The sequence below is a fragment of the Agelaius phoeniceus genome, chromosome 12 (genome assembly GCF_051311805.1).
Source record: "Agelaius phoeniceus isolate bAgePho1 chromosome 12, bAgePho1.hap1, whole genome shotgun sequence".
Lineage (NCBI taxonomy): Eukaryota > Metazoa > Chordata > Aves > Passeriformes > Icteridae > Agelaius > Agelaius phoeniceus.
In genome coordinates this window covers 8,623,821-8,912,178 of record NC_135276.1, presented here as the reverse complement: position 1 = coordinate 8,912,178, position 288,358 = coordinate 8,623,821, and the positions used below count along the sequence as shown (strand labels likewise).

Here is a 288,358-nt window from a genome sequence, read left to right as displayed (position 1 = left end):
ACTCTTAAGCAGCCTTTTTCTTAGATTAGTCATTTTTCTTTCCTCAGCAGAGCTATTACAGTTAAAATGAAGAAAGAGTGATTTTCCAATAATTGTACCAGATTTTTTTCTCCTTAAATTATAGCTGTGTTATCTCCTCCAGGTGTGTGCGAAAACAGGAACTGAAACAAACAAACAAAATCTACCTCACTTGAGAGATAATGGATTATGTCTTGCTAAGACCTACCTGTAAATATGGCAGCAAGACTCCAGTTTACACAGACACTTTAAATTTTGTTAAAAAGTGATAGTAGTGTTAAAGGCACTGTGCATGCATTACATGATAGACTTTCCCCCACTATTCTGAGACATATTCCTGACACCCCAAAACACTGAGTCACTGAACTCTCCCAAAGGCTGGCCAGGACAAGTAGAAAATACATTTAAAGATTGTCAAGTGAAATACAGAGAAAACAGTTCTGGGATTCTGCTAGCATACATATATAAATGTAGGTTTTTCTTTAAAAATCTAGCCAGTTGTTAGGGTTCCCAAAATGTTAATATTTAGACACTGGGAGAGCAGGTCCTTTTATCCCCTAGTAGGTTCTGTATTTGGGTGTAGAAAAGTAGGAAAATGTTAATGAAAATACTGTATTATTGAAGTAAAGTGCATGGTTATGGTTATTTTAAAATAATTGGTAATAATCTGATTTTACTACCTTGCATTTTGCCTTTTCAAAGGTTATCTCTTTGTCTTTCAGCTACAAATTAGACACTTTCTGCAGCTGTAGAGATGATCAGATCTGGTAAGCACTTGAAACAACTTTTATGAAAGACACAGAACGTACTTTGAGGTTTCAGTCTGTTTTCTGATAAAAGCACTAAAATGAATTATGGCATATAATTATCATGAAGGCTATCTCAGCAATGCTAAATGACTGCTCTCAGGAGTGCCAGTGTGCTACAACCAGAACGTGCCCTGCTCCTCCCACCTATGTGTGTGTGGCACAACACAGCCAGAGATCTCTGACACAACTGGAAAATCAGACAAATGCACAGTGGAGCACAGTCAGTATAAAGAATATAAGAAAAGCATTGCTTTCTAGTTTTTTAACCACCCTCCAGATGTTAAACTGCCAGGAAACCTGTAAGCAGCTAGAGAAAATGGATGGGCACAGCAGCTACCCTGCATGGCAGGAGCACTGCCTCAAAATTCAGAGCTAATTGAAATTAATGTAGTTGAGTAAGAAATATGATCACTGTAATTATCTGAAACTTCAAATCAAATTCCAAATCAATGTGGCGTATAATTCCACAGGTTAATGACACCAAGAGGTGTGAAGTGTTGCATTACTGGTCATACCTCATATACAGTATTTTTCTTATACTGTGTTAATTATGTAGGACTGAAATTATACTGCACAAGCTGCTTAAATACAGAAATTATTTAATCAAAGTGAAATTCACTGCTGATAGCTCAAAATTCAATTATTGCTTCCAGCTGCCAATATTTGCCCAGCCTCCTTTACAGAAGGAATCCATGGATTACCAGCCAAGCCCCATCAGCTGCACAGACAGTCATAGTCACACTCTGAGCAGCTAGCAAGAGAGTTCACACGAGGACCAGGTTTAGCAAAGGCTCTCTAGGGTTTCTCATTTATTTGCAGGACATTTGTTCAACCAAACTGGCACACACAGACCAGCAAAGCCTCCAACTCTCCTCCCTCCGTGCAGCTGTGCAGCCTTTAAACTCCATGCAAACAGAACCATTATTACATTTCTTCTCCTGACTTTTGCTTATCCTCCCTCAGGGCTACTCAGACCCTTTTCAAGTTTTGAGCCTGAGCAGACAGCTTGAAAGAGGATCAGGGAGGCCTCTTCCACTGAAAAGCTGAAATCTTCTGACATTTAGTACTTCAGCCCAAAACACAGCTTGTCCCAGTGGGGTTGGCTGGCAAACACTGCTCGGTGCAGCCAGCTCCAGGAACCAGCCAGTGGCTCATTTTCTCACTCAGCAGCCCCATTTCCAGCCTCACAGCAAATCTGTGTTGCTGGATACTGAGCAGCAGGTGGTGTGCAAGGAATAGAGATTTTTATTTTATTTTATTTTTTAAGATTTAATCTTTTCTAATTTTGTCTCTGAACTATAATAAGGCTGTGGAGGCAATCTTTTTAGGTGTCCAATGTACCTTCTAAATCTCAAAAGCCAGAAGTTTTAATTGTTTTAATGCAGATATGGAAGAGAAGTCCAATAAAATGAACATTCCTCAATTAAAAACCAACACCCCAAAGACGTGAACATAAATGCTCCTGCTGCCTGTACCTAGACTGAAGAGGCCAGACTGCACACAGATAATATGTCAAATATTACTGACAAGACTTGCCATTTATAGGCTTGAATCCTGCTCACACAAGAGATGCATTTCTGTACCAATTTTATAACAACAGCCAGACCAGTTCTCTGCCTTAGTTTATGTATGTCTAGAATTTGACAGATAGCACAGACCACATTTATTTAATTCCATTCCCAAATATCCAGAATGCAGAGTCCTTTGCTTTCCCATGGATGCTCATTCTCCACATTTCAGATTCTAATCAGTTCCTGTGGGCAGAGATTCTCAATGTCTCACAACAAAACACTGGCACAGCCACTCTGAACATCCAAGCCCCTCCTACTGTTCACAGTGCTCTTTGGTTTTCCTCTGCTTACATTCAAAATGGACAGCTGCACCTATTCCACACTCCCAGGCCAGCTAGCCACAAGCCATTTAAAAAATCTGCTCCCATTAATTTTTAAGGAAGGTTTGTTGCCTTATCCCTGATTTCCCCAAGATCTCAGATATGTAAAAGTCAGCTACAGTTTGAACTCTGTAATCAGTATTGTATTACAAATACAAAGGGGCTGGAACAGTGTGCAGCCTTTTCTTTTACAAATAAACAAATACCCATTCCCTTATGAGGTAGAGAGTCTTTCATTCACTAACCCCACTTGACCAGAATAATTGGCATAAAAATTACACATCTCTGTGTTTGGCTCCATTTGAATAAATGTGAGCAATGTCAGTGTTAATTAAGTGTAGATCAAGAGCTATCGTTCCACCATTCAAAATGTAAATTCCCTCCCAAAGAGCTGTAAATAAGCAGTCACTGCTGTACAGTTACAAAACTGTAACTGAGCAAACCTGGAGAGCCACAGAGCCAAGGTCAAAGAGCCTTTGACAGATCAGTTGGGCTGAAGATGGAAATAGATTTGTAGATTCAGATATGCTCATTTTTTCCTTATTAATAGTCCTTCCTTAGCAAATTAATTTCAGAGAGGCATCTAATGCAGCCCCCAAACCCTGTCTTGATTCTAGTTTTTCACAAATGGCCAGATTTTCAAAATTGCTCATACCTATGTTCATGTATATACAGCTGGAAAGGATTGGGAGGCAAATCCCTCCGTTCCAGCTTTAACATTTAAATGAAGCTAAACTTTCACAACTCATCAGCTGCCATTGTGATAGTCAATGCCAGTTTTTAACAGTTCAGAATATGATTTTTCTGAGGTTTTTTTGGTTTTTTTTTTCTTTTAAATAAAGGAAGTCTATTCTTAGCCCTGTATCCTGCTGAAGTGCTAGAAGCTTCCAAACAGACTGAAATGGCCTTGCTTTTTGCTTTTGCAAGTTGTTACACTAAAATCTACAGGGCTCTCTACAGCCTTAAGCAGGGTAAAAGCTCTGCCATCTAAGATAAAAGTAGAAAATAGAGGAATAGGACACAAATGACATTTTCTAGCTCTTCCCCCAGTACAGCTATCTAAATTCATCCCAAGTTCATAAGAGATACCCAGTGACTGAATCCCAGGGCAGAAACTATGTGCAACAGCTCACAAGATGTTTCTCTTCAATGCAAAGAAAAAATAATATCCAGAGAGACAGACAAACCTCTAGATTTTAATGTCATTGTAAGCAAATGAGAGAAGATTACTCCAGGTTTGGAGTGAATACTGGTTTCTAATTAGAAACATAGCTGTTGTATAAATAATATTTAATATTTAAACACCAAATCTCTTTTTTTCTACATAAAATATTATAATCTTAAACTATATTCAGCATCCTGCTGAGCATCTGCAACTTTTTTATTAATTTTTTAGTTTCACAGACTTCAAAGTGCTTCCCAGCTGCATCAGGTCTCTTCCCACTGAGATTCTGAGCTGAAGATTCCATGAGACTTATTTTGGTGTTTGCAATCAAATTGCATTTAAGGTACTTCAGCAGAAAATATTATGTAAATCACTGTAGCATTTAACTGAGTCATAGTAATTGTGCAGTCATTGCTATGGAATTATGCCATGCATGATCAGAAAGTCTCTCTCTCCTACTCACCCAACACCCAGACCCTGCTCCTTTTCCAGAGCTGGATATTTTTCAGCCACTGGGTGCTGCTCTCGTTAGAGAAAACAGAACAGAACATTGCAAAGAAAACTCAGAGATCATTTCATGCCATGAATGTGCAGTTCCACCAGCCTCTGTCAAATCAGCTTTCTCCTTTGTAAAACAGCTTTGTAAAAAACTTTACCCCAGGTTTAGCACAGGGTTTGCTCCACTTGTTTCCTTTAGTCTGGGCTGTGACAGATCTTCCTTGAGATGCTAAGCATGATAACAAGAAACCTGATTGTGCTCTAGTACTTTCTTGCTTTCTTACACTGCAACATGTAAAACCAGGCTAAAAAATCTTTATGTTTGTATTGAATTTACACATATTAAAGGACCCAGCAATTTCTTATATTTTCACTCCCCGAAATTTGCTTGATCAGCATTTTCATAGATGATATAATTTTATTTTTTTTAAAAAAGTAAGTACTGTAAAGTAGTTTCTTATCTCCTACCAGTTTCAATTTTTATGTAAATTCAATGCAAGTCTTATAATGTCATTCCAGCTTTTTCATTTTCTCATCACAAAATCTTCCCTGCTAGAATTCAGTGTACATAGAAAGAATTGTTTCTTTGCTAAATCAGAAGACTTAAGGAATGTACAGAACAATAACAGGTTTAATAATTTGCAGAGAGCATAAGTAGTGCAACATTTGCTTTTGGAATAAAACCATTGTATAATGAAAAAAGAAAGATATAAATGTCTCTTATTGTCTTCCTGATATGGCCAAATAAAATTAATTCTCTCTTTGGAAGATGAATCTTCACATATTTGTCCCACACAAAAAGTATAGTATAAAGCCAAATAAGCTTTTCTTTCCCGTATGCAATTATCAGTCAGTATTCATATCTCAAAAATAAAACTCCAAACTTGTAATTGAGAGGAAAATCACCTATCCCAATAATCATTTCAGAGAAAGCATTTACCTCTCTTTAAAGAAAGAAAAAATACTTTAATAGAGTAAAACATGCAAAATAAACCCTGGACTCTGCCCTGGACCCAAAATACACTATTTCTGCTTTTTATGAACACAAATAATATTATACCTCTGTGGGATTGGTGAGACTTCTCCTGTTTATAGACAAAACTGAGTTCTACCATTACAGATTTAAATTACTGGTCATAACAAATCTGACACCCAAATGGAGCTGCATCAGTACAAACATATGTGTGCAAATATCAGGACAGACCCCTATAATAATGAGTACACCTGTAAATAGGTAGATCACATGTATCAGAAGAGACATGTCAGGTATATGAACTAAGAAAAGAATTTGAATTTCACAGCCTCTGCATTGGAAATATGTGTTTCTTGGGGCTTAGACTGCATCTTGTTCTGTATACATTTTGTGTGGAAAAACAAACCAAAAATACACTACAAAAAGAGGAAATTCCTATCAACATTTGGTTAATAGCACTCTGAATCCAGACTGTAATAGAGTCATCTGTAGGCTGTTCCATCTCCTCTAAATCTACTCTTCATTTGAACAAAATGGAAGCACTTGTTTCTAGACTGAGCTGACACTACATGGCAGGACTTGGCAATAGCAAAGGGACTGTTCCTGCCCAAAGAGCTACAGTCTGAACCAGCAGAGAAAAGGATAAGACAAAATAAAACACAGAGTTAAAGTAAGTGGCCAAAAATCACCTTAAAGTTTAGCAATCAAACTATTTTTGCAATTTTTTATTTCTGTGTTTTTCTACTGCCTATTGCCCCACCTTGCATTTTCCCAGGAATTAAACACCCAGATATTTTTTGCTGATTATGCAGATATACCCACACCGTAATATTCTAGGATAACAGAGTTGGAAATACAGTAACTTTTTCCACTGCCACTCAATGTAAAACCATACTAGAGTTTGTTGGTTCCAGAAGAGTTTGTGCATGTCACCAGGGAAAGGCTGAGTTTGGGCTTTAGGAGTAGAAAATGTCAGCGTGCAGCCAGCCAAGCATGAGGGGTAAGCAGAAATAACAGTAACAGTGAATGAGGACACAGTGTAAGTCATTGTGCATGGAAACCACAGTGAGTGTCCTTGTTACCACATGGAAGCAAAGGGAGGACTTGGGACACAAATCCAGGACACAGCAAGGAGGTTTCAGATACACTGTTCCCAGATTTTTGTCTCATTTCAAGCTGCTAAAATGAATTAACATTTGGTAACGCCCGAGCAGCTCTTTGATATACAACAGAAGTAAAACATGTCTCTCTAATTCACTTTTGATTGATGTTGCTGAGCCTATGGGAATAGGAACTGTACAGCTGTGGTTGCAGACAGCTTTATTACTTTATTTATCCCTGCTCATTATGTTGAAGTGACAGAGAGAAAACGGGAAAGAGCTGTTTGGGATTCCTTTAAGTGTTTCCTTTCCTAACCCCCACTGCAAAGGACTCCTCAGAGGGGTCTGTTCTGATCTCATATCCATACAGTAATAAACCTGTTTAAGAGCATGACAATAAAATAAATGAGCATGACAAAGCTCCATTGGGAAAAAGCCTCACTCTTCTCCTGGCTGCTTCACCAAATACAGAACAATGTGGAGTTTGAGATTTAATCCCATCACTTCCTTGGGGCTTTTGTTTGTTTGCTTTAAAAATACCAGAACTCCAGAAGAATGGCCTTCTTTACATCTCATACTCTATCCCCAAGCCCCTGGGCCTATCTTATTTGAAGGAAGTTCATTCTACCCTGAATCTTTGAAAGAACCATTTGCTGCTTCCAGGATTATCTATGTAAAATAATAAAAGGCCAAAAAAAGCTGAAAGCAAGAGCTTTTGTCACGAGTGACCTCATGCATTTTACAGACTTCATTAGTGCCCACAGTTGAATTGGTCAGTATTTCCCTGTCTCCAGTTCCTGCCACCTGAGCTTTATGAGCTGGATTGAAATACATGGTCTGATTTGACTTTAGGGATTTTTGTTGCTGCTGCTTTTGAATGCAAGAACATGATGAGAAAAAACAAAACAACAATGAGCTGATTCAGTAACTAATTGTGGGCTCTTCAATGGCTCAATTACAAATAAGAAAGCCTAGGAACATCACTGGAAGTGATCTGTAACTGCTGATGTCCACTTGTAACACAAGAGTTTCACCTCACCTATCCATGTTTTCCAACATTTGCATATGATGAGCACACAAAAAAGCATGGAAGAGCACAGGCAGCAGAGACACAGAAGATTTTTTTTTGAACAGTGACACCATTCACAGACATGAAAGTAATTTCATCTAAATGTAGGTGGCTTCAATTATCAAATTAAATGTTACAAGCTATTATAAAGCCTTCCTAAATAGTAATCTAACAAATTAATATTTGTACATCTAAGATCCATAAATCCTACAATTTCAGAATTTTCTTTACTCTCTGCTCTTTTGTGTAAATTGCAAGAACTAGGAAACATTTAGAGCATTAAGCATTCATTTTGTATCCCTTAAATGAAGAATTAGTTCCTCAGCCGTGCTGTGACTGTAACAGTCCATGAAACACAAAAAGATGGTTTTTTTGTGTTTCACTGGGAAAAAAAAGGTCAGACAAAGAGGAAGAAAGGTGTTTTACACTTCTTTCTTGCAAAGTAGACAAGCACACAAACAGAGCACAATCTCATTATTATTTCTCATAGGTTAGAGCATTGGAAGATGCAGATTGTCAGCAGCTGAGCTTTTCCTTAGCAGCTGGTATTCTACAAATGCCTTACTTGGGGTGGTGAGGGTGTGGACATGAGAATCTCTGTGCCCTGGACATTAATAGCAGATGCATTTATTATGACCTTGTTATGTCAGTGAAAACAGTGCATTCAATGAATTAGTGTTGCCATGGATAACTCAAAATGTCCAGTCAACCCCAACGCTGCTCATTTCAGATGGGAAGGGTCAACACTTCTGCACTCCAGAATGCTGCTTTTAATTCAAGTTAAATTATATACTCAGACTTTCTTGTTATAATGATTTCTTCCTTTTAAACTACCTTGACCTCCATGAAGTCTGTGCACATCTCAGGAAGCTGACTAGCTGGAGGCAGCAGCAAGAGCATCCTTTGGAAAATGTAAAAAGGGAAGCAATTTAAACAAGATATTTCGCCTAATCTCCCATCCTCTATTGAAAAGATCCAATGAGTTACCAATAAGCCTGAGATTAGTTTCAAGTGAAGTGTCCCACATCACTGTTGCCAGTGGAATTGCTTGGTTACTTTTCTTTATCACACAAAGAAAATTCAAATCCCCCCAGACTTTCCTCACAGTTATCCTGAGCCATAGAAAAATAATTTACCCACCACATAGCTCATTACACTTTTGGAGATAACTTAAAAATCTCTTTTTAAAATTCTACCTAATGTTGAAAGCATCACATTAAAACACTACTGGAGAATTCTATTCCAAACACCAATTTGCTTTGATGTTAGGAGCAGTTAAGCTAAATCATGAGCTTTCCAGTGTGTTCCCAGATCTCTTGTCCTCACTGTGTTCGCCAGACTTTGAAGTCTGGGTGTGTGACTATTTGGAAGGTAAAGCTCTGCTTAGTGGTAGGATTTAGAGCAGAATCCACTTTGGGATAAATCAAACTACATGGTGCTTAATTTTTAAACCAGCCATGCAAAGGAATAAGACATCACAATCCATTCCACACCTTGAGACAGGCAAAGAGTGAACAGAGAATCACAGGATCACTAAGGTTGGAAAACACCTCCAAGGTCACTGAGCCCAGCTGTGAACCCAGCACCAGCATGTTCACCACTAAACCAAATGCCACATCCACACATCTTCTGGACATTTCCAAGGGCAGTGATTCAGCCACTTCCCTGGGCAGCTTGCTCCATTCTACAAACAAGCAGAGAGAGCTGCTATGTGACATGTTCAAAGTATCAGGCACAAGCATGATCCAAGATAAATAAATCTTTACATATTTGTATTTCTATTTTTTCTTGATGTTCCTTTATAGTTTAGAAAGATACTATCACTGAAAATAGATTCAAAACACTTCATTGAGCATGTGTGTCTGTGTTTCCTGCTGGATTTAATTTAACATCACAACAGGCTAAGTATTATAGTAAAGGAATAAAGCATCTTTTTCCAGGATTATTTATGCAGGCTGTACCAGCCCAGCACTAGAAAATTCACACTCAGTGTAATGGTACAATTAATGATCCTCCTAAAAGCCCCTACAAGGGCAGCTGGACTAACCTGCAGCTATAGAAATTTCTGATACCTGCAACAGCCAGCTGAAATCACTGTTTACTATTCAACATCTGCATCTTTCAGTAGCTGGAATGGTTGGTGTTACCAGAAGCCAGGCTTTGGAGAACAATAAAGGTGGCCTAGCTCTTTCTTTGATGCTGGTCCCAAATTAAAAGCAACTACCTGACAGAAATAGTCTCCTAAAATACATCATAAATACTCACTGGCATTAATTTGCATCAGGCTGCCATTTACATACTTCATACACTGCTTGAACAGCTTTCTTTGGTCTTCAGGGAACATAAACCCAAGAGGTAAAAACAACACAGCCCACAACAGAGCCATTCATTTGCAACATTCCTGAAACACATCAGAGAAATGAGAAAAACATAAGTCCAGATTTCGCCTTGGAGTGTGTGCACAAACTTCCTATAAAGCCATTAAAAGTTAAATGCAAGCAAGCAGAAACAACTAGGAGAAACTTTAATTAAGAATTCATATTCCATTTTATATCACTGAAGCTTCATCTTAATTGGCAGAATCCCAGAGCTCCTACCCAGGGAACACCAATCCCTCTGTCTCTGGTGCAGTGTCCTCTCATCCAGAGTCACTGCATAACAGGAGAGAGCAAATTAAAAAAAACAAACCAGCAACACAATTTCAACCTGCCTTTGCACATTGTCCTCAGGCATTCTGGAGAGTGAAGGAAAAAATCTGGGACTCAGTTCCTTGTATTTAGAGATATTTTATGATCAGGAGGGGCCTTCTCTGGCTCTACAAAATAGAGAGCCTGGAGTAGACTGTACCCATTTCATCTCCAGCACCTTATCTGCCAGCTCCTGTGCCAGAAACTTCTGTCTTCCTCCTCTATCCCTGCCTTGTCCCTCAGCAAGGAGCCCTGCAGCCCCAGGGCAGGAACACAAAAATCCAAGGCACAGAAAAGTCAATGCTCTGTGCTCTGAGAACTGCACAGCCCTTTCAGGTCACACAAAGAGCTGGACAATGGAAATAATGCCAAGAGCTGGTCAGATAAAGAACATGGAGAGCCACTTGGAGAAAGGATTCTAGACACATACACAATTTGAAACATGGTCCTTTGCCATCAGTTTTCACTTTTAAATATTGGGGGGGTGGGGGGTAGGTGAGGACAACACACAAGCTGGTGTGAACCTGAAAGCTGTGAAGGACAAAACTGAACCCAAGTTCATTTGCTAAACAAAGGCCTGATTGGATTTTCTGGTCGTTTGCAGAAAAAAATTGACACATTTGCATGTGTGTATTTCAACACACTGTCTCACAAATAACTATTTCTTCAGTTCTGTGTTCAAAAAGAAGAATGACAGATGTATTCTGAAAATAAGATGTGGTCCCCACATGAAGAAAAAGGAGGGAAAGGATGAATCACAATCATGAAATAGGATCCTACAGTGAGAGTCAAAGAGTTTTTAGCTGTGTTCTTGAAAAGGAGAGGCATGAAAGCAGTGAAACCATTAACAATTACTTCTACATACCCACTGCAAAGACAGTATAAATGAAAAGTTAACAGGGAGGCACACGTAACTTGATTTAAAATGCAGTTCCAGGAAAGAGACTTTTGTAAAAAAATAGCTTTTTAGAAATACTGAGGATAATAGGAACTGTAGGTGGATTCACAATATTATGTTCAATCACATTTCTGAAAAGCTTAAAATGAATTACAAAAAGTTATCTTAAACACCAAAGACCTTTCAAATCAAAAAGAAGGAAAAAGTTAGTTTTCAGGGAACTTCTCAAAGTAGATCACTAACAATGGATGTGATTGTTAACAACTGAAGAATTTTTTCATGATCTGGATTTTTCCATTTGTTACTACAATTATTAAAAAGCCATTGATAAAGAAATTAATTTCTTTAGTGTCATTCCCAACTCCTATATTTCAAAATTGCCTCTCTTACAGGACACCACTTGGCAATAAAATTGAATATTCAACAGTACATGAGGAAGACTGCAGTTCACCATCTAGATCTTAATAAACAATGGAAATATCCCATAATTTACATTTAACACCCACCAGTCAGTCCATTCTGGAAAATACATGACAAGCTTTACTGATTGTATCAACAAAAACAGCCACTCCCAGCTTTCCATCATGCAAAACTGACATTTCTCAGTTTTGTGTAGGAATTAAGGTAGCAACATCAGGATTGGAAAACACATTTTACTTTTGGAAATAATATGTTCTGTTCTAAAACACCAGAGTGATCTAAAATTCAAAAGGAGCAATACAGAGTTCTTTTTCCTGATGCACTTAACAGCAGCAAGGAAACTGCATAAAGTTTCTTACCTTTTTACTGAAATGTTTGACATCAAACATCAACTCAATGAGAAAGAGATCTCAAATCAAATTTTTTCATCCCTTGTATTTTTGCCTACATTGCTCTTCCTCTCTCATTTTTCTTTCCTTTCTTTGCCTCTCCTAGTGGTTTTTAGCTCCTACTGTATATTCTCCATACTCTCCACACATTTCTCATGTTATCTCCTTCACCTTGTTTCAGTTTATCTTTCCCCCAGTACAGATCCACCTCTTGTGTGGTACCCAGTGTGGCCACACTACTGCTGATCCAACAGAAATTCTATTTTGGCCCAAATATATGATGCATATAAGAATATATCTCTTGTGGGAGATAAAGAAAAAATGTAGTGCATATGTCTTAATACAGGCAGTCAAATTTTTTTTTAAAAATCCATATGGTTCCTTTACAGCAGAAAGGAGAATGTTTTCTACATTTTAAGCAGGGTAAGTTGGGGATAATTTAATCCCTTTTAGACTTTAACACCTTAGATTTCTAAAAGTCCAAAGTATATTCTGCATCTTCTGAATAGGAGGATTTTACTGCAAAGCATCTGGGTTTGACTATTGGACATATTTAAATCTAGAATTCTGTGAATGAATCTTTTATCTCCAAGATTTTTTCTATTTCTTGACATTTCTCCCTTTGACAGCTACACACTCTACCTTTATGAAAAACTGTGCATCAGAAAAAAATTGCAAATTCAGAAGCTCTCGCTCTCAAGCATTGTTCCACATTTACATTTATTTCTATTTTATATATTCTTAAAAATTAATATTATTAGAAGCTTTGATATTTTGCTTTCCTTCATGATGGGACTAATCATGTCCTTGTCCAAAGCAGGGGCGCTGGAATTAAGTGATCTTTAAAAGTCCCTTCCAACCATCCTATGACTAAGTAAACCAAACAAGGATACTTGATTTAATATGACATGGCAGGACAGATCTAATATTTTTCAAGTGCACAACCAATATTTAGTGTAATAGAAAGGTAATAGAAATCCTAAGTAAGATGCAAAGATAAATAAGATGCTAAGGAAATATCTTACTGCTTTACCTGTCTAAGTACATTTCAATACCTGATGAAATCCTATTACCGGGGGAATTCCTTCTGCAGCTGTTCTCAAGCTGGACAACAGAATAACAGATGAACACACAAAATGCTGAGGTCTCAAAAGCTGTGATTTTCCCATAGGTGTAGTAGAGGTCAAATAAAAACTCTGAGTGTGCATTAATTACTTTGCAATAAAGCAAATACCAGTCAGAGAAAATGGTACATTTCAAAAGCAACAAAAAATGCAAAACTAGCAAATACTTCATTAGCCACTGGCAATACTTTAATGTAGCCAACAATAGAAATTTATGGAACATCTATTGCACTTGATTTTACCTTATAGATTACACAATTTCCATCAATTTAGACTGCAGATAAATCCTGAGGATGAGATTTTCCAAAATGTGATGTGCCATTTTAAGAACCAACCATAAATAACACCTATTTGAATAAAACACTGCAATTACATGAAATTATTCTGCCAGTTTTCCAGTCACTATAATTTTAAATGCAAAGTACAAGTTAGAATTAAAAAAAATCTAAATAAACAAAAAAGCCTTCACCCAATTCATGCTTCTGTTCATGCTCAGGGAAAAAGAGCTCTGTGAAAGTCAAGTCAATCACATATAAATCAGAAAAAAATTGAAAGCAAATAGTGAAATTTGATATAGCAGTTGAACCCATGTATTGCCTTTGTAACAGTGAACTGTTTCAGTACAAGGCATTGAAGCAGGAGAAGGTCAAACTGTCAATATGTCCAACATGTATGGGCTGACAACAAAACTGTAAATATTTATGAATTCACAAGAAAATGAATTCTTAGGAAGAGAGCAGAAGGACCCAGGTCTATGGATATTCAAGCCCACTACAGTGAGGGCAGATCAGAGCAAGAGAACAGAATGCAGCACTTTCAGCCAGTGCTGCACCAGCCACAAATGGTTTTTCCAATTTAGCCAAGTCCTAAACCCCAGCTCAGCAAGGCTCCATAAAAAACTCAGGACCAGCATTTTCTAAAGCATGGCTGCATAGTTGCAGTTTGCACCTGGAGAGCTGGAAGATCAGACAGAGCAGCCAACATCTGCCTTTAAATATTACACACTTGTACACCTTGATTAACATAACTCATCATGGTCCTGTCTGCAGTCAAACTAGAACAAGCTGATAGCCAAAGTCCAGCCTTAACTCTGGTCTGGACTAGGAAAAAATTCCTGTAGAGTCTTAATAATAGTCAGGCCTGTTAATACTGAATGCCTTATATTATAGTGATTGTCTTCATGGGAAAACAGCTACTGCAGAACCAGACTAAATTAGATAAAAGATTTAAGTTCAAAAATAGGTTACCTACAAAGTGTTTGCTCTTCCAATTAGCAACCCCCCTCCCACACACACTGATTTCTTAGCAGTTTGCTGTAGGCTGGAATAGGACATGCTTGATTCATTATCATGGGACTTAAAAATTAGGTTTATATTCAATAACCCTTAAAAAAGTAAGAGAGAAGGAAACAGAGTCTTAACAGACTGACTAAACAGAATACACATCTTTATTCTGGCATAAGAAATCACATCTACAATTTATCATGAAAAAATCCATTAAGAATACCCCCCAGCTAGAAAAAACTCAATCTGGTGCTAGGTTTTGATTACAGAGGAATAGAGCAGCTGTTCGTAGAAGGAAAATGAGAATACTTTGCTATTCTGCTCTTTTTCATTTTACCAATAATATAGCTGCATTTCCACCTCCAGATTGGTCAACTTCAAAACCAACAAGCAGGTCAGTAATTACATTTTTCTAATCTTTTTTTTTATTTAACAGAAAAGCCTACTGAGATTCTGCCCAGTCACCTCAAACTCTCCTTTGTCCTTGTTCCAGTGTACTTGATCCATTCAAATGTCACGTTTTCATCTCCAAAGTACACAGAGAACATTCTAAATTGGGTCTTTGAGTAAAATATACCAAGGTGTCTACACTTGCTTCTTTCTTGCCTTTCCCTCCTAAAATCATAGGAATTGCCTTAAGAGGAAAAACAAAAGAATGTATCTTAGCTTCCCAAAGCAGCCACTTTCCTCAATTTAATTATTTTCACTTTGTTACTTCTCAATACTGCGAAGTCTGATTTTCCCGAATCCAAGAATAAGAAATGGCTGGAGGGTTGGCAGGGAGTAGTCAAGAGAAAAGCACTTCCAGATGTTAATAAAGACTATAGTTGGGATGTTCTTGTTATAAATTCCCACCTTTCTCCAGAGAACTCAGCTCTTCTAGTGAGTGCTGCACTGTTCTCCATATTCACATACCCTCAGATTTGCTGTGTGCTGCATGCCCTGCTTCTCCTGTTGGTTTCACCCCTTGTCTTCACAAATCTCTATCTTTTTCCATCCAGCCTGGCTTAGCCAGGATATTTTTGGAGATAGCTATCTTCACTGTTAATCAATTCTTTTCTGTGTGCAGACGTATTTACTGACAGAAAGCTGGGTCCTAGCAAGTGAAACGAAGACTGAGAGGAATATGTTTTATCACTTTTTGAAACAGAGCACGAACACCCTTCTTCTGTGGCCTCTAAACACATGCTGGAATCTCCCAGTTCTTAAAGAATAGGAGCAGCAAAAAGTGCTCCTGGCTTGGCCAGCAGTTTGCTGGGTTACTTTTTTAACCTTTTTCTCCTTTGGTTTTTTCCCTGCAAAATGCAGAGGCAGTTCTGCACTCACAGCTGTCATGGTTATTATAAAAATGAAGTTTAAAGTGCTCTGTGCCTTTTAGATTAAAGGTGCTAATGAGATGAGAAGTGCAATCATCATCTCAAGCCCAGCCTGTTGCACTTAAGCTGTTCATCCTTTGCTTTGATTACACAAAGCTTTATCAATGAAGTTTCTCTCTGGCTGGAGCAGCAGTAAGAGAGCAGTGGCACGTGCAGAGAAGCACACTGCACATCAAGTGTCTGATTTTTAAAATGCATGTCTAATTTTCACAGGCCAAAGCCTTCCCATGAACTACAATTCAGCTGCCTGAATAAGGCATACAAATGAGACAGGACTGCAAGCCTAATGATTTTAAAATCAGGTGTTATATGCAGAACATGTAAAAACTTTCCCATCTTAGACTGTAGAGCTGCCAAAGCACAGCTTTAGATACTCTTAGTATAACAATATGAGTGTACCCAGCTGAAAATCTGAAACTCTCTGGAAACTTTTCTAAAATCAGCAAATGATCAATGAGAACAGGCAGCTACTCTTGACTTGATTGTTCTCTCTCTGCTTGTCACATTCTTGCCATGGCTGAATTCCAGGACACTTCTCTGGCATGCAGCCCCTTCTTGTCTGCATTCAATTTCAACCCACTCACAGCCAGTTTATTTTAGATGATTATCATAGAACAGTTTGGGTTGGAAAGAACCTTAAAGGTCATCTAATTCCAATCCCCCTGCCAGGAGCAGGGACACTTTAAACAATTTATCCCCAAACTCCAGTGCTGATCACTTCTTGGGGCTGTAATATTCAATTTCTTATTCTTTTAATAATCATTCCTAATCATGAAGGGATGTAGGCTATGCTGTCCCATGGAAAGACTGGGTTCTCTACTTTTGTTTTCCCTTATCACTCATTCCTTCTTTTAACTCTGGAAAACTGTGGTATTCTACAAAATTTTCCTTACCATGGGTACATGGGAGAAACTTTCTATTACTAGGTCTGATCTGACTTTTTGAGACACTTGCAGTCATTTATTTTATATGTACTTCAACTTATTCACATAAAATAAAAATAAAATAATGTAATATGCCTAAATATTTATGCATGTCAGAATCTGTTACTGCTCTTGTAATTTCCATCTGTAAATCTCTGAAAAGACAACCTATCAAATCAAAACTTTTTTTTTAAACTAAACTGTATTTTCCTTGCTGCTATTTTATAACACAAAATTTAAGGACAGTTACTGATTCAACATCAGGGTGGCATCTTTTTTTCTCTACAGGCATAAAGGACCACCAATTGGGACAGTATCCTAAAACAAGATATATAACTAGCCTAAATGGAACTGGCACACAATTATGATGATTTTATGACCTTCTGTGAATTGCCCTGAAAACCCTTTCTATGATGCTTTTACAAATTGATCTCATGCTTGTCAGTCACAGCCAAACTGTGAGTCTTTAATCAGTGCAGTCCTGCAGTAAGTGAGAGAAATGCACTCATACTCTGTGACAGATTATCAGTAGATTTTCAAATAGAAGATTAATAAAAAAGTGTAAAAATAGAATAAGCAGTTGCCAAAATTGCAAAGGAATAAGGAGATGACCTTAAGTGGCCAAACCCAAAACCTTAGTATAGAAGGCCAAAATATCAGGACCACATGGCTTAACACTAAACAGTGGTGATCTTCCAATCTTCATAGGATCACTAATCTACAGACATTAATATTAATGGATTAACCTATACAATCTACAGACATTCCTCTGCATCATCCACAGAAAAGCCATGCACTCCCATAACAACAAAGTTAAAGAGTTACATTCATGTGCAAGAACTCCCATGCTTACAATTCCAGAGCTGCCCTCTAAATGCAGGTAACATGCTTTTGGCAGTCAGTACATAACTGCTTAAAATTATCAATGCTAACTAAAAATCAGCACCTCTGGATTGACTTGAGTTAAACAGTGGCTGTTTATTGCAACTTTCAAAACACATACTTGGTGAGGCTTGAGGTTTTTTCGGCTTTTTAAAATATAAAAACATACAAAGCTTCTCCCTAACCGTTCTACCATGCAAAGCCTGCATTTCCCCCAGGCAGAGTATGCCTTAGCATTCATTAGATGGACAACATTGAACTTACTTAAAAATAGGCAAGCAGTGTCATAGCTCATTTGCTCTGATGCAATTGTGAGAAGACAGAGCCTGTATGCCCAACCACAGGGAACATTGGCATAAAAACACTCAGCAGGAACAAAGTTCTGTGTAAAGCTAAGCACAGTGGTTTGGCAGGTGGGGGTTTTCATGCTGTAGGCAAATGGCAACCTACACCCCTTTTGTTTCTTGCATTGAAGCCTTGGCTGAAATTCAGATGTGGAACTTGGTGAGTTTTAGGAGATTTCATGGAGACACTCATGCAATACATGCTTGCTTTTGACTAGCAAAAAACATTCTACATGAGATTGTATAAACTTAAACCAGCCTCAGCAGTGCTGAGAATTGTGCTGAGTTATTTCAAGTGCCTCAACAAATCCATAGGGAAGCAATACTTACATAGAGCCAGAAAACAGTAGCAGAGTAACAAGGGAAACATTCGAATTTGACAGGTTTTGAGTCACTTCTGTAATAACATGTATAGCATTTTTCCCTCCTGTTTTTCATACCACTCTTCATTGTTTTTGTTATCATATTATGTTGTGCAGAACTGACACCACCATGCAACAAAATCATACATCCAAAGGGTCCTTGCCCCAAAAAGTTTCATGTGTACAGTACCAGAATGCACACAAGTGAAATTCCCCAGTATGAAACATTGCAGCAAAGCAGGTTTGATGGGAAACTTTCCTTGACTGCCACCACAGCAGGTTCCCTTGAAGTATCTCAACTTCTATAAACCTTTAATAGAACCACACAGACTTCTGTCAGAGATACAACTTTGTCCTGGAACTGGATAATTTGGGAAGATGCAGAGTCCACCTTCTGTGGGTAGACACAGACAGAAGACCTTGGCCACCAATCACCACCAAGATCACTAGAGCTGCTGGGCTAGAAATAATAATAATAAAATAACAAAAATAATAATAATGTAATGAATCAAACTGTGTGTTTTCCAGGGTTACAAGTCTTCTTTTCTGGACCATGAGCAGAATCACTTCCTAAAACACCTCAGGAAATCTCTCTCTAGAGCAGTATTTACGATTTTTTTTTGTTAGCTTGTAAAGTAATTAAGTGTGTGGAAAACCCTGATTTAAATCATATCCAGTTACACCTGGATCTTTTCTATATATTAGACACTTGCTGTGATATATATGTGACACTTGCACATGACAGGAATGCTGGTCTGCAATTTCTGCTGTTCTAGAAACATCAAAAAGCATTTGTTACCTAGAAACACACTAACCAACCTGTAATTTGCTGCATTACTTTTCTGAATGCTTGTCTCTTTTTTTCATGTTCAAATCATGGGGCAATCACATCTATAAACAATCTATGAAAATACCCACCTATAATGGATGATTATATAGGTAAGTATATATAAAATAAGCATATATAGGATCCAGGTAAACTAATAATACCTTTTTCACTGTGTCATTGTGCAGAAATATTTCACAATAAACTAACATCAAACTCCTTAGTGCAGCTGGCTTTCAGCCTCATGAAATACCTTTGCACTGCCTCAGACATTTGGTTTTTAAACTGATCAATGTATGGGTTAGCTCCTTGATTCTGAAATGAGCATAAAGTGTTTGTTCAGAGGGGAAAAACAGTCAGTGGGGAATGTTCAGAGAGGAAGTATTACAAGAGCTTAGTAAACAGATATAAACGTGCAGCTTGAGGTAAGACTTTAGACAGTCACAGCAATAATAATGCTCTAAAAGGAAGCAAACCAAGATTTAGAGATACTGTGAATATAGATTTTAGAGCAGAGAAAGTACAGACCAAAATGGAAGGAAGCCTTATGAAATGCAGAAATGCTGGAAGCCCAGAGGTCACACGTTAGAAGGGAGCCATGGGAACTGTGTGAATGGCAGGAGGAAATGAGAGTGAGCAGTGATGAGAGCTGTGAGTCAGTAATGCCTTTAGCCACAAGGGTAATGCAGGGAAGGCATTTTTAATCAATAGCTCCAAGATCTTCGAAACAGCAATCTGATCCTAGGCCAGCAAAAAAGAAACATTAACAAGGTTCTCAAAATTAGCAGAAGGTCTGTTATTCAGTCAAAAACCTAAAATACACACTTTCTGAAGCACAGGTTCTCTTTACTCCCCTGTAACGCCCAAGAATTTTCCTACCTTAAAAGAATTTATGGATGAAACCTTGATAGCTCATACCAAGCATTGGGAAAATTTGTGTTGATTAATAGTCAGGAAAAACTGAAGAGTATATGCTTTTGTTCCACTCTTTACACATGTATGTATATATCCCTAGCAAGTGTCTCTGGCTTCTGCAACTCCAAATATCTTCAGTTGTTCTCTGAAAGTCACTAAATTCATCTTGGGACATTAAAACCACCAAGACTGCAGTCTTCATAATTCTCTTAACAAAATATTGCTACTGGATTATTTCTCAGCCCTGTCTTGTTAAGCAAGAATGGAGAGTAGTTTCTCAAATCCACACTTATATATTCATTGTCTTCTCTTGTTCTTTCAAAGCGTGTTTCATACCTAATCTGCATTTAGATATCCCTGTATACATATGGCTTTTATAAAACATAGAAATCTGAGACAGCACCAAGAACTTCCTTTGCCTAAATGATCCAGTAAGTGGGGGCAAAAAAATCCCACACCCAAAAGAGTTACCAAAAGACAAATAGATAAAGCAAAATTTTGAAGCAATAGCATGTTTTAATAACTGCAAGTGTTTTGCTTCAATGTTTTCATTATGGTAGAGGGGAGTTATCAAATAAAAAAACAATTATCTCAGGAGTGAAGGAAAAAATCCAACATCTTCCCCTGGACATTCCAAATCAGTACAAATCTGTTTTCCTAGAATCATTCAGGTCAGAGGGGACCTGAAAAGGGGATCTAAGTCCAACGTTTTTCTTGAAACAGGAGAAGCATTGAATTCTGACTAGGTTGCTTAGATCTGTGTGTAAACAGGTCAGAAAAATTCCCAAGACAGAGATTCCACAACCTTCCAGGGCAATGTGTTCCCACCTCCCCCAGTCTCCAACCTTCCCAATATCTACAGCTTGGCAAATCTAACAGAGAAAAGCTTTGCAATGACATCTGCCAGTTCTCTCAGCTCTTTCAAACACATCCCTTTTGGTTCTAGAGACACATGTAGCTCAAGCTCAACAAATCCCCACTGAGTCCCTGAAAGGTAACTACATTTGTCAGGAAAAAGTAGTCCGGGGTGATACAGTGACCTGATGGAGCAAAGAATCAAATTAAAAATTAATTTTCTCTCACTAAAATATAAAAACCCTTTTGAGCAGAGGAAGAGACCTTTTAGCCCCTCTGTAGCTAACAAAACAGCATCCCATCAGCAGGTTGTCAAAACAAAGGACATGAGCTATTTCAGCAAGACAGAAACTTCTACATCTATCTGTAAGTTCAAGACTACATGCATTTGTAAAGCATTTTTAGGCTGATATTTCTAACACTAGGTGCTGATTTTGAAGATCAAGTTTGTTCTTAATAAATACTATTATTTGGAGATAGTGCTTAAAGCCCACATTTGCAGATGAAACATCTACTTTAACTGTAGCTGAAACAACAGTAAAGAAAGGACAGCCCTAAGAATTGTACTAAGTTCAGTATTTAATAAAACATGAAATAACAGAAAGTAGATACTGAGAAGCACTAATAATGATGATGATGACCCACATAAGTTATGGCAGTTTTATATCAACATAATTGCAGACAAATGCAACTATCAAATGAGAGTCAATTGATTTCAGTATCCCTTCAAATGTTATCAGTCTAATAAAGCTAGATCCATTCTGAAGTGTTTAAAATATCCTATATATTCTGACATTTCTTTTGTGCAGCAGGATCTTCTATTTTGTCTACTGAAAGAATAAAACCAGTATCCATATCCACTTCTGTGGATACATTCATTTCAGAGAGCAACCGGCCATGAAAAGCTTCATTTATCATTTTTACCAAAACAAAGATAGGATTAAACAGAGAAAGTTTAGGGTTTGCACCTCTGATTTGACTATTACAAGATGTACTTATATACATATCAAAATTTTACATATTTCTGTAAATGACCACATTATTTTGCCTGCCCTGGTCTGTCTTGTTATTGTAACCTCCCCAAAACACTGCAAAATGAAGGCTTTCACAAAAGCCATGCTAAAGGTACAGCTGGGTGTAGGGGTGAAGAAAACTCCCCAGAGCACATCTTGCACTGAATCACTTTTCTTTAGTGACACCACCTACAAAGGAAACTCTCAAGGGTGTAAGCAGGAGATGGAATGCATAGGACTAAATTTTGATGACAAGGCTTAGGCTTGTCCTCATACAGTTTTAGTACAAAGTTTCAGTTTGGGTAGAATCCAAGACAGAGGTTATTGATCTTGTTATTAGCATGTATCACTAAAGGCCACTACACAGGCTGAGGTGCCTCCATGTGTTAAATTTTTAATGCAGTTAGTTTTACTATAAACTATATCTGGCAGGAGACAAGCAACCTCTCTTTGTGGCAGTCATGGCCTATTTTGTTTTGTTGATCTAAAAATAGTTGAAACTATTTATTATCATTTTCAGACAATAAATTGCATCCACATATTACGTGTACAAATTCACTTTTTGAAGGCAGTGTGAAGTCAATGTCAACAGCAAGAGATCCTGACTGAATTCCTGCAGCAGCCAATACTTCATATCTGCTGCAATAGAAAAATAACCCATCCAGAACCACAGGCTGCTATTTGTCTTACAGCTATAACTTAAAATAGTGTCTTTAAATTGAAGCTGACGCACAACCAAAAAACCCGCAGAGAAACAAAGCCCCAGAACATGAACACTGGGAGTGACAGCATCAACAGCAGCACCCAGACCTGATGGGATAAAGATGTCTGGAGATCTGCTGCCAAAGTGAAAAGCACTATGAAAATATTACCAAACCACATAGCTCAGAGAGGTAATTTATCTTTGACTTTTGCTCTTAACTGCTTCCTCAGAAAAAAAAAAAAATCATCCAAAAAATGTAAATACCATGCAGGACAAATGTTAGGTTTTTCTTTTCATGCTATAACTGCCTCCAAGACCAGTAATTGACACGTGAGCCACAGTATCAAATGCTGTAAAAGCACATAGCAAGGTGTACCTCCTTGATGAATTTGCTTACTAGTCCACATGGAAAGCAGAGATATAAAAAGGGAAAGGAAAAATAAAAGTCTGTACCATAAGCTAAAGGGGTAAAGGTCTCCCACTGCCATGTTAGTGCTGCAGGTCACTGCTCACTTACTATGCTGATGTGCTTCAGATTTTCAATGGAGCTCTGACAGAGGATGCTGGAATGGAAAGAGAACACAAGACAAAGATTTGATGTACAAAAAAGCTTGACCATGAACACAGAATTAAACCATCTCTAAGCTGCCACTGCAGATGCAGTTGGGATTTTCCCACTCCTCCCCTTCCAATGTGTTCTGAGGTGATTGCAGTCCTGCAGCACTTCCACAGGCAGCACTGAAACCTCCTGCCCAGCCCCTCAGCACAATGACAACTCCTTACACACAGGCAGGGCAGGCTGCAAAGTCAGTGACCAACTCCAGTGGGGAGTTTGCGTAAAAGAATAAAAGACTGTGCAAAAAAGGCAAAACTCAGGGATACAAAAATCATACCTGCCACCTATTAGGCTTAGAAAATCTTCCCCTTTTGGTACCCAAAAATAACATTGAAAGCAGCTAACTTTTTATTTAATGGCTATTCTTTTTTTTCTCTTTCTCCTCACATTTCTTCCCTTGCAGCAAGCCCACCACCTCAGTATGTGTAAGTGTCCTCAGGAGGCATTTTCAGTGGGGAAGGCCAAGCAATTACACATGAAAGAGAAAAGATCTTGGTGTCTTACAAGTACAAACAAAGAAAAACAGAACTATCAAGTGATGAAGCTAAACCAAATAAATTCCTGGGGTTTACCACACTCACTTACATGCACATTAACTCATCTCTAACGTCACTTTGGTTTTTTCAGGAGACTCCTAGAGGCTGGCCTACAAGACACAATATGGGAAAAATTAGGCTGTCTTGGACTTTTAAGAAATCAAACATCAGTAACTGAAATAAAGAACGAATTTCTAGATAGCAAGCACTACAGTAAAACTACAATAAAACAATTCAGAATGTAAGAAGCCTTACAGATGGCATGGAGATAATTTTGACATGTAATCCAACATAGCATAAAACTAAATTAGATCTGTGGGACTTGGAAATTATAGTTCCATATGGCTGCCGTTACACTAAACCACAAGAGATTACTACCAAGTTTGCCAAGCTACTTAAAATAAAAATTTATTTTCTAAACAAGTAGGGTATAATAATTCTTTAGAAAAGACCCTAGTAAAGAAGTTGAAATTGAATGTTTAACATTTGCTGTGTTACTAAGAATATATGACTGACACTTTTATAAGTCAACATCATTAAAAGATTATGTAGAAACTGGTAAAAACATTGGAATCACATAAAATGGGTGTTGTGCATCAGCATTGCATAAACAGGGACAAAGGAGCAAAAGATGCTAAAATTAGCATGCAGAGGCACTCACGTGTTCTGTGCACCAACAAACTGTGGGCACCTGCTCCCTCACAAATGCATTCTATGCTTAAGCATGTGATGATTTTTCTGTAACAGGGATTACAATCAGATTTATTTGGTAATAAAAACATTTGACATTGCTTTTCCTTGATCAGTAAACAGGCCTTAAAAATCCCAAAAGCCACAAAGGAGGAGATGATTTCAGGATGCCTGTGTTGCCCAAGCCTTAAGGGAGAGAAGAGGAGACCCAAGCAGATACTTCTGACAGCACTGACACGTAGAAAAGATTGCAGGCAACTGCTTTTCTCTAGAAGATGCAAGTGGATGACAGGGCTATAAAGTCTGCTGTGAGAACAGCAGATGGAAAACTGTTACATTTTTTCAAGTGCATTCTAGAGTATGTGTTAAATGGAAGCAGCAGGTCACCAACAAGATGTGCAAACAAAACCCAGCCAAGTGATTCCGTCTGACCTAGAAAGTGAAAATTCACAGTAAATTTGTCACATTTGAGTGCCATGTGCTGAATCAGCAGTAGGATTTGTTACTTCCTCTCTTTCCTTTCTTTCCTCCTCTAAACAGACCACATTCTAGCTGGTTTTGCTATCTAAATGACCACATATTTTCACCAGCAAATCTTTTTCATTTGATCCATCCAGTCATCTCTAGCAATTTATCAACAGTAACTTTGGTTTTTCTTCTTTTTAAATTTCCTTTTTTTACAAGTTTGAAGCATATTTAAAAATGTTTTATATGCCCAGTCTCACCCAAGTATTTTAAAAATGCAGCTTTACTCTGTAAAGGAGGTGCCACAAGTTAATTGTCTTGGCTTTCCATGTTGCCAAACAAAAGTGGCATTATACAACACATTTTCTCTCAACAGTTACATTGTCATCTTGCTTTTTTAACTACAGGCTGAAGTAACAGGCATAGTATGATGTGGTCTAAAATACACAGTAGCTATAAAATGCCACCTTGATGATTTACTACAGCATTTTCAGACATTTGGGTGTGTTTACACAAAGAGTAACTAAAAATTCACCTGTATCAAGCCAACAGCTTGAAAAACACATGGAAGACACAAGTAAGCAATTGTAGAATGCAACTCCTCAGCACTGAGGAACACAATCCTCCAGTCAGACAACCTGAATATGCATTCAGAGGAGCAGTCATAATTATGTCAAAAAACAAGGGAGACTCCTATAAATTATTCACCAGCAGCTATTTCCCCAGCCAGCCCTTGGGTTTCACAACCCTTTCCTTTCAGCAGAGGGAGCTGAAATGCAGCTCTGAGACCATCTGTACAGCCAAAGAGAGGTTTGAAGATGCTCTCAGGTCTAATATGCAGTAAAGGAGGAAAAAACACTCACAGTACTATTTTGGCTCTTCATATGGCTTGCCAATCTCCCCAGACTCCTGCAGCATTCATGGAAAGTGAGGATCATCTAGAGAGGAAGCCTGAATCAGGGTATTAATCACCATTCACATCCTCTCTGTCTTCTACACTGGCTGTAAAGCAAGCCTGTGAAAGCTACCTTGCTAACTTAAAGCCAAACAGCTGGACAGCAGAGCAACTTTCCAAAGTGCCCACCCAAGATACATAGAGAGCAACCACCACTTCAAGTGACAGCATTTAATTATGGACAGAGAAAGGTGGTGCTTGAAGATCTGCTCAGGTGCTCTGCAAAGCACAGCAGGGATACTGAAGAACCCAACAACTGAAGACACACCAATGTGACAATGACTTTGCTTTAATGTTACAAACCTAGAGATATCCTGAACACCTTGTATTTGGTGTCCCAGTATGCTGGGAAATTAAAAGCAGCATAACACTGCAATAATTAGGTAATGTTTTATAATTTATGTATAGCTATAGAAATGCAACTGTACTAACTGAAATAGTATGATTTCAGTTGTTATAATTAATAAATTCATCTACCAATCTACAGCATATTTCATGGTCTCTGTTAAATGCTCCTCCAGGATGAAAAGATCTCACTGTCATGGTCATTGACCTTTGAAGAAAAAAACTCAAGGAACCAAACCAAAGAAAAACCAATCTGAAATATACCACACATACCACAAAGTAAAATCTTGCTAAGACAGTGTTAAATTGTTCAGACATCTTTTATACATGAGAAAAAAAAGGGAAAAATAAGTGAGGAAGTTCAATTAACCAGAATTTACTCTTCTTGCTACTCAGAGCAGCAAAAGACAAAATCCATAGACTGAATAAATACTTCAGAAGTTTCTGATAAGAAATGTAACTCGTGGTAACATGAAGTACAAATGTAAGTTCTAAGCTGCATTTTAAATTCTCGAGTTCTTCTCTTAATCGCACGTGGCAAGAACGGAGGTGGTTGAGAAGTGATTGGTTCATTTACTTTTCCTGTAAGATCTTCTTTACATTCCAAAGTCTTGCTGCAGGGCAAGGAACCAAACTGACATGGGCTGACATCAATTGCCCATGTGACAGAGCAGACACACACTGAATTTCAGAGATCATTATGTGCTGGATGCTGATTACTTGCCTGCTGAGCCTGATGTCACTTAACTGTTGCATTATGCACTCTGATCAGGAAAAGTGTTGGCAATTTGTTGGATTACTTTTTATTGAGAAACTGTCAAGACTGCTGTTCTGAACTATAAATTCTGCTTGCTTCTCAGCTATTATTTCTGTTCCCAACTCAAGAACAATGACTAACACATAAGGGTCATAAAATGCAATAGGCAAGAATCAGATTTATTCCCTTTTTGCAATTATTTTTAAAAAGCCAAGCCCTGGATGCCAGAGACAATTCTCCCTGCATTCTCCCTGGATTCATTTTACTTTCTTTTTTTTTTTTTAATTTCAAAGCAAATGTTCAATTTAATGTCTCAGACTAGACAATATCTCCCCTGTTCCTCTCCAGGCTCCTTGTCACATAGACAGCAGCTTATTTTCTTTGGTACAAACTCAACTTTGAATGCTCAACTTGATATGCTTCAGTTACTCTGCCTCCTCTGTTAAATCCTGTGGGCACAGCAGGGTGAAGATCACTGGGTAGAGAGGTGTAGGACCATACTTGGATGACAGTTCTAATGTTCTCTCACTAGCAGTCCTTTGGTGCAGTGCCAAGTGCCTTTCCTGAATGGAATGACATTAAAGTCCAATCAAAGTTGCCCTCAGACAGGCTCTAGAACAGTCATTGAAATATTACATTTAATAGCTCTAGCAATTGGATACAAACACACCCTTAACATCTCAACCAGTATCAATGATGACAAACCAGTAAGAGAAACTGGCAAAAACACAGGAATATCTAAAAAAATCCATGAAACTAGCTCATCAGCAAGAAAATCCAGCCCATACTTAACTAGCTTCTTGGAAACCTCTAATTCCATAATGAAAGTTGGAAAAATAGAGTGTTACATGGAGAGGAGCTTAAAGGAAAGATGATATTAATCTGTCCCATTAGTAGCTGAATGACTTCAAATGCTCATTTTGACTTGATAGACAGAGTGTCAACAATATCATGTAGGGTTTTTTGTTTCCTTTTTGGCTCTGTTTGTTCCATTTATATGGAACCTTAACTGCTACTGAGCTATTGAAAGGAATTCTAGTGGAGTTCAATTCCTTGGTACAATTCACTTAGAAATATACTGATAGCAAGCATCTGTTCTGTTCAAGAAATGAAGCTGTGTTTGACTGAGTCTTGTATCAGCAGTGGTGGGGCCAGCAGGAGCAGGGCAGTGATTGTCTCCCTGTGCTGGGTACTGGTGAGGCCACACCTCACACACTGGGTTCAGTTTTGGCCCCTCTCTGCAAAAGGCATTGGGGGCTGGAGCATGTCCAGAGAAGGGCAACAAAGCTGGGGAAGGGGCTGGAGGAGAAGTCTGATGAGCAGCTGGGAGAGCTGGGGGAGTTTAGTCTGGAGAAAAGTCTCAGGAGGACCTTATTGCTCTCTAAAACTTCCTGGCAGGAGTTTTTGGTGATGTGGGAGTTGGCCTCTTCTCCCAGGTAAGGAACAACAGGATAAGAGGAAATGGCCTCAAGTTGCATCAGAGGAGGTTTAGATTGGATATTAGGGGAAAATTATTCACTAAAGGGTTGTGAAGTATTGGTCCAGGCTGCCCAGGGAAGTGGTGGAACCACCATCCCCAGAGGTACTTAGCAGACACAGATGTGGCACTCAGGGCCATGGTTTGCTGTGGCCTTGGCACTGCTGGGTTAAACGATTCTGTGATTCTGTATCCCCTCTCCACCATCATGAGGCTGCAGTGATTGTTCAGACAGTGACAGAATACTGAAACATCAGAGAGCAATAATAATAGAAGTGACAGAGTAGTTTCTCTGCCTAAAAGGAAGTAATCAGTTTTGAAGCTCTTTCAAATTTGTCTTTATAAATTTATAGAGAATGGATGTTATTATATACAAGTGTTTCAAAAATTACCTAATATGGAGAGAACATATTACTCTTCAGTGAGATAAGTGTTAAATTATAAACTGCTCCAGTGCTGACACAACATAAATATGCAGTATCCATCAATCCATAAATCTGAAAAGAGCTAATGTAAAAGCTGTGGATAAGAACTTTAGGAATAGTCAGTTTATGTCTCCAGTGATTAATATTCCCATGTATTACATGAACATAAACATGTCTGTCTCCATGGAAACACAATGCAATGCAAGTTCTGCTTGTAGAATACCAACTGATAAATTGTCACTGAAATGAACAGGAATACTTACATGAAAGACTCAAAAGAATGTTGGCAAAGGTATTTTTTCTGTAACTCTGTTCAAATGAATCTTTGGGAAGAGATGACCAAAACTGATTCTATCAGTAATATCAAGACTCTTTACCTCCTCTTCAGCAACCAAATCAGTTAATTTTCAATAGTTCATCATGAATATTAATGGAACATTGTTATCAACCTATTAGCCATAGAAAGAAATATATTTAACTTGTTCTGAAAATCCTTTGTAATAATTTTTCCCCCCTCTTTCTTTCCTCCTCTCTGGTTCCCCTCATTGCTTGCAGAAGATCCTCCACTGTAACTAAAAACAATGTGTAGAGGGGGAGAGAAATAAGTAAACCTCTCCTAGTTTTTTCATCTTCTGATTCTGAATCACACTGTTTGTTCCTAGTAGCTCCAGCCTTTAAGCAGGCTAAGCATGCCTGTTCAAATCACAGCTCAGGAGGGTGGGTGACAGGTACTGAGAACAAGGGCAGTGGATGTTGAACATCTCCACTTTATCAAGAGCTGACAGACTCCTTATCCCCAATTAGTGACTTGCCAGCTGGGTGAGTGGACAGCAACGTGCATTGAAAATTGCATGGTCTGAGTGCCAGGCACAAGGTCCAGCTGGCAGCCAGTCACAAATGGAAACAGATCCCCAGGGGCCTGTGGAACATCTTCATTACCAGCCTGGATGACTGTCCAGAAGGCATTCTCTGCAAGGGTGGGGGTGAGCACTAACAAGGGTCAGTACCTGGGGTGCAGAGCTACCTTTGAGGTAACCTGGGGAGCATGGAAAAATGTGGTGACAAGAACCTTAAGGTTCAACAAAATCAAGTGCAATTTTTTTCATAAAACCATGGGATGGTTTGGGTTGAAAGGGACATGAAAGAACTGATTTTGTTGTTGGTTGTAGTTCCAACCACCTGCCATGGGCAGGGACACCTTCCACTAACCCAGGTTGCTCAAAGATCATCCCACGTGGCCTTGAACACTTGCAAGGATGGGGCATCCACAGCTTCACTGGACAATGTGCTCCAGTGCCTACTGCCCTGACAGTGAAGAACAGCCCTTGTAGAATGCAGTCAGTCCATGAACAGCACAGCTGGGCACTGAGCAGGAAGCAGCTCTGCAGAAGAAACCTGCAGGTCCTGGGGGATGCAGAAGTGAACACAAGTGACAAACACACCCTTGCAGAAGAAAACAAACCTGCAGCCCAGGCTGAGGGAGCTGGAAGGGCCAGGGAAGGTTTCCCCTCCCTCTCTATTTGTGAGTCTGAATCTGGGGTTCTGTGTCCAGCTCTGCCTTTGCAGGACCAGACACCAGAGTGTGTTCAGTGGAGGGTCACTGTGATGGTCAGGGACACAAGGACATGGTAGGAGGATGTAAAAAAGAGAGACTCTTCTTGCAGGTGCACAACAACAGTAGGACAAAGAGGTGCATAGTTGGAAGAGTGGAAATTCCTTTTTTTTATAGTTTTTTAAAAATCAGATGTGTCAAATACTAGGACAGTCACCCCAAGAGTTTATGGAATTGCCATCCTTGAAGGTGTTCAAAAATGAGCTGAAAATTTTTTCTGAGCAGGCTGATCTAACTCAATCTGCCATGAGCAAAGGGTTAGAACAGATGGGGAACTCTGGAGGTCTCTTCTAACTTAAAATGTGACACATCCAGAGTATGTATAAAGATTCTTATCTTGTAATTGATTCTACACTCACTGGAACCCTTCACAGAATCCCAGCCCCTAAGTATCACTTCTGGCTGCTTTCCTCAAGTACCTTGTGATTTCAGATTGTGCATTTTATCCACTTTTGAGGGAGAACAGTCAATTGGAACACAGACATTAAATTCTCCCAAGGACTCCCAGGTCTCTAACTTCAAACCAGGGTGACTCCCAAATGAAACAAAGACCCCTACAGCCTGAAATGTATCCTACAGACTATAAAATGAAATTGAATCTACCACACCTCTCTAAAGGCTATGGCTTAGTTTTCCTTTCCAGATTCAGAACCTACCAAAATTAATGAGAAATGTCAAAGGTCCAGTAATCCTCTGTATAAGTAAGTCATAGCCTGAGTGTAAGGGATGACCTGATGTCACTGAATATATAAACCACGATGAAGGAATTTTATAGTAACAAAGAGAGTGTGAATATAGCAGAAAGTAAGGGATTGTTGCCAGAGAAACAGAGATAAGCAAGGATGGTGTTGCCATAGCAACTGGGTGACATCAGAGTTTTCCTATTCAGTGCACTGGGTGATAATGAAGTGGTGAAACAGCAGCTTCTCTCTCTGCCGACTCCCGGGAGGTGGGCAGAACCCCAAGTTTGATTGTTTCACACTTAAAGACATGTCTAATTAGGAGGTTTACAGGGTTTTTGACACCACCATGTTAGATCCTCTAATGTCTAGTTCCTGTGTGGGAGTCCAAGGAGAGTCACATTCATTCCAAAACAAAAGAATAGCCATTTCTCTGTCCCTCAGGAGCTAGAAGAGAATTCTAAAAGAGAATGAGGAGAGTCAAGGAAAAGATGGAAATATGGTCCATAGCACAGCACTGTGCCTCTCAGGCATCATCAGGCCACAGCTGATCAGCCAGCTGCACAATGAAATTTAGTACAGGATAAAATAAATTAGGTTATAACTCCTGCCAAATCAATGCTTATTTTTAAGCTTGTACATTTTCCACCTTGCACCATAATGGAGAATGCTTTAAAGACAGTTTTTTAAAATTTTTTCTTTAACCTTGGAAAAACCTCTATGTTGGAGGAATAAGATACTCTCAGTATTGTAGAGGGAGAGTAAATGGAAAAGTATTTGTGATAATATAAATAGACATTTAAAAACCCTTCATATAACCCTATTCATAAAATGCAAAAAAACCCAAACAATATTTTTATTTCAAATAATAAACACATCCCCAAGTAGGGACTTATATCAGTTTAGTCTGCTTCAAGGACTGAAAAAGCTGTGGTTTCATAGCTGTTGCAGAGAAATCCACAATATGACTTGACATTTACTCTGCAAGAGGGACTACTGAATCTGCAATAAAACCCCACACTTTCCATCCACCTAAGCCTGGGCTATAACTCCTCCTTATTAAGTACACAACAATAAGCAAGGTCTGGACTTCATACATTGATAAGTTGAGAGCTTTGTTAAATGAAATTGTGCAGGCTGCTTAGGCACCAGCAGCAAAGCAGCCACAGGATCAGACCCCTCACTGCAAGCTGCAAAACCTCTCAAGGAGCTGAATAAATACCCAAAGAACTCACAGTGAGTTTCTGGCTGCAGTACTCCCAGTGAGACAGACAGATGGACAGATACACAGGACACACACCCACAAGCTGTCTGGCCTGGGCACAGCTATGTCACAGCAATGCCCACATCACAGACATCCAGGTAAGAGAGTCCTGGCATGAAGAATTTATATTATGAGAGTATGAAAAACAGGAGACAGTCTCATAGATGTGAATGAAAGTTCTTGGTAAAGCAAGGAACAATATAAATGTTTCTTAATAATTCTATTATTTAGATTGTGTTAATACCTGGCACTATCTAAACTTCTGAAATGTTTAATATGCTTGATTTCTATAAAGTTGTATAAATGCAGCTCAATTTGCATAATTTCTTGGTATTTACAACTGCAAAGAGGGAAAAAGGAATAATACAGAAGGAAAAGTATCTGACAAGTTTTGACTTCTGATCTTTGATCTCTCAGTTCTGCCTGGTAAGGAGGTAATTATCTGCAGCCAGAGCTAAATTTCATTCTTGATCCAAAGGTGACAGTCCTGGTGGATGTGACATGAATATCTAATGAGAAGTCCATGTGTTTAAACAGTGCCTTGTGGCTGAAATATCATCTTGGGTCAAGACCCTCCTTGGATCTGACTACCCTGTGACAAGAATATTGTGCCATATCAAGTGGGTGATCAAGGCAGAATTATCTCCTATATAAAACAACCAACAAGTAAAAAGGGCTTTGCAATAGAAAAAGTTCAAAGCATCACAACCACGGCAATTTCAGTTCAAACAAACTTAGACTATGGAAAGACAAAGAGCTTAGCAGAGATAAGTATTACTCAACAAATCTCAGTGTGCCAATACAGAGTTAGTGTGCCTATACTGTATCTAGCTGCAGTAGGCACTGAAATCCATTTCTTGAGTGGCATTTTAGCATCAGATACCAGTAGGGATGGCTGTAAATGGCTCAGTTCCTAAGGGAAAAATCCAGGAGACAGACTTTCAGCATTCCATGTCTGTCTTTGTAGGCTGCAAGCACTTAATAATAATCTCATGAAGTCATTTAAAGAATTTTCTTCCTCCTTTTAAGTGTTCTTTGCTGGTACCAAGGAGTCATTTCACTGCCAAAGAGCTGGATTCTGACAGCCCACACTAACAAGGGACAATGCAATGCTGAGGTTTAAAGGCCATGCTGAATCATACACCAATGAATTCTGCAAAGTGTGGTCTTCCAGACAGTGGCAATTTTGGATACAAAAAAGATTACAAACCAAACAATATAAATCAATATTGCAAAGCTTAATCAGGTTACTTTTTAGAAAATGAAGCTAACTTTTTAAATGCCATTTTACAACAGGGAACCTTTTTCTGGTAAATCTGAGCAGTGCCCTGAATAGAAGCCTGGAGGTACACAAGGGCTGGGTTTATATTTTCTAGATCACCTTACAAGAAATGCAGCCAGCTCCAGATAGCAATTCCTTCCTCCCACTTTGCCTTGTTTATAAATTCACATCTGAAAAGCAACATATCTAAAGACATTTCCTTTGCATGAAACACAACTAAAATGGAAATTGTTTTGTCTTGGGAAATGAAGTGAGGACTCAGATACAATAGCTTTCAGTCTTCTTCCTCTCCCTGCCTCCAGAGAGAGTGGAAATCTCATTGGAATTCTGTCACCATCAATACATAGATGAAGTCACTGATGTAAGGATCCAAAAGGTACTTAGAATGCCCAACTATTTCAATGAGGGGCTCTGCTGAAGAGGATTTGCATGTATCCCTCATGCCTTTTGGACCAAGGGATTTACCAGTTTGTGAAAGAGGAGGATGAGCATGAGGAAGGGTTTTCCCCAGGACTGGGGGCAGAAGAGAAATAGTACAATCAGAGGAAGATCACATGAAATGACTTGCCATCTCTCCTGAAGATGATGTTTGCACACAGTTCTGAATATATCCACTACTACACTAGTTGCTCTGTAAAGTGATTAGTAAGATCAAAAACCAGTGGAATTTATGTGGAGTCTTTCAGTTACATCAACAGGCCCCACAGCTTCTTTATTTTGTCAACCAGGTGACACATTGAGCAATTTAGAAAAGATGAAGCCTGGCATTCCCCACCTGCAAACCATCTGTATCTAATTATCACAACACTAATGAGAATCATTATCAAGAGAGATTGAAGCAACAAAACCTGACTCTTACAGTACATTTTGCTCTTTTGGAAAGACAAGGGGAGTTGCAATGCAGCTCAAAGGAATTTGTTTCAGTTACCTCTTACATCTGACTTCAGCTGCATATGTGGCATTTGTCTTGTGCCATGCATCTTGAGTTTTTCATTGAAATAATACTACACAGGCTGGGAGACAAAAAAAAAGTTAAAAAAAATAAGTACCTAGTGAAGAACATCATAATTTCTGATAGTCATATGCACCAAAAGGAAAATGTTCATTTTCTACATGAAAAACGTAGAACAAGATATGTCTTTGGGAGTTGTTCAGTGAGAGATATTCTATGCATGAGAAGGTTCATTCTGTGCACATTATAATATTGCCTTTTTGACTGAGGAAACTTTGTAAAATCAAAGAAGATGACTCATTTATAAAGTACAGGTTGATAATTTCTTAAAATTGTTCAGGTGTGTACAAGCACATTCAAATAGAACCCATAAGGAGACATAAATTCTTTCTCAACAGACTCATTAATGGTGTTCTGGGATAATTCATCATGTTTCTTTCTCCATAGGTATGGAAAAGTATTCCACTGGTTGGCTCTGAAAAAAACCATTGTGTAACATTTCTCTTGCACTCAACACACACATATGCAATATTTCCTTTCTAATAAAAGGAAGCCTTGTTTTCTGATGATAAGCTAATTTCATGTTTATTAGCTTCTCTAGAACCATTAAGTACTTAGGAGTTCATCTTTATTCAAATTTTTCCAATAAGATGCCCAGTACTTCTCAGAACATAATATTTGATGCAGCTGGAATGAATCAAAATATTTCTAATTACCTGATTCATGCCAACTTATACAGAGAGCAATGCTGCAAGCACAATTTCTTAACAAACATCAGATCAATAGACAATACATGGCAACACTGAGCAATTATTCACTAGTAGAGCAGATTAGAAATATTTAATTGACTTTTAAAATTTCTACTTTCAAATTTCTTCTTTACTTCTGTATATTTTTTAAAAGAGATAATATACACTCCCACTGTACTTTTTCCAAAGGAAATAATGTCTTCAGGATATTTGACTTTTTCTTTCTGTAAGCTTTTCTTATTTGGCATCACAAAATTCTCATTTGGAATAACCAAGTTCTGTCTTGCAGATAAAGCAGTGGACAGGGACTTTTTAAGGTACCAATTACCATTTCAAAGCTTTGTCTTCACTTGTGTGTGCACAGCCAGCAGTGCCTGGGTCCCAGTCTCAAGCCTATGAGAGTTCAAAAATGATGTTTGAGAGCAGTTCAGTGGAGGTGCCTTTCTAAGCACACTTCCCTTAGGAGCATCCTGAGCAGCCAGCCCAGCTCCCAGCTGCTCCCTCTAGGAGCATGGGACAAGCAATGTTCAGCTGAAAACTGAGAGCACAGCTATGTCTGAGACACTGTAAACCAAATAAAACCAAAGGAAATTAACTTCCAGTGCCAAATCTTCCTCACTGATGCTCCCCTTTTTTTAAACTCCTAAGAACAGCACAGTCCCACAGGCAGGCTCTCATTTGGACCATCAAAATCCTGCAGAAAGGATCCTGTGCAAGCTGAGTAATGCCATAGGAAACAGTGGGAAGCAGGACCATAACTAGCCTTGCTTTTTATGGGAGATTTTTCCCTGTTATGTGATTCTTTCTGACTTGGACCACAGCCTGTGGTATAATCATTATTGTTACCTTTGAAGCACCATTTCCTTGCTTAATAAGTTACCTCTATAGTTCTTATAAATATGGTTGCACCAAATATGAATTTTAAGAGTTATAACAGGATAGAGTCGAGTAAACTTACTCATTTTTCAGGTTATCAATATATTGATCAGTTCAAGCTGAATATGGAATCACTGAATAATCAATTATGGTGTGTGATCATCACATGCACAGCCAGTTTTGTTTCCCAGATCAATCACAAAAATATAAATATCATAGTTCTGTTCCTCCCCTTTCCTTGTTCCTTGCCCTCTTCCTTCTGGGCATGAGCTGTGATGGCACAAGGACCATTTCTGGGTACTCAGGGAAAGCAACCAAACTCCTTCCCCTGGTGTTAGGAGACCCTTGGCCTCTATCCAAAACTGCTCCATCTCAAAAAAAGCCTCTTGTCTAATAGAAACCATCCCAATCTAAAGTGTTCTTCCACAAGAAAACAAAATTACTTCTCAGATGCTACCAAAAACGTCGTCTCTGCATGAAAGTCCTTCTTTCCACTTAGAGGGAGAGGAAAAAATAAATCATCATTTGATTCTTCTCTCTCCCACAGGGGAAGCAAAGCATACTCAGTGAAGGTCACTTTTCACTTTCTCCTTTGATTTACCACACAATTAATGAAAATATGAGATTTGATTTTAGTTCTTGGTTCCTTATGGCCATATTACTAAAAGTTTTAATAGACTTACTATAAGAATTTTTTTACAGTTCTTGAATTCCATTTGCAGGGCCATGTAATGTGCTTAATAAAGCACCAGCCAAGCCTCTGACCCCAATACAAATTCACTCAAGTGAACAGAAAAACTGGAGAAAGACAACAAGCAAATTTCCATTTAATTCTGGAAAAAAAAAAAAAAATCTGGTTTTCTATTATAAATACATTCTTATCACAGCTCCATTTCTTTTCTAGTTTAAATTCTTCAGTCTTCTATGTCTTTAAAAGGAAAACTTTTGTCAAGTGGTCTTTTCTGGCTTTTTTTGTTTCCAAAAGAGTGGGGTTTTTTAACTAGATTACAACAGAGAAATCCTTACTAATCAAACTGGCAGCATAAACATTGTTTCACTGAGGTGGAAGTTACAGATGTTGCCACGACTCTGGCAGTTCAGTGTTTCCTTTGGAACAGCAGCGCACAGCAGAGGGAGCCTGAGGAGGGAATCATGTGCGTGCACCGGCAGGAGACACTGGGAATGTGTGAACCTGAGCCCCAGACCCCTCGGTGCACCCTGCACTCCTTCAGGAGTAACAGAGCAAAGGCAAAGCATTCTGCCAGCACTAACAGGCACATCTTGGCATTTGGACTTACTGCACCCTTCAATGACGCTCTTTCCTCCATCTGTAGTACAAAATCCACCTCTCTAAACCATGGCTTTTCCACCTTTTAAGCTTGATTCCTTTACAAACACTAAATCTGTTACTTCTGTGCATCTTGCTGCTCTCATGATCTTTTATTTCCTTCCTCGTACAGGTTTTGATGTGTCCCTACCCAAATCATTTTGTTGCACATCTGTCCTGTGCTATTCAGTGATGTTTAACAGTGAACCCATGTGAGACCCTTGTCCATCCATCCATGTGAGAACCTTGTCCATCCATCCATCCATGTGAGAACCGCATCCATCCATACATCCATGTGAGAACCGTGTCCATCCATCCATCCATGTGAGAACCTTGTCCATCCATTCATCCATGTGAGAACCTTGTCCATCCATACATCCATGTGAGAACCTTGTCCATCCATTCATCCATGTGTGACACAGCCCATAACCCATGTGAGAACCTTGTCCATCCATCCATGTGAGAACCGTGTCCATCCATACATCCATGTGAGAACCTTGTCCATCCATCCATGTGAGAACCGCGTCCATCCATACATCCATGTGAGAACCGTGTCCATCCATACACCCAGATGTGACACAGCCCATAACCCATGGGAGAACCTTGTCCATCCATCCATCCAGGTGAGAACCTTGTCCATCCATCCATGTGAGAACCTTGTCCATCCATACATCCAGGTGCCACACAGCCCATAACCCATGGGAGAACCTTGTCCATCCATCCATCCATGTGAGAACCTTGTCCATCCATACATCCAGGTGAGAACCTTGTCCATCCATACATCCATGTGAGAACCGTGTCCATCCATACATCCATGTGGGAACCTTGTCCATCCATACATCCAGGTGTCACACAGCCCATAACCCATGTGAGAACCTTGTCCATCCATACACCCATGTGAGAACCTTGTCCATCCATCCATGTGGGAACCTTGTCCATCCATACATCCATGTGTCACACAGCCCATAACCCATGTGAGAACCTTGTCCATCCATACACCCAGCCCCAGGTGCTACACAGCCTGTGCCAAGCCTGGAAGAAATGAAAGCTTTTTCAGGTTGCTTTAGGTAACCTGAAGAAAAGCAGTTCAAAAGCCTTATTAGCACTTGTCAAGTCCTACATAAACTGCTGGTATGTCCTAGTATATTATTAGGCCCCACTTTATAGACACGATTGCATTACTCTCATTCACAACAAATTTAAAATAAAAAGAAAAAAAACCATTGGACCTAGATTTATCAAGTACAGCAAGAATTTAAGGCCAGTAACTACAAAAGCACCCTGTAAAAAGCAGCAAGTTCTATTGACTAAAGGCCATTTGTTTTAAACACCAGAAACTGTACATATAATTAAAAAACCTTTTCTTATAAGAACACTCAATATAATATCACTTAGATACAGAAGTTGTGAAGCTGGCCTTTATGGTATTTTTTTCAAAACTGCAGTATTGTTCAGAGATCTTTCCCAATGCTGACAACTTAACAGTCTCCAATATGTAGGGAAAAACCCCTCAGAGAAACTCTGAGCTCTCGGGTGCTTAACACTTCACAGATGGGGCCATAGCTGAAATAAAACTGCATTTTACTGCAGAGCATCAGAAGCAAACATCTGTTTCTAGATTTCATCTTAAATCTTGTTATATTAAAGAAAATAAAAAGTGGGTGGGGAGGGAAGACCACTGCAGTAGTTATGGAACACAGTCATATCCATAAAGTGTTAAGATACATTCAGATTCACAGAACTAGCAGGAGTAATTTTTTTTTTTATAACTGTTATGATACTGATGCAAAAAATTTTCTAAATCTGCTAGAACAGAGTATAGAGCTGTTACATAATGTTTAAGAGGTATTGTAAAAGATTTTGCATTAAGTGAATTATCTACATGGCTAAACACCAGCCAAATTTTACAATATTCCCCAGTTCTTCCAGGCATATTTCCAAAAATCCCAAATTCTGCAACTACATCTGTATACAGTCCTGGGGTACAATTCCACAGTGACACATCTTTCTTTTAATGGCAAGGCTTTGATTGAGACCTCTTATGGCAAGGATCATTTCCTTCAAGTTTAGATGATATTCAAATCAAATAATGTTTTGAAGGGGGAGCAAAGAAAACAGAAGAAATAAATTCATTTTTGTAGAAACAGATGGAGAAAATGCAGAACATTGTTATATTTCATGAAACTGCTGTCTGTGTAAGAAATGAAGCACAATTTATTATGTATTCATTTTGCCCATCTGCTAAGTGTATCATTAAGACAATGAATTCAGTTCATTTCCTTCACTCCCCAGCTAAGCAGTGCAATTAGAGTTTTAGAACACAGCTACTGATAAAAGGAACTTTTTTCCATTATTGTCTTTATTCCAAGTATTCTATCATTAAATAGCTTGAGAGGTTTTCTTTCCCTCTCTTGTTTTCTCTTCTAGTCTCACCAACTTCTCTTCCATGTTTTCAGATATTCTGAGTTGTAGGGTTCAATGCCCTTTGGGGCATTTTTTTTTCCAACTGCATTTCTAGCCACATTAGAACATCTAATATCACTCTTAATACCACAAAAAAGCCTGGTTTGAATTGCTGCAGTTTTTTCCTTCTTTTTAAGAAACAGTGTAATTTTCTGTAAAATATAACACTTCAGAGATGATAATGTCAGTGGTGAAATATGACAACTCAGTAAGACAGGGCTCTTTATTGGTATCAGTCTGTCACTGTCATGGAGGTGAGAGGTTGTGGGTAATAAACAGTAATAAATTATAAATGTCTCCTCCTCAATGTGCAATCTCAAAGGCTCAGGCACCACAGTATGGCAAGAACCAGGATCTCACCTGCCCCAGCACTGGCAGTAGGAGCAGCTGGAATAGAGGATGGGAGGGGAACCCTCACATCATCTGTGGCTTCACAGAGCAGCACAAGAGTTGCACAGAGCCTGTGCCACTGGCAGTGATGAACATCAAGCCAAAGTAGAGGCAAGCTGGGCCCATCTACCATTTTCTTCTGCCCTTTTTAGTGTTTTAACAGTATTACAACACATAAAATAGTAGGAATATTTAGTTATATGTGGGTGAGTTATAAAAAACCCCAAGAACAGACTTCAAAGCTACCAAGGTAAGATCTTTAGTGCCATGATTTCTGCTATTCAAAGTCTTGGGTCTCTTTGGAATGCTTCATCTTGATCTGTATGAGGATCACTTAGCACAGATCCAAGAGGGCTGTAATTAGCAGCTTCAACACATTCCTATTTTTGGTAGTGTAGAGCAAGCAGCTTTTGTCAGCACAGTTATGTTGGACACAAATTATCCCTCAGATGCCATAGCTGCGTTGGTAGAAGCGTGGTTTGGACACCAAGCCAGACCATCCAGCTTCTCAGCAATCCTGTTTTGGCAGCCACCCTGATAGTTAAAGCTTTATCTTTGACAATTCTGACTTTAGCTTTACTGCCAGGCATTAAATATGTTATTTCATTAACTCCCTGTGCAAGTTCTCCAGCAATAAAGGCTTTAGGTGTAAAAGTACTTGCAACAAAGTGATGAGGTGGCCTACTTCCACAAAAAACCCAAACAACAAAACAAACAAATTTTAAAAATCCAACCACCAAGAAGAAATATGCAAAACAAAAACAATTTGAAAAAAACCAATACAAACCTTACATAGTAACATACAAAAAGCACATCGTTCTCTCAGGATAATGTGCTCCATATGGCTAAAACATTAAGGATGCCAATTTTTATACATCAAGAAAATTGTTCAACAGAATCCAAATATACTGCTACTGACAAATGATTCACGTTAAATCATTTTCAGCAGAAGTGTCCACTAATATATGCTAGCCACAAAGTTTTCTAATTGTAATCAATGTGCACTACATGAATTCAGCTCAGATGCATTCTTTGTTCAGCTCTCTAGCTGTTCTGACAAAATCCCTTCAAAAAAAGAACTTGAATAAGACAATTAAAAATTGTGCTAAATGTCCTTTTCCTCAGTACTTACATCTCTCATCAACAGTTATCTTTACAGATGTAAGAGCAGCAGTGATCTCTTTAAACAAAAACAATATTCACAGAAGCAAGAAAGTTCCTAATTAAGGTTGATATCTCCAATTCATCCCATCCACCCTACATGCCACTGCTTTCAGAGTCTGCCAAGTCTGAAGGCTGAAGCTGCATCATGGACTCAACAGGAACTGAGACCAAGCTGGTTTGGAGTCCTCATGCTCTGAAATGGACTTGAAATTGTATCAATCAGCAGTGGCTCCTGGGACACTGAAGATTTGCTTCTCAGTGAATTGGTTTTCACAGTATCCAAAATGTCCTTCTGCACTAAGAACAGATTTAAATTCTGCCTCCATGCAGATGTTTGCTCTGACCCCATTACAGGTGCTGCATCCCCTGCATGCACTCCTCCCTCCCATGAGGCACCCACTCACTGCTGAGCACTGAACAGGGTCCTTGGAATTCAGCAAAGCACACAGGGCTACTCTGAGTGAAAGCATTTTAAGAAATCTGATAACAATAACTGGGGTTCTTTTCCAGGAAGAGCTGACATTTTCCAGGCAGCTTGGTTACACCTAGATTTTTCCAAATATTCTTAAAGCCACTGAAGACTGAAGCAAGCAATAAGTTTTAGTCAAGATGAAGTATTCCACTGTATTTATCTATTTGTGACAAATTATTTAGGCACTTTTTTCAGAAGACAAATGAAAAACTCAGAGGGGGAAAAAATCAGGAGATTCTCAGGTTTATGTAATACCCATTAAATGTTTAGGCAGAAAAAGTATTTTGACATTAAAAAAAAAAGGGACAAACTCCTCATAACTCCCCTCATTTGTTTGTATTGTTCCACCATATTGATCAAAGGAAGTTAAAAAAAAAAAAACCAACTTGGATCAAAATTGAAGCTATTTGAGAACATTCCTTGCATCAAAGAGAGGGAAATACAGCAGGGAGAAGCCAGGTGAGTGAGAAACTGCAGGATCAAGCCTTGGTTTTACAGTTCTAAATGCCTGGTTTAGGAGTTGAATGCCTGGAGCTAAGAAATGGTAGGAAAGGATATGCTTATGTAGAGAGAAAAATCAATATAAATATGGCTTGCCTTTGTCAAAATACAGAACTGAATAGTGAGGTCATCTTGTTTACATCAGAGTGCTGCATTGATTAAACTTTATTGATTAAACTGGTGAATATCAAACTGGCACAAGTTGTGATAAATCCAAAAAGCAAGACTATTACTTCAAACAGGTAAAACATCAAAGCATTCATTCACTTAATAGAATTTCTACACCAAAATTTCACAAGCCAGCACCTTTAAATTTTGCTGAACTGCAGCACGGAGTGTGAAAGAATGGAATCCCACAGTCCCATTACCTAAAGACAGCTCATCCATCAGACAGAAAATTGTTTATCACTGGGGTAATTGTTTGAATTATTCCCAGATCCCACGGCAAAACAGGATGCCCAGATCTAATTTTAATTATGCAAAATAAATTCTCTGGAAATTTTGCTACAAAAAAAGTTTTTCTGGAGCCAAAACTGTCACATCTTAACATAACTTGGGATTACAGTCTAAAACCTTTCTCCTTAGGGGAGGCCAAGGAGGATTTCCCAATAATGTAAAACTATTTCTGATAAATTAATAAAGAGTAATTGTGGGTTTAGTGACTCTTGAACTTTGGCAGGATGTTCATGCCCAGGGGATGTCAGACATTCCCAGCACAAACTGACCAATATAATCCACTGATGGGGTGCAGGATGTTCATCCCATGACTGTAAAAGTGGAACTTGTGCATATAAAACCTCATCATGAGGAACAAGGTTTTATTGAAGCAAGAGTATCAAGATGTTAATGAATCTGAAACAGACAACTCATCCAGGATTAAAGGCTATTTTTCCTTCTTTCCTAAAAGACAACTATCCAGTGCTAAAAGTGACAAACTGTTAAAACCTGGAGCTCCAAGAGAGGAGTGTGGACCCCTGATCCTCAGCTCCCCCAGGGATGGCCAGCTGAGCACAGGATGGAGTGGCCACACGAGCACACCCTTCTCCTCATTCTTGAAAAACAATGAGAATCTTGCTGCAGTGAGAGCTCATTAAAACAGGTCACTTATCCAAGGAGAAGCACTAAATATCAGTAGCCTGGAACAGAACTAAAGCAGAACTGCCCTAGCATGATTACAATTTTGTGAAAATATTTAGTGCATACACTTTTCTCAAACTGTTCTATTGCTTTATAAATTAAAACAGATTCATGAAAGGTACTGCTGGAATACTGATGAGCACACAATGAATATTACTTTCTGGTTCATTTCTTGATACTAAAATATTCCCCACAAAGCAAAAGACATTTTTAAATGACCCCTGAAAGAATAAGCTATTTTCCAGGTATCAGTAAACAAATGTGGTTGTGCCATTTCAAACTGCTGGTTTCTGAAGCAGATCTCCAGCACCTTTATCACTACAGACCTGGCTGCATTTTCCTTCTTATCCTTTCAGACACGATGTTTTTTGTTTTGCTTTTGTTTTGAGCTGGAAATCAATCAATTAATCTTTGGCATGACAAACAGTTTACTTGCATTGCTTCTGTGCTGGTGGAAGCAACCCATTAAAATCAGAATTTTCTTTTTATATATGAGATAGCTTTACAGCTTTGCTTTCCAGCAAATAACACCACAACTGAGAATCACATTTCCCCTCTTTTTCCTTCCACTGGCAACAGCTTTCTGTTATTACTTTTATCCACTAATGTTTTCTGAGTCACTCTGTTCTGCTGACAAGTATGGTCCCTCCCATAATGAGAAGATGTGCAATCTATTGTTCACTAGAGCCATTTTGGTTTTGACAATGACAAAATACCTACTTTATGTCATGTCCTACTGCATGGCTAACAAGAATACAACATTTGAGTTGTACATCTGTATTTTTAAAGCCTCAAATTAGCACCATTTTTAATATAACAATAATCCTATTAGCATAATTTCTCTGCTGTCAAATGATAACACATTCAAGTTAATTTAAATGGTTGAAATTATAGACTTTTATAGATCATTAAGACTATTAAAAAGACCAAGCTAGCCCATTCTTGATCCAAAATTACATATCAGTCACCCTTACTATGGTTTGAGTACAGACCCAAATAGTCTCATGTAATTTTTTTCTAATTGTTTCCACTTTGCTCAGTTCTACTCCTTTGCAGTTTTGTAACCTTCACATTATAATATCTGTTGCAACCAGGAATGTTTACACATGGCAGCTGATATTAAAGAACTGTATAAACATTTTTGGTTTTGTAAGCATTCACAAAAAGCTTTGGTGATTACAGTCTGATAATGCAGTTTGAAGGTGTCATAGCCAATTTTGAAAAAAAGTTATGCTGATGAACATCACTGAAACTGATATTTAAATAACTCAAATACTCTTAGTTACATTTTTATATCCTTTAAATGAAATATGTTAAGTGCTTTTCTTTCCTGGAGTGTACAAAGTAGAAAGCACAAACATTAACTTTTGGGGGGAATTGCAGCATTTTAGAACATCTATCTTAAAGCATCAGCACTCTTACATTTTGTTCTATTTATTTTTCTCTACATAAAGCATACATAGGTATTTAATCTTTTTAAATTTGTAGTTTCTCCAATCCCTAAGCTCCTGAGAAAGGTCCTGTGGAGCCTCACAGCCCTGTGGTGCTTTGTCCTCCTCTCCTCCCTCCATCACTGCTGGGAACCGCCTTCCTCACCTGCTTGGCGCCCGCTCCATCCTATGGCTTCCATTTCCTCAAGGGTCTTCCTCAGCTGAGTGGGGAAAAGGAGAATTCCTCCTCACCCCTTCAGTGATTCCTCACCCTCTTCTAGGCCAGGAATGTGTAAGGAGAAGGCTGAAGTAAGGCCGCCCCCAGGGCAGGCCAGCTCTGCTCCCTCACCAGAGCCCCAGGTGAGGATGTTCTGAGGAGCTTTTCCCAAAGCAGCGCCTAAGAAGGGAGCACAGCCCCAGAGAACAGAGTGAAGACCTGGCAGCCGACACGGAGGGACAGCCTTGGGAAGCAAGAGCTTCCCATCTCCTTCAGGGGCCATCCCTGCCCTCAGGCGTGCAGAGCGGAGGGCGGGCTCGCCGGCCCCTCAGCTGAGAGGCCATTCCGGCCAGGGATGGGTCAGCTGTGCCCGGCCCGGCCCTGCCCTGCCCGCACCGTGCCGGCCCAGCCCTGCCCTGCCCTGCCCTGCCCTGCCCTGCCCGCACCGGGCCTTTCCCAGAGAGCTGCCGGGAGCCCGGAGGCCATTCCCGCTTCCCGGTACTTCCCTCAGGCCCCCCGACACGGAACCCATCGGCCTCTCGCACCTTCCCGTGCCGGGCAGGCCCCTGCAGGGTGCTGGGGGAGGCTCAAACCAGCTCCCGTTAGCGGCTCCTTCCTCTCAGGGTCCCATTTTACCATTTAATCTCTCGAGAAACCGGCCCTGCAGCGGTCTGGGGGCTTTGCCTCTCCCGGGTGGTTCCAGGTCAGTGTTTGACGAGGTGGTTTTGGGCAGCTCCCGCTCCTCTATCCCACAGGAGCTGCCGGTCCTGCTCGTCCAGCTGGGGCTTTCCCAATGACTCTGGAAAGAGCAGCACGGAGAAAATGTCTTAGGTACAGTCCTTGTGTTTTTCTTACTTTGTATATACTTGGTGTTTTACTGCCCTGGCAAGCTGGTTGGTTTTTAGATACACAAATATGTAAATCTCAGTAGATAGGTTGCATAAGGTGATGTATAGACAGCTCTCTATATGTTGGTAGCAACGTTTTAGGCGCAGTAGAATGAAAATTCCTGCAGCTGGTAGTAGGGAATAAAGATACATGGGGCTGGTTGGTTGCGTGTTTTTGGGGTTTTTTTGGGGTTTTTTTTGTGCTTCAATAACTACTGCCCCATTTTGTTTGGTTGGTGGTTCTAGCAACAGAAAGCTCCTCAATAGTTAAATATCTTGGCTTTTCCCCAGTTTTATTTGTTGTGCAAGATTTCTGCCATGACAAAATCATAAATGTGGACACTATGTAAGAATAGAATGGACATTGCTTCAACCACTCTCTTTAATTTAGCAGAAATAAACAAAGGATAGGTGCAGCTAGAAAAAGAAGTTTTAATAGAATGAAAGGACTGAAGTTGAAGCAGGTTTGAAGTTGGATGTACAACTCAATGCTCTGCTTCTGTGAATGTGTAGAGCTGTGCTTGGCATTAAGGACCATTTGCTGCTTATCTCACTGCTAAGCCAAATAAACATCCCTAAAGTAGCCATTTTTCTGCCTAAATCCAACATACAAGATCAGTAAGTGTTGAAAAGCACACTGAGGTTGTGCCAGCAGGAGTGGTTGGTGCACAAAACCCAAAAGCATTGTTATTCAAAGAATAAGGCATCTTAAATTAAGTTTGTGCAGAAGGCAAAAAGATCAGACCTCCACTATCAGATGAATTTTTAATTTTGGTGACTCAGATTGCTCTAAGGAACTCATAGTTTCAAAATTAAAACAAAAAACAACCAGCCAAATTAAACAAAAAAGTCAAATCCCAAGAGCCACAAAAGCACCAAATATTTAATTCTTAAGGGAATGTTTGGCTTATGTAAGATTGCACCAAGTGCAGAGAGGGAAAAGAAATAAAATAAACCTGCTACAGGTGTTTCTATGGGTGACATTTCTTCCATCCTTCTGATGGTACACCACTGGTAGAGGTGGAGATATTATTCTAAAACACTGCACAGATATTTAAGAAATGGCAAGGAGTAATGTTTGCAGACAAAATTAAGAAAATAAGATGGGAGGAAGGAGGTCATAACTTCAGGAAAGCTTTCAGCCCTCTAGAATTGGTGGGTTCTCTTTATCAGAATACCAGGAAAAGGTTAACAAAACTATCATAAGCAAAGTTTCAGTTATCTTTTTGCTGATGCTCAAGTGTTATTTTCTTTGAGCTAGCTGTGCATTTCTCCTTCTGTCTCCTTGTAGTTGATGCATAACAATTTTTAATTTTAAAATATTACATCCCCTCAGTCTGTAAATAGCAGTTTGGCACCTGCGGCTTTTCCAGGACTAATTATGGAGTTTTATTTCCTGATGCTTTAATTAATCTTGTGCAAGCTGTAAATGTCAGTACACAGTTTTACAGCATCATTGCTGTTGGGAAGTCAAATAGTTGAAGGATTTTCTAACAGAATAACTTCCTCTTCCCTTTCAATTTCCTGGGTCTAAATTTATGGCAAAATGCATCTGCCTGAAATGACTGCACTGATTTCAGTTTAGTTCTGCATTTCTAAGCTCTGTTTCTTTGCATGCTGTCACTCACTGTTTTCTGTGCTCTATTGGAATCCAAGTGATCCATGTTTGTTCAGACTCTGTATCCTCTTACCTTCACTGACAATGCCTCCAGGCTGGACTTGCCCTTCTGATGTTGATGTAACCTAAAGTTTTTCTACTCCAGAAATAAAAATAATGCTTCTGCCCAGTCACAGTTGGAACAGTTGTTAGCCAGAGAACTGCATAAGAAGCAATTTCCAAATTTGTGTCTCCTCTGGCTATGTAATATCAGAATTATGAGAACCTAATGGCTAATAATGAGCTGCCTGTTTTTAATGAAAACTATGTGCCAGTCTCACTGATAGCTCTTCCCTGTCCTTTTGCCAAAGACTTTTGGCCCTATTACATTCTAGATAAAGCTTTCAAAATCTACCCAGTGTGCTTTTGACCTCTTCTTCCCATGCACAATCCATGAAGTGTTACATTTTCTGGGAATTGTTATAGCAGAAATGTCACTGTATGAACTATTAGCAATCAGTTCCTAGTTAACTTTCAAAGTTTATAGTACCCTGTCATCCCAGCAGTTCTTTGCTGGTTTAGAAACCAAGGCTGATTTGCATTGAGGTTGGGCTTGTTGGTTTGGGGTTTTCCTCCTTTGTATTGCCACTGCCACACAAACAGTTCTGTTTGGTTGCTTCGTGCAGTTTACTGAAGTTTTGTGATGAAACCTAAAGCAAAATTAGAGCAAAGTAAACTCAAAGATTTTGCTTTCAGGTCCTGGGTAGTAAATAACTTGAGCCAGACGTGGAAGCAGCTTGCCAGGAACAGCTGCACATCCAAATGATGCCAGCAGCCTTTTCCTGGTTATGGAAACAGTGATCTGACAAAAGATGCCTGGACTTCAGATGTTGATATCAAAACATCTTTGCCAACCAGGTATTGTAACATCCATGACAAGCAGATCTGAGTTTAACAGTTTGTTCAAGTCCTCTGGTAAAATACCAAAACACTCAACTTGTTTCATGTTTTTGTGTGTTCAAGGGGATTTTTGGAGAACATTGCTGTATAAACAAATATGTTAACATCAAATATTTCAGAAGCAATAGAGACTCATGGGAATAAGATCAAAGATTACTTTTTGATGTCTTGAGATAGAAGCTAGACAGGGATTTATGGTTCATGTCATCAGCAGGAAAAACATGGCAGAAACTAAACATGAAAAGCTGTAGTCTGGTCTGACTGCTTTGAAATGGAGCACACCTTGGCCTCTCAGGGAGCTGCATTGTAAAGTAACAGGGGCCACTGAGCCTTTTTCATGTGTGAAGTTAAAAGTAGTTTTGCTTTTCATTTTGCTTCTCTCTGTGAGTCCTACAATATGCACTTGCATTGATACATTCAAAATGTCCAACAAAGTTTTAAATAAAATGGATTTACATTGGTGTATCTGAGAATTGCTGAGAAAGATGCTCACTTGCTATTTTTAAAAAACAGCATGTCTGCAAATAACTTTAGGTTTGAAATGTTACTTTCTGCTTCAGTTTCTCCTTTTTTTTTAAATTTTGTGATATCCAAGTGTCTGTACGTCATTTATTTTCTACCACATTTTTTTCATTTAGTGCTGGTTTTATTTCTTCTCTGCTTTTTCTCTTAATTTTTCTTTAGGATTATCTCGAGTGATTGATTTTCATACCAGTCTACTTTTAAAGCAGGGGTTTATAGGACTGTGTTGCCATCCAGAAACATCTTTCTTTTTCCTTCCCTGCTATGTTTTATCAGCTGTGCTGGCAGAGATGTGTGTGAGCGAGGCAGAGGATTAAATCAGGCAGCAGCCCGAGGGGACAGCCAAGGTGGCACTTGCACATCAGGATCAGGATGGGCCCTTGCTACAAGAGGGGCAGGGGGCACTGGGCTCCTCTGCTCCCTTGGTCTCACCTGCTGGAGAGTGTCAGCAGTGTCAATAGTTACAGACTTTTTTGCTGGACTGCTGCATTAAATTGTGTAGAGAGTTGGGAGTGCTGTGACCTAACCCCAGACAGAAATGAGAGGAGCAGAGTGGAGCAGAGCCATTTTGGGGCTCAGAAGCTGTTGTGCTCCTTGCTGACTCCTCCACTGGAGCCTCCTGCTTTTGGATGTTGTTTAAAAACTGTCTGAGCTGATGCAGTGGTTTGCTCTCAGGGAGAAGAGCAGAACCACCTCTCACATGGATTGACTTCAGCAGCTGTAATTAGGAGCCAATTTGGCTCATTAAAGGTCCTCATGAGAATCTTAGGGAAATGTAACGAGCCCATGAAGAAGTGTCTTGTGGAATCTTCTTTTTGTTTTTTCCCTTATAATGGGGTCATGTAGTTCTGTGTCTTTAGCAGCAACACTGGTTCATGTCAATTGACTGACATCATGAACTTCACCATCAGCAAGGGTGGCAGATGAAGGGCACTCTGGCAATCTGTACAGACTGAAATGGGTGTCAAAATGCTGCCTGCACTCTTTGTATATTGATGTTTTAGTTTCATACATATGTGAGTTTTATGGCTGTCAGTACATGAACTATAAATGCAGAGACACAAGCCTTGGGAGCAAATATTGATTTGTTTCACTTTAAGAAACTTAAAAATTCTGTTCAGTATGATGCTGATGGGATGTGAGTACTTGGTCACAATAGAGTAAAAGGGGTGGAAATCTGTTTCTAACTGAGCTTCCCATGTGTGATTGATGCTGTTGTTGATGTGTATTCATAGATCCTTGGCTCTGGATTATGCATGAACTAATACATAGAACCAAAATGTCAGCTGAACTGGTGTGAATTTATGTCCCATTTGTGTGCAGGAGAATGGCCATGATGGTGATGCAGTTGCACTGTTTAGAGAATGCAGGTGTCAGTGAAGTATTTTATTTGGCAGTGGTTTTTCCTCAGGTATTAAAAAATAAGCTGATGTTAAAATATGTTTCATGTCACTGCAGCATTAGAGAAGTGCTTTTTCAGATTTTACAGAAGACAACTCAGGTTCTGTTAAGTCAGGACAGATTGTGTCAGCCCCTCTCTGTTACATAACAGGATATGAGTGATAAAAACTGACAGTGTGCTGTGGATGGGAAATAAAATCTAGTTTCCTCAAACCTGGAATAGAATGAATGCAAATTCTCATGAAGCATTTTGGTACTCTTCTTGACACGGAGAGAGCTCTTAAGCAGAAATAACTCTGCTGATGTCTTGGAACTGGTTCTCTGCTCTGTACACCAAGTACTGCTCAATGCAAATAATTCTGCTCCAGTGGTGCTAACAAGAGAGTTTTGTTTTGCCTCTTATTTGTGTCTTTAAAGCAGTCCTTTCAATAAACATAATTAACTCTTCCTAGTTCGGAATTAAAAACCAAATATTTTGTGCTTAGATTATTCTCCTAGCCTGCTTTTATTTTCTTGTTGAATATTCTTTCTTTGCATTAGTAACTGCAGCCATAGAAACAACTTAATGGCTCATTTTGCTCTTTGTCTTTTAATATCTTCTTTTTTGTCCAATGCAGATTTTTGAAATGTTGATGTTTAAATTTAACATAAACCTTTTAAATCTTATTGTATTATTCTTTGTGTTCTCAATTCTAAATCTATTGAGACAATTACTTTCTTCTTTTTAACAGAATCACTCCTGTAAATAGTGTAGATACTGCACGTACTCTAGAAAAACACAGATTTAAGTACAATAAGGTATAAGCTGCACTACAACCTTCTTTTTGAGCTGGGGTTGGCCTAATGGTGGTATGCAAGGGCTGAACCAATTCCTTGTCAGACTGGGAAGTTCCCATTTGGTGCAGCTGGTTTCCTAACCAGTGCTGGGTCCTTTCAGTGGCTGACTTGCCCCAGTTTATTCCACAGGCAGCATTGTGCACTTTGTCCTGTGCTTTGGGGGGCATTTTCAGCAGTTTGCCTTAGGAGGGAGGCTATAAACCTGTAATTCCAAGGCACCTTCTTTTTCCTACCTCTGTCTCTTTGAACTTTTAATTGATCCCTCTGATTCTCCTTTATGTGGATATTCTTTCCTGGAGGAAGGACACCAATCTCCTTTCAGGGTTAATTCTAGACTTAGAGCAGTTTGGGGCACGAAACAGCCCCAGTGATGCCCTGATTATTCTCAGAAGGAAGGCAGGAGTGCAATTGCAAGGAAAAATATTCGGAGTCTGTGTTGCCTTCAGGATCTGGTCCTCTGGCAGACAGGGAGCACGGGCCCATCCTGTGCAGGGCAGCCATGGCCGCTCTCTCCCTGCCTGTTCCCCTTCCCTGAGTGTCAAACACGGCACTGGGCTCTTCTGCTGCCCATTGTGCCAATAACACAGCACCTTGAGCACAGAGAGCAGCTCAGTGTGAGCTGCACGTCTGCCTGCAGAGCAGTCCTGGGGACACCTCTGAACTGGATTGCTGCTGCAAATGTGCTTTCCCTGTGTTTAGAATCCCAGCCTGGCAGCTGTGATTTAATGCACAGCATAGCAGGTGCACGGTTTGGCCATTTCCAGTCCCTTCCTCAAAGGGCGTGGGCAGCTCTGGGGGCTGAGACAGTTCCCAGCTGCAGTGTTGGTTTTGTGTGCTGCAGTTTGCTTTAATCCGTGTGCTAATACTCAAACTGCAGCTTCCAGCTGTTCTTCCACTACATGCTGAGCAAGGTTTTGATGATATTTGGTGTTTGAGGGATCAAATCCCCATGTTTATTGGGTTGGAATCGATACTGTCGTTTTATGGTGGTTGTTTTTAACACTGATATTATTGTGGCAGTCTCCAGGAATTTCCTGCCACTCTACCAAACCATTAAAGGTGTCTGTGTCAATGGGAATAGCAAGTTTGATACATAACAAAGGCACAGGCTGTGCCCTCTGCGTGCACTGCAGCACTTGTGCTCTTTCTTTTTGATATTGTGTGATGTGTGTCTCTTCTCCCCCTTTTTTTCCACTTGGGACAATTAACCTCCTGCTCTAGTTTCCAGTCATCACCTGATTTTATCAACTGTATATAAGAAATAACACAAAGAAAACAAAAATTTAATAATGGAAGGAGGTTTCTGTTTTGTTTTGTTGTTTTTTGCCTTTTTTAAATTTAAAGTTAAAATCATTTCACTGAGTGAATTATAGCCCTTGTTTATAGAGGTTTGTCTCTGGAGTTTGTTTGGTTCACTGGGACAGGTTTTTTCCTTCTATATTTCCTCACAATATCCATGTTTTTCACTCTTTGTTATACCCAGTTACTAGTGAAAAATACTTCTATAGCTTTATATTTTGTGGTAATACCTATTTATTTCTCAGGTATTACTTGTTCTCTAATGACCCAAACCCTGATGTGGTTCCATTCTCTGGTTTCAGATCTCTTAGTTTTCAATAATTTACCAGCCCACACAGAAGAATGGATAAATCAATAAGCTACCAAAGAGCTCATCCAAGCTACTTAATATTTACCTTGTTAACTGATGTTGGTGAAAGCTGCACAGTGCTAGAGCCTCTTTTGGTTCTGTATGAAAAAAAAAATTAATTCATTTATACTCTTTATTTCTTTGTCCCCAGATACCTTTCACATATGAAAACTATTAAATGTTCCTTTATTTCCCCCTCCAAAATTCTTTTAAATTTGTTTATGAAATTTGCTGGCCTAGGTATTCCTAGCAGGTTTTTCTAGATGTGTTTATGGGATACCTGACTGTGTTTCCACTGAAAGCTACAAACACAACAAATGATGTTTTCATAGTAACACTACAACATCAACTCTCAGTGGAATTCTTTGAAAATATGCTTTTTTTTTATACATTAAAATAATTGTATTATAGGATTGTTACAAGTCAAATTTGAGAAGAAGAATAAAAAGAACTAAATGTAAATCTTTTCTTGGAAAACTCCATAGAACACAAGTCTATTGCTTGCCCAAAAACCTGCATTAATGCATTAAGGGCCTTAGCATCCCAGTTCAAGAGAAATTATTGTAATGTAATGGAAAAGAATAACTGAGATGGACATGACCCCAGATTAGTGCACTTTCATTGGATATTATATACTGTTGACTTAGTCTGAGAAATTCATTTTCCAGCTTTAATGGGTTTTATGTTCCAGGACATAGGGGACTTGAGGGTTTACCCTTGTTGCTGAAGGGCAGAAGACCATTAAGGTTGTCAGATGATTTTTTGTATCAATGTCATATTTTCCCTTGTGAAGCCTTGAGGGCTTGCCAGCAAGATTCCAAAGTTTGTGCTTTGGAGCAGGGCACAATAAAGCTTTAGGAAGTGTATGTCTCTGCAAATGGTTTGTTTTAAGGCAGATCTCAGAGCAACATTTTGACATAAGGAAAAGATCTGACTAAAGGTAGGTTTGGTATTAAATGGACTCAAATTTCTTAAGTATCTTGGATCAGCATAATATAATCTTTTCAGGATAATTGCACCCCATTTTTTCTCATGCACAAGAATATTTAATGTGATCTTCATAAAACATTGGTCACCAAAGTCGTAGAGCAGGGTTAAAAGTTTGCCTCAGATATTGTAAGAAAACTAATGAATAAAGAAAAAAAAAAAAGGAGAACCTTAATGCCTTACTAATTACCCTAAAATTGTTCCCATTATCAGGGAATTACAAAATCGGTGAGTTAATTATCCTGTATAAGGGCAAATGGAAACCTCCAAGGGTAGCTGAGGTATTTTTAGATACAGAATGTGCCACATCTGAGGCTGAGGAGAGATTTGTTGTTCTGCAGAGTATATTTTGCTGAAGCAGGAAGAGCTGTGATTGCCTCAGCTTAGGAAATAAAGGGGGAAATCCATCCTGGAGGGGCTGGTTGTGTTTGGGAAAGAGCTCTGGCTTCTGCTGACTCACTGTGAGGGAAGGAGAAATGACTGAAGCTTTCTAGTTGGTTCTCCATGGAAGCTTCTTTAATTACTTTGTAGCATTTCCTGAGTGTTCCACCCTGGGGAAGCAGAATCTGTTTTCTCCTATTTCCAGAGGCCTTAAGAGAGTCACAGGGAGGGGAACTGGATTGAGCACAGCTTTACAGAGTTAGTCAGAAGGCTGGGTATGGTACTTACACCCCCAAAATCCAGATTGTGCAGTTTGCCTTTAGGACATGGGTTCTGCAGACAAAAAGCAGCCCCAGATCCTGCAGCAGAGGCTGCTCCATGGGCAGGGCTGAAGGCAGAGCCTGTTTGCCCTGTGCACACATCAGTTTGTGTACAGATGTGTATGGATGGACACACATGTGCAGCACATGCTGGATGTGCTTGTGCAGTTCATGCTTTGAACACCAAACTCCTCAGCATGAACATTTTCCCCTTTCTGCAGGGGCTGAGCCATGGTTTGTGGAAATCAGACCCTGCCCTGCCCTCATGTTTAAATCAATCCTGGGAACTGGGGAGGATGTGAAGCGTCCAGGTCAAGCTGTAGATTATTAAACTTTCTTGTTTCAGGTGAAAGGCTTTTCTTTTGCTGTCCTGCAAATGTCTGTGTGAGAGTGGGGTGCCATTGGTCAGCAAGGAATCTGAAATACATGTTGGGTCTTCTTCTTCTAACATATACAATTTCATAATGCAGGTTAAACCTGGCCTCCTCTCACTTACAATTTATAATTTTTAGTGTCAAAACCGTTTGTACTTTATCTGGAAACCATAAAACAACCAATATGATTTGTAGGATTTGAAAACAATTCTTGCCTGTTTAGGCACTGGAAAAATGAACAGATGCAATAGATGCCATCAAAGTAAATTTTTGGAAGTAGTGGAAACCCTCTTCACTTCTGGGTTCCATTGCCTGGCAGAAGTGCTGTTGATGCCCAGCTTTCCTCTTATTCCCATAACAATTTATGTTACACTACATTAAAAAGCTCACTGGAAGAAGTAATAAACAATCAAAATTTTCATGAGTTAAGCTTTGAATCCCCCATTTCTCTAACTGATATAGCCTGGATGTTTACTGATATAGCATTCCATGAGAGACAAAATTGTCCTTATGTGCTTCTAGGTTTCCCCAGAAATCTCTAATAGCAGGCTTTATAGTGACAGCCAGCTAGGAACAGAGTGTGTGGCAGGATTGTACAGGGAAAGCTATCTAACAGAAATAAATTCTGCTTCCCCAGAATAGCTGATGCTATTTCAGTCTTTAAATCATTTCATTTAAATAGTTCCTGTCTTGAATTGTTGACAGTCTCCACATTAATGTCTTAGGTGTTTTTAAACCTTGCCATGTAGACTTCTGATGAATATGTATTTATATATATCCCCTGCCCTCTGCTTATGGAGGGAAACACTAAAAAACATCCAGGAGTCTTTACTTAATTTTCAAGGTTTCTTTTAATCTGTACTAGACTAACTTTTGTAGCACATAATATAAATTGGTCCTCTTCCAGTGGCCTGGCTCTCTCCTTTATAAAAAGAAAAGGAGAGATGTAAACTTGCCTGCTTAAGCTGTAGAGACAGGAAAAGAAAATACAGCAGTGCCAGTGGAGCTGTGCATTCTCTGGTGGATTTTTCCCTTTTTTTCCATTTTCCCATAGTCCTCCATGCCTGTTTTCCTTCTGCTGGTCCTTGCTGACTCTCATTTATAGTGGATATAGGGAAAGCTGTTTTAGAGGGGAACCTGAACAGTACTTGTTCTCTAAAAACAAATCATGTTTGAACTGTTCTGTCATTCCAGAATTAGGGTTTCACATTTCCCTTCTTCTATCCTAATCATTATGTTGTATCAGTTGTTCTAACTATTTTTGTGGTCTGTTTGAAGTGTGGGGCAGGGGGATTGCTTTGGTTTTGTGGAACTTTCTTTGGATTTGGGATAGACTGCTGCTCATTCCTAGCAGAAAATTTTGGTGCAGTCAGACAGCAGAGATTTGGGTGGAAATCTTTATGGAATGGGGTGGTTGGAACAAAAATATGCCCAAGCACCAGGTTTACAATGTAAATAGCAAGAGTCACCAATTGTACCTTGAGCTCTGAGAAGAGGAGGCTCAAAAATCTTCTGAACTGGAGCTGAGTGCAGCTGCCTTCTAAGAGCCCAGAGGAGAAGTGATCCAGGTGCAGGATGTTTGGATGTTTGCAGCTGCTCCCCATTCCTGCCCTCCCCAGGGTGGCCTGTGAGCTCTGGGCTGCTGCAGCTGCAGGGCTGGGGACAGGAGGGAGGGGTGCCAGCCCTGCCACTGCTGCCACTGCTGTCCCCCACTGACAATTGGGGTGCCAGCCCTGCCACTGCTGCCACTGCTGTCCCCCACTGACAATTGGGGTGCCAGCCCTGCCACTGCTGCCACTGCTGTCCCCCACTGACAATTGGGGTGCCAGCCCTGCCACTGCTGTCCCCCACTGACAATTGGGGTGCCAGCCCTGCCACTACTGTCACTGCTGTCCCCCACTGACAATTGGGGTGCCAGCCCTGTCACTGCTGCCACTGCTGTCCCCCACTGACAATTGGGGTGCCAGCCCTGTCACTGCTGTCCCCCACTGACAATTGGGGTGCCAGCCCTGTCTCTGCTGTCCCCCACTGACAGTTGGAGGGGCTTGGTTTGCATCAACATTCAGTTCCCTCTCTCTGATAGCTGAGTCTAGCATAACTTCTAAATCTAATTTGTCTCCTTATTCAGTATGAGACATTCAGTCTTTAAATTTGCATGCTGTGAGAATCACTAAAACCCAGTTGTGCCACAGTCTGTGGCTGTGTGCTCTCTGGTGTAAATGCTGCCTGTTTGCCCATCAAAGGATCCAGAGAGTGCTTTGTGGAATTTGTACAAAGTGTCTGAGGGTAGAACACTCTAAAAGGGAGTTTAGTTTAAGTGTTGCTAGCCCTTCAATTGGGAAAACTCAGAGAAATCTGAAACCACTAGTACAAAAAAGTTATTTGATGTAATAACAAAAAAACCCTGTAATTAATATTCAAAATATATTGCACTTTCAATTTAAAGAGATCATTACAACCTTGGTTTTGGCTAGTTAATGGATATAGGCTTTAAATTTCTGAATTATGAATGTTTTTAAATCATGGAAGAATTAATAACACTCATAAAAGATCTCAGCACAACAGCTCTTCTCAGAGAATTTAATAATTAATATCAAATCTGTAAGAGGAAGCTGTTTGTGGTTCAAAATAAATTATAGAAGAAATCAACAGAGAAATCTCTCCTGGCAAACTTTGTGTATTTATTTATGTCTGTAAAAACAGTGCCTGATGAGAAGGGAATCCAGACTTTCCTTCCTTGCATTCAGTCACGTTTTCCTGCATCTTGGAGAAGGCTGAGCTTTTTAGCTGGCTTCCCACTAGAAACAGAAGGCATTAGATTTGTTCCACAGTGATACAGAAACCACAGTGGATGTCTACAATGAGACCTCTTAGAGACACCAAAGGTGACAAAGCTTCTGACTAACTCGATTACCCAAGATTATTCTTGGTTTGAGGTTTTTGCTCAGCCTTCTGTCTTTACAAATTACCTGCTTGCAGTCATTGCATATTCCTATTACAGGCTTCAGTGTATGAAGTATTTCCAGTCAGTTTAATAATATTTTTTTTGTCTTGGCTCAGAATTTGTGTCTGTATCATGTTTGGAGATCAGCACAAACAGGTTGGATGTATTTGCAAAGCTCCTGTTGCAGTTCTCCTAAAAGCACACATGGCTTCTCTGTTGGTATTATTGCTTTGGCTTGATTTCCCCACCCTGGAAAAGGTGAGCTTCTTTCTAATTTTTTTTGGTATTGCAAAAACACCTATGTAACTGGAAATCATTTTTCAGTAAATATTATTAATAATCTTTCCTTTGCCATGTAGTCTTCCTTATCTAACGTGAGAAGGTAAAATGCTGGATTTATTTTCTTCTCTTACACAACCTTTATTTTAACAGTGTTGCCTCTGTGGGTGGGCTTTCAACTAAAATATTTCAGTATTTTTAACATGTCTATTGTCACCAGGATTTTTGTGCAAGAGGGTGATGTAAAATACTATTCATTTGAAAATTTCAGCTGCTTTGTTTGTGCTGATCTAATTGTTGTATCCATGGAAACTGGAGGGCTAATTCCAGACAGCTGCCAAATTCTCTTCTAAAATGTTATTGAAGTTTGTCAGTACAAAACTTCATGGGCCAGTTGCCAGTGTGCAGGCTTGGATATTGGAGATTTTCTGAATGATTATCTGAAAGGCATGGTGAATATTCTAAAGTAGTTTTTTGTTTCACATCCCCCTGTAGACTGTTATTGAACAAATTGAAAATTTGAGCTGAAAGCCTTGAAGACATAATGCTGTAACCTCTGGAACAGCTGGATGGAGCAAGGAGCAGAGAGGAGTGACTGCAGTCACAGGAGGAGTCAGTGGCAGCCTCAGGGCAGAGCAAATGTGGGTAACACAGGGGGAATTGTTCATTATTCACTCAGACACTCATGGAAACTTTACCATTGGTATAGCAGAGAGCAGCATCCCACAGTTCAAGTGAATGTATTTGAAAATCCTGCCCAAAAATAGCTCCCCTTGCTGGCCTGGTGCCAGGGTGCATTTTAATAAAAGTAGTTTAGTGGTGCTGTAGTAAAACTCACGAATTTGTTGTAACTTGATGGCAGAAGATTTTAGCAGAAACAGTGAAATGTGATGTATTGAATCACCATGAGCAGGCTGCAGTGGATTTCTACATTAAAGAACTGTTCTTCTAGGAAAGTCTGGGTCTAGCTAATACTTTAGTATAGGTGTGGCTTTATTTATGAGCTGTCCTAACTGAGTCTCTGTTACCAGGGCTCTTCTAAGAGAGGATCTAAAATAAAGTTTGTATCAGTTTTCACTTGACTCTGATCCAAACCACTGGAGATTTCAGAGGAAGTGTGTTTTGTACTGAAATTTTACATTGGAAGTGATTTGTCAGTGAGATTGCATTGGAGTCACCTTTCTGTACAAGACCTGGTTTTCAGCAATCTGAAATGGATTCCAGTTCATCTGGTAGGATGAAGAAATCAATGAATCAATGAAGTTCATCTGAGTAAATTAATCTTACCACCCTAATAGAACCCTGACTGAGATGCAAATGAAATGTTCCCCATCTTGTCAGTGGAATGAACACAGGAGTTGTTTGTCTAAAAGTCCATCAGAATTTGAAGTTCTGATTCTGTACCTATGAAAGTTCTATATGAATAGAATACAAATAACTTCCTCTGCATTAAGTCTGTCAGCTTTGAACAACAATTGAAAGCAGACTCAGTCCTGCAATGACACATTTGCAGGGTTTTTTGCTTCCCTGTCTTACACTGAGCCTGTTTTCTGTGGAGGCCTTTGTACTGCTGACAAAATCCTCTGCAAAAGCTCTTGTCAGGAGAGGGCTGGGGATGGAGCTCTGGCTTGGGGTGAAGCCCACAACAGGGTTGGGAAAACAGACCAAGTCTCCCCTGTAGGTTATCTACAGTGTAACTTGCTTGTGAGTGCAGTGAAAAGGGAAATATTGCTTACATTATGCCCAAGTGGTATTTGTTCTTCATGGAGATGTCATTCCATCTCCCAGCAGTCATTAGAAAGCATTAATGCTGGAACTGGTGGCTCTAGCTGGCAGTGCCATGGAACAATCTGCTCAAAGCCACAGCATAAACCAGGTACAGCTTGGAGGGGGCTGCACACAGGTTTGTGCCAGCTCAGGCCAGAATGACTTTGGTCATGTAAACAAGGGGGGCTACTGACAGAACATCCCACTAAAGCATTTTGGCTGTGTCAGCTCCTGTTTTTGTAGGAAGTCAAATGTTTTGATATCAGCTTTAAATAGTTGCATGTGAAATTACACATATGGAATTTGCAAGAAACTGTATGTGTAGAACTGGAACTCAGCTTAAAGGTGTGCAGGAATGCAGAACAGGTGTTTGCTGGTTTTTTGAATGATGCAAATTTGAGTCTTTTTAGTCTCTTGATATTGATTTCAATCACTTAGTGATGGTTTGGTTGTCAGTTAAGGCATAGGGGATTCTATTCAAAAGCAATGACAGCAAAAATCTTAAAATGATTGGAAAGAATGAATGGCTACTGCCTGTGCCATGTAAGGACAGGTCAGCAGTTCCTTATTTGTCCTTGTCCTCCATCTTCTCTCTTACATAACATCTTCCATCTCAAATCCTTGCTTTGCAAGGAGCTGCAAAATATTTGCTAAGCAATAATTTCTGTAACTGAAGCTTGGTTCAGAACAGCATTCCAGTCTGACAGTGATTTAGGTACAGAAGAAATAATAATGTTTCATGATGGACTAGAAGAGCTTGCTGACACCCCATGGACAAATATTTACCTCTGCTTTATGCATTTTTTGGGTGGGTTACATTAAAATTAATGAACTGCTGCTGTCTTTGAAGGTTTCTCCTTTTCTGTATGCAAATTGCAGTGTCACTATAGAGCAGTTCCACTGCAATCTGTGTGAGGGGGAGGTGTCAGTGACCACAGAACATCCACTCCAGATGTCCCTTAACCTCTGTTATTTATATCTCAAAATGTGCAATTTTTGTGCATTTTGTTTTGTTTTTGCATGACAAGTAAAATGTTCTAAAACAAAAGCATTTAAAGCAAACCAGAGTCAGGTCCAATACAAGACTTGATATTGTAGCTGGGTAAAGAATGTTTTTAGTCAGTTGAGGCAATGGGATATTTCATATAAAGGCTTCAAGATACAAATGAGTTCTCATGAGCACACAATTAACCTGATCTAAGGTAATGAATAGGAGGCAGATAGCGTTAAGTTGAAAAAATAAATATCCAGAAGCAGTAAATTCATTTTGTCACTTGAGGCTTGATCCAAAGCTTGTGTGAATCATGGAACTGAAACAGAGGCTGACAGCACTGAATCTGAAACCTGCATTGTGAAGAAAGCTTAATTTGAGCAGGGTTGATGAGCTTTCTCTGTCTTGGCCAGTGCCTCAAAGGACAAGAAGGACATTGCAATTTCTGCATGATAAGAGGATTTTGGAAACAACTTAAAAGATAAATGAGATCCAAATACTATTACTTGTTTTCATATTCTCATAGCTCACTATAAAATGTTTGAATACATCTAACAAAAATAAACTTTCAAGGCTAAGGTTTCCCAATGTATTTGCATTTTAAAATGTATATATTAAAATATTGCAATACTTTTTTTTATATGCATAAAAGATGTTAGCAGAAAATGTACAGGAGGAGGGACTGTAGCCTCCCCAGTCATGGTACTTAAGCAGGTGCCTTCCTACTCAGAAAGGAGAGGCACAGGAACCTGCTAGGGCTCTAGAGCAAAAGTCTCTTGCACCTTTGCTATAAAACACCCATGCTTTGAAGAGAGAGAGCATTTCCTGCAGCTAGAAATACAACACATTTAACTGGGTGCTGTGAGGGCAGTTACCTGTTGGTTGACTGGGAGAAGAAAAATTCTAACCATGCATCTGGTTCTCTCCAGCAGAGATCAGAAAATCAGACTGCCAACCTAGACTTCTCATTTTGAAGGATTCTGGTGAATACAATAATTTACCATTTCCAGCAGCACACCAGTGAGGTGTGTACAGTCTTTGGGGAATATTTTTGATGTTACTGCTTTGGCTGAGTGAAGTCAGGCACAGGAACATGGCCAGAGTGAGGCTGATGAGCAGCAGCCTCTGCTGTCTGCATGTCCAGGAACAGCTTATGAAGTTTGCTCTGACCCTGCCCAAAATCTTGTGGCCTCCCAGCCAAGAGGGAGCATCAGGCTCCAGTGCAGATCTGGCTGCTGGCAATGGTGGGAGCACACTCAGGTGAGGATGAGGTGATTCATTGATATTTTCACTGCCATATCTTGCAGATGTGCTCTGGGATGCAGGAAGCAGCCTTGCAAATTGATTTCCCTGTGTGTGGTGCTTGCAGGGTTTACAGCAGCCATGCTCAGCCATGTGTTTTGTTTCTTGAGTGCCTTTGCCTGGCTCTCTGTGCATCTCTTTTTTTCTAATTTTACACTTGGGTCTTCTACATCCTTGGAGAAGAGGAAATCACCAAAAGTAAGACCAAAGTACAGCAAGTACTTAAATCATTTCACTTGTATTTAAACCTCTGAGGTCCCTGGCACTGCAGAGAAAACAACATTGTGGGAAGGATATATTTGTTCACCAAGAAAAGCATTTTGAATTTAGTTACCTAGCTCAGTCTGGGGACATGGCATGAAACTGTAGGGGTTCATTTTTGCATTCTTAAAGGCAGTTTCCTTTTTTCTTGCAAGGCATTTTATATCCTAGCCAGCAATGTTAAACACCTTCCAAGTACATGGGAATCTTGTTAACATTTTCTTTCTGGTCTGTTTTTATTACTTACCATGGATTATAGAGAGGATGCACAAACACTCAGCTTACCAGAATGTGCTACAATCTTCTCTCAGCACATGGGTAATGTTTCCTTTAGAAATGTTGCAGCATAATTTATCTTAGGCAGTGCAAGTTCAGCTGTGCAGCTCACCTCACTGAACACACCTGGCCTGTCATAGGAACCCAGGAATCTGCTGGGTTTGCTCACCCACAGCTCAGATTTGTCCTGTGAGGGTCTGAATGCAGCCAGGTGACTCCTCCATGGGCAGGACCAGGAATTCCAGCTTTCCTGGCTCTGCTGGCAGCCCTGCTGCAGGGACCACTGACTGATCCAGGGGCTCAACAAGCAAAGCAGGAACCTGAGATGCTTGTAGGCAGCTGGGGCAACAATGTCAGAAAATATACACTTGAGTAAAGAATCCCAGTCCTGTTCAAAGAGGAATGATGTTTTAGCTTTTGAAACATAACCCAGGGGGACATCCATACATTATTCTTCAAAGATGGGGTAGAAAGTGGATTTAGGAGGTGTTATTTACTTGCAAGTTCTTTTTTAGTAAACTGTGTTTCCTGCCAGAATGGAGTGATATTATGCAAGGATTGGGTCTGTGGTGCAGATACAAACCAGCATGGTGCCCTTTCCTCATACAGGCCCTTGCACCTGAGTGGATTTCTCAGTGGATTTCCTCAGTGACAAGTGGATTTCTCAGTGGATTTCTCAGTGGATTTCCTTGCTGTGGCAAGGTGCAGAGACCTCTTTCTTTTGTTTCACTGATATGAAAGTAAGAAATTATTCCTACATAACTTTTTTCCTATACATGATGTTACCCTTTCCCTCCTTCTGTCTGGCCTCAAATTCCCTAAAAACACCAACTATGGCATTCTTTGTGGGCTTTCTGAGCTTCCTGCTGCTTTCCCAAAAGCACAAGGCTGAGGTGAGATCAGCCCTTACTGCTGGTAGTAGCAGGACCCTCTGTTCCAAAGAAAATCTCTTTTGTCTCAAAAGGCTGTCATTTTATGAAATGAGAAATTTTCTTGGCCTGATCTGAAAAATGTAGCAATTCTCCTGTATGCATTCATCTGAGGAGGGGAAGTTTTTAGCTCCTGTCTCCCTCCCCTTGTCAGAAACATGCACTGTTGTGGAAGGTTACAGAAGGAACCCTTGCAGCCTTTTAGGAGACTGATTCAGGAAAGACCTACCACATGTAGACTTTTACATTCCTTATATCTGTTTTTTCTGCATTTGTTTTTGTTCCAGCTCCTGCCAATGTGCAAGAGGAAAAAGCATGTTCAGGTGGAGAGAATACCATTGATAGTTCCTAAAGTCAGAGTGCTGCAGGGGTAAGTGAAAGAATGCACATTCCCTATTCCAGTCCCAAAACCAAACCCCTAGGGGAATCCTTTAACTTCTCTCCAGCCAGGACCCCAGCTGAGTTTCCTCCTTACCTTCTCCCCACATTCACACATCCCCATGACTGGAAGGAAGTGTGGAAGGAGCAGAGGTGGGTATGGACAGTGGATATAACCCTGCACATTTCCTTTGGGCTCTCAGCTGTGTTTGCCAGCATTGTTGCATTTTGTGTTTATAGCACAGCAAAGATTTTCTTGCTCATTTAATTTTCTCTTCCCATGCTGCAAGGCTGAGTTCATTAGCTTAAAAGACTGTCACGCTTCTGGAGAACAGAATATATTTGGCAGGAGTGGATAGTAATTATCTAAAAATTCAATCAAGCCATGTTTTTGATTGATTTTTGGGATGAGATATATAGGCTTCAGTGGAATTAATTGCATCCTAGTATTTTTTAAATTTATGTTTTAAGCATCAGATTGCCCCACCACTCCCACTTTCTTTGGTACATTTATTTTTTCCTCTTACCAGCTCTATTCAAAGTCTTTTCTAGGGAAATGCTCTGAGTATTGATTTTTTTTAAATTAAATATGTCTTCCACTTCCTGTGATATTAGTATTGTAACACCTGTGTAGCTGAAAAGAATTTTTACTGAAGGATAATTTTCACTCTTAACAACACCACTGGCCAAGCAAGTGGACTTGAAACTTGCAGAAGGTGCATGAACATAAAATAACACTGATTCTGACTGATGACCATTTCTTAAGGAATTTGTTTTCATGACATGAACCTAATGTATAAGGCTTAAGGAAGTATTTTAAATAGCAGTGAAAACAAAAAATATGAGACCTAAATTACAAAAGCAGAATGGTTTTATGACAGTAATGCTAAAGCTGCTGTTATCAGACACTGCTTGCTGATGGACCTTGATGAGAAAACATTGCTCAGAAAAATGCCCCATCAGTGTTGTGATACCATCACGTCCCCTGCTCCAGGGCTGAGCCAAAAAAAGCCTGTTCAGATCTGCATCTCTTGCTACATTTTCAGCTGTGATGGATTAGGAAGTAATGAAGAGGATTTCTCAGAGACTGATTTATTATTAACCTGGTTGTGCTTTTTTTTCTGTATCTGTTCTGTATCAGTTGTGCAGACTGATTTGTAAGAGAATAAGACTGAAAATTCATGTGGAGGAAAGCATCAAAGCCAACAGCAAAAATGCCAAGAAAGCCTTGAACTGCTTGTGTAACCTTCTTCCCTCCTGAATTCTCTGAGGACTCATGCAGTCTGAAGTGTCTGATGCATTGGGAACATGACACCTGTTAAGGGGCACAGGAATCCAGTGTGAAGTCTGGTTTTGGTAAAATTGAAGGTGACTGAGTTAGGGAGAGGGGAGTGGGTTATGTGTGTTTAAATCAGGAGTTGATACTGGAGATTGGTATATCCTCTTTTTCTAACAGTAGAGGAATTTTTTTTCCTATGGTTTAACTAAAATAATTTGGTCTTCTCAAGAGTATCTGCTAGAGAAATCTGGAACAAAAGTGGTGCTAAAACCAACCTGCATTTATCCACAGCTGAACTTTAAGTTTTTCAGCTGTTGTTTTCCTATTGTTTTAATGGATCTTAATTCCCCTGTAAGCAGAATGGGTTTTCAGGTTGGAGCACTGTGAAGGTGGGTAATAAGGGAACTGAATGGTGTGAACCCTTTGGGACTTGTGTCTTTAGTACCTGGAGCAACTCTATTGCCACTAGGTCTGGCAAGGACACAGGGCACTGTAGTGACTGCTGCACCTGCAGTTACTCCCTTGTAACCCCAAAGGCATCTCCTTCCTGATCCTTTTGAGGCAGAATGTTTTTAAAGAAATTAGGACCAAGTTAACCACACATCACTTGGGATGTGACTGTTTAAAAACTGTCTGGTTTACCTTTTATTTTCTGCTATGCTATTCTATAATGTAGAAAAATATTTAATATAAATTCTAGTTTCTATTCCAATGACCTTGTGTTATCTTATAAAGCTATAATTTAAAAGGCAGGTTCTGTGAGGGCCATTTCTGTCAAGCTCCTGTGTCTTGCTCCTGCTTCACCAAGAGAAAAATTAACAGTATTGTCCCTTCAGATTCAAGAATCTTTTTCAGAGAATATGGACTCTGCTGGATTTTGGTATCTCCATCTTCCCATTTATCCTTATTTTGTAGCAGCTGAAAAACTGTTCCAATCATCATTTCATAAACCATGTGTTGAAGGTGATGAAGGAAAGCAGGAACAGTTTGCATGGATTTTCATTCCAGGTTTGAGTAAGGGTAAATGGTCACTGGCATTTTCATTCATTTGCAGTTCTAAAGTTCAGATGAACATCAGTAAACCTGAGGCTTACCAATAACTGAGGTGCTAATGGAACGAGGGAAGGAGAAAGCAGGGCTAAGAATTAAACTGAGTTACACTTTAAATCATGTCCAATTGCAAAAGCAGAACCTGAGCTACTGTCTAAGAAACTGCCAGTGCTCCTGGAGTCATGTGGAGGGTGTGCAGGTAAAGGATTGTTTCCTTTCAATAGGATTTGCAGTTTGTAGACAAGAGTTATGTTCTGTATTGTATGGCCAGAGCTATGTTCATTTCCAGTATTATTGTTAAACTCTACTGGCAGTAGAGATCTTGCTGCTCACTGAGCCATGGCCAGCAGGAAGGACAAGGGGAGTCCAGTGCACTTGGCAGCTCCCAGGGCAGTAGAGCAGTGGAGATGCCAGGTCCTGCTGCCAGGTCCTGAGCCAGTGTTCAGCCCTGCTGCCAGCTGGGGCTGCTGCTGAGCTGTCCCCTCCTCGCTGCAGCCAGGGACAGGCACTCCCCAGGCTGGGCCCCCTGAGCCATGGGCTGTGCTCTGCTCTGCTGCCCTGTGCCCCCTGTGCCTGCCCAGGGAAATGTGTCACAGTGAGGGGACAGCAGCAGCACAGGGGCTGTGTGCCAACAGCTCCTTCCCAGGGAGCTGCAGCTCCTCACCAGCAGGTTAATTAGCAGAATGTTCAAGGATCTGATCCACAGCTTAAGTGTGTTGTGTGCTGCTAAAAGTGGCACTTCAGTGCTGCAAGGGGGTTCTAGCAGCAGGTCAAAGGTTGCACTACAGTCAGCAGGAGTGTCATTTGCATGCCAGAGTATTTTGGACAGGTTTTTCTTTTTTACAAGCATTTGCTTTTTATTATTTCACCAAAATAAAGCATATAGCATACAGTGTTTTCACACATTTAGGAGATAAATAAGTGTATCTTGAATTCTTTAATACCATGATAACATATGTAATACAAAGTTATTTCTTCATTGATTTTAATTTAAATACAGCTTGTTTGCCTTTTTTTAAAAAACAAATTTTTATTGTGTTACAGTTCCCTTGTTAACTTACAGATGTTTAAATAACAACTGGGAAAATACAGTGATGTGTATTGCTAGAGATAAAAAGTTCCTCTGTTAGGATGAAACCTGTATATCAAGTTACCAGCCTGTAAATTAAAAAACCCAACACATTAAATGAATGCTGTCACTTGAACTGATAAAGAAAACCTTAAGAGAATAACAAATACTTCACCTCCAATTTGTTTGTAGAATAATAAGAAAATAATCCAGTTTTTGTATTTCCACACTGATTGGTATGCACATTAATTTATCTTCTACTTGTTTGCAATTATAAATAAATAGAGGTATAAAGACAAAATCTCATACTGCCTTCACTTGAATTTACCAGCTACAGTAGATGCATTTTTAAAATCATAAATGCATTCCCATTCAACTTAATCAAATACCACAGGACTAACTTCATGTGCTCAGTTTCATGCTGCATAGCTGAGAAAGGAGACAATCTGGTGGCACTTGGTATCTTTAATGGCACTTCTGTCAGCAAAGGAGAGGGTGCATTTGTCACTAGCCAGGCCTACCCTTCAAACCAGTCCCTTAGAACTGGCTTGAAAAACACATGGAGCACTAAGTAAAGCAACAATTCCTGTGCTGTGTGCCAAGCTTTAGCTAATGGTGCAAGGATCATCGTGGCTTGATTTCATTTCCCCTTCCAGCAGCAAAGTGATCACAGCCTTGCTCAAGTAGCTGCAAGTTCCCTTTTTTCCAAGTGGGTGGGTGTTGTAGAATGCAGTCATGTCACTCTGCAGAGAGGGAACAGAGGCTGCCATTAGTGAATGTGGAAAGCAGCCACACACAGGCAAACAAGAGCAACAGCAGATATGTTAAAAATGCAAATGTGGTTTTTGGACTCTAAAACCAGAGAATAAATCTGCTCAATTTTCAGAAATCTCCCATATGTACTTACCTGCATCTCTTTCTTCACTGAGTTTTCCAGGACTGCACAGATACCACCTTCTTAACATTTCTGAAAATGTCATAGCTGTCAGAGAACAACTGCTCTCCTGAAACATGCAGCTGTGTGATGCCTGTGTGGTGGAATGGTGAGCCAGGGCCTTGGGTGTACTTGAGGTGTAAACTGACTGAAGATTTATTCAGAAGGAAAAGATCCAAGATCCAAACCACAGGTAGCACATGAACTCATTCATTAATCAGATCACCAAAATAGGTGTCCTTCACTGAACACCTGGTTTTCACAGTTAGTGACATTAAAACACCTGCTTACTCTCAAATTATGTATTAGCTGCTCTAAAAAAGGTTGAATGCCTTAATTCAGGAAATTGGGTACTTTTATTAAATCAAGGGCAGAGATTGTGTGGAGGAAATAATAAGACTTTTTTAGTTTCAGGGTGTGTCTGAACTTATTAGAATAAATATTTTTGAAATTTATTACATGTTAACAGGGAATCAACAAAGTTCAAAATATTTGCAAATCCATTTAAGGAAGGACTATAGTTCAGACAAATCAGGAGTTTTTAGCAGTGTTAGGAAATCTTGAGACAGCACCCTGAGAACAAAGCCAGACAGGGTTACAGCCACTGCCAGCAGGCAGCCACCTGGGAGTATGGGAGAGCCAGGTTCCAGGAAACTTTAATGCAAGGAGCTGAATTTCCAACAGCAATCTTGAATATTACTCAGAACTCTGAATTGGGGGCTCTTTCTAAGAGACAAAAAGGCATTGCATTGTTCTGAGTGGGTCTGGGCTTGGAGAAAAACAATCCATCACTTCAGCAGAGGCTAGGGCAGCACCAGTAAAAACTGGGCTTGGCATGGAATTCTCCTCCCTGTTTGTAGGCACTGGGGATTTGCAGCTTGTCACAAAAGTCAGTAGCAAATTCCAGATTCCACTCAAGAGCCATTTGTGTGTATGATGGCACAGAGTCAGTGCCCTCCAACATGGACCAAAAAGATCATCATTCCCAGGAAATTGTGTTCTTTTCTAAACAAAGGTATTGTGCAAACTGACACATTGCTGGGACTGGCTATCTGCCTTGCTTTCAAATCTTGGTACAAAAATCAGTGGCACAAGAGTGAACATTGAAACATTTGAAAGAGTTCTGAAGCAGCACATCCTTCCTCAGCTTTAAAAGGAACTAAAAATTCAGCAAGAGGAAGGGCTGCTGCATGTCAATGTTATGAATCAATATATCCTTCAGAGCAGGCACAGATAACTTCAAATATATTGTCCACAATAAAATGCCAGCTGGAGTGAGGAGGATCATCCTCAGGCACTCTGGGACTTGTCCCACTCTTCTACTCTTATCTCCTCCTTCAACCAGGCCAATAAACCTGGCTTTATTACAGAATTTCAGAGCTTTGAGGCACCAAAACTTGTAGTGAGACTATTCAGAGATCTTTAAAGCATGAAACCTATAATTGTAGTGAAGAAAATATTAAAAGTATTTATTCCTTTATTTGAATTTTAGCCAAACTTTTACCAATTCATGAATGCAAATCTAACAGAAAAATCAGTAACTTAGAACAGTTCTGTATCTCAAGTTCTTATTTTAATACTGCCAATATGAATTCTTTGGTTATTAAAGTTTTCTTAGTCTCTGTGTTCATAAGATCCTAATTTCACACTTCCTTGCTGAACTTTAGTTTCTTTTGTTATTTTTAACTCTTCTCTGTTCCAGTGCCCCTCCTTAATGAATCCTTTCCCCTTTGAGGAGAACTCTTCCAGCTCACTGAGAGTCCCATTGCAGAGCCATGGAACACAGAGTATTCTCCTTACTGTAACATTTTGAATTTACAACTCAGCAATAAAGTGCACCCCTTTCATCTCTGCTTAGAGGCTCTTTGCAGACCTAGGCAGCACTTGGGTATATTAATTTCTTATTTGTGTTCCATTCTGAACTTCTGTCAATTGCTTTTTACTCTGAACTGCACAGAATTAACATTTAGAAGTAACTTCAATAAGAATGGTAAATTTGGTAAGACAGCAATATTTTACTCACTTGATTTTCAGCTCCCTTTGGACTGCTGTGATCTTTCTGAAAGTCATGAAATGCTTCTTGCACCACCTTGTCCAAGTCCACTTTGTCCTGGAACTCCAGCTCAGGATTTCTCTCCAGAATAACAGATATAACCATCAGCAACTGGAAGGCAGAAAGAGATTGTAAAGAAGACTTTAAATTTCATTTTTTAAAATTCAGGTTACATAATAGCACTGTTAGTAATTGCATATGCCTCTTTCAAGCAGGAAGCCATTTAATAATGGCACAGGTAATAGTGCACAGATAATAGAATCCTGACTTGGATAAAAGAATCACTGGAAAAGCAGGCTTTTATGAAAGGTTACAATTGCTGGTGACTGCCTAGCTAAGGGCATGGTGCAAATGATTGACATTAACATCCAGCTTGGCTGGGAGCCAGGAAAGTCATTTTCCAGTTTATTCAGTTCACTCTGTGGCTGCACAAATCCTGTGGAGAGAGTGAAAGGCAGCAAACACTGAACCTCAGCATTTGGTGTTCTGAGGCATAATCCCAGATGCTAAAATTCTGTTATGACAAAGTTTATCAAAACCAAGGAGAACAGTGAGCAGTAAAGCCTCAGCTCATCAGAACTGATGTTACTGACATCTGAAAAGGGTTTAAAATAGGCAGGTGAACATGAAGAGTGTTCTGTTGTAACATCTGCAGGCAAGCAGTGGAGTCTGCACTGCTCACCTTGGTTTGGTAATTTTGCTATCTCAGCACAAACTGGGGGTGCTCCAGGGAGCAGGCTGAGCATGAGCTGGGAGCAGAGTTTGGGGTTGGATGTTCTGGGAGGGCACAGAGCTGGGGACTAACAGTGAATGCTGCTGAAAGGTACCAGGTACCAACAGAGCAGGGCTCCTGTTCTCAAAGCAAACCTTGTGTGCACTGGGGGAAGGATTTAAACAGCACTGGGGGAAGGATTTAAACAGCACTGGGGGAAGGATTTAAACAGCCTCTTGCTTTCCTGTGAGGATGGGGAACACCAGGAAATGGGAAGGTGGCTGACTCAGTGGTGCAAAGCTACTCACTAGGCAGCCTCAGCAAAAAAGGAAGGAAGAATCATTCAGAGGGCAAGCTGGTTATTTTATTTTAGTTTTCCTTAGGTCTAGGAAATTGTTAGGAAAAGGCATGGGCTAAGGACTAGAAGGAAAGCTACTCTGGAGTTATTAGATTTTTACCTCCTCTGACCTAACTGTATTGCTGGTGTCATCAATATTTGCTGAAGGGGAAGAGCATTATGAACTCACTCTGTTCTGAACATGTAACAGGAACCTGTTTAATCCTAAAACCTGTAGAGAAACCTCTGAAGTGAGTGTTTATATGGAAAATGTTATTTCTTCAAATATTTGAGTCTAGGTTATTTGTTTGTTTTAGGCTGTAACATACTAATGCACAGTATAAAATGCCATTGATTATTGGCCACAGACCTCCACAATGATCTGCCTGTACTGAGGCTGGTCAATGTTTTGCAGCATATCTTCAACCAGGAGGGAAAAGTTCATTTCATACATCGTCATATCTGATAAGGTTGGTTGCTGAAAAACAAAGCATACTTTTATTAAAAGACCACATGCATTAAATCAAACCCACCCCCAAGCAGAGCCTACTGGCTTGCTGAACAAATAATATTCAACTAAGAAATAATAACCTTTTTGTAGGATCAAAAAGGGAGCAGATTTCAGAGTTCATGACTTGGAAAGAATCTTCTACACTTAAAGTTTTATAAATGTGCTTTAATAGAAATAATTTGCTTTCATTCTATTCTAATTGTATTTTACTCCAAATGAAATAGAAAACTTGGATTTTTTTTTCCCAATTAACAAGTTACTCTAAGTAAAACAGGATGGCATAAATAGCCATGAATGATAAGGTGCTTCACCATTGCCAGGCAGGTGAACAGCAGTGCCTGAGCCTGGCTGGGGATTACCTGGGGCAGGAACCTCCCTGCCACGATGAGGCCGTTGGGGGTTCTCTCCAGGATCTGCCACACGCGGTCGTAGAAGCCTGCAGGAGTTCTGTTCAGGGAGCCATCCAGCTGCCTCCTGTTCAGCCAGCTCCTGGGGACACAGGAGGGGACAGCTCAGCACACCTGGCACTCACAGCCTGCCAGGTGAGCAGTACAGACACCCCTGCTGCACACACAGCACAGGGCTCAGCATGCAGAGGGCACACGGTCACCCTGGGTCTCTGTGCTTTATGGAGCTGCAGAGGAAGCAGCAGCTCTGAAATCCACCCAGTGCAGGCCAGCAACAGTAACAGATCAAATTCATCAGGTCTAGTCATGTAAGAAAAATGCATTCCAGCAGAATTGTTGAAGGCAGGGGTTTTCCTGGTGATCTGTAGAAAACAAGTAACCTGCAAATTTAGAAAATTCAGCAGAATGGTTTTGTAAAACTAAGGCTTTGAGCAAACTGAGTCACATTCTTCATGAATCACAAATCCTATTTGCCTTCAGAAGTATACCAGCTTTTTTCTTTTTTACTTAAAGCCATCAAGTATGGAATTTAATTTTCCTATTTTTTCTTCTCAGTGTTACTAGAGGAATGGGGCTTTAGCCAAAATGTTTAAAACACCAGCAATGGAAATTGAAGAAGTGGCATCCATGGGTCTGAATTAATTGCTGGATTCACAAGACAGATTAAGTCTTGTGTGGGTGTCTTGAATGTATTTGACAGATAGGACTTCCTCAGGTTACTTAGTCCTTAGCTGCTTTTTGAATTTTAAGTAGAAAAATCAACACATTATTTTTTAGAAAAACTCCAATTAAGTTACTGCTTTGCAACATGCCTCATGCCTTTCTGGATTTCAAAGACCTGGTTCTGGTAGGCTGCTTGAAAAGAAAAAAAAAAGGGAAATTCCCTGATCAACTTGAACAATGTTGTTGTGCAGACCTTTCTCAGCCTGGCTCAAATGAATTCAGCACTAATAACTCTGGGGGTTTGGTTTTTGCTCCATATGTATTGGGAGATTAACATGACATGCTTAGAATAAAAACACTTGTCTAGAAAATGACCTGTTCCTGCAGACACCAGTGTGCTGGATGAAATTGCTAAAATATCTTGCATTAAAAAACTCTTAAATACTGGAGAAATGGTGAGAATTCCTTCTGAGATACAACCAGTAAAGAAAACACTAATTCTGACAACTGCATGCATGGTTTTACACTTAATTTTCTGAGGGTAGTTCAGCCCCAGCTACACCAAAAGACAAAGCAGACAGAGCATTGGTTTGGGTTTTTCCTGTGTTTTGTTTTGTTTTTTTAAAGAATAAAAGGGAAAAAATTATCACTAGGGGGTGCATTTTCTGAGCAGGTTTGAGCTCTCAGTAATTGGGATACACTTTCTGAGAACAAAGGAGATGTTTAAAGTTAACCCTATAAAGCCAGGGCTAAGCCAACATGAGTGTGGGCTCTTTTCCTGTACAACTGTATTGGATAGACATGGCAAGGTAAGAAAAAATTTCTCATAAATCACTTCTCAATTAAACACTAAACTACCAAAAAGTTGTGTCTACTACAGCAGTTTCATCTTATTCTCTGCACAGCTCTGTCCTTGGATTAGGATAAGAAAACTCTCATAAAAGCAAAAAGACCAGTGGTGTATTAAAAATAACAAGTTGTTTTCTTAATACAAAAAAAGAAGAATTTGAAGATGTGAAAAATGCTCTGACCCACCTACAGTAATAGGGTCAGAAAGAGAGTCTTGCAAACTGAATAAGCAAAGTGAGTTTCAGAGCTGTTTGGACCATTAAAAGAACAATGTTCCATTTAAAAAGAGTTTCTTGCAATCTTGTGCCCCACATAAATAGATTAAAAAGTGTAATCTGTGGAGTCTGTGCTTGCAAAAATGTCTTCTGTGAAAACCTGGAGAGAGGTTACTTGTGGAGAGACTGTTAGGGAGGTAAATAGACTATTAGCCCTTTCTGTATGACAAATTAATTGGCAGTGAGCTGTGGTATCACATTACCAGAGATTTTTTTTCTAAAAACATCACAAGACTAGGAAAAGCTGTCCTCAAAAAGAAGAAAAGAAAAGGAGGAGGAAAAAAAAAAAGGGAGTATTCTGTATTTCCTAACAGGAAGAAAACTTTTAAAAACAAGTCACTAATGGGCAGGGAAAAACGAGTTAGCAATACTGTACAGGAAGAAGTTAGAAAGAAGTTAGAGGATTGAAAGATTTGAAGGATATGCTGGTGAGTTTTTGTACTCAGATGACCCAAAAAAGAATCCTCATCCTCAGAAACCCAAGCCAAGTGCCCTTCAGTGACCTTCCCTGTGTGTTACAGGCATCAAAAGCAGCAGCTGCTGTGGCAGTGCAGGTGAAATCTCTGACAAAAGGTGGTGCTTGGATTCCTTACTGAGATTGAGCAAGAGCTTCCTAAAGAGCATTAATATGGGATGGAAAGTGCTGCAAAGGCCTTGTTCTGCTGTGCTTTCACAGGACAGTGTCAGCACCAACGTGAGCAGGGCCAGCAGCAAGAACTGCCCAGCACAGCCAAGGCTCTGAAAAGCATCTGGGAGATAGAGAACAGAGCCAGTGGGACTGGGAGATGAGGCAGGGACTGAAGGAGCTCTTTCCTCAGGAATTACAGACTGGGGAGAAACACAGGTGTGTCTTGAATGAAGCAGGAGTATAAACAGCAGGATGTGTGCTGTAATTCCTCTTTGTTGAGAGGAAAAGCCCAGCACCCATTCAGTCAAGGACTATGGAAATGATCAGCAATATGATGTGCCAAAGTTTGACTTAACCAGAAGTAAAACCAAGAGGAAGAGTTTTGACTTCACTCTTCTCAATAAAGTTAAGTAGAAATATTGCAATTTTAACTTATGTCTTGCATACTTGGTATCACAATGAATGTTCTTTTTGGCAGCTGGTTACAGCTTAGGGAAAAGATTCCAACTTTCAGGCAGTACCACTCTCTTTTAAGAATTCTAGAGAACATCTGCTCTTACTCATATAATAACCCAGAAGAAAGCAGGCACTGAACAGCAGATAAACTGTTCCTACAAGTCACTTAAGTGGAGGTATTGGGTAATTTTTGGCTTCTTTCCCCACATGAAAGAGTGTAACAGTTCACATTATAGCAGACAGATCTCTATTCTCTGGCAGTAAAGAGATTTCCACAAAGATAAAGCTGAAAAGAGAATATGCAATAGAAAAGAAACAATTCTATAACCTGGGCCCATGTGAAAGAATGAAAAAGTGCATTTTTGCTATCTTCCCTTTAAAAATTACAGATGATTACAGATGCCTGGTGATTTCAGGTGCACACAAAGCAGTTCAGGAATGAAATGTGCTTGAACATCAGTGAATGAGCTCAGGGACCCCAGCCCTCGTTACCTGCCCGGCTGCTGAGGCTGCAGAATGTCCAGCAGGAGCTGCTTCACCTCACTGGGGGACATCTGGTACAAGTCCTTGGCTGGCATATCCCCAGCTCTGATCTTCAGCTCATACTTCATAGCATGGATAATCCATCTACACGAGGGGAAGAACAGATTTAGTCATTCAATACAAAGTTTCCAAATAGGAAAAATTAGTCTAATAAAACAGCTCCTAAGAATTCCACACAATCCTGCTATTTGGCTGTCAGGACTTGCATAAAATATCAGACAAACACTCTCCTACTCTTCCTGTTTGATTGGAACATGATACAAGCTGAAAGGAATAATGCAATTCAGAAATGTGTTGTGGACCGTGTTTTCCACAGAGAAGATTGATTGGACTACATTCCCTGTATTCCATGTTCATTGAGACCAACATTTACCTGCCTTTTGATGTTAAAATTCCTACTCAGAATTATGCTCTGCCTATGTATGCATTTTGCTGATGAGTTTTAAAAAGCCATAAAATTTACAATATTTTACATTTACCAAGACTTCAGGGCTTATTTCTAGTTTTAGCCTTTGAAATTCATTTTTGCAGTCTATCACACTTTCTTTTTCTGCTCCTTTTTGAAAAAAAATTGATTCAATAAAAATATAGCAACAGTGAAGATTTTTAGCCTGAGGTATCAGAGGGGCAGAACTTGGCAAAGTGTTGAAGGAAAATGCTGAGTTTTATTGTGCACATTATGTAAAACCAGTGCTCCAGCCTCTGATGCAATATCAAAGATGAAATAAGGTACATCAGAAGCCAGATAAGCACAGAGCTCAGCCTCTTGCCCTCTCCACTGGTTCAGTTCCAGTAGGCATTACTAACAAAAGGAAACTGAACTAGTTCTTCTTCAAACAGTCCATAAGAGCTGATCAAGGCTGGGGTACATCAGAGCCTTCCTGTGTTTATCTGAGAATGCAGTGAGAGATTCAGGCTGTCATCTCCACAGCCACATTCTGTGGCCATTTAACTGTTTAGCTAAGCAGGTGCAGAATGGTTCTGCCTACATAAGTCAAGTCACACTCCTTCCTAGGGAATTCTCAGTAACTACTCAGAATTTGGAGATGCCTGGCCAGCTGATCCAGTGTTGATTACATCTGAGGTTTCCAGAACCGTGCACTGGAGGTGCAAGGTACCAGGGAGTATTGGGGTCCATTACATTAGCAGAACATGCTGCTTTCATTTCATTTAGCAGCTGATGAGTCCTTCTCTTGTTACCAAGATGAACAACACAGCTGGCTCAGGAGTTCTTTCCCCCCTCATGTCTCAGATGTGTCTGTGTGTGAGTCCCTCACTGGTATTTTCCCTTTGCAGTGGCCTGCAAACCACACCAAAGTCAAGGGTGGATCTTCTGCTGAGCTCTTCCCCGATAAGAGGTGAAATCAAGTCAGTTGGCTGGGAGTTTTTACAGTAATAGGGCTGTCAGAAACTTGATCTATTTCAACATGAAACCCTGAAAACAAATCAATAACAAGACACTAAATCAAATCATTATCAAACTGGAACGGCATTTCTGTGAGAAGGTTAATTTTGCTCACTGGAGTGGGTGATAACACTGAAATAAAGGAAATTGAATCTCTAGCATTAACCTTGGGAGAAAGAAAAAAAGTTGCAAAAAGGATTAGCTACAGAGAATAAGGAAGGGGAGGAAAGAGGAGTAACATGGATCTGTGGAGGGGACAGAAGAGCATTTAAGTGCAGAAGGATACTTCCAGTTAAAAGTAATACTGGCAATTTTTTGTTTTCTGATGACTGGAATGTACTGCTAAAGAAGAAATATTAATCTTGTATGCTAGAAAAAAGGCTGCTGGTATCTACCTCCAGTGCTGGAATGCTGTATTTTTCTCTATGGGAAAAAATATGGAAGATGAAACACTTAAGTTCTGATTCTAAAGCACGCTCACTGATTCAGTAAATCTCAGTCAGTAGCACCTGGCCTCTTCAAAGAAGTGCTTATTCAAATGCATGTCTCTATCTAAATGTGAAAAAAATAATTAACTTCTGTGGGTAGCAAAGTAAATGCAGATCCCATGGAATGTGACAGCACTCCAGCACAGCCTGTTTGTAGGTCACCTTGTCAAAGAACAGAAGAGCACAGGTGGGAGGTAAATGATGTTTTAACCTTGATTCAAGTTTGTGGCTCTACGTTCCCCTGCAATGCCAGAGGTGCTTTACTGACCCAATCCGTATCTTCAGCATCCCACTGAAGAGCTCTGGGGAATTGGAGATGATCCAGCCAATGTGGATGACCAGCTCCTGCTGCAGCACAGCCTCTCGCTCATCTTGCAGGCGGCATTTATCATAGATCATGTCCTTAATCACTGCGGGTGACAAGGGGTTAGAGATAACTGCTTCCTCCTGGCCAAACGCTCCCAGCGTCACCTGTGGCACAGGGAAAACAATTCAGAGGCTAGGGACAGCAAGGAAGCACTGCAAAGCAATTCAGAAACTAACCTGCACCAACCCTGCTTTGCTTCTTAAAAATTTCACAATACAAGGGCAGTTTTACGTCAATGGCTGATGCTTGTTAATACTGTTAATTGGATGCTATTGAAGTAATAAACTTCACTAACAACCACAGTGAATATGGAATCTATTTTTCCAAATTAAAATAAAAATACAAGACCACTGCTTTATAATCAGACTGTACATTAGGTTTAGACAGTTATATAATTTCATACATTTCAGCTGTAGAACACAATTAAAATTCAAAATTAAATTTATAGTTTTGTTTTCTTATTTCTACTAGCATGCTAAAAGTTACAGCCTTAATTTTAAGAAAATATATTGCTGGTACCAGATTGTTTAACCACAAAAAAGGAATTTATTAAAATTCTGGTTTGTTTTTAATCTATTGTCAGTAAGACAGCAACACTAGTTTTTCTGCTATAATAAAGATCAAGGAAGGGATGTTAGGTTCAAAAGTTGCCAATAGCCTCAAATTATGCAGCATGCAGGTGTGACCTTCTCTACAGCTGAGTAGCACCATAAGCACAAATCCAGACCTCAGTCTGGGGTAAGACAACAACATTGCATGTAAGCAGGTATACACATACACATGTTTAACACAGAAATACAGAAATATTCAATTTGTATTATTTAGAAGCAACTATTCATTAATTTAATTAAAATTATTGTGCTGGGGAAGAAAAATAATGCTCTCCTTAGGAAAGGAAAAAACACAATTAAACTTTCTTTGAAACAGAAAACCCTGACAGACCTTTTGCTCAGCTGCCACCCACGTGTTGTGTTATGCTCAATCACACAGGGAATGATTACATTTTCATTAAAGAAGTCTTTCAAAAGATGCTTTAATACTTCATCTACTTTTGTCAAGTAAGAGGGCATATAGATAAAATCACAGAAAGGTTTGGGTGGGAAGGGACCTTAAAGATCATCTTGTTACAACATTCCTGCTCCAAACCCCCTCCAACCTGAACACTCCCAGGGATGGGGCAGTCACAGCTTCTCCAGGCAGCCTGTGCCAGGCCCTCCTCACTCTCACAGGGAAGAGTTTCTTCCTAAGATCTAATCTGAACCTGCCCTATTTCATTTTAAAGCAATTCCCTCTTGTCCTGTCTCTACATGTGCTTGTCAAAAGTCCCTCTCCAGCTCCACTGGAGCCCCTTTAGGCACTGGAAGGGTTTCCAAGGTCTCCCCAGAGACCTTCAACCCAAGGAGTTTCAGAAATCATGCCCCTTCCTGTCTTCCATAAATACTGAACTGTCTTTTCAGTCTTATTCTTTCATTAATTAAAATTATTATTCAGTTCCAAATACAATTATTAAACATATATTTATTTTCTCTAGATTTCTCTTCTTTGGTAAGGTTTTTTTTAAGCCATTGCATACTTTTAAAAGAAGCATCAGAGGCCTTGAAAATGAACAAGCCATTTGTTTAGTTTCTGTTATCATTCCTTAATGCAGTTCTGAGGAGCAAAGACTTACCTGCTTGCCCTGAACTAAAACATTAGTAATAGATGGTGCAAGGCTGTCCACTAGTTTACCTAAAAGACTTGCTGCGAAGCGCACAACAGACCTGAGGGCAGAAAACAGAGCAATCCCACTACATATCACATGCTAGTTTAATGAATTCAGATAGAAAGCTGCAGTCTGCCACAGCAGAATCTCAAAATTAACTCAGTGAATACATACATTATGTACAAAGTGGAATTTGGATCAGGTTTTATGCAGTCTTCTGTAGGTTCTCATTTTTTAGTTCAGATACAGGTTAATGGATCAGAAATATATTTAGTTAGAACTCATTAAACTACCAGTTCCATAAAAAGCTTCTTGTTCTCTTCTCAACACCATCTTAACCAAAGGCAGGTAAGAAATGCCAGCTCCTCTCTTATGACATTTTCATCATTTTGCAAGAGAACTTTGGTAATTTTTAAATTTACTTATGGAAGAGTCAGAAAGATTTTGCAACAGAAAGTATAACACATAACACCAAAGCCTTGCTGTGTGTTCCATGCTGAGGTAATATTTTGCATGTGCAGCATGAAAAGAAGAGACTTGTGTCACCTGCCAGGTTAAAAACAAGCTGTAGCTTCTAAGAACACATTTTTCCATGTATGCAGTAGGTGGTTAAAGATATGAATACATTTAATAATAATTTCCTGACAAAATACCAACCTAACAGAACTGTAATTGAGCTTTTCTGGCATAGGTTTTGAGGCTACTAAGAATCATTTATTCACAGAGATGAGGAATAAGCTGTAATATTCTATGGTGTTAGTAAAAAACTCAAACAGTTGATGTTGATTCCTGTGAAAACTGCTACACACTCCTTAAGATCAAGAGCAAAGCATTTCAAAAATGCATTAGCTGATACCATCAAAATGCAAATAAGCAAAAAAAATATCTCACAGAGCTGCACTTCAGATTTCTGGGCACTTTACCTGTTTCCCATGTACCAGTAAAGTAGTAATATGTGGGGTTATAGAAGAAGAAAATTTCTGTGCAAATGCAGCACTGTAGCGCAACACCAACCTATATGTGTGTCACATGGCAACCAGGGAAGAGAAATGAAAAACAGTTTATATATTTTGTTCCTAAAAATACTTCTGATTTTTATTAATTACAAAAAATACCACCAAGGTATTTTGGGTCTACCTCATTATTGGCAAAGGCCCATTTAACTGCATGTAGAAACAAAAAAAGAAAAACATATTTGTATTTACTGACCTGTAAGGAATAGTTACAGAGTGAGAGAACAGAGTTCAGGACAGGCTTGACTTTGATAAAAAGAAATTAAACTTCTACTGAGCTTCAGGGCAAAGAAATTAATAAACAACATGTAAATATCAACCTACTTGCTGAAACCTTTTAAAGTTATTGTGTCAAAGTCAGGCTTAAAGCAAATTACTTCAGGGCAATAAATCTGAGTTAGTGCATCAGATTAAATGATTTATATCTTATCACCAGCCTTCCTACATGGCACTAGTGACAATATTTTATCATGCCCTGTAAGAAACAAGAATATTAACATTCTTCTCACATTATTTCAATGTAATGGGGCCTGTGTATTGGCAACAGCACTCAGTGCAAAATCAGCCTATTGCTTTTGTATTTTAAAAGATAACAGTAAGAAACTGTTTCTTAATTTTTTTAAGCCTATTAAACCAGACCTTCAGCTGCCATGCACCAATACAACTGTCAGGAATGCTGCCATTTTCCCCCTTTAAGTGTGTGAGAATCCAGCCTTACTTTCTATAAAAACATTAGGAAAACAAAACTGGTGTAAGGCAGAAGGAACATGATATTTGTATACAAACCAGAGCTTTCTGCTGCCAGCTCGTCTGTAGATTCTTTCAATGTGCTCAGCAACAGTACCTTAAGGGATTGAACAAAGAAAAGAAAAACAAAACACAAGCAAAAAAAGATGCACAGGCTATCATTTAATAGTAATAAGGCAAGTTTGATGAGACCAGTTAATTCTGAAGCTGCTTTAGCAAAGCACTTATCTATTATGGTGTACATCTAAAATTCAGATGCAATCAAGTCCCCTGTCTCCTAGTTTATGTTGTTATGAAAAAGCCAAACCAGATTTCAGCTGAATTTGCTGTGCCTGCTGTAGAGACACCTATAATATCACCTGTTCTTGCAATATATTGGAGAAAATTAATCTACACAGAGATTTGGCCTATAAAGGTACACCCCATCACAAGTACATCCTCAGACTGCAGAACCTCAAGTTCTTCAGCCTCTGTGTTTAGATTTGTGTGTTATTGATTGGGTGATTACTCATGTCAGTCTCACAGTCTCCATGCACAGAACTCTTAGGCAGTGGCTCAGCCCCTTCAATCCAAGGTGCCTGTTAACAAGGTTATCATCACCACCATTTCATATGGGATGGCACTGACAGGTCTGCACAAGTCAGCTCTGAACACTCAGAGGCACAACTGCACTTTTTTTGGATTCAATTGATTTCAACAGCGTTTTTAAGTCCATCATCGTGATCCAATGGCTGGGTTGTAATGGTAACACTGCTTGCTCACAGAGGTTAGGGAATCTGCCCTGAGCTGTTTCCAGAGCAAAGAACACAACCTACAAAGGACTAAAGGAAGCTCCTGAGCTCCCAAAGCCTCCCAGCACTTCAGGTGACAGCTGGAAAAGGCCACAGCAGAGCCCACATGGCCTAAGGTGCAGATTGTAGCCACAGCTTGCACAATGCACTGGGTTATCAGCCAAGGGGTTTTATCCCACTTGAGGTGGCTTTCCAGTCCTGTGGGCAGTTTTGGGCACCACAACAGAGGAAAGATAAAAAGATATTAGGAAGTGTCCAAAGGAGGCACAGGAAGATGGTGAAGGATTTAGCAGGAAGCCATGTGAGGAGTGGCTGAGGTGACTTGGCTTGTGGAGGCCAGAGCAGACTGAGGAGAGCCCTCACTGGGATCTGTAACATCCTCACCAGGGGCAGCAGAGGGGCAGGAGCAGATCTCCTCACTCTGTGACCAATGACAGGACTCAAGGAAATGGCTGGAGTTGAGGCAGGGGAGGTTTAGGTCGAATATCAAGCAAAGGTTCCTCACCAGAGGGTGGCTGGGCACTGAGCAGGCTCCCCAGGGCACAGCACAGCCTGACAGAGCTCAGCAGCTCTCAGGCACACGGGGGGATGGCTGTGGTGGGCTGTCAAGGATGATGATCCTTGTGGGTCCCTTCCAACTCACAATATCCTAGAGGTTCTATGATCTTGGTAACACAGCAATGCAGATACAATGTATGTTTATGTCAATATGACAGCTCTTCTCCACATGAAGCAGCCATCTCCTACCAAAATTAAGAAGCAGGGCTCTGTAACATGAGATGGGAAGTCCCATTGCTTGATGAGTAACTAAGAGTTACTCATACTATTTGATTTGAATAGCCCTCTTTTTTCTGAGTAATCATATATAAAAAGGCAACTAAAAAGCAATCTTTGGGAAAAAAGACAAAACACCAAACTTTGCAGCACAAAATCCCAAAGCCTCAGTAGCCTTCTCAGAATTACATTACAGGAATTTAGACCCTGTGCTCTAAAACAAAGCCCTAATACAAAACCAGAGCTTCACAGATACATTGAACTGAAGTGAGATTACATCAAAGCAGAATAAAAATTCAGTATAAAGCCTCATATAGTACAGACTATTTAGACTTTTGTTTCTGTTTTCTTTGTAAGGGCAAATCCTGTAATTTTTTTCTAATCTATGCATACAAAATTACAACCAGATACAGCACTGGCCTATCAACAGTCTAAAAGCATTCCTATATCCAGCAGCTCATTCCCCACCACACCATCAATTTGCATCTCCTATTTAATGCAGAAATTGCTCTAAATGGCAGAGAAAAGAGCTCCATAAGTGCTGGCAAGCACAGCTCTTATTCATGTTCATTGCAACTGAACACAGAGCTGCTTCCTCAGAGCAGTGACATGGCAGGAGCTCTTACCTTCCTTGGTGATGAAATTCGGCCCTTCCCTTTTGAGCAATATACTCGAGAGTAACACTTGACTTGCCAGGCAACTGCAGTCCTTAAATAAAAAACAGCAACAACAGAACCATAAACAGCCTTCAGATTGTCACTGAAGCAAAGCCAGAAGAGCTATTAAAAATTTCAGGTGAAACCAAAGGGCCTTTTCTTCTTTTCAATTTAAGGAAAAGTATAATTATTTTATTTTCAAGGGGATTTAACAACTATTCCATACCTGTGTGTGCTGTCTCCTTGTCACTGCTGCATACAGAGCCTTCTCTGTGGGTCATATTAAGCTGTAATAATTTGACCTTGGAAAAGTTTCCTGATTTTTCATTCTCAGGTCCTTTAATTTACAGCAGAAATGCTTGTAATGAAATAGGGAACCAAGCAGAACACTTGGTGTGTTTGTACCAACACTAGATCTAGAACAGTTACTGAAGTGTTCCTCTAGGTACAGGAAACAAGTGGCAGATTGGAACCATCCCTTGATGCCATTAAGAAGTTCCCAGTCCATTCAAGTGAATGCCCACTGCTCAAGTCTCTTTTGATAAGCAATTTGTCAATAAAATATCTGTTCTTAGGACACATGCAAGTGGATCCAGAGGGTCACCTGGCACCAGGGATGACTGGGGCACCTGGCAGAACTGAGAGCCAACAGCTACACTTGAAGGGCCAGGGAGCTCTGTGATGGATAAAGAGGAGGATTCCCTGAGTATGGAGAGGAATATCAGATATTTCATATTATTAGCTGTGCCCCAACACTGATCATGCTGATCTAAGGCTAAAAGTAAAAAGAGTATCAGCACAGAATTTCTTATTTCACAAGAATGAAGTTACATTGTACTTTTATCAAGTTTTCTTACATCAAGTTTCTGCAGGATCTCATATGTTGACTTGTTTTTCCAGTCATTAATATTTACATCTGGTTGCTGCTCAAGTTCAGAAGCATTGGGAGTACTAGATTGTCTCTTGACTTTTGAATGTTTTGGAAGATCCAGCTCCTCCAAACTCTTAAATACAGGAGCCCTGAAAAATAAGTATTTAATTTCTTCATGGTTCAGAAAATATTTTAATAATCACATAAATCATCACCACTATTTACATATAGCCTTACTCTTCTGTTTCAGTGATGCTTAGGAAGTCAAGTTGTTCAACAACTGCTCCAGAGATTAATGTCTGCAATGAAAAATTGAAAACAAATTTTAAAATATATACATAACTATATAGCTGTCTTTTAATCTCAATATGTTGCTGGTGGTTTCCATTGAGAAAGTAGTTTTGTTATCTACAATTCCAAATATTTTACACTTTCAGAGTATTTTTGCTCTTTCATGAGGAAAAAGAGAGCTTAAGGCAGCAGAAGTCTCTTGGGGCTGCTGTCTCCTTTTTGCTCATGTTCCATTTTCTTTTGTCCTGTCCAGCTCCATCCAGCACTGCCCACCCCAAAGCCAGGGCAGATGGAAACACTGAGACTGAGGATTTGCCTTCCTCAGAGTCCTGCACAGTCCCCATGTTCTGGAGCCCACAGCTCATGATTCCAGGGATGGCTGAAGGCCAGGAGGTTTTCCTGTCAGCCTCACTGATGTTTCAGGCAAGCCCTACAAAGAACATTCCCACTCTGTGCTCATTCCCTAACCCAAGCATGCCTGGCCTAAGTTTGCACATCAAATGCAGTTTACAAATACTTCCATCTCAAAAGATTACAGAGTTGAAAGTCAGTGCTGCATTTATCTGATGCAGTCATTACAACTCATTCACTCTGAATTTATAGGAATTCCCCATTTATCTACTGCCAGAGGAATTGTATTGTACTACAGCATTTTTAAGACTGCTTTTGATTGGTCTCATTAGCTAAATAAAACTGAGTGTGTTTTGTGACTTTTTATATTCCATTTTCATTGTACATGAGTTGCAGTAAAACATTGATCTGTTACACTGTGAGATGACAGAATATAAAAACCCTGCTTTGCTTTTATTACTGGTGCCATTCATTCTTTGCCTTGCACATCTGCTTGAACACATGATGACAATGAAAGTAAAAATCAGAAAAGAGCTACAAAACTTCTGAGCATACAAAATCTTAAATTAAATCAGATTTGGTATACTTTACAGCAAAAAAAGAGCCTTCACCCAATTAGAGATACAAATTCTCTCTCAGGCATGTTTAACATGTGCACCTTAAAGAAGCAGCTGAATGCAACTGACAAAGATCAATATATATTTTGTTGGAATAAATGAATTATTCAAGAAAACACCAGGAATTAGAAATGTCCCCTGTTCTCTTCCCAAATCCTCCCCTATAATGAAACAAGACTTAACAAAATGCCAACTGTGCAGTAAGACAGAGACTCCAGCTCAGCTGCTGCAGAGGCACAGGGTGCCCAGCAGGAAAGGCACCCACCCACCTTCTCCACTGGCCTTCAAGTCAGACAAACATTTGTTTGTATCCTCCCATGTGCTCTGTTCAATGGCTAACAAATAAAGCAAAGACCAGGGACTGTCCACCATCTTAAACCCTTTAAAACAACTCCTTACTTTTTATATTGGAAAAAGAATCTTTCCAGAAGGTCAGTGAGTATGGAAGGCAAAGTTTACTCCCCAATGGCTGTCCAGTGCAGTGCTTAGAGTAAGGACACAGGTAGATGGAGAAACTTCCTTTCTGATAAATCTTTCTTGCAAGGCAAGAAAGTCATTGCAGTCAAATTTAAAAAACAAATAACCAAACCAAACCACAACAACAACAACCCTGTGGCCAAATGAAATGTTTTCCATGGGCAGTAATGGCATTTGCTCTAGGAAGAGTCAGTGGTACCAGGGGAGACTCCATGACCTGCATGTGAGCAGGAGAAATACATAAATACTTAAAGATTGCAGGGATATCTTAAACCATCACAGCTAGAAGCATTTTCTTTCCCAATGACCCAGCTCTTCTACAAATTAATGATCTTCTAGGGAACAAGAAGTCTGTCTTTAGTCTTCTCTCTTACAAAAAAAGTATAGTTCAATAGGTGCAAACTAAGATTAGCTGCCACATAGGAGTAGGTAAAGTCAGCACCTGTCTTGGTAATTTTCACATTTTAATGAAGCAATGTTCCTGCTTTAAGATTCATTCAAACAGTAAAGATGTTAAAACTAGATCTTAGTTCTTGTAAGAATTTTAATATATGTGAAGCACTTTTTTTCCCCCCCCTCTGTGATTACCTAATCAAAAGAAATCCCTCAGTGCTTGACACTGTGGCTTTATCCTTTGGTAGTAATTTCACAAGATTGCCTAACAAAAAACACCCCTTTCCCTTCTGAAAATCCTCTGTGAAGATTATGACTTTCAAAAGACACATCAAAAGGAATTAAAATAAACCCATGTTTCTGTTGAGACAAAACAAACAGTACTAGATGTCTTGACTTCTTATTTTTATGAAACTAAATAAAATCAGAAGTCACATAAAGCCCCAAAGTAGTAAGAATACATGTAGCAGTACCAGGAGGAAAGAACACAGGAGTCAGGAGAGACACCTTACCTGTACTCTGTCAACGTGAACCTTCACTCCTCCAACAAGTCCCTTTCTAAAGGCTGCCAGCATATCTAATATGGGACTGAATCTGCTCCCTCTGCAATTTGAAACAGAACTCCATCAATCTTGCCCTCAGGAAAGCCCCACACTGCAAATGCTGCTTTTCTCCCTCCCTACCTGATGTTGTCCTCCCGGATGAGCACCACGAACAGGGGCCGGCCGTGCATTTTCCAGTACTGCTTAATGAACTGCAGGGCATTCTGGGCAAGGAGGAGCCTCAGTCACAAAACACCCCAAAGAACACAGCCAGCACAACACACAGTGCAAGACAGCAGAGCACCTACAGCCCTGAAAACCCAGCAGCTTAAAAACACCTCAGCTGCTAAAGCACCAACACATTTCTGCAACAGAAAGCTGCTGTCAGGCCCTGCTATTCCCTAAGTGTTCTGAAAATACTCCTAAGAAAATGAATGGATCATGGAGCAAAGGATGAGACAGGGCAGTGCTCTGAACTACAGGCAACAACCTAGAAAATGTGTGTGGGGATCCAGGGCTTGAATCCCAGCCACTGGGATGGAAGCACCAGGGCCACCTTCTGTGCACATGGGGAGTGAGCTCTGAGCTGCTATCAACCTTACAGACAGGAAGGGGAGCAGGTTTTAATATTGGTGCAAAATCAAGTAGTGTCTCCTCCATGTAAGGCTTTCATATCTCCTGTAAACACCAGTCTTGTTCCTTTTTTCAGGCAAGAACATTTGTTCTTCCAAAGAAACTAATGATAATTTGCTTGCTGCCCTACAGCATTCCCAGTCACTTGGGGGGCAGGTTTTTTTGTCACAGGGAGATACTCACTAGAACTCATACTGGGCAGACATGATATTTGTCTCAATACACTTTCTAGCTGCAGGTTTATTTTTGTATTATAATAATACACACTCTACTGTGTTCCCCTTTCAGTCTTCTGTTTCATCAGACTGCACAGTTTATTCTTCTACAGACTATTTTTGTCAGTTACTCAAATGAAAAGTTACAAATACCTTAATGTCATCAATCAACATCATAACATCCTGAGACATGTAGAAATCACTGAGATCAAAAATGATCGAGTAGCAAACTACAGTCTTCCCCAGGATTCGGTAAATCTGTTGAGAAAGAAAACTTTCATTAATCTCTTCTTTAAAACATCCATCAGAGCCAAATACCAGGACTTGAATGTCATAAAATATGCACAAAATAATATTACATTTCAATTCTAGTTAAAATCACATAGACTAAATGTTTATCTGAAATATTTATCAATAAGGAGAATATAAACTTTTCTTGTAATAACCTTTGATGTTCCAAGGCATCCTATGGGTCTGTCCGGTCTTCCAGATAATCCCAATTTCTCATTGACTCCCAAATGGAAGTAAGCCTGTGAAAAAGAGTTATGAAAACTGATAAAAACCTAGATAGCAGCCTTCTCCATCTCCTGCCACATCTCACAAAGAAAGCTGTGTGCAGTCTGCTTTGATTAGAAAATGATTCAGAAAATGTGGCTGCTATTGCTGTTCAGGGCTGTGTTTTCTAAAAACACTTGTTTTGTTTCCTGTATTAGATCTTCTTTTTAACTTCTTGCTCTGCAATGATTACTTTTCTATTCTATGTAAGTAAAATATTTATTGATTTTTCAAATTGCTTATTGAAATAATTTTTAAAGGATCATTTGCATTTATTGGCTAGCCAAATTTGCCTTCTGTAATGCTTTTCCAGAGTGGATACAAAAGTAAAAGAGTAATATAGGAACCCTTTAAATATCTTTGTACAAATTTGTAAAATTAATGCATCAACAACACAAGCAAGAGGGAATTATCTCATTATTCACAGCTTGATTCTTATTAGTTATGTATGCCTGTCATTCAACTGATACAATTTTGCAAAAATAATTTTCACTTATTACATTTTATCAGTATAAAACCATAAGAAAACAACTAATCTGAGAGCAATACAGTATAAATGCATCAGTTAAACCTGACTGAAAGATGTAATTTTTCCTTACTTGGCCTGTTTTAGGTAAGGAACCCACCATTACTGCAGAATATTCAGAATTCTGAACATTTTCTGAAGTTCAATCTTTTTTTGTGTTATAGGAAGATAATTCAGAAGCAAAGAAAGCAAACACTTGAACAAACATTACACTCAATAGCTTTCTATTGCTGTCAGCTTGGGGCCTTCCTGATCCTGTTTCTGCACTAATACCAAGAGCTATTTAAAAAAGGAAATAAACAAAATTACCCACAAGCCCTGTTGATCCAGAGGAAGGAACTGGATTCAAGTGGGCAAGGATGGAGACATAGAGCACTGATAGCCTTCAATAACCTACCTGTGCATAACAAACAATGCTGAACCTCTGCTGTGGTGAATGAGGGAGATTGGAAGAAGGGCAGTAGACAGGGCCAGTTAATACCTAAAGGACCTTTATTTTGCTGGAATGCAGAACATGAAACGTTTTCTTAACAAAAGCAGAGCTGCATTAGCATTGCAATGTTGTCTGTTTCCCTGAGGGCTCTGTAGCTTGAGGCCCCTGTGGGCACACAGGCTACTGCAGCAGGTTCCTCCCCTAGTGAGAGCTCTCCAGCCTGATCTGTTACAATCAAAGCTCAGATCAGCACCAGGCACAATTCATTCAAGTCCAGCTGCTTCAAGCACCTTTGGGTTTTTTTATTAAAAAGCCCTTCCATTCTGGATTATTAGGCTGCTAATAGCAAGAAATGGCTGTGAAAGCAGACTGGGCTGTGGGGTTGATTTATGAGCATGACCCAAAATGCAGCTGTCTTGCACACCATCTGTTTCTGTGCTCCCTCTCCTCCTCTCAGTCCATGCCCAGGGGTGTTCTGCTCCTCTCCTGTGCTGTAATTCCACTCCACATGTACTTTTTTCCCATGTATTACATGTATCTTGTCCCATTTTATTGTTTATCTCTTCCTTCTCTTTTCTTTCTTCTCTTTTCCCCACGGTCCCCACTTTGGATATCTTTACACGACTTCAAGTTCTACTTTCAGTCCCCATCCATTTGTTTTACAGCACTTTTTTGGACACATGTTTGTTAATAAGTCTAAAGATTTAAACTGTTATCATGTTTAGATGATAACAGAGCAGTTCAAAAGTTTCTTATAAAATTAAATACTCCTTAGAACTGACAGCATCAGAGTAGGAAATATTGAGATCCGTATTTTCCACAGATCAACCTTCTATTCCCCAAAATACATTGATTGTTCCACTGTTGGCTTCCTTTCCCCTCAAAGGATGACAAATACTGCCAGGAGCTTTTGTTTCTTTGCTTTTTGGTTCATTTTGGTTATTGGCAGAAGCCCCAAGATCAAACCCCAGTTTTCATAACACCCCAAACACTCTCTTTACTTCACAGCTCTGGCAGAGCCTGTATTAGAAGCCCATTAAGAAGAGGTTTTGTATCAGGTGAATTAATATTTTCATGGCACTCCTTTACAAAGTAAGTTTTGATGAGGCAGCTGTACCTACCCATCATAAGGATAAAGGAAGTGTCAGAATTGCCAGATGTCTCAACAGCTTTAGAAAAATAAATCCTAACGCAGAACTTTCCATAGATAGGAATTTAAGTGATAATAATAAAACTTAATGAAGGTCTCATCTTTTTGGCAGGGAAACCAAAAAAGTGATGGATGACAGAGAGACAATGTATACCTCTATAGTAAAGTTATGGAGTATTCATTTGTTAAACCAAAGTTTCAGTACAGAATTTCAGGACAGATACAGACAAAGAGAACATGTTTTGGAATATATTATCATGAAAGCTAGTGAGTAAAAATGGGTTCAGAAATGAACAAGGATGAATGGAAACATGGCTTTTTCTCTTCCCCCTGTTTTAGTCCTCAGGTTTTAGTGGTAGCTGTTATTTGGGGCAAGCATTTTTCTGAATAAGCCAGGTTTAGCACATCCTTCATCCTCAGAAACTTAAGAAACCCAAAATATGTTGCTATATTCTCTAGTTTTGGGCTGGCTTTTTTCCTTGTGTCCTACAGACTCCTGATGCATCGTGGCATTGGCCATGTGACCTGATTTCTGAGGGAGAGCCCTACACAGTGACCTGTTCTACAATGGGGCTGGCAAACAGAATTTGTCACTGCACTGCCCCAGACATTCATCACTCTTGTGTGACACCATTTGCACAACACAGCTTCAGCAGGAGCTTTGTGTCTGACCTAGAGCCAGGACCAGCAGGGCCAGCCCAGGCCTGGAAGGATGGAAGGATGTGATTGTCCCTCAGGAGACTCCTTGCCCCAGTAGAAAACAGAGCCTTCAGGGAGGATGAAGGGGATGCTGAAGATGATCCTTCATCCCATTAATTTCTAACTATGCTATGTTAAATGTGCTCAGCTAAAGGGGTGGACCAAAAAGGATTTCAAACCCAAAACTTCCTGGATATAGTCAATCCAAGGGAAACCAGTGACAGATGTGGATATTGCCTGTTCCAGGGGCTGCACTATGAAATCCTATCATGGTTTATGCCTACTGCCTTAATCCATTTCTTTGACTATTGCTCACTTGCTTGTTTCTCCATCAAGATTCATTCAGTTTACCAAGCTACTAATGTTATTAAAATTTTATTATTCATTCATTAGACTTTGAAAGTGGCTCAGGCAATAAGTGTAATCAGATAATACAGAACATGTGGGTTCCTACATTTCCCTGAAAGCTGCAGGCATCTGTAACTTCCAGTGCCAGCACACCCTGCAACTGCTTTAGGAGGACAGAAATATGTAAACATCAGCTTAGGGAGATACAAGGCTAAGAGCTTGATATATATCCTTGTTTTTGTAAAAGAAATACCCAGATGGATAAATAATTTTAAATGCAGAATTCCTTACTTTGACAAGTTCTTTCTGAGCCCATATCTGAATGGGTTCCACCTGCTGGGGAGTCTGAGTTTGGATTCCATAGGTGTTCAGAAATACTTGCAGGCTACAAATGAAATACAGATACATTTAATGACAAATCACAGAATAGTTTCAATAATTCTCTTGCCAGCAGATGTATACAAGTAGCAGCATTTTATTCTACACCATTTCAGATGTATTGTTCAACCCTTCCTTAAAACACAGGTACTCAACAAAAGTAAATACATACCGCTGGCTTTCTGCTATCAGGGCCACATGGACCACCAAATCATTTTCTAAGGGACCCTGCAAAATAATGACAAAATCATTACTGGCATTGCTAACTAAAGATTTTATTCAAAATAGTATGACCAAGGACAATGGCTATTCAAACAATCCACAACTATGACAGACAGCACTGTCTGCATTGCTTTTTCTTATGGTGTGAGCAAATTGAAAGATTTATAAATCTTAAGACTCCAGGAAGCCTGTCCTACCAATAATACTCTGCAAGACACATTTTGGAGAATTGGTAATAAACAGATTTCTGGTAATAATTACATTGCTTGGATTAGTTAGGGGGTTTCTTTAATTAAGAAGAACTACATAAGGAAAACATTCTATTCCATACAAAAATTTGGAATTTATCCAATCAATAGATCTCCTAGATGCCTGATATGACCTAATGTTTTGATAAATATTTCTGTAATGAGTGAAATTATTCAGCTTTTTGGCTAAACAACAAAATTCACTTAGAAATAATGACCTGATAATTTCAAACCTTTACTCTGAAAAATTGTCATCACACAGCTGCTCTTCAGTGACATGAAAGACATATTACATTTACTGGAGACAGCTGCATTTCCTTGCACTGCCTATTACACTGACACTTCATGTTTGAAATAAATACCAGTATTTTTCATCAGGAAACCATGCAAATAGGAGTGAATTCAACATGTTGGGTGAAATCATTGACTTGACTCTGGGTCTCAATCTGGCAATTCACCTTTGCTGTCTCTGGCAGAATGAGCTGTGAACAACCCCCTGGTCCTGGTTCACTCCTCTGGCATTCACTGACTGTAGAACAGCACAACTAAGAGCAGCTCCCATTTTCATTGCTAAAATGCTTTTGTCTGCTTTTGTCTAGAAACTACCAGAACATGAATGACAGAAGTTAAACACATCTTCTATCAATTGTATAAAAGACAGCATTTTTTGTGATGATAGAGGGATAGACATTGATTTAGAATGAGAAGTTCAGAGGGAACACTTGCTTGCTCAGGCAGCTGTGAGCCTTCATATCAATAAAGATCTTAGGGATTTGCAGAAGAAATTCTTGGTAACTTTTTTCCAGAAGTCTGTCAGCACTACATTTACACTAAAAATTCTGGACTTTTTGCCACATGAAATAAGTTTCTGATGTAAGTATGTGCACAAAGAGACTAGATGAAGCAGTCAGAAGTTCAAGCAACATTAGACTTTCCTGCTCAGAATAAGATCATTGTGCTATCACTTGTATTTATACAAACAGTAGGGAAACTCAACCCAAAGCTCAGCCATAATCATTGTGTATAAAACAAAAAGCAGAAGCCCCCCAACCTGAAAATGAGAGAGGCCCTTCCAAGAGTAATGATTTGCAGACAGCCTGTGATCTGACCTGGGCAGTGTCTTTGAGCTCAGACTCAGTTCCCCTCTCCCTGAAGAGCTGAGCAGGACTGTGTAAGCACAGCCTGTAAATTGTACATAACCCATGAGTTCTGCCTCTCACACACAGCCAAGGACAGGATTCATTTACAGCAGCCAATAAATGGTGGTGCTAACACAGGCCAGAACTACATAAATGCAGCTACAGCACAACTGGCACACAACACAAAATCTGTGTGAAAAACTACTGGACCTTTGAAAGTATTGTGGAAAAAATATAACTATCATTGCAGTACAACTACAGGATTGCTGCAACATGAAACAGAAGGTTACTGTCACTGTCATTTGACATGTCACAGCCTGGAGGATCACAAGTAGTGACCTAGAGAAACACAGATCAAATTAATAGATAAAACACTCAAAAAAAGGAAGTCACCTTTTCCAGTGATGATTGTGCTATATAGTATTTGCTGTGTATTTTAAAAAAAGAGATACAGAAAAGTATTAAACTGCTGAATATTCCACTAAATAAATCTTCTTGTTAAAAATTCCATTTTAATGTCTTAGCTTTCTCATTTCTAATAAGGCCAGCTCAGGTATTGTTCCCACAACATCCATCACTGTCTCCCCAAGATGCCAGGACAGCCCCCCTGCCCAGGCTCCCCCTCCTGCCTTGTGTTGCCACCTTGGATCCTTGGCAGAAGGATTGGTTTCAGCTGTACTCTGCATGCTGTGCAGATGATAAATATACTTCAGAAGAACAAGATAAAAGACTGATTAGTTGTTCTTCCTCTCCAAAAGGAGGGGGAAAAAATTAAAACAAAAAAAAAATCAGTTTTTAACAAGGTTATAAACTGCTGGAGGTAGGATAAAGGGAAAAATCCCTGACTCCGTTCCTGGCACAAGGAGAGAAAGCAGCTCAGTGTCAGCCTCTCACTGCACAGATGTTATCACTGTGCCTTTCTGCTTACACTGCCAGGAAACCTCAGAACTCTGAAAAAACCCCATTCATTGAGCATGTCAGAAAGGAGGCAGAGCATTGGAGAGCCTCGATGGAAATGGCACCCACCGGGCCTCCCAAGCACACAGAGAGAGGAGAGGCAAACAGGAACAGCTCACAACAGGAGGGGCTGCACTGCACCCCCATGACCCCTGCCTGCTCCTGAGCCACACCCCAGCTGTCCCAGGGCACCACTGAGCACTGCTGAGCACCCTGTGCCCACTGGAGCTCCTGGCAGTGCTGACCACCCTGTGCCCACTGGAGCTCCTGGCAGTGCTGAGCACCCTGTGCCCACTGGCACTGAGCTCCTGGCAGTGCTGAGCACCCTGTGCCCACTGGCACTGAGCTCCTGGCAGTGCTGAGCTCCTGGCAGTGCTGAGCACCCTGTGCCCACTGGAGCTCCTGGCAGTGCTGACCATGCTGTGCCCACTGGCACTGAGCTCCTGGCAGTGCTGAGCACCCTGTGCCCACTGGCACAGCCACACCAGCCCCTGAAATCAAACACAGCACATGTGTGTGCCTCAAATTGCCAACCAACAGTTGGCAGGTTTAGAACTGTGTTAACTGTGGTAGGCAATTGTATTAAAGGGAATGAAAGCATGAACATGTTGACAATTAACATGACAAAAAAAACCATCCAATATGGCTCCATCCAAATTAGACATGGTCTAATCCTAAACATAAAAATCTTAAAATATCTCAGTCTATCCAGAAGTAATAATTTTAGTTCCTTATTTACATGTTATCTATTTCCCTGAATAAATAAAAAAAATACACAGTCTATTATTTTGACTACTCTCTTCCCAATTCTCTTCATCACTAGGCATTAATCTTAATTCCCTGTACCTGAAATGAAATCTTTACAAATGCTTATTAACTCTACACAGCAAAACATTAAAAGAATACAGTCATCACAGGCAGAGAATCCAGCTAATTAATTGTAACCCTAAACACATGTTTCAACTTAACTGAGAACATGAAATAATCCTACTCTGGCAGTTTAGTCAGATTATGATTTTTTGTTAAAGATGAAATTTACACAAGACAGCAATAAATCAGCTTTCACATGTGCCAGTAAAATACAAAACAATTCCAGAAAACCCCACCCTACCTCACTCTCAAATGTTATTGTTACCATCCAGATCCTCTCCTACACCACATCCTCCCAAGGAGAATGCAACAACCCCAACCCAGTTAAAATCTCCTGGATCTGGAGCACTAAAGAGGAGGCTCAAAAGAGTCTCCCTGAAGCAGAATCCTGCAGTATCTCCTTTCAAAGTAAAGGGAGGATGGATGGTTCCATTCCTTTGGAACTCCTGGAGGGAGTTAGGAGTGCAAAGCACACCCAGAGTGCCCCAGTGGGCTCTGAACACACACTGAGCCCAGCAAACACAGCCCTGCTCCAGCACCACCTGGCACTCCCCCAAGAAACAACATATGGACACAGCCCCCTCCAAGTGGGAAATAACAGCTTCTGGCATTGAATTAGGTGAAACAACATTTCCTTCAAACCATAAACACACAAAATGAGTACTGGTAGCCATTATGGTTCTGCTGTACTGCTCATTTGACACCTCAGTTTTCTACAAGCAATGAGATTGTCCTTGATCTGATTTTCTGATGCACTGTAATTATACATAGTTATATACACAGTTTTCATAGCACTTTTACCTTTGGAAGTCTATATCACCTTACTTTCCTTTACCTAATTCTTCATTGATGCTTCTAAGCTGTAAAAATAAGGTTGGAATATTTGAAATACTTTCCATTGCTTGCTTAAATCTACACTACTATGAGGGTATCAGATATATTTTTGTAGTGAGACCAAAGCCACAAATATATTAAATTAATCACATTATTCAGTGGCAAGTGTTTAGAGTTTATAATCAATGCAACCACAAAATAAAAGCATGCCTACATGGAATACATATTTCTTGAAGAAATATTTACTTAGCACAGAGCTTCAAATAAAAATTTAAAAAGGCTTCTTTTTGGTGCATCTCCTTTCAAAATGCAGTATCACAACAAAATTTATATACACAGACTTCTGAAATGTTTACATATCCTTGTTTATTGCTTACAGGAATAAAATTTAATACAAATGGAAATAGTTTTCTGTTCTATTTAACTGACTAATTCCTTAGCTATATGGAAAAGAGAAGACATCATTAAAGAGAAGAAAGTACTTTTGATTTCTAAAGACATCATTAAGATGTGCTGTGCTCTCATTTTGCATGGTATTTTTAGTCATTTTCCCTGCACTTTAAGGCAAATATGATACTGATTTTGCATAAATTAGCTCAATTAGATAAAATGGCATAATCAAATATTCACACAAACTGGTTAAGCAAATCTAAAACATGGATTAAAAAAGCCAAACTCAAGATTCTTGTCTGGAACTTGAAGACCTTTGCTGGTACAGTTCTACTGAGTCATGTCAGGGCATCTTCAACCTTCTCTTAACAAAGACCCATTTGACATCTGCATGAAGGAATATTTAGCCCTGATACTGTAGCAGTAAAACCACCCAAAATACTGCAGCAGCTGTTTCAGTACAAACTACCCCAAAGAAATCCCACAACCTCCTGGCTGCAATGCCAAAGGCCTGAGGCCACAGTCTCCATTTCCCACTAATTCAGGAGAGCATCCCTTCTTTCTAACCCCCACTGGGTACCACATCTTGGATAGTTTTGGCATTTACATATCAAAGAAACACATCCACAGTCCTCTATGGCAAAGGAGTATCACCACAGCTATCAGCAGACATAGGCATGCTCAGAATTTCCTTCCTTCTTCATGCACTGTCTGAAGATGAAGTAAAATATCAAAATGCAACTGTTATTCTCAATGCATTTGAAATACTTTTAAAGTCCCTAGTGCATTGCTGAATTTTACTGGGTAGCTGCATTTTACTAAGTTCTTGAGTGACTCACTAAGTGGCCCTCAATGTCTAAGTCATGAGAAAATAAATGATCATTGCATTATTTATTATCACTTTTGGGAAGCTCTCAGAGCAGAGGCTATTTCTCTCTGATCTGGAAATGGCCTATCACATACTGGGGACCCCAAATCGTTGTAAAAATGCTTTTCTGCTAAGACACTTCCTGATGAGTCACAGAGTGCCTTCAGAACAAAGCCTCATCTTCTTCAAAGTGCTCAGCTGTGGCATATTAAAACTGACTGGTTTGAAGAAGCAAAGAAAGAGGAATCAGATGGGCTGACTCAACACAGGCCCCTCCTGAGGGCACCTCAAAAGGGGCAGCAGCCCCCAGGTCCTGTCACATTCATAATCCCATGATGTAGAACAAACAAAGAAACCAGGAACAAAGGACATCACTGAGCTTTCATTGTGTCACAGGAACATGGCAAGTGCTGCACTGTGAGCAATGAAAGTCTCCTTATGAATGAACCAACAGCCAGGCACATGGATTACCTTGGAAACAGGAAATAGGAGCAAACTGAGGGGATAAGCAGCATTTGGATAGAACAAGAAAAACATTGTTTAGTTCTGAACTTGGAGTGAATCTTAAGATAAATACTTCATCTTTTATGCTTCAGTAACAAATTCACAATGCTGAACAAGGAACTTCTTAAATACACATTCCTTATACAAAAATAAAAACACATCTTTGAGCTACACATTTCCACAGTTCTTACCTGTTTAACTAAAGGAGTCCCCTACACACAGACATGTTCGTATCTTGCTGTCCCATTCACCACAGATTTGAATTACCATGTTTCAAGCATTCCCCATCCCTGGTCACTCATTCCTACTGTGCATTTAATCCAAATACAGGAGCACATGGAATCACAGAATCATTAAAGGGCCTTTACAGTCATCCAACCATTGAGCCAGTACTCCTAAACCCACACTGAGCCCTGTCTGTAAATGCCACATCTGCACATCTTTTAAATACCTACCTTCAGGGATGGTGTATCAACCATCCAAAAAGAAAAAAAAACAAAAACAAAAACACACCCCCAAAACCCCAAAAACCAACAAAAAAAACCCCCAAAAAACCAAAAAAACCTAAACCCCCTCATTCTTATAGCTCTTAGGAGCTCTAAATACAAAAAGTATTAATATATTGCAGTTGAAATTACTTTGAAGGAATAAGAAAAGCAGGTTCATTCTTGCCTTCCTGACATAACTTAAAACTCAAGACACATACCTGTTCATTAGCAGTTATTTATATTTACATTTTATCTATCATTTTGACTGCATTACTTAATTTGAAGGCAAATGTTCATCACTTCCTCAAAACTGAAGATGTTATAATCTCCTTTTGAAAGCAATCCTCCATCAATTCCGAAAATGTACCCATATTGAATATTTTCCTTGCACTTTAACTGCAATATTAGAGGAGCATGAATGGCACTTAGATGACAAATTTTCCATATCAATATTGGAATAGGAAGCTGATGCAGACCTGGTTGGAGAACCTCATGCTGACGTTGCGCTGGTCCTGGGGAGCCACATAGCGGCCAATGGGGTCCAGATCTTTAGGACTCACTAATTTATCAGCTGAAAGGAAATGAGAATAGAAATACAGAATGACTTCAGTACTTTCTGCAGCTTTTGTAAAGACATGTCAACTTTTGTGTTGTAGTTGGTTCTGCTTTGTTTTAGATCAATGACTTATAAAAGCATATTCTGAAAAATTCAGAATTCTATTAATTTTAAAATGGATGACTCAAGCTTTGTTCTTGCTACAGCTAATTACAGCACTGTAGTATAAAACCCCAAGTCTTTATTTGCTCACAAAGATATGTTAATAGATTATATGCAGACAACAGACTCCACAGCACAAGTCACTTACAAAGCCCTTAATCCACAACCCTGGAATTATTCTAGAGCTTTAACTATAAACTCAATAACCAGCAAAACAGCCTCTATCTCAAGGTAATCACATGACTTGAATCCTGGAAAGAACAAGAGATTTCAAAGGTACCTCTCAATAGGGTAGTTCAGGAAGAAATTGTGAAAAAATCTAATTAAAAATATTTGAAATCTAGCAGTTTCTACATGGAGTTTTTTTACATGGGGGAGAAAAACCCCACCAAACCTAAAACCCCAGTATTTTAACCTTCTCCTGAAAAAGCGCTCCAATAAAAATACACTACTAAAAACTTTCAACAAATTCCTTGAATACAGGTTCATAATCCAGTATGAGCTATTATACCCTTAAAATAAGCTTTCTCCTACCAAAATTGTATTTTGACAGGAAACTGTCCAAACTTGATCTAATTTCTAACACAGAGTAAGTCACAATATATCAATAGACTAATACAAATCTTAAGCTAACTGCTAGTGAATATGCATCACCATTATCACAAGTACAAATGTATTGGACTGCAAAAGCAGATTCCTTTGTTAGCTCCCTATCTGCATCAGCAGCAGCTGACAACATTTAATCCATTTGGTCTATAAAAATATTGCTAAAATTCTTAGTTCTAGGCAGTACTGAATCCAGAGAACAAGATACAAGAACTCTAAGGGAAAACAAAGCAAAGTGAGCTACTAAACAGAAGACTGAGTGAATTTTCAGTTGCATGAAACAGCTGAATACCAGGGATTCCTTTCCCTTCCTCCAAAATGGGGACCTTAACATAAAGGTTTTACAAACCTCCTCATCCAAAGCAAGAAGGAAATTCTGTGGAAAACAGCATCACCACCTGCAAAACAGATGCTTTTTTCCTTCATAAACAATTTTTTCAGTTGCAGAAATGTGCCCTCCATCAGTGACACACAGGCACTTGCACTCTGTTACTCAGCGTTTGTAAGCAAGATGAAGATTTTGACTGTTTCTGTTTGCCCCTCTGTGGGAGGGTAAGAATTGACTCAGGCTCACATGGCTGCATTTAGAAACATTTGGACCTCAAGAGGCAGAGCCCAGGCCCAGAGACAGCAGCAGGGGCTCCAAAGGTGGTACTGTGTGCTGCCTCCACAGCTCGAGCAAGGAGGCTGAATAAACACAGATTAATTGATACCCTGGAGGCAACACAATGATTTCTGAATGGATAATGAAATGGGAAACCAGTACCTTCCCAGATATCAAAGTATTTGGAGCCAGGCTTCCACTTAATTAGCAACAACCAACAAGCAAAGTAAGACACACAAACACTTTCACCAAGGACAAGATTGTTATTCAAGTAGCTTTTCACAGTAAGGAGCAACATTGAATGCACCAACTCTAAGTTAATAGGAAAAAATGGAGTTCCTGATATAACAACCTCTGATGAACTCATTGCTGTAAGATCTCCAAAGACTACGAGAGAAGCAGGGAAAAATTGCACTGAAATTTTGAATATTTTGAAAAAGAATATTTAAAAATAAATAAAATAAAAAAGCAGTGTGTAAGAATGTTCAGCAAAGAACTGAAACACAAGAATGTTTATGTAACACAAACAACATCTAGCAAACTATAAATAGAACTTATTTAACCAGCATTCTGCAGGTACAGAAACACACAAATATCAGACCAATACTAGCAGAACTACTACAGCAACCTACATACACATGGGAGGATTACTTGGCTAATACTCCTATAAGATAAATTATTTTTTTTAATTAATAGTGAGATTGCCTGCATTTACTTTGAAGTGTTGGCACAAAGAGGTATTTTGCAAGGAATACAGCAAAACCAAACAGGTGGAGTACCAGACAGACTCTGTCCCTCTATACCTAAAGATACATCCACTGTTCTTGCCAACTGCTGAATTTTTAAACTCCTCTTAAATTTCTCTCATTTTTATTACCAACAACCTGTTTTCCTTCTGTGTTAACAGAAAAATAGTTTCCAGAACTCCATCTACTGATTACTAGGTAACTGCTGATCATGTCTTTCTCCTGAAAGAAATACTAAAGGAAAAACCCAACTGTGAAGATTTTTCTGGATTAAACATTCTTTTTGCATTAGCCTATAAAATCATTCCAAGTGAGACTGAGAGTTTGTGACTAAAATTCACTATAACAACCTTCACTGGTCAAACTTTGACACGCACATTCAATTGCTCATACAATTGAAAAAGGGTAAAAATAACCCAGATGAATGAATCATTGCCTTTCTCTGAGACTGCAGCTACTCAAAGTTTCAACTTGTCTTGCTTAAGCAGTCAATAATTTGAATTAAATGCCATAAATCATTTACAATGAAATGTTAGTTCATAGGTGTTTGCATGAGGAGAGCAGGGTTAAGGGGAGGAGTATTGCAGTTGGGGCAATGATTTTTAGTGTATCTGTACAGTGATGAAGCTGTATCAGATGAAGCTGATACAGTTAACCCAGAAAGCATCACATTAATATATTCAGTCATGAAGAACAGGAAATAAGAGGGAAAGCCAGAAAAAAAAGAAAACTGTCATCATGCTTAGATTTTCAGTACTCTATGAAATATTCCACTAAGCTTTATAGTATGCAGCATAAACCAAGAAGAGTGCAAAGCAATTTTTATCTGTCTCAGATAAAGGCAGTGCCAGTCTGGGTTGAGGAGGAAGGCAGGCCAAGGGTGCAGGAGCAGCTCTCACCCAGCAGCTTGGCAATGATGTACACGGCCTGGCCCCACAGGAACAGCTTCCCGTCCCGCCCGTTGTTACTGGGGAAGCGCCGCTGGCTGCCCGGGCTCCTCTGCTCCAGCTCCACAAAGTCAGCAGGCACGTAGTAATACTTGGGGACAACAGGGCACCCTGGGGACAGCAAGCACAGCCAGAGGGTAAATATCACTGCCATCACTTGATTGGAGTCCCCTAGGAAAGCTGAGGTGGATCCAGAGCAGGAAATATTGCACCCCGGTAACAGTTTGAACAGAGATTGTCATTCTTTGTTATCTCAGAGAGGAATCCCAGGGAATGTTAAACTACTCTGGATTTCACCAGACATTTCTTCAGAACTTCTTCCCAGAACAGGTATGTTGTCTGTGCAGCACCTTCTGTGCAAACTAAAACTACCAGAAGGCACCTGAAGGAAAATGCAGAAAGTCTTAACCAAAAGCCATGAAAGCTTTTGGACAGGTCCCAGTGAAACACTCAGGGTGTTGTGCCCCCAGTTAACACAGGCTCAATATCAGACAACTCTTTCTAACTAAACTCCTGCTCAAAAAAGAGTCACCTTGGTTGTGGATAATTTTATTCACCAAATGTTTAAAATGAGCACTTGAATCTTGAAACATCATGAAACAAAATGGCATGACTTCTCTACTAAAGATACATACCTTGTATCTAGAATTATGCCACAGGTATTGCTGATCACTTTAAACTTTATTTCAGAACTTTTTAAGTGGACATGCATCAGGAATTTAGAGACATGATTACAAATGACTGACGTAATAATATGAAATTGAAAAGCAAATTAATATGCTTCCTGCATAATTGAATTCCACCTTAATATTGCTCTACTCCTGAACTAATTTGGATAAACAACAGGTGATAAACAGAATAAAGCTGTAGTGTCTTACTATTTGCTTAGAAAAAAACCAAATTACTGGGAAGAAGAAGAGAAAAAAAAGGAAAAGCAACAGTTATTACAGATATTAGATTCAAATGAGTGAGGCACCAAAACACACCCAGAAATTTTAAGATGGGACATTTGTGATGACATGCAACAAAAGGAACCACAAGATTAATTTAGTGTGCATGAACCTTCACATACTCATTATTAATCAGAAAAAAGCAACAACCAGCAAGAAAAATTTGCTACATAACGCAAATTTGGTAAGGAAATGTTTGACTGCCTTACAGAAATTAGTTCACTTCAAAAAGTTTAAAGAACAAGGCATATTCTGCATGCACTTGTGTAACTGCACCACAGATGTAAGAACAGGTGACTTAAATGCTGAGTTTTAAAATTGGATTGTTCTGTTCTCAGGCCATTTCTTTTCCTCCCACTCAAACTTATGGCCTTTTTCTTTTTTTAACTGAAGTTTGGATGGCTGTGCCTGTAGGCCACCTCTAGCCTTTTCTGCAGTGCCACAACAATTCTGAAGTGCCCAATTTAAAAAAGAGAACATTTATAATAAAATGATTATGTAGCCACTTTCCCAGCTCTAAGGTAGAAACAATTTAACACGCATATACCAAATTATTTTTTAGAGCTTGCAAAATGAAGTGACAATGAATGATGAGAGTAATTCTCAACTGGGTCCAGGTGGGACATTGAAACAATCTGACTGCTGGAAGTTAATATTTGCCTGAAAAGGAGAAGTGAACTTTGTAAACAATGAAACAGAGGTGAATGAGGGGAGGAGTGAGTGGGCACAGTGTAAATCTTACTTTAGGATCACATAAATTATGATAATTAAAGTAACATTTCTCTGGAAAAATGCTACTGATGTTTCCAGAAACATGTTACTTTTATTATCACAATTTGTGATGCAATATATCTACATAAAAGAGGTTATTTTAGAATTAGTATTTTTCCACTAGGAAAAAGTAAGGACATGTTGATGTCCTTACTTCTCATTTGCTCTGACCACAATATACATTAGGAAAGTAATTAATACATTAATAGGAAAGTCAGGATTTTTACAATTTCAGGTCAATAAAAAGCTACAATTGTTTCAGAAGAACAATTTCCAGATAATACCTTCAGGTGTATGTTGAAGTAAAGGGTCCAGAAGATCCTGATATTCCTTTACTTGTGTAGGATTTCCTCTAAAAATGCCTAAAAATAACCAAACAATAATTGATTTAATGGAAGAAATAATTTTTCCATGACCTCAAGGTTCATAAAAGAGGAATAAAAAACATCCAGTGCTTACTTTTCAAAACTACCTATTACGTGCCTACACAGGTAATAGCTCACAGAAAGGAAAAGACTGAGCTGTAGATCACAACAGTCAACTCCCTGATGCTGCTTTTAGGGAGACACTGATATGTTTGGGTCTACCAGTCCTTTAAAAGCTGTTTTAGCAGAATATCCCAAGATGAATCTGATAAATACTAGCATGAGTAATGTCCAGTTCATGGAAAGTTCTTAAATGTAATATATATTAACAATACAAAATCGATTTCTGTTCATCAAAGAAAAAACTGATCTATTTGACAAGCAAGGTGATGTTTTAAAGCAGAATATTTTTTCACATTCAAAGTGGAACAAGCTAGATGAAAACTTGGCATTATAAATCTTATACTAACATTCCCTTCTTCAACCACCAAATTTTTTTTTCTTTCCATAGCTCTTTAACACTCCATCCAAACCCAAAGCTTGACAAGTATTGTTGACCATATCTTCAAATCTTCCTGAGTATATACACAAGAATATTTACAATCACCTAGAGACACAAATGCAATCAAAGTTTGCACACAAAAAGGTGTGTTTCAAGTGACACACTGAGCATTTCAAAACACTTGAGGATACTCATGACATAGGAGCAATCTCTGCTCCTCCCACATCCTTGTCTCTTTGCCATTGCTGTGGATACATTTCAGATTTTGCATTAAGGAAGCTTGTGGATTTGGAGCTATTTGCACAAAATCTACTAATACAATTGTTCTATTTCCTAAAAGTGTGGTCCATGCAAAAAGGACAAGGACAGTACATGCAAAGTATGTAATTTTTAGGGTTTTTTGGATACAAGAAGCGTAAAATGCTTTTTCTATTCTTTTGTTAGCCTCAGTTGAAGATGACTATCTTTTTGTTCTCAAAACTGCAAGTGGGCAGCATTAAATGTCAGTGCCTTTCTCCTCAGTTTTGGACCTCACTCTTTGAAAAATGTCAAATATTTCTTTAGAAATATCAATTGTGAAACCTTATTATATCTTCAAACATAACATTTTAATCTGTGGGTGGCCACTGAGCAGTTGGGGCTGATGGCAGATTTCTGTGCCCCTCACTGTCTTTATCTGCAAACCATTCAATGTGCTAGAAAAGATGGACAGATTTTAATCCATTTAAAAATCTTTTTGACAATTGTAACCCTACTCATGTTCTTATTCAGACTTCTGTTCTATGCAAGTTCTTGCTTCCATCCTGAGTAAACCCCTTGAACTCCTTTGGTGTCTCCTGTCCCCATGTCAAGACCGAGGTAGTGTTGTTTTTGTTGGTTTTGTTTTAATTTTTTTATTTTGTTTTATTATTCAATCAGACCGACTATGTGAAAAATTGTGGCTAGAAGGAAATTAAACCTTTCCTGGTTCCCTTTGCTCTCTTCTGAATTCTGATTGAATTGCCACACAATGTTCAACTTGAGAAGCCCCGTGCACATTGAGTGTGGCAGGGTGCTCTCCCTCCCTTTTCTTTCCCCTGCTGCTGTGAAGTTCTGATACATCTGAAAGTTTTTCAGGCTTAAAAGGCAATGCAGGATAATGCCACAGATTGAAGCTTTTAACAAACCCTTACTAAGTTATATTCTAAAACAGTTCACATTAGAAATGCTGAAATATAGCGGGTTGGGATGCTTGGGGTTTTGTGAGCCAGGAGGCAGAACTCTCAATGAGATATTTAGTGCCACTGCATTATGGTTTATTTTGGCAGGACAGGAAAATAATTTTGTATCTTTCCTCTAAAAGCTCATTTCTCTTATGCCTTTAAGGAACAGGAATGTAAAGCTATACTTACCATCAATTATCATGAAAATAAAAAAAATAGGGAATTCACACTCGATGCCATCAAAAAGCTGCAAAGAAGAAAAATTCATCAGACATTTAATCATTTTCATTTAAGTAAATATATATCTGAATAATCCTGCAGAGTAATTTCCTGGCAACAAAAGGCAAACTTGAATGCAAAAATATTTTAGTACGTTTAGTATCACTTAATTCTGTGGGCACTTTAACTGTGCCTTTACATCTGCTGTGGCTCGCTCTCAAGCAGAATATTTAAATAATCTACTTTTCATTTTTCAGAAAGAAACTATGGGGAAAAATATAAATAAATTTTCATTTAGATAACCTTAACTGATAAATACTGTGATCAAAAGCAAAATTGTTTTCCACACACTCAGACTGTAGTCAGCTGTGAAATTAAGTGAAATGATAAATAATTTCCTTATTTGTTATGTGAAATCAACTGTACCCTAAATGTAAATGAAAGCACATTCATTACAAAGCAAGCCAATGACTCAATGCTGACTCAGCAATCTCTGAAAACTGCAGATGCAAATTGCAGCAGGCATCTCCTTGCCTTGGAGGCGTGGGGAGTCCCTGAGCAGGGTGGCTGCAGGAGCTGGGGGTCGGGGGCAGGATTTACCTTGATCTCCGCTGGTTTGTAGTAGCGCCGTGTCCTGTCCTCCAGCGCCGTCCTGTAGCCGTCCCTCAGAAACCTCTTAAACCCGTATTTGCCTTTCAACTTCCTGATGATTTTATCTAGTGTCTGACCAAACAGAACCTCATCATCCAAAGCAAATCCAGGATAACTAAGGCAGGGCAGAAGAGCTGCATCAGTATTCTGTAGGAGAGGGAGAAATGACATTACAAATTTAATTAGATCCCTGACAATTATTTGATGCACAAACAAAGACTGTTTAACTTACTAAGTGAAATATACATTTGGAACATTATCTTATCAAAATCATAGTGCTAATATAGGAAATAGTGTGCAAAATAAGACTTCTTAGGAAGTATCAAGATAAACTACAAACCAAATGTGCAGATATACAATTTAGAAGATAACTCATTTAATTCAGAATGTCACCTGTTTTACAGCTGATAATGTGCAGGCACATTTGAAAATGTAAAACTTTGTGTTTTGGAATTTTTTTGTTTGTTTTTTTAAATACATTCTCCAGATTATTCCTGGAGGAAACACAAACATTTGTGTGTCATACGCTCAAAAAGAAGCACAAATATTTCATAAAGATGTAATGCTGAGAAGTATCTATGATTAAACCATCATTTCTGAACAGCTTTTTCAGAAACATTCTTAGGGTACTGGAACAAACAAGCCTATCTGATTTACAATTAAGAAGATAAGGGAATAATTCCAGGAAAAAATATGAGAAACCTTCTCAGGAACCATGTGGATCTCTTATGAATCAAAAACAATAGAAAAATTACTAACTAGTGCATCATCTCTGTGGGTAAGCTTCCAGAAGCAAACAGAAAAATATAATTTTCTGCTGATATAGTCAAGATATTTAACAATTTAAAATTTCTGCCAATATGACTGACAAAAACCCAACAAAGGAAGAAAAGAACACAAAGGGATAAGTTTAATATGGGATAAGTTATAAAATCAGCTCCTGTTGGGATATTTCAAGTCTCCAGCAAATAACAAACAGCAAGAGTTTTAAAAGACCATTTTGAGTATAAAAAAAGTAGCTGACAGTGCCTTTTATTTTAATTATCCAGCACTACAACTCTGCTATAATTCTTCTACACAATAAGTAAACTATTAATGTTTAAGATTAATAGCCTGTTTCATGAACAAAACTGCTATTATATTCCAGAATGAATAAAAAAGCAGAACCCTATTATCACTCATTTTAAATTACTGATTCTCTACCACCAAATTTACCTTTGATGCTAGCACTGAAATAGATGTTTTTTTAACTAATCTATATTTATGTCATTTAGATTTACTCACTAAGGAAATACATTTGTAACGGTAGTTTATAACAACAAGAAATTGTTCATATTCAGCAATTTATGATAAGCCAAGCTTAAAGGCATTTTTCCTAGACAAAAGAAAGAATTAAAGCTAAAACAAAGGATTTCAAAAGTGCAGAAAACAAAGGGTTTCAAAAGTGCAGACACTGTGTACGGTAGAAACTAGGCCAAAAGAAAAACAAATCCCCAAGGCTGCAAACCTCACTTAAGTTATTTCCAATTTTATTTTAAAATTGTCTGGAAATCTACCAAGAGGTTACCATTTTAATCTAAGTATTAAAAACTAAAGAGGATCGTATTAATCCCATAGTAACTACAGCACAGTGACACTTAAAAAGCAGAACTTTAACAGCTTCCCAGCCAATGTCACATTTATCAAGCAGATCAGGTCATTTGCACTTGTTTCCCCCACACTCTGCTGAGGTGAATGTCTTGAATGACTTACATGAGACCTTGACTCCCGGGGCAGCAGGGAGCACAGGGTCTGTCTGTTCCGGTTGTGGGCATCGAAATCCACAAAGATGACAGACCAAGAGCAGCCCTGGAACACAACATTGCATTTGTTTAAGGCAAAGGGAAGAAGCTTGGTGCATCCTGCTGAAACTCACTGCTTCTGGGTTTAATTTAGGTTATGTTGTCATGGCTGAAAATTCTAATCAGAAAACACAGCACAACATCAAGTCGAAAATATTTTGACTTTTCAATATATTGAAGTATAGCCAAAATTAGATGGCTTTATCACTGATTAGTAATTATATGATTCATTCAAGCTGTTAACTCTTCTATTAATACTTGAAAAATGAGGCCTGTATTAAGGACAAACAAAAAAAGAGTAGTTGTTCTTCCCTGTGAACACAGGAAATGTTCTAAACAGTGATGCTGCATATTTCATTACAAGTCAGTTAGAACACAAACAATTGGACATTCAGCACAGGTAGTGCTTTGGAAAAGGACTTTCATAGCAAACAAAAATGGTCTGCTTTTCAGTTATTGTAAGGTCTGCATTATCAACATCTACTCCTTGGTAAAATCCACTTCCTAATAAAATCAGTAATTTTACACTGTATTTCTCTGTCAACTTCCTGATACTTCCTGAAACACTAAAAAAAAAAAAAATCCCCTGGCTGAGACAGAGTTTAAATAGAATCAATACAATTTAGAACTATTACCAGGAGGCAACTTCTTGCAAATTCAGCTTTGTTAATGAACAGGTACCTTCATGTATGTTGCAACTGATAATGAATCTCAGAATCACTGCCCCACTGGAAGACAGTCCATGTGAATTCATTCCACTAATGGTCATAAATCCCAGAAATTTTCATAAATCCACCAAATTTCTCCTAAACAGCAGCCAGTTTTTTTGTATACTACTTTCCTAGGAAGACTGTTCCAGAGCCCACCATTCTAATTATTAAAAACTTCAATTTGCAGTGAAGTTTCTACATAAATACCTCATCACCCTTCTTTGTGTGCCAGTACCAACATCCACTGAGATGCTTCTCCAAAGTTTTATTCTTACTTACACTTTACTGCACTCTAATTATATATAGCTATCATAAAAATGCACAGCTTTGCTTTACTAGGGTAAACAAATCCTAAACAATTTTTCCACTGTCCTCATGGAGAATAATCTGTTTTCTCAGTTATTCTAGCAAGATATACACTGACTAGTGCTGCAATAAGAATGTACACAAAAAATCACATTGGCATTGATGTATTTAACTTTCTTCTTAATCCAGATTCTGATTATTCACAATTCTCTAAACTCACCTACAAACTCTGAACACAACCTGCCTCCAGGTGCAGTTCCAAAGTCTGTGCTGCAGGGAAGGATTCTCTGGGGATCAGGAGCAGCCTCATTTGCATTCCTTAAACCCACAAGCACCTTGTTTGACAAATGGACTATTTTTCACCTCTCTAAAGACTGTAAACTTCTGGAGTAAGAACACCTTACAGAGACTTGATTTATGAAAAAAAACCAAACCAAACTTGTTTTTGCCCAACCCAGTAGAGGGCATACAGCTCACACACAAACAGCTCTGCCTAGGTCAGCCTTAATGCACCCCTCTTGCTGTGAGCAGTGCTCCCCAGCAGTGATTGCTGCAGGTTGGACCTGTGCAGCTGCAGGTGCAAACAAATCCCTTGAGGGGCTCAAGGGGATTTCTCAAAGCCACTGGAACACAGCTGGTGCTAAGCACAAAGGCAAACTCTGCACAGACTGAAGGTCAAAATGGGTTCTGTTAATGACAGCTACAGATCTTAGAAATAAACTCTCAAAACATTTAAATGGGTCTTGCTTCAGCAATTTATTCATACTTTCCAGAATTCAGCAAAAAAAAAAGAAAAAAACCTCGACAGCCACATTTACTGCTGCTTGAAACTGTTGGGAAGGTAAAGATTATAGACAAATGTCATTTCTGAAAGAATAACAATGCATATACAGTGTCTGATCATTACTGAAGATCCTTACTACCTCCTAGTTCTGAACATCTGACATCAGCTTTTAAAATGCATGGCATCTCTCTCTCATATATACATTTTCTAAACCATTAATTTGGAAGATTTTAGCTACAGACTACTGTATAGCACCAAAGACAAAGATGCACACAGAAGGGGAATCCACAGCAGATATAAAAGTCTCAGAAAAGGCTTGCTTCCCTAATTGATCCAAGCCACATAAAGGATAAGAAAAGACTTTATACATGTGCAACACACTGCAATTAAAAACAGGTTAAAAAGTGGGATTATATAAAAGCAGCTTGTTTAAAGTCTCAATCAAAAGGCACATGAAGGCAGCAGACAAAAGGAAGGTAATGCTTGAAGGGGGAAGTATATTCTAGTATCAGCAACAGATACACTTCTGAAAGAAAAAGCATTTTGGCAACAAAATTCTTTCTCAGACTAAGCTACAACCACTTTAGAATTTTTCTAAGGAAAAATCCCAAATGATTCTTGATAGAAAGGGCACTAATGATTTTATCAGATAAATTCTGTACCTGAAACAGCAGCAACCAGTTTGCTGACTTTCTTTAAAGCTGGACTCTAACAAACTTGCTCGATGCTTCTAAATATCCTCTGATCTACCTGGTAAATCATTATTGCTAACAACAAAGGAGAGAAACAAACACTTCTATTACCTGATTTCCAAAGAGATTGAAACCATTAATTGCTTCTAAAGCTGCTTTTGCCAGTCCCACGGAGCTGAGGAGAAAGCAAAACAAAACCCAGAGGTATCACAATTCAAGCCCAGGCTAAAACTTCACACACTTGACAGCTTTCAGTGCCATGATCTTTTCTTGATTTGAATTTCATGCTTAACCTTAATGTTACTAAAATGATGATGCAGCAGATTTGGGGTTGTTTTGGTGGTAGGTTGGGGTTTTTTCTCTGAAGTACTACTCAGCATTTTTATTTGTCTTCAAATGTCAGAGACCATCTCACAAAAGAACTTTTGTTCTCACCTTCTATCAGACACTGGCATTATGCATTTCCAAGTCTTGCTAATAGCACAGAGACAGAGGATTTAATTCAGCACAAATTTTCAAACCACCTCTCAAGCATTAAACTTTAAAAGACTGATTTCTAGCTTTCAATATAATAAAAGAGCTCATCAATCTGAATTCACATCAGAAGGATTTTCATATGTCAACCATATAGTGACACATCTTTTATTTCACTTCATCAAAAGAAAACAGGACCCAGAAATTCCATCAACAAGACTTCAAGTTAGCACTCACATTTTAAGACACTATAGATTAAAATAACTAATAATTATATCATTTAAAAATCAAATTCTATATTAAAATTATTTATTAACCACTATGTAAAGGCCACAGTACAAATAAAATACATTTTAACAAAGTATTTTCATTTTAAAAGTGTCGTTTTCTATTTTCCTTGTGAGTATTATAAAAAAAAGTGAAGCACCATTCTTTGTCTTTCAGTTTCACTTCTCTTTTTCTCAGTTTTAAAGAATACATAATTATAGGTAAATATTCAGATAATAAGCACTAACTATTCCCCACTTGTATGTAAGAGGTGTTGTGACTGTATTGACAAACAACATCATCATCCAGCCCCCCACCAAAAAATTGACAACAATTAAATTGGCAGAAATCTGCAAACAGGGACTGTGCTTCAATCTTTATTTTTCTATACTCCATGCAGCATTCTGGGATGGAAGTAAACATTTTACCTTACTCTAAATAAACTGATTTTTACGATCTATTATTGTAAAATATGTAATTTCAAATGATTACAAACAAATTCATATTTTAACTATGGGGTCTAATTATGATTACACAGGAAATACTGAAAATAATGAAAATAATTCAATGCAGTTCCAGAATTTGGTTTTTTAACTATTACTGTACCTGTGTTGATTCTAATATTAGAAATACTTTCGACTGATTTCCCACTTTATCATTTATAAACCCCCATGTTCCTTTGTGAAACACTGCCAGCAATGATTCTCCTGGGTTCCAGTTCTAATTGCTCAAAAGACAAGGCTGAACCAGCTTAACCACAGCCTGCTCTGAGCAGCTGCCTCTGCCTGGTGCCTTCTGATGCTGAAAGCTTTGAGAGCTGCAGAATGAGATGAAGAAATAAACTGACTCAAAAGAGCTGGGAATGTAATTATTATTCTGGCTTTGTTTCAAGTACCTAAAGAAAAAAAAGGTAATTGTTCTAAAAATTGCTTTATTCTAATTATCACCTAGCCATTGACCAATTAAATTGACATGATGACTCAGAACAGAACTTTTCAGAGGAATTCAGTATCATCAAACTGCATATACAGAAGGTAAAAATCAGAGAAATCTTGCACACTTGAGCTTGTATCACATGTTAAAATCTCGTATTTTCCTTTCAAGTAATAGTCCTAATATCAACATGATCTATTTTCAGATCTATTTTCTACTGATAAAAGGTAGAGAAGTAATAAATGTTCAATTGGTATTCAGATAACATAAAACTACTCAACCTGTCTACAAAATAGGATGGTACTGCTTGAATGAAATTCAAGGCAAACATGTCTTCCTTCCTTGAAATCATCTCTGCTTTGCAGACTCAGTCATTATTCTACAATAATAGTAGTAAAAAATTTTGTAATTTACTGTAATTTATCAGCATTTTTCTATCTCTAGTTATTGAAAGGCCCTGGAAACTTCATTACTCTCACAATTACTTGCCAGTGACCATATAACTATCCCAAAATTGTCAATCACTCTCTTCACCACACACAAGTACTACTTAGATTATCAAAAGTTTTATGGGTAAATGACAGGAGGAAGTCCTTTAAAAGAAAAAAGAAGTCTGTGAAGAGCCTTTGTATCAAGTGTGTCTTTCCAAGAGTGAACAATCACAGCACAGCACTCCTCAGGACTGTGATCACACTTCACACTCATTTCATTGCCACTGATTAATGCCTTCCTGGTGGGAAAATTGCTAAAGAGGTTCTGTAATAAACATTATGCTTGTGTCTTTGTACAGAAAATACATTCCTCAGACTCTACAATTTAGTAACAAAAGAAATGGAGTGTCTTAACTGAATGAATGGCAAAATGTATTTTAATAAATGTGCTGCTTCCTCCACTCATTAGGCCACTATGAGTAGACCATACTGACCTGTGGGACTGGAGAAAATGGTGCTTTCTTGGAGATGGGCCCAAAGCAAAACCTCACCCAAACCCTCTTAAAATCCTCTGAAGATTTCACAGGATGATGAAGTCATTGGCCAGAAGGGACATATGGAACTCATCTAGCCCAACACAAAACCTCACCTGAAGCCCAATATCTAACCAAGACCGATTTAAGTAAACCACAGCCTATACTAGACAAGCCTGACAAAACCTCCAGGGATGGAGATTCTGTTTTCAGCATCCTGCTCTTTCCTTCTCAGTGCTTCAAATGAAAAGGTTTCTTCTTCATGGCCCCACTGAACTCAGCAGCTGCAATGCTCAGACCTTACTGGAGCTGCCAGTTATTTTAATGTCTCAAGGATTATCAAGAGCAGCCTTGCAATCAAAATGCCCCTGGGTAACATTTGACCTTGAGCCATATTTAGGGCAGGGGAAGATGAGACTAACCTAGAGAAACCACTTCCAGCTTGCTAAAAGAGATTTAGTAAACACACTTAAACACCATTCATAATTCTCATTACTTTTTAATTGTTGGATTCAACCCCTCAGTAAAATACCTAAGGGCAAACACTAACATTTGTATATTTTTAGCAAATGTAAATCAAAATACACCTTCAAGGATATCCATCCTTAATCCTCCTCCTGTTCAATTTCCTGCCTCCATCTGAATGCTGTGCATTTCAACTGGAACATCAAGAGATGTAAAAAATAAGAAAACGAGAAAAAAAAATTCTACATCACTAATAATTTTGTAACTCTATAACCCAAAAAAACCCCAAGGAAGGACAGCACTGTAGCAATGTGCTATATACCCCAGAGAAGAGCATGACTGAGGCCCTGCAGCTCCAGATTTGGAAGATGAGGATGCTGCACTTTGGTAATTTCCTGATTCTCAGGGTGCATATGGGAGGTGTCAGAGGCACTTTGCACAGCTACTCAGCAATCCTGCAGAGCAGCTGGATCAAACAGCTACAGGACAAATTAATTTCTGTCAAGTTCAGCCGTATGGGGAGGGATCACACTACAATAAAAGCTGTTACAAATCTTGTCTTTGAACCAATAAAAGACATCAATTTGCATACATCAGTGCAGACGTGCTCCACAGAGTGTTCTGCTATTTATCATTTATCAGAAGTGTTTGGAGCTGTACTAAGAGACTGTGAAGGCTTAAAATATCTGCATCTTTTAACATGGGCCATAATGTGCAGCTATTATTCACAGACTTCCAACTGTAAAATATCTTCTTTGAACAGAAAGCCTCTTTCAATAAAACACAAGAATTACCTACTTATTCTGAGAGCAAACACAGCCTGTATGGAGAATTCCATCACAGAATGTAAGGGTCAGGAGTGCACCATCCTTAACACTGACCCCAAAGAGAGCACTTTGGGGTCCATAATCCCAGGAGACCCACATACATCATTTGTGAGCAGACCTGATATTCATAATTGCTTCATCAATTTGAAACAAAAGGGGGTTTATAGCTCTCTTTGGAACATAAAGTATAAAGAACATTTCAGTGTACACAGAGCTTTCCTCAATAATATCTAAAAATGTCTTTTGATGCATGTTGCCCTTCCATTTTTCCTGATTTATGAGAATCAGGGAAATTGCCTCCCAGCTTTCCACAGCGAAGCAGAGTATCCACAGGTACACCAGGAATGATAAATAGAGGCAATTCTTGTTTCTGATGACCAAAGTCTACTTCTTAAATTAGGACCCAGCTCTGTGCTTCCCCTTATGCTAGCTCAATGATCTGTTAGATTGGCCCAGTCCATTTCACTGAACTTTACCCTTAGAAAAACCAACCTATAAATGTCAGTCTGGATTAAGATAAAACAACATGCCCATTTCCATCTGTTTAAAAGATGCTCAGTTTTCCCTGAAGAAAATTCACATATTGAATAACCAGAATGCTGCAAACAGGAGACACAGGAGTTTCAGTATTCCTTTTGCACATTTTTACAAGGTGAGATCTGGAAAGAAGCATTTGTTTCTCTAGGTAGTCATGTAGTCTGGCATTTGACAATTTTACAGACACAGTAGGAGAAAAGAAAATCAGCAAAGTCATAAAGCAGATTATATAACAACAACTCAATTTTTATTTTTTTTCTAGTTCTCATATTGATAAAAAGGTTCTATAAAAGCCCTGAAAAAACCCTACATTAATAGTTTTGCTGCAAGGACATGTAAGTATATCTAAAGGTTAAAATATACATTCCTGCATGTAGGCTAAGAAAAATAATTCATTCTCAAATGACAAGACAGATTTCTTTGGCAATATTGAAGACTGGAAGAAATGTGTGTTCTTTACAAGCCCTTGATAATAAGGATGATCAATAATGTTTTCAAAATCCAAAGATATCCAAGCCATAGCCATTTTTATGATTAATAAAACCTCAGAAGTCAAAAAGTGAAGGAAACAATAGCAACACTGGAAGAATCAAGTTGTCAGATTACAGATTTGATCCTTCAAGGCAGAGAGCACATGAGGGATTCCACTGAGGTGAGCAGGACAACTCCAGCATTAAAATGCTCCCAGGATTGCTCCCTGTCCCTGGCAGGGCTCAGAACGTGCAGCATCTGAAGAACCTGGAAAAGAGCTTGGCACTAGGCTGCTCTCCAGGGTACAGCATCTTCTTCCCACCACAGTGCAGGAGAGACAATCTAAACTCATGATTCTCCACCTTTTAAAGCAGGATATTCTTAACCAGTTTTTTGAATATGATTCCAATCCCACTGCACAAGCCTCAAGACCCTGAGCTGCTCTGAAAACAAGTTTCAGAATTATATACATGCAGCTGCACATAATTACTGGAATTTGAATACTCAAATAGCTAAGCATCCATGTGGTTATTTCAGCATGCATATCATGATGAAATTATCTCCACATTTTCCCAAAATACATCCCCCAGTCTTTAGAGATCCTTAATCTAGTTCAAGCAGTATTTTCATGCATTATTATTTTTAGCTTACCCCGTTATGAATTCCTTTCATGGATTTACTTGCTCTGCTGACAGAGCTGCATTTGCTCACCTACCTTGAGTGCAGCTCTGGACTGCCATTGTTGTATTTGCTGCCTCTCTCCCAGACCCCAAAGTCTGGTACACGATAGGCTCTCTCCACACAAAACACAAGATTCTGGATAAAGGACACCTACAGGAAGGAAAAGTGACTGAGGGAAAATGAAAGCACATCTTTTCTGGTTATTTCCAAAAGATAAACTTGCTATTCCTATAACTGTTCTTTCCATCCTTTTCTGTTTCAACTCAAAGGATGATGCTCTCAAGTTCAAATATTCTCCCTAAAACCAGTTTTTAATCCCAATATGTTAAGAGCTGTCCTAGCCGAGGTGCCAATGTGAATTTATGCAGAAGTTGCAACAAAGGAGGAGATAAAAATGATTTCATATTCAAGACACATATTTGAAGAGCTCCAAAAAGGTGATATTTTGATCTTTTCAAAAAAAATTCATCTTAACAACATCAGAAACCAAACCAAAATTAGAACACAGAAATCCTGGTGCTTTTTCTTAATTCATTTCAAGAGAATTGATATGCCAAAGTTTTATTAAATAAGCTCCAGATAATATATATTTATGCAGATTCAAACACATCCCTTTATAAACACAAATAAAACCCTAAATCAATTTATTATAATTAAAATCTCTTCTTGGACCAACACATTTCAGCTGAATACTAAAACACTGAAGGGTATTTTAAGGTATTTAAGATGTATTCAACTATAGCTGGGAACTTATTTGAACAGATAATTTTTCCTGATTTACACTGTTGAAAGAGACATTTGGAGTTGCTTGACTGTAGAAAAATGAAATTGAGCATAAGTTCTATAGTTCATTTTAAAGAGTCCACAGGTTGGAGCTTAGAGAAAATGCAACCCCAAGCACAAGATTTACACTGGTTCATCTCCAAAGCAGGGATTTCATCCCCTCCCATCCAAATTATTCTAGGGGACTGTGGAAAAAAAAAATCCTGCAATGGCTACAAACACAACCATACTGAGAAACTACAGAGAAGGATCCACTTTGCTACCATCAAGTGGGGTTTTTTCAATGAGCTATGTAACAAAACCCCAATCTTTTACTGAAAGGTATTTGCCTGTATACCTTTGTTTTGCCTTTTTTCTCCATTTTTCTTTAAATTTAAAAAATTTACTATTTCAGATTTACTCTTTATATTTTTATATTTACTCTTTTAGCTAATACCAGTCCATCAGCTATAATGCTATAATTCTAGACTCACTTGTCTCTCTTCATTTAATGTCTCTGCTAAAATGTCACTATGAGGTGTACAATAATCTGCACATTAGATCTTGTCAGAGTTACTGCTTCCAAGAGAACTCTGTCTCACTCTTCAGCTATGTCCAGTATATTCATCCCTCTAATTCAGCATTTGGTTCTATTAAAATGAACCTTCTCTGGCTGAATCCACCCAAATACTAAGAGTGTGGTTTTTCCCACGCTCTATCAGTAACTGAAATTTATATGAAGGAGCAAATGGCAGCATACAGAATTAGCCACACAGAGCCCAAGAGAAAGTGCAAGTTTGTGGTAAAAAATCTGAGTATGAATGTCCATAGTGCAGAGATTTAGTGGGGACAGTTGCTAGGAAAAAGACATCCTGGCAAGGAAGAGGAGAATATCCACTGACTGGAGACTCTATAAACATGCATTTTTTCTGCAGAATCTGTAATTAAATGCAAACATCTGGAGGATAACATAAATTATATATCAAGCTAATTAAATACTTAATTATATACATTTGCCTCCTCACAGATATAAAGGCAGTTCAGAGGAAATAATAAAGGCCTATCATATGATCTAAGAAAGAAAGAAGACATTGCAAAATTTAGTTTTGTAATTATCTGAAAAACCAGATTACTGAAGATATATGTTATACAAAAATAATGCAAATTCACTATTAGTGGAAAAATCTTTCTTTTTAATAGTAGTACTGCAAGCACATTTAAGCTTTTTAAGGCAATACAGCAGCAACTATCAAAGAGAACAGAATAAATTTAAACAAATCCAGATTAAGAAAATTGGAGAAAAAAAGAATTAAAAAAGTATATACATCTGTGCTTTCTATTCCAGTTTCAAAACATAACCTCATTTTAGAGCAGGCCAGCAGGTTGTCCTGACATGACTTATACTCAAGCCAAGGCTATTATTATCTTATTTACAGAGGAGTTAACCCTCTCTAGAAACATCCCTTACTATGATACAAAATCCTTTTCTTTTCAATTAAAGATAGAGCAAAAATTCTTAACACCCATATTCACATTGTTTGAAGAAAGCCCTGCAGCTTCCCTGAAAATTAACCCCATTATTTATTGTACTGAATTTTCATTGGACAGGGTGAACTGACAGAGTTTGAAATAATGTGAAAAGTGAGAGCAATGTAAGTAGAAGTTAATTGTCCTAACATGTTGGAACTCTGACCTTTAAATTCCTGACATTGCAGCTACCAGAAATAGCAGAGAACTATAAAATGTTCAGTGTCATGTTGTATTTACTCTTTGCACATCTAACACTTTTTAAGCTATTATTTCACTATCCATTTATTCCATCACTTTTTCTAAGTTCCACTCAAAGCATAAAATACCTGCAGCATATTTTGAGAACAATTACTTTGCAGTTGGTAATGAAATAAAACCCAGCAAAAACAAAAACCCAGCAAAAACAAACATTGAAGCAGGTTTTAGGACAGGAAATCAATTTCTACCTCATCTGTGTTGTAGATAATCTGCAGCCCCGAAGAAATCATCTCAACCAAATAGAGAAGAAATAATGACAAAGCATTGATCTAGAGCAATTAAACACAGAAAGGAAACTATAATTAATTTTATGTTCATTGGAGTCATGTAAACAAAATAAACATGGTATAATTCATAAGATGGTCCCACTATAACACATTTCTGCTTCTAAAAATGCCTGCATCTAATGATGTGGAAACAATCAACAGGAAAAGGTGGCACAACCCAGCCTTGCCCTCTAGAACTTCTGCTGTGTTATGATTTTTTAATTTCAAACTGTGCTAGGAAAATGCTCTCCCTTAGGCACATGCTTTGACCCACAGGTAAGCACTCTGGTCCCAGGCTGTTTTCATGTTCCATGTATGACAACTCACTGGCCAGGAGTTACCAAAAGGCAAGCAGCACATTGAATAGTGCACAGCACACCCAGAAAGCAAATCCCTTCTGCTCTGCTGGGAATTCTGGCATTATCAGCTGACAGGAGGAGAATTACAACATTCAGATATGATCAGATATTGAAAAACTCTATTTTTCAGTACTCATACACAGCATTTATTGTAAACAGTAATTACCTTCAGCAGCTGAACATCAGAATGTCAACTCACTGAGGAATCAAAGGAAACTGCTGGTTTGGTTTTTATTACAGAACTTTCCTATACTTGAGAATTTCTATAACTTCAATAGAGAAACTAAGTTTATCACAGGATGAGGTATAAAACCACAATCTCATTACATGAAATTTAAAGAAATCATCTAGAACAAAAAAAGTGGACTCTTTTCTAGAACATAGCAGATTAAAAATTCGGTCCAAAATTCTAAAAATCTATAAATATTTAAAGACAATTGACTCCAGTGTCTTAATGCACCAAATACAGCAATAAGGGCTACATAATATATTCAATGTTTCCCAGCTGAGCCCTCTCAGTTCCTCTGTACTCTTGTCTCCACAGAGCTGAAAACCCTCTCATTTTTGAGGTATGCAGATGACAGATGGGAATATGCATTCATGTTTATGGGAAGGGTTGAGCTGCCACAAAAGAGATTTTAAACTGTCATACAGTGCTCCCCAGGTCCCCAGATTGTCTCCTCTTATAGATAAAACATGTGCCTTTTCATGAAATTTCCCTAGTCCAAAATGCTAACTTAAGATAACTCCATAAAGCATTTCCCCCAGAACACACAATTTCTGAATCCAACACATTCACTGTACAAACTATTTAAGTAATACTGTCACCATGAAATGAAATAATCATCAACCCACTGTGTCAGTTCTGAATAATTCCACTAGCAATTCCTGAGCTAAAAGGTGTGTGCAGACTTATGGAATGCAAAATAACAAGATCATGAAAGGAAAAGTGGGTCTGAAAGTAAAGAGAATGGGAAATAAAAGGAATAAAGATTAAAACTCTGGAAAATGAGAGACAATAAAACAATCAGTTATGCAATTAGACTATGCAAAGCAGTGAACAATTCCTAACTGCTGTCAATGTACATTAAATGAATGAAAACTGCTCAAAATTATGGAAAATTAAACTGGGAATATTCACCATAAGATTACACTAAATCTTTCACTTTCCTGACTACAAGATTCTTTTGCCAGGATTATTTATTGACAGCCATCTGTTGGTCTCAAAAAGAAGCAACTTTGTAAACAACCAAGCATCTACCTCTACAATCTCCCAGTTATTTCAGTACCCTCTGACCAAAGCAAACCATTCAGTTATGTTTCAGAACACTCTGTCTTTTTCAGCAGAAGATGCAAAAGGCAACTGACTCACTTTTACCACACACAGCACATCTAACACAAATCTAACCAAACTGAGACAGCTGCATGACAGAAGAATGAAGACAATATTATTAAAAAATCAGCCAAACTTGGATTTACACCAACATGGATGTGTTACCTGAAGGTGTCCATACTCCTCATGGGAGAAGACCTCATCTCCAGTTTGTGCATTGAACACAGAATGCAGACATGCAGATGGTTTGGGGTCTTGTTTAAATTTCTGAACCTAAAGGTGAATGAAAGGCAAAACAAAAAAGCAAAGGTAATAATTTCAGTATGTTTGGCAACCACAAATTCACCATATACCTTATTTAAATTATTATTACTATTGTTATTATTTCCAAACTAAAAAATGTCTTGATTTGACCACTATGCAAACCTTTTCATCAACAGTGTATTTTCAGAACAATTACAATAGCTGGTAATTAAATGAAACCAAGATAACTCCATAACTCTTCAAGTCATGCTTTGCTCTCCAAGAAATTTTAAAATTTTCCAACCATAATGCCAGTACCTGATCCACATTTCACTCAGTGTTGAATGTATGTTCAACATTGATGCTGCCTTCATGAGATTTTCTTCTCTACCAACCAAACACAGCACGTGCCTCAGAACAAGCAAACAAGTACTATAATGTGGAGTCTACTCCACAAATACAATAAATATACTTCAGGTCATGCTCATATGTTCATTGGCAATAGAATGCAACATCTGCATTTTTGCTAAAAGCAGCAGCATTTGCTCAAGTCGTACCTTGAACAAAGAGAACTAAAAAATATCTTCCTTTTATGAGGCTACACACAGTCTCTCAGAATAAAGTCCAGCTTGACTTCTGTCTGTTAGCTACCAGAAACTGTTTATTCCTACACTGTAGGAAGGGAAGAGCATCTGTAGCAAACAAGGGAAAAGCAGACAAGCAGTGTGCCAGCAGTGGGACACCTCTGGTCATTTAATGCTCATTATTCTTATCTGGCACTCCTCATCCCCAAAACAAACAACTGCACATCAAAGAGAAAAACAACAGCTGAATTGTAACAAGATCAATTTAGGCCAAGATTATTTGAAGATATGAGACTCTCAAGAAGCAATCCAACCCCCCAGAAAATATATGTCAGCATAGATACAAGTGGCAATACAGTACTTGCTCACTATTATTGTTACTGGTACTCCATACCTGTGGATTTCCCATTTCAGTTTGTGTGCTCAGCTGTGAGGGAAGCTCTGGACTTACATGAAAACTATTTCTAACAATACAGTTAGAAGTCAGTGACCTGAAACTTCAAATAACCACATGGAATATATGTATTTAACTACTTCTAGATCTGCTGCTAACCACTATGCAAAATTAATCCACCATACCAAATTTTAATAAGAAGGCCTGAATATTCAGAGTATATTCACAAGAGAATTAAGGGCTGAATCAATCAACTGTGTTGCAACATAAGTAGACTACTCTGTTTCCTTACTCATTTTGGAAAGGTGTGCCCTTCTGAAATTATGCCATTAAGTAAAATACTGCTGGAAAATGTCTGCTAAAGAAACCAAGCAGAAAATCAAAATGATCACCTAGGTAAAGAGAACAACTACAAACACAATAACCAAGATAACAGTACAAAAAAACTCTCCAGCCTTAACAAAAAGTAGTTCTACATCCTTCCATTTAATCACTATGAAAAGACCTAAACTCCCCCACAAGTACCAATGGTGTAATATTTGAATGGGACAAATAACTGCAAAATGAACACAAAGAAGTTTCAAGTGTATCCTGCACTTTCCTACCCAAAATGCTCCCGTGTACTCCCTAACACGATGCTGCCCCAACAATGAAGCAGCTTTTCTGAGCAGGGCACCCCAAGCCTGGGAGTTTGCTGTGTATTTAGGGTTTGTTTCAGTTGAATTCCCCCTGCAGGGAGGCCAGGCTGTGTCCCCAGCGCAGTCTCACCTTGTCGGCCTGGCGCATGTAGCAGTAGAGAATTCCCCTCATGCACTTGATGGCAGAGTGCTCCAGCTCGTGGGTCCTGCCCTTGTCATCATCAATGCGCCTGCACAGACAGAGAGCTCCCAAAACAAATTGCAAATGCAGCAGGGGGAAAGGGAGACATTCGTGCCTGGCAATATTCAGTATTTAACCAATGCTGGTGCACAGTGCTGCCCTCACTTACATCTACCTATTTACAGCCCTAGTCATCCTTCCTCATTAAAAACAGTAAAAATATTAAAAGGGTTTTAGTCTGGCAACTTCCACAAGCATTCCTCTTTCAAAATTTAAGAATTAAAAAAATCCTTCCTGATATCACACCCAGTCTCTTGCAAGTAAATGATTCTTAGGACCAGCAACAAGCCTGCCAATGCCCTGAACTCTCCTACTAGATTTAAAAGTATCCCCTGAGTACAATTTGCCAGAAGAAGCTCTATTTTTAGTAGCAGGCATTAATTCCACTGTAACAAATACTGGCACCAATTTCATTATATGAAAACATGTTGACTTACCAAAAGCAGAGTGACATTTTTAACCTAACACCTTCATAAATATTTTTACTGAGATTTGGAAATGCACCATCCTCTATGGGTTTACAAATCTATTTTTGATAAAGCTTCATTCTCTAAAACTTTCCCAGGGAGCTGAAAAAGAGAGGGAATGGAAGCTGGCAGAGACATGAGGGTGAAAGTTATTCACCTGTAAGCAAGGGCCAGTGCCCAGGAACAGGCAGCACAGTAAAGGCTGTCATGGACTTTGGCCTTTTGGTTACTCCCAAAAGTCTTGGTAGGGAACAGACCTGTGGTTGGGCTTTGATGGACCAGCAACGTTGATTTAACTGGAAGAAGGAAAAATAAAAAAGATTGTTAACAACATTTATACTTCTTCCAGGTTTTAAATAGATTTTCAGGAACAGATCAAGGTGTAAACAACCTGTTAGAGCATGCACAAGATAAAATAAGGGAATGAAAAGTAAGGAGAAACACACACAAAATTTGTTACATTGTTTTTTCAGACAAATTAGACCTTCTTACACAAAAACCCAGGGGTATTGAAAACTATTTTGATGACTCTGTTCTAGCACAACCCACTTTGTACAGAATTTCTGCAAGGCAACCCAGTAACTTCCTTTCTATGAAAACAGAAGAAAAAAGTGACTAGAGTATGTCAACTGCCCCCCAGTCAGTCAAATGCTTAAACTCTCCAGAACTCTCATAAAAATTACATTTTTAACTCAGGCCAGATGATTGCATTAATATTTATATAAGTAGAGGGGAGTAAGCAAGGAGAAAAGACAACTACAATTATTTAACTCAGTATCTTGATAGGAAAATAGATTAAGACAGGAATTTTCAGGTTGCCAAAAATAAAAATACATTATGGCACTATTAATAACAAAAAAGAACTGCCAGACTGTTCCAAGTACTACACAAAAGCTTTTGTCCATTTAAATTTTTCCTCAGCTGGATCTGGTCAATGTTACAATCCTAAGCTTCCCCTTTATCCAAAATAATTCTAAATTCAATCTTACAGCTGAACTGGATTTTCAACAGACATTTTGATTTACAGAAAGAAATGTAACTCAGCCCTCCTCTTGGAACCTCCCAAACTTCTAGCAGAAGTTAAGGAAACTATCCTTAAGTAGAAATAATGTAGAGCTGATATTTATCATGCAAATATCAATTCCAACTCACATCTGGGTTAGTTCAAGCATTATTAACTTACCAATTCTATAGTAATGATTTAATTTATCCCACAGAGTTTCCCCCTCTGGCTTTGGAAGGTTAATACATTTAAGTGGCTCATAAATTGAACCTAAAATATGAAAAAAGAATACCAAAATCAAGATCAGAATCAGTTTCATAATTGTAATATTGCTAAAAATTACTGTGATAAGGTATTGTTATACAAAAGCACAATTTATCCAATTTCAATTGAAACAAAAAAGTTGTTATCTCTACAGTCTCAGAGAATTTTTTCTACAGTGCCTGTCTACACAAACCAGACCTCTACCTGTATCTGCAGTGCCTTGTAGATACAGCAAATGCCACATAAGTGTAGAGTTAATTATTGAAGACAACTACTAAATGTTGAGAATTTTCTAGAAACATTTTCTTAGAACGTAAGTACATTACAGAGAAAATTCCAGAAGATATGTAGGAAAACAGAAGAGGGACAAAAGTGGACCATATTCAATTCTTGCTGCCCTACCTGCCTTCTAAAATGGTGAAGGTGTTCAACCCCTCAGTGTTTCACCTCCCCCAACCCTGTTTGCCCCACCAGGCAGCCCAGCTGCAGTCATGTCAGAACAGGGCCTGGCTTGTTCCCACATGCTGCTAAAGCTTTAACAAGTTATTCAACAGATAAAGCCCTCAAGTCACCTTTATTCCAGAGAAATCCAATGCTATCAAATCCCCATCTTTCATTCTCACTGTCCCAATATTGACTGCTTCCCTATCTGCACCTGAAAAGTCACTTTTACTGAGAGCTGAAATGAGCTACCTATCCAAAATTACTGGGGTGAACCATTTCCAACTTCTAATTTCAGAGTAACATCCTTCTCTCCCCCACAAATCACTTGGGCTTTATTCAGTGTTCTGGATGGCAAGATCTCCACAAGAGCCATGTGCTAACAGGAAGAATGAGAATTTTCCCTTCCAGCCTGCAGGCTGCCCTTTGGGAAAGCTCAGGGGATGCAGTGCCAGGGCAGCCCAGGCAGCCAAGCAATTCTGGCAGGACACAGCCAGTGCTCCTTTTCACAGGGCCTCTCTGGCAACCCCAGCACTCTCCCAAGCATCAGACTCGTGATTGTCCATATACAGGACTCTCAGCCCCACAAAATCAAAAAAACAAAATGAAGAAAAACAAAAGTGTTCAAGGAACAAGCGGATGTGGGACTCAGTGCCCTGTCCAGTTGCCAAGATGGTGTTTGGTCAAATGTTGGAGTTGATGGCCTCAGGGGTCCTTTCCAGCCTAACTGGGATGTGTGACAATGGTGACAGAAGCTTTATGAATCCAGTCCTTTGGAGGAGGCAGAAAATGTCCAGCCATTCAATAATGCAAAGCTCACCCCAAGTCAGATTGCCTGGGCTTTGCCAGCACAGGAGTGAAGAAAACCTCACCCCTCCCTGAGCACAGCCCTGGGTGCCTGCTCTGCTTGCATGTCCTGGTGATGCTTCCCAACCCATCTGAGCTTCCCCTCCAGCCTTTCCTCCTTGGGAGAGGTTAAATGAGAAATAAACACCTGCAGGTGGGAAAGGCCTGAAGGGGAAGCACAGAGAGCCCAGTGTATTTGAACTGCCTAAAAAAACAAAGTCAAAAGAAATTAAATTGTTCTATAATGGAAAAGAAAAACTTGTAACATATCACAGCTTTTGTATCTTCTATTAAAATAAATAAATAAATAAATAATGAACATTCTGAACCAATTTAAATCCATTTTTTGAAGCTATTTTGTTTTGCTACTTCTTTTAGTGTATGAATCCCTGTTCATGAAATGATTAATGATTTCTGCTGTTATACAATTAATTCAGTTATCTTGCAAAAGCACACAATACAGTGAGCTGCAGTAACTGTAATCTTGTACAGTGTTGTAGTGAAAGGACAGAATACACAAAAGAAAAAAAATCTTCAGGAAGTCAGTGCATAAAAAGCAGCAATTTTATGAGAAATTCACTTACAAGTTTTCAAAGGCAAAGTAACGGTTCTAACTCTCGGATTAGCTAACTGAGTATCACATGGATACCCACCACCCTTTGAGTGTGAAACAGGTTCAGAATGTCCATTTCCTGTGGGCTGCCCACCCCAGTGTGGCACCAGGACACACAGCTGGGCACCACAGGCACATACACACTAGTCAAAAGTGCCTGAACTAAAATTGTTTTCATTTAAATACTCACCAGACAAACTGTGACCCTCTGTGGCCAACAGAGAAACAAAACAAAGGTATCAAGAACAAAAAGCAAGCATATTCTTCTATTTCAGAGCATTCAAAGATTTCAACTTAGTGCAGAAAGAAGATTAAACAGAACAGAAAGCATGAAAATGTCAAAACATCACCATAGATTACATTATTCTAGATGTTTGAAACTTTAATACAAATATAGTAAAACAGTCAGAGGAGACTGCTGATGGAACAGAAAGGAGAAATGAATTCAAAGTTTGAAAAACTGACAAAAATTAGTTTTATGCTTTTGAGTATTCCCTAAAATTACTCCTACTATAAGGAGGAGAACTTATTTAAATCAAAGTTTTCCACATATTCTTCATTAATTCCTTATTAGCACCCACAGAGTTTGTGTTTTGCTTGGGTGTCTACAGCATTCTCCTGGAGAAATCATGTGGTAAATTGCATTTCATTATTGTCACAACCTAATCAAAGCAAGGAACAGTCAGGACAAACACGAAGCTGCTCCTTCCTTGAGCTTTTGGAGAGAGCCCATAACAAGAGGAAACTATTTTAGGGAAGGCTAAAAAAAGCCTGACTCCAGTCTCATCCAAAATCTATTTGAGTTCATTTCAGCAAGATAAAAACCTGTCATAGAAATCTATTTTCAATTACATAGTTAAAATCAGTTTTCAAATTAAATGAAAAAAGAACTGAGATGACAACAGCAAGACTGCAGCACTCTAAACATAACAGAGTGACATTTGCAAATGGGACCCTGGAGGTCTCACTTTGTACAGCAGCATTCAGAAGAAACAGAGTGAGGACATTCATTTTAAATACTGTTTTTCATAAATACATCACTTTATTATAACCATACAGTGGGAGTTTTATTTTAGGCAAATAAGTAGGTATGCTAGGAAGAACACAAAAACCTGTTCTGTTGATTTACTATTTTGTCTGCTGTCTAGTGGTGTTACAACCCCATCCAACATTTAAATAGGTTATTTGGGAATTCAGCTTTTTTTCCTACAAAGAATGAAGTGTGCCCATTATTTCCTTACACCACAAGTGCATTGCTGCAGGCAGTACCTACTTCAAAATCAGCAAAAAACTGATCAAAAATCACAGTGTCACTTCCTGTGTTAATATAAATAATGTCTGATAAGAGAACACTCAAAGTCTTGATCCCAAGTCCAATTAAATCCCTGTTTATCTTCAGACATTGCACTGAATAATTCCTATATTCCTAATCTGAAGGAAAACTAATCCCCTTTCATTTCCTACCATTTACAGGTCCCAGAGTAATAAGATTTCACCTCTCTTTAAGTTGAATAATCACTAAAAATATTAGAGATTCCTTTCAAGGTAATAGAGAACAGGAAGAAATTTCAATTCTATCCAACCTCTGGATACTGAAAATACTGTGTCATCCTGATGCTACTTCCCTGCACCTCATTTTAATTCCATTATACCTGAGATTTAACTGCTCTTCAGGGAAGAGATATGACCTGTCCAGATGTTTGGATTCAGAAGCTATGGCCAAAATGGCTTTAAAACAATTCTGTTCCCAAATTTGTATATATGGAAGCTTTGGACACACACACACATCCTTGAGGATGGCAGTAATTGTGGATATTAAAGAAAAACAGGGATTAGCATGGAATTCTGTACTGAGTCTATGGAACAAGACTTGCATATTTCAACAAGGACAGTTTATTCAAATCTTTCAAAGTACAGAATTCATATAAACAAACACTTCCACAAAGCTAATCCCTCGCAAATGGAAGCAACGTGGCAAGAAATTTATTTCTAATATTTCACATGCCAGAATAAGAAAAGAAAATGTTAGCTTGCATAATTATATCAGGCCAGGCCAAAGAAAAAGGCTGAGAACACAAGATTTCCTTGTAGATTTGATAAGAATGAAAACTGATCACAGGCTCTGATGTGACATTAGGTCTGGACATGATCAAACACTTGAGACAGAGGCAAGCCCTGGACCTCAGATCACTGTGACTTTCATTACCCAGCAGCAGTAAGGGCAGTGGCAGCTTCACATTACAGAAGCCATTGGGAGCAAAGAGGATTTTATTTCTACTCCCAGTAAAGTTTAAGAAATGATATCACAAGGGGATTTTTAATCACTACATACAGGAGGAAACCATGATCTCATAGTTGATCCTGCTTTGAGCAAGAGGCTGGAGTAGGTGACATCCTGACAACCCTTCCAGACTGAACTGCTCTACAAAACAGGGGAAGGAAACACCAGGAGAAGGGCTTGGAGAGGCAGACAGAAAAGGTATTAAAGTATTCCTGTACCTGAATACACAGTAGAAGTAAGCAAAAGGTATGGATTGTTACCTTAGTTGAGTGACAATAACAAATCAGTAAAAATAAGTAAAATCTTGTAATAGTTTAATTTAAATAGCAGTAATGAGAAAAGCTTTAAAACTATCATTTATCAAGAAAAATCATGTGTTACACTGTGCAAGTAATTCAGTTAGTATTTCACAGAGTCATAGAACATCCTGAATTGCAAGGGACCCACAAGGATTGTTGAGGTCCAGCTCCTGGCCCTGCACAGAACAAGCCCAGAATGGCACCCTGTGCCTGAGAGCATTGTCCAGACCTTCCTGAGCTCTGGCAGGTTTGGTGCTGTGCTCACTGTCCTGGGGAACCTGTTCCAGTGCCCAGGCACCCTCTGGGTGAAGAACCTTTTCCTGATATCCAACCTAAACCTCCTTTGGCACAGCTCCAACCATTTCTTCACTGATCACCAGAGGGGAAAAAGAAAAAAAATACACACCAATTTATTCTGTCCTTTCTCTATTTCCTAATCATCTGAAGGCAGCTCTTTGTAAGTATATTGCACTTAATGGAAACTCCTGATTTCAGGACTTACAGTAACTAACAAACAACCAAAGCTACTGACCACCAGAAATAAAACACTGACCATCATGCCAGTACACAGGAGCTTCACATAACCAAAATGCCAAAGTCTACCACACAAGCCTTGTAAATGCTACAAGTAAGGCTGGAAACCACTCAGGATATTCAAGGCAGGCATTGCCATTTCTGAGAGTTCAAAACAATGGGTGTTAAAACTACTCAACATGTTTATTTTGCATCATAAAGGAGAAACATCAAATATCTTTACAATAATTAGGAAAGAGTAATTTTTCTTTAATGCTGTCAACACATGACATTTTTTGATGGTCAGAGAGGCAAAACTGTAAAGCCACAGGAAGGGCAGGGGAGTCCAAGCCACCCAGTTGTGTTCCCTTACACTTGTTCTGCTACTGAGTTTCAGCAAGGACTACCCAAGAGTTCCCCCCATCACAGTGTCACAGATGGATACATCTCACCCCAAAGTCCTTCAAAACACACAGGAATGGCTTTGACAGCTTCATATATTCAGCTTCTGCTGTACCTGAGGAGAAGCTGTGCCAGGGTGCTTTACTTTGCTTCCACTTAATTTCCAAATGTCCAACTTTGTAACCAGTGACTGACTGGAAATTTTACTTCTCTCTAAACTTGTCACACTGGGGTTCTTTTAGGAGTCAATTACAAACAGCATTCCTAATGCACCTTTCACATGACTGTCATATTAAAAGAGAAACTGGAGGTCAGAGATGGTTGCACTGAGGGATACTGACAGGAACACTAAACAAACAGGAAGATTTGATAGTAGATTTCAATCTAAGTAGATGACAATTTTCAGAAATTTTTACTGAAAGTTCAAATTTTTAAGTTCTACTGTACAGTGCTAAAGAGCTACTAACACAGAACACTGCATGAAACAAAACATACAATTATTTTTTTTAATTAAATAGCCACAAACAAAAACAAAACACAGAACTGCACACTTACCAAATTTTAAAAAAGCATGCGCAGAGGAGGCTCTGTCATCATCCAAATTGGCCATTTCAAATTGGTGCAGCTAACCACAAACGGCTCAGGCTAAGCTACAGTCATTTTCAAAACTGTTTAGTAAATGTTAAAGGCAATCAGCATTAAATTAAGTGAAAGCAATGTTAGTGGAGTTATTAACACAACAGAGTGCACAGCACAAACTTTCATTACATCTTATGTTTCCTTCTTCTACACTGACCTCTTGGTTTTATTTTGCTTTTACTTCCACAAAACTTAGTAGTTTACTCCTTCTGAGTGAAAGGACACAGTTTACAAAAAGCCCATCTTTTGGATATTGACATGAGCTTTCTTATTCAATGGGAAATCTGCTACAAACACCAAAAGGTGATGAATACCATCTGATCTATTTCTAGTTGAAATAAAGATACTGATTTAACTAGTGCACACTAAAGTGTTAAGTAACAACGATAAGGAGCTAAAACTCTGCTTATGCACAGTGCTGCTTTCATCCCATGAGAAATCTACACCAGGATGTTTCCTGCAGCCATATACATTACTTATGGCACTGAATATCTCAGTTATTAGGGGTATGTCATCTTCCACTTTGGAATACACAATCGGAAAAACACGTCTGTAATTACAATGACAAGTTTTTCCAAATCTTTAAAGTTTCTCTTTTTTAAAGTAAGAAAAATTTCAGGGGCTTTTAACTAATCAACTACTATATTTAGAATCTGCTCCTAATCACAGTAGCAACAAATGAAACAGTATTTTATTGCTTCAGGAAGGGAAATTAAAATTTCTGAATAAAATTTGATTTTAGTGGAAAAAAGTAATTCATCATTTAATACACATAAACATGAGGATACAAATTCCCTCCTACAGGATTTGAGTCTTACATGATCCATTGCTGCAGGCTATAAAACATGAATCACTGGTGCATTTCAGGCACGTGTGTCTCTACTCCACATTTACTACATCTTACTCCAAGAAGCACACTAGTGAAAAAACCCCAAATCAAACAAAACAGTGCTGTCTGTGAGCTGGGACTCCAGCACAGGCCTCAGCCAAACCAGGAACATGTGGGGGACTTTCAGTCACTTTCTATGATAATCCCAACCATGTCTCCTTCTGACAGGGCCAGGAAGGAAGAAAAAAGCCCTGAAGTCATGCAAATTTCAACATAAAGATGCAGCAGTAAACTTGAAATGTAAGAACATTATTTTTATTTTTGGATATGAATGTTACCTGAAAGATACTAAATAAAATTTGATTTTTAAATCAACTCTTTCATCAGAAAAAGTTTTCAATTAAAAATAACGTTTATTTCTTGACTAAATTTATTCAGTTGTTATGTAAAATGCCATGAACAAATCTCTAGACAATCTCTGAACAGTGGGGAAAGATGGAAGTGAACTACAACCTGTCATTGCTCAGAATACAATTCTTTACACATGTAACAAAAAAGTAACAGACAGCAGCAGCAAAGAAAACGTGAAGTGTTTGAAACCATCAAACGCCTTCTGCAGGCAGGCCTGACCCTGCAGGGGATTCCCTTAGGCCGGTGCTCCCTGAGGGCTGGACCCTGCAGGGGATCCCAAATCCTTGTGCTCCCTGAGGCCGGACCCTGCAGGGAAATCCCAAACCCGAGTGCTCCCTGACGGCTGACCCTGCAGGGAAATCCCAAATCCTTGTGCCCTCTGAGGGCTGACCCTGCAGGGAAATCTCAAATCCTTGTGCTCCCTGAGGGCTGACCCTGCAGGGAAATCTCAAATCCTTGTGCTCCCTGAGGGCTGACCCTGCAGGGGATCCCCAAACCCGAGTGCTCCCTGAGGGCTGACCCTTCAGGGGATCCCCAAACCCGTGTGCTCTCTGAGGCCTGACCTTGCAGGGCATTCCCTTAGCCGAGTGCTCCCCGAGGCCTGACCCTTCAGGGGATCCCCAAACCCGAGTGCTCCCTGAGGGCTGACCCTGCAGGGGATCCCCAAACCCGAGTGCTCCCTGGGGCTCGGGATTCTCGATCCACCCGGGGCTGCACTGCCCGTCCCGGCCCTGCAGAGCCCCGCGCTCCGTCGCTCAGTCACACTCCCGGCCCCGGTAATCGCAACCGGCCGCCAGTGACGCCTCCTTCAGCGGGCAGTCCTCAGCGCGGGACTGCCAATCAATCTATGCACAAACTGAACTTTTAAAGCCAAATTAATCAGACCAGACTTTAAACAATCAATTCTTTAGAGCCCTCATAAAGCCCCGTTTTGGTCTCACACTGTCTGATCAGTTACTAGCACAACAAAACCAACCAAACATGCAAAGAAGTAACAACTGAGTGTTACAAGCATGTGTAGTGTATAAATAAACACAGGGATCTTCTAAAACTTTTCCCGTTAGAACAATTAAACGCCTGGTAGGACTGTACTTTACTTCAAATTAAAACAAACAATCAAAACTCCAAGTTTTTTGAAGTTCAGAAATTCAGGCTACCTCGGCAAACATCACCCATTGGTTTAGGCCAGAACGAGCTGCCCCACGTTCAGAACCCGAAATTCCCACGCTGTAAAACAGTTCCCTTAGCTAAGAGAAACCTGCCAAGAGCTGGGACTTTCCCCTGAACACTGTCTCTGTTCCACAGCCGCAACACGTTACACAGCTGCGGTGCTGAACACGCTGCCTTTGCTCCCGTGGCACAGGTGACACCGGAGGGCACCGGGGGCTCTGCCCGCCGAGGGCTCGGGCAGGGCCGCCATCCCCGGGTGTCCCCTGCGCCCCTCAGGGCCGGGCCCGCCCGGGCACCACTACCCGCGGTGGGGACGGGAAACAGCCCCGGGCCGGGCCGGGAGCGGGGCGGTGAGTGACGGGAGGCACAGGGATTCCCGGAGCTCCTCCCGGGCAAGCCAAGAGGTCAGACCTGAGCGTTTGGAGCGAGCTCGCAGCTCCAGCATCTTCCAGCTCACGTCAGCCATGTGAGTCGCCGCCATGGCGGAGCGGTCCCGGAGAGCCCCGGGCGCGGGTGCGCGGCGCCGGGCGGGCCCTGCCTGGCTCCCGCCGTAAAGCGCTCGCGCAGGCTCCGCCGCCGCTGCCGCAAACCGCGGCCGCCGGACCGGGCCCGCCCCGCTGCCGTCAGAGCGCGGGCGGGGCGAGGCCGTGTGCGATGGGGGCCCGCGGGCCGCGCCCGCCGCTGGCCCCGCTGCTGGCCCTGGCCCTGCTGGCCCTGGCGGGGCCCGCCCGAGCCCTGCAGAATGTGACCGCTCAGCTCTTCGGGCCCGAGGCCCGCGGGACCCTGGCGGCCTTCGGCGACTTCAACTCGGACAAGCAGACGGACCTGTTCGTGCTGCGCGGCGGTGAGTGCGGGGCCGGCGGCGGGCCCGGGGGCTGCGGGGGCACGGGCGGTGCGAGCTGGGCTCCCCGTCCCTGCAGCCAAGGGGGACAGCCGAGAGTGCCGCCGCCCCCGGGGCCCGGCAGCTCCGTGCGGGTGACGGCAGCGCTGGGGCTGCGGGGCAGCGCTGCCGGTGCGAGCTGCCCGGCCCGAGAGCGATGGGCCCGCCGCTCCCGGGGATGGGCCCGCCGGTGCCGGGGATGGGCCCGCCGGTGCCGGGGATGGGCTCGCTGCTCCCGGGGATGGGCTCGCCGGTCCCTGCGGTCTGTCCCTTACCGGCTGCTCGCTCGGTCCCCGAGCACGGCCCGAGTCCCCGGGGCTTGTGCTGCCAGGACCGGCGCGGGGAGCACAACATCCTTTGCAGGACGAAATTGACGCTTGTTTTGCTCCCATGTATTTCCTGTGTGACACACGGTATTCAGTTTGCGCTAGAATGGTTCATATAGGGCGCATTTGTCTTTAAAGTTGAATTTCTGGTTGTGAAATAATTTAGAGACTTGAATAGTCACAAATTGTTGTTTTGCTCCTGCTTTCATAATATTTTTGGAAATAGAGATTAACATTTCACAGATGTGGAGGAAAAATTGCACATTATCCTGCTTTGAACCTTAAAAGTTAAAGTGCCATGGTAGCTGTCACCTGCCACAGGTTTCTCTTCAGGCTTCAGATATGGGGAGACCTGGAATCCGGGCTTAATTTCAGTGGTCTGTGCTGTTTGCAGTAATCTTGGAATATTTTACTTTCTTGAAGCGCATTAAGAGTAAATTTATTCTCAGATTTACCTTTTTTTATTCCTTCCATCTCAGAAATGTTTTTCTGAGTAGCTTTGGTAAAGCATGAGTGATTTTCCCATCTAGCTGAGTTATTGAAATGCATGGCTCCCTGGAAATGCTCCACTGGCTCATCTACTGAAAAAAATGGTCAGATTTAAAATAAATGTCTGTGATAAGAGATTTAATTTTTACTTTCTTATCTTGCAGATGAGCACATATAAAAATGCGAATAGTTATAAGTTTCAGGAATGAGATTTGTGATTTCTTTGTGTCTCTATAGCGGCACTTGATAAATAATTTTCTTGTGTGGTGCTTACTGCAAAAATTAGATTGGAATAACATAGTTTAAAACATTATTTTTCATAACTTAAGTCTTGGTGTAAAGTAACTTCAGAATACTCTCAAAACAAAAGGTGGGATTAATGGCAGCCAGTTGTAAACAGCATGAGGAGATGAGCACTGGAGATGACACAAGACTTTGAGGAACAGGAGTCTGTAAAGCAGCTCTGTCCTAATTATCCTGACCCTTAATAAAGTAATGGGGGTGATGTTTTGGACCTTTGGCTGGATATATATTATTTTTCTGATCTTGCCTTTTTTAGTTGAGTGAGAGTAATGTTCCGTATGCTCGGATACATAAAAGAAAATCAGGTTGTGCTGATACCTTTGTAAGAAATTGTAAACTCGCTGAATGTGAGGGATAGTCTGGATCCAGAAGTGTCCCAGTGCAAGGCCAATTCCAAAGTACCAGTGGCCTCTGGGTTTAGTCACTTTTTGAAACTCAGAATCTCCAAATAGATGGAATTTTGCATACACTTACCTGTTAGTGAGCCTGTGCATGTAACAGGTCAGTGGGGAAGCTCGTGCTGGTTGCTTTTTCATGTACCAGCTCCTGGCTATGCTTAATGCCTCTGCTGGAAGTACAGGGCACCGAGGGAGCATTCCCCTGTTCACCTGCTGCATTTCATTGGGGGATTTGGGAGACTTCTGTGGTATTTATCTCATATATACATATATGTATGTGTGTGTGATATGTGTCACACAGATACTCAGCCTGAAGACCTCTAATCTACATTATTGTTGTTTGTATGGAAACTGTTCCTGTTTTTTCACATGTCTAATGCACTGATTTTTTTCTTACTGTCCTCTTGTCTCAAAAAGAATACAGAACTGCAAACAGCATTTAGGATTGATTGTAGTGGCATAGTAATTCTCTTTTCTGTTCATGTAATAAATAATTTTTATAGTTAATTTGCTTTGACTTGAGCACTGAGCTGAAATTTTTATATCTCTAATGACCAAAAAAATCTCATTTCTCAGTGTTGCAGCTAACTTGGAACCTGATGTGTGTAAAAACACATTTGCTTCTTTATCCTGGTCATTATTTTACCAGGTAACCAATAAAAGGCAGGAGGGAGTGCGAGGTGTGAAATGGGAATTTCCTTTCAGCAGGCAGCCCCCGGGTGAGCTGTCCAGGCTCCTGGCCCTGGCCTGTGCCAGCCTTTCCCTCCCCAGGGAGCTGCAGCTCAGGCAGTGTTGCTCTGGGCCTGAGCTGGCCTCTGAAAGGGCTCCTGGCCATTGACTCATTTGGTGCTGGATTCTCCTTCTCCTCAAGAGGTTTGTGGCAGGAGCCATGTATTCTCTGCTATTTCCCAGCTGTCAGCTCTGCCACAAAACAATGCTCTTAAGGAGTACTGTGGTAGCTCAAGTTTGGAGCCTTAGAATTATTCTTTAATAGAGAATGATTATGTGGTTCTGCAGCTGAGTTTATTGGAGAACAAAGCAAAGAAAAAAATACAATTGTTGCACTGTGAGCTATGTTTTACTTACAGAAGTGTGTGTGTATTGTGGTTTACTGACTAAAAATTTTATTTCATCACTGAAGTTAAAATTCTTCCTTTCTTCCCTGAATTTCAGTTATTTCTGCAACATAAAATGTGGGCTTTTATTTAGATTATCCTGAAATAATGAAATTATACTTATATCATTGCCCCTAGATGGGGAGATGCTGCAGGGAACCAAGTAAATTCTGAGTTTCCTTTAAAGTGCTTTGGACAGCTGATATGGGAAAGCAGTATCAGATCCTGCTATGTGAGACATAGTATTAAAAGAATTAATTTGAGTTAGACTTTAAGCTTTAATTAGTTTTGTGGAGCTGCTGCCTATTACTTTTCTGTGTGTAATATTTCTTAATTCATTACAGAAAGTTTTATTTTAAGCAATATGATAAAAATAACAGAGGGAAAGTTCTAACACTAAACCCTCAAAGAAGATTTGTGATATTAGCATTCCTTTGAGATGCAAACTGACTTTGTATTGAAGAAGTGCTCCTTTTGCCTCCTTTTGCATGAAGAGGAAGTAGAGTATGAGATGTCTTTCAAAGTTTTTGCTGCTGTGGGGAATGGTCATTTGTGGCAGTTATTTAAATGTTGGGTTTGTATATAAGCCATTTCCAGTCTTCTTCTGTTGCTCATGGTCTGTTTGCTTTGGCAGGAAATGAGTTGGTGATTTTTCTGGCTGACCAGAAGGAGCCCTACTTTAAGCCCCGTGTTAAGCTACCAATGAAGTAAGTATGGCTGTTCAGTGCTTGCCTTGGAAGGGCCTCTCTGCTCTCAGGGGGAGCTGCTGCACTTGTCTGTGCTCTTGTTGCCTCTTTGACTCATTGTTCACTTGCCCTTACAGCTCTGGTTCTTTGACCAACTTCCTGATCCATGCCCTGATGCATTTTTGTTTTGTTGGTCACATGATGGAGTCTGTGGAGATGAGTTATGTCTTTCAAGTTGTTTACTAATAAGTGTTACTTCCCAACCCTTATGGAATATTTGTGGTTTAGGTTTGGTCCTCAAATTAGTATTTAAAGTAGCCATATGTTGAAATATTGTTGCAGTTGATTTGGATCTTCAGGACTGTATTTCCTAGTGAAGTAAGCTGTCATTCCATGGCATACATAGGTCTTTGTGGTGGGTAGGTTTAGTATCAATGCCAAGAGATGTTTTCAGGGAAATTCATCCATTTGCTGTAGTTACTAATGGAATCCAACCCATATCAGATGATTTAGAAGAGGTAGGAAAGATGGTGTTCTGGTGTTTCTGTGTAGAGATGTTCCTTTGTCAAGTTTACATGTGGCCTTTAAAAAAACATCAGTTTTTAATAAATGTAAACCAATCTGTTTATATGTGCATATGTGTTTATATGTCTAGCTTCAATATCCTGTTATATTTTTATGGCTATTCCTTATGAATAATGCTTACCAATAGTATTATGTTTATTAAAAGGTAAAATGCTTTTATAGTTCAGCTTTGTCTTCTGTATTCTACATATTTTTATTTTTCATTATTCCCTCCCATCTTGGAAGGAACTAATTTGTTTCATGCATTAGAAAGGATCTGCTTTTAATCCTTAATGTGACCTTGTTGTGTGTGTAAAGCAGAGTAGGTAAGTAAATAAAAAAAGATAGAACAAACAAAGGTAGGAAGGAATAGTAAGACCTGGCAGAAGGTAGGAGGAAATGGCATTGTCTTTTAAAAAATCTACCTGTGCCTGACTCCTGCTGTTTAAACAGCTCCTGTTGCCTTATGTTCCTGCTCTTGGAATGCAACCAGAAGATCCTGCTCTCTGAAACACATTTTGGTTGACTGGTTCTAAACAAATGTGAGGATTTAATGAAGTGTAGATAGCATTAACAAGATATGGCTGAAGAATGTCTGATACCTGAAGTTTAGAGTTAAAATGTCATTTTCCTTAGACAAGGACAGCCTATCAGGTGCCTGATTTTGAGATACTTTTGGAATAGGTAAGGACTTAATCCTAAACCAGGTTGTTGAAGGGTAAGATTGTATTGGACCAACTAATAATAACAGGGCAAGCCTGTGACTTCGACAAGTGCACTTTGACAAGTGCTTTTTGCATGCACACCTTTTTACCACTATTTGTATGTGGGGGCTTTTGTTTTTAATTCCAGATCCCTTGGTGTCACCATAACCAGTGTAGTTCCTGGAGATTATGATGGAGATTCCCAAATGGATGTCCTCCTCACTACCCAGGCCCCAAGTCATGGCAAAGATGAACTTTCAGTGTTTATTTTCTGGGGACATAACCAAACTTTAGGTGAGTTGCTGAGTCTGGTTCTTAGTAAAATTGTTAGACTTCTTAATTCAAAGTATTGTCAAGAAGTTACAACTCATTTTTTACAGTGTAATGATTGCTTTTAGCACTAAAATAGGAATTAGCAGCTATTCAGCTTCACACCCATATATTATCCTGCTGTTAAACTGTGTTCAATAATTAATGAAAGAGAACAATACTTGCAGTGTATTATGCAACAGATATAACCAAACATTATTGTAATTTGGCAGTACCTATTAACTGAAGAGCTGCTTCTCATGGCTTCCCCATCATGCATGTCAGATTCACAAAGACTATCTCAAAAGATTTATCTTCAGTTTAAAATTCACAGGGAACCTGCTGTGAACTTAAGTGCATCAGCTTTCAAAATCACAAACCTAAACCTACCACCAGTAATACAGTATTTGTGTTAAATGAAATTCTTTAAAGACACTGACACACTAAAGTAAGTACTGGAAGAAGGTTTCTGGAGTCTCTATTGCTAAAAGTTTTCAAGACCATTAGAATTGATTTTTCAGGAGTCTCTTAGCAGTGTTCAAGGTGTAGCTGATTCTGTCTTGGGGTAGAGTTATGGATTGTGTGAACTCTTGGAGTCTCCTCTGGTTTTGGTTGACTTTGCTAGGAAAGGGTTTGGAGAAGAATTTAGGACAGATAAGCAAAAGAAAATACTCTTTAAACCACAAAAACTACTGAAGAATAATCACTATTGTAAACAACTGTGTCATGGCATAGTTACAGGTGAGGCAAGTTTGCCTCAGACACCATTGCTTCTGGCTTTACTCAGAGCTGGAACAAGCGACCTGGAAAAGTGCAGTGGATCAATATTAAGTGAATATCAAGTATCTCTAATATTGGGAAGAATATGAGGGCTTGGATTAAGTAATTCTGTTTTGTGTCAGACAAAAACCCCAAGTGCTGGGGGAAACACAATGAGCATATGGGGCCTGGAGGAGGAGTCACAGGTTAAAAATTCAGGCAGTGGTTGGTATGTGCTGAGGCCACTGGCAAGGTATGGGGTGTCTCCTTGGGTAACAGAAGTGTGACAGACAAGTCAGTAGGAGGGGACTGCTCTATGAAATGTGGAAATTGTAAAGACAAACACTGTGGAGAGAGAAGGGAAATGGGAATAATCTGGCAAGGAGTTTGGATTGCAAGTAAAAGTGAAGTCTAAGGTGATAACCTCATTGGAGCTTAGTCCTCACTTCCCATTTAGAAAGTCTACCTTTATTGCTTATTTCAAATACTCAGTGTGTATAATTAAGAATGTTGTTTAAACAGAAGCCTAATATACAATGAATGTTAAACTTTTAGCCTGTCTTCATCCCAACTGTTTCAGTTTTCCTGTATTGAGTTTGTAATCAGTTTCCTGACTGAGTGATTGCAGTCATACACAGAAGTAGGTTTCACTAAGATCTACTTGGAATAATTTGTTGAGGAGTTTGGTGGAGAGAGAAAAAACCTTCAGTGTTTTAACTGTAACTCACCTTACCTGCAAAATTTCAGGAAGCCATTTAGTTCTTTATACTAAGTGGTGCCTTTTTGTTAAATCATAAAACAGGTGGTTTTAAATGAATAGAAGAATTATGTCTTAGTTGCAAATGCAAATGTCAGAACATATTGGTAACTGAATCAAGTTAATATTTTCATTTTTCAGATCTTAACCATAAAACTGTGTTAAATAAGACTTTTCATGATGAGCCTCTAGTAATGGAGTAAGTATGACCTACTTTTTTACAAAACCACGTTTATAATGGTGACTAAGAACAACTTAAATATATTTTAATGCTAAAATTTGAAACACATGCTCGTGTTATTTATCTTTTAAGAACAGGGTGGTTTGTGTAATGTCAACTGATCCAACAAAAGATGATGAACCAAAATGGTTATTTTTGTAATTCTTGTATATTATATTATCCTGGCAGTAGTAACTGCATGATCTTTTAATTTCTTTCATTGCAGTACTGTGAGTATTCATTAAAAAAACCATTCATTTCTCAGTGAATTTTGTAAGGCAAAAACCTTACTGGCTTACCAAAATGAGCAAATGTCCCTTTCACAATGTGCTTGCCTGTGTGTGAGATGCTGAACAAAAGTGGAGGGCAGTAGATCTGTAAGGCAAAGCACAGGCAGAGTGGGAAGCACTGGCAGGCCTTTACAGCAGCTCAGACAGGAACCAAAATTCAGAATCACAGCTGAGAGATCTTCAGGGCCCAGTGGGAAAATGTCCCAGAACAGATGAGTTTAAGAGCAGGTGGTTTGGACTCCTGTAGGGACTGAGGTGGCACTGACATTGTGTTCCATTTTCAGCTTCAATGGAGACTTGATTCCTGATGTGTTTGGTGTCACCAGTGACTCGAGTAAGCCACAGATCCTGCTGGGAGGGTAAGCTGAGGGCTCAGCATGGCTTTGGAACTGGGGCACTGTGTATCCACTTCCCACTGAAATGTAGGATTTGTGTGTGAATCTTCTTTGTGTCCATGGCAAACATTCAGTGACACTCTTCATCTGCTCTTTATAGTAGAAATTCCATGAGAGCTGAGAAAACAGAGCCACTGATCATAGACATCAGAAATAGGAAAATTGGTTCTTGGAACAATTAGTTCCAAGTAATAGTCCCATTTGTTTAGTACACTTTTGATGTTTAGTATTATAATCTGTGTTATGGAACTTGTACTGTATAAAAGCTGCTTTCACCTTGATGATGCAAGAACTACTGAAACAGATCTTATAATTAAAGGGATGGCAAAAGAAAAATCTCCAAGTGTTTGGGGTAACCTTAAAAAAATGCTCTCATCTGTCTGGGAAATGATTTGTAATGGGAAAGTTGGGCATCAGAGGAAATCAAAAGCACAGGAAGTGCAGGATGTAAGAGTACTGAACTATATATATTAAGAAAAATATGAGGGAAGAGTTTTCTGAAGTGGCATAAAGCAGAGGTGACTAAGTAGCAGCCCAAGTGTGCATACAAGTGATGTCTGTGTCACATCCCTTGTGTTAAGGAGTGCCTCAGGCCTTTCATGAGCAGATAGAAGCTGACTGAAGCCTTATGAGATGAAAATGCAGCAAAGGGAACTATGTTTCATGGTTAAAATTTCTGCTAGCCCTGGAATTTCTAGAATGGGACCAGTTATCAAATACTGAAGTAAAAATAAGGACATACTTAAATGCTTAACAAGGACTGTGCAAAGGGCTATTTTTAGCTGTTTTGGATATGAATGCTGAAATCAAAGCATAACAAAAGATTGTGTCTCTACTGGCTCAGAAGAACCAGTCTGTAACCAAATAATAAAGAGTAGAAATGTCTAGTATTGGGCAGGATGCCAAAGAACTTAGTCTATCATTTGAAAATAAAAAACCTTATACCTGTAGTTCCTGTCTCTTCCTTTCCTAGGATAAATAACAGTTGAATGTGTCAGTGGAAGCTGTGCCCTTCTTGGCAGTGTGCTTTTGTTCATTAATCCCAACTTGAATTGTATCACCATCCTTGTACTGGTGGCTTATGAAACAGATTTCAGATTCACAAGGATGTTTCTGAATGCTTTGCAGTGATTATATATAAAATGAATTGTGTGAGCTTTTGAAGAAATGGAAAAGTGGGAAAGATTTGTTGCATTTTTTTGAAGAAATTCTTTCAGGAGCTTTAAGATACAAATAAACTCACTCATCATAGCTCAAAATGAGACTGAGTGCTGTAGGTAATAGCATAAGCCATGTCTTGTTCATGGAAAACAGCCTTCTCATCTGCTTAGAAAAGCACTTTTATATTTTAATCCAAAATGTTTTAAGATTTATTCTAGAACTGTATGACTAACTTCATTGGCAGTCTTCAAGACTGAATGCATAGAAAAACCTAGAGAAAATAATTATTTCTTTAGGATTAAGTGATGCATTTTAACATTTCTAAGACTTCATTATGATCTTTGGGAAGTAATCAGAAGATTATTTATTTTCTTACCATAAGTTAGTGAAGGAAGATAAGGACTTCAATAAAATGTATGTAATGTCACTGGAATAAATAGAGCAGTTCCCAACTAGTAGTAGTGATATTTCTGCCTGCTGTTGTATAGTGCACATTGAGATTTTCCTGAGTGTTTTAACTAAGGGTTCTGAAAGTCATATTGTGACTTTTGAAGGATTTGTTGCACTTCAAATCACTGCTAACAGGGAGGTGTGCTGGAATTCAGCCATTTTTAGAACAGAAACCAGCAGGGTATGTGTATTTATAAATAAATAAATAAAAGCATCACCTGCTTGGGAAATTACATAATTAGCTAGTAGTCCATCATAATGTGAAAGTTTAATTCATACGTTGATTTTTAGGTGAGCTGAAATAAAGTGAATTTTCATGCAGCAGGCATGAGCTGCTCAAACAGCATGTGCTTACTTCTGCTCATGTTTATTAATCAGAAAGTAAATTCTAGAAGTACTTGCAGAAGTGAAGCTGCTTGAGCAAACTGAGAAGGACAGGGATCAGTGTCTCAGGATTTGCAGTACAGTTGGAGCCTTGGCACTAACTTTGTGGGTAGTGACACTGTTCTGTGCAAAACAAAAAAAAAGTTGCTTTAGAAAATTAATAAAATGGAACTGAAGCCCCTGTGCTATGAATCATTCTCACAGAACCTTTCTAGCAATTACTGGAGTTACTGAGTATATTGTAAGCTAAACAGGAATTTTATCTCAGCATTGGGAGAACGTGCTTTCTGTCCCATTTTTGTTTAAAGTTTCACTGGTTTTTAAGCTATATTATCATGATTAACAGTCCCTACACATTGATGAAATGTAATTTTATTCTTGTCTGTAGGAACTTGTCATGGCATCCTGCGCTGGAAACTCAAAGTAAAATGTATATACCACACTCCCATGCCTTTATAGATTTAAATAATGACTTCACTGCTGGTAAGTCATAGAACTGTTAGATACCATCCTAAAAATAATTATCACTAAGTGTCAATGTCATGTGTTGCTACTTCCTTCAGTAATTATATGATTTTGCTACTTCTGATTCGGGTTTTTCAGTTACTTAATTTTAATATCTATGATTTGAAAATTCTGGGTTTTTCTTGATGATAATCATAACTACTCTTTGTTCTGAATGATGTTGTGTCCACCCTTAAAGTGTTGTTTGCTGCTCTTCACAATGCTGTACTCGAGTATTCATGGCAACTGCATCAGTGCTGCAGTGTTTCATTTGAGTATGGAAAGAGGTAGTTTGATTCAGCAGAATGTTTTTAAGACTGGACTTAAAATTTGTTTTCAGGATTTCATTATGGCTTCAGTCTACTATGTTGTAGTTAATTCTGTTACTGATAGAACTGTGTTCTCCCTTTATTTTGTTGGGGTATTTTGTCAATGTGATTCAGTTACCATGGTGAATCTGTTTATCACTTCCATACCTGGCTCATATTTCCAAGCACATATTTAAATATTGTGATAAACTTAATTTCTTCACACACTAAATTAATTCTGAAGTGCTTTATCTTCCCCTAGATGTGCAATGTACATCAATTCATATATGGTAATTTTGGAAAGAGAGCTTATCTTTTTCCTGTTTAGTTGCATGGGAATGAGAGAGGAATGATTCCATAAATTTAATTAAGATGCTTATAAATGTTGGGGATTAAGTTAATTGCTTTAGTATGCAGTCAAACCTTAATATCCAGTTCTGGCACATTGCTATGTGAAGCTGTCAAGTGGAAATTCCAACTAGAAAATTAAATATATGGTTGCTTACCATAATCAGCGTCATGTAATAACCAGTTCTAACACACTTAGCTCTAGAAGCCTTCTGGAATTTTTTTTTAGTGGCATAAGCAGCATAGATGAGCATTCCAGGTAGCATTTTAAGTTGAGTACATAGAAATCTAAACTCAGAGGTGAGTAAAGGTGAGAAGTCTAAGATCCTTACATTGATTGGTAAGGATCAAACCCTGATCAATTTTTCAGGGTTTTTGACAGCTGCCAGACTAAAGAATGTTCCAAGAGTTCTGGTTAGTGCTGCTGCTGTGGAAGCTTCTCTATTAAATAGAAATGAGAGTCAGGATCTTTGTGTGGGTAGTGCTGGGAGCTTTTATAGAGTCACATCTATTTTTATATCTCAAGATGGGAGTAGAGGCTCCTGTGAAGCTCTTCCCATAAAGATCCTGACTTTTACTTTCTTGTAGCAGCAAGGCTTTGACACCTCACGTTAGGATGTTAATGTTTAGTGCTGTGGGAAGTGTTTGTTACAGGAACCTGGGGAAAATTGTAAGGAAAATAATTCATCCTGACAAGAAAACTGGAGAAACTATTACAGTATTTTTATTTTTTTAAGTAATGTTTTACTTCTAAGGTGGGAATGATAGTTTTTTTTTACTGTCCCTATGAAGATGGGACTAACCAAGAATAAAATATGTGTTGCTGAAAAATAGTATCAGTATATCTGATATTTCATGACTGATGTGTTTTTCCAAAATGCCAAAATGAAAAGTTGCCAGTTGTGTAGTCCTGCCTGTGGATTTGTGGCAGTTCCCTGACATCAGCTCTAGTAACTGCTTGGAACTGGGGCTGCTGAGGAGCACAGTTCATTGTCACTGGAGTTATTAAGTTGATCCAGCTCACCATGCAGGATTGTCAGAGCAGATGTAAGCACAGGGGAAAGGTTGACTCCTCTTTTAGTAGCAGCAGTTGTAGGCTGCCTTTAACCAAGCATGAAATTGTACCTTGAATCTCACCGTGCCTCTTCCAAAAAATACCTGTGCAGTGTTCTCACCACGTCTGCTCTAATTCGTGTGTCTGTACAGAGCTGGGAAGTGACTCATAGGCAGTCATCAAAGGAGTCAGGTGATAGAAATTCGGGGGAAAAAGGGCAAAACAACAGAAGCTGGAAGTGTGTGCAGGACTGGTGGGAAAGGCCCTGGGGCAGGCAGGGCACAGGCAGTGCTGGGTACCACGGGGCTGCTGAGGAGGGGAGCGTTCCTGTGACTCAGTGCTCACCCACACAGCCACTCTGCAGTGCGAACAAAGCCTCATCAGGAGCAGCGCCTGCTGCACGTTAGAATTGTATTAATTAAAAAGGAGGCATTAACAAGATGCAGGGGAATAGTCTGCCTGCTGAAATCATGTGGCCCAAAACACTTAATAATCATGGGATTTGATGCTGCTGTGGGATTTTTGGACTGAAATATTCAGGCTGTTTACTCACAGGCAATGCTACTGTTCATGATTATAAGGATATAATTGCACCTAAAATGGATGGAGTGATTTTTGTTTACAAATAGATCACCAGGACATGCCATGTTACTTGTTCTCCATGGGTTTTTCTGCAGGTATTTTTAAAGGTTTTTCTAATATTCTGCAATATTTTGGCACTCTTTGTATTCTGTAACAGATGCAGCCAATTTGATGATTTTTAGCTGGGCTATTTTTGGCAACTCTATCATTATAAACAGCTTAGGAGATTTAAAGTGTGCTTGACATAAAACAAAAAATCCTCTCTGGGCTGAGAAGCTTTTTGCTAGTTTATTGCCTAACCCGTTTTCAACCTGCTGATATTAAACACTTAGAGCAGAGCTTTTAATTGCCACACTTCTCATGCTCTGGGTGAAATGAAGTTGAATTGTTATGATTTCATTATATGAGAACTTGCTCATAAAGATGTGTTTAATCCCTGACAATGCTTCATGAAAGGCTAACAGTGTAAGGATTTTATAATCCAAATATCCTCTAACAGCAACAAAGATAATACTAATCTTTCTTGGTCAGAGATAAACTGGGCTGTTTCAGAGAGTAATGCTGCTGCTGCTGTTTTTAAAGAAAGCATCCTCATGCAGAGGTCTCAGCTCCCTATAATTATTGATTCAATAAGGAATTCTGAGTTAGACCAGGAATTTCATTTAAACCATGCAAAAATTTGCAGTATAAAACCTTTACCCGAGGGTCTGTATGGATAAACTAAATAGCAAACTTTCAAGTGTATTTTGCATGCATATTAAGCATGTGTTGCTCCAGGGAGGAGTATCTGCTTCAAGAGAGGCCGAGCTGGAAATGGGCTGGTCAGGCAGCCTCCCCTCACTGCCACTGCTGGGACATGGCCCTGAGGCTGCAAGGTGAGGAGCAAATGTGCTGGCCCCTGTTAGAACAGGGCTGCTGGGTGTCTGGTAATTCATACTCACTCTTGTCATTAGTTCTTTTTCACAGCTGGCTTAGGACAACAATCTCCAGCTAATAATAATAGGCTTGATGAGCATTACAGATGAACATTGGGTGTATTTTACAAAGCAAACAGTCCAGGTGAGCATTTCCAAAGAAGGATCATCAAGTAAGAGGCCTGTCTTAAAAATATCACAGTTTAAATTTTTAGGATAGTGATTATTTTGCTGTATCATTTTTTTTCTACTTGGACAATTTCATTACTTTTATTGTAAACATCCTACAATGTGAGATATTCACTTAGTGCTAGTGCTGTCTTTCTAAACTTGAGAGGGGGGAAAAAGCAGGATTATTAAACCATAGATTTGTTTGCATTCAGAAATACAAGTCAGACCCTACAAACACTTCTAGAGTGCTCAAATACATGAGACAAGCTGCCTTGGACTGTGAGTCCCACTGTAACTTCATAGTGTACATGTGTCACTGTATCCTTGAATGCTGGGAAAAGTAGCTGCTGTATTAAATACTCTGTATGTCACTTGGATATGTGACTCCACAGTTGGGAAGTCCTGATCTCATGTTGAACACTAGCACGTGGTGTGTATAGCTGGAGATATTTCTGGAGCTGTTTATATAAAATGAAGGAAAATCATAAATTTGGGTTTGGGAAAACTAAAGTGGAAAAATCATTAGTCAGAAACAGCTTGCTGTAAGCTAATTGCTAGTCTCTTTACTGATTTCTGGTGTTAATTTTCTTATGTTGTTTTGCTTTGGGAATTTAGAAACCTAATGTACCAGAACGTTCACAATGTGTTTGCTTTTTGATTCCCACTTAGTTTAAATGTATAAATGTAGATAGTTTTTTTCTTGCAAACCAATCACTCAAATCATGGGTGATATTTCTGTTGTAGCCATTTAAATCTAGATTCTGAAAATAGTCTAATGCTTAATGTCAGATTCTCTGGTCATATTTTCAGTGAGTTTGCTCTTCATGGAAGCTGGTAGTCTCTCTGCAGCTCTTATTAGTAGCAGAGCTGATTTTCTGCAGTAGATCTGCATTTATTCACTATTCAAACCACTGGCAAACAAAGTATTTGATGGCATTTTAAAGCTTGGGTGGGGCATGGGGGGTGTGTGCATGTATTTGAAGTCAATTTGTTCTCTCTGGTTCTGCCCCCTCCCTTACATTTCTTCCTGAGCAAATATTCAGTAAAGCCATGTCACTGTGTCATTCTTTGAACAGGTAAAATTTTTAAAATTTCTTATCAGAGTTTTAGCTCTGATAGCAGAGCTTACCTCTGAGCTTACTGCAAATAATGGAGGCAAAAAATGTATCATGTAAGATAGACAGGATATATTTCAGAGGGCTTCAGTCTGTAAAGTTTTGTGTTTTTCATTACTTCTACTCCTTACATGTTTGTTATGTCTAATTAAAGCTGCTTTGGCTTATATGATCCCCTGTCACCCCCATTCCTCCACTTGCTCCTTCCCAGTGTTCAATCCCACAGGAAGTTCCAGCTCATAAAATCAAACCAGAGCCGGGTTTAGCTTCATCTCCTCCTGCTGATGGGACTGAGCTGCTTTTGCCAATGGCTTCTCTTACTCACAGCTTTCCTTGCAGAGAGAACCAAAGGATGAGTAGATATCATTAGAGAAAAGAAAGAGCTTTAGGTTTAAATTCTTTTTTCCTAATCTTTCTAAAAGAGCCCATAATCTCTGCTATCTGCTTAGCAGTTTTAATTTTAAAATTGCCATTATAAAGTGTCTCAAAAGCTATTCCTTTTGCAATTTTTAATTATATACTGATATAGTTATATACACTGAGGAGTTATATTATATTTTTATGGGAATCAATAACTTAATACAGGTGAGAAGTAAATTGGTTCTGCCCCAAATAGCATTTTGTTGAGAAAACATGAATGTGAAAATGGGTTCTGAAAGCACTCTTGAGGGACATTATTTTCTGTTCCTTGAAACAATGTTGTTGCCCATATTCTGAAAATAAAGAGCACTTTCTGTCTGAAAGCTCATGTTTAACAACAAGTACCACATGTAGAGGGTTTCTCTACCTGAATAAAAAACTTAGGAACAGAAGAATGAAATTTGTAAGATTTTGTTTTCTATTTTGATGTAGTAAAGAAATAAAACTGATTATATCTAACTTTTTTTTGTATAAAATTTGTGCATAATAGAAGTATTGTACAATTAGTATTGTGTAGTTACAACAAAAAAAAATTGTAAGTAATGTTTGGTTTTAAATACTTTTTTTCCTGCCAGTGTTCAATCTGTAATTTAAATAAAGTTATCTTTTATTTTGCCTTGGGTTTAGGGTATTTAATGATTTTAATACAGTTGTTACATTACCATTCTGTCAACACACTGCAAAGCAGAGATTTTTAATTCAGCACATTATTTACATATGGATAAAGCAGGCACTTTCATCTCCAAAAGTAACTTCTGATTAGAGAATATGCACAGACACTCCTGTTCTTCCACACTGATGAAATCATTTTTAGGCATGTTTGAAGTGTACACATAAATGTTCTAATTGGGTTCTGCCTTGTCCATGGCAATAGTGTTTATAATAAGGGCACCTTCCCTCCATCCTTTATCAACTTAAACTTCTGAAGTCAATGTGAAATCAAGCAGTAACTTAATGTTGCTTGTACCCTGGTGGCTTCTCAAGACAGTCAGGTGCTGGGGGTTTTTCTAAAATAAAGCCCTCTGACATTAAACAGAAAGGTCAAAACAGTCATTAGTGAAATGAATGCTCCATCTAAAAATAGCACTATTTTTATAACACTCAAAAGTGACAGAAAATAACAAGGGTAATCAGAAGTGAACTTGGAGCAGGTTCTGTACAGTTAGGTTTTATTGCAATTTCTAGTTCTAGTAAGTAAAATCAGGGGCAGTAGGGTGAGACTGCAATACTGTTTTATTTACTGTTGATTAAAAGATTCATTGAAGCTAACCAGTTTGAAACAGGGTTCAGAGTTCTCAGCTGGGGTGCTGCTGTTGCTGTTTTCCTTACTGGCTCTCACTGCCTTTCTCAGGCAGCCAGCAGCAGAGGCATTGTGGAACCCTTCCCTTCACTGTGCCTCTGCACTGTGGCCAGGGCTTGGGTGCTCAACTGAGGGCAGGGGCCACAGGCAGGGATGGCTGCACAGGAGGGAGGAGGGAAAGGGAGGTGGAGAAGAAATCCAGGCTGAAGGCAGAGAATTGAGTTGGAGATGAATTTCTATAAAAAGAGGATGTTTGTTTCAGATGGGCTTGAAGGAGGACTGTGTGTGGAGTGTGGGGTAAGGGAAGCACAGCTGCATAAAGCTGGGTTGGGAGGAGCCTGGAGTGGCTGTGTGAGAAAAACCGTGGGCTATGGATCAGGGCTGGACTGCTGAGGGTATGGAGGTGAATGGTTGGCAAGTATCTGTATGTTTATTTCTGCAGCAAAAAGTTTTGCAGGAAAAATAGAAATGCTTTCATGTTTAAGGTGTTCAAATTCTGTCCTGCATTTTAATCTGTCTTTTTTTATGGATTTCCTTTGTCATGATCCATAAGCTGTTGCAATTATCACAGAATGGTTTGGGTTGGAAAGGACTTTAAAGATCATCCAATTCCAGCCTGCTGTGGGCAGGGACACCTTCCACTATCCCAGGTTGCTCCAAGCCTCATTCAGCCTGGCCTTGGACACTGCCAGGGATCCAGGGGCAGCCACAGCTGCTCTGGGCAGCCTGTGCAGGGCCTCACCACCCTCCTCACCACCCTGCCAGGGAAGAATTTCTTCCTTATTTCTAACCTAAACCTGCTCTCATCCAGCCTGAGGCCATTCCCCCTTGCCCTGTCTCTGCACGTCCTTGTCCAAAGCCCCTCCCCAGCTCTCTTTATGTCCTGGAAGGGGCTCTAGGGTTTCTCCTGCAGATGAACAGCCCCAGCTCCCAGCCCATCTGTACAGGAGAGCTGCTGCTGCCCTTGGATCAGTTTGGTCCAGGCCCTGGGTTCTCAGCAGCTGCTTCTCTCCAGTGCAGTTCTCTGGTTGCCAAGCCCCATGGCACAAAGGCTGTGCTCTTGCTGCCCCAGAGGGTACCACAGACAGTAGTGGTTGGGTAAAGCTCCTTTAGGTGCATTGCACAAACATTGTCAAAAATGTAGCTGGCTCAAGATGGGCTGTGCTGTGTTCAAATTACAATTTTAGTGTTTGTGGCTGTGTATGGGGTGACTTGGACATTGATACAGGGTAGTTCTAAGTGTACTAAATAAACTCAGTGCAGTCTAGCTAGTCAAGTTTTATGTTGCTTTTGAGGGAGATTTTTCAGTCTTCAGTGGGCCATATGTGATACAGTGTCAAAATTCCCTGATCCTGTCAAGTAGAGATGGATGGAAGTGCTGTGCTTCCTCTGTAAAAAGCTTTAGGTTCTTGGAGCTAGGAGCACTGTACTCAAATAGCTTCCCTTTTACAGGCAGAAACACACATTCTAATAATCTCTTTCCTTTTTTTGTAAAAATGAGTGCTGAATTCAGTATTTTTCTATATATATATTAACTGGTGATCAGATGTAGCAGAGCTGGGGTAGCAGCATCTTATTACTAAGCCAATTACTAAGTTAAATTAAATTATAGCCAAATTCGCTCACCAACTCACTTTCTAGGGTTGGTTGTGAGTAAAATGCTAATACACAGTGGTTTTGTGTTGCAGCATTATGAGATACCTTCTGTATTAACTGTCTGGTGTATATTTTAGTTGATTTTCAGTATTGTAGATGTAAAATGCTGGGTAACCTCCATGCTTCCTTATTGTATTCTCAGGCTGTTGAATTTTGTTGATGAATATTCCAATTACTTATCTTGTATTTATGTTAATCACTGGCTGTTAAATCCCAAATAGGAAAGTGTATTTAAATGTGAACACACTTTGCATTTGTTTAAGAGAAAGGTTTCCTCTCAGGCAGTATTGGTTTTTTTACTTCTATCCATTCACTTAGGCCAGAGGTGCTGCATCTCAGGAAATCTGCCTGAATCTGACAAGATCTTCCCCCATCCCAACTATAGAGTATTTTCCTTATCTTTGCTGCATCATGTCACAAATTAAGGATGCAAGAAATGCCCTGCAGGCTTAGTCTAGTGGTCCATCCAGCCAGCTCAATAACCTTTCCCTGGCGGCAGCAGCAGCAAAGTGGATTTTTTTCCTCTTCCTGTTTCATATTTCCATTTTTATATCTACAGAATCTACAACTACCCTAAGGCTGTTAAAGGTACCCTGTGCCTTTTATTTTTACCATCTCCTCATGTGCCTGTTGTCTGGTAAAACCATCACCTTTGGATTCTGTAAAGAATTGCTTGTTGAGCTCCAGATTAGTTGGTTTAATAACCTCAGGCTGGAAATATCTCTCACTATGCTGCCATTAGGGTCATAGGAATTTGAACAGCCCTCAATACTTTGTCTGTGCTTTTTAAACTTAAGAGATCTTTATGGAATAGATTCTGTTTCTTACAGCTGAAATTGCAACCTGAACTGCCTTCCAAAGGCAGTGTGCAGCATATCTACAGACAAGTGACTTTTTCTGAGCATATTTAATATGATAGGCATTCCTTGTAGGAACAAGGGCCTGAGTTTTCTTGATACAGCCAGAAGCAAAACAGAAATGTTGCAGTTTTCAATGTGATTAGTGTATTGTAATACAAAAAGTGTAGAAAAGAACTGCATATGTCTTCATTGTTGTGTAACCCCAGTACTGATCATACTGATATTAATGCATTTGTTGGCTCCATCTGTTCTCCTGCAGCTCTTACATATTTAGGAATTTAGTAATAATAGACATGGAAAGCAGTGACAGCGAGGTGGGAGGCAGGTTGTGGACACCATTCCTTTGGAAAGGAAACATTTGCAAGGATTCTTTGCTATGGCTGTTAGGTATTTTAAAGTGCACAGATCCTTCCTTGTTGCCTCTCTGAGATGCTCTTGGGATCAAAAACTTACATAATCAAACCAGAAAGAATCATAAAGTGAGGTAGGTTGAAAGTAACACTGGGAATTAACTGATCTAGAACACTGTTCCAGACAGGACTTGTGTTTTCTTACACGTTTCTTTCACAAACTTGGGAGAAAACACTTTAATTCTGAACTATACAAATTTGTGAGTTTATTTCAGGTGTCTAAATTGCATCACCTTTTTATACTGCTCTTGCAAAGAAATGCTTTTGTTTTGCTTGGTTTGAAATCTGACATTCTTGATCCAAATGGGTAATTAATTGTTAATATTAACAATTTGACTTGGATTCAGTGCGAGAGAGTTTAATCCCAGAATCATGCATGAGCATTTCAAACTTGTAGCTTCTAAGAAGGCTTAAGGATAAGCAAGAGGACAATTGGCAATAAGATACCAGTGGGACTGGTTCAGAGGGCTCTAGAGCTAGAGGTGGTGGTGTTGTACCTGTATTAAGCTGTCCTGTGGGAAATCACAGCTTGTTCCTTTAATGCAGGAGCAGCTTGGCACCAGCTCCTCTACTCTATTTTTAGAAGACTATCTGCTCTCTTAGCCTGCCTTTGCATTTTGCCAGTGCAGTGTGACATTACAGCAGCCTTGGAGCTGCTCTGCTGTGTTGGTTCCATTTGCTCTGTACAGTGCTATGTGCCTGGAGTTAGGAAAAAGGAGATGGAGGAGTACAGGGAGAGAGAGGGGCAGAGAGCAAAAGTCATTTACTGACTAAAGAGAAGCTGGTTTGGGGGAGGGAGTTCAGTGCAAAACAGGAATGTTGCTGAATGGAATTGTCTTTAAGCTGCTGAGGAGAAAGGCAGTGCAGGGTCCTGGGCAGAAAGAACCCCAGCACCAGCACGGCTGGAGGTGACCTGGAGCAGCTCTGAGAGGGGCCTGGGGGTCCTGGTGGACAGCAGGAACCAGCACTGTGTCCTTGTGAGGCCAGTGGGATCCTGGGGGGCTTTGAGAGGAGCACTGGGCAGGTCAGGGAGGTGACCCTGCCCCTCTGCTCAGCCCTGGTGAGGAGCACTCAGTGCTGTGCCCAGCTCTGGCTCCCCAGTACCACAGAGACAGGGAGCTCCTGCAGCAGCTGGGGGTGACACAGATGGTGAAGGGACAGGAGCATCTCTGTGAGGGAAGGCTGAGGGAGCTGGGGCAAGTTCTGGCATGGGGCCATTGGGTGAGTTCTGTCTCGTGTTGGCAGCTGTGCCACCTTGTCTCAGTCCGGGGCAGAGTCCCAAAATGTGGAGCATTAACAGAGGGAATGTTGAGTTACCCCTGGCCAGGATCTGCCCTTGCACCGAGGACTGACCCAGCACTGAGGGTGGGAGATCAGCTCTGCAGTGAGAGATGGAGCCAGAGGTGCTGGGGAGAGTTACAGAGCAGGAGAATGGCTGAGGGTCACCCAGCCTGCCCCAGCTGGGCAGCAGATGCTCATCCTTGGCTGGGGATTTCAGGAGAACAGTTCAGAGCCTGTTGTAGCATAACCTGGGAGCAGCAGAGCCCAGAGCTCAGTAAATTTCACTACCAAGTACAGCAAGGACCCTACTTGAAATGATTATTTAAACCTCAAAAACATTTTTTTAAGATATAGTGGCATTTTGACCTGAAGGAAAATTAGTTAAGGTTTCTGTTATTTCTGTTTGTCTTTCTGCCCCTGTGAACATACAGGATTTTTTAATATTTTTCTGGCTTATATCAATAGTAATCAACATTATTGCACAAGCTTCCTTCTAGATGCAAAGTTAATATTTGAAAGTATATATAAGTTTTCTAACTTACATTTCTACTGTCTTCAGATTATTTTCATTACTTCTGTCTCACCTTCAGGAAGTCCTTAAGTATCACTCTTAATTCATTCCAATGAAGCACACACTATCATGCTTTTCATGTGTATGCTGTAAAGGAAATGGCCTTTTCAGATATAAAGAGGAATAAAATTAAATGGTAAAGCTTTTAAGCTGTGGGGGGAGGGAAATCAATAAGGAGAATCTCTGTTGTTTTTTGTGTATATGTGGGATTTTTGTTTGGATTTTGCTTGTTAGGTGTGGGGAGGTTTCTAGTTTTGTGGTTCTTGTTTGTTACTGGGTTTTTTTCCCCAGGAAGACAATATCCCTTATTGTGCCATTTGAAATTCCCTGTACAGCCATCTACCTGCTTATTCAGAAAAACACCTCAGTGTAAAGCATTAATATTCTCTTTTCTTTTTTTTCTTTTTTTTTCTTTTTCCTGCAAAGCTGCAAAGTAACCATTGTGTTCTAGCTCAAAGAATGGCAGCTGAAATTACAGGGAGGGAGGAGACAAAGAAAAAGAAAACAGGTGTTTAAATCTTAAGGAGTAGTTTTCTTAAATCTGGATTTCTTAACACTGAACTTAATTTGTAACAATTTTTTTATTCTTCAACATCCACTTTTTTTTTTAATAAAAGCTTTTTCTTCCCATTTTCCTCATTTGGGGACTTCTCTAAAAGGCAGCAAATAAGCTTCTCTTTAGGCCTTGCCAGATAAATCCTTTGAAGTTCTATTTTGCACTGGTTTGATATTTTAAAGAATTTTAGTGTATAGGAAGCCAGAAATATTTCTCCATCTACTTTTCTTCTCCTGTCAACAGTGTATCTGCTGCCTAATTCACCATATCCCAAATAAAAGGCTAGTTGATATTTAGTGACTCCTATTTATAGAGAGAAGTACAAGACATGAAAATAGTTTTGAGGTTTGTGGTTTTAGTCTTTCTTACTTAATATATCACTAGATTATAATGTATTTATAACTTTGAAAATATAGGTCATATTTTTAAAATTATACATATTTACTAAGTGATCAAATATTTGAGAGTGTGGTCTACTGTTAAATATCTCCTTTCTTTTATATTTTCCTCACAGATTTGTTCCTTACCACATCACCAAATTCCAAAACCATTCAGTTTGAGACATGGGTAAATAAGGTAAGAAAGAAAAAGTTATAAACACCAAAGAGTTATCTTCTGACATTTATGGTGATTTATAGATAGAAAATTGATCAGTTTGGTTTTATTCCTGCTGTCTAAAAGATTTTTTTTGTTAATTTTAAGTGATATTTGTTAGATACATGACTCTAGGTCTTGGGTGAGATTTTCTGGGACAGAGGTTCAAAATGTCACTTCTGACTGTGCAAGTTACATTTGAGGAAATCCCAAGTCCTGTTAACTAAATATCATAACTGCAATTCAGGGGTGAGGAGTAATAGATCAAGGGATTAATAATTTATTGAGATTCTGCTTTTGTATTGTCTAACCTGGCCAGGGGCATCCTTTGTACCTTGTTATCCAAAAGGACTAGAGAGCTATAAGTTCACTTTTTAATGATGACAGAAAGTGCTCAGTGTGTTTCTGGTTAGTTAAGGGATGAGTTTTTGCCTGAAAATGAATCCAGCAGATCACAGTGAGTCACTGCAGAACAGAGGCTTGTGTGAGATAACCTGGCCATCTTCTCCCAAGCAAGAGTACTGAAAGCACTGAGTCATGAATCCTGGATTTCCAGCTTTAGGTAGACTTTAAAAATCATTGCCTGTTGAGTGTTTGTAAGTACACAAAGTGTTTGTCCTGTTAGTGGGATTTCCTTGAATTTTCTTACAGATTTTGGACTCATATTCTAAATATAATCCTGCATTATACATTTTGTATTGATAGATTTGCTTATCTTTAGAAAGAAAGAATTCCATTCTTTGGAATCAATCAACCCAGGAAAATAGGTCATACATGTAAAATGCTTGGACATGTGTATGAAAATACAAATACTCTAACTGATCCATTAAAAGCTGGTAAACTGGTCTTTGTAGAAAAAATAATTCCCTTCATTCATGCACTATAAAATGCTTTTTAAATATCTGCCTTACACAAGATATACTTTTAGGGCTAACTAAGGACATCTTCTATTTCACTGCGTGGAAATGCATTAATATTAATTTTTCTCATCAGAATCACTATAAATTATGTGTCAAGGTAAAGATAGATAGTCAGACATGCAGTACAAACAGCACTGACTGTGTCCAGGGTTGCATTGGAGTCTGCAAACTAAAGATGATGTGAGTCCTGTTGGACATGGAGAACTCTGCTCCTGTTGGACATGGAGAACTCTGCTCCTGTTGGACATGGAGAACTCTGCTCCCTTCCCAAGCCTTTGGCCCTGTGCCTTTGTGTGCAGAGCCCTGTGCTGAGCTGGTGGCAGTGATGGGGAAAGGGGCCTTGGCTCCTCTGACATGGCTGCAAAAACTCAGCACCTTCAAATAGGTTTGTGCCAGCTGTGATCCAGTTCTGTGATAAACAAAGACTCAGCACATTTTATCTTTCTGATGGTATAATGGGCTATTGTTTTCTTTAGGCCTAGATTTTAATAAAGGATAAATAAAACAAGTTCTAAGCCAGACCTAATAAAAAATCAGTTTATTTCCTAATTAGAAGGCAAATCAGGACCCTATTTTTAATTTTTACGCAGGTGTGTTGTTATATATTACATATGTCTATAAAACCACATGTTAATATGCAAAAATGCACAGTAGTATTCATAATCACTTAATTATCATTTAGATAATGTTGCTGAAATAATCCAATCTCTTCCTCACAGCACAGCAAAATTTATGGAAATTGTATCTGAATATTACTACTGATGGATTTCCACAAGAATCCTGGAAGGATTAGAAATGCAAAAGCTCAGTCCCAGTTTTTGAAGAGTGCAGTTTTTTTCTGTAGCTGAGATGTCTCTTGTCTGCTAAAGCCCTTCCCTAGTGATCTGTATTTTCTTTGGTTCAAAAGTCAGTTTTTATCACTTACTCTGCAATTCAGTCTTTCCATCATCCTTGTCCTGTTTCCTAGGATGGGAACTTCTCTAAAGTTGGAAAAAGTAAGGAAATGCCCAGTGGTGCCAAAGTTGTTGGACAGTCTGTGTTTGCAGATTTTGGTGAGTTTGCCTCTTTTACACTGCCCTGACTGCTGCTTTCTCTTGTTTTGGTTAGCTGCTTTACACCAGAGAACAAATAAAAGTGTTTAGCTCCAAATGGGGCTTTTATGTTTCTCTGCTTTTTCTCTTTAATGTGTTATATTTGTTAGAAAATCTTGAAATGTCTGGGAATAATTATTTATAAATTCAGCTTTGGTTATCCCAGTACATTCTGCTTCACATGTATCTAATTTTTGTTGCTTTGAGGTGTGATGCTACAGTAAACTTAATTTTATCAGACACTTATTTTGTTTGTCAGGATTTTAATTTTGTTGTCTCTAATCTTGTTCAGAAAACATTATCTGATTAAATGTTTCTAAATTCTTCCCTTTCTTCCCTTGTACAAACTAATAAAGACTAAATGAAATAAAATTACTTGAGTAAAAATTGCTGGAACATGGTAAAATCTTAATGGTTGTTTCTGGAAGGCTTTTGGACAGAAGAAAAATTTAATTTATATGCAAATCTATTTTTGCAAAGGTTAGTGAAAGCCTATATTTTTCTATTAGAATGTACCTTTCCAATCAATTGTGGCTTATCAATGTTTTTGTTATGTTACAGAGAATGGGGCATGTTGGTTTTGTAGTGCAGACAATACTATTTTTCTGTGCAGTAAAATAGCAATTTTCCAACCAGAGGCAAAGTATTGCAGGCCTGACTCTGCTGACATAATTGACTGTAAATAACATCTTAAAAAAATAATTTACTGTATTTATACAACACCCTTATTACAATGAGACTGACCCTGTCTTCAAATGTTGAAACAATGCTATTGTTTGACAACATTTCCTTCAAAATGACAATTTTTAAACTCCTTAGAGTGTGACTCACTTGCTCTGTGCTGCCACATACAAGTGTTGGGAGGCTGACCTGTGAATGCAAGGCACCTCTGCTGGATGGGCAATGGTCCTTAGATCAGATCTACAGGAAATGAACTCAGGTAGAACCTGAACCATGCCCCAGACTCTTCTCTGAAATGTTTGCCCCATTTTCTAAAATCTTTGGCAACATTTTAATAAAATATTTTACTATTTATCTTCAAGTTTGAATACTTACCTATGCAATATATGAAGGAAAGAATAGAATAATACAGTTTTTGCAGTTTAAAAAATAACGTGTGCTGGGTCTTTTGTAATAATTTTCCAAGCTGATGTTCTGAATAATGTGTCTTAATAGATACTAAATAGAAAATTTTTTATAAGGTTTTAATAATGGCAATGTGAAGAGCTATCTTAATGTAGGATAATTTTATCTCTAATGAGCCCAAATGATAAATCATAATCTTAGAAATTCATAGTAATTAATGGAATTGTAATAAACCCTGGATATCTTCACAAAGAGAAGTGGAAGTGTTCCAATTTTAAAGTTAAAATTGTGACTGTGTGGCTAAAAGGAGAGTGCAGTGCTATGCAGGGCAGTGGTTTGGTACAGTGGTTTGGGAGCAGGGGCAGTGGCCCAGGGCCTGCTGGGCTGGAGTTCCAGCACCCTTGTTCAATGCCCTCACTGCTAATTATCATCAGATTGATTTGTTCTGCACCAGCCCAACAGCAAAGGGGCAGCATCTCCCACGATGGCTGTGCTGCTCTGGCACAGTCCCTGCATTTCCCCCTGTGCTGGGTCTGCTCACATTTAGGTACTTCACAATGCTGGCTTTGAGCTTACAGCTGCTTGTGCTGAGCTGGAGTTAAAGACAATGATTACTAGAAATGGATTGTCAGACTTGAACCTCTCCTGTTTTCAGTTTTCCATTTCAAAACTGACAGAATAATGATTGTAAGTCAAAGGAAGTTAAGGTATGATGGTTTGCAGTTTGGAATAATGTGGCCATCTGTAATGGGGCTCACTGATTGCACAAATCAAAATAGCACAATGAAATGGAAATGAGATATATTAGAAGATTGTGCTGCCTTCTACCTTTGGCAGGTTCTGCCAAGCTGTGCATGATGCAGAATGTGCTGTGCACTCACACTCTGCTGTGCCACAGGCATCCTGCTCTTGGCACGGGGACACAGCCACTGGCACTAGAAATGTTCAAAACACAGCACAAGCCTCTGACATTCTTACTTGTGGCTTGCCTGCCTCTATTTTTCTTCCCCTCCTTGACATTTTCTGTACCTCACAGCTGATGTGCCAGCTTTGCCATTTGCTCAAGGTCTCAGAGGGTTCTGTATCTCTGTGCCTTCACCCTGGCACTTGTCATGAATTTACCGTGTGCCTGTTGGGCTCTGCAGCGCTGGCAGAGCTGAGCTTGGGGCTCTGCCACTCGGGCTGCTGCCTTCCCTCTCACACCCTGCTTTGTGCTCGTGCCTTCTTGCAGTGCAGGGTTCTGATTTACTGATCACACCTGCCTCTTCACAAAACAAGCATTGTTTCAAAAGGTCACTTTGTCTAACATTCTTTCCTGCTTCTGAAAATTTTATTTCAAGTACCCTTTCCAGCCATGAGTATTTACCAGTCATTTGAAAAAAGGGGGGAGCTTTGTATGAGCTCTGACTGAGCTTATACAAAGCTTATTCTGACTGAGAACTTCCAAAAGCAACTTATTTGGGGTAAGATTTCCTTTCTTAAACTAAGCACGTTGAACAACAGCTATCAAGTATAAATTATTTGGCTAAGTGGAGTTGGAAAAACCAGCAATTAGGTGACTCATGAGAAGCTGTCACAGATGTTGGTATAATCTTAGTACCAAGTGTTCCTGAAGTACTGAAAAAATAAAGATTTTTTTTCATTAAAAAAATATGCAAATGTATGTTTGTATGCATCTGAAGGTCCAGTACATTTTATATATATATATATATGTGTGTGTGTGTGTGTATATTTTAATGGAAAATTACATAGAAGGATGTGTGTATATATCAATACACTTATGGTAATGGAGTAGACCTTACACTTTATAACTAAGTTGGAACCTCTGTAATAAGTAGCACTTCCCTCTGTTACATGATAGCAGTGATTTGTACATCAATCTGATCAAAGGACAGGGAACAATTGACAAATTTGTATTGCCCTTTTAAAAATAAATCAGAAATGCTTTTTGACATCTATTACAAATGGCATTTCAATTGATTAAGGTGAGCAGAGTGGGACGCTCGAGAATTCTGCACTTATTTAGTTGCCACATTGCTCCAAACAAGTAAGAGCTCTTCATTATTACTTTTTCTATTCTTCTCATGTCACTATGGTAATTGCAGTGCAGTGGTTGCTATAGCAAAAATGATTAATCCTGCACTGTTGTTATCTGTGAGCTGGCAGAGGAGTTTTATAAGATCTGCTTGTACTGTCTTTAGAGGAAATCATAGATGTTGTCTAGAATCCTGATAAATACTTGCAAGTATATAGAGAGTTTCATTAAATGTCACTTAAATTATTAGGAAAATGTTATATTTTTAGAGAAATTGAAGGATTTCAATGGGGCAATCTGAAAATGACCAGTTTGTTTAGCATTAGATGAATGTGAACCATATTTTGGTCACAATAACCTGCTATTTTCTCATTAATGTAAAGATTAATGACATGGTTTTGAAGTAGTGAGTCAGAAATGATTAGCACAGGATATTGTGCTGATTATACGAGCCATTAATTCATTTCTATAGGAAACTGGTGTTGTAATTGGTATTTAACTATGATTGCTTCAGTTGGATAGCAGAGATTTAAGATCATCCTTTGGTATCTGAGAAAGTTTCATTAATCAGTCATTGATTTTGCTTAGTTAAGGCAAAGAACTTTGTTTTGGCCTGTATTTAAAGGAGAGTGAAAATGGCTTTTTGAAATCAAACTTGATCATGGTGTCCTCACAAGTAAATACAGCACAACTCTTCATTTCTCTAGGTAGCTTTTAGCCAACCCAGTCCTTTATTTTTTAGTCACCATTTGATTTCTTAGCTGCTGCCCTTTCTCTTCTCTAAGAAGTTTGCATTCACCCCTGCTATGCACACTTTTTGAGCTATGCTATACTTTTTGAGCAAATATGAGTTGGGTTTCTTAAAGTTCCATCAAAGTCTTTTAGAGACCTGAACTCAATTTTTTCTCATACTTAAAATCCAGTTATCCAACTAATAATCCTAATAGAATCCTCTCTGTTCTCCCCCCTACCAAGTAATTGAACTATTTAATGTATGTTAACTACTTGTATGACATGTGGTAGTAATTATCACTTTCCTTGTAGGAAATGATAGCTCATTATTGCCAATTAATTATGTTTAAAGAGGATAACATGGTGCCTAACCTTTGGGGGTTTTTCAACCTTTCATTGCACTGTGCCAAATGCATTTTGTTGAAAGATTTTTTTTAAAGTAGATATTAATTATCCTGCAGCTGAATATACTTTAAATGCACTGCTTTTCTGCCTGCAGTTGCATTTTGATTTTGTACCTTTTAATTTTATCTGTCAGTTTCATTCTAACATCTGAATTTCTTTTTTCCCTCAGAATGTTGCATCCTCAGATGCAGTAGCAATGTACCAAAGGGAAATTTTAATGGTTCATTTTGGTAAATAACCCCTTAAGAAAACCATTCTCCTTTGAGCACTGTGTTGTGAAAATATTTAGTGCTCCTGTAGTCAATGAAAGGATTCTCTAAGAACCTTAAGATGCAGGGTGACAACACTTCTGTGTGTGAAATGCTCTGTATATGAGGAAAGCTGGGATTACTGGGGTCAGTTTGGGTGAAAAAGGTATGAAAGTTAATGGAAATGAAACCTTCTGAGAGACTTTAGATATGGAAGAGATTCTTTTACTACCAGATGCACTCCTGAAGCAGCAGTGTATGGAGACATAGCAAGATAATTGGCACTTGTGTTTTGAGTCTGTGGAAGTGTCTTTAGGAGCTAGGTCTGTCTTCTTTGTTAATTTGTAGCCAGCAATGCTCTTCAGTGACGCCTCAATGTTTTACATGTAGATCCCAAGCAGTGTCAATTTCTGAGGGGGGAAAATCAGGTTCCCATGTTTTGCCAAGGTCTCTATGTCCTGACAGATGCTAGTATGTCCTGGGAAAAAAGAACTGCTGTTGCTTCATATTAATTTTTGTGAAAGGGGCTTGAAACTTAAGAAGAACTTTTCTTTCTTTCCCACAATAAAATTGGTGTAGTGCTGCATGTGTCACTTGGTTGTCTGTTCCTTGTTGAACAACTTCACAGGATTGAATTTTTCTTTGGCCCTGTTCATGGTTGGTGCAGGAGGAGCTCTGGGCCCAGGCTGAGCTGACCCAAGGCAGTTCCACCAGTGCCTTGCCTTGCTTTGTGGCACCCATCCCTTCCTTTGGCAGCACCTGGAGCTCTGAAGATGTGGAACATCACAGAGCTCCAAAAGTACAGCCAGGCTTGGGAGTTTGTTTTAATGTGAAACAGGTGAAACAAGCAGCTTTCAGCAGAAACAGCCCAGGAGTTCCAGCAATGATTTTGTGTGGTGTGGGGACAGTTCACGTTGTATTTGCTGCAGTTTCTTGTCCCTTTGGATCACAGCTAGTGCTGGAATTTCCATTTGGGGCAGAAGGCTGCTCTGTTGGCTCTGGTGCAGCCTGGAAGTCTCACTGTGCAGTTTGCTGGCACACTGTGTTTAAGTGCTTCTATGCAGTGCAGCTGTGAATATGGCTTCTTTGGAAGGACTTAAAATCAGAATTGATTTAGTGGGAAGGAGAGGGTTATGAGGATTTCTTTAATGTCCACAGCACTTTGAATCATCTGTAAAAGCTTTTTGCATCTGTTTCTTGAAGTTATGATTCACATTTGCTAAAGGCAGCTGACATTGATTGTTTTAATGATGTGTAATTATCTTAGTAATTTATTATAACTGCCTCTGTCATGACCATCTCACTGAGCACCTAAAGACACAGAGTGACAAAAGAATTCTAATGATTTAATTACTTGAGAAGATAAATTTAAGATAATCAGCTTTCAAACAAACCTTTATTTTATTTGAATATCAAACTCAGTTGTACTTATTGTAGTTTTGCCTGCCCCAGAAGGGTATTGCTGTAGCACAACCCTGATGGGGCTTTTTTCTTCTTTTTACTCTTGTTGTTCTTCAGAACTATAAAGTGAAGACTCATGAGAGAGGATACTGAGAACTGGGCAAAGACAAGAGGGAGAGATGTATGAATGAGAACCTTGTGGTACATTAAGGTTCTTGTTTTTATGTTCAGAATTATGAAAGCTGACTTTCTTGGCCTGTATAGTTAACATATTTCCATTTCACCAGATAGGGTTAGAAGGGACCTCTACAGATCATCAAGTTCAACCCCCAACTTGCTGGAAACCAACTTCTTTTCTATTTAACAGAACTTTAAGAAGTTACAATGATCAGTCTATGATCTCAGAATAACCCCAAAAAGTTGATTCCATTTTTGTTTTTAAAGGAGCAGAAGATTACACTGCAGAAAAAGTACAGAGCATTTAAATTAAAAAGGTTTAGATCATACACCCACCAAAAGCTGTCTTGCTCTTCATAGCTACAACTTTATCTTGCAGTATTATGAAACAGTTCTGGAGTGAGTGATCACAGAACTTGCCATTGCCATCACAGAAATTGCCCAAGTGCCATTTTCTTTTCAGAGCCCATGTTGGAAAGTACGTTGCACAAGCATGAATCTAACAATCCTTGAACCTGGTGGCAAAAGAGCACTTTTGTGACACCTTTTTCTATGTTTGTTAAGGAATTTGAGCATTGGGATTGAGTGTCTTTTGCCTAGGTTTACTCATGCTAAGTTACAAGTGTGTTTGTTTTATAATCACCTCTCTGATACCTCTGGCTTTGGGAAGAAGTTTCTTGTGTGCAGCTCCTTTGACCATTTTGCTATTTGTGAATTCAGTTTAAAATGTGTTCTCAGACTGCAGTTCCTTGGTATTGCTTTTGGAGCATCTAACAATTCCAATAACATTTTGCTGTGTTTAATCTGATTGACAAGATTTTTTCTGCTCTCTCCCATTCAAATTTACTTTTAGAACAGATTGAAGATACTTGATCAGTGTGAACATTGGCAATCAGTGTTAAAGCTCAGCAATGTCTCTCACACAGCCTGTCTGAGCAAGGTTTGCTCCCAGGGACTACCCAGGCAGTGGCTTTGGGTGCTGGGATGGGGCTGCCAGCCCTTGGCAAACATGGGCAGGGTGTTGGAAAGAAGGCTCTTGTTAGAAATACAGCAAACAGGCAGTTGTAAGGAATGATTCTCACATGATTTCTAGATGGAATAAGACTTCTAATTTTGTCTTTACATATTTAGACATAAGTGCAGGTTTGCAGGTGATGAGTACGTAGGACTGTTCTTTTTCTAGCCCTTTTCAAGCCTGCAAGACTTGATCTTTATTAACCATGGGGTTATGCTGGATCACAGTCAAGCCAGAATTGTGTGTAGAGAACTTGCTCATTAACAGTTGAGTTTCTGTTTCTCTGTCAAAGGTGCTCCAAGCTGAGTGCTGCTAGCACAGGACATTTGGAGTCTGGAGTGTTTGGGCACACCTACTGCTGCAAATGACATTGAAATTACAAATAAGATTCCCACTAGTTTGCAATGAGATTTCATTTTTAAATGCAAGGGACAGACAGAGTAGCAGACCCCAGGAATTGAGTGAAGATTACAGAGGGTGTCCATAACAGGTTTCCCAGGTACACCTAGGCTGAAGGAGATTATCAGACATGTTATGCAAGGTATTTTTCATAACTTCTTGAAACCAGCGTAGGTGTGATGGGATCATCTAGCTGTTGTCACCAATGCATGTTTTGTCACCTGTGCATACCTAATAGCACTGATCAGTTGTGCTAATGATACTCCTTTGAATTCCTGTCTTCCTTTGTGGAGAAATTTAACTTCAAGATCAGAGTTTAAACCTGAAGGATGTTTATTTACATTGGAATTGAAACCAGGCATGAAGAGAGGAACTGTTTCTTGGATCCAAGGTGAAATTGTTGCTAGTGAGTTAAAGTTCTTAAGTTAGCAACTGCTGGGGGGGGGTTTTGTGTGGTCTTCAAGGTCAGTAGCTTGCATTCCAGCAGGTGCTTCCAAGGTGGAATCATGTAAAGGTGAAGAAGGAAATATTTTGGAAAAGCTGCTGCATCAATTTGTTGGTTTCACAGTGTCTTTGAAAAAGCTTCAGAAATGCAGGAAACATTTCTGGTTATAAAAGATGGATCTGTACATTGTAAGATGTGCTTTAGAAATAAAAACTGGAAAAGAAATAAGATGTAATATTATGATAGAAATGAAGAATGTTCGGCTTTTTCTTCTTTTGATTGCTGCTTTTCTGTAATACAGAATTTGACTAATTGTGGATTTTCTTACACTATTTTGCTACAACTCAGAAGATATTCTTGTTTCATTGATGTCCTATTTCCAGCTACATCATGTTCAATGCTGGAGCTTCACTTGAAACCTTTTAAGTTTAACATTGGTTCTGTCTGCTCTAAGTGCCGAATTAATGTTTTTATATCTCATCTTTGTGATCTTTAAATTCAGCTGAGCAGAGTGTAAAAGGAAAATAAAGACCAAACAAACAAAATCCAAGCAAACCAGTCCAGTTTCCATAGTATGGATGCCTCTATCTGGGAAACTTCTGGGAGGTGGATACAACAATAATTTGAGTTGTGTCAGCTGAAGAATGGCCTCTCATCTTTTTTTCAGGATGTTTTTTGACAAAACATTTTTTTTAAATAAATATTTTTTTCAAAACTGTGCTGTAAATTTTCAACAGATTTTTCTCTTTATCTTGAATTTTATTTTTTTAACTACTGGATTCTTAAATATCTGTTAACACAGAATTGAAGAGAAATTGCAACTGAAAACATGATTCTGTAAGAGAAATTATGTAAATGGACGTTTATCTTCTGGTCAAAGGAATTGAGGAAACTCTGGCCTTCCAATATGGAATACATATCATAGTATTTTCAGTTTGCAGGGACAAAGGCATGGTGTTTGATGCATATTTGTATTTAATCAAATCTTTTAATCAAGTCTTGAGCTTGTAATTTATCTACAGCACCTTCATGTGGAAGGTGATGGCCCTGTGTGTAATTGTGTGCCAGTTCTGTCCCTCCTGTCCTATGGCTTGGTTATTCCTCAAAGCTCCAAGGGTGTTTTCATCAATGTCCTGCCCTACTCTGAGCATTTCCTACCCACACTATCAAACTGAGTTATTGGTATAACAAGATGAATGTTTGCAGTATAAGTAGAATCAAACATTTTATATTCTCCTCTGCTCCATAGCATAATTTAAAATGAGAACATCCTTGTTCTTGTCCCTTTCTCAAACACAGGAAGGTGGTTCTTTGTCCTTGTGTGTTATCAAAAAACTTCTAAAATCACTTCAGACTGAAACTTTTGTAGAAATGTATTTAAAATGTTAGGGCTTAATTTACATTTGATATTTAGAAAACATATATCTCTGCAATTTAATTAAATTTTAGCAAATCCTTCAATATTCCCATGGTTTATAATTTGCAAATAGAACACTTTCTTCCATTTAAGTTTAGAAAAAACTGTAGTCCAACAGCATTTTAATCTGTTCATGCAAGCAAAGATTCAAGATGATAACATGTTTTAATTGTTGTTCTTGAATGATGCAGAAGGAAAACAGACACCTTCAGAAGCTGATTTCAGACAGATTCAATAGTTGCTGTGTTGATTTCTCTGTTCAAGAGTGGGGATTCCCTTTCCCATCTCTTGGGATGTGAACTTACTGGATTTCTATCACCTAGGCTACTTCACATCCTAAATTCTCTATCCTGGAGCAGAGAGCTGCCATGAGGATTTGGGAGGGCTTGGGTGGTGAGGTAAAGTAATTCATGAGGCAGATGGGATGTAGGAAGCCACTAAAAGTTTGGCTTTATCACTTGGAGATATTTGGGGAAGTCTGATATTTTCAGCACTCCTCCTCCCCTTATAACCCTCCTTTCCATCTCCCAGCTTGCTGATGGAATAGGGGAGGGACCCAGAGCTGCAGCTGCACAGCCATGGATGTACACACACCCCCAAAGGGAGTGCAGCCTCCCAGAATTCTGGGCTGGCAGCTGAGAAAGCTTTCTTATGGTGCTGGTAGAGTATGACAGGACTTCTGGGCAGGGGCCAGTTCTGGACTGGAAAATGAATAAGGGTTTCAGTGACAGGCAAATGCTCTGGGTTTTGCATATTAGCTCAGGAGATTTCATCAAGCAATTTTACAAAATCCACTTGCCTAAATAAGCAGGTTTGGATTTCTGCAAAGCCAAGCAGTAGATGTGCCTGAGGCCTCTTGGTGCTCTCAGCACCTTTGTGGTTCATACAGAAATCTGTTTTGTAGCATGGTCATAAGCTGCATTTCTGAAACATCAGACCAGTACAAATTTCATTTATTGTGGAATAGTCAAGCAGCTGTCAGGGAGCCAGACTGAGAGGATGTTTGTGGCTGTAACCTGCAATATTTTATAGGTATAATATAAATCCAGTGTGGAAATGATTCAAGTAATTAATGTGCCAGGTGAGGACCTCTCTGTATTTCAGTGCTCACAATGAACACTGTGGTTATCTCAAGTGAAACACCCAGCTCCTCAGAGCTGCACGGGCTAAGGGGCAAGCTGAGAAGGGGAATTGTTTCCCTTACACTGTGCCTTAGATTCCATGGGCTGGAGAAGTGGACTGCCTGCAATGTGAGGGTACCATGGCAGGCTGTGGCTCTGGGGCATGTGGCAGCCCAGGCTCTCAGTGCTGCAGTTCTGCTGCTGCCCTTGGCACTCTGCTGCTCTCCCCCTGTGCCTCCCAGCGAGTGCCACTGCTGGCCTGGCCCCTGGGAGGAAGGCAGGGCTGCCAGGTCACCATGGCAACACAGAGATTTCTCCTGGAGTAGATAATGGACAGTAAATTATTACTTTTTTTCCCACTCCATGCTCTGTGTGTCAGAACTCGAGATGCAAATAGTCATTGCTTGTTTAAATATTAAAAGGTCATTATTCTACTAAAGGTTTTGGAAATACATGGATTAAAGGCTCTTAAAGAACATTTTTGAAAACCTGCAATTTACTCAAATTTACCTAATTCTGTAAGCCTGGGATTAATTAGCCATTGTGTTAATCAACTCCCCAGTGTTGTGGTTTGTGTTAAGTACAGATTAAGATATTATTTGTGAACTCATGACTCTTCCTAAAGTCTTGCTGACAGCACAAGAGTTTAAAACTAGTTCAGAAAATTAAATAAGTTTTTATGGTGGACTTGTAATGGTGGATTGGTATTAAAGGTAATTTTTTTCCCAACTGAATGCAGGGATCAAATTACTAAGGACTTACTCTTCTCAGTATGTCAGTAAATTTCAAATTCTCTCAATATTATGGGTCAAGATGAAAGTACATTAGCAAAGGCAATCTTCAAACAAAAGACATAAATTATTAGGTTAAGGATTTTGAACAGGTCTAGTTTATATCATGTAATTTTACTCATTTAAAAAAGGTATAAATTATTCACAGCTGATTATTTCATATAAGCATTTGATTTTGCAGATATGAAGCTGACAAGCTTTTTTTTCTTTTTGACAGATGGGGATGGACAAAGTGAACATTTATTACCAGTCTGTGAAGATGAAAAATGTCAAAGAAGTGCCATCTACCTAACCAAGTTGGGACTGGACCAGGTAATGTGAATTTGGAATAGCAAAGACAAAGCAAACTACTGTTTTTATAAAATTATATTAAATAGAAATTCTTCAGGAAAGAAATGAAATCTCCTCACCTTAATTATAGAATACAAGAGACTTGTATTTATGTACTTGTGTGTTCCCTATCTGAAAAAATACGGGTTTGGTGAAAGAGGTTCCTAGAAGGTTTTTATAATGGATAGTTCTACTCAAAGAAATGATGGAGGCTCCTGAAGAGTCACTTTCTTGATTGCAAAACACTGCATTTGAAGCACCATAACTGTTCCAGCATGAGATGAAAAACAAGGTTTGTGCTAAGAGCTGGAAACAAATCTAATTCAAATGAACTTGTTTAGTTTAACTTAGGGAGTTATTTTAGAGTAAAAATATATATGTACACACATATATCATTGAACCAGCCCCCACTTCTTACCCCTAATTAATACTTTGTTTCTTATTAATGAAGTAAATTTCCAGGTGGTATAGAACACTTGTTTAGGCTGTGTGTCTTCAGGACTGGGTATCTGTTAAATTGTTGGAGGGTTCTTTGCTCATGACACTACTGGTTTTCAAAGACTGGTTATAATTCATGGGATAGATTATTATATGTTCATTTATTTAAGCCTGCATTCATCTGGTTTAAGTATTTACAGTGCTCTAATTTATAATAAAGTTGCAGCATACAGTAAATTAGCCAGATGTCTGTTGGATGGCTTAATAAATGTTTTACTAAATTCATATTTTGCAATGTGAACCTAAAGGCCAAGGTGACATATAAAGTGCTTGTAGCTGACAGCAAAACCCACTGTAGGGTACTCAGAGAAAATTGCAATGTGTGCCGTACATGTTGCTAACCATGTTATGAATTACTGATAATTCCCTCACTGAAAAATTTTACGTTGAATTTTGCTAAAAGTAGTACCCTCTCTGATCTAAAATTCAGAATTTATAGCTGAACTTGTTACAGTCTGCAGCCCAAGTTTAGAGTTAGATTTTCTCATTTAAAGAATCAAAATTTATAGAACATAGGCTGTAGCCTACTAGTGAGGAAAATCACTCTGTGTAGGAAAGGAAAGCACATAGCTCCCAGTCAGGGCAGGGGGGATGGCTGGGATGGAACATGACATCAGAGTATTAAAGAATAACTCTGGATTGGGTAATTTATATCTTTCAGCCTTCTGAGCTCAGCAGCTCTGTTCTCAAAGCCCCCTTTTGCTGTGCACGCTGTTCGGTTGGTTCTGGGTTGTTGGTTTCTTGTTTTGGTTTGGGTTTATTTTTTTTTCCATTCATTCACCCCCTCTACACACAGAACACAGCCAATGGATTGGAGCATTGCTGGGGGCTGGGGTACAGCAGAGTTGGAGTCAGAGCCTTTGCACAAAGCAAGGGGATGCTCAGTTTGTGATCCTTGCTCCAGGAGAACCAGGCTGTGTGGAACAGGGGGTGGCTGGGCTGCTCCTTGGCAAAGGACAGCTGCACTTGAGCCCTCAGTTTGCTTCCTTACTCTGCATAATACAAGAATTAAAAGGAATTTGAGTTTTGCTCCTCAAGTAAATTTGAGACAAATGTTCTAAATTAAAGTAATTTCACTGTAGAAAGTGAACCCCACACAAACAGCTGGAACCACTGGGAGCAGTGGGGTCTGAGGACCCTGTTGGTCAGGGATGTTCAGAAAAGGAAGGGGTGCAGTAGTGCCAGAGGAAGGTGTGGGTCAGTTTGCATCATTTCAGAATGTTTCAGGATAGAGTCTGTTATTGTAACCTGCTCTGATCTAACATTGCATACAGCCCGTTTTTATTGTGCTTCTTAAGTTCAGCTTTTTGACAATAAAAACTACTAGTTTGAATAAACTACTTAGTCACAAATACATCAGATAGTTAACCTATATTTAATTTGTTTACTCAATTTAGCAATTTCACTGTGTTGTTTCAATTAAAAAAAATCCAAGTGATAATGACTTTTGAGATAAAAATTAGCAATTTAATATTGCCCCTTTATTTTAAATAGCAAAGAATCCAAAAGATTCTTACCCTGCTAGGAAAAAAGTGTTAACAAGTATTTGGACTTACCTAGAAACGTTAAAGCAATTTTCCCTCCCTATTTTTAGAATGACTTTAATTAAAAATGACAGTATCAAATGGCATGCAATAATCACTTATTCTGGTCTAACCTTTTAAAGAATTCTGTCTGGAATACTCTTTTCTTGTACTCATCTGGAGGTGATGCAGCTTTTTGCTTTTGAAACTTTTTCTCTTTTCTTTTCTGAAACAGTGAAAAGTATCATCTCTTCATTCTGCAGCTTTTCCCATGTGTTGCATGCTTCCTTCAGGTAGAAATCTATTCAAATATGCCAATTCTTATATTTATTTGGAAGTAAAATGTTTCATTTCACTGAATTTGGTCATTGTGAGGTCAGATGATAAGATTTAACTAAATCAGTTACTCTTCATGAGAAATGATAAACATAAACTTTGTGGCAACAGACTGGAATAGATTCTGTTCACCAATCACTTGACAGTTTGAGGGAAATAATAAGGGGCCCTTGTAGTGGGCAGAATGTGTTTCAACAAGGGGATGGTACTGGTGGGGAATCTGTGGGAAACTGAGAAATTGCAAGACTATTATTGAAAAAACAGAAGATTGTATCTCCATTGTCTTTTTTCCATTTTTGCTGTGGGGTTTTGTGGCTTATTTTTTTTAGTTAAGGGTATAGTAACAAATTCTTGTTTTCAGAATTTCTTTTTTCTTTATAAGAAACTGATCTTGAACCTGAAAGACCTCAGATGAGATTACAGTCTCATTAAAACATACTTTGCCTATTGGGCCTGGTTCTGTCCTTCCTGCTTGTTTGCTGTAGCATTTGAGAAAACCAAATGAGAAACAGTTACTGCAGTTCCATGATGGTGTGTGAAGCTTTGGGATGAAATGCATAAAAGTCAGAAATACACATCTGTACAGTTAGTGGCTCTAAAGCTTACACTGAGGAGAGGCAGGCAATGACATGGCAGGCTTTGGAGTTGTTCCAGAAAGATCTTGTCTGTCAGGATATTTCTCCTGATGTCTTTGGCCCAACTGGATGGCTACTGGAAAGCCAGGCCAAGCTAGGAGAATTATTTCAAGGATAACCTTTCATCAGAGGTTTTAATTTATGTGATGCTGGTTGGGGGGGATTAAGTGTTAGGAATATCTCAGATTTTTTTCTTTCAGATGATGGAGCAGAAGTAAAGGCCAACAAAATACACATGAGTGGCTTAAGAAGATACAGACCTCCTAAGGTTTTAAAGGAATGTGAATGTTTCCATAGCAACAGCAGAATTGCTGTCAGATCCAAGTGGAATCCTATATGCTGTTTCAGATTGTGGCAGGTGTTAGGACACCTCAGACTTCTTTAAATTCACCTGCAATAACTACAGTCTAATCTGGGAAATGTTTTGAAGTCCTTGGTACTGTTTAATGTAGGAACTCTAGATACTGTGATATTCTTAGAGATGACTAATTCTTCTTTAATTTTGCCAAGTATTCTGTATGATTTTTCATTTGTTTCCTGAGGCAAACGCTATTATTTCAGTCCCTTCATCTGAGAGTTTCTTTGTGGGCTTGATGATTCTCATAACCTTTTTCTGTACAATAGGAAGGTTATAGCTTTATTCCTCTAGGAAATGGAGCAGGTCTGAAGAAGAACACAGCAGTGCATGCTGCAGCAAACCCCAGGTCTTCATGGTGTCATTCTCTAGGCTAGAGAGGGAGGTGACAGCATCGATTATCAGCTGCACTCAGTCAATGTCAGAAGTTTTTCCTCATTCCTGTGTAACAGTTTAAAGGGGCAAATGGATTCAGCTGCTGTAGTTTTTATAAATGTCATATTCTGCAAGATCCTCTCATCATTTCTAAGTTGTTTCTCTTTCTGAAAGCAGCTGGGGGCTATGGGCATTGAAAACATGACTTTTACTGCTTTGGTTACTTTCTTCTGTGATTCTGAACCAATGCTGTGGATTGTCACCTTCTGGGCTTTGAGCACCATAAGTTAATGGTGTAAAGCACAGTAATTTCCTCAGCTGTTAAGGGATTCAGGTGCCCCTTGCATGCACTGAGAGCCTAATGCATGCTGAAATCCTGAGTTATTTGCTGTGTGCAGCTGAAGTGCAGTGCACTGAGAGAGGGAGCCCCAGGGAAAGGACCTGGGGTGCTGCTGGTGCTGGGGCAGCTCTTTCAGGCCACTCCTGATGCTGATCTTTGGCATTCCCAGGAAATGCATTGGCCAGGAAGGGGCTACTCATGTCCCAGCTTTGTGACTCTCAGCTGGCTCCCTGCCTGTGTTCTGTGGCCTGGAAGCAGCAGCTGGCTGGGGCTGGGTTTGTGCTGCCTGGGTTTCTGGCCATAATTTAAAAATGGAAACATGTTAATCCCACAGGTTGGGCTCAAAGACCTGCTCACAGGCTTTTGAGCAAGAGAAGTGCCTTCCCTAATGCATGGCAAAGTGTGGACTTGGTAAGGAATGAGCCCTTGACAGTAACCACAAGGAACTTTACATTTTTCTCAAATCCCCACATCTTTTTCAAAACTAAAATGATGCTGTTTTCACAGAGCAGGAAAGCATTCTCCATTCTACTTCTTGATAAACAAATGTTTGAAGAGTTTGAATAGTAAAATTTTCAATCACTTAAATATTTTTCCTACAAATCATATATATTTAGCCTACAAATCATTATTTGAAGGATCCAAAATATCTATATAAATATTTTAAGTGATGTTAGCAGTGATGCTATGCAGAAGAATTTAACAGAAAAGGAAGAAGTGAATCTGATTTCTCTGACTGAATTTTATGTGTTCATTTAAAAAATTAAAGACAAATTTTTTGTCTTTCTCATTTGAGCTGTGTAGGAGAAATCATATGATCAGAAAACTGGAAAAAATAGCTTCATATGTCCTCATTATACCCTCCTATTTCTATCTTAGAAATTAAAAAATTAGTTTTAGTCTTTTCCTAGAAACATAGTAACAGCAAATATGAAGCTTAAAGTAATTGTCTGGATTATCAAATACAAAATAAGCAGGAGATTTATATTGTTGACAAACATATTTTCATTTTTCTGCCTTTTGTACTTAACTATATGTCCTGAGGCACAGGAACAATTAATTTTGCATTACATTACCCAATAGTGGAGTTTGTAGTAGAAATCTACAGAAGGAGTTTCACTAAAAACATGGATTACTCTGAATTTAAACTGTCAGTAAGGCACAGCTGGTGCTGGGATGTGGTCTGGTTATGCATCAAACAAGGCTGATGTTCTGGGATGTTACTTTGAGCTGCTTTTGGGAAAAGCCCCACAGCTGCTGCAGTGCAGGGATGGATTTGCTCTGTGGTGTCAGTGGTGCTGATGCTTGGTGGCAATAGGTGGTGTTGTGCTCACCTGTTGTTTTGTATCTCATTGTAGACCCTAGGAATGTGAAATTGCATTCTATTAATCACTCTGAATAGAGTAAAAAGAGAAACAAATTTGTATTTGTACCTAAAAATTCATTTTTAATTTTGTCTCTTTAAGATAGTATTACCATACCTGGGAACATTTAGAAAGTATATGATGGATATAATTGGATTTTACTGCAATGACTGTGTGAATGATACCATGTAAAGTAAAAGCTATATTGTATTTCATGGTTCTGATTTCAATCACTGTTTTTCAAAATTAGACTATTTTGCAATAATGTTGTTTCATCTGTCTTCTGCATGACAAATAAGTGCTAAGAAATCCAACCCTCTGAAAAATTTCCCTCAGGGTGCAAGTATTGTCCTCATTTTCTGTTTCTTAGATTTTCTAAGCCTTCAGCAGCTCCAGGTAACTAATTAGACACGTGCATGTCGTGGGTGTGAGGGTCCAGGTGTGTTTGGTGTCAGCTGTTGCAGTCAGGGTTCAGCTCAGAGCCGTGGCACACGCTGGGTGTGTGCAGTGACAGGCAGGACTGGCCAGGCTCCTCAGCCACCTCTGGGCTGCACACAGCACCCACCTCAGTGCAATGCTGCAGGCATCTGGGGGCTTCTCCCACCTGCCTGGGGTGGTTGGTGCTCCCAAGGGAGCAGTCCAGTGTCACACACAGTTACCATGTGGCAGGGATGTTGCTGACCACTGGACTGTGCAGCAAGGGAGTCTTTCCATGGCAGGATATGATACTGTCATGGTCTCATTCTGCTTCCTGAAGCAGCTGAATTGAGGCTTGGGTGAGAGAGATGTAAGATCTGTTAAGTGCTTTTGATGTTGGTGATAGTGATCCTTTAAGATGGCACCCCTCTGTCCTTTTGAAGGCATTGTCAGTTAGTTAATGTATAAAATTACTCCTGACTTTTAGAATGACACTGATGTTTGTTTCTGTAGCATTGAAATGTTAACCCTGGCACTTCAGCTTCATACTAACTTGCAAAATTACCTTGATTTTAATTAAGATAAATTTTTATTTAGCACCTCGGTAGTACTTTGGAAAGTAAGTGCAGATGCATTCTATTTCCTGTCCTGGAGAAATTATACTTTGCATTTCTTTTGTAGTTTCAGTTTGATACTTTAATCTTAATTTCTTATCAAACAGTTCAGTATCTGATGCTTCTGGGGATATAAGAGAGGAATTGAAGCTCTTGAACTTCTAAATATCCATGAATAATAAAATTGTTCAAGCTGAAACGAACCTTAGGAGATCCAGCCTTCTGCTTTAAGCAGGAGCAAACTGAATTCAGACCATGTTGTTTAAAGCTTTGCCCAGACAGATTTTGAAAACCCCTAAGGACAAAGATCCTGCAACTTCTCAGAGCCTCGTTTGCTGTTTAATTAGGTTGTTTATCTCTAGTCAGAACCTCCCTCGTGTCAGTCTGACCATTTTCTCTGGCTCTTCTGCCATGTATCACAGCAGAGAGCCTGGCTCCTTCTCCTCAGCTTTAGTGATGCCTATTGCATTGCCTGCAATTCCAGGGGAAAAAAAGAGACTCAAGATCTCATGGCCCTGATGGTTTGGTCTTACCTACATTTAAAGATTAGTAGAAATTCCTGGCTAGCCTGAATTTCAGTTAAGGTGTTCCTGAATATTTCCATATTCTGGTTGTATTCTTACAACCTGAACTATATTTTCCTGTTCTAGAATAGCTGAGTGCATAAAAAATACTTCAAATTATTTTTTTCTTTTGGTGACAGAGTTAGGAAATAATCCTTACTTGTAAATGGTTAAGAATCCTGATGCAGTGGTGTCAGCTGTTTGAAATAGAACTATTGTTTAAATAAACAAAATTAATTTCTTTACTTAGTTGTTCTTTTTTGTTTTGTTTTGTTTTGTTTTACAGTGGATTCCAGTTTTGCAAGACTTCAGAAATAAAGACACAGTCTGGGGCTTTGTACCATATCAAAATGACAAATCTTCAGCAGAAATTTCATTTCCAATTACACTTCACATTGGAGATTACAATATGGATGGCTACCCTGATGCACTTGCTATATTGAAGAACACTTCTGGAAGGTAATGCAAACCTAGAAATAAAGCCATCAGATTCATGTTCAATCATCAGTCATAGAAATTGCTAACTTTAGTGCATCTCATTCATTTTATCAAGTGAACAAGACTTTTGATCTCTGCTAAGTGTTTTCTGTTGAACCCAAGAGTGTATTTACGTGCTGCATTCAGAATGCATCCTTGTATAGGCTCAGACTGGGACTCTGGCTGGGGAATTCCATCAGGGACTGCAGTATGAGGCAGCATCTGAGGCACTCCTCCCAGAGCTCAGGGGCTGATTCTCTCCCTTTCCTTTCCCACATCATCTGTAAATTCCTGATTTCAGCTGTCAGTGCTCACTAGTAGCACCAGGCTGTGTGAGCTGGGGAGTCTGTTCTGTGCTGTCTCATGGAGTGAGCACTGACTGGTGACTGCTGGAAAATGCAGTCAGTAGTGCTTTGCCCTTTTTGAGAACCAGGAATGTACCAGTGACTTTTACATTGTCCAAGAGAACTGAAAATAAATAACACACACACCCAAGCCCCTCAAAAAAGAAACTTCTAACCCTTCTTCTTAATTTTTTCAGTGTAATCTTCTCATCCTCTGGTTTTTTTAATTTTTTTCTTCATTGCTTGCTTTCCCACTACTTTTTACTGCTACCATCTGGTGCTAGGTGGGAGAGGGCATGTGGGGATGCTCTCAGGGAGCCTGTTGTACACAGAGGGGTCAGTGATCCGTGTAAGAGCTGACCTGGGTAGGTGCATTCCGAGCTGCTGAGCACGTGCTGCCAGTGATGGAACGGAGCAGCCCGTGGGCAGCTCCCACCTGGCACCTGGGCATGCTGCTGCTGCCGTGTCCTTATCTTTACCTTCAAGTGCAGAGCATGTTTGCATGTGAATATGCTTCTGTTTGACAATAGGGATGATGAATAGACTTGTTCACTTGGGAGAAAAGCTGAGAGCCCCAGAGACCAGGCTGCCAGGGAAGCTCAGCAGAGGCAGGATGTGTGCACGTGAGTGCAGTCTGTGCTGCACAGCTGACTGCCAGCCTCTGCAGGGATGGAACTTTATTTGTGCTGTTCCCTTTTGCTTCATGCCATCACTTGTAAAAGGTACTTTAACCCTTGCTTTGTGGAGTCTTAATGTCTTCCTTTGTTCCCTTTTGCTTCATGCCATCACTTGTAAAAGGTACTTTAACCCGTGCTTTGTGGAGTCTTAATGTCTTCCTTGCTCGACAAATACTTGCACTAATGCATTACAAAGCAGAATAAGTCTCTCATAGGTGTATTTGTTATCTTCCTCTACATGGTATTTTAAATGATCTTGGGTACAGGTTCATAGTTTGAATGTATACTCAATATGGAAAACAAGTGAGGACCTCACTTTGATGCATCTGATAGTTAGAGGATTTGGTGCTGAAGTCCAAGAAGTCAATTCAGGTCTTCTAGTGGTTGCCTAAACATGAGTCAACTCACTGACATTTTTGTGTTAGAACTCTTCAGATAGTGACACACCTAAAAATGACCCAGTTTGAAGAGTAGCGTGCCTGTGTTCAGCCTACATGATGTGATTCATGACAAGGCTGTGAGCAGCTGAGCTCTGTCTGTACCTCTGAGCCTTAAAATAACAGCAGAGCAGCTGTTTCTATTCAGACACGGCAGACGAGAAGGAGGTGATGCTGGTAGGACCCAGAGTTTGCCAGGCAAAGTTAAAGCACTCAGCTCTGAATGTCAGGTGTTTCACTGCAGACTTTCCTCAGCTGGGACTTTGCATCTCCTATTCAGTAGTCATTGAACAAGGCTGCAGACAGTCCAGAGAGCAAGCTAGAACCAGCCTTCCTTTTGCCAAAGTAACACAGTGACGTGGGAACTGTAAAGTTGCTGTCTTTGCTTTTGCCTATGCCTCAGAAATCTTGTGTTTTGATACACAGCATGGGTATCCTGATAGCTGGATGGGCTGCATGAAGGTGTATGGAGCTCAAAAATGTACCTGAAGCTGTTTTAAGTGTTAGGAGCCTCTGTCCTCTGGCTGGAGTATAATTACAGCAATGTAATGTCGTGTAAAATCATTAAACAGTTTGTAAATAGTTACTCCTGTAGAAGCCCAGAAGTCACCTATGTCTTGTTGCAATGAACTACTGTGAAACACTTTTATTCTCCTTGCTTCTGAATTTGTTTGCTTATTCAGTTGAGTGCATTCAAAATTATTTTTAAACTTGACATCAAAGTTGAGTGACACAATAAGGCATAAGGACTGAAAGCACTGGCAGATGATGTGACAAGCTATTAAAAAGGAGATTCAGAAAACTGAGGAATTTTGGCAAAAACAGAGTAAAGTAACCTAAAATCAAGAAATACATTGCATGTTAACGTTGTATCTATCCAGTATTTGTATAGAAGTAATGGAAGCATGCTTTTGTAGTTTGAGAGGGGAGCAAAAGTCACTTTTTTTTACTCTCACTATGAAATGACATATTCAATAATAATTCATTGGTTCTGAGAGACTTAAGCAAATACTTTCTTTTAAAATGTATAACTGGGTCACTGATTGGAGAGTATTAAAACAGTGTGGGAATTAAATTAAAAGCTGTCCTTAAATTAGAGCAAATTAAAATGAAAACCTTATTTAATCAATTTTAAACACTTCTGGATCAAGCTGTTTATTTCTTTCTCTGAAGCCTTTCATGCTACATCTACAGATCTAATTTCAGTGATTGATTACTGTGATTAAATGATAAAAGCATTTTTATAAACTCTTGACCTCAATCTGTGCTATCGTTTAGGAAGCCTGGTTTCTACTTGCTGTCTGTAATATAAAGAAATTAAAGCAGGCAGAAACAATTTTGTTCATCTGAAGGCATACCAACACATGATAATGGAAGAAAAGGATTAAAATCAATTATATGCCTCCATCACAATTCAGGAAAGTACTTTCAGATCAAATCCTTACAAATCCCTACAAAAGACTGAAATAAAGATACCACAGTTGGGCATAATGTTGGTTTAGTGTCCTGCCCAGTGAACAAGTCAAGAAAATTATCAATAGCTTCAACTATTGCCACAGCTGTTTTAAGACTCTGCTGTTTCATCTCCTGCCATAATCCTCTGATTTGGAATTACACTGTGTAATATTCTGACAGTGTGGAGACATTTCTTTACCAGAAACAGCAAAAAGGAGTCTCCCTTGTGGTTGCAGGTATTGTGGGGGGTTGAACCTTTTGAGCCTTTATTAAGACTCAATAAATTCCATCAGGTACTCAATAAATTCCAACAGGTGAAGGTGCTAAATGCACTGTAGATCTTTACATATTTATCTGTTCAGTCTGAATTCTTGTAACTTGTTACTTGAGTCAAAACCTGCACATTAGAATTCAAGTCCACAGGTTTTTCTTCAGGCTAGATATATACATGAATTCTGTATTAGAAATTGTGTGTGTATATAGAATAATAATAGGTGAAGGGATTTTATCAGTAGTTAGTAATTGGTTCAGCTATACCTCCTGTCTTACCTAAATGAATTCATTTTTTCACATGCTGATTTTAAATTGGCTCTGGTAACATTGGAATTGTAAGTAGTGCATGTGAGTTTATGAGCATCTATCTCCCATCTAATTAGATGAAAGGAATTTTGTTTAACAATTGTTTCCAATTAGGCACTAGTAATTGGCATCTGGCATTGCAAATATGTAGTCTAAGTCTTTCAAATCCATTTTTATTCAAAGGGAATGTTTTTCACTGGCCAAGTTGACAATACTTTATCTCTGATACAGTTGATAACAGCAAAGACTGAAACTTGGAGACAAAAAACAGCTGGATATGGAAAGTTGAATAAAAAACTTCTAAGTATGATAGACTTTTAGAAAGTTTTCTAGGTGTTCATGCTCAGTTTTAAATTAATGTGTATATATATATATTAATCCTTTATATGGAAGGACTCTTATTCGACCAAATTATCTCTTCCTAAATCATTATTAGTTGTCACTTGTCAGAAGGAAGGTTGGATAGAGGACTTCTTTTAAATGAAGGATTGATGAGCACCTTGTAATTGAGCAAATCTAAAAACCAGAGGCAAATTCAATTATTCTGAACGTCTGGAGTAAGATAGTGATGATTTAGATGTCCCTGGTATTACTTTAAATGAACTACCCTAAAACTGACAGCATGAGAGATGTATGAAATTAGCAGTAAATATTTAATTCTAATTGCAAAGGAATATGTTAAAATAAAACTAAAATAAGACTTCAGTCTTTCTTTGGTGTTAAGCCTTATTAAATCTCCCTTTCCTGCATAGATGACTTTGGTCAGAAGGTACCAAATTGGGATATAATGTCCTTTGGAATAAAGCTGTACACCATTTATCTGCAGCTGTGTATTGGTGTGTATAGCTGAGAATCTGAAGTGCTGCAAATGGCACGTTAAGGGCAATAGGCTGGTCTTAGTTCAGAGTTCTTGTGCTCTCTCTTGTAGCATTGAAGCTGAGTTGTTTGGTATTGACTGTTACACTTTGTAGAGCACTTTAGCATTGATTTTTTAGGTTTTACCATTACAGTAGTGTCTGTCTTTATAGGCTTTCAAGGACATTGCTTTGTCATTTTAAGGATGCAGATGATTATCTTTGTTACAGGGAGATTCCTTCTGATGGGAACTCTTCAAAATTTTGTTCAAAAGAATAGGAAGGTCATAAGCTTGCACTTATTTTTTATAGTATGTATCAGAATGAAACATAGCAGTAGATACTTTGATTCTAGGGCTCCTTGTGTATCACAGGCTTAAATCATAGAAGAATTCAACTGGCAGCTGACAGGCCAAATCCAGATGTCTCCCAGGAACAACCTGAGCAGCTGAGGAGGCAGAGAACAGCAGGTTCTTTCCCCCCTGCAGAAAATCAGGGCTTGCAACTCCTGTTGCTGCAGCATGGCCTGCACAGCAACATTTCCTTCTCCCAGGCTGAGGTGCAGCACACAGGGATGCTACATCTATGAATGAATTCATTGCCTCTACAAGAGAGCTCTCCCACAGTGCATTTCTTGGGTCTTCAGCATCTGTTCAGGGTTTGAGATTGCTTTTTTCTTCCTGCTGTTTGTCTTCTGTTTCTCTTGTAGATACAGAAGGGTGAAGGAAAGTGGCATTTCCATACTCAGTGCCACTTTGCTTAATGTTTTCCTTTTTTCTCAGTTGTAAGGAAAGAAAATAAAAAAGTTTCCTGTAGTAAATAAACTACTTGTGTCTATCCATTCAAAGGCTTCTAGCTTTGACTTGAGTAGTGTGCAGTGTATAATGCAAATGTCTTTCATTATTAATTATCATCTAAGTAATTTCTGACAATTTAAAGAAATCTGAATGAGTCTTTGAGTCTTAAAATGAGTCTTTGTAAAAGTTTCTCCAGATTTTAAAAAGCTATGTTGAGATAATGAAAAAGAGAAATTGAAACAAACTGCTTAGCTCAGCTTGTCACCTTACCTTGGAGTTGGCTCTTCTGATATGGTACTTAGGTAATACATGAAATGAATGTGAGCACTTAAGAATTTCAAGTTGTGATTATGAGTTCTCAGATACAGATAATGCAGCACCTTAAATATTGCAGATGACCTCATTTCCCTTTGGCCATGGTTAATTCAGTGATTTGCCTGAGGAGAAGTGCCTGTGTGTGCCTGTGCATGCTGGATGCTGCTGAGGCACAGGAGCCACCTCGCTGTCCCCACAGAGCCAGCAGCGTGTGCAGGGTCACACTGAGGACATGGCTCTGGTGCTGCCCTGGGCTCTGACAGCTGAGCTGCCTTTACAGAACACTGCTCTGCCTCCTGGCTCTGCCCCCACAAGGAGAGGAGGAAACTTCATCTGTTGCCATTGCTGAGGCAATAAAGGATTTTAGCAGGCTCCCAGGATACAACCTGCCTGAGGAGTTGGAGGCTGGTAAAGTGTGAGATTTTCCCAGTTCCAGAAGCACTGATACATTATCAGGGAGGGTGGGAACCTTGTGTCTCCCACTGAGCCAGAGGCACCTATTGGATACTCTTTAGAGGGGAGATTTTTCTACGCTAGCCCTGGCACTCTGCTTGGTTTCTACATTTCTTGTTTAGTTTTGCACCTCTCTTTGTGTTACATGTCAGCAAGTGCCTAACTTGGTTTGTCTTGCCCTATTTTTACTGCACTTTAGCAGGTTGGGTTTTGTGTTTTGTATTTTGCTTGAAACAGTGGAAAACATACAAATAGAGGTTTGGTTTAATCTCAAATTTGCTTAAAACATACACTGTGTAAGAAAAAGTATTAATGGAGCTGGGATGGGAAGAAGCTGTCATGCAGTAATGAAAAAAGCATGGACATGTTTTAAATAGTGTTTAAGCTGACAGACTGTGGAAGGGATTAAGAAAAATGGCAGATAAATTCATTTGTAGTTTTTTCAGAATAAAGTAAGGATAAGTTCAGTCCTTTGACTGAATGGTTAAGTTACTCCTGTTGGTTTGGATCCATTTATTTCATGTTTTCATTGTTATAAGTCAAGCATGACAATGATTGTAGTTCTGTCTGCAAACTCATGGATTTTTCAAGTACCCAGTAGCTGCTAGCTGAGCTTATATTACACCTAACTCCAGAGCACTTAAACTATTTAATGACAATATTTTTAAATTTCTGTAATTTAGACTTCTCTCAAGTTGGTTTATGTATTATATATGTATGTTTTACAGCAATCAACAAGCATTCTTACTAGAAAATGTCCCATGCAACAACGTGAGCTGCAAGAGCGTGCGGCGCATGTTCAGGGTGTTCTGGGAGCTCTCAGATCTCAATCAGATCAAGGATGCTGTGGTTGCCACTTTCTTTGACATCTATGAGGATGTAAGTGCAGCTCCTTACCCAGCAAACAGGCTCTGGGTGTGGCTGTGCCCATCCCTGAGCCCTGCACAGGCCTTGCCTGGGCAGCCTTGGATTGTCCTGCTGAGCTGTGGATGGCCCTCTCCATCCCAAATTGATTTGCATTATATCCATAATGTTTGAAAGATATTAAAATAAATAGCAAAGGGGTAAACTTTGCTGCTCAGCATTTTTCCCAAGCATAAATAAGCATTCTAATGTAAACTTGGGTTTTTTTTCCTCTAGGGAATCTTGGATATCATTGTGCTAAGCAAAGGCTATTCCAACAAGGACTTTGCTATCCATACATTGAAAAATAACTTTGAAGCAGATGCCTATTTTGTTAAAGTTATTGGTAAGTTATCAATGCATAATAAAGTCAAAATGGGATATTGAAAAGGATGTGAATATTTGAGTCTTTGCATATGAAAAGCTTATGGTAATGTTCTGTACCTGTGCCATAGCAAGCCTGCTTTGCTGGAGTTCATGTGTGTGTGTCATGTGGGAGTGATGCAGAATTGCCTTCCAAAGGGGCTGGTTTCATTTCAGGGACTCCTGCATGGTGGGTTTTGCTTACACTGCATGATCTGTTCTGAGGGTCACTTTGCATCCCTGTGGGAGTCAATTCTGTGTTTCCAGCCCAAATCCACATGGCACAAACCACACCTTACCCTGAGAGCACAGAGTGGCCATGAACATGGCCAGGGTGTGGGAATTAATGAGAGCTGGTTTAAAAGGCTTGAGTTAAATTACAGTGTTCATAATTAGATTTTTAAACTGCATGCCCTTCTGTGTTCTTCAGCTGCAAAGGCATTGAGCTTTGAGATAATTTCTTGCCTGTCTTGCTTGATTTTTTGAGAATGAGTGAAAAATGAGGCTGTATGGGAGCCTATGGAGACAAAGCTCACTAGCAACAACTAGAGGTTCACCTTCAAAAATTGTATTTGCCTTCATGTTTTTTAAATGCATCCAGTCCTCTAAAGCACACATTCTGCACACCAGAAGAGAACAGAACTGCAGCTACTGCTGGGGGCTGATGCTATTATTACTTTGTCCACAGCCTGAGCTCTGTTCTCATCGTGATAGTGTTTAATCATTTATCATGTTGGTGGAAGCCTTCTTTGAAATAATACCATGTATCTGTAGTGTAATTCACAAAAGCATGCAGAAAATCCTTTGGGAATATCTTACACTTCACAAAGCCATACCAGAACTACAATTGTGTGATATTTTAATGGGGAAGGGAGTAATTTGCAACATGCTTTTTTTTTATTCACTCTGTGTAAATCTGTCTTAAAAACTGGGGCAAGCCTTTTTTTAGCACCTTTTTAGGGTGTGAGTATTTTTGCATAGAAACCCCAGGAAATAGGAATTAATGAGGGTCTAAAAATATTTTTACTGTGATACTGGGGAAAGTATTTCTAACAAAATGTGCTTTGTGTGATTTAGTGTATCAATAAATGCATTGTGTTCACTTATTTGGCATATGGACAATGAGAACAGCTTTGCTCATTATAACTGATGTCAAATATACTTGGCCAGGTAATTTGTTCTAGGGGTGAAACTGAACAGCAGATTTCAGTGTGCCCTTTTGCATCAAAATGGGAAGAGTTGGATCCACTTGCATACTCACCTATGTGAAATAGATAAAATTAAAGCTGTAGTGTTAAAAGTCTATCTGTAGGTGCATATAGTCTTCAAATTCTGCTTTGCCACACACATTTGTCTTGACTATTCAGATATTGGGGGGTTTGAACTGCATAAAATATTACATCTTACTGTATATAGAAATTTCAACATTTTGGAATCACAAGCATAGAATGGTAATTTAGGAGTCTTGACAATTGTTAATATTCACACACAAATTATTAGAAAACTTCCTTGACTAGAGCAGTGCCATTTCTGACACACACAGGGAGTGATTTCTAATCAGATTGTGAACATCTTACATGCACCTTTCAGTATTTTCCTGATCCTAAATATTTTGTACCCTTAGCTCAATGGACCCTTAAAGAAGACAGAAAATCTTTAAGAAACTCCTGATGGTTAGGATGATCTGCCCTCAAATCTGGTGCAAATCTGCATTTTCTGTCTGCCATGCTTGCTTTGTGATACCATAATTCATGGAGCAGTAATGTTTTTCCCTGGCTCAGTACCTGGTGTGCATCCTCCTCCCTGCCCATGGCCATTACTGGCCTGCTGCTCAACCAAACTGTTGTCATTAGAAGTCCAAATTTTGCATCAGAATGGACCTTAGATTATTGTATGTGTGTGGGTTTTGTTGTTTTCTTCGAATACTCAGTGTGACAGGATGTCCTGGCTTACAGAACAGATGGCTTACACTGTCCCTCATTTGGGTTTTTAACAGAGATTTCTGAATGTAACTGATTTTTCAAACTAGTACGTTTTAAACAATTAATTGGAACAAGTGTCACAGGCTTTAGATATTAATTAGCATTATATACACCTGCTTATAATACTTTTGAATTAATAGACTAAATTGGCAGTGGGATTTTTGCTTGTTACAGCTTTTGTGAATTGCTTCAAACCAAGTTCTAAAATGATGCTTTGTATAGAAGGAAAAGCCTTTCTCTTTTATCAGTTAAAACAGTAAAGCTGAATCTCTACCAGTATTTTAAATGGTTAGAAATGAAGAATAACGAATAAAATGTATAGTTCACTGTTTTAAAAATGTTTTAGTTTGGAATTTTTCTAACTGGGAAATCTGTCCTTTTGAAGCTGGTTAACCAGTGAGGTGGGGTAAAAGAGTGATGAATTTCTGCCAAGTATGCTTCCAACTGATTACATCACCATAAATCACAAAGATATTTATTTTCTTTGGGTTTTAATGGCTACCTGACACTATCACTAGACTTTGCCAGATTCCAGAGATGGTGCTTCTAAGATGGTTTGTGAACATAAACACAGCATGCTCACTTTTTGTTCTTGCAGTTCTCAGCGGCCTCTGTTCTAATGACTGTCCTCGGAAAATAACAGTAAGTGTAACCATGGCCTTGTTTGTATTTAGCCTCAAATAAGCTGAAGTCTAATTAGACCAAAAACTCTCAGCATATTAAAAGAGCTATTGACTGGAATAATGTGTAATCCAAGTCATGACTGGCCAACTTCTGCTTTGAGACCCATAACTGTGGGCAGCTGCTGCTCAGAGCTGCAGTCAGTTGATTGTTGTTGTGCAGGAGCTTTGTTACCCACACTGGGGGCTGGGATGTACCAGAGACAGGAGGAGCTTGGGTGCCCAGACTGGGAATTGTGCCAAGTCTTGGTGGGCACTTAGAAAGTCCAGGCAGAACTGACTGTGGGGTAATGCAGCCACTTCTGGGCCCAACTCCAGCAGTGGTACAGCCAAGGAAAAGTGCACTGGGCTCTGATGATCCTGCAGACAGCCATACACATGTGGTGTTTTCTGTTTAGATTATTTTGTCTCCAAAGATCTGCAACTCACCCACCAAACTGCCAATTAGCAAATTGTTTAGCAATGTTCACAGTGAAAGTTGGCCTGAAAGAGGAGCTTAGAGTAATCAGAGGTAGCAGAAGCACTTTAGCTCTGCAAAAGTTTCACATTTAATTTTGACTTGAAAATAGAAAAACTGCCTCAAATGGGGCTAACCTTTGCTTCAAGCCTATTTTGAGACATGGGGTTTAATTTCTGTTGTAAAATAATGAGGTTTGATAGTATCATTAACTTAATTACAAAAATCGAGGGTTTAAAAAGCAAATCTTCACAGCAGATGTTGGTGGAAATTTCATTATTGAGATCACTGAAACACTATTGCTCCCATAGTAATAGGAGTTCTCTGACAAAGTAACATAAGGTACATTTTGCCAGAGTACTGCTGTGTGGCACCAAAAAAAATTTAAATTTCACCTTATTCACTTATCTTTCATAGATCTGCATAGGTATCACCTTTGTGGTCTCCTTAGTTTTCATTCTAATCATTAATTATTGTAGGCTTTGATCTCATCTGTCACCATTATCACTACTCTCATGGTTTAAACTTACTACTTCTTGAGGCATGGTGTGAAACATGTCATCATCCATCATCTCTTTTAGTGTTCCTTCTGTAACTTACTTGAAAGTAAGTTGGATTTGATGTCCTAATATCATCTCGAATTCAGCACTAGAAAAAAAAAACAAAAAGAAAAATTCCTTTAAAATCTGTTCATGCAGTTGTCTCTCATCCTCTCCCTTCCCACCCGTTCTTACTTAGGTGCATTTCTTATCACTCAGAAATGCACAACTTCCTTGGGTGTTTGTTTTTTTTTATTTTTCCTCATGACCGTACTTTGATGTTTAAGTACATTTTCTTCATCAAGAAAATTCACTTAAAATAGATACCAGTACTTGACAAGTAACTGTTCAATCACTTTCATTAATTAAATGAAACACTGCTAAATAATGATAAAAAAGATTAAATTTGTGTTGTATTTTTCAATTCAGAAATACCTTCAAGATAGTGGATTCTCTTGGTATCAAATGTTCTGCTTTTTGAGAACATGCAGTTATTTCTTTAAATTTTTAGGGGGTTTTACTTTACTTATAGCTTCCAAGGAAACATGACTGAATAGTACAGCTTTCTTCATGAGAAACTAAACATTACTTAGCCAACTGATTACTGTGATTTGGAAAATTGATTTCCACATAATGCTATGACCAAAACAGTTGCAAGATTTTGAAGTTAAAATATAAAAAATAAATTCTTAATATAATAAAATAAATTCTTAATGTAAAAATGTTTTTCTTCAGTTTTCTGTTTAATTACTATAGCTTTTTCTGTTCCTAAAATGTTGCCTGCCTTTTTCTTTGATCCCTTGTAGCCCTTTGGAGTTAATCAGCCTGGTCCTTACATCATGTACACCACTGTAGATGCAAATGGGTACCTGAAAAATGGGTCAGGTAAGAGAAACTCACTGTGGGAATACCCAGGGCACAGTCTGGCTGTGTCTGTGCTTCTCAGCAACCTAAGGAGCTGGAAAGGTGGCAGAGGGAATGGAAATGGTTTCAATGTTGCCTTCACTTTACAATGCCAAACCCCCCAAGGTTCTCTTCCTTCTTTACAGATTGCATTTTTATTACAAACATTGCAATTGCATTATTTTTTCATTTGTCCTGTTCCAGTTAGGTTTGAACAGTTGGCTGTAGCAAAAAATTTTTGGGTAAAATATCATCAGTTTGTGAAATAGCATAAGCTTCTAATTGCTTCCTAAGCAATTATGCATTAAGAAACAGCAGAGGCCTTGAAATAGCTCCATACAATCCTAGGAGGCAGATGAGAAAGGATCAGGATAATATTCAGGACACACAGGCTGTGTTAGTCTGGAGTTGTTCACTACCATTGGCAGGTAACAAAATCAAAAGCTGAGTAGCTTGAGGAAGCTGGAGAGGGAATTCCTGTGTCCTTCCAGGTAATGCAGGAACTGCAGGGAGTCAGTGCTCAGCTAACAGGGTCAGAATCAAGGGGAAGGGGTGCTTGGTGCACCTTGTCTTGGAGCTAAAGCCTTAATGGCCTGAGCTGGGGCAGCTGCCACATCAAAACAAAGCAGCCAAAGAGAGAATCATCCATTGGGCTGTGCTCCATATTCTAACCCCAGTTAGAATACCCTGGGGTTTGTGCTGCCTTCCTAGGAGTGTACTGGTGGCTCCTGGAAAGCACAGGAGAGTGTACAAAGTGGTTTATTAGTCTCATTTATGACTGGTAATCTTAGGACTATAATGGACTCATTTCTTGCTTAGGCAAAAATTCCAAACTCATAAGCTGAACATGATCAGTAAGTGCAGTCATCTGTAGCTGTCACTCCAGTCTCAGTTCAAATTAAACTCAGATTTTTAAAAAAAGGTTCCAGTAGTTCCAGATTATATTTTGTATAACACTAACTTAAATAAAATCAGTAATTTAGAGGGGAAAAGGCTGACATGTTAAGGTCCTGAGTCAATTTGTCAATTTGAATCAGTGGCAAGGCTCTCACCATGAGTGTGTGCTCAAGACTGTTAATTCCACCTGGGAAAAATTAAAGAGAAAGAAGCTGTCCTGAAATACAAACCAGATAGCTGCAAAAACATGTCTTGATACTCTAGCATTTCTGTGTTTGTACATGCTTAAAAAAAGAAATTCTTCAAACTCTGCACATATCTTACAAATATGTGGAATAAAACTAGCTTGAAATTTGGACCTATTTCATTTATCATTTTCCTAATTTTTTTTCCTGTTTCTCTCTTTCAAGAACAAAAGCAAATGAATTTTTCTTAAACATTTTCTTTAGGGTTTGCTGAGTTTGGTTGGTTGTGGCTTTGTTGGTTTTTTGTTTGTGTTTGGGGCGGGGGGGGCAGTTCTTCTGAAATGCAATGTTTTTACTCTAAGAAACAGTTATCAAATGTGATTTAATATTGCTATATTCCCTTCACAGCTACCATGTTTACAACAATGAAAACCTAACAGAGTCCAGGCATGATGAATTTCCTTTTCTGTTCTGACATTATGAAATAACAGTAATGAATTCCAAGTGTATTTATGACCCCAGCAGCATTGCTACAGGGAATTTTCTAATGCTGTCTTTGATCAGTTTTTCAACACTAATAAGTTAATAGATTTTTTTGAGTGTGTATAATTCCTGCAAGAACTTTTGAAAGTCATGTTTTCTGAGGGTGTTACATTACATTTGTAGCTAGATTTTCTTCTCTTGCAAATCTTATGTGTAAGATTCAGTAAATGTTCTAACTAGAATTACTGGCCTATACAGGCTGTTGTCTGGAAAAACAACCCATTACATCACAATCCTCTTTTATTTGACTATCAGGATATATCAGGATAGATCATTTGATATATCAAATATCATCATCATTTTTGGGCCATGTATAAACCTACAAAACATCTTTTCCACATTAAGCTTCTATTCGTATAGCATCCATCTGCTATTTTAAAACTAATTTAATTTTCATCAACCTATCTGCCTTCCTTATGTAATATTACAGGACAATCCATACTTGAAGCTTTTAATTCTCTGAAAGGAGTAATGAGCTAATCAAAATCTTAAAATAATTAATCCCTTTCCCAAGAAGTAACATGAGTAAAAACATAGTTCTTTTTCTGATAAAAAGGAAACTCAGCATTCCTTTCCATGTGTCCCTCCAAAGTCAGCTGCTGTAATTTATTGCCTTTATGGCTGCACTCAGTGGGGGAACCGTTGTTGGCTGCACCACTGCAACCAATCACCTTAAGTTATCCCTCCAGCCCTGGGCTTAAGTGCATCATAAAGTACTCAAAGCCATGGCCCCCACTCTGCTTCTGATCCCCTCAGTCCTGCAGGACTTCAGTTGTGAGTTATGGCATCTTTCATATAGGCAATATTCATGCAAAGAGTAAAATAAAAAGGCCCGTATGGCTGTCCTTATCTAATTCATTTTAAGGTTCTTTGATCTGCCAAGCCTTAACTACAGGAAATTTGCATAATTATGAGGGTTTTCTTCAAAACATTGTTAGAATTGTTCTGTCTCCTATTAACATTCCAGAATGTTGTTAAAAGATAGCAGAATAATAATTAGCATGTACTCTGTGCTTTTACTTTCACGTTGCTCAATCCACTTGTAGTCTTACAAGCAATACTGTTAAATTAGCTACAAGGAGTAGCAATTGCCAACATGGGCATTAGAATGGAGAAGTTCTGGGCCTTACATCTGCAGTTAATATCTCCACAGAACTTCTCTTCCTGAGAGGAAAATCAACTGCAACAACTTCTTCAAATATTTAAGGAATTTCATGCTTGAGATCAGACCAGGTCCAGTGTAAATCCAGAAGTACACCAACTCAAATTTAAATCATGCTTTCTGATCCATGTCCTGTAACCTGCCTTCTCCCTTTTCTTTTCAAGGTATTATTTTTAAGGAGATCCCACAGTTAAGTGTGAGTGTCAGCCAGGATTTTCAGCTCTACATATACATTTCCAGGCTTTTATTGGGAGAATATCTTCTGTGTTTCAGCTTGTGCTATGCACATCTGAATTTTCTCTCCTGAAGTAAAAATATGCTGATAGAATTTGAAATAAATAGGCTCATACTTGCAACTTGTGCCTATCAAACATATAAATTCTGTGGGCCAGGAACAGGTGGCAGTAAATATCTCAGATTTCCTTAAAGCTCTATATCCATGGGAAGATGATAAGAGTGGCTTCACTGAATATGGATCAAGTCATAATTTGTTTAAGCATCTGTATGAGGGAAGCTGTGTGGACTGATGGCCTCTGCAGCTCTCATTCCAGAGCTCTTTCATTTTGCTACTTCTGCTTTGTTTTGTTTTAAACCTTCCATGGCAGAATGACCTTTCACATGCTGTGAAGTCGTGCCCTTCTGGTTTTTTGAAATCTGCTTACTCTTCCCTGTTGTTGCATTGAGTTCTCCTGCTGTTTAACTAAATTGAATTGTGAGGTGAACACAAATGTCTAGCAGCTATTATAGTCATGAATTTAAACATAAACATTGCAATATGTACCAGAAAAAAAGCAAAATAAGCTTATTTTCAATGGCCATTTGACACTGCAAGGTTCATTGTGTCGAATTCCACTACACAGAAAGAAGAGTGTATTCATGGAACAAGCTGGAATAATTTAATAATTGAATAGCTGCATTCAATGAGAGGGATTCTCTGTTTACTATAGGTAGGAGTAGCCTTCTAGTATGTTTCTCTGTATAATTCTCTTTTGTTTAGAAAGCTTATTTGAACTTGTAATATTGCTTGCAATATTACCAAACCTTGGACATTTGGGCATTACAAATGATGCAGCTTCCCCCTATCAGCAATATGATAATTTTATTGTTTGAGGGGTTTTTAAGTTACCAGTTTTACTTCTATAATTTTATGGTGTAAAGATATTTTTCACAAAAATACATATTCTCATAAAAATGCATCAGGTTTGGAGTTTGGGCTTGCAGAGGTGTCCCAAGTGTTGGCAGCACTGCAATCATTGATGTTCAAGTCCCAGGAGTGCACTTTGAATTCCCTTTCCCATGTTTGTTATTTCTGGTACTCCAGAACCAGGTATTGCAGGAAAGGTTGAGAGGTGAAGCTGTGTTCTGCATTAATCTGGAATTTTCTCTTAGGGGGACTAAGGAAAAGAGGCAACCAGCTGGGGAAAACAGGGAGGCACTCCCAGCCCTTAGAAAAATGAAGTTACCATTGCATATTCTAAGCAGAAAAAGAACTCTTTGACCACTACATTTCTTTTTTCCAACCAGTGACCCCCAAAGGCACTATGAAAGGAACTAAAGTAAAGCTTTCAACTTAAGCCAAGCAATTCCATTTCTCCAACTTTCTATGAAGCTTCCAAGTTTGAAGTTGTTGGGTTTTTGTTAGATTAGTTTTTTTCCTGCAAACTTCTTTGTAAATTCTTAGGCACATTCCATGGGTTTTTCATTACTCTCAGTTATATTTTCCCTTTCTCTTGCAGTAAATGGTTGGCATATTTTCAAATAAAAGAAGGAGCTGCCAGCTTTAAGAAAAGGGGAAACACTCAGTGCACTTTAGGCCAGTGCTGGTAATGGCAGCAGAGGAAACATCACTGCAGTGCTCCAGCTGTGCAGGGCAGGGACACTCGGTCACTGTGTGCACCCAAACCTTGACCTGCACCCAAAGTGCCTCTGTCCTGTTCCAGCTTTGCCTGGGTGCTGCTGCTCCCAGCTGGGCAGCAATCCATGCAACCTCTGCATGGCAGGTTTTGGACTCATTTTTTACTTTTTCTAGGATACATGTGTTTGTCTAATCGATATAAAAAGTCATTAATGTGCTGACCTCAGTGATGGTACAGAAGAATTTACATGCAAGTGTGAGACTAAAAGACACACTTTTGGAATCCTGAATAGTATTACTGAATTTTGAATTACACAGAATGGCTTCTAATTGGCTAATTAAATGCAAATAATATTTTGCTAAGAAAAGCATAATAAAAATAATTATAAGGAATGCTTCAGGAAACCACAAGTTTGAAATCAAATTTTCCATTAGTCTTTCAGTTTTGTGTAGTGATCTTGCATGTTCTGCTGTTATTTCACAAAATAGGTGTATTTAAACTGACTGAACACTATCAGTATTGTGCATCTATTTCTGTAGGTTCAGTGAGGCTGTTCCTAAGTGCAGTACCAGGTGTTGTCAGTGCTGTTTAAACAAGAGAAGGCATTGCTCCTACACGGAACTGCAGCCACTTTCCCCTCACAAAGTTCAATTCTTCAGCCTGAAATAAGCTGTTGAGGACATTTCAGTTCAGCTCAGGGGAGAACAGGCTACCCTTGAGCTTTCAGCAAGTTTACATCAGGATAATGGAAACAGAAGGAAAATGACTTAATTCAGGTATAAAAGAACAAGTACTGGATCTGTCACAGACAACACATGGCTCTGGTTGTCAGACAAGACTTTAGAAAGGTTAATGATATGAATTGCTTCCAATTTTATATGCCAGACTTCAGAGGTAAGGAGATTGATTCCAAAAGGTCCAGAATGGTTTCTGAATATCAAACTCTGCAAAATCTTCTGAGGTTTGGCTGCCTAACATCATTACCATTTTCTTACAAATTTGATCTCCAATAAGCTGAAACCACAGAAAACCATGTCCTAAAATGATGGGGATTTTACTCTGCCCAAGGTTTTTTGAAGCAATAAACTTAAAGATTTATGATTTAAGACAAGAATATATATACCACCACTAATACCAATACCATAGCCCATGATATCTGCATGCTTTGAAATGGCATTTTTGAAATAAGAAGCTTAAGGCAAAATACATAGTATTGAATAGTCTTAAAGGTAGTATTAAAAAGAAATTATGTGTAGCATGATCAGGAGAAGGTTTTTCAAGTCTTGTTTATAGTGACAGTTCTACGGATGAGGTAAAACCAACTGTGAATCAGCAGCCACTTCCTCCATCTTGCCTACACTGACTTCCAAAAACCTAAAGAACAATTTGAATGTAAGAAATAAATCCCACTTCCCTCCTTGAAGATGTAAAACTATTTTCAGATTTTCTTGAAACAAGTAGAAAGTTGTTTCCAGTAGTTTTACAAGAGGGGAAGTTGCTGTGGTTGCTATTTAATTAAATTTTAAATATTTTCATAAGTAAATTAATTACCAGTGACTGGGAACCTCAGATGATGTCAATAAACTCTTGACAGTACTCTCTGTAATTTCTCTTTTTATTTTTCATCTTGGTTCGGGGCTTTGTGTTTCTCAGGTGAGCAGTTGTCATTCTTAATTAGCTGGTTGCAATTCTATGTGGAACTTTTCAGTAAGCATCAAACAGAATTTATGATAGATATAGGCTGAGGAAAGCAAGGAAGAGTCTCAAAGTTCTCCTGTGCTTAGTCAGCTTTAGTAAACTGGAACCTTCTACATGCTATCATCCTGCTTAGCTAACACCTCCCAATTTTAAAGGCAAATAAAAAATAAGTATATGCACATTTCTGCCTGCTGTGTAGAAGAAAACATTCTTCTCTGACCTTTGCAAATGATCTATTTACATCCTGAAGCGTAAGATTTTGTTATCCTTATCTTAGGTATAAGAACCAGCATTAGTAGCCATGAAATTATTCAGTGCTTTAAGAATTCTAGCTGCAGTATGTGACTCTCTAACCTCTTTAAGGCTGACTGCACACAGGATATGACATTTTCTTCTATTCTCTTTAATTTAGTTGACATTCATTTCATTTGTAAGATGAAAGAAAAAAGCAAGATCTTAGTTGCAGTCTTCTCATGATCCTAAATATTTCACTCAAAAGTAATTCTAAAAGCTTTTCAATGTTACAGCAGTACATTGTTCTTTTGGGGAAAGTCCTTCAGCATGCAGCATTAGTGAAAAAATGCTAAAAGAAAATCTTTCTTATATTGCAGTATGATCAAGTAACACACCTGGTTTGTTTCTATAACCAAGTCAAATTAAATACACCCACCTTTGCTCCTGACTATTGTATATTGGTAACTGGAGGTGTCAGATATTATGTACTTTGAGAATTACTTCCAGTTTAGATTTGGATACTGACACCTGGAGATTGAGCAGTTTAGCCAAGATCATGCTAGGGAAGTCACTGGCAAGGCAGGGACAGACTGAGGACAAACCCTCTGCTGTCCTATCCTGTGTTATCTCAACTTCCTGGAAAAATCCCTGTTCCTAAAGAGAAAAGCTGCTCAGTCATTGCTTTGTGCCACATCTTCTGTAATTGAGAAATCTACTCAACAATGTGCACAGTACACCTTGTCCTCACAAGAGAGACCTGAATGTACAAATCCAACTTCAATATTTCCTCGTCTGCTTGCTTATTACATGGTTCTGCGTGAGGAAAAAATAAATCTAAAATGTGTATTATCATTAGGAAGACCATTATTGTTTCTTTTTGCTAATAGCATTTTGGCTTAATAAAAAGAGAACTGCATCAACTGATTTTTCAGATCTTAGCTGGCATTTACCGTGCTTTTAAAAATATAGTTATTATAATTCTAAATGCACAATAATACAGAATATTTACATCCTGATTAAACAGGCTTGTTTCAAAACATGCCTGACAGCATAAGGCAAGTGGCTTCCTCAAGAGCTGGTAGGGGAAGGGAGGTTCACAAAAGCAGAGCCATGAAGTAATCACTGTAATGAGCAGGGTTCAGAACCCCCAGCCTGCACTACCAGGAGTTCGTCCCCAGAGGAGCGTACAGGAGCTGAGGAGCTGCTGCTGGAAGTGGTGCCTGTTGTCCCTATTGAAGTGTTGTGGCCAATGCCACTTACTGACATCTCTAGGATGCCAGGAGGGGGGTTTGGTTTGTCTTGAATGGATATTTGGCTTTGCCCAAGGAGTGGTGGTGGTGAGTGAGGAGTTTTTCCTGCCCCTGTGTTCAGCACAGCTATGCAGAATGTTGTGTCACCAGTCAAGGGCTGCCTCCTGAATCAAGCCTTGGATGGGAGTGTGGAGAGGTAAAAAGGACCTGGCTGTAAATTCACTACAAAATATGGATTCCTGTTCTTCAATTCACATTCTGTTGCATTTTGTTGTTTTACTTATAATTTCCAGTTTCAGGCATAATCTATTAGGGATCAAAGCTGAGAGAAATCTGACGCTCTAAAAATTCTGACTAAATCACAACCTTGTGAAAAGCTGTTTCTGTTGGTCACAGAAACCCATTTGTGGTTGTCAAGTGTCCCTTGCACTCATTCCTGTTTAATCTGGTGAAGGCTGAATTCACTGTGGTGCTTCTGAGGTGCTGATACTGTTCCTGCAGTGGGAGCAGCTCACTTGCTAAGAGAACAAAGAACCCACACAGGAGCTGAATCTGTTGGCCAGAAATTAAACTATTAGAAGATTTTTTTAATTTAAGTGGACTACCTGGATACTTTGGAAATGGGATGCCAGTGAACTTGTTGATAACTGCAACACTCGTCTGTTTCCCCACTGCCTTTTCAGGAAACCAAGAATCTTATTTTCCATCTACAGTTTCTTCTATAATTAACTTGCAACCACTGCAAACCCGTTTTCATTAAATTAATTTATTCTTTGAAAATTTGTTCATGAGAATTTACTTAGCTAATTTTGTGACAGTAGTAATTACAGTTTAACACTGACAAGAATTAAAGTGAACCTTCACATGTTGAGTCTAATCTTGTAAAACAGTGGGCAAGAAACTTGGCACTAATCATATAAAAATACATGCAGATAGTTGATTTCTTCTCAGCTTGTAACAAATAATGGAGATTTGAGTTAACATAGAAATAGTACTCACAAGAATATGTAAAGTATGTAAGCTCTTCTCCAAATGAGTACTCCCAGGTAGTTTGGAAATGTGGGACTGAGCTTTAAGAATTAAATAATCACGCAACTGGTGAAAATCTTTAAAAATTTTTATTACTGATGGGGGAATGTGTACTTGTGTAGCAAGCTGGTCTTTGGGGGTTGATTGACTGGGTTTTTTTTCCCCCTAAAATACCCACTTGTGCTTCCTCTGTGCTTTGCTTGCAGCTGGCCAGCTCAGCCAGTCAGCGCATTACGCTCTGCAGCTGCCCTACAACGTGCTGGGCCTGGGCCGCAGCGCCAACTTCCTCGACCACCTGTACGTGGGCATCCCTCGGCCCCTGGGAGAAAAGGTGGGTGGGCATTTAGATTGCCAAGCTAATTGTTTATGGTGCTACTTTGGATGGAAATGCTGCTGGGACACTTCTTTTTCATTCTCTGAAGTAAGAATATCAAAGTAAGCTTGCATACAGAAAGGTTTGCCCAAAAGAACCAGTTTGCCCAATTTTTTGAGGAGTGTATAAACTCTGAAGCTCTGAAGTCAAAATAAAACCAAAAGATGACTGAAACTGTCTATAAAAGTGAGGTACTCAAATGGGCCAAATTCTGGTTTGGAAAATTGTTTTGCTTGCCTCCTTTGTAGAATCAGTTCTTTTCTTCTTTCCCTATTGTGTTGTTGCTTTGTACTTTTAAAGCAGATGCTGTGTTTCATGTCAGCAATAGTTATTTTGCTTTTTACTTTTGGGGGGGGTGGGTTTTAAGGCATTTTGGAGCTTTCAGAGTAACAGGCAACGAAGATAAAGGGATTAATCACTTATATTTAAAGTTTTTTTTTAAAACCCACAACGTTTTTATTTCTTCTTTTGTATGTTTCAACAGAGAATTTCTTTGCTTGTATGTGTGTTGGTTTGCTAGGAATTGACACAGCCTTTGTTTTTCTTTCAGTCTATAAGAAAACAAGAATGGACAGCTATTATACCAAACTCCCAGCTTATAGTCATTCCCTATCCTCATAATGTTCCTCGAAGGTAATGTCATCATTTGGATTTGGACTTCCCAAAATTACATTAATGCACAGTGTAAATTAGGCATTATGTATAGGTTTAGAAATAGTTACTTGTATAGAAAGTTACTGAAGAACAAGGGCAGGGGGTCAGTGCTGAGCTGGAGCTGGAAATGCTGCTCAGGTTATTTCCACAGCCTCTCAGATGGTGCCCATAAACAATCCACTAAAAAACAACCCTATTACCGGCTCAGGCAAACAATCAAAATGTATTACTAGCTCCACTCCTGTAAATAATAACATACTTGCTAGATTTAACAACATCCTCAGTGACAAATTATAAACATGGTAATGGTTGAATTAAGCATTTTTGTTTCACCAAACATGCAATTTCTGTCTGGTTCCATAGAAAAGCTTTGCTTCAGCCCTTCTGAATGCAGTAGCTGTTGCTACAGGAATTAATGTTTGCCTCTAAGTAAAGGTGAATGGGTTGGTTGCACGAGAGCTTGAACATAGAATTCACTTTGCAATTAAAATGTTTCTCCCAGAAAGAGAGCATGTTTCTCTTTTTGCTATTAGAGAAAACATTAGTCAAATATTCCAGCTGCATTTTGCCGCTTGATCTACCAGTGAGGTCAGTTGCATTTATCATGCAGAAATGATTCTGACATCAGTTCAGCAGTTAATTTTACTAGAGAACAAATAACAGTGGAGAAATGATGTGCTGCTTGAGTTGCTAATTAACAACCACAGAAATAACATCTGCCAGATGAAAATTTAGTTACAGTCTTGAGGTATTTAAAGGTATGTGTTATGCAAAACCATTTCTGTTACAGTATTCTTAAACTATTTTTGCTTTTGTATGAAGTGGGTTTATGGACATTGTAGAATAGCAGAGGATGGAATCCCCAGAAGAAATCTGATTTCATAATAAAAGCTTCTTAATTTATATATTTTTTTAACACAGGTATGTGATTTCCTGAGAGGCCTCAACACAGAGCCTGCTGCTGACAGCTTTCCCATGATAGGAAAGCTGTACTACAAAAAGGGGGTTCCCTGGGCCTCAGGACCTCACATGATTTGAGATGTCTTCCAGGAGCCCTAAAGGGTTTAGTTTTGTTGATCTTCAGCCATAATCAACTGCTTATGTTTAGAACTGCAGTTGTCCCTGGATAAACTTCAGAAAAAGAGAACTGGGCCCATGAGCCTGTCCAAGAGGAGCTTCTCATGTGGTGGAGAAATCTTCCAGGGTTATTTTCCCCTGCTGCTCCATGTCCCCAGGCCCTAGGCATTCCAGTGAAAGGTTTCCTTATGCAATTTGCTTCATCCTAGGCAAGGGCAGTAGATAAATCTCCTAATGAGAAAAAGCTAATTCCCTGAGGATATCCATAGCATTCATGAAAAGTTAAACAGAAACTGTACTTAGACATGGTATTGCTCAAAAATAATTCTATTAAGCCATGTATTTCCAAGTAAACATCATTAAGCTTCAGTCTCTAAATAGAGCTGCTCATTTCTGTAGACCAGGTTGTCACCTGTCTTACCCTAACAGGTTCTTTTCATCTTTGTAAGCAAAATCTGTTTTCTGCTTCTTAATGAAGGGTATTAATGTTTCCTTGGATTTTCTTCCTTTGTATAGCTGGAGTGCCAAGTTGTATTTGACCCCAAGTAACATTGTACTGCTAACAGCTATAGCCTTAATTGGTGTCTGCGTTTTCATCCTGGCAATAATTGGCATATTACATTGGCAAGAAAAGGTAAGCTAATTCACTAGAATATTTTATTTAACACTCCCTAATATTTTACAGACCTGTACATTGGGGTTTTTTTTACATTTTTCTACAGTATAGTAATTTCTGACACAGACTGAATTGTGACAAAAGGTGTTACTACTAATTCAATGTTTACCACAAGTTTAAAAATTGGCATTATTTTTATTTAAGCTCTAAGACACTTGAGCTTGTCCATGTTGCTCTTCATTTCCTTTTTTCCATTAAGCTGTTACTTCCAATTGAAATGAGCCATCTTTGTTATCTAAGCTTTCCATTTTGCAGTTTTAAGGAGAACTCTTTTGGAAAAATGGAACATAAACTCAGTTTACTTACCTTGAGTTCTGCTGGTAATCTAAAAACAAGGAGAAAGTCTTTTTTGTGTAACCCTCTTTGCTGGTTGCACTGACATTAGCATTCAGGAACATATAGGGGGTCAATTGTGCATATTGGCTGCTTTGCTGTCTGGGTCTGAATTACACATGCAGGATATAGAAATCCATTGATTTGAAGAAGCATTTTGAAAGGGGCCTTTCTTGTCACAAAAGAAGTGCATTCCCATTTTTCTTAACTATGCTCAGTTCACAAGCATACCCAGCTGGCAGAGTTGCCAATAAATGTTACTACATACCCAAACCATAATCTTAGCTGTCAGATAAAATTACTGCACATTCTGACATGGTATAACTGTTTGTTTTTGTGATGGTGGAAATAAAATGACCTTGTTAAACATTCAGACAAGTTTGCGCATGCTTCATATTTAAATGTTATTTGTCTGTCAGTCTTCACTCTTCAAAATGTTAAATACAGTCTCCAACTAATAATAAAGCTGGGAATAAGACACACAAAGCAAAGAAATACAAAGTTTATGATGGCTGTCATTAGCATGTCCTGCTGTACCAGTAAAGCACGGCTCACTTGTAGCTCAGGGCTGGGCACTGCCTGCATTTAATTCTCTCTCCAACATTTCTTTAGCAAACAAGAATAGCAGAAAAGGTACTTGGACTTTGAGTTGAGGAAGGATTATCTATGTATAATTCTATCTGGAGAAATGGAGATTAAATGGCAACATTCAAACAGTTTTTATTTCATAATTCAAGCATTGTAGAGTAAGGAAGGACTGAGCCCAGAGTGCTTTTAGAGCTGTTTTCAGTCCCAGGTGTGTATGAAAGAAGTGGTATATTGGTTATATTGTAAACTCATTTCCAACTCTGCAGCACAAAATAGGCACAAATATTTGGACAAATTGTGTGTATTTTCAGACCATTGTATAAACATGTATTAATTCCTATATTCTTCCTATATGTTTAGAAGTGGTTGAGATACTGAACAGATAAGAATGTTCACCAAAGCCGTGTTGTGCATCACTGACATGTGTAAAGTTAAACTCCAAAGTTCCTTGTTTCTAAGCTTGTTCTTAGTTTACTGTCTCTCAGCAGTCCTCTCCCAAAAATACTGTCCTGGCTAAATGCCTGTCCTTTGCAGATCTCTGGAGTACATGTAGCAAAGAAAGGCAGGGGAAATGAACTGGCACTTAAAATCTTTTCTTTCCCCCAGAGAGCATATGTTACTGTAAGCTGCAGTGTTTTATTCAGCAGTTTAAATAAATCCTGGACTTTGACCTCTGCAGATAAATAGTAGCAGGAGCCCTTTGTCTACACTAGTTCTTACACACTCATCTCCAGCCAGGTATTGGAGTACTGAAATAACTGTTGGGTTTAAGGGTAGGTGTTGCTCTGTCCTGCCTTAGAAATTTTAAATGCATTGAAGAAAAAAAAGCTTTGAAATCTCAGGTACTAGATTTTAGTTTTGATACACCAAATGAAAGAGAAAATGAGGAAGAATTGACACCATTATTCATCTTACAACAAAGACAATCTTGCTACATTTGCTACAGCCCTCAATAGTCCTTATTCTCATTCTTGAGAATTTGCTTTGGGGTCGTGAGGCCAGTCATGGAAACACTGCACAGTCATGGAAATAGTGCAGGAGAGGCTTTGCTGGATCCAGCAGAGTATCAGTTACTGTCAAATTTGAAGCAGTAATTTTTTAAGGAAGAATACAAGAAATGGAGTGGAAATTGTTTCCTAAGTGAGACTGAAATTTTGTGGAATGTGACAAGCATTTCAGTGTAGGAAAGAGTGTGCCACTCCCTCCTTCCCACCCCTTTTCTGACATCCAGAATACTACTGACACTGATAAAGTCCCTGCCAAAAAAGCCAGACTGATATATCTTAAACCTCACTGACAGCTCTGCTGCTGCTACAAAATGCAGTAAAATCCATATTTAATCCAGTGGAGTTGCTATCACACATAAACATTGTGTAATGAGGAAGTCTTTGGCCTTGAGCCAAAGCAGAAGATGAACTCTCGTGGCAGAAGACGGGCACTGATTTCTGCCACAATTGTTGTGTATTTTTATCAACTGAGACACAGTTCTGAATGCCCACGCAGCACCTACTGGAGAGGCTTCTCTTCATTTTACTGCTTTAGAAAAACAAAAAAGAAAGAAAGTACATGGGTCTGTGCAAGCTAAAAAGCATTTCAGTCTGCTTTGCCAAATTCTCTCATGCTGGGATTTACACATACTGTCTGTCATGACACAAGCACAAGTTTGCACTCAGTGTTCAAGAATCTTGAAGAAATGCTTCCATCCTCTGTTAAGTGCTTTAGCACACGAGAGGAGACGTGGGAGAGGACTTGTTTTGACACATGACATGAATTCTAGGTGCAATTTAAATATGCTGTTTTTTTCCAAGCACCACCCAATTCATTCTTTCAGCAGGTCAGTGTGTGTTCTGCATAAATAAGCAGGGAAATGCATCCTACTTCACATTTTCATAATACAAACAAAAGACACAACATTTTTCACCTACTTGGTGCTGTTAGTTGTTGGTTGAACTGCTGTCTTGCTCTAAAGTTGCATTTAACAGAATGTTTTTTTAAATGAGATTCTTTGTGCGTGCAACATAAATTACATTTACAGTTAGTCCAGAGTAATTTCATCTTATATTTCTAATGTAGACAAAATGGATACCAGGAAACAGTCTTCAGGTTTGAATTATTCCTTTTAAAAAGCATTATTAGAAATAACAGAAAAGAATGGGTCGTAAATACTACAACAGCAGAGCAGTAACAGCAGAAGCCAATTTTGCGTAGATTATTGCTATTTCAAGCTGACATAATTTAAAAGTTAATTGTTGGGGCTTTTACTAAGCCTTTTTGCCTTTTGTTAAATGGCTTGAAAAAAATCAACCATTCTCTGACACTTGACAGCCCATTTCTGTAACAGTGTTGCTCTAGATTCCACAAAGTGTTTTTTTATTATTATTTTTCAGAAAGCAGATGACAGAGAGAAGCGACAGGAGGCTCATCGGTTCCATTTTGATGCTATGTGACATGCCTTAATATTTATGAAGGAGCTGCTACTCATTTGCTTAATTGAAAGACTAAATTATGATTTTTAAAATTATTACCATGGAAGTACTGTTGGTGTGTTATTTGTAAATGTTGCATTATCTGGTATTTATTTGGAAAGTATTAAAATTAGACCTGAATGTCTCACAAGGCCTTTCAGTTAAGAGACTGTATATAATAGCATTTGGCCTTTATTTAACAGAACTGTAAATTTATTTTTCTTAGTAAAGGGATCAGTTGCATGTACCATTGTTAATGTACCAATTCTTTAGTAATATTTGATAGAAAGAAAGGTATGTAAATGAAGCGTAGCATTTCAGTGAGCAGAATACCTTGTATCACTTGAATTGGTCTTGTCCTTTGTTCATTCCTGCAAAACAACCTGGTTTTTGAAAATTAAACTTGTGCAATTTCTCAGATATTAATTGTTAATTGTTTTGATTGTATTAAATGGTGCTTAACCTAAAGTATTCTGTATTTTTCTTTGTTTAAATCCATATGTGCAATAGTTAAAGAGCTTAAGAATTAGAGAACCAAAAGGAACCTGCAGTGTGATGTGAGTTCAGTCATCCTGGGATGGATGCAGTATTTATGTGTGCTACTTCTACAGAGAAGACAAGGCATTAAAAAATTAAAATCATAAAAATGTATCACCATTACATAAACTGCTTTTATAATTAAACTACAACTGCATTTGTTTTAGAAAGGCACAATGTTGTTTTGAAAGTAACTATTTTTTTAACATAAGAAAGGTATGGGATTTTTTTGTTTGGTTTTGTTCTTCAAGAAGTTAAACAAAACATTTTTGAGGAGAGATTGAGGATTGACACACTAAAATGTATTGCTTATTTCTAAGTGATGAGATATGCAAAGATTAAATTAAGAATGTAATAGGACACTCAGAATAATCAATGCACATTTTCCATGTACACTGCCATGGCCAAGTTTCATAAGGCTGTAATAATGACAGAAGACAGTGTCACTCAACTTTAGATATTTTAAGTGGTAATAAAGTAATGGTTGCTCAGTGTACTTGGGATCCTGGAAGAACCTCTGAGAATAATCATGGTTTTATTTTCCATGAGTTTACACTATTAATTCTGCAGTTACATCAGTTAATTTGCATTCCTAACACTGTTTGATAACCTAGACCATCCTTCTCAACAAACTGCAAGCGTTGGTTGTCAAGGCACTCCCGTGTGCAGGGAGTCCCTGCCGGGGCTGGCACCTCCCTGGAGCGTTCCCTGTGAGTGGCAGGGCAGCCCCTGGGCAGACAGGAGGGAGCAGGTCCAGAGCTGGGCTGGTGCTGCTCCCCCTGAGTGCCAGTCAGCCCCGGGGTTACCATGGCAGTGCTGAACACTGACCCATTCACAGAGCAGCCCCCAGCCAGCAGGCACAGCAGCCCTGTGTGCTCAGTGTCCTGAGCTCTGAAGGTTCGCTGGGTGTTTCCAACATGCACTGATCACATGCCAGCACAAGAGACTCTCATGGCACATTACTGTTATTATTCAGGATAGAATATTTCCTTCATGCACACCTTCAATTTCTCTCATGAAAAATTTATTTTTTTTTAGATAAATACTTAATGCTTTTAGTCTTTTTAAACCACATTGATAGAATTGGCTCCTACCAGCAAAAGAAAGAACTAATTTCATGATTAGGAGGATCCACAGTTCAATATATTTTCCTGTCTTTTTCAGATGGTTGGAGAATAATGCTAAATGCAAAATGCACTGGGGTAGCAAAGTTGTTTTTTACCCTATCACAATATAGTACACATAGATTAGCTTCCTTTTGTTTTTGAAAAAGCAATTAGGAATAAAATAACCTCATGCTGACATTTAAGCTGTTGTACAAAACAATGAACTTGGTATCTTTTGCTCTGAGGTGTTTTGCATGCTCAGTAGTGCATCATTGCATCACTATATACAATATAATAAAGTTTACCCCAGGTTCTAAGTACTTGTAGCATGGCTCACAGTCTATGCATACTGTTTTGAATTAAGGCATTAAATATTGTTAAACTTGTCATCAGAGGTTTCATGTTGTACTTTGGTTCTCTGTTCTATAAGCATTAAATGCATGTTTGGTAAGGTTATTGCCCTTCTACCAGGAAGTTTAAGAAAGCAGCATCAATTAGAAAGTTGTAGTTTCCAGGTGATTGTCACAGTAACTGAGAAGTGAGAAATAGTTCGAGCTACATAAATTTTCAAACTGCAGCCACTCTAACACAGCCCTGGTGAGAAATGCTATTGGAAGCTTCCTCGGTGTGAAATTTCACCTATATAAAAACACTGTTGACAGGCCAACTGACAGATGGCTGTTGAAATACCATCTTTCTTTGTTCTCATTTTCCATGAGAAGCTTTAAGACTGAATCTTCCTACCAGATTTATCATTAATGCACTATAATCCCCCAACAAAAGAACCAACTTTTCTGCTGCAGATTAATAGGCATATTCCATGTAGTATGATATTCCTCCTGTGCTGAGGCCATCATGCTTAACAGAGACATTAAAAACCCTACAGTTAATGGAGAAGTAATCACTACAAACACACCGAGTTTGGTCAATTCAGGGCTTCTGTAAAATCACAGAATGGTTTGGTTGGAAAGAACTTTAAAGATTATCCAATTCCAACCCCCCTGCTATGGGCAGGGACACCTTCCACTATCCCAGGTTGCTCCAAGCCCCATTTTTCACTTGGCCTTGAACATTTTCAGGGATCAGGGATCCAGGGGCAACCACAGCTTCTCTGGGCAGCCTGTGCCCAGCCCTCATTGCCCTCACAGGGAAGAATTTATTCCTATCCATCTAAACCTCCTCCCTGCCAGTGTGAAGCCATTCCCCCATGTCCTGGCACTCCATCCCTTGTACTTTGTCTCTCTCCATGTTTCTTTGTAGGCTCCTTTCAGGCCCTGCAAGGCCACAATGAGCTCAGCCCAAAGCTTCTCCTCTCCAGGTGAGCAATGCCAGCTGTGCCAGCCTTTCCTCCCAGCAGAGCTGCTCCATCCCACAGCTGGGGCAGCTGTGCAGGTGGGGTCTCACCTGAGCAGGGCAGAGGGGCAGAATCCCCCTTCCTTTACTGCCCCCCCAGGTCCTTCTCTGCAGGTTTGCTCTTGACCTATTGATCCCCAGCTTGTGCCAATATTTGATATTGAATAGATATCCATGGATTGTAGTTGATATATAACTTCTTTCAAATGAACGACACCAAAATAGAGCAGGAGAAGTCAAAAAGCTTCTGCTATATTATAATCAGTGCTTTTATATTGTAAAAGCATCAACTGTCTCTGTTTTGAAGGTATTAATAAACAAACATTTTTTTTAATTTAGAAAATACAATTATAAATAATCTCATACTTTGCAAATATGTAGTACTAATTCTATAGGGATGTGCAAATGTTTTGTTCAAAGTATTATGTTAAGAAATCAAGAGCAGCAGAGGAGTTAAGTCTGGCACTGCTGTGCTGCTCTAGTAACCCTACTATCCATTCTGGGAACAGGATCTAGTTGTTGAAGCATTGGTAATATTGGCCTCCCTGTCACTTGAAAATAATCAGCCACACTGCACTATTTTTATAATTAATTCCTGACTTCAGTGAAAAATGTGGTCCCATCTATGATACAATCCATAACAATTATAACCTAATGTTCAAATTAATGAGTTTTTCAACCTCAGCCACAAAAGTCTGTAGGTATATTCTAACAGTCAGATCTAATTATATTACCTACCAAATAGGGAAGTGCACTGTAAGCTTTCTGAAAGCTATGAGTTTTCTTCCTGACTATTCAAAAGTTTGCAGCATTTACTCAGTAGTAAATAACAAAGCCAGCTGTGCATATTTATGTATGATTATGTATTACATATTGTAATGCAATTACAATTGTATTATAATACAATACTGAGGTACTTGCATCTTCTATAATTTTCTAATTATAGAAATTAGGATTTATCAAAGGCAGTACCTAAATGGTACTGACAAAACCAAGTACCAGAACAGTTAAAACATAATTCCTCATCTTCTTTCTTAATTATTCACTGTTGGCATCTATATTTTTGCAACCTCTTTTATAAACAATGTCCAAATAGCTGCTGGTCTAAGGCTGTTTGGGTTGTGCACTTTGCTACTCAAGAGCAGAAAATGTTTTAGGTAAATTAAAGTTAAAACTTCTCACAGAACAGCAAATCAAATGAAGTTTTAAGGAGGAGGCAAACCCAGTTCTAATAATTCAAATGTAAGCCTTTAGCTGCAGCAGAGCACTGTTGTGACTCATTCCTCAGCTGCTCATGCAGGTGTTTACCTACATCAGAATGAGTCCCACTGCCTTCCCTGAACTACTGCTACTCAAAAATAATCATGAGGATAGAGCATCAGACCAATACACAGCTGGCTGTCCAATAGCTGTCTTCAACCTTTCTTGACTCCCAAACTTCAGTTTAATTAAGTGTGGCTTACTGTCAGCGTGACCCAGTGGCAGAGAGTTTTCCTCCCTGGAAATCTGCACTCTGCAGGCTCAGAAGACAAGAACTGAAAGCTTCTTCAGACCTGTCACCAGTGAAAGCACCACCTGTAACAAGAACTCCAGCTAAACAAAGCAACAGGGATGTCCACAGGAGAAATGTCTCTGAAAGCAGCAGTAAACAGGGGCAAAATGTGCTCCAAATCTACAAATTGATGCTATTCCCTGCCTCTCCCACACTGACAGCTTGACACAGCCCTGGAAAGAGAGAGGATGGAAAAGCTGTTCACTTCCCCAAGTGTGTAATAGCTCTGTTCAACCTTCTAATGGACAAACCAGAAGTTGAGCTCTTCAGTTAAATTGACTGTAGCAGATTGGGTCTTTGCAATTACTACCCAAACTTGTACTGAGCACACAGCATTACAAGGGTTTTCTCTCATCTTTGGTGAGAGACAATTGACCACAAATAGTTCTCTTGAATGCAAATTCAGCCCAAGATCTAAGAATCGGGCCAGTTCTCATTTCTTATATCATCATGAGTAATAAAAATATCCAAGTCAAATTTTGCCATCAGCTATACTGTGCATTCCAAAAAATAAAAAAAGCAGGCAACCCCCTGTTTCCTAACAATCTGCACAACAGCACAGTCAGATTTTAATAATGTACTTGCAGAGGATAAAAAATGTGAACAATGCCAGACACAGCAGTCTTGGATATTTTCTTGCATTACTACAGTAAACATTTTTGTTAGTAAAGAAAATGTGAAGTAGATACGCCTATTGAGGAGTTCTCTATGTATAGGAGTTTCCACTATAGAACTTAACATTTCATCACACAGCTATAAATACATGGTTAAGAGGGGAACAGAGGAGTCGCTTTGTCCACTGCTGGAATGTAGCAGCTATTTCACAATTCATGGAAAAATTATGCTTGGAGGAGGACTGTATCATCTCTATTTGAAATTGAAAGGACAATTCAAGTAAGTAGAATAATATAATTATGTAACTTGGGATTTTGCCAGACCATCAACCTTAATACTTCATGAAGCTTCTTGCAACACTGAAATGGACCTTTAATACCCAGAAAAGCTCAGGACCTTTGCTGCGAGCTCTCGCCGGGGGTCTGGGAGGAGCAGCTGCCCCCGGGCCCGCTCCCTCCCGCTGCTCTCCGCTCGCTTCTCCATTGAATTCGCCCTCGCTGACAATCACACTGACTTGAAGCGCCTGAAATATTTAACAGATAATCTGAAGCAAGAGAATGACATTTTCTAACAGGATAGGCTGACCTTTGAACATTGTAGAAAGAATTTAACATTCAAATACAGAGCACCTAACCACAAGGAAATCAGAGCTTCACCTCGCACACTCGTGTTAGACACTCTACTGAGCTGCCCTACTCCTTAAGCAGACGGAGTCCCAAGTGGCAATTACGCATATAATTTACAGTTCGCAAAATCTGTTGGATCTAGCGAGTGGGTTGGTTCCGGATTGCTCCCACAGCGTGCCTGCTCTGGGACAGCGGAGCTGCGCGAGGGGCAGCTGGAGGTGCAGCCGTGCATCGCTGCGCAGGACCCGAGTCGGGACCGACCTCCTCCGGCCCGGGAGCGGCGCCGGGGCAGCTCCTGCGGGCCCGGCCCGGGGGCGCCCGGACCGCTCCTGCTCCCTGCGCAGAGCTTGGCAACACGCACAGGTCTAAACATCTCCGCGTTTCAATACTCCTGGAGCCTGAATGAAAGATCTCAGCCTCGCCTAATGAGCAGATCCAGGGAGGAGACATCCTGTAGGAAATGCCCAGCGATTCTTCAAGCCGTGTTGCTTATGGGAGATTTGAAAGGCTCTCTAAGGGACTACCGTGTTTCTATCATTTTACACGTAGCCTATGGGCAGTACAGCCTCACGCGGGCATGCCCCCGGCTGTCCGGCACGGCCGCAGCTCTCGCCCTCACGCACCGCCCTGGGCAGCTCGGAGGGGTCTGGCAGGACGGGAGTCCCCGCGGCGGGATCTGCTGCCCTTCCCCCGACATCGCCACCTGCCTCCACCTCGGGCCCCTTCCCGAAGTAACATCTCCCCTCACAAGCGAACCCGATGTGATAGATAACCAGAGGGACGGGAGCCAGGGCAGGCAGCAGGCTAAGTGCGCCTTTTTATTAACTTCTTGTAAAGTAATAGCTCCATTTTAGCTGTCACTCTTGTCAAACAACAGCCGCACAATAGCGTGTGATGGGCTCTTCCCGGCGCCGGAGCTGCAGGCAGCACACTGCAGCCAGGCAGGCAGCTGGGCACGCCGCACTGCCGGAGCCGCGCGGGCTCCCTGCCACCAGCGATGGGGCGAAGGGGAGCCACGGAACACCGAGGGAAGCACCGTGTCCCTGTTACCCCATGGGGACCCACTGAGATGTCAAACAAAGCCGGGCAGCCGGGATTCAGGCTTATCCAAGCCACCGTGTGCTGGAGAGGGGCCGCACGGCTCGCCCCCGCCGCCGCGGGGGACGCTCTCCGGCACCCAGCACCGCACACGGGAAAAGCCCGGCAGACGGGGGCAGGATGGGCCTGGGGCGTGAGGCACGGCGGGGGCCGAGGTGCGGGACCGAGGCGGGGCGCTGCCACGGGGCCAGCCCCGGCTCCCCGTGGGGACGGGGTGAGAACGGGCGCTGCTCCGGCGCTGTCGCCCCCGCCTCGGTGCCCGGCCGAGCGGGAGGAGCACAGCGGCCCCGCCGGCTGCGGCTGTGGCTGCTTGCGGGGCTCCGTCGGGGGCGGGCACATGCGTACAAGCGGCTCATCCAGGCAAACACCCCTCACATCTTAAATGAGCTTCATTTAGCAGCAGCCGCTTCAGTCGGGCTGGGAGCTGCCGGGCTGCGCTCCGAGCGCCGCGCGTGGAGCCCCCCGGGGCAGGCCAGCCTCGACGGAGCCCGCCGCGCCCCGCTCTCGATGGGACTGAGCGCGGCGGCGGCTCCGCGCTCGGGCGGCGGAGGCTGAGCGCGCCCCGCGGGGGCGCCGGGCATGGCCGCGGGCGGGCGGGGGCCGAGCCGTAGCCGCGGGCACAGCGCCCTCGCGGGGGGCACCGCCGCGGCCATGGAGCGCCGCTGATCGCCGCCGCCGCCGGGAGACAATGGCCCTGCACAAACTCTGCTCGGTGCTGGAAGGTAGGAGCCGCGGGCGGCACGGCGCCCCGCCGGAGCGGGGACCGCGGTACCCCCGGCGGCGCCGCCCCTTCGGCCGCCCCGCGCTGCCCCCGGAGCCCTCCCTGCGCCGACGGAAACTTCGGAGCGGCGGGCGCGGGAGCTGGGCAGGGCGGCCGCCACGCTTCTGCCGGGGCTGCTCTTCCCGGGCAGCTGCCGGCGCTCCGCGCCTCCCCATCGCACCGCCCCATCGCACCGCCCCGCGGCCCCGCGTCCCTGCCCCGCGGCCGCCGCTCTCTTGCCCCGCTCTGCCCCACGCGAGACACAGCGCTGCGGCTCGGGGCCGCGGCTGCCGGAGCCCAGCGGGGGCCGGGCCGGGAGCCCGCACCCATCCCGGGCTGCCCCCGGTCCCGCTAGGGCGGGCGGGCGGCCGAGACACCTCGGCACCTTGGGCTTGGGAGGTTCCAGTGGCGGGGACACCTCGGCACCTCGGGCTTGGGGAGGGTCCCAGCGGCGGGGACACCTCCGTACCCCGGGTTTGGGACACTTCGGGTTCGGGGGGGTCCCAGCCTGCAGAAAGATGGGTCACAGTGGCAGCGACCCTACCCCGGTGACCCGTATATTCCCGAGACACACCGGCGGAATCCTACGCTCGTCTTTTCACAGTAAAAATACTCTCTGCTTTCGTGACTCTCCTGACGAGCTGCTCCACACTGTTCAGCTTATCACACTTGTTATCGGGAACAAGGTCTGTTTTCAGCAAGGTTTTCATAAAATCAGTCACCTGAGTCACAAGCTACACACTGACCGGTGTTTACCTGTGCTTTTCTTCTTGAGGCTTTTAAATCTTGTTTCTAACTTATTTCTGTTCAGAGGTAAACAACGGAGCAAGGCTCCTCATCCGAGTATTTCTTTGTGCTATTATTTATACAGCTCGACAATGGGCCAGGGGTTTCTGTTAGGAAAGAAATCTTGATGTGACACTTAACCTTGTGCCTCAAGAAATTATTTCTAACATTCTGTATCTTCTTGAGCAATAGCAGACTTGATGGGGATTCCAGTCTCTTGTTGTTTTGTTTTATTTTTAATGATGATTGTTATTTTAAATTATTCTGTTAGGAGATGTTGTGACTGCATGCATTATTGAAGCCAACAAGGCACTACTGCAGAGTGGAGAATTGTTTAGAGTATACATTGATGTCTTCCCACAGTATGAAAGTTGTAAAGAAGTCTGTTTTAAATCCAGAATGTTTCCATGGGCCATAAAATCTCATGTTCCTGGCATGAAGGACCTTATGTCTTTAGGGTTTCAAAAATATTTTTCATTTATTAGCATCATAACTGAGAGACAGAAGAAACTTGTTCTTAATAAATGTCTGTCTCTATATTGTTAACCATTCACTGAGTTTAGACAACGTAGGAACATATGGCTTACATGGGGAATACAAAGCATTTAGATTCTTTTTTCTACTGCCTCTTTTAAGTAACATATTTAAATATCAGAAGCCACTATAAAACAGCCATAAAATACAACTGTTGTATCTACTACTTAAATACTTTATACACATGCAGATTTAATGACATTTCAAAAATATGTGATTGCTGCAAAATTGACTGTACAGGTTTTCCACTGAACAGACCTGTATATTTTTTTATGATCACACTAGTGTCCGGGTAAAAAGTCCCTCTACAGGAAGTTTTTTGTATTATTCATAATCCATAAATTGCACAAAGCCATTAGTCAATAAGCTGTTAGTATTCTAAACACATCCCTTGCCATGACTACAGAAACAACCTATCATTACTTAGCATCATAAACTCCCTTTTAGCTCTGCTTCAATAGAAGTCCTTACATAGTCCCATTATTACACCTAATCAGAAACAAAAAAGTATATTCCTTTAGATAGGTGTATACATTCAGTTCCAGAAGGAAACTGCTGGGAATAAAATTCAAAGTAGCCATCCATATTTTACAAATTGCATCTTAAATTCTGCATGGAAGCCCTACTTACTGTGGCAGTAATTTTTTTTCCTCCATACAAATAGCTTCATGTGCAGAACTGGGGGAGTTTTGCTAAACCACATGCAAAGTACTATGAAGCTTAGTGTATCATGAGAAGTCATATTTTATTTAATACTTCTCAGAAACATCTTCTATTCTTAACAGAGCGTGTATGTATACATTTCTGTCATCCACAGAGATTCTATTTTGTGGCTGTTACCTCAGGGCAGAAAAGAGCCCCTCATACTTTGTGGCAGTTGGAATTTCTTATATTAAGCTTGTTCAGAGCTATTCATCTGTTCTTCCTCAGCTATCAATATCAAGGACTATTTAAATAAAAGCTTAATGTAATTCTTTGTCTCTGTCTGTAGTGTTCAGCAGAACTTTTCAAAGTCTCATCCTGAGCCCATCATCCTGCCTGGGTTCTTTGCTCTGCTCCAGCTCTCCCAGGCAGCAGTGCTGAGTGGCAGCGCTGCTAGAGCACGACAGCCCTGAGATTTCAGTGGCTGCAGCTTTTGCTCAGGTGGAGCCCAGCCAATGCCCACCTGCTTTCTCTGTGGGCTCTGGAACCCTTTGGAGGCCAAGAGCTTGCTGCATTTGGGCTGTTGGAGGACAAAGCCTTTGCCTCCTGCCTTCAGTTCTCAATGCCATCTTAAGCACGCTAGAATCCTTCCCTGAGCCTGGCACAGCTTGCAAAATGCAACTGCTCTACAACAGTAAAGAACCAGAACCCTCCACTTCATGAGAGAGAAAAGCAGCTGCTCTCATAATAAAGCCATGCCCCTGTTGGGCTGAGGAAGTAAATATACCTACCTTGAATTTCCTCATACCTGGTGTTCCCCCAAAATGTGTTTGCTAAGGGCTCGTTCCCATGCTTCAAATATGCTCCCTCTTTCATTTCCATATGCTGTTATTTGCTTTAAAAAACTGTACAAGCTGTCAGTTAAATCCTTCCTCTACATTAGTTTTGGGCTATTTCAGTTAATATATTGGATTAATTTAGAAAGCCAAAAAGAGAATTCTCTAGCATCTGACCCAGTAATTCAACAAGCAGCCAGGAGTAGAACAAATTACTGGTACATTCCCAACCTTCCAGTGAACTACAGAATTATTTGCAACTCCATCAGGTTGCAAGAATGTGGACTGCTATGATTTAACTTCCTGCCATTCTGCTCCAGCTCCTCATTTGCATTTTGGCATGATTTTAACAGTTAATTTCTCACAAACAAGTAGTGTTAGGAAGTAATGCTTCCTTCCACACAAAAGCTAGAAATTATGGCTGCCTATTTCCAAAACCAAAAGGTGTAATAATGCCACAAAAAGCTGAAAACAAGCAGAAAAAAAGGTTATTCAAAAATCTCCTAATAGTTTCATGATTTGTTCATTAAAGCCAAAAGCAAAAGTACTGACTGTAGAAGCTACAGTGACCCTAACAAAGGCAGTATCAAGTGAAGTCAGAATATTATTTTTTACTTGAACAGTATCTACTTTCCACCTTTTCTGCTGCACTGAAAAAAAGTGAAAGTCCAAACTGCATGCAGTGCTAAGCAGTTCAGCAGAAGTAACTCAAGTAACTGCAGAACAGGATTCAAAAAGCTGCAGTGTTAAAAACAAGGCAAGTGTTTGGTGGTGTGTATTACACCTTGCTCTTCATACACATACAAAATTCATATTCAAAATGCACCACCCTGAAGCATAACTTCAGATACATTAACTCCCTCTTTTTCCTAAGACATAGATGACAGTGACTGCTAAAATTTTTACAGAACAACTTGGTTACAATTACATTGATATTAATAGCAAATTTCAGTGGGTAAGTCATGTATATGGCTGCAGCCACAGTATAGAATAATACTGGATTGAAGCTAAAGGAACTACTAAATTATGTATCCCTATCTAATGAAAAAGTTAAGATTTTCAGCATCTTCCTTAAGGTTTAATTCACAGGGAGAGATTAGAGAAAAAAATTACCCTTGAAGTAAAACTTTATAAGCTATTCATCATTTATGAACCTGTCAGAAAGTCATAATTCACTGGAGAAATGAAGAGAGCAACTAATTGCACATACTCTAGTACTTGCAGTTTACGTACAAAACAAACCCAGCACTAGTAGTATAACTTGTCTGGACTGAAGCAAAATTTTAGTGTCTTGGATTCAAGCTGGGATTCTAACACTGCAAACAAGCTTGCTGCTTATTGGCCTTGTACATTCCAATTTGGGTTTTTTTTAACTAATGAAGCACTTACAGTCTAGGACAACTTGAACAGCTTGCTGCCTCTGTCAACATATTACTGGCAACTGCCACCTCAAATACTGCAAGATATGGGGTTGGGCAAGTGTAAATTTTACAAGAAAAGCCAGCAGGTAACTTTTAATAAAAAAAATCCACATTTCTTTCAGATTATCTTTGTGCTTCACTCAGTTTTCTGTTATTAATAAGCTGACTCCACTATGCAGCAGGAAAGGATGGCCAATATGTTTAGAAATGATTTCACAAAACCTCCTTCTATATCATATGGTAAAATTGATGAACACTAAGTTAAGTCTCTTTTTAAGGGACTGAGAGTGAAAAGCTGGAAAAGAAAAAATTGTAGTGTGTACATAAATTGTTGCCAGACATGAAAGAAGATAGCAGAAGAGAACTTTAAATACTAATTTTGTAATAGACATTCCAGAAATTATTTCCACTGAAAAATACAGTATATTGCTAATAAATAAGAGAAGATAAAGAACTCTGGTATAATCTGATCGATTTTTAAGTCAAAAGTATCACTATCCAATTTCTCTAGGAATAAGCTATTTCTGGGAAAGATGTATTCAGAATAGTCATATGCAGCAGGATTAGCTCTCAGCTCTGTCAGCTAGAGGGAAGTCATCTGAACTTAGAAGTCAGTGTACATATTTTAATAAGGTTTTGAAACCTCTCATCAACATGGTTTGCACATGCAGTCTTCTCATCAGTTCTCTTGCTGCACACAGCTTGGAGATGAAAAAAAAAGGCTCTTCCATATAAAAAGGAAAGTTTCTATTTTAAAAATGAAAGCTATCATTATTCTGGCAGAAGTTTTGCTGGCAGACAGAGCCAGGGATGGATTATAAGTAACAGGATGTGGAGCAACTGGTAAAATGAAGCAGCTCACAGCTGCTTATACATTTCTAATGGAGGACAGGATCAGAAACGTTAAATGTTTTTAGCCAACCTAGAGGGGACTCTGTCACAGATCCATCCAAGCATGAATTGTTCTGGAGATGATTTTTATCAAAGGGACATGGGAGAACTGCACTTACTTCCTGAATCAGTTAACCTGGTTTCTCTGCAGAGATAGAGTCCCAATTTGTTTCTCTGACAATCTTAAAGAGAGGAATCCTTACTGGAAACAGCTGGAGTGAGATGAAACTGTTATATCTGAGAACAGACCTGAGTGCATTCAGATATCCTGCTGGCAGTTAATGGCTAACAAGATTTGGATCTTAGAAGGCACCAGAGTCACTGTTAATAGCTGGTGAAGCCCACTTCTGCTATCAAGCTTCTGTGAGAAGGATTAAAAATGTGTTGGCAGCTCCACTAGCATGCTCTGGGTAAGACTTAAACCAGCTAAAATATGTCTTGCCTGATGCACACCTTCATCTCTGTATTTTATTCTGTGACAATCCTGCTGTATGTTCCAATATGAGGAAACCACTGGAGCTGTTAATAGGATAAGTTGTAGGCAGCCACCTTAAATGCTCTTTGATACTCATTTTACCAATCTGCAAATGTTCTGTTGAGACTGCAATAGATTAAGGAATGTATACAGGGTAAGAACTATAAAAATGTTTGGGATTCAAAAACTGCCATGTTTTCATCCTCAGCAACAGAATGGTTAGCCTTAAATACAGCAGCAACAGATGCAATCCAGTATTCCTTTTGTCAATTAACAAACATAGCAAATGCTAGGAAGAGAGAGAAAAATCTCATTCCTTGAAATTTACAGTGTGTGTTTCTGAGCTAAAAATGGCTTGAATCCTAAAGCAGTTAATAAGCTTTTTGAAAGAAAAGGAGGTGACCATGCACACAGAATTACATGAAATCCAAAGTGTCTGGACACTTTACCTGTCTGTCTAAATTGTACAAGTTCTTTACAAGACCAGCCACTAGTCAATCACTCACTTTGAATTTTTGCAGCAACTAATCCTTGATCAGAGTCCTTACAAGCAACCAAAATATGTAGTTAATGTTGGGCAGAGAAGAGGCTAGGATATAATAATCATAAATGTCCCTAACTCATTAATAGCTAATATTACTGTTTAGATGCATGAGTAAAACCTGGATATAAAACCTGAAATACTGTGATGAGCAGTTGCTGAAAGTAACACTAATTTTAGTACACAGGGCAAATGAGGAGCTAAGTTTAAGAAGAACACACAGAAAAGGAACCATTCCCATAAGGCAAAACAGAGTCCATAATTAAGATCAAGCATTTGTTACTCCAGGCTGTATCTGCCAGAAAGAAGCAGGCATCCTGGCAAGATCTTCCAACATGCATGACCAGTGAGTTGCCAATTACCATCCCTCTGGACTGTGTGTGTACAAGGTGCTGCCTGATCCAAGGAGCAGAGCACAGGGATCCAATGAATCCTGCTTTAAGCAAAGTCTGTCATCTTTATCCCTAGGATTCTGGCTACCACTATACTAAGAATGTGTAATACTCTAAGTTATTAAGTCTTTATTTTAAAACATGGTGGAATGTTTCTCAGCTGTGCCTGACTGCTGCCCAGTTTGATATTCAGCTTGCCCTGCATGCATAGATCCCCCACTGGCATCACTGAAGACAGACACTGCTCTCAGAGCCACCCAGCAAATTGAGTCTGTTGTCTCTGTGTGAAGGTCCCTAGAGCATGCAGAAAGAGCAGGGGAAGGATAGATCACAGGGAGCTGAGAGCTGAACTGGATCCCATGAAATCTGAAGAATGTGTTTGCCATAAAGTACAAGCATATGTCAGATTTGCAGCCTAAAGCACTTGCTTATCCAAGCACCATGCTGATTTCTCAGTATTGGGTTGGGCACCCATTTACTGCAAAACTAACTATAGTATTCTCATTTTTAAAGGGAAGTAGGAGCCACACATTTGTGAACCTCCCTCTCTATACTCCAATGCAGAAATTGCCTTCATTTTTCTTTTTTAGCTTAGATTTACTTTATAAAATTTAGGAAATGCCAACAAAGAACATCTTGACTTCGGCAAACAATGCAGTTTATTACACCAGTTCAAGGGGTTCTTTTATGTTATTCTGTAAGCCTACTTTAGCAATAGAATAGGAAGAACTTGAATTGTATGTTTAGTGTCTTCACTTTTCAAAATTTATACAGCTGTCTGCAGGCTATGTGATCTAAAATATTTAATGCAAAGAAGTGAAGAAAATGAAAAATCCATTATTTTAAAAACAGACAGAAGCTGGCTGCTTTTTCTAGGTTTCTAGTTCATGCTCACACAGGTAAAAACTATCAGAGCTCTAAATAGGAGTACAAGAGTGTGCACCATAATTCATGAAATACAAGTACAAATACCAGATCATGAATAAAAAAGCTCCTCAATCTCTGCCTCAGTGTGCATGCTGCTGTTGGCTGAAGGATGGCCTCTTCTGCAGGGTACAGATCATCATGGGGGAGCTCACTGTAAGGTGCAGAAGCACTAACTTTTATTACATTTCTCACCTAAGTATCTCTAAGTTCATAAGGTCAGTGTCCCACAGCTCAGGCTCCTCTGGGAGAATTCTTATCACACTCCTCCAGTGAAAACAAAACACCCAGCTCTCCCCTAGAATCCCTTTGATATTCAGTGCAATCCTGCACTGTGCTGCTGCTTACATCAGCAAGCCATGTTCAAGTGGCATCTTTCCTCACTACTTGTGCTTCCTGTGCCATAACAGACTATGGAGCTAAGCCTAGACTTCTCTTTCATCCACACTGAAGAGTAGTCATGTCAGAGAGATCTGTGAGAGGCTTTCAAAGAGGAAAAAAGGAGCAGAGGAATACTGTGTCCCATTTCAAGTTCAGGTGCACAATAAATATTTGAATTGCAGTTTATTAGAAATAAAAAGATCATTCTTCATCCTTCTGGAAGTGCTACAAGACTGTTAGTGAAAGTGGTTCAGTCTCTCATGTCTGTTCTAATTGCTGTGACTGTGGCCCTGCTGCAGTCCCAGGACAGTGGTTCAGCAACGGCTCTCTACTGCACCAACTTCCAGGATTTATCTCTTCCCTAGACATCTTCCTCCTTATGGACTTGAACTGTCAAATTAGTCTTTGAGAATTGAAATGATTTTTCCAGGAAGTAGTATGAATTTAGGACACCAAGAGATACCTTTGTTTTTTTTTAAATGCACACAAAAATGGGTTAAAGGAAACAGTCTGAAAGGTCTAAAAATATCCTGACTGATTATTTTTTTCCTTTTCTTTTCATCCTGAGTATTGATAGACCTTGTTTACAGCCCCTTAACTCCTGTTGGCTTTCCCACATGGTACTGTGCCATGTCAGTGCACTCAGTTTAAGGCAATCCTGCCCAGTACTCTCAGGAAGAGCAGGTAAGTCCTCTGCACCTTTCTGCCAGCAGTGTCTCACTGATGAAGACAGCACACATCCAGACCATTAGCCAGAGACACCTCTTCTCTTTATCAGGCTGTCAGCTGGGATAAAAGTGGTGCCAAAGGAAGGAAGACCCTGGAACATTTGCTACCTGGGCTACCCTTACATCTTCAGGGTTGTTTGAGAGCATGAGGAGGATGGGCACTGCCAGGGAAGGGCAAGAACAAGGTGCAAGAGATTAAAACTGAAGAGGATGGAAAGAGCAAGGAACAAACAGAAGGTGGCCCATACCTTCCCAGTCATCCATAGAACATGGCAAAAGAAGCCAGTCAGACAAATATTCAACCCATATCTTCTGCAGCTGCCTGCATATCCATGCTGCTCTGCAAGGAATAGGCTCTGTTTGTTTGCATTCACACACATACAGGACTATTTATAGAAACAGCACAGCTCTAGTGAAAGCCAATCAGGCTTTCTGAAGTCCTTTTAGGGGGATTGTTGCTTTATCCACATCAGCAAGAGGGGAAATCAATGGTTAGTTTAACAGAACATCTATTCTTATGTTGTTTCCACCAGTACAATCACTGAAATAAATGTCAATGCATACTGAAATTTTTTTAAATAGTGTATTGGAACAGTGGTAGCCATAGGAAAGAGCTGTACTAAATAAAAACCAAAGCAAACCAACAAACCCTCAATTTTTCACTGTTGCTTGAAAGTGACTATTTGCATTGATTTTGTTAGTCACATGTTAATTTCACTTACATTTCTCTGTGTGTTTGCTTTAAGAAAAAAAGTGAAAGCTCTGTTTGCATTTTGAGAAGCAGCATAAGTTACACAGAGCTTGCTCTGTCCTTGCAAAACAGAGTGGGCACAGCACATCTTTAAGAAAGGTGAATTCAATAGAACATAACACTGCCACATGATTTACACAGGTCTGGGGAAACTCACTTTACTTTAGCAACAAAAGTCAACATTGAAGTGTTGCACCAAAACCAGTGTAGAAAAGAGAGTGACAACTTTATAACCACTGTCAAGATTCTCTGTTTGGGACAAGTGATCTCAGGAGTACAAATGCATTGGAAGTTCATGCAACTCACAAACTCAGATTCTTCAGTGTACAGTTTAAACAGAGAAGCTGCAAAAATAAACTGTAAATAATTGTAAAATAATATCATCTATGTAAGGAATAGTAAGAACTAAAACCAGCTGAAAACTAATGTCAATCATATGTTAATAAAGATGGGATATTTGTTCATTGCTTTAAAGACTAGTGAACATCCATAACTGAATACCAGTAATGGGTGCTAGATACTTTCTTCTGAAGGAGGAATTTTGAGTTTAGGGTGAGTCAGTTATGATTAGCAGCATCTGCTTTGTATTTGGATAATGACAGATAGTATATTTTTAAGTATATTAATATTGATGAAAATGCAGAATTATTGCAAAGATGGAAATTGAAAAACTGCTTAAATCTTCACCTACTCTAACATAATCCATCCCTAAAAATCAAATAAGCTTCTAAGAACATAGCACTTGTTTGCAAGACCCATATGGTATTTTAGAAAACACCCACAGCTATGAACTGACTTACACAGGAAAAAGCAGTTGTTGGTGAGGAAAGTTTCAGAATGAAACACAGTCTACTTCTGTATGGGTAGAGAGAAGAAAGGGCAGCAGAAACATACAAAATAAAACATAAATGCTGGATGGACACTTTCAGGAGCAGACTTTGATTCCTTTAATCTTTTCCCAAGATGAAATATCCATGCCAGTGTTAGAGGAGCATCTGGATGAGCTGAGACAAGATCGCTGTGGTTCACAGTCAGTGCATGCTCACTCTGCAGCTCCAAAGGGCTCAAAGTCCAACACAGGGAAAAGCACAGATGGAAAAACTGCCATTTCAACTGAGCCACTGAAATGCCTGAGCAACAAGGCAGGAAGGCTCGGAAAATAAAATTAATTTCTTGAAAGTGACAATAAAATTCCTGCTGAAATCTCTTTTTTGCCCTGCAGTGCTAAGGCCATGCCTGTCTGACAAGTAGATTAAGAACATGGGAAGGGCCATACCAGGTCAAATCAAAGGTCCATCTTGCTTGGTATCTTCTTTTACAGAGATATAAAAGCAGAATGAGTATAAAAATAGAGCAAATTATATTTGCCCCAAATACATCCCAGACTGCCAACAACTTAGGGCTTAAGGGGTTTCTGAAACAGAATTTTCTACCTCAAGGATGCATTATGAATTATGTGCATTTAAAAAGAAAGAAAAAAAAAAAGAAAGAAAAAAAAGAAAAATCTTTGTTTAATTTGAACATGCCTCCTGCTTGCTTTGTCTCACAGCCCCTGGTTCTCTACTGAGACAAGCAGTAGTTGCTCAGTTCTCAATCTCAGTGATACTTGTGCTTTTGTAACTTGTGTCCTATCTCAGCTGCCTTCTGTCCAGGGCAGTCCAGGCCTGCTTAGGTAGTTCTGTAAGAGATGTGGCCAGAATTTCTGAGGTTCTCCAGATGCAAGCAAATGGAAGATTTGAAGAGTGGCATATTAATTTACTTGATTTCATTCTCTTTCTCCCTCCTGGTAATCCTAAACAATTTGAAGTGACAAAGTTGACAAAGCATTTTAGGACAATCTAAACATTAAGGCTGCTTTAAAATTGCTGATGGACTGTGGAATATGGAGTTTTTCATATGGATGCTTCTTGGGTGCAGGGAATATGTAAATGTAAAGGAAAGGCCAAAAGTAAAACAGCCAGAAAGGAAGGAAAGAAAGAGGGAGGTTGTGCATCTCCAGAATGTGGAATGTGCATCTGCCCATTTTCTACCACCTCATCATTTGCAGAAATCACTGGTATTGTGTGGCAGCATCACAACCACCACTCTTGCAAGCACAAATCTGTGAAATCTATGGAGGGGTTAAGACAATGCAGTGTCTCCTGTGGTCCAGATTAATTTCTTGGAAGCTGGAGAAGTCTTTTGCACACATTATGCAAATAGAGTTTTAGGATAAATATGATTCATTATAGCAGTGAAACATCTTGTTTCAGGATATAAAAGTTTTATAGACAACAGACACCATGTAAATCTAGAAAATATTCTTATAAGTCCCCTCAAACAACGAACTGCTGTTCTCATACACACTTTCTTGAGGAACCTGCAAGAAGGACCAGCAGTGCACATAGACTGCACTGGTTTCATGAGTTGAAATTTTAAAGAAAATGAATTAATTACATCTTTTTGTATGTTCTGAGTTGTTTTGGTCAGTGATGCCAGGATTTGCATGAACTGGGACTGCAGAAAATGGTCTATAACTTTGAAGAATTACTGATGTTTCTCCTGTCCAATTTCTCTCATCAGTGTTGCTTGTAACAATCCTGGTAGTGGAAGGCATTGCTGTTGCACAGAAGACACAAGGTACAATTTTAGTTTGATGATTTTCTCTCAAAAAATGGAACAGTTTTATAACTTTTAACTGAGCAATATAAGTGAAATGAAATGTTTGTATTCAGATATGAATAGCTCTTGAATTACCAGAATGAACTGCAGGATTTTCCGTTTTCCCCCATTTGCTGCATTTTCTCCCAAATGAACAAAGCCATGCAGTCACAAAGAACATTTAAGTTTCACTTTCCCGGGTAAAGTTCTACACTTTGAGATGTTAGAGGTGGGAAAGAAACCACCACAGAAATTCATGTTTTCTGTATCTGACAACAAGCTTTTCAAATAGTCCACCCACAAACATTTTTGAAGCCTGCTGAGTGGGGAAGGAATCAATTGCACAAACTTTATTTTTTCATATGTGGGATTACCCACACTTAAGAGAGAAGAATTCCTTGAACTGCCGCCTACAGAATTTCCTTGAAAAATTTCTGCAGAATAGAGAAAGTTTTCACCCCCATAAATCAAAAAGTTGTCAAGGTACCAGTGGAAGGTGATGTAATTTACTGGAGGAATCTAAGACTTGCACCAGCATGGATGTCCTCTCACAGGTCTGCAAATTAAAACTGTGTAAATATAAATAACACTATGAGTACCCTGTGAGATTTAGGAAATACCTGGCTGAAAATACATATCCTATGTCTTACTCTCTCCAGTTCTGTGGATACCAAGGAGAAGAGCCAAAGGTACTTAAGAATGTCAGAGATTCCCAACCTCATCTCTGTGGATGAGGAAATCTGAACCAAGCTCTGTGAATGATCCAGCATGAAGAATTACCTTACTAAACTGCATCATCTCAGTCCCAGAATACATTTCCCTGTACATCCAGAAGAGGAACTGTGATCCTAAATGAGACCTTTAGCTACCAGGGCAAGCTAGGAATTTCATTAACTGCCATTGCTGTGTTTAGTGTATTTGCATATTGAAATTCATTCTGTTACAAACTTCCTGTATTCCAACAAATTACTGTAAATAGATATCCCACCTTAGCATATTCTGGAATCAGGGTCAAAACCAATGAAAGCTGACAAATATTTCTGATTATATTTACATAGGAATGGAGATGACATAACCCATAAAATAATGTTATTGGCAGCCACTGTGACTATTTAACTTAGAAAGAAGAGTATCAAAAACCTGGACTGAGTTGGGTGAAAAAAAAAAAAATTACTCCCTCTGCTTTCCAATATATCCAATCTCTGGATATATTTGATATTTAAACACTGTGATTTCTTTAGGATATACCCCACCACAAAATTAAACATAAGATTTTCTTTGATAGATATTAATGAGAACCTTACAAGAGGGCTTGCAACCAAAATAAATTACTTTCTTCTTTATAGGCTATGTGTCATGCCAGAATTTTACTTTATCAAATCTGCATGCTTGCAGATCACTTATTTGATCACTTTTTTTCTTTTTGCTTAAGGTGGGCAAAACATTGGAGTGAATCGCATTCCTCCCACCCAGTGTGACAACTGGGTCCGGACCAGTAATGGAGGACATTTTGCTTCACCAAACTACCCAAACATGTACCCACCCAATCAAGAGTGCATCTACATCTTAGAAGGTACATGCTTCATTTCTGTTTTGTTATGCTGTAATCTTACTGTGAAATGGAAAATCTTGACCTGTTAAAACTGTCATCTTACCCTGCTGTAAAGTATTGCATGGCCATACTGATAATATAAAGAATCCTGCAGTCATTTACTTGAACAAGAAGCTAAATTTTCTCTCTCAAGTAATAACAACAAATAAATAAGAAATGCAAATATGAAGAAATTAGCTATGTAGAATAAAACATATCCTCACAGCCAGGAAAAGGAGCAGCATATCTACTGTAATCCATGAAGATATGGAATTAGTAAGATCAAAATTGTAGCTTGTTACCTTAATAGCACTAATAATAGATTGCAAAAGATGAAGGCTATTTCATACCATGCTGTAATGTTCTATCTCACCAGCAGAAAACCTTTATGCTGTCCTTCATTAATAAAAAGATATATCTGACTGCCATAGCACTGTACTAAAAATACAGAGATTTGTTAGCACTGCTGAGGTCACTATTAATATAATGTGATGAGGACAAAAAAATGTCATTAACTAGAATAAAACCACATTCCAATGAGAATATCTTAAATAAAGGCTGCAAGACTTGAGACACTCCAATTATTTTTCCTCCTATTAGAATGCACCCAAACCTCACTGAAGTCAGCTAAAAATACTAGTCAGCCTAATCATCAGATTCATATCAATTAATTGAAATATTTCAAGTAATGAGGTTTGATGAGTTTTTATTTGTACAGCACAGCAGTGGTTCACAATCCCCTCCTTTTTGCTTGTTCCCATGCACATCCTGGCTTTGCACCTTTCCTGCCCAGGAGTGCCCCAGGGAGCAGCCAGGCTGTCCTGCTGCAGGGCTGGGCCACAGGAGCAGCTTCCAGCTCTCCTCAGTCCTCGCACAGAAACACTCTGGGTGCCTGAGAGGGGCCAAGCCCTCCAGAACTTCTAGCCAAGATCTGCCCCTTCATGCAGAGCACTGCCAACATTGCCAGCAGCTCCAAATACGTGTAGCTCTTGTGAGTGAGGCTAAAGGTCTGCTGGGAGGGCTGAGATGCCAGAGAAAATCCTTCTGGCATTCAGGACAAGCAGGCAGCGTGTGATTCCTCAGGGCTGTCACTCCAGAGCCAGCCAGGATCGGGAGGTTCACGCAGCACAGCTGATGCCAGGAATGAGGAACACTAAAGCCATTCATTCACACAGGAGAAAGTTCTGGGATCCAAACACAGATGTGAGAGTCACAGCTCTGATCCCAGTCCTGAGGTTAGGCTGCCACAGGCTCACACTCACCAACATCTGTAGCCACCTGCATGTCATTGACATGTATGAAGCACTTGGACTTCTCTGAATATTCTAATAAAAGATGTCTTCTGTGAAAAGATCTACAAATTTGGACTTTATGTTTAAGAAATATTGAGTAGTTCTTCCTATGTTTCTCTTTTCCATTCTTTTCTGCATAGCTCAGTGTTTTTGTCCCTTTTTATGTGTTTTGCTTTCACTTGTTTTAATTTATATCTTAATATTTAACCTCGTTTGAATACCTTTGTATATATGTTCATATCTGTTATATGTGCTGCATTAAATTAATGTGATTTCTGAATTTTCAACAATTAAGATGAGCAAGCAAAAAATTTTGTATGATTCTATGCAAAAGTAACTTTTAGAAAATAATTTTTAAAATTTTTGTAGCAGACTGCAGATGTGTTTTGAGAAGTTTCCAGTTTCTTTTTTATCTTGCTGTTTTGGAAGCCTGTCTCTTCATTAATTCATGTCTTTGTGTTTTTTATCAAGATCTTCATTTAATCTTTTGCTCAATTTTTTTTATGTCTAGCTGCTCCACGACAAAGAATTGAGTTGACCTTTGATGAACCTTATTACATAGAACCCTCATTTGAATGTCGGTTTGATCACCTGGAGGTTCGGGATGGACCTTTTGGGTTCTCCCCTCTCATTAATCGTTACTGTGGTCTGAAAAGTCCTGCACTAATTAGATCAACAGGGAGATTCATGTGGATCAAGTTTATTTCTGATGAGGAGCTGGAAGGAAAGGGATTTCAAGCAAAGTACTCATTTATACCAGGTAAAGATGTCTAAAATTCTGCTGAAGTTAATGACTATCTGCTCCCATTGAGCTCCTCGGGTGTGTTTGTCCTCAGCCTAGAGCTGCATTTCAGCATGGGCACTTAGAGAGGCACAGTGACAATGTGATAGCCACAGTCCCAGTCCTGCTAATCCTACTGGGCACGTGGCTAAAAACACTGGGGGAACCTTGACTGCAGGAAATTACAGGTCTGTAGTCTGCTAGTGAGGAAGACAGTTGAGCTTGTTCATGCTGAAGCCTTCAGCAGCACCCTTCTTTATTTCTCTACTTGTGCCAGTTTCACCAGTGGTAGGAAAGGAAAGACAATGTCTGCAAAGAGCTGCCTTTTCACCAGCCTCTCTTCTGGGCATGTAAGGCACTGGACAAAAACACCTGAACCAATTTACAATAGCACTCCAGCCTGATGCAAAACATTTTAAATCTCCATTCTGAAAACCCAGAGCAAATATCTGCACAGTGTAAGCACAAGCTCTCGGTATAACTGCATTCCCTCAACCCTTGGGCTCAGACAACAGAGCTGCTCTTTGCTCAAAGAGCTGAGTAGTTCACAGGTGCAAAGGAGAGGACAATGTGCTGACAGTGCCTTTAGACAAACAAAAATTGCATCTGCTCTGTGGAGCTACTTAGACCTGGCAGGGCATCCTTCTTACATGAAAGCTTGACCTGATGTCCTTGTGCAGTGCTTGACTATTGTGTTCATAGATACTACACATGTAGTTATCAGCATTTGATTGTCCTTTGGGACAAAAGGCAATATACAAATGTCAGCTCTACCACTTCGATAAATGTATACACAAACATAACTTCTTAATGTTATCTTCACCCCTAGAGCACGTGAAAACACAATTCATGATTATATATTACTGCTTAGGGATTTAGACTCAGAAACTTCAGATTAACATGGTGACCATTGGGAATTACATGATAAAATGTTTTCACAGGGACAGTACTTGGGCATTGTGCTGAGTCCATTTCCGAAGCCATTTATTTCATCAACATCACTTTCAAAACTAAATTACCATAGTTGCAGGGCTGGAATTTTAAATATACATTTAAACTGTATATTATTTTCACAATAGATTACAACATTGTGATCTATGATCACTATGATCTAATATATTTTTCTTTTCCTTCCTCTTCGTTTATATGAAGTGTGGTAAAATATTTTACATTTGTGAAAATGAAAAGGAACATAAGCACATACTCCTCTTCATAAAAAAATCAGCTTACAAAGAAGGTTGAAAACCTTGCAGAATTTTGCATATAGTGATCACAGATTTTCACTATAGGTAAATAAAAAGAGGAGGACAAAGAAGGCATATTCTGAACTGTGCTGAGTCTTAAGCTCAGGACTGAGGCATTCTAGGGGAAGTGAAGAACTTCCTCTACAGAAAAAATAACAGAAAGAGCCAAACTCTGGACCTTCATTTGGAAAAGAACTTTGTACCAAACCAGTGTGCACTTTTGCATGAACTAGGGCTTTCTTTGCATAGAACAGGATTTCCTAAACCATGTCTAGAGCTATTCTGCATGGCCTAATACAAAAAATAGATAACCCAGGGAAAAGTACCTTTAGGATTGAGCAGCCTTCTTCCCGTACTTTCTAAAGAGCAGGTAGCAATTTCTAAGTGTTGATATGTTCTGCTAAGTTCAGTTCAAATTGTTCAGAACTACATAGACAGCAGTCTGATAAAATAAATCTAAATAAGCTTTTTGCACAGAGAAAGATCCCCTGTACTCTTGTGGAGCTCCAGCAGTTTCAGTGAAAACTAATGCAGTTAAATTCAGAATATAATGTAGGAGCAAAATACTGAATAGTAATCTTTGGTGTTATGCTAGAAATCTGAACTGTCAGGGTAGAATTATGTTTTTCAGATAAGGTCAATCTTTGTGGAATAATGTTCTCATCTAAAAAAACTTTGTCTTTATATGCTCCAATTGATTCAGTAAACTTTCTGGCAATTTTTTTTGTGACATAATAAAAAATGGACATAATCTGCAGATAATACTAAAGCTTGAAGTGATTCTCAAGCACTGATAGCCCTTGTGATTCATGACTTCTTTCTATTACAGATCCTGACTTCACTTACCTAGGAGGTATTTTAAATCCCATCCCAGGTATAGTATTACAGTAACAATTTCTTTATACATGAAATTTTAAATTAATGTCATATTGCATTTGACAGCAAGGTCTATCTTGTCCCTAGACTGCCAGTTTGAGCTCTCAGGAGCTGATGGAATAGTACGTTCCAGTCAAGTAGAACAAGAAGGAAAAACAAAACCAGGACAAGCAGTTGACTGTATCTGGACAATTAAAGCCACTCCAAATGCTAAGGTGGGTTTTGTTCAGATAATTCAGTATATAATGGGCTTCTGTGGCAGCAGCAACAGGTAATGGTCACTAACTGTGATTTGCATAATGTTGTAGTTTACTGAAGTGAGTCATGTAGCAGTGGCTTAGGAAATCCAGAGAGAGAATTGTTTCTGAAATTAAATTTATGTAGGTCCATAGTGCTGGCTTCCTATTATTTGAAACTCCAAATACCAAATAACTGTGAGAACAGTTTAAGCAACAATTTTCAGGGGCATTTGACTTGGATCCTGGTTTTATTGGAAGACTGCAGGCAAAAATACTGGCTGACATCTTCAGTAATTTCCAGTAAATCTCACTGCCAAAACTGAATGTTTTGCCTCCAGTGGTTCTATTGGAGAATTTGGTTCTGTTCAAAGTCAACAGAACACGTGCCTGCTTCTCCCATGTCATTCACAATCCTGCACCTTGAAACCCACTTTCATCAGCAGTCTGAGCTAAATGAAAAGGCTATACCTTGTTAGGCAGACAGCAGGATAAAATCCTGTTCACAACCCCAAAATACAATAGCTAAAGCCTGAATCATATTAGTTTCAGAATAATATTTGTTAAATATGTTGCATAGAAGAGCACATACTTTTCTCCATAGAGCATACACTTCTTTAATTTTGTTTCTGCTTGCACATACATAAAAATTAAAAAATACTTTGAAGCAGTAGCTGCCAAGATAACAAACCTTCCCTCTGCCTTCTTACACACTCCTAACACTTAACTAACCAGCCCTGTTAACCACCTTGCAAGTGCATTCTAAAACAGTAACCAAAAAGATGGTAAGAGGAGAAGACATGAAAGAAATTAAAAGTCCATTAATATATTTGAGCCTCTGAGGAAGTGAGTCAATTCCCAAGACCCCTATACTAGTCTAAGTAATAGACACAGTTCTTCCAGAAACAATAACAAACCCATTTTCTCTCTACATTGCCATTGAGTGCACCAGGTCTTGTGCTTAAGTATTTTAATAAATTATTGAATGTTGCCAGAAGGGAGAGTTATAGTTGGGTGAGTCCTGAAATTAGATCATCATCCTAAATTATTGATTTAAAACATTACAGAAAAATAATTCTTAGTATTCTGACAGTGGTTTCTCAAGCTTCAATGCAGGCAGAATTATGATGATAAAATCCATTAGATCTGATACAGTGCAGTCTCTTGAGAAAAATAAGCGTAGATATTTTTAAATTCCTCAATTTGATTTTGTAATAAAAATAAAGTTTTAAAGATGACACAAGTGCAGCAATAAAAGTACTTTTAAAATGTGTATAGCAGACACTTAATAAATTACGTCCAGATTTCATAAAATTACCAGAATAATCAATATAATGTAAGAGTAAGGACCTTTTATACTTGCCTAGCTCATTAATCCAAAGGAGCATGTGAAGAGGTGAGCACTTTTAATGGGATTATTCCTTTGTTATCATACAAATAATAGCTCTACTAAAAGTGTGCTAAATTATTTTTAGTTTCCATTGTAATTTTGTAGCAGATATATGCAGTCAATCATTAAAAGAAAATACCATCTCTCAGCCCAAATACTAGCAATTACAGCTCACATCCATGTTTTTGAGATAAGTCCTCAATGGAAAACAGGTTCCCAGTGTAGCTGAGAATTTCCAGCAGAAAATCTTAACAAAAACAGTAGGGGAAAAAAAAGAAAATTGAATAAAATAAAAAATACATATGCTGAAAATCACAAAACAGTGAGGTGAAGCATGAGCTAATATGGCACTGGCTGCAGCTTCAGACAGAATGTGCAAGGGAAGGCAGTGCTGGCCAACCTGCCTCTGGAAGCACTGGAAAGGAAAAGCCACGGGGCACCAGTGTCACCTGTTTTTCTCTTTTCCATGTTTTCAATAAAGCCTGATAGGTGCAGGAATGGGGAGGGGAATATCTTGTTTTGTCTCCCAGAGGTAGTTGGTAGGGAGCAAAGGGGCAGCAAACTCTGTTCTAGAGCCCAGGCGTGGGCCCTGACCTCCTGCACCCCACCTGAGCAGGGCTCCCAGAGTCCTTGGGCAGATGTCACAGCCCCGTGTGCAGGGCTCTGTCCCAGTCCTTGGGCAGATGTCACAGCCCCGTGTGCAGGGGTTCTGTCCTTGGGCAGATGTCACAGCCCCGTGTGCAGGGCTCTGTCCTTGGGCAGATGTCACAGCTCTGTGTGCGGGGCTCTGTCCCAGTCCTTGGGCAGATGTCACAGCCCCGTGTGCAGGGCTCTGTCCCAGTCCTTGGGCAGATGTCACAGCCCTGTGTGCAGGGCTCTGTCCTTGGGCAGATGTCACAGCCCTGTGTGCAGGGCTCTGTCCTTGGGCAGATGTCACAGCCCCGTGTGCAGGGGTTCTGTCCTTGGGCAGATGTCACAGCCCCGTGTACAGGGCTCTGTCCTTGGGCAGATGTCACAGCTCTGTGTGCGGGGCTCTGTCCCAGTCCTTGGGCAGATGTCACAGCCCCGTGTGCAGGGCTCACTCCCAGTCCTTGGGCAGATGTCACAGCCCCGTGTGCAGGGCTCTGTCCCAGTCCTTGGGCAGGGCTCTGTCCTTGGGCAGATGTCACAGCCCCGTGTGCGGGGCTCTGTCCTTGGGCAGATGTCACAGCCCCGTGTGCAGGGCTCTGTCCTTGGGCAGATGTCCCAGCCCCGTGTGCAGGGCTCTGTCCCAGTCCTTGGGCAGATGTCCCAGCCCCGTGTGCAGGGCTCTGTCCCAGTCCTTGGACAGATGTCACAGCCCCGTGTGCAGGGCTCTGTCCTTGGGCAGATGTCACAGCCCCGTGTGCAGGGGCTCTGCAGCTGCCCCGGTGCGGTGGGACCGGGAGAGTTCATGGATTGGAGAGCAGCACCTCAGGCTCCCCCTGGGCACGTTGCTTCTCTGGCAGCACAATGGCTATCTAAGAATTGTTAAAGTGCAAAGTGGCCTTTGCAGCATGTTTAAGTGACTTGGTTTCATATCTCAAAATTTTCAGAATTTTGAGAATTCCAATACAGCCATTGAAGAATTGCAAAAGCCTTTTGATGTGTTAATGTAATTTTAACTGAATTACAATCTTGCATAAGTTTCCTGCTCCAGCAAAATAAATTATTTACTTACTCTTTAAATACCATCCCAATCTTCTAATTTCTTTGCTGCATGTGCTCTAACGCATATGCTGCCTTCTCTTGGATTAGATTTCTGCTTTTAGAAGTATTAAGATTAGCCTAAATTCATTAATTCTTCCTACACAGCCAGCTTACTTCTCTCTCATTTCCATTTTTATTCAAATTACTCCTGACTTCATGGTTTGTGTCTTCCATAACACAGCTATGGTTCAGTAATTAGCTTTCATTCTGAAGCAATAAATTTTAATTTCCTTATTTTACTTCAGAGCCTTTCTGACTAGGCTCCTTCCCCTATATTTTAACATTGTTTTTATGAATTAGAGAGAAAGGAAAGAGAACAGTCAAAATACTTTAAAAATTATTTCGGTACATCTATGCATTCCTTATATCTCTTTCTAGAGAAACAGACTTCACATTTAGCATAAATTCCTGGGGGTTTTTTCACCAAGTCTGTTGCTTTGTAGTGTTTTTCCAAAGGGAGCAGAAATAAAGTAAATTTTTTAATAAAGATTGTTTTGGGGAACAGGGAGAAGTGAAATGGATACCCAAGACAAATGTCATGTAATGCTTCACATGGACATCTAATGAGAAAAATCTAAGTTTAAAAATGTTGTGAATTGGGAATTACATTTATGTGTAAGGGAAGAAAAACATCTTACTGAAGATTTGCTAAGAAAGAAAACTCTCCCCTCAGTATTTCTTCTAAAGACACCGATTCCCCTTTCCTAACAGATCTACATGCGATTTCTGGACTATCAAATGGAGCACTCCAATGAGTGCAAAAGGAACTTTGTTGCTGTGTATGATGGCAGCAGTTCCATTGAGAACCTGAAGGCCAAGTTCTGCAGCACGGTGGCCAACGATGTGACGCTGCAGACGGGCACGGGCGTGGTGCGCATGTGGGCCGATGAGGGCAGCAGGCTGAGCCGCTTCAGAATGCTCTTCACCTCCTTTGTGGATCGTAAGTACAGCCCAAAGGGCCCATTCTCCTGCTCAGGTCTTTTAGGGAAAGCATCAGCTGTGTAGTAAACAGCAGGAAAAATGGAAAAGGTTGTTTCTGTTTCCTTCACATTCTGGCAGGTAAATGAGATAATTGCTTTATTACATTTCTAACATGGCTCCTGAAGAAAAGCTTTCCTGCATCCTTAAAAGGTTTATTTTCCATTTGAATTCAGCAGTACTGCCCTAGGCTACATCCTTCTCACAAAGACACATCCTTCCCTACAAATGAGCACAGACTTATTTCAAAAAGACAGGAGTGGGACTGAGGCTGCTCTCCCACTAGCACCCAGTTCCCAGCACAACAGGCTCTTCTTAAGGCCACTCTGGATGTCAGAAGAACAGAAAACATGCCTGATCCTGGAAAGTCTCTCCTTCCTAAACACAGCTCTGTCTTCAATTGTGGGTCTGGACCTACAGCCACCTCCAGCCAAGCTGCTCCCTTATCCTCAGCTGCATTTGGCTCTAATGGACCCCACATGTGCTCCCTTAGCAAAGCCCTGTGGTGTTGCACAATGATGGACAAGTGGTTAAATTCAAGTCTATTTAAGAAGCCTGTAATTAAAGCTGAGTTCTAAATGCCATCTGGATTTTTGTTTGGATTCCATAGCCTGGCTTAGAGATAGTCTTTACTCTCATTGTAAATTAAGATGTTTCTTGAAGGCAGTTTTTTGTGAGATTTTTTTTCTTCTAAGGGTGTTGTACCTGAATGGAATTTTATTGCCTCACATATGTTGTCCACACTGCAGAACCATTGCAGTGCCATTTATATGGCACTAAAGCAGACTGAGCTCAGAACTGCAGAGCAGATCTGAGATACAGGGGAGAGCTGAATGAAATATTCCCATTTCAGGAAGTCAGACCTATGCTGGTGCTAAAGGTTTTCAAAAAGTTCTGCTTGAAGAATAAATAGTACAGGTTTGCTAACAAAAAAACCCCACTTTTCTGACAGAACATGTCTGTAGCCAGTCCTGAACAAGATCCTGGTCACAAACTTGCACAAAAGTTCAGGTAACAGGTAGCTTTTATTTCTGTTCCATAAACCAGTAAATTTTAACATAGGAGAAAAGCTACTTTTTGTAAAACAACCTTTCTAAAGTAACAATATGTATAAGAGAAATAGATTCTGGCTTACTTTGAGTACATGGTAGTAAGGAAGAGTTGCATGCTTCAAGCTAGAATATTGCTTAGCCTACAAGAGGCATTTAATAAGGTTTAGATATTGAGAATTTAAATAAATGTCAGTTTTAAGTACAGCTTGCAAAAATTGATAACTGCCTTTCCACTAGCTTTTATTTCAATACAATTATTAACATTGGTGATAGTGCAAGTTATTCTAACTTTTAATGTAGAAAATGCTACAAATTTTGCCAGGGAAATTGTCTATTTATATTATAATTATTGGAGTGGGCTTTTTGTTGTTCTTGAATTTGGATTTTTTTGGGGGGGTTCTGGGGAGGTTTTAACGTGAGAGGTTGAAATACTAAAGACTCTTAAAGGCAGATAACTTTCCAAATGTATGAGTTTAAAGCAACTCAAAAGTCATTGGCAGAAGAACATCTGCAAAGGTATGTGGTTATTGTTATTTACCAGAGATACTGCCTTCCTTGGGTAGGGTCATTGAAAAGTATGTGTCTGTAAAGTGTTTCAAGTATTTTATATAATCTAGTCATAAGCAATTTTTCTAACTGAAAAAAAGTGAATCTGAGCTTACCTTATTTTCAGATTGTTAAGCTATCTTTCTCTTCTACCTTGCTAATGATTTGTAATTACATGAAGCCAACCATAAAAACAATCAATATTTCTGGAAAGATTTCCATAAATGAACTAATAGTGCATGACAGTCACCTAACACACACCTAGCACTGCTTGCAGGTTTGACTAAGTAATTCAGCTAACAGCAATGTGAAAAATCAATGTATTTGATTTCTGGCTTGATTCAATAGATGAGTAATGCTGGATACAAAGAGCACTGTGAACATTGCACCACTTTTGGGCAGCTGTTATGAGAAGAATCCAGCTATGTCCTTGAAGTCCTAGGCTGGAATTGATCAACCATTGTGACTTTTAGACTTCAAACTCCCCAAATAACAAACAGAAAGGAAAATAAGTCCATTTTCCCCATCTTCATGAACTGTGAACAAAAGCCATGCCCACAAAAATTTAAAGGGACTACACAAACATGTAAAATAGAGCCTGTGCTGGCAGATGGAGAAGCAACAGCAGAATTCATCAACCAAATACAGAACTGTAAAAAAAAATTCACCTGTTCAGGGAAATGAGAAGGAGAATATGTTTAATATGTTTACATTATGGCATAACTGACAGAACAGGCCTGATCTCAACCTTCCAAAGGAGTGATCCTGTTTTAAAGCAGTGCTCTTCAGGCTAGAGCTGCTCTCCTAACAATCACATTCTCAAGTCACTTCAGCAAGGAAGTGATGTGATGGGTACTGTTACATTTTTAAGCACTGAGATTACCTCGATAAACTGTTCCAAAATGCCCTCTAAGTATGTTCTGTATTCATACTTGCACTGCAATTAAAGCAAGTTCTTGTATGGAAATTCTTGCCAGATTGCCAGGGTTAAGCAGCAAATACAAAGCTTAAAACCAATGAGTGTAGGTTACCCAGCTTCAGTGGAGTAAGCCATGGAAAGACAATACATATTTAATGTAGGAATGAAAAATCAAAATTAAAGGTTTGAATGTTCTTTTTTTCTTAGGCATAGCTCCTCTTTTTGTCATTGAGATTCTCAAGCCTAACATAATGACTAAGTGAGAAATGCAGTGTTCAGGAGCAGTCATTCCCTCTGCTCTACCCTTTGGGTTTGCTGTTATGTTTCAGAGAATCCAGACTGCTCAAGAACACATTCTTTCTGTGAAAACCAAATAGCAGAATGTCTATCACACATCTTTGCTGTTTAGTATATAACTGACTTCATTAATAACAGACATGTCCATCATAAAAATACCCCATTACTGAAACAAATGAAAAACCAATTTCTTGGTTTCTTGGTGCCCTGAATTTATAAATAATTCCCTACATAGATGATACAACACCCTGAAAAGAATTATTACTACTTTCTAATATCTTTTTTCTTATGTCAAGGAGCTGTAACAAATACAAAAACATGGGGCAGCCTTCTAGTTAATTTCTTTCTTCAAATTTCTGACTATATATAGATAGATACATAAAAAGCTAAATGTACTCTCTCAATCCCTGCATTAGCTCTAATAGGAGGATCCCAGAGCTTTTGATTCACAAGCAGGAATGACTTAGATGCCTCTAGTTATTGAAATCTCTTGCAATTACTGAAACAGTCCTCCACAAGCTGAAATCTGATTTGCCTTAAGATAGTAATGGGCTCTAAAATGCAGATGTTCAGGGAGTGCTTCACAACATCCACACAGCAGATGCTCCAGAATAAATATATCATTGATAGTGAGCATGTGATTTTTAAGTATTAAGTTTTTAAAGACACATACTAAAACCTCCTTCCATCATCTGTGTTTTGTGACTGTCTCTATTTGCTCCCTACCCCTTTGGAGCAAGAATGGGTTTTGTAGCATTGATAAGACTGAAATTGCTGAAAGCAATTACATGGAGAGAGAAAAGCATCAGATAGTGACGTGCAAGAGAAATGATTGTGTTTGAACCAGAAGAAGAATGCATGTTAAAAACCCCAGATATAGAAAGTTAATAGTTTTATTGCAAGGCATCAATTACTGAAAATTCTGAATGTTTTCTTTCTCTTCTCTCCTGCAGCTCCCTGCTCAGGCAACACTTACTTCTGCCATAGCAACATGTGCATCAATAATTCTTTAGTCTGCAATGGCATTCAGAACTGTGCATACCCTTGGGATGAGAATCACTGCAGAGGTGAATATAGTGCAAACCACAGCCTTTATGAGCTAGGCTGGTCAGTTTGCCTTTCAAGAAAGTCATGAAATGTCTTTTTCCTGGAAATATGCTGAAGACAGCTATTCTACTAATCTCAGGAAGGTGTTCCAAATTTTTTATTTAAACTCAGGACACATGTAAGCATCCTGAATATTGCTCTTACTGCTTTTAACTAAATTTCTTCTTCTTCAGCATATACTCTCTATTTTAAAAGGATATCAGCTTGATAAGAAGTAGAATTTAGTATTTTTGAGGCTGCATCCTATCCATTTCTAAACTTTAATAAATCAAGGATTGTAGGGACAGGTAATACCTTTTAGAGATAAAAATAAAGAGCTGAAAAAACACAGAACTAAGTTTTCAAGCACAAAAACTCTCTCAGTTGAAATAGAAGCAACAATCCTCAAAGACAATTTTAAAACATTTGTTTAGATGTGTAAATCACAGGCTATTTCAGGATAAATTCAGCTGCTGTATATGGTGTGAGAAAGGGTGGGAGGAAGGAGGAATTGTTAGGGAGCATGAAATAAACACTTATGGAATACAGACACATGTAAATTCCTGCTTCTAGAACATGGGTTGGGAGTATTTTTTCAATCATTACAACTACAGTAAAGACTTGTTTCAATATCAGGCTTTGTAGGGAAAATTCTCATAATTTGAAGAAATTGTTATTCTGTTAAAGCACAGACATTCTCCCGTGCTTCAAGAATAGCTCAATTGTCAGAGTTAGAACAAAACCAATCTAAGGTCAACCAATTTTCTTGCTAAAGAAAACAATAGAACAAAAACACTTGAGGTTGTTTGCTTAGGATTTTTTGACAAATAGAATGGCAACAATAGGTCTGAACACAAAACTCCAGAAGATTTAAGTAAGTATTCCATTTCAAAGAGAAACCGACCCTGCAGAAAAGGTCAAAACCTCCTCTATAGAAAGTCTTGAAAGAAAATTTCTTTTCAATGCAAAAATTCTGCTTGCATTTTTTAAGCAAATAAACATAAAAAACCCCCTACTTGTTAATTGCATTTTAGGTAAACAAAGAAATTCACACCACTAGTAGATATTCTAATGTAATATTGTGGAAGTTTTCCAGTCAAAAAACTGGTCCATAACTCCCAAGTTTGCAAAGTAAAACTAAGCTTCCTCTAAACAATCCTTACCTTTGATAATACTCAATATTCCCTCTTAAGTTTAATTTCTAGATCTCTTTCCCATCTTTACCAACTGTTTTCTAGACTCTCCCCTAGAAATCACACATCACTAATGTACTGCAGTATTAAAAAAATTAATTCCATAAAAACCGTGTCTTTCCCAATATTTGTAAATTGCTGTGTCTGATGTTGAATGACCCATCATGTTTTATGTTGAATGCAATCTAAATTCTGCTGTAATACTTGCACAGCAGAAATTAAGAGACAGCTGAAGACCAGATCCACATTGCCAGCTAAGGGAGACTGATGCAACCAAATAAGCAATTCCTAGAATTAGAAAGAGAGCTGCTCACAATTGTGCTCAGTTCCTGCAGGCACCCAGAGTTCTCAGTTAGTCCATATCAATAGCTACATAAATCTGAGCATATTGTGACCTACTTATGCCTAAGCCCTGTAACACAAAAATTGATAGAGAAGTCAGTTGTGTGCAATTTATTTTAAGAGACTGGCAAGGACATCGCCTTTTGCAAAACAACTTTTTGATTAAAATATCTGCCAAGAATTAAGAAACCTAGATGCAGACAAGAGAACTGCCATAGCAGTGAAATTCATACCTCCCACCATGGATGGCACCACTGTGATCTAAGACAGGCAGGACAAGGGGAGAGATCTTCCTTCACTTCACTTCAAAGGTAAAAAGTAGCTCAAAGGAAACAACCCAAGCTCTGAAGCAGAAATGTAATTTCTTATTAGCCAACTCCTTGCCTTGGGAGCCTCTGCTCAGCATAAGGATTGTTTCAAATATCACATGATGGTGTATAACTCTCCCCATGCACTGTGTGTGGTATTTAGGTACGTAACACACACATTCAGATGCCAGGAGCCAGATATCTGAAAATGTTATGCAAGATTTAGGCTACTACATTTTCTTCTTCATAGTCTTAAATGCTTCCCTCCCACTAGCCAGTGTTGCAGTGTAGAAATCTCTCAGTCCCCCAGGACAAGAACATGAATGGAACAGAAGTTCAACTGGAAAACTTTAATCTTCAAACAAGAATTTTAAATATGGAAAACCATCTTGTTCTGATGCTGCCATCTTGTGTGTTTTCACATGAAGTACTAGCCAAAATTGCCAGATGATTTGGGTTGGTTGGTGTATCCCCCTACCTTTTTTTTTTCAAGTTACTTCATCATTGGACTCTTAGAACTGGAATAAGAGCTTTGCTAAAGCTCCCTGTGATGACTTAGGTGTAACCTACTTACACAATAGACACAGCCATTACATTTCCAAGAGATGTGAAAACAGTACAGTCAATCTTATCTCTGATAATATTTCACTTTTAAAGAAGAATGAAACAATTTTAAATCTAGGTTTTCTTCTACTGACATCACTGGGAATGTTACCAGCAGGAGCAAACCATGGTAAGAGAAACATCATCTGTAGCTGGATTAAACCTATTTAAGGTTAATTTAAGCCTATTTAGCTCATGGATTTAGGAATATAGACATCAGTAAAGGTTCAGGGTGGAAGGCTCATCCCAGCTGAGTCAGCAGGCACTGGTTCACAGAGTTGCACCTGCCACTGAATTATCATATGGTAGCCACTAATGACAGGGAATTAGACAAATCCCATTGACATACAGCTCTAGTCTCCAGTCCCATTAAGTCATTTTATCACTTGCATGGCAATCACAATACAGTCTTGCTTTGTTTAAATACGTTATCAAAAGTGCAGAAACTAATAAAAGTCTTGTCATAATCACTTTCTTCCTTTGCAGAAAAGAAAAGAACTGGATTGTTTGAACAAATCACCAAAACCCATGGGACAATCATTGGCATCACAACAGGGATAGTTTTAGTTCTTCTCATCATTTCAATTCTAGTGCAAGTAAAGCAACCTCGCAAAAAGGTTATGGCTTGCAAGACTGCCTTCAATAAAACTGGTTTCCAGGAAGTTTTTGATCCTCCTCACTATGAACTGTTCTCACTAAGGGACAAGGAAATTTCTGCAGATTTGGCAGATTTATCAGAGGAACTTGAAAACTATCAGAAGCTGCGCCGCCCTTCAACAGCTTCCAGATGCATCCACGACCACCACTGTGGCTCCCAGGCCTCCAGCATGAAACAGAGCAGGAGCAACCTGAGCTCCATGGAGCTGCCCTTCCGCAATGACTTCGCACAGCCCCAGCCCATGAAAACCTTCAACAGCACATTCAAGAAAAGCACTTACACTTTCAAGCAAGCTCACGACTGCCCCGAGCAGGTGATAGAAGACAGGGTGATGGAGGAGATTCCATGTGAAATTTATGTCAGAGGAAGGGAAGATACAGCACAAGGTTCATTATCTATTGACTTTTAACTTCCTGCTGAAGGTGGTGTGAGTGTATATACAAAATGCTCATGTACAATGACAGTGTATATATTAAAGGTGTACCATACGCAGCGTGTGAATGCACACACTTTTAGCTTATTATACTTCATTCCAAAAAACAAAACCAGTCTTCATTATTAATTCTTGCTGGAAAAGTGGTGGATTTCCTCCAATCTTCCCAAGCTACCTATCTAGTGGAGGAGTAAGATGGAGACTTTGCATGGAATTATCTGATAGGATGGTGGAAGAAAAACCCTACAGCTACTAATTGTTGAACACTGAAAGCAATGACTACCATTCTCTTCTTCATACCATTTACTCTTCTTTAGATGTCTGCTTTTCAAGACAATTTTAATACCTCACTTGCATAAATAAAAGTAGTTAAGTGCACTATGTGTATGTCAACATAGGTGTCTTATTGTATTTGTCAAATTGAAAATAGAGTTAGTGTTAAGTGCCAGTTAAGACTCACGAATTATGTTACAGCCATCTGTTTCACTTGCCTTTAATTATCATTTCCACACTCCAGGCTTTGTGAGAAATAAGTGAAAAGGGTCACTGCCTTTTAACAATACAGAGTTATATTAATCTTAGTACATGTGGAAATATCTTTGCAGCTTTCATTTAAAACACAAGTGAGTAGTCATTTTATTCTAGATGCAGACTTTTACAACAGTTTTCTTTCAAGAAGGTTTAGGATTTTAAAATATTCTGCCATATATTATAGCTCCATATGGCGCACTGATTTCACAGCTCTGTACTTAGGAAACAATTTTGTTCCTGAGTTTTCCAAGTATTTACATAAATAGATTGTACTGTACATTTGTCTCTTAAAATAGCTTTTTACTCCTTGTTGCAGCCAATCTTCCCTACTGAAATCAGCAATGATACTTTTAGCTCATGTCCTACTTGCCTGAAGAGAACTGCTCTGAGGTCTGTGTGATTACTGGGTGTATGAAGGAACTGGAAACAAAGAAATCACAAAGCAACTCTAATTTACCCCTATGGAATCCTTCTTGTGCCCCTTGTTTCCATTTGCAAAATTGCACATTTCATACCTTTTTAAATGGTGGTTTGGAGCTAATTTAAAACTTTTTAAAATATAGAAGAAAATTTTTAAAATATATTCTCATTGTGGTTTTTAAGCTTTTTATATAGTTTGATACTGTACAGCCTATTTCTGAAATCCAAACTAGCACCTGGACAGCAGGCTTCTTTCAGGGTCCCTCTCAGCAGTTCTGACTAACCTGCAGATGTTGCTGCACCCACCACAATTTGCCAAGAATACTTGTCATGACTTCCACATTAGCCTACAGCTCCTTCCCTGAGTAGTCTGAGCTTATTTGGGTATTGTGTTTACAGGAAACCTTTGACTAAAGCTCATCCCCCAGCTAGCCCTGGGCATAGCCTTTATTTACAGAGGGATGTCAAACCATAGTGTTTGTTGTGCTGATTGTAGTACCAAAAAAGCCCCAAAAAATCTTAACCTATGACCCTTGTAACTGAAAAATAATTTCTTTGAAATAAAGATGAACAACAGCTGTAATCACAGATTTTCGCTAGAATGATAAAGATTTTTTAAAATGCTTAAAATGTACAACATTTAAGGGGAAAAAAGAAAGGGGAATTGAGTTTCTTCAGCAATCCCCAACTTCAAAATTAACCCTGTGTCTCCTGTTTAAAAAGAACTTAATCAGCTCTTATCTTAGACCCACAAGGCTGGATGTACCCTGGTGCCAGTTTTTGTGCTAGTCCCAGAATGTACTTCAATTTGAATGAATGAAAATGGGCTTTATTTTTAGATGCACTACATGCAGAAAATAAATGTTAAAAAAATCTAGTTAATTGTTACTTAAAATTTTTTGAATATTCAATGAAAACATTTGGCAGATTTTATTTACTTCTCATCGATCTCAGGATGAAATATCTCACCATGACCTATAGGACACACCATGCTATTTGTGACAGTTTGTTAGTTCCAGATTCTTTCAACAAGCAATATGCAGTTTTACATGGGTCATTCTAATCCATATAACTTGTAAATGCTAGGTTTGCATGCCTGAGTTTTCTTTTTTAGGTGTATTTAACCATGTGCTAAAAATAACATAATCCCTACTCTTTCTCAAGTTATGTTGCCTTTGAGCAGTAAAGCTGTACTAATAAAACAAATAGGAAGCCTGCAGAGCACAAGTGTGTGGAGAAGAGGGAAATTGAAGAAGGTCCCAAATGGCTTGAGTAATATTTCAGTCTCTGTGGTAGCCTTGTGATTACATGGTCAGAACACAGCTGCCTTTTGGCTGCCCCAGAGCACAGCAGAGCTCCACAACCAGTCCTGGCTTTTGAGCATAACTGGTTCCAATGTCCCATGGGGTGTTTGAAAACCAATCTGCCTACACAGCCCATGGCAGGCTGGGCTTCAGTCACTGACTGTGCTTTAAGAAATGAGTCAGAACTATTAGAGCCATACTTCCACTTGCACCAAAATCAACTTCACTGCAGAGGAAAGCTAACTGGGTAGGCTGCTGGGTATACAGTACAGAAAGCTGTACTGTGAAAAAAATCTAGCATTGGTTTGGCAGTCTCAATGCTGTTGAAGCTGATGTTGTGGTCTTTAAGCTTTTTGGGGTCATTACTGAAAATGTCACATTTCATACTAGTGCAGTATCTAAACATCATTAGGCTATTCCCATTGTGTCCATCTTAAATTCATACATTTCTAGGAGCACCCTGATTTTGCTCTCCATTGTACCCATATCTGCAATGCCCTCTGCTAGCACTGAATGCTCCTTAGCAATGACACACTCACTGGACACACACTGAGCAGGACAAGACCAACAGCATTGATTTCTTTTTGGGATTTCTAACTCATTTTTACCTTTTATCATAGTAGCTTAAACGATCTGAACAAACCATCTAACATGAAGAATGAATTCTGATGAAAATTGTACAAGTAAACCTACAGCCAACATGAAAACAAAAGTGACTGTGATTCACAACTCCTGCAGGCTCTCTGAGGAGACATTGCATTTACAGAGGTGATGGCAGTGGCACAGGAAACTCAGGTTTAATGCTATTCCTGACTCCTCAGTGATCACAGAAATACCAATATGTACTTAAAATGCACGGGATTCTCTTGTCTGCTATAGACAAGATGACCTCACAGTATCTACAAATTCCAATGGCACATTGCAATAATGACTGTCTATTTTTACTAAACCAATAGTAAGAAGGGTTATGAAAAGAACTGTCATTGATTTACAAGAAAAGGTGCTTGTCATGTGAACACTTCACAGAATCCTTTTGTCATTAAAATATGCTTTGCTTTGTTTTTCACTTGGTACAAAGAATTCTGTGCATTAGCAGCAAACCTGTTGAATGAGGGGAATAGGTTTGTCTTCTTTGTAAAACAAATTTGTCCCTAAATAAGTTCTTATATCATTGATCACCACATTTAATTTTCCAAACTAAGTACAATCCTTTACCTGAAAGGATACCAACAGCACAAGTGGTAAAAAAAAAAAGGTAAAAAAATATTTTAAAAAATTTAGCACATATACCTTGGAAGATGAGTAAATTACTGCTTGAAAAGGAACAACTGAATCCATGTGGATGTACCAAGCCACAGGTACAGTCTGAGCTTCCTGTATGCTCAGGCTCTGTGTATCTGTTCACAGCAAAACTCAGTCAAGCCCATTTACTTTTCCATCTCCTTATTTCAAAGTTGACATGTAAGCCCTATGATTGCTCAGGTCTGTAGACTGTTTATCAATACAAGTTTCCTAATCCATGCCATCCTGAAAGATAAACTGATCTTACACTGAGATCACACTGCTAAAACTGAATATTAATTATAATAGGAGAAGGATTTTAAAATCAAAAACATGGATGAGTTGATTCATGCTTTGAAAATTAGTATTTACAGCACCCATCTCAATCTAACAATATAAAAGCTGCTATTTTTGCAACTGCAAAAATCATTCCTGTGATATCTAATAAGCATCTCTGCACAGCATCAATCCCCCTTGTAAATGCTTAAATCACATGTCAATATGCTGTAATATTCTGTGACAGGTTTATTTTCATATTCAAATTCCTTTGCTACACTCCATTTCACACAATCAGCTTAACAAAAACTCTTTTCCATCTGTTTCATAAGTCAACAACTGTAATTTCTGAATGGTCAACTTGTTCCCTCTTATCTCACTATTGAAGATAATCTACCATATACCAGATAAAACAGCTTAGTTTTTATAAGTCTGTTCTTTCAGAGCCACGCTCAGGGAGAAACAAACCTGATGTCTTTTACCTCTTTCCACTAACACGTCATAATTTATAGTAATAACTTGTATATGGAGAAACCCCAAAAAACCCTTCATGCCAAATTCTGTTCAAGAACTAAGTATTGTGATAAACCAAATAATAGGCACCTAAGACCTACATACTCAAAAAATTCAAAATCATTTCCTGGTTTGGAATCTGTATCATTCCTTCTGAAAAATGGAATTATGTCAGTGCTCTTAAAAGATGCACATCACATCACTTTCCCCAAATAAATACTTCTCACCCCAAACACATATTTCCTAGACATCTTTTACATGCTAAAACTTATTTCAATATTTTATTAATTCATATATAGAAATATATGCATATTACAACTTATAATTAACCTTGAAATTCATCATCACCGACATAAAGTTGCTTCTGTGTTCCTTCCAAATGTTATTTAGGAGCAAGGATTACACTGCATTTATCACTAAACCACAGCATTTGAGAGTTGAAGCATTACGTTCATTTCTGAGACTGTACTGCAGCTTATTTTCCACCAGAGAAGTGAGAAACTACAAAGGAAACTCAAAGCTCACAGGATTATCTGCTTAACCTCAAATGAATATGGCTAAACTGGAACAAAGTACATCAGTGTTCTAATACTCAAGGTTTAGTGTTTCATGGGGGAGTAATATCAGCATTAAATGGGCCTGTGGTTTTTTGTGAGCAGATTCTGTTTGCCCCAGGTTTGCTCATAACACATCTGTAATAACTGCTACATTCCCCTGTGAATAACACAGGAACCTAGGGCTTCAGCTATTTGCAGGGACAGGAGAGGAGGTGACAGTTAAAGAATTCTTTGTTTAAAATACAAAAGGAGAAACAAACAAATATTAATCACTGGACATTTCTGATACAATGTTTAACTCACCCCCCAATGCAGTTGAATTACCCTCAAGATAGTAAAGTCCATCATTCTACCTAACTAATATCTTAGGCTCCCTCACTTCTGTAAGCACCTTCAAATACTCCTAATAATTTGGAAAAAGCCAGCTGTTAGGACTGAGTTTACTGGCTAGCATTCTCAGCTACTACTGATTATTATAGAAAAAGATGTCTCAGTGGTTAATGGAGGTGAAAAAAGCAGGAAAATACTCTTGAAAGCAATTATGAAATAAAAAATTCCTAGGAAGACAAGTCAATAAATCCCAAGTCTCTTAACCATTGTAATCAATCTTCTGTTTGTAAAGAACAAACAGCCAAGGTACATAAGGAATACTACTCATTACTGGCTCTTCACTGTATTTTTTATAACCCAACAGAGCAACTGAAGGCCTGAGGCCAAGTCAAATAGTTTTAATTTTTCTGTAGTAATGAAAAACAAAGAGATCTAGTAGCATGAAGATGTTTGCTTTTCACTTACCAGAGGCAAAGGATTCTGCACAGGCCGTTTAATCTTCTGTCATCATTAAATGTTATCTTTAACAGTAAAGGGAATTCTGGAATATAAAAAACAGCACAAAATAACTATGTAACATTCAAGTGTATAGTAAACAAACCAAAAGCAACAGACACTTAACCTCATATATTAGGTAACTTTTAGAGCTCTGTGTGACTCCTAAGGTTATCACATTCTCCCAGACATTTCTGCATTCTGTCTGTTTTAATACATTTGAACACAAGCTCTCAAATCTGTGCAAGAGAATTAGGAATAAAAGAAAACTAAGTTCTTTGCCTTTAAGATCCAGACTTATTAAAGCTTCACTGTACTGCACTTCCTCACAGAGTAGAAGCAAGGATAGACATTAGCATAAGGAAAAGAAATCCTTTACTTGAACTATCAGAATCCAAACATGACTTATGAATTGTTAGAATGTACACTTTGGTGTGCTTGGTTGTTTGTTAATTCTAGTTCCAACTTTCCTTCAATTATCAACATCATAAGATAAAATGCTCTCTAAAGCAAATGTGGAGTTTTGCCCACAGAGCTATAAGAAGTAGATTTAAATATTGCATGATCATATTTAAAATTAAGAAATACCTGGTGTAAATGCCAACTTATAAAAGTACAAAAAGATGCATTACATACATTCAGAGAATAGTTTCCATTACAAGATGCCAGATGTGTAATGTGAGGATTCAATGACATTTTAGCACCACCTGTAACATTACTGCAGCTGAAAAATACTAATGCTGAACAAGAGGAATAAAAAGCATAAACCCACTTCTTGTCCAGCACTCTCCCTTCCCCTCAGGAACACAAGGAAAGGCTACCAACTGTTCTTTAGCAGCAGTACCAAACAAGGAGCTCAAGTTAAGATGTAGCCCTCAGGGCTTAGGGAATCAACAGCAAGAAGTAGAAAAAATAAAAGTTATTTCTACATTAATTTTCCTATTCCTACATAGCTTGTGCATCATTTAAAAACAAAGAAAAATATTCAGAGTGATCATACGAGGACCACACCTACTGAGGGAAACAGATGTAATTGAATTTAGTTTTATGTGAATCAGAACTGGAGGTCATGGCTTACCCTTGCCATAGAACTGCACAGAAATTTATCTTGCCAAAAACCCAAAAGATAAGAAACAGTCACTTCAGACTGAGTATAATGGAATATTATTTCTGTACAACTGCAAGAAACTGCAGCTTGTTTGGTTGCCTTGTTAAGTTACAAAGAACAGCTGACACCAACTGAAGGAAGTGGCAGAAAGCCAAGCCTGTCTCAAAGCAGAACCACTTGTCTGCTGTACATTTGAAGATGTAATAACCTGGCTCCTGCTTGCCTAACCATGGGGCTGCCTTCCCCTCTTTCATCATGGAAGCACTTCCAGGACTGATGGGAGAATATTTGAACTGAATGACAATCCTACCTGTGGGCCCCAGGCCAATCTTAGCAGAAATACCCAATATGATATATCCAGGGGGAAAAAAAATACAGCTTTGATTCTCTTTCAGACAGGAGTCAAATTATAGGGTCTAATATAAAATCCACCAGATTCAGTGTAAAAGCATCAAAAAAACCCACACACTCTCCTAAGGAGCAGGATCTGGATGCCCTATGAATAATAGACATTAGCTTCACTGTTCTGGAATACTTTTCTACACAAAAGTACACTCAAGCTGAAAGATTTCAAGACAGAGCCAAACATCTAGAGTGCTATTTTGAAGGGTAATTCATTATGTTAGTGATCCTATTGATTAATAGCAAACCCCTCTTATTAAGGTTAGATGTGCCTATTGATTTTTTTCTTTTTAAGGAAGACTTTGTATGAATATTAATGGCTAATGCCTAGAATTGAAAAACTGAAGGACAATTTAGCAAATTAAATGAAGCCGGGTTCTCTGTTCCCAGCAGCCAAGCCCCCTAAGCAAAATGCCACATCTGATCTAATGCTTATTTTTACTATTTTTAAAAGGATTTTGGATAAAAATCTTTGTTGCAACCTCTTATGGAAAGGGAAAAGTTAGGTAGGAAAGTATAAACAAAGAAAGGTTAAGTTACAAAAGTATCAGAACAGATACTACACAACCACAGCCTACAAAGGGCTGAAAAATTAAATTGTGGATGTAACCCAAGGCATAACTCATGTATCTCTCTAATGCCAATAGAAAGCTGCAAATTGAAAATAGGTTTACTTTTCTAGAGCTCAGCAACACTACAGCAGCATTGAAACACCCCAGACTTCTAGTGCACGATTTGTTTCATTTATTACCAGTGAAGTTTATCCCCCATCTCTGGGTCTAATTTACCTGACAGCCCTGAATGCTTTACACTGGAGCAGTTGGCTGCAGAGCTGCATCTCTCATGATCCTGATGGGGCATAAAGTAGATAAAGCACCAAGTTCCTCATTTCTAGTGCAAAAAACCTCTTAAGCACCGACAAATCTGATTATTCAAGAATATTGTCCTCTTTAGCCTGCTCCAGCAGCAAACATTTCAAAAAACAGCTAAACCTATTTTCTCATCAGATGGGGCCATGTGTCTGGTAATGTCTGCACACAGCACATCTAAATAAATGTATCTTCATTAGTTTCATGTCAGTGTTAGCTCAAATAATAACAAAAGTACCCTCAGACTGAATGTGCTGCCAAAGCCAGCCAGCTCTGCTTTTTCCTACAGTATTATCATCCATTAAAGCTGTTGATTATGAAATTATTTTCTATCCCTGTCCTTCACACTATCTGACCAAGCCCAGACTACTGCTCTGTGCTGTCTGTATGCAGATAATAATTCATATTCCAACTCAAATAAACATAAGAAAGTACAATGTCGTGTTCCTGTAGCAATAATTTAAAATACTGATCCATTAGTATCTGTCACAAATAGGGGAGACAATCTAAACAGTTATCCAGCAACCCTATAAGAATGCACACATATGATTTCAAATCATCTTGAATAACCTAAATTTAAAAAAGTGTACATAAAGGAGAGAAAGAAGGATATTGTGGAAAATACAACAGAGGAGTTAGATATTTCCTGTTTTATTAGCAGCTTACTGTCAGCATAAAGATGAATAATGCATGACTACCTAGAAATTAGACGTTCAAACAACTGAAGAGAGAGGTAAGCTTGAATAACCATCACATCAATCTTCAGGGAAACAAATTAGGGTACATTACTGTCACAGCTTTTTCTTGACATGGTTTCAGATTTTAATCCAGTTACGTGGAAAGCCTTGGGAACATCAAAGAAATAACTTTTCCCCCCCTCTCCTGAATACAAACAAGTGAAAAGGCTTTTAATAAATCCTTTTAGCTGGATACATAGCTCATACAGAGGGAAAGAGAACATAAAAATATATATTTCTCTAAATTCTGATTTACTCTGGAAGAAGGAATGATGCCTCAGTTACACCCCTACCAAAACAGAAGCTTTTAGAAAATTCTTTCCCTAGACAACAGTTCACTGAATTGCTACATTAATGCACCTTTCAGGCTTTGAAGTCAAGGGGCCAAAGCAGAAATGGCTCAAGAAAAAAGGCATGCTGTGCTCCCTTTACAATTATATTAATTATTTTTCCCCTCTCCATGGAAAGGTTATTTACTGTGTCCAGACTTCTCATTTTCCTAGCAAGACTGAGTGGGGAGACAAGATAAGTACTTGTTATTTCACTTACAGAACTTGTGCAGCTCACTTATTTCATTGGATTTGTCATGGCAATCAGTGGTCAAAGTAAGATTAAAACTCCTTTTACATCCTGATAAGCATCCAGCAAAGGCCTCTGCTCTTCCATTAAGGCCAACCAAAGCACCTTGAGGGCAAAATAAGCAAAGAAGAAACAGGAAAAACTTACTTGCAATGATGAGATATTCTGGTAATAACTAAGTCACACCATTGCCATGGAGAAAAATCTCAGGGGTCAAGTACCTAATTCCTGTGCCCACTCCACCTGCAGACTCAAAAATCATTCAGTAAAGGTTGTGAGTAAAATTGCATCCATGTTTGTGCCTTTCTAATTCAAGTATTTCAACAATTTCAAGGTTTTGTCTGCAGCTGTGAAGTGTAATTTTAAGTACACAGCTGTACTACAGTCGTATCACAAAATTACAGTGCTTGGATGGGGATATGGATGGAGACAAGTTCCAGAAGACAGAACAATAGCTTTCCTCTCAGGAGTCATGGTGTTCCTTCCCACTTCTGCCATTGCTAACTGTGTTTTCTTGGTTGAGGCATTGGAGATCAAATTATCCAATTTGTCTATTAATTTAATTGATGCAGTAATAAAATGCAACTGTCTGCCTAAATATTATCAGTGGTGTCACAATACCAGTTTCCTCCAAAATTCAGTTTTGCTTCTAAATGTTACAGCAGACATGAAATATTCACCTGAGGTTTTTTTCAGCTGTAGGCTGTTGTGTGCTCCTCAAACAAGACAGCATCAGGAATCTGCATTCTTGTCATTATGTTTTCCTCCAAAACAATCTCTGGCAATTTTTCCAGAGCTACTTTCCCAGAGTAGAAAAAACCCAAAACAGCAATGAAGAAAGAGGAGTAATAAAAAAAACCACAGACAAATAAGCATGTTTTCCAGGCTAGGGGAAAGAAAGAAAACAGCAACACACAGAAGTGATCCAGTTCCCAAGCAGCTTGACCCATTTTCCACTTCCTTCCATGTGATCACTTCCTGCTGTCTCTGGGCAAAGAGTGACCACTACTCCCCTTTGTGCTAAGAAAACAATAAAATTGTGTTTTGGCATATAAGCAACAAAGAGCAGAACAAAATCTGACCACAATGCCCCTTTCACAATGCAGGGCATGATGCTTCTGATAAGTCTCAATCACAAGCTCTCTTTAAAATTAGATTTTTAAACCATGCAAAAGGAACAACCAGAACAGCAAGGAGGTAAATACAACTTTTTACCAAAATGTTAAGTTATCTGAACACATTAGCAGGATCCTGACTACACAACTATCACATCTTGTCCAAATTCTCTTTACTTTTTCCTTTTATCCAGATCCTGAAATAGGAGCAATAGGAGTGTATTTATTAATGAGTAAATTATATTTAGATTTTTTTAAAAATCAGAAGTAACTATCCACACAAAATTGCAAATACACCAGGTACATTAGTGATAGATTTCAATTTTCTGCACCCAGAACACTGGCATTGTTGTTGCTATAGGGATTATGCTGCCAGTAGCTTTTGGCAGCATAAGTACAGGTGACATTCATTACTCAGGTCATGTTCTTCTAGAGTAAACATTTGTAAACAAATTACTGCTTAAACTGCCATTTCCTGGCCAACAGCACACTCATGTCATCTGGTTGTCGGCACAGTTCCTCCCACTTCTATCAGAGAGGATACTGGAAGTGAAATGAAAGAAGTCACAAAATAGATTCAACTGTTTTGACACAGAAAGGAGCATAACAGGAATGACTGAACTCTGTTCTGGACCAGAGGCAAATAACAATGCCAGGGAATTGTGTTCCCTTTGTCTTTCAGAAGAAAAAAAGCCAGCAAAACAAAACCAGAACCTAGCTAAAACCTGAAAAGGGTGGGAAAAAGAACAAATTCATTTTCTGTACAGCATCATCAACAATTCTGACCTTGTAGTAACTTTGAATTTTAATTCAATTTAAATCAACACAATTCTCTAAAGGTTGGAATGGTCACAGAGAATGGCAGCAAAGGTTAGTGACTATACTTGATATTAAATTGAAATGTCTCCCTTTGCTGGCTTAGATCTATTAATTGATTTTTTAAAAATCTATTGTTTTTTAACTTATGCTCAGCTCTTCTCTATGTCATGTCCAGGTAGAAAGTAAAAGCAGCCTTTCCAGCAGGAAGGGATGTTTTAGATTACAATACTGAACAGAACAGTCCATTCCCTGTTGAAAAAAGGCCCATAACATTGCAAGAAAAAAGCATCCTAGAAATGGATTATTTAAAGCCTCAAAGAAAAGTTTGCTTTTGTAGAAACTAAACAGAAAATTAGAGAAAATGGAAACAAATACTTCAGTTATACCTGTGGCTATGAAAGCAGATTAAAAAAAGAAGATGAAAGGCTTTGAGTTCCACTGCTGCATATCCTGAGCCACACCAGGCTCAAAAGGCTACACACACATTTTTGCTCTCCCAGAGAAAGAGAGGAATAGAATAGAAATTCTGAACTCCAGAGATGATCCCTATCCTTTCAAAACAAACCTCAATAATGGATTTATTTTTTTAAAGTAAATATCGAGAGAACAAACTAAATATTCAATAGATTTTAAACTGCTCTAGTATTGGAAATGTTTGAGGATTGGTATTTTTTAAGAGCAACCTAAGAAGCATATCAAATCTAGTATAAATAATTCCCTAATGATTCTCAAGCCCTTTTACATTTATTGCTAGTGACAACATTCAAATACAGTGTAATAATTAATATTGCAATTAATTATGGCAATTAAGTTTCTTTCAACTGAAGAAACGGGCTGCTTGACAAGAGATAAGGAATACATTATGACTTACTCAGCTGAGCAGTTATTTGTGCAAGCAACATACTATCTCTGATAAATCTAGTCCCATAAGTAATGACTGTGTGGAAATGAGTGGTTTTCATGATAAATGAAATCCCTGCTTTCAGGTGCTCATCAAAACTCATGTTCTAGGCAAAGAGGAGCTCTAGACTCAGGCAAAGCAGGTGGCTGCCCAACGTGGAAGCTCTTGGAGGCAAAAAGCTGCAATAGTGCTACCACCTGCTACTCCTACAAGTGATCAACTCTGCAGAGATCCTGACAGCTGAATTTGGGGGGCTTTTCTGGCTTAGAGAGTGTTTCCTCCTCCAGGGTCTCAACATTAAAATTTAGAGACTGAGCAGTGATTCTGTAGAATGCCTCTACCTCCATAAGGAAAACAAGCTGTAAAAACCAGCTTGCTTTCTTGCCACAGGACCATAGAATAACATGGGTCCTTTAGGCAAAAGTGTACTATAAAAACAAACAAACAAACCACAAAATTTTCACACAGATCTCTCTACGTCTGGGAAATTCAGCAGAAGGTTCTAGAGAGAGCAGAAGAAAGATTGGCACAGGACAAGGCTTTGTTCCCTTGTCAGTAAAGCCACATTTTGGGCTCACAGTGCCCTATTCTACTCATATCTGCACCAGCAAGCAAGAGGTCACATGATTTCTGTCCTTTGAGGTGCATCAGTGATGCTTTGTTCATGTGTTTTTGTCATAGGGGTTTGCATTCTTTTTCCTGGGAAAAATGCTTACCAATGCTGCTCTAATACAGTTACAATATAACATTTGCCATCCCTATTACTTTGAAGATTTTATTTCCAGACAGCCCTGACAAAATGAGTCTGTCTCAATGCTACTTTATCCAACCTTATAACAGAAGGTTTGGAGATGACAGTTGAATGTTACAGTCTTTGTTTTGGCAAAGCACCATATATCACATCTGTCCAAGTTGTGCACTGTGAAATAATATATCCTAAGCACTAGAAACCCAAAAATACAGATCTTATGTTTTTAAGCAAGAGTGGATAAAACCAGTCCTTTTTCTATTTGTCTGTGTTTTCTTTTTCTTGATTCAGCATTATTTACAGATAAGCTACAGACTACAGAAAGTCAATAAAAAGAAAGCTGAACTAACAAAGCACATGACACTAAAAAGCTTATCAGCAAGAGCTGTATCATCTCCTTGCCTGTCTCCTTCAAGTAAAGGAGATCTAGAATTTATAGGGTGCTGGTAAACACACTTTAGAGATTTGAAGCAGAAGCAGGAAGAACACAGCACTTGCCAAATTCCACATAAGGGCAGAAAGATATGAACAATCATTATCTGTGCAGCTCAGCTGGAGACAGCTCCTCAGAAGTGTGCAGTGAGAAAAAACAGGGCTGCAAAGTCAGCTCACTGCAGACCTTGCTGCCCCAGCTTTCCCAGCTGATGCAGCAGTGAGTGACAGCACCATAGAAAATAATACATCACAGAGTTTTGGGTCAAGCTGCTTTTCTCCTATAGAATATGGCCTCAGATTTAGAAGAGACAGAAAATAGATATACTGGAGGGTAATTGTAACTTTTATCTATAGATATCTCAGACTTGGATGATGCAATCCTATAAGTAGCTTTCAGTGCATTGGCTTTCTTTAACCTCTGCTAAAAGAAAAGCCCTTTACTACACAATTGATCTTGCTGCTCCCCTGAAGCACTCATTTCAAGAAGTTTGAATTCTAAAACACCAATATTTATACAAAGAAAAATTACCTTTTGGCATATAAAGTTGTCAAGACAATAGAGATTTATTAAGCATGAATAGATTTCTGAAAGCCCTCAATTTATAGTCTGAAGCTATTCCTATAATCATCAACATAAATTTTGGTTAGAGAAACAGCTCTTGCTTTGTGCTGCCATAGAGTCTTAAAAGGATACAGACACAAACCACAATGCACCTTCTGCACTACTTATTACATAGAAAGTTAGAGAGGATGATTGGTCCTTCTTAAATAATTTTTCCTTCAGTTGTTCAGCTATGAGATCAGCAGGACACTTTCAGCACTAATGAATGTAGTGCTGTGTTGAGTACGTGTCACTGGGATAGCTCAGAGAAAGAAAACCAAAAAGTCTGGAACACCAAGGAAATCCTGTTAAATCAGAAAGATGTATTAGCCTTGAAATCTTCCAGGACATTATCTCAGAGCCAACTCACAGACAAAGGTCAGAAAAGAAGTAATGAGGCTGCCCTGGCACTGTGTTGAGCAAGAAGACTGCAAGACTGTAATTTAGACAATGTTAAATCAGACAGCACAGTCTTGTAGAAATGCTTTTTAAATCTTAAAAGCACAACTGGAACCACAAATTCTGTTATTTTTTCAAATAATTATTTTTGCAAATACTCATAAATCCTCATGCATTAGTGCAAATTTCTCAAAGGATAATCATAACTGGTTTAGTTTTTATAAGATCTGTTAAAGGCAGCTTTGACTATAATGACATGAGACATATAAATGTACATTTGTACAGGTGCACATCAAAGCTTCTGAACCCAGCCCTAATTAAACTTCTTGCCTGCAAAACTATCTGTACTCCACCATGATGCTCTTCTCCAATTCTCAGTGCTCTGTGATCCATTTTAGCTACCAGTTTCCTTTTTTTGGTGTTCCCTGGGGCTTACAGGGAGGATGAAAGAAACATGCTCCTTTCTTCCAGTGTTTATACAGGTTCATGACTGCAGAATAAAGAAATTTGTACTTGTATGTTTTTGGAGAATTGATGGCCATGTCAGCTACAATTCCTACACTGATAAAGGATAGCAAAAAAATGTAATCCTTGCACTGAATAATGACAGCACAATAAAGTAAGAGGTATTAATGAGTCCTTAAGTCAACTAAAACATTACTTTTTTAAGGAATATTTTTAACTGGAACTACTACTAATATAGTGTTGCCCTAAATTCTGGCCTCAGGTACAAGGACTAGTACAACAATGAAGCCAAAGATCCCCAACCTAATAAATAAAAGCAAGTGCAACAGCAGAGAAACATGTCCTGATTCATCACTGTGGAAGCATACCTGAAAACTGAGAAGCTCCTTAAGCAGTTTAAGAATTGGCCAATATCCAGAAGGAATCCAACAGTTTGGCTGGGGAATATAAGACAAACAGAATCAAGCATGTCTGACTGACAGCACTGATAGAGTCCAAATTAAAATACTCATCAATGTAAGTGGATTGTAAAGTATATGACAACTTCAAATTCAAATTTTAATTAAATACCCAAATTTTGTATATTTGCAGTCAACCTTTAAGGATAGGTATTTTTCAGGAATTTCTTCATTTATGGCATCATGACAAACTGGCCCCAGGGACAGAGAGGATGGTGGGCTGATCTGGTGTACTGACAGTGTAGGACATGAGAGTGATAGCTCCTTAGCACCTTTCAGTAGGCAGGCATGAGGTAAGAGATGCTGAAAACAGTCTTGTGACAATGAGGAAACAGGGATTACTCCTTACAGCTGTTATTCAAAGCCTCTAGAAATCCAGTGGGAAAAAAGTGAAGCTTGGATCAACTCTTATTAGGTGTCTCTCCTTACAAGTCACCTGCTGATATCAAGTTAAAAATGCCTTAACCAGGTCATAAAGGTGAAGTTCACCTCTACAAAATACCAGTTTAAATCCCATGCACCACCTGGAGTTTACATAAAATTTAAGAAGCACACAAATCTTGTGTCAAATTCCTGCTCAGGAATCAATTTTGCCTTAACATACAAAACAAACTACAGTGAGAGAAAGGTTATAGCATAATATTTAAAAGAAAATATGACATTCAGAAAAAAGTAAATATCATCATAATCCCCATAGTCTTCACCTCCTCACTAAGCTGAAAATGAATAGGATAGCTATCAGCTATCAGTCCACTCAAGAGGCATCTGCATAGTTCACTTAAAACAGGTACACATTTACACTTATTTTCATATGAAATCCAAATTTTCTACACAAAGAAGTTCTAAACACAATCCCAGATCACATCCATGTGACTTTGTTGGAAGCATAAAGAAAGAAAAAAAAGAAAAAAAAATATTCTAGAACAATCTTTCTCCTAACACATCCTCCTAGAAGCACCAAGCCAGGAGGATCTTCGGATGCATTTGGTTGCAATGATTCTTCAGATGCAATCTTCAGATCATCTTCAGATGCAATGATTGCAAGATTTCAGACATTTTTTTCATTGCTCAGACTGACAACATGAAATGAAGGCAAAGAATCAACCAGCTAAGGAACTATTTTAAATTACATTGAGTTTTGACTGCTAATAGAGTTGTACACCAAAGCAGTTGAAGGCTTTTCACCAATGCAGGCAAAATTCAGTACTGCAATATAGCAACAAGGGCCAAAGGGCAGGAGGAGGAATTAGTGCCCAGGCCAGTATATTCCCATACCTAATATAAAAATGTAAATTGCTCAATCCTCCCTTCCCCATTATTATCTCCAGCAAAAATTTAATCTGAGCAGTGTTAGTAAAAATTTATATTAGCAGCATACATGTTAGAGAGTATAAATTATTAGATTTATTTGTGCTGGAAGGAAAATTGGAGTATATTTAGAGACCAAATACACATGATGTAAATCTTGCTATTACTATTGATGGTGATATTGGATCAGAGTGGAAAATAAAGTAAGCCTGGTTGTTCTAAAAAACAAGTTATTTACTACTTTTGTAGAAGTGTTTGGAATCTTAGTGCAGAAATCTAAGGAGCTTACTTTAATTGTTCAGGAGAACAGCAGATGCTAGGACTAAAATCCTAATTTACAAAACCAGAAAACCACATACAGGCACTCTCTGAGCATGCTCTCTAACATTGGAAGACTTCATGCACATACTACAGAATAGAAAAAAGATCCTCAATACTTCTGTAGTTATTTCTATTTTATACCCAATACTTGTCTCTCAGGATTAATACAGCATATTTCTTTTCCAAAGGATGTCTAAGCCATTTTGTAAGGGATGACTCCCTCCTCTATTGATCTCCTCTAGCCATATCACGCTTCTTTTGATACAGCTCTGGCAGCAGTAAGAGGAAACTATTATTTGATTTAGCTCATCTTGCTGCTTTGTTGTAGGCAGGCTCTGTGCCCTGTGCCAGCTCAGAACCAGCACTGAAGTCTCCTTATCCCCCTGTTCTGGCAGGGCTTGGCTCTCACAGGGCATTGGCCAAGATGCTCCTGTCAGGGGCACTGAGCTGTTCCTGCCCACACGTTCCCACACTTGACAGGAGCAGGCAATGTTGAAGGTGGAATGTTTGTGAGCTGCAGCAATGCTGGAGGGCAGCTGGGCTCATTACTCACTTCCCCAGCTGGAAACAGTATTTATTGTTGTGAGACCTTGCCCCACCAGGGCATCTCAACCCAAAATTATCAATATATACACTCAGCCAAAGTCAGCTGCTCACTTCATTGTCAGTATGTCAGAAGCATAGACTGTAATTTTATTACCTGAGCCAGATCAGCTTGTTTGACTAATTGTGAATTCTCCTGGGTTTAGCCAATAGAACTGAATGAATTAAAAGCCCCAAGGTTTCAGATTTTTTTCACTATATAAGCCAAACTGTTTTAAAGCTTAATAAGGCAACAACCACTTGGCAACACTCAGGCTGTTTTCCCACAAGCAATTCAAAAAAGCTCTTCTCCCCTGTTCAGTGAATCTAGTTAGGAAACCAGTCTGCACCACTACAACACTAGTTCTGTGCTGGAATACCAAAGTAAAAATCCACAAATCTTAGCTTCATTGTTATATAGGTTATAAATGATGAAAGAGCAAAGCTGAGCCTCTTAAAAGGATGTATTTTTAAAAATCTGTCCTGAAACCTGAAATCCCTTGAAATTATACCTGAGGTGGTGATAACCTACTTGCCTAGAAATAAAAATTTTCACAGCAAATTACTATTGCAAATATATATATATTACATAGTGAACTATATATGCATAACTCACTCAGGAGGCTACCTTAAACATGCTGACATTATTAATCAGAAAAAAGTAATATGGTTTCTACAGGGTATTTTAAAATATTATTAATATTGCTGCTATGTCCCTTTCCTAAAATGCACACACACAGAAACACACCCTAGAATTTAACAATTTGCATCACCCTGTTTGGTCCTTAGACTTTTGCTTTGCACTCTCTGGTTTCTGCCATCCAGTGATCTGGCAGCAGTGTTTTTTCTCTGTTCAATGACAGACTACATTCCTACAATCAAGAATACTACAGAAAAAGCTTCTCTCAGTCTCCTCTGTATTTTAAATAATGAAGTTTTCCCTTTCAGCTTGTAATCAGAAGCCCCAGGATTATTGCCAAATGTGTGTTTCTTGGATACCAGGCAAAGGCTTCCTGTCTACCATTTAGTTCTTTAGTTTCATTTTCTGAGTCAAGCTGAAGGCTCCAAAAAATATTCATTCACAGTTTAAAGACTTACAAAAAGGAAAAGGTTGTCTTCACTAACTCTTAGCAATCAGTAGGAAAACAGAAAATTTAATTTTGACTGTTGAGGTTAAAAATTATTTTCTGATTAACTATTTCACTAAAAATCACTGAAGTAACATTAAAAAAGAGCAAGGAGATACAGACCTTGTCATAACTTGGATACCTAGGAAATAATCTTTAAATTTATTGAAGGAGTGAGTTTTCCCTCTTGTTTCTTCACAAGTGAAAGATTGGGAAGTAGAGAATTCACTTAACAAACAAAGCTTGATCTCTACTGAAACACAACACAGGGTGTTAGAAGTCCCAGCTATGATCCTGAGACACTCATGAGAGGTGCTTGCACTTCCCATAAAATGAAACAGAAAAGTGGCCATGGCTGCCACTCTCCATGACACAGCACTTCCTAGACTGCCCTGTTACTGCAAGATCTATTGCAAACATTAGTCATCCTCTGCTTTCAGTTTGTTTGCCATTTACAAATCTTTTTCCTCCTTTTCTGCTGTTACCTATAGGTTTCAAAATGTATTCTTTTCCTTTCTTTTTGAAAGCATTATTCTTCTTCTCACTATTATTTCTGGAATTCAAACTGGAAGCACTGGGCTGTATTCAAATTGGTTTCCCCCGTACAAAATACAACCAACTGCCAGAGCTAACTGACCAGGCAAGATGGACCAGATTTTGCTGAAAATGACAATTTATTAAATTTACAGGAGTCCCATTACCAAAATTATTCCAAATTTAATTTACTGTGAGTTTAGTAGATTGTGTTTCTAAGCATCTGTTTTCAGGTTACTATGGAAACAATTCCTGATACTTCTATCCTAACTCAAAATTTAGGATGAGTAATTTTAAAGTAAAACGCTTAGTGTGACAAAGTGAAGTTTAAGGGGGGTCAAGCAGGATTTTCGGCGTGGGCACGGTGGAGGCAGGTTCAGGTGGGAGCGGAGTCATTTCCCGAGCAAGAGCTCCCTCGAGCGGCGACAGCGGCGGCCGGGGGCTCCGCAGCGAGCAGGGGACGCGGGTCCAGCTCCCCGGCTGCCCACGAAATCACCCCTTTAATGAAAAGAGACAATTAAGATGGACAACTAACACACAGAACATAGGGGAGTTCATAACCTTAAGGTAATTGAATTCAGCTCAGGTCAGCGGCGTCCCCAACTGTCACAAACACACACAGAGTAAATTTTTTTTTAAAGTCACCAACATTACTTAGATTTGGAAAACTGTCACATTTTAAACAACAGGCTTTTCTCTCTTTCATTTTTTTGTCTTCAAGATTTGCTGATCAAAATGAGAAAGAAACAAAAATATTCTTTGAACTGCATGCTTCAGTTTTAACCAGAAATTAAGTATGCCCATTTCATCTTACTTGAGGGGGAATAATTTCTTTCCAGATAGAAAGAAGATTTCAAATTTATCTGAAGATACTCAAGATGAACCACTGTAATTGTTCTTCTAGGGTGTCTGCTTCTCTGGCAGTGAAGGCAGAACAGAAGATTTCAGCAAGGCAGCACGGGCACCCTAGGCTGCTTTCAGCAGTGCATTCGCACAGCACCGGGAATAGCCCCGATCCTTATCACAGAGCCAGCCCGCCCTGCTTCACTGCCACACGGAAAATTTCCGGGATGCAGGAAAAAAACAAATAAGCAGCAAGAGAAACGAGTTTAAGTCCTTTACCGCAGACTTTTCCTAGAGGGAGCTGCTAACATGTAACACAGCACAAAGCACACCCTGATGACAGCCATCGTTTGGCGCACGGTCTTAAAGAACTGTCCCCAGCTTTAATCAGAGGGGGCTGGAAAGCATTCCAGGGATGAGAAAAGCCGGGTTTCTCAAGCCTCAGACATACCTCTAGCTAAGAAGTATTTTGTCAGTGACTGCCACCTCCAGTTAACAGAGCTCAGGCACAGCCTGGCTGCAGGAACTCCCCTCGCCTCAGCTGTGGCAGGACACCGGCCGGGGGCGGACCTGCAGGGGCTGCAGCGCGTATCCCCTTGCAGAGACAAACACAGTGCAACGAAACACTTGGAGTTTTTTTCACAGGCAAGTGCCAAATTCCTTCATTCTTTACAGAGATGAGAGGGAAAAAAAAAAAAAAGAAAAAAAAAATGAAATCTCCAATAATCTCTCTCCAATACAGAAATCTCCAATATTTGTCTGATATGCTAAGTTGCATGTCCAACATAATACAGACTATTTAAATGACATTTAAAAGGTGGGAAAATTGCATACACAAAAAAGTCAGAATCCCTTTGCAGTACCCTCTTGTCTGGACTCTTCCTATTTCCTCATTACTTTGTAAATCAGATTTTAGCTGGAAATGCTGCATTTAGTTCATGAAAGGGATAACTACTGTGCTCTATTAGAAGCATTAACCAAAATTTCCCCAAAATTGGGGAAAATTCTTTAGAACAACAACTTCATATCACAAATAATCTTAGCTGAAAACAAGGCAGTCTGGCCTTTATTTTTGGGGGAGTTTGATTAGATTATCTTAAAACTCCCAATCTTACATATGAACCCTGTGACCAAGTCAGGAGAGCCATCTTTGAATATCTTAGGCATTACCGTTTCTCACAAACCCTTTCATTATTTTTTATTCAGGCCTTTTCTCCCACTTTGAATAAAAAAAAAAAAAGGAAAAAAAGTCATTAAGTAACACAGAAAGAGATTTTATTTCTTCACCTTTCCCCCTTCCCAGTCCTCCCAGAAGAAGTCAGAAATGAGTCATTATTCAAGAGGAATATGAGGATGATGATAACAAGCTAACAGTTATTTTTCACATTTTCACAGAGTGCAAAGGTGGCAGATGCATGAATACACAATTCCTGTTTTTAATACAAGAGAGGATCTGCAAGTCAATTTTAATATTTCTCTCCCCTAAGTTCTGCACTATTCCTGCAGGCTAAAGAGATTGGTGGTAGCTGAAAGGCAAAAATCTCACTTTCAGATACTCTGTCCACATTATTAGTTCAGTAACAGATAAAAAACTTTTCTGATTTTAACTTGTTATCCAAACATGTTTCAAATTGGAAAAGATCAGACTGACATTGGGTAAAGCTCCAGACTTGCACTTATGCTGAAATCAATGGTAAAAGTCAGATCAACTGGAACAAGTCTGAAGCTAAAGTTATGAAGTAACCTTTAGAAGTACAACAAATAATGCAATAGGTATTGGTGCATTGTTAAGGAAACTCATAAAAATCTCTTTATCAGGACAGATGTGCCCTTTAGTACACAGCTCTGAAACAGCACTCTTGAACCAGTCAAGAGATACTGCTCCAGCTTGTAAAAGTGTTTGATGTTAGAAAGCTTCAAATGTGACAATCCTCTGCATTTTTTCCAAGCACAAAGATCTATCTTGTACATAAAACTTTTATCTGATGCACTTCCTCCAAAATAACACATAACTCTAGACATCAAAATTTTGACTATATAAAGGACAAGAGAAAATGCAGATACCTTCATAACTTAAGATGAAATATTATTCTTTGTTATTGGTTTTGCAGTCTTTGCACTCACAAAAATAACTGTAGTGAAATATTTTGTGTAGACTAATTTATCTGCAACACAGTGTAAACTGGGGGAGCATGTGCAATGGAAAATGGAAAAGTAGAAACCTGATATTCAGCAGTTTCTAGTAAATTCCTTTGCATTTCCTAAGCACTGACAATAAATGTTGATCTATTAATAATTTGACTCTTAGCTATAATAAAATTACAAATATAAGCTTAAAGCACAGATGAAAGAGTCACAATTCATCACCAACTGGAATTCAGTAACAACTTTCAGGAATCTCTTTACCCTGGGAAAGACAAGACTCTGTCAAAAGCTGGGCTGGCTTTGTTTAAGATGGTTATGTTAGGCTGATGAGCAGCTGTGGTTTACTCTATAGAATAAATAAATAAGGTATTCAGTGAACTGGTTCTGCAGAATACTTCCAGTATACTTGACACATGTCCCAGCCTCAAAATATCACACAAATTTGCTGTCTCCTTTTTTCTCAAAAGGTATGTTTTACAGCAAAGGACCTTCAGAGGCAGCTTATTGCCTGCAGAAGCCATATTACTGTTGGGTTTGGGGTTTTGCTAAAGCATTCTTAAAATAAGTAAACATTAAACAACTGCTGTTTGTCCCCAGTTACCTTCTCTAACAGTTTCCTTCATCCTGGTTTAAATTTTTGTACAGTCTGTCCAGCACCACCTTACCTCCACTCTTCACAGCCATTCCCCTCTCCCTCTGCTTTCAGAGGGCCTGGTTTACCTGTACCAGCTGCAATGTACTTCAGGAACATTTAAATACATCTAAAGGTGTAGCAACAGGAGCTTCACATTTATGCAACAGGAAAATGTCATTGTTACTCTGCTTTTATTGAGAACAGGCCTTCACATAAAGAACAGATACAAAACCAAGTAGTAGATGACAGAATGGTTTTTTTTTTTCACTGAGAATGTTTCCACCCATTACAGGAGCCAGGCCCTAAGAGGAGAGACTGTTAAAAGCAGATAAAAATGCAAACTTTAGCTAAATCCAAATTTTAAGCATGAAATACAAAACCTGTGTAAATCTGTGTGCATGCAGAGATGGTGGGTTTGCAGGTGTTTTTACCAAATGTAGCCTTTATCTTAAGAATGTCTTCTGTTCTGACTCCACACAGAGTTAAGTGCACACAACCAGCAGGGCTTCAAAGTAATGCTTGTGAAGAGTTCCTAGAGTGTAAGTGAACTTGAATTGTCAGTAAAATTAAAAGATTGCATGTTTCAAACTCAGGGAAAAAAGAAAATTCTTCCAACACTGGAAAAAAAGAAAATTCTTATATAGTGAATGCAGGCATAACACTGTTGTACTACAAACTATGGTAACTAAAAGAAACAAACAGCAAGGCCACATCTTACATCTCAGCTGTTACATTCACTATTACACCCTAATCAATTGAAACACTTTTTCCAAACACAAACCTTACTAAAACATTTTTGTCTACTATGATGATTACAGTAGCACTGAGATCTTTACATTAGGAAAAGAAGGAAGCTGGACTTCATTCAGGATCTCATGTAATAGAGAGACTGCAACAGGGCTGGCTGATCTTTTTTCAGCATTGATTTTTATACTTTTCCTCCAAAATCATGTTTCAGCAAAGATGCTTTGTTTTTTCTGGTTTTATATACAAATTATGGGTTTGAAATAAACTTCTCACTAACATTCTCAAGTCTTAAGTTAGGCTCTTTAAAAGCTATTAAGAAAAATTTCTAAAAGCCACTCCTTTTTGTTTAAGGTTTGATTCCTTACAGAAACTAATTTTCACACCACCTTTTTTCAGTACTGATATCCATATAACATACCTGTATCCCACTTCTCTGCATAAGCTCTGCGTTCCATAGAAATCCCTCAAAGCACAGTTTTAGCACATCAGGAACAGCAGACAAGCCAACCAATTACACAAGGTGAACCTGTCAAATAATACCAAAAATGATGATTAGAATAGAACAATAGTGTGTTGATGCTTATCCAGGGTTAAGGCATAGACACAGACAGAAATGCACAGACTATTCTCAAACATTGCCTAGTGCAAAGCTTCCAGGGAATTCAGTGAGAGGGGTTGCAATCAGCTGCAATTCAAATGAAGAAGGAAGGTCCTTGCAATGTCAACTTTTCAATGTGTATATGCATGCACACACTTTTTAGCTTTTTATACACATACATACATTTTTCTTTACTCATCCAGCTCTTACTGCAGGATAAAATAACAATCCTTTTGAGCTTTCTCCCAAGCTTAGGAAAAAAAGCTTTTCATCTTGCTAAAGACCATTATAAATTCAGCCTGATAATCTAACTTAGTACTCCATAACACCAGCTCAGACACCATATGCCAAGCTGTGTTGAAACTTTCAATTTATCTTGCTCTGGCTCACAGAGGAAGGTTTGTGACCAAGAGTTAATTAGGAAAAGATAAGGTTAATAAAGTTAACTGGTATATTTTTCTGATCACTCTCAGTCTTGAAAAAGGTCTATACATAACACCTAACACTGTTCATCACACAGAAATCTCTCACTGAGGAAGAAATTAAATCTTTCCTCCCAATCTATGTTGCTCTGTGATCTCTGACTCTACACCCAAAATTTCCAAATCCTAAATCCAAATTCAAAACACTTTATTTACAAGAATAAAATGATTTGCCACATGGCCTTCAGATGGAAACAACACAGTAAAGCCCAAGTGCCTTTATAACTTGGCATTTAAAAATGCAGAACTCCTAAATTCTTCTAGCTAACTCTGAAGGAAAATCCCTTAAGCTCACCCCTCCCTGCTCCCCCTTTCAGATCCCCACAGTGCAGGCTTTTTAGCTTGTTTAGCACTACCTGCCACTGTTCCCCTCCTTGCTGACGTCTGCTTTCATTTTGTAAGGAAAACATGCCCAGCACTCAGATAAAAAGTAAGTAACTTTCTGATTTTCCCTCAGCTGTACTCAGTTGGGGCTGCAGGCAAAGGACAGACCGGGGAGTCAGTGCTGCCATGAGATTCAGTGAACTGAACAAAATGTGTGAAAATACTGACATGACATTAAAAAATTCACTAGCAATTACAAATAACACTATGAGGGGGTGACAAAAGGTACAGATAGTGCTGTGAGGGTGGCTGGGTGCCACAGGTGCTTAAGGAGGAGTTAGAGGTGAAACTGTCAGACAGCAGAGAGAATTGGAAGGGACTGCCAGGGACATTTCAGGACTAAAGTCAGGCAAGGTCAGCACCTCAGGGTAACCGTGTCAGTAACACCATACAAGGCTGGGATTATCAGAGTAACCCAAATCTGAGTGCAGATGTAACAAAACTGGGGCCAATGTGCAACAAGTCATTAGGGGTGGATTATTTATTTGGGAGGAGCCTGCATTGGAAAAACAGAGGTGTAATGACAGCAAAAACAGGGCCAGGAAATGGCAAAAGGGACGAGGTGTGCAGCTCATTTCCTGGTGCTGCCCAGAGGTACCGTCAGTACCTGTCAGCCCTGGCTTTCATCAGCACCCCCGGGCAGGACAATAAACCAGACCTGCCCTGACCCTGCCGGAGCTCCCCCTGCTCCCCTGGTCAGTGAGCTCAGGAGAGGCAGGCAGGGTGCTCTGTGCCTCAGGAGAGGCAGGCAGGGTGCCCTGTGCCTCAGGAGAGGCAGGCAGGGTGCCCTGTGCCTCAGGAGAGGCAGGCAGGGTGCTCTCCCTCAGGAGAGGCAGGCAGGGTGCTCTGTGCCTCAGGAGAGGCAGGCAGGGTGCTCTGTGCCTCAGGAGAGGCAGGCAGGGTGCTCTCCCTCAGGAGAGGCAGGCAGGGTGCTCTCCCTCAGGAGAGGCAGGCAGGGTGCTCTGTGCCTCAGGAGAGGCAGGCAGGGTGCCCTCCCTCAGGAGAGGCAGGCAGGGTGCCCTGTGCCTCAGGAGAGGCAGGCAGGGTGCTCTGTGCCTCAGGAGAGGCAGGCAGGGTGCTCTCTCTCAGGAGAGGCAGGCAGGGTGCTCTCCCTCAGGAGAGGCAGGCAGGGTGCTCTCCCTCAGGAGAGGCAGGCAGGGTGCTCTGTGCCTCAGGAGAGGCAGGCAGGGTGCTCTCCCTCAGGAGAGGCAGGCAGGGTGCTCTGTGCCTCAGGAGAGGCAGGCAGGGTGCTCTGTGCCTCAGGAGAGGCAGGCAGGGTGCTCTCTCCCTCAGGAGAGGCAGGCAGGGTGCTCTCCCTCAGGAGAGGCAGGCAGGGTGCTCTCTCTCAGGAGAGGCAGGCAGGGTGCTCTGTGCCTCAGGAGAGGCAGGCAGGGTGCTCTGTGCCTCAGGAGAGGCAGGCAGGGTGCTCTCTCTCAGGAGAGGCAGGCAGGGTGCTCTCCCTCAGGAGAGGCAGGCAGGGTGCTCTCCCTCAGGAGAGGCAGGCAGGGTGCTCTGTGCCTCAGGAGAGGCAGGCAGGGTGCTCTCCCTCAGGAGAGGCAGGCAGGGTGCTCTGTGCCTCAGGAGAGGCAGGCAGGGTGCTCTGTGCCTCAGGAGAGGCAGGCAGGGTGCTCTCTCCCTCAGGAGAGGCAGGCAGGGTGCTCTCCCTCAGGAGAGGCAGGCAGGGTGCTCTCTCTCAGGAGAGGCAGGCAGGGTGCTCTGTGCCTCAGGAGAGGCAGGCAGGGTGCTCTGTGCCTCAGGAGAGGCAGGCAGGGTGCTGGCAGGGTGCTCTCCCTGCTCACTGAGGGAACAGCCAGCTGCCTCTGCCTCTGGTGCCCTTTGGAGCTGCCCTCTTCCCAACAGGCCCTTCAGAGCCCTAAAATTCTCCACAACTTTCATGTCCTTTCTTTGTTCTTCACTGGCTTGCTCTCCATTGCTAACAGGGTCTAGAAATCAGACAGTGGGCAGGACACACTAACTGCCTTATCTGATGAAAGCTGATACCAACAACATTTCAAAGAATGGCCATATAAGCTCAGCAATTGTTTTTCAGTGTAACTGCATTCTTTAAAAGTATTTAAACAGAACACCTTTTTTTAAATTTAAATTTGATTGTTTAGTAATAAAACAGGAGTTAGTGATGCCCAGTCATATTTTCATGTTCAGACCACACTGAACACATAAAATAACTTCATAAATAAGCCTCAACAGGGGTTATTTCATTTGTAGTAACATGAAATTGATGTCTTTCCAATTTTCCAGTGATGAACATGATCAATATTATTTTATTTCTAAGAAAGCATCATTTTAAAAAAGAAATTAATTTTTTTTTATATAAAGAATGAAAAAAAAAAGGTCTGAAACAATAACTGAATCTGAATAGTCCCTTGTGGTGTCTGTGTAAGGATAAAACAATACTTCAAAGAGCTGAGAATTGTGCAGTCTATTTAGAAACAAACAAACATTCATATAGCTACTGCTTTTTATCATAGTGTGATAATAATAACATTAGAACTAAATGAAAAGCTTTTATCTAAAAGAAAAATAAAATAATTTTTAAAAAGGACAACAAAGGAAACAAAGGAAACAAAGAATGTGCAAGTGATACCAAAGAAGTGGGGGAGGATAGAGTTTTGGATTCCAAGGGAAGTCTCAACTTGAAGATATTTTGAAAGCAATTTGAGTGTGAGATATGGCCAGCTGTGTGTCTAATGTGTTCTGTCAGTACAGCTCACAAGTCTATGGTAAAAGCAGTGTGCAGGAAGAAGAAACACCACCTTGCTCCTCATCCACATTTGAATTCAATAAAAAGCTAATCATCCCAGCCTAGGATTCTTTAGCTCCACTTAAAATGTAAAGTTTCATCCCAGAGGAATTTTCATATTATTTATTTCTTAGTTTGATTGTGCAAGATATAAACCAGGTCTGTAGTAAAAAAGCTCCTGTTTTGGCAGGGAAGAAGAAAGTAGCAAATGCTGCCTCTAAACTCCGTCCTTGGGCTGGGCTGCAGCTGATGGCCTGGGCTCAGCTCTCACCCCACAGCCCAGCAGCCCTGGCTCATGTCTGCCTGCCAGCACAGCCCCACGATGCCAGGTGCCTTCAGGAGCCACCCAGCTCCCAGGACAGGTAAGTCTGGGCTGAATCATACCTTCAGTCAACTTCCTCCCCACAGCCACAGATAAGAATGGCACCTCACTGCTTGGAGCAACTCACCTTCTTAGAGCTTTAGATTTTTTTTTAATGCAAAGAAAACATAAACACTATGGTATGCTAAACATTCCTTATATGTTAAATACTGCTTATATCAGTCTGCTGATTCTGCTTAACACCTAAAAAACCAAATCTGAGCTGTAGGGCAAAGAAGCAATCCTCCACACACTCCTAACTTTTCTTTCTACCTGACTGCCTACTAAAAAAAATCCAAAACAAACCTGTATGACAGAAACAATCTTCTCTAGAAACATACCAATCTGTCAGCAAGTACAATCTGAAATAGTCAAGCCATGTATGCACAGCAGAGAGTTCCTAGAGCAGATGAATTTAGTCTTACCAAAATAAAAGATGAAACCAAGTAAAGTAATGCACAGGTAAACCAAATCATGAAGTTTTACTGGCTCTGTAGGTTAAACCATGAAATTCCCAAAAGCTGTACAGGCAGCCTCCAAAAACACCAAAGAAAAATACCTCTCCTTACAAGGATTTTTCTTTCTTTCTGTGCATCTCTGAACCAGACTAATAATTACAGTCCATAGGACTGTTTTCCACCATTCTCTGCCTGCCACTCTTTTTCTCCCTCCAAAACTAGTCTCCATTTTCTGTTGAAGCTCTTGACTGCTGCCACACCTGCAACCCCAGAGGCAGGTATTAACCATCATGTGCTGAACCAGATCATTACAGGCCAAATAAACACACTGATGGAATTTAGGGCCCCAAAAACACCCTCCCAATAAGCAGCAGAGAAGCCACCAGCAGACTGTACTTCCCAATCCAGCCCCAGGATTGTGCAACCACAGGCTGTGTCCCCATGACGGGCACCCCTAAGACAAAGAGGGAAGAAACCTTCAGGCACTCAGATCTGTTCCCCTTAGGCAAGGGACCTATTCAAATCTCTATGCCACAAGCACAACAATCTTTTGAAAGGGCCTTTTCTGTTCTCTCTCACATGTCAGGCCAGTAATCTGTTCCCAGCAGCCTCTCCTCAGGCCCCAGCCTTGCTCACCTCTTCCTCAGGGAGCATCCTCTCTGAGGCACAGCCTGGGTTTACCCAGACAGAAAGGAGGAAGCCAGTTTTGGGGTTTGCCCTTATACAGACCCCATACCATCACCCTTAGCTATACACCTGCCACAGCTCTTAGAGCCTTCCAGCAGCCCCTGCCCAACAAGGGGCAAACAACCAAGAGACTACAGCCCAGGAAGGGCTTAGTGGTTGCTCTCCTAGCCCAGCTTTAAGAGACAAACATCTAATTAAACACAACCCAGCTTTTTATTTGCCTGCAAAGAGTGGTGCCCAGATGGGGCCTTGGGGTTGGTGCACTTTGTGAGTCACTTTGTGCTTCACACAGCAACTGATGCTTCAGATCCCAGCAGTGGAGCAAAGCACAAAACCAGAGCAGATGGGTACCAGTGCTATTTCTAACCACTTAGCAATATGTCCCTGCAGGAAAACCCACTGGTGCCCGAGGGCAGGCAGCAGCTTGGTGTACAGGTGCCCCATGCACCTCAGTGCCATGCTTGGGGAGGCAGGAGCTGGGGTGCACAGACAGTGGCATTTCAGGTTCAAAATTTCAGGCCAAGATCAACAGTGTTGGCATTTCAGGTTCAACAGGACCACATGCCAGTCCCACCCTTTGGCCACAATAACACCCTGCAGCACTCAGGGCTGGGGCAGAGTGGCTGGGAAGTGTCTGGTGCAAAAGGACCTGGAGGTGCTTGTCAACAAAGGCTGGACACGAGCCAGGAGTGCCCAGGTGGCCAAGAATGCCAATGGCCCCTGGCCTGTACCAGGAATAGGGTGGCCAGCAGGACCAGGGCAGGGATTGTCCCAGCAGAACCAGGGCAGGGATTGTCCCAGTGTACTGGACACTGGTGAGGCCACACCTCAAGTACTGTGTCCAGTTCTGGGCCCCTCAGTTCTGGAAGGACACTGAGGTGCTGAAGGGAGTCCAGAGAAGGGGCCATGGAACAGGGGAAGAATCTGGGGTACAGATCTGATGAGGAGCAGCTGAGGGAGCTGGGGAAGAATCTGGGGTACAGGTCTGATGAGGAGCAGCTGAGGGAGCTGGGGGACTCAGCCTGGAGGAAAGGAAGCTCAGGGGTGAACTTATCACTCTCTACAACTCACTGAAAGGAGGCCCCGGCCAGGTGGGGTCAGGCTCTTCTCCCAGGCAGTAAGTGACAGGATGAGAGAAGAGTCTTAACCTGCACTGAGGGATGGTCAGGTTGGATATAAGGTCCAATTTTTTCACAGATACTGGAACGGGCTGCTCAGGGAGGACGGTGAAGTAACCGTCCCTCACGATGTTGTCACCATCCCTCACGGTGTTTAAGACTGAACAGGGCACTCAGTACCAGGGTCTGGTTGACATGGAAGTGTTCGGTCATAGGTGGGACTGGACGATCTCAGAGGTCTCCTCCGAGCGCGCTGGCTCTGTGCAGTACCAGGCGGGACAGCCGAGGCCGCTGTTCCCGGAGCGCCGCCCGCTCCCCGGCCATGCCCTCAGGGCCCCGGCACAGCGCCCCCTGCCGCGCCGCGCCGGAACTGGGTCAGGGCCGCCGCGGGGGCGGGGCCGCGCGCCTCGCGCGTCGCGGCGCAGTGACGCAGCGCGTGCGCGGTGACGTCGCGGCCGGTCCGTGTCCGTGTCCTGCCGCCGGTCTCGGCCCTGCCCGCGCCGCCCTCGGCCCGTCCGGCCCCGCTCGGCCCCGCCGCCGCCCCGCCATGGCCAACGTGGCCGACACGAAGCTCTACGACATCCTGGGCGTGCCGCCCGGCGCCTCCGACAATGAACTCAAGAAGGTGCGGCGGAGGGGCGGAGGTCGGGCGGTGGGGGGGTGCTGGGCCCGGCCGGGCAGGGCCCCGCGGGCGGCGAGGGCAGCGGGGCCGAGCGGGGGGCGGGCGGCGGGGCTGCGGCTGCGCTGCGGGCGCGGCGCGGTGCCGGGTAGGCCGCGCCCGGGGCCGAGCGGTCGGGAAGGCCGCGGGCAGGGCGAGGGCCCGGCGGGAGGAGGGGGCGGCGGGGCCCGGCCGCTCTCGCCGCGTCCCTGGCCCGGCGCGTCCCGCGTGGGCTCCGAGCGCGGGCGGGAGCGGCGCGTCCCGCCCCCGCCGCACCGCGCCGTGAGCGGCCGCAAGGGCTCTTCGGGGGTGAGAATCCCTGCGGGTCGAGCCTCACCGGTGCCATTGTCTGCCCCACGTGCAGGCCTGGGGAGGATTCGGTTTCGCTCATAGATGCGATTCCTCCCAGGCCGAACGCGGGAAGGCGATGTAAACAAAGAGGGGAGGTGAAAACTTGGAGCCAGGTCGTCGCTATAGCAATTGCATCCTGTAATGTCTAAAGCACTTTTTTTTTCTTTTTTCCTGTTTTTTGTTTTTTTCTTTTTTTTTTTCTTTTTTTTTTCTTTTTTTGTGGAGGCCTTAATGACCGCTTCCACGTGAGGGAGGAGAATGAACCAGACGGTTCACTAGCAGAGGCTTCCGCGGGTGGGTGGTGCTGGCACCAACAACTGCGCCTTACCCGTCATGCACGCGGCAGCCTAATTTGTGCAGGGCTAGGCAATTGCAGTGTTGAAATTGTGCTGGAGATGGAGGGCAGGCGCTGAGAAGGTTGTGTTTAGTATACGGCACTGCCCACCAGAATATTTTATTCTATTACAGGGTTCGCTTAAAGCTATCAGTGTCCTTTAAGAATGAAAACCGGAGCAGTTTTCTGCTAGCATAGCCTGCACCACCCAGTATTAATTACCACATATTAGACCAATCGTGGAATGTAGATTTTCCAACTGTCTGCAACACCAAGGAGTTCCTGTGTTCCTTATTGTCATTAAGAGGTTTCATGGGTACTTTAAAATATGATATTTTAACCTGTATAATAGTATAGAAATATTAAAACGAACCTTGGTCTGAAGGAGCTGAGTGAACAGGCTTTTACAGTGGCTAAATTAACTTTTACTGACGTTATCTATGTTGCCTTGATTCTGTAGACCTTGTGTAGACCTTGATTCTGGATTTGGTTCTGATGAAATAATGATGGCTTCCTTTAGGGCCATGGGTAGTTGTAAGAGTTGCTCTGGCCTGGAATGCTGTTATCAGAAAAGATGTGAGGGCTTTCTCTTTTTAAAGATCACCATTGCAAGCTCCCTTTTTCTTCATTAGATTATGTTACTTAGGTTATCAGTTTAGTGGTGTTTTGCTTTTTTTCTTGGTTGTAATACTTAAAATATATGGAGACCATCCATTATAACATAGAATACACAGGTTTGTGGAACATTATGCTTTGTTCCTCATGGGTGATTTGTCCAGTAAGATGTATGAGTTTTGGTTTTCACAGTTACTGTGGTTCAGAATATTAGGCTTGTAATATCAGCATTGTTTTTATTTCACTGGTTCTTTATCATGTCTTGATTGCATGCAAAAGTACAGAGTGTTTCAAGATAAACTCAATAATGAGAAATAACTGAATGGATCTAAAAAAAGGAAATTTGTTCAGAAGCTGAGAAGTTGTGGTTTCTGTAAAGCTTTGTGTGTAAAGCTCTTAATATTGTATTTCTGAAGAGTTACTTTAGGTGCTCAGTTATTCAGAAATAAAGTGTTTGAAAAATCCAAGAATTGATACCTCAATTTTTTGCTGTTGCATCACTGGAGTCTTTTAATAGGTGTAATTTGAAAAATAAAAGACTGCATGCAATGTAATTTATTAATATCTGTCCCCTGATTGCTTCTGAGGGGTGTTGAGGTGGAGTAGAGGAAGGGTTGAAGTTCCTACTGTCATTAGCTCTGGTGGGAGAAGTCTCTGCCTGCTGTGTTGTTTGCTTTGATCCTCTCAAGTGTAAGCAGAACAGATGAAGGGCTGCTGAAGAACCAGTGGTGGTCCAGAATGTCAGAGTGCTGGTCAGAAAAAAGCAGCCTGGAAAGTCCCTTCTGGGGATTTGGCTGTACTTACTCCTGCTGATCTAGAGAACTGAAATAAAAGCAGTTCTCTGTACATTTCTGCACATGTAACTCATACACTGAGCTCAAAGTGAGGTGAACCCTTCCATTAGTGATGGCAGGGAAGAAGGAAATGTTTGTTGTGAGGAGTGCTTCTAGGGTTGAATGGAAGCTGAGGCAGCCATTTTGTTGTTACTGAACTGCTGTGGTTGAGGGCAAAGACAAACGGGTTCAAATTTGCTGTTGTGGTGTAGGGTTTGAGTGGGTTCTAAAGAGCAAGTCATTTCAATGGAAATCAAATGGGATTCTCCCTGTAAGTTAATGGGATAAGCAGGAGAACTAGTTCTGGCTATTGTGTGCCATAGCTGTGTGTGAATGTGAGTCTGGTTAATGTATACATGTAAAATTTTTTTAGGTCGTATCAATGTATGAGTGACTTTGAAACACTATAATATTTACACTTTGCTTTATTAGGATTTTCTTTCTTCCTGAGGACATTACTTGAGTTTCTCAGAAAAGAACTGATTAATGCAAATTTTAAATAATTTTCTACCTCTTTCAACTAGGCATACAGAAAACTGGCCAAGGAATACCATCCTGATAAGAATCCAAATGCTGGGGATAAAGTAAGAAAGACTCTTTTTTTTTTTTAAATACTTTAAGTTTTCTATTACAGTAGCATCTAAGGAACTGAATACAGGTGTTGGGGGCTTGCTGTTTACATTGTTGAGCATACTGTGAGAGGGAGTATTGTCTGGTCAACTTCTCCCCAATCTCAAAATCTGCCAGTGCACCTCATGACAAAATGCAGCAGTTGGCTCAAATTGGTTGAGAAGGTAATGCTGAGGAAAAAACTGCTGCTTGTTTCCTGAGATAATGTCATCTGGCCATGGCATCTGTGTAGGAATTTGAAAAAGATTACCAATTTTTCAAGTTTTTCCAACATGGAGAAATGTATGTGTAGAAATTTTTAAAACAGCTGCAGCCTAAACCAAATTATATATGTGGGAAGATTGAATTAGATTTGTTACACTGAAAGCAATTTAAAAATCACCAATTAAGTTGACTCAGCTGATTATCTTTAACTAGATTGAAGTTCTGATGGCTGCTTAGAGGTGAGCAGAGGTAACCATGAAAAGATACTAATTTGCCAAATACATTAATATACATTTCAGTGAGCTACTTAATTGTTAGTGTATTTGAAGTGCCCAACATGTTGAAGTCTTTGCTGTTAGTATGTAACTGTTGGATATTCTGCCTTGTGGCTTCTGCACTGTTGTGTACTTGGGGGTTTTTGGACTTTTTTTAATTTATAAGAAATCTGTCTTATGCTAGTAAAGAACAAAGATATCCAAATTTTTGCAGTAAAATGTCTTATTTTATGGTAAGATGTAACAAAACTAAGCCCAAGTCTGACTTTTAAGTCTTGCTAAGAATAAGTTATGTTAAAATGAGGGAAAAGTGTTTCATTGTGTACCTTCTTAATTGATAAGTGTTCATGCAGGAGGAGAAACTCACAGAATGCTGCCTTGAAGTTCTAAATTATCATGCACTGTTTTGACTCTGTTTCCTCTTCTAGTTCAAAGAAATAAGCTTTGCCTATGAAGTATTGTCAAACCCTGAGAAACGTGAGCTGTATGATCGGTATGGAGAGCAGGGGCTGCGAGAAGGGAGTGGCAGCAGTGGCATGGACGATATTTTCTCCCATATCTTTGGTGGGGGATTGTTCAATTTCATGGGTGGCCAGAGCAGAAGTCGCAATGGCAGAAGAAGAGGAGAGGATATGGTGCATCCACTCAAGTGAGTACCTTGATGCTGCAACTTGTGCCTTGAAGCTTTCCTGACCGTAGAAACTCTGCTGGTTTCTGTTCTTGATACACTTCTCAGTTGAGATCCTCTGCAGTCTGCACTGCTCTTCAGAGCTGCATGTTGTGTGTAGAGCAAGGGCCAGTCATCTGGAGTTACTTTCCTTGGTTGGTTAATCTAGAAACTACCAAACACTTTACCAGGTTATTTGAATTATGCACTTTGTTAGCTTTATTTTCTTTGTTTTGCTCCTTAATTATGTTTGGTAGTTCTAATCTGGAAAAGCCTTCAACAGCCAAATATTACTCACCAGGCAGATTCTGGTCTGTGGAGGTGCTCTGGAAAGACTTGAATTCATAGGGCGATGCCAGCTGGAACTATGGTTGAACCTCATAATTAATGGAAAATTGTGTGTGGTGGCTTTGGTTTTGTTTATTTATTCAAAGCCATTCTTGAATATCACATCAGTGTTTTGGAGATCTCTTCTTGCAGTCATGGCTAGGTTTTTGCCTGCTGAGCAGGTCCCTTTTAACAACTTCAGTTAAGCAACATCTTTCCTGTGGTTGGCAAACTGTGCTTGGTGAAGTCTGTTTAGCTTCACATGCTTGCTTGTTTAGTAGCTGGTACTCCATGGTGTATTATTAATGAGCTTTGATTTTGTTGTTATTTGTAAATACTGATGCCAGGCAACCTGTTCTTAATACAACTCAATACATTGAGTTAAAATTTCTGTCCACTAACAAACCCTTTTAGGAGAAACACTAAAAAGTTAAGTGGCCTTGGGGACATGCTAACCCCTCCCCACTAAACTCTTTTGTGTGGAAAACCCAGTACAGCAGTAAGTACTCTATATGTGTTCTTATTATTTATGCAATAGACAATATTATTGTCTGAAGTATTTACAGAGACTTGTTTCTCACCTGCCTGGTAGAATGATTAATTAATTATGACTGTATAATAGCACCTAAAATTCTAGATAAGCTTGTTTCCTCTTGAGAAACACAGGAACCCATCCTACCTGGTTTATTCTGATTAAATTACAGCTTTTCTCTAAAACTATGTTCAGATTTACAAGTGTAGATTGATATGTATGGAAATTTTTTTTTCAGTAACTTTGGGGAAGCCAAAATGGTGCTTAAAATCTTATTTTGATAGCAGATTTAGTCTTGTTAGGAATATCATCTAGGAAAATAGGTTGTTTGTTTATTTGTCCTAGGCAAGTGTATTAATTACATGGGGAAAATAAGTTGTAAATGATAACCCAGGAGAAATACTTTATTTTGTAGAGTCTCTTTAGAAGATCTGTATAATGGAAAGACAACTAAACTACAACTTAGCAAGAATGTCCTTTGTAGTGCATGTAATGGGTAAGTTTGTTTGTATTTTTGAGTTCTCTGGTTGCTTTGTTGGCAGATAGCGTAATGAAGGATCTCCTGTGTCAGATCTTTATCAGTATTTGACTTACTGGAGCCTGTTTTCTGACCAGCAAATTGTTGAACTTGAATGATGCTGTTGATGGAACTGGAGCTATTCAGGGGCTTTGTGTGGGGGAAGGGTGGGAGAGCAGAGGACCTAACTGTAATGGGCAGTGCAGCTGGGCATGTAGGCATGCTAACCCACTGCTGCAGGGGATTTCTGGGTTCTTTCTGGAGAACTTCCTTTTGATGCAACCGGTGCTGTGTGCTGCAGGCAGGGAGGGAAGGCCGGCTCCGTTCAGAAGTGCAACGCCTGCCGGGGCCGGGGCGTGCGCATCATGATCCGGCAGCTGGCCCCGGGCATGGTGCAGCAGATGCAGTCCGTGTGCTCCGACTGCAATGGAGAAGGTAGGCCAGGCTCTGCTCTGCTCCTCACTGTGCTTGCTTGGATCCAGCCTCCTGCTCAAATCTCAGGAGGAACTTATCCAGGACACTTCTGCCCTTTCCCAGTCAGCTGCGTCTCACTGGTGGCAGCATGGAGAAATCATTTCACTCAGAACAGCAGCAAGATTTACAGTGTATAATGTGCTGAAAAACACCCTAGAAGCTCAAGCAGTAGGGATTGATCATCTTTTAAAACACTTAGATGTGAATATTACTTACTGCTCTTACTCTTTTGTTAAAGTAAAAACCAAGATGTTGCTGTTTTAGGAGCTATTTGTCTTTTTGCATTTCCTGATATCCAAGGACAATCGTAGGTTAATTTTGAATTTTTAACTTCTTCAAATTAAGATGATATCTTTGCCTGAATTGGTTCTGATTAGGGGTAGCAAGTTCAGCACTTCATATGATTTCTTTCTATGTATTCTGCAGTTGGCAGAGGAGTAACATCACCTTGTAGATCATTTTACTTGTCACAACAGAGTTGTATTTTGTGACTTGTCAAAACATTTCATAAATGATGTTGTCTTTAACATTTCATATGCCTAACCTACATATTTTGTAGTTTCAACTTCATCATAATGTTATGCTTTGTTTCACAGAAAGGTGGTTTAAGGTGAGAAGCTTAATGTTTTAAGCCAAAGGCATCTGCTTGTGGCACTTAGTACCGAAATCTTACAGTCCATGTGCCCTAATACTTTGGCTACTGTGTATAGAGACAAGAGCTCAGTGGAAAAATAAAGGTGAGGTAGAACAGAGCATTGAAGCCATTTTGGATTGTCACCCTTCAGTTTGCTAGAAACAGCAATTACCTTTGTAGGGGTGAATCTGATGTGACCAGCTCTCTTTCCCTGTTTTTGTATGCAAGACTAGTTCTGCTGGCTGCATTTGCTCAGGTCTATCTTGTGGGGATATTCTGCAAGATGAGGCAATCAGGGAACTTTTGTTTTTTTCTTCCTTCCCCCTTTCTCAGCTAGAGTAAATGAAGCTTGGATTTCCTCTTGTGAGGAATTCATAAAGCAACATCAAAATCACTACTTGTGTTGAGGAAATTCTCCAGCTTGCTTTCAAGTAGTTTTTCCTAAGAATTGGATGCGACTATGTCAAAATCTCTGAACTCAAAATTTGTCTTTATTTAGGTGAAGTAATTAATGAAAAAGACCGCTGTAAAAAATGTGAAGGGAAGAAGGTGATCAAAGAGGTAAAAATACTTGAAGTCCATGTAGATAAAGGCATGAAACATGGGCAAAGAATTACATTCAGTGGAGAAGCAGATCAGGCTCCCGGTGTGGAACCAGGCGATATTGTCCTTTTACTCCAAGAGAAGGAGAATGAGGTAATGCTTTTGAGTTGATCTTTTAAATGCTTTTTATTCCAGTTGTTAATATTTAAGTTCTATAGATGGCCATTCATTTAAAGTAATTGATACAGTTGCAGCTCTGGGAGAGACGGGGAATAGCTTTTAATAGATTTCTAGTGTGTAACACAGCTTTCATGGTGAGCCAGAAAAAACTGGGCAAGTCCTTAGCCAGAGGACTGGCAGCTTCTGGTGCCTCCCAATGCTAGCAAGAGGTAGCTTCTCAGATAAGCTCTGACTGACTTTGATACAGTAGATGCAGTGAAGAGCCATTCAGGATGTTCACTTTAGTCTGCTTTGCTTGTGACACTAACAAAATTCTAAGTGTGGCTTTTTTCCATGTCTTGTGACGTGGCAGGGAACTCCTGATAAAACCCCCAAATGTGCTTTCTATGTCTGCTACTCTGGTTCTGGAAGTAACACAAAATGGTGATTTTGCTGATTAACTTAACAAAACAAACATTATTATTTTATACTGGTTTGGTAAGACTTATACTCACTGTATGCTGGAATCACTGCACTTTGGAATTAAATATTGCAATTTATCTTCTGTTAAAACTCGTGTGGGGCAGAGTTGAGATGACTGCTCCTTTTTTAATTCTAATAGCTATGTGAAATAAGAAACAGTTTGTGTGTTACACTCGAGGAGTCTTCTGTTGTGACAGAGTAGCATGGGGTACAAATTTAAACTACAGATATATATTAAGGATGTAATATTGGTTATCTGCTCATTAGGTACTTTGTAAGCTTTTCAAAGGTGTGCCAAAGACTGCTAATCTGCCAGTCTGTACTTTGTCCTAGTGAGTAAAACTGGATAGACTTTGTTCTTAAAATTTTTCCTGAGATGGGACTCAATGGACAAATGTCCACTGTCCATTTGTCTGCCAGTGGACAAATTTTAAGATTTACTCTGATTAAGAATCCTGAGTTATGTGGCCTAAAGATCTCTTCTGACAGCTGTGGACTAAGTGATCAAAGTCCTGCTGTAGGTCAAGGGAGCTAAAGCAGAAATGCTTGAGGACGAGAGCTGAAAAACAAAGATGTTGTTTATATACTCCAGTGCAGGTGCAATACTGTCAAACTGATGTCAGTTTTGTTTATAGATTGCTTGTATGAAAGATGTTGGGGGTGAAAGTTGGGGCTGCTGTACAGGCCTGGTTTAATTTGAATCTTACCTTGGTGTGTGGTGTGGTTTGGCTTATTTTAGATGACACTTGGTCAGGCACAAAGTTTCCAAGCATGTTAAGCCATCTGAATTAATAGAATCAGGTTCACTTCATACGAAGGCTGTTGCTCTGACATTGAATTCTAAGGATAAATAATAATGAACTCTCAATAATGAGTCTGGTGGAGTTGTGATTCCAGTAGTAGAAAGGAGATCTCCTTTGTTTCCCAGGTGTTCCAGCGGGATGTGAATGATTTGCATATGACACACAAGATTGGACTTGTTGAAGCACTGTGTGGATTTCAGTTCACATTTAAGCACCTTGATGGACGTCAGATTGTGGTTAAATATCCTCCTGGAAAAGTAATTGAACCAGGTAGGCTTGACCTGATAAGGATTTCTTTGATTATGCTTTTGTGACTCTTCAGCACTTAATCCCACCCTTGTTGTCCTGTTAACTGAGCCCAGGCTGGGGAGACAGAACTGTATGGAGAGACAATGGCTCTGCAGCAGCACTTTGTTGATTACTTTCCTTCTCTTTGAATTGCAGGTTGTGTTCGTGTAGTCAGAGGGGAAGGAATGCCACAGTATCGCAATCCTTTTGAGAAAGGGGATCTCTACATTAAATTTGATGTTCAGTTTCCTGAAAATAACTGGATTAGCCCAGAAAAGCTTTCAGTAAGTAGCTGTTCAAGCATAAATGTGGTGTCTTGCTTGCTAGTTTGCAAAGAGCCTGTATTATACCTCATGGGCTTGCTCTCAGTGCTTAAATTCAGATGCAAGTTCTTTTAACCTTTTTTATGGGCCATGTGTTACTTGGGAATAGCCCTTGAAATATGAATTTGTGGAAGCTGTATTTAAGAGCTGTGCAGATGGTGCACAGATGAGGGCAGGAGGAGAATCTTTCTGTTGCTGTGTGATAAGTTCATGGAGTGCAACTGTATTTACTGATTGCACTTCTAGTTGATGATATGTGGAGCTGTTGGTTTTCTTGAAGTGGTGTCTTCCAGTTGATACAAATGCTTTTAATGACTCTGCAGTTCAGGGCTTTCATCAGCATAGACTTGTAAGCCAAACCTGCTCAAAGTTAGGGGAAACCAGTCACTTTATTTAGGTCTTCTAGATGCAATACTGAATGCATTTCTTTCTCTGGGGCAGGAACTTGAAGATCTTCTGCCAGCTAGACCAGAATTTCCCAATGTAATTGGTGATGCAGAAGAGGTAGATCTTCAAGAATTTGATACCACTCGTGGTTCAGGTGGTGGCCAGAGACGTGAAGCTTATAATGATAGTTCTGATGAAGAAAGCAGCCATCATGGACCTGGGGTACAGTGTGCCCACCAGTAAACATTTGTCTAAAAAGTTGCACAAGGATTTTCTTTCAAATTTTGCCTGACTTGTTTTCAACAATCCAGCTGGATTGTATAAGTAATCCAGATGAACCAATGGACATCTATTGCTGTATGTGTAACTTTTAAATTGGTCTATAGTATCTACAGAGTGTAATTTAAACTAACCACAAGCTTACATCTTCATTTTGACTGTGTAGCAGAATAAAGCACTTGAAAGGAAGACGAGACTCCTTTTCACATGGGTTTTAAGTTTGTCCTCGTATCTGTGCTTGATTTTTACCAGTTTTGTGTAGATTTTAAGTTTCATATTTTAAATTCAAATTCTACATTGTAAAGTTTGTGTACAATTTGTCCTGAGGCTTGGTATTTGGCTGCACCTGCATAAGCTGCTACAAGTAGAATCAAGAATTTCATAGCCTGTATCTATCATCTAGATGCATGGTAAATGGGCTTTGCACATAATGGGTTTAGAGCTGACTGGGAACAATGAAAGACTAAATTAGAAGTGGTTGTAAGTTTTTTTCTACCATCTTGTGAACGGTTTCTGAAATTAAATAAAAGCAGTTGGTGTATAATATATTTCTTTTGCCTTGTAACTCTTACTTTTCCAGTGGCTTTAACTAGTCTGTGTATGAAGAGACTATGTAGATGATAGATATTTTATAAACACAGGGAGGCTGAAGCTGCCTTAAGACTAGGTGAAGGTTGGATAACAATTGTGTGCCACATTCAAGTCTCTTCCTGAAATGAGAGATGACTAAATGGGCACAGGGAAGGCTGCAGCCATGTCCCCTTTGTGTGAAGAAAACACAAGGATATCCGAATTCAGTCTAAAGATAACAAACCCCTTAAATGGGGAATGATTAAATTTTGAAATAATGGTGTCTTTCTCTTAGCCTTTGAATCCTATTCGAAGTCTGATTCAGCCTCACTTCCTAGAGAAATGTTTCCAGGTTAAAAAAAGAATTGTTTAACCTGGAAACATAATAAATGTAGATGGTTTTGTTACTTTTCTAGTAGTTTGCACTTTGGTTTAAGTATGAAGATATTAAAATCTCCAGCTGCAGTTCTATTACTATTAATTGGCAAAAATGCCGGAACAAAGCAGAAATGTGACCTTAACTAAGGAACTCTTGTGCATGAACAGTGTTGGGTTGGTAAGCTGCCTCTATAGCAAGGTTTCTCTCCTGTTTAAGTGAGAAAGTTGAAACTCTACTTTTCTTTACAAATCTGAAGTGTGACTTGTTTAGTTATTTTTCTGATAGTTGTTGACACTTTATTGATGAGGTTGGAGGGACAAACTCCAAGGGTTTCAATGTGCTTGGGTAGGCATTGGCATTTGAGTGTTGCTGAACATCCTTGTTATAGACTCTAAAAATGAAGCAAAAATAAATACTGTTTGATCTGTATTTCAGTACTGACTTATGATGTGGCATTCTCTAGTGGGTCTTTTATTTTCATTTATTCAAACTTGGGGTTGCTTTTGGTGAAGCCATGGGTTACATGCTGATCTTTTCTCCTGACTGCTCTCAGCAAGGAGTCAGTCCTTGTAACCTACAATGCTTAAACAACTACACCACCTGTCTTCTGCTTGTAAGTCCTTGCAAAATAGAGTAGCACTCTAAACCTTTAATCTCCATTCAGATTGTTTGGTTTTTTGAAGGGGAAGAGAGGAAGGGATTCATGGTAGCTGAAGTTGAAGGGGTGGAGGAAGAGCTGATCACTGTAGGGCAGTTCTGCTTCAGTCCTCAGCTGGCATTAATTTGGGCTCCTGCCAGCAGCACCTGATAAATTCTAATTTTACCTGTCATCTTGCACATTACTGTCATGTCACACACAAGATTGGAAATAAATTTTATTCCTGTGTTAGATTCATACATGCTACCACATACCTAAAGTTATTGAAGTGTCTTAAGGCTGTTCCAAAATTTAGTACCTTGTATTTCAGTTTATTTGTGAGTTGATATTAGAGAAACTTATTTCCTATATACAGCCTACTGTTCATTTTGCTGTCAATTTAGTTAAAACCTAACCTAAGCCTTTTATAAAGAAAAAGTATAATTTTCTTCTGCTTTGCTATCCTTCATAACAGGAACTTAATAAGACACATCACATGATATAAAAGCTTATATATAAACATTTACTGGGCAGTATACAGCTTTATTAAGACATAATAGACATGATTTCAACACTAGGGAGGCAGCAGGCAAGAGCAGTCACCAATGTTCTGTAGTCACTAGACAGTTCCATTAACTTGGTTTAGGTGTTACCTTTCCACATAGGACAGTCAGCTCACTCTGAGGGAGGAAAACTCATTTTAGCTCAAGCTGCCCAAAAGAACTTGGAAGAAAGGTCCCTACTGTTAAAGCAAGCAGTGAGCACTTACTCCCCACTGTGCCTACAGAGGCAGGGCCAGAACAAAAACCACAGAACAGCTCCCAGAGCTTTAGCTTGACTCAGCTGCACTGGTCTCTGTACCTGCACAACTGTAAACTAGTTAACATCTCATGTCTGGATAATTGCCATGACTTCAAACAATAGCCCACGTACCCTCATCTTCAGGAGGGTTGGGCAGTAGGTGCTACAAAGCTCTGGTCCACTTTATTTTGCTTCACAACCATTAAGGCTGTTCCTGTTCAACTGCAGCAGGGACTTAACAGGTGTGTAGTTCTTACTCAGCAAGGGCCACAGAATTATGGAATGTGAGAAGACTCAAAACTGAGCTGTAGCTTTGTCAGCCTTTGTGAATGAGAGATAAGAGAATGGCAGTTTGCTCACATGGCAGGACAGCCACCAGAGCACTGCAGAAGCAAGAGTTTATGCTCCTGTGGCCCCTCCACTGTCACCAAACTGCACATGCTTATGTAAGTGCAGTTCCTCTTACACATGATCCATGTGCAGCAGTTCTTCTCTCCCTCCAACTGATGCCAACCAGTTGAGGCTTAAACTCCAAAGAGTTGAAATTTGGATTCATGACAGGATGTGACATGAAAGCCTGGGACCAGGTGTGTGAACACACAGATCTGCAAGTCTCCTAGTTCAAGCTTACCACCAGGTTATGGATGTGCTGTACTGTGTCCTGATTCAGGAGCTGCACATCAATATTACGGAGGTCTCCACCAGCTGTACACAGTGTCTGTGAAGAGAAACAATTCTAAGATTAAAAGATTTTTCCTGCATGCCAACCTCTCTGAAACTCATGTGCTCCCCTGTACATTGCAGAACTTTGGCAACCATTTTCCTTTTGTTTAGCAGCATCTCACTTGGGAACAGCAAGAGCTATCACTATCAGACTATTTGTATTGAGCATCTACTGTAAGTTGAAAATGTTTTTAAAAAAAAAAAAGATACCTGTCCATCAGCCAGGGGAATGTTGACAAATGGAACACTTTTATGTTGGGGTACTGATTTACTTCTTTTTAACATGCCTTGAGCTCTTCCACTGGCAGGTAAAGTTCTTGAGACAGTCTGTTGTAATCCAGCACTAGAATACAATGAAAATGTTACTTTGAGGTCAACTTTCTATGCTCTGCTGGAAATTTTCAAGCACGAAGCAAATGCCAGTGGTAGGAAATACACCTAGGAGAGAGGCAGTCATGTTTAAATTTTTCCAGTTCTGCCAGGAGACTACAGAAATCCAACCATGAGCAGCACTTATGAGCACTGCTGGGTAAGGTTTTATGAGCCTGCCACTGCAGTAACCTTGTAAGCCTGTGACACAAGATGACATTTTGGCCACTCAGTAACAAGAATATCCACTCTCCAATATCAGCAGTGAATGTTTACAGTTTTGGAAAGAGGAAACTTCGTGCCTCAGGGCTTAAGATAAGACATGTGCTGTATCTGTCTACTACAGAGGGTGATATCAATAAATACCAAAGCTGCTACCTCTCAGATGCACAGGGTGTGCCTTATGCCATGCAGAATTCCTAAGTTTCTATTTACAACAGTTATTGTTTTACTTTAAAAATGTAAGATTTGGGTGTGTTCTGCATGGAAACAAGCCTCTGACATTTATAGCAGGCCAAGGTGAAACTGAACCACTTTCTGGTTTCAGGACCCATTTAAGTTGTTCACCCCCTCACTTCAGCTTGTGCCAAAAGCAAACTCTGTAGTGTATGCAGAATGATACTAACTAAAAATCTTGACTATTCAAGATGCCAAGAACTGATTATCAGTGTATTTGGTTGAGGGGTTTGTGGGGATTGCTTTATTTTTCTTTTAATAAAGCAGTATTGGTGACATTTTAATCAAGGTTGGGCTCTGAGAACCAGTTTGAGATGCAAGTCTGTAAATAGTGAGAATAGCATTTATACTCTAATTACTTTTTTTTTTAACTGACTTAGTTAGGACATCAAATCCTGTGCCTCCAGAATAATGTAATGTAAGTTAACACCCACACCCAAAGCAGGAGGTGGAACTGGTTTGACACCCCTACTGGCACATTTAGTGGCAGACCACAAAGATCTGTTACATCTAGATTGATAATAATGTATAGTGTCTTGGTATTGAACAAAATTGTTGATTAAGAGCAAACTGAAAACTCCTTACCTTTTAGCTCCCTTTGGAGTGGCTTTGAGATTTGTGGTACTGCAATGAAAACAAAGAGACTTAGCAACCTTCTGCAAGCTTCACTAGCAGGAGAGTAAACAGACACTAAAAAAACGTAGTTATTGGCTTTGTGTTTTGCTGGGGGTTTTATTTTGTTGGTTTACTATTTTTATTTATTTCCTCCTCATCTACTTCTACTGTAAAGTTTTAGCTAAGAGGAAGGTAGGCACACAAGGGATTAGAGAATGCTGAAGTGCCTCATGACAGGGGGCACTAGTGTGAAAAACACATGTGAAAAAGCCCTCCTGAGGTAAACATGACATATGGGATTAAAACAATACAAGAACACAATAATAATTTATGTTAGTGGCCAAGGGAGGGCTGCAATACCCAAGTTAGGTGTTTATTACAGAACAATTCAGCAGTACTAGCAGAGCAATGATGCTTTCCTTACATGCTCTCTTCCATTAGTATTCTTTGGGAATCTGTACTGCTCCCCTCAGCTCAGAACTGTGCACCATTATCCCTTCATCAGCTACAGGTGCTTTTTTGCTCAGCTTCACATCACCACAGTGCATCTCAGGTTATGGAAGAATCCTTATCAGATGTATTCCCTTTGGGCTCAAATCTCAGCTACTATATTTGAAAATGATTGTGTTCAGCACTCAAAAATTCAGGTGAGTTAAATAAGCTATCAAAGATCAGTCTTACCTAGAAAGAGAGTTCAGTTTGCCACTTAAACCAGAGGCCAGTGAAACCAGCGACCTGGTTTTGGAAATCTAAAAATGTATATATAAGACTGCAGTTAGAAAAGGTAGCTTTTGAAAGCAAAATGATAGGTATTTGCAGGAAACAATACTGTAAAGATTCCCTGTTGAAAAAGGGTAGTTAAGCCCCATAGTGTTGCCTTTGAGATATATATATATATACACAAATATACATTCTAAAAGAAGTTTCATAATGCCAAATCATAGTTATTCCTACTGAAGTTCTGTACAACCAACCACTTAATATAGACCCTTTCAACTTTTAAGCCTTTTTACAGTAGAAGTCTGTAATTGCACAGAATCTTTTTTGTATTTGTTGTCAGCTTGCTACATCAGTGTCTGGCTGAGGAGCTACACTCCCCAGACAGACTGAGATGGCAAAACTAAAACACTTGATTTGGTTTA

General features: G+C 39.6%; 5 protein-coding genes and 1 long non-coding RNA gene across 13 annotated transcripts in view; 4 read left to right on the top strand and 2 right to left on the bottom strand.

Annotated features, from left to right (window-relative positions):
• The first annotated feature begins 58,312 nt into the window (after window positions 1-58,312).
• Window positions 58,313-66,424, top strand: LOC143695091 (uncharacterized). The gene is made up of 4 exons (XR_013184004.1): window positions 58,313-58,421; window positions 58,938-59,083; window positions 64,256-64,338; window positions 65,488-66,424. It is a non-coding gene; the product is annotated as an uncharacterized LOC143695091 (long non-coding RNA).
• A 1,081-nt stretch (window positions 66,425-67,505) lies between these two features.
• On the bottom strand, window positions 67,506-134,623 carry PHKB (phosphorylase kinase regulatory subunit beta). Of its 8 annotated transcripts, none has more exons than XM_077185012.1 (34): window positions 134,485-134,623; window positions 132,452-132,499; window positions 131,580-131,692; window positions 127,720-127,737; window positions 125,546-125,635; window positions 124,520-124,658; window positions 123,785-123,884; window positions 121,961-122,068; window positions 120,026-120,106; window positions 117,322-117,437; window positions 111,780-111,843; window positions 109,088-109,183; window positions 107,285-107,482; window positions 106,655-106,712; window positions 104,681-104,758; window positions 102,628-102,786; window positions 99,531-99,625; window positions 92,707-92,762; window positions 92,448-92,541; window positions 88,892-88,975; window positions 88,599-88,703; window positions 87,739-87,821; window positions 87,568-87,658; window positions 85,164-85,225; window positions 84,913-85,075; window positions 84,026-84,107; window positions 81,874-81,931; window positions 80,042-80,132; window positions 78,274-78,476; window positions 76,062-76,196; window positions 72,651-72,780; window positions 72,151-72,258; window positions 70,702-70,842; window positions 67,506-68,487 (listed from the first exon to the last, which is right to left on the bottom strand). In XM_077185012.1, the coding sequence occupies exons 3-34, from the start codon at window positions 131,632-131,634 to the stop codon at window positions 68,350-68,352; spliced, it is 3,279 nt and encodes a 1,092-aa protein (XP_077041127.1). In that variant the 5' UTR covers window positions 131,635-131,692; window positions 132,452-132,499; window positions 134,485-134,623; the 3' UTR covers window positions 67,506-68,349. The 8 variants fall into 8 exon arrangements, with proteins under 8 accessions (XP_077041127.1, XP_077041129.1, XP_077041125.1 ...); XM_077185014.1 differs by lacking the exon at window positions 80,042-80,132 and adding an exon at window positions 80,998-81,088 and having other exon boundaries at window positions 132,452-132,580; window positions 134,485-134,622; XM_077185010.1 differs by having other exon boundaries at window positions 132,452-132,580; window positions 134,485-134,622.
• A 33-nt stretch (window positions 134,624-134,656) lies between these two features.
• On the top strand, window positions 134,657-205,243 carry ITFG1 (integrin alpha FG-GAP repeat containing 1). Its single transcript, XM_054640667.2, has 18 exons — window positions 134,657-134,917; window positions 138,219-138,291; window positions 139,687-139,832; window positions 141,505-141,562; window positions 142,158-142,232; window positions 144,652-144,746; window positions 156,828-156,889; window positions 158,795-158,879; window positions 170,408-170,502; window positions 177,827-177,999; window positions 184,657-184,807; window positions 185,069-185,177; window positions 187,775-187,818; window positions 189,659-189,737; window positions 198,816-198,940; window positions 199,533-199,615; window positions 201,230-201,347; window positions 204,698-205,243. The coding sequence occupies exons 1-18, from the start codon at window positions 134,728-134,730 to the stop codon at window positions 204,755-204,757; spliced, it is 1,821 nt and encodes a 606-aa protein (XP_054496642.1). The 5' UTR covers window positions 134,657-134,727; the 3' UTR covers window positions 204,758-205,243.
• Window positions 205,244-211,946: 6,703 nt separating this feature from the next.
• Window positions 211,947-242,298, top strand: NETO2 (neuropilin and tolloid like 2). Its single transcript, XM_054640961.2, has 9 exons — window positions 211,947-212,384; window positions 224,287-224,343; window positions 225,797-225,937; window positions 227,759-228,007; window positions 230,102-230,146; window positions 230,236-230,363; window positions 234,214-234,442; window positions 238,248-238,361; window positions 241,313-242,298. Exons 1-9 carry the CDS (start codon window positions 212,351-212,353, stop codon window positions 241,891-241,893), a joined length of 1,578 nt encoding a protein of 525 aa, XP_054496936.1. The 5' UTR covers window positions 211,947-212,350; the 3' UTR covers window positions 241,894-242,298.
• Window positions 242,299-272,765: 30,467 nt separating this feature from the next.
• DNAJA2 (DnaJ heat shock protein family (Hsp40) member A2) lies at window positions 272,766-284,049 on the top strand. Its single transcript, XM_054640517.2, has 9 exons — window positions 272,766-272,975; window positions 275,666-275,725; window positions 276,679-276,899; window positions 278,192-278,272; window positions 278,595-278,728; window positions 279,901-280,097; window positions 281,515-281,659; window positions 281,834-281,961; window positions 282,442-284,049. Exons 1-9 carry the CDS (start codon window positions 272,898-272,900, stop codon window positions 282,628-282,630), a joined length of 1,233 nt encoding a protein of 410 aa, XP_054496492.1. The 5' UTR covers window positions 272,766-272,897; the 3' UTR covers window positions 282,631-284,049.
• Window positions 284,050-284,756: 707 nt separating this feature from the next.
• The window catches only part of LOC129125489 (borealin-2-like), a 6,738-nt gene continuing 3,136 nt past the window's right edge, over window positions 284,757-288,358 (bottom strand). The window contains exons 6-10 of the mRNA XM_054640958.2: window positions 287,898-287,965; window positions 287,187-287,225; window positions 285,987-286,119; window positions 285,685-285,771; window positions 284,757-284,932 (exon numbers count right to left, since the gene is read on the bottom strand). Coding sequence (XP_054496933.1) covers window positions 284,885-284,932; window positions 285,685-285,771; window positions 285,987-286,119; window positions 287,187-287,225; window positions 287,898-287,965 — 375 coding nt within the window. The 3' untranslated portion in view covers window positions 284,757-284,884. The remainder of the gene's footprint in view (window positions 284,933-285,684; window positions 285,772-285,986; window positions 286,120-287,186; window positions 287,226-287,897; window positions 287,966-288,358) is intronic.

What these genes read in the sequence shown, in the direction of transcription:
- PHKB (XM_077185012.1), bottom strand. Translation starts at nt 131,634, where the DNA reads ATGGCCAATTTGGATGATGACAGAGCCTCCTCTGCGCATGCTTTTTTA. An exon ending in ACATGCGCCAGGCCGACAAG is followed by an intron (nt 122,069 to 123,784) that starts GTGAGACTGCGC and finishes ATTCACCTTTAG; the next exon opens with GTTCAGAAATTTAAACAAGA. An exon ending in GCTGGCAGCAGAAAGCTCTG is followed by an intron (nt 80,133 to 81,873) that starts GTTTGTATACAA and finishes TTCTGCCCTCAG; the next exon opens with GTCTGTTGTGCGCTTCGCAG.
- ITFG1 (XM_054640667.2), top strand. Translation starts at nt 134,728, where the DNA reads ATGGGGGCCCGCGGGCCGCGCCCGCCGCTGGCCCCGCTGCTGGCCCTG. An exon ending in TCTTTGACATCTATGAGGAT is followed by an intron (nt 184,808 to 185,068) that starts GTAAGTGCAGCT and finishes TTTTTCCTCTAG; the next exon opens with GGAATCTTGGATATCATTGT. An exon ending in ACTGTCCTCGGAAAATAACA is followed by an intron (nt 187,819 to 189,658) that starts GTAAGTGTAACC and finishes GATCCCTTGTAG; the next exon opens with CCCTTTGGAGTTAATCAGCC.
- NETO2 (XM_054640961.2), top strand. Translation starts at nt 212,351, where the DNA reads ATGGCCCTGCACAAACTCTGCTCGGTGCTGGAAG. An exon ending in TATTTTAAATCCCATCCCAG is followed by an intron (nt 230,147 to 230,235) that starts GTATAGTATTAC and finishes TCTTGTCCCTAG; the next exon opens with ACTGCCAGTTTGAGCTCTCA. An exon ending in CTTCACCTCCTTTGTGGATC is followed by an intron (nt 234,443 to 238,247) that starts GTAAGTACAGCC and finishes TCTCTCCTGCAG; the next exon opens with CTCCCTGCTCAGGCAACACT.
- DNAJA2 (XM_054640517.2), top strand. Translation starts at nt 272,898, where the DNA reads ATGGCCAACGTGGCCGACACGAAGCTCTACGACATCCTGGGCGTGCCG. An exon ending in CCGACAATGAACTCAAGAAG is followed by an intron (nt 272,976 to 275,665) that starts GTGCGGCGGAGG and finishes TCTTTCAACTAG; the next exon opens with GCATACAGAAAACTGGCCAA. An exon ending in ATCCAAATGCTGGGGATAAA is followed by an intron (nt 275,726 to 276,678) that starts GTAAGAAAGACT and finishes TTCCTCTTCTAG; the next exon opens with TTCAAAGAAATAAGCTTTGC.